At 34.9% G+C, this 288358-nt stretch overlaps 25 protein-coding genes, 1 long non-coding RNA gene and 1 other non-coding gene across 40 annotated transcripts in view; 17 read left to right on the forward strand and 10 right to left on the reverse strand.

Moving 5' to 3' along the window:
- Positions 1–13912: 13912 nt before the first annotated feature.
- LOC105210014 (uncharacterized) lies at positions 13913–16222 on the reverse strand. Its single transcript, XM_011180727.3, has 4 exons — positions 15515–16222; positions 14867–15100; positions 14609–14804; positions 13913–14538 (listed from the first exon to the last, which is right to left on the reverse strand). The coding sequence occupies exons 1-4, from the start codon at positions 16008–16010 to the stop codon at positions 14007–14009; spliced, it is 1458 nt and encodes a 485-aa protein (XP_011179029.1). The 5' UTR covers positions 16011–16222; the 3' UTR covers positions 13913–14006.
- Positions 16223–20604: 4382 nt separating this feature from the next.
- Positions 20605–78467, forward strand: LOC105210013 (TWiK family of potassium channels protein 7). Of its 9 annotated transcripts, none has more exons than XM_011180723.3 (9): positions 44325–44477; positions 47466–48040; positions 70640–70801; positions 73118–73241; positions 73586–73735; positions 75010–75201; positions 75291–75406; positions 75624–75716; positions 78257–78467. In XM_011180723.3, the coding sequence occupies exons 2-9, from the start codon at positions 47846–47848 to the stop codon at positions 78410–78412; spliced, it is 1188 nt and encodes a 395-aa protein (XP_011179025.1). In that variant the 5' UTR covers positions 44325–44477; positions 47466–47845; the 3' UTR covers positions 78413–78467. The 9 variants fall into 9 exon arrangements, with proteins under 9 accessions (XP_054086536.1, XP_011179025.1, XP_054086541.1 ...); XM_054230566.1 differs by having other exon boundaries at positions 44337–44477; positions 47430–48040; XM_054230564.1 differs by having other exon boundaries at positions 44351–44551.
- Trnag-ucc (transfer RNA glycine (anticodon UCC)) lies at positions 70917–70988 on the reverse strand. Its single transcript has one exon. It is a non-coding gene; the product is annotated as a tRNA-Gly (tRNA).
- A 5446-nt stretch (positions 78468–83913) lies between the features above and the next one.
- LOC105210012 (cytochrome P450 4g15) lies at positions 83914–99501 on the forward strand. Its single transcript, XM_054230560.1, has 5 exons — positions 83914–85272; positions 87326–87523; positions 90226–90408; positions 98231–99169; positions 99232–99501. The coding sequence occupies exons 1-5, from the start codon at positions 85071–85073 to the stop codon at positions 99408–99410; spliced, it is 1701 nt and encodes a 566-aa protein (XP_054086535.1). The 5' UTR covers positions 83914–85070; the 3' UTR covers positions 99411–99501.
- A 2637-nt stretch (positions 99502–102138) lies between these two features.
- Positions 102139–103519, forward strand: LOC105210009 (3-oxoacyl-[acyl-carrier-protein] reductase FabG). The gene is made up of 2 exons (XM_054230569.1): positions 102139–102374; positions 102431–103519. The coding sequence occupies exon 2, from the start codon at positions 102442–102444 to the stop codon at positions 103207–103209; it is 768 nt and encodes a 255-aa protein (XP_054086544.1). The 5' UTR covers positions 102139–102374; positions 102431–102441; the 3' UTR covers positions 103210–103519.
- LOC105210011 (uncharacterized oxidoreductase TM_0325-like) lies at positions 103517–104496 on the forward strand. The gene has a single exon (XM_011180721.3). It carries the CDS (start codon positions 103574–103576, stop codon positions 104339–104341), a length of 768 nt encoding a protein of 255 aa, XP_011179023.1. The 5' UTR covers positions 103517–103573; the 3' UTR covers positions 104342–104496.
- Positions 104497–104587: 91 nt separating this feature from the next.
- On the forward strand, positions 104588–105569 carry LOC105210004 (3-oxoacyl-[acyl-carrier-protein] reductase FabG-like). Its single transcript, XM_011180715.3, has one exon. The coding sequence runs from the start codon at positions 104740–104742 to the stop codon at positions 105505–105507; it is 768 nt and encodes a 255-aa protein (XP_011179017.1). The 5' UTR covers positions 104588–104739; the 3' UTR covers positions 105508–105569.
- A 1091-nt stretch (positions 105570–106660) lies between these two features.
- On the forward strand, positions 106661–107563 carry LOC105210005 (uncharacterized oxidoreductase TM_0325). Its single transcript, XM_011180716.3, has one exon. The coding sequence runs from the start codon at positions 106707–106709 to the stop codon at positions 107472–107474; it is 768 nt and encodes a 255-aa protein (XP_011179018.1). The 5' UTR covers positions 106661–106706; the 3' UTR covers positions 107475–107563.
- A 1387-nt stretch (positions 107564–108950) lies between these two features.
- LOC105210006 (uncharacterized oxidoreductase TM_0325) lies at positions 108951–109830 on the forward strand. The gene has a single exon (XM_011180717.3). It carries the CDS (start codon positions 109001–109003, stop codon positions 109766–109768), a length of 768 nt encoding a protein of 255 aa, XP_011179019.1. The 5' UTR covers positions 108951–109000; the 3' UTR covers positions 109769–109830.
- Positions 109831–110861: 1031 nt separating this feature from the next.
- On the forward strand, positions 110862–111791 carry LOC105210047 (3-oxoacyl-[acyl-carrier-protein] reductase FabG). Its single transcript, XM_029038896.2, has one exon. It carries the CDS (start codon positions 111000–111002, stop codon positions 111765–111767), a length of 768 nt encoding a protein of 255 aa, XP_028894729.1. The 5' UTR covers positions 110862–110999; the 3' UTR covers positions 111768–111791.
- A 2246-nt stretch (positions 111792–114037) lies between these two features.
- On the forward strand, positions 114038–114924 carry LOC105210046 (uncharacterized oxidoreductase TM_0325). The gene has a single exon (XM_029038898.2). It carries the CDS (start codon positions 114107–114109, stop codon positions 114872–114874), a length of 768 nt encoding a protein of 255 aa, XP_028894731.2. The 5' UTR covers positions 114038–114106; the 3' UTR covers positions 114875–114924.
- Positions 114925–115779: 855 nt separating this feature from the next.
- On the forward strand, positions 115780–116799 carry LOC105220570 (uncharacterized oxidoreductase TM_0325-like). Its single transcript, XM_011197016.3, has one exon. It carries the CDS (start codon positions 115904–115906, stop codon positions 116669–116671), a length of 768 nt encoding a protein of 255 aa, XP_011195318.2. The 5' UTR covers positions 115780–115903; the 3' UTR covers positions 116672–116799.
- A 256-nt stretch (positions 116800–117055) lies between these two features.
- LOC128919770 (uncharacterized oxidoreductase TM_0325-like) lies at positions 117056–117959 on the forward strand. Its single transcript, XM_054231367.1, has one exon. The coding sequence runs from the start codon at positions 117128–117130 to the stop codon at positions 117893–117895; it is 768 nt and encodes a 255-aa protein (XP_054087342.1). The 5' UTR covers positions 117056–117127; the 3' UTR covers positions 117896–117959.
- A 1608-nt stretch (positions 117960–119567) lies between these two features.
- LOC128919725 (uncharacterized oxidoreductase TM_0325-like) lies at positions 119568–120445 on the forward strand. The gene has a single exon (XM_011180718.3). It carries the CDS (start codon positions 119634–119636, stop codon positions 120399–120401), a length of 768 nt encoding a protein of 255 aa, XP_011179020.1. The 5' UTR covers positions 119568–119633; the 3' UTR covers positions 120402–120445.
- A 320-nt stretch (positions 120446–120765) lies between these two features.
- Positions 120766–121629, forward strand: LOC105210008 (uncharacterized oxidoreductase TM_0325). Its single transcript, XM_029038899.2, has one exon. It carries the CDS (start codon positions 120814–120816, stop codon positions 121573–121575), a length of 762 nt encoding a protein of 253 aa, XP_028894732.2. The 5' UTR covers positions 120766–120813; the 3' UTR covers positions 121576–121629.
- Positions 121630–126510: 4881 nt separating this feature from the next.
- LOC128919724 (uncharacterized oxidoreductase TM_0325-like) lies at positions 126511–127427 on the forward strand. The gene has a single exon (XM_011180719.3). It carries the CDS (start codon positions 126546–126548, stop codon positions 127311–127313), a length of 768 nt encoding a protein of 255 aa, XP_011179021.1. The 5' UTR covers positions 126511–126545; the 3' UTR covers positions 127314–127427.
- Positions 127428–127495: 68 nt separating this feature from the next.
- LOC128922018 (nematocyst expressed protein 4-like) lies at positions 127496–129724 on the reverse strand. The gene is made up of 4 exons (XM_054231277.1): positions 129383–129724; positions 128305–129323; positions 127773–128249; positions 127496–127709 (listed from the first exon to the last, which is right to left on the reverse strand). Exons 2-4 carry the CDS (start codon positions 128335–128337, stop codon positions 127503–127505), a joined length of 717 nt encoding a protein of 238 aa, XP_054087252.1. The 5' UTR covers positions 128338–129323; positions 129383–129724; the 3' UTR covers positions 127496–127502.
- A 1729-nt stretch (positions 129725–131453) lies between these two features.
- On the reverse strand, positions 131454–135579 carry Rundc1_0 (RUN domain-containing protein 1). The gene is made up of 4 exons (XM_011180714.3): positions 134471–135579; positions 133661–134406; positions 132225–133085; positions 131454–132008 (listed from the first exon to the last, which is right to left on the reverse strand). The coding sequence occupies exons 1-4, from the start codon at positions 135374–135376 to the stop codon at positions 131819–131821; spliced, it is 2703 nt and encodes a 900-aa protein (XP_011179016.2). The 5' UTR covers positions 135377–135579; the 3' UTR covers positions 131454–131818.
- A 488-nt stretch (positions 135580–136067) lies between these two features.
- LOC105210002 (protein bcn92) lies at positions 136068–137708 on the forward strand. The gene is made up of 3 exons (XM_011180712.3): positions 136068–136297; positions 136381–136501; positions 137350–137708. The coding sequence occupies exons 1-3, from the start codon at positions 136218–136220 to the stop codon at positions 137425–137427; spliced, it is 279 nt and encodes a 92-aa protein (XP_011179014.1). The 5' UTR covers positions 136068–136217; the 3' UTR covers positions 137428–137708.
- Positions 137641–142478, reverse strand: Pgd_1 (6-phosphogluconate dehydrogenase, decarboxylating). Its single transcript, XM_011180711.3, has 5 exons — positions 142256–142478; positions 141755–141863; positions 141557–141671; positions 138232–139102; positions 137641–138163 (listed from the first exon to the last, which is right to left on the reverse strand). Exons 1-5 carry the CDS (start codon positions 142261–142263, stop codon positions 137821–137823), a joined length of 1446 nt encoding a protein of 481 aa, XP_011179013.1. The 5' UTR covers positions 142264–142478; the 3' UTR covers positions 137641–137820.
- Positions 142479–148305: 5827 nt separating this feature from the next.
- Positions 148306–157885, reverse strand: LOC105209997 (D-2-hydroxyglutarate dehydrogenase, mitochondrial). The gene is made up of 8 exons (XM_011180707.3): positions 157725–157885; positions 155530–155625; positions 150129–150270; positions 149666–150057; positions 149436–149604; positions 149189–149318; positions 148786–149108; positions 148306–148721 (listed from the first exon to the last, which is right to left on the reverse strand). The coding sequence occupies exons 2-8, from the start codon at positions 155620–155622 to the stop codon at positions 148471–148473; spliced, it is 1500 nt and encodes a 499-aa protein (XP_011179009.1). The 5' UTR covers positions 155623–155625; positions 157725–157885; the 3' UTR covers positions 148306–148470.
- Positions 157886–160239: 2354 nt separating this feature from the next.
- LOC105209998 (D-2-hydroxyglutarate dehydrogenase, mitochondrial) lies at positions 160240–168171 on the reverse strand. 2 transcript variants are annotated; one of them, XM_011180708.3, is made up of 8 exons: positions 168033–168171; positions 163243–163338; positions 162215–162356; positions 161502–161893; positions 161276–161444; positions 161087–161216; positions 160706–161028; positions 160240–160565 (listed from the first exon to the last, which is right to left on the reverse strand). In XM_011180708.3, exons 2-8 carry the CDS (start codon positions 163333–163335, stop codon positions 160315–160317), a joined length of 1500 nt encoding a protein of 499 aa, XP_011179010.2. In that variant the 5' UTR covers positions 163336–163338; positions 168033–168171; the 3' UTR covers positions 160240–160314. The 2 variants fall into 2 exon arrangements, with proteins under 2 accessions (XP_011179010.2, XP_011179011.2); XM_011180709.3 differs by having other exon boundaries at positions 168018–168148.
- Positions 168172–184481: 16310 nt separating this feature from the next.
- LOC105210000 (polyhomeotic-proximal chromatin protein) lies at positions 184482–205343 on the forward strand. Its single transcript, XM_029038845.2, has 6 exons — positions 184482–185542; positions 199203–200370; positions 200446–201061; positions 201127–203364; positions 203453–203770; positions 203863–205343. Exons 1-6 carry the CDS (start codon positions 185508–185510, stop codon positions 204669–204671), a joined length of 5184 nt encoding a protein of 1727 aa, XP_028894678.2. The 5' UTR covers positions 184482–185507; the 3' UTR covers positions 204672–205343.
- Positions 205344–212787: 7444 nt separating this feature from the next.
- Dgcr2_2 (uncharacterized) lies at positions 212788–234909 on the reverse strand. 5 transcript variants are annotated; one of them, XM_054231314.1, is made up of 5 exons: positions 234803–234909; positions 230144–230660; positions 215186–215334; positions 215029–215109; positions 212788–214944 (listed from the first exon to the last, which is right to left on the reverse strand). In XM_054231314.1, the coding sequence occupies exons 2-5, from the start codon at positions 230202–230204 to the stop codon at positions 214819–214821; spliced, it is 417 nt and encodes a 138-aa protein (XP_054087289.1). In that variant the 5' UTR covers positions 230205–230660; positions 234803–234909; the 3' UTR covers positions 212788–214818. The 5 variants fall into 5 exon arrangements, with proteins under 5 accessions (XP_054087289.1, XP_054087291.1, XP_054087288.1 ...); XM_054231316.1 differs by having other exon boundaries at positions 230144–230460; positions 234803–234896; XM_054231313.1 differs by having other exon boundaries at positions 230144–230699; positions 234803–234892.
- Positions 234910–238748: 3839 nt separating this feature from the next.
- Positions 238749–242466, forward strand: LOC105209993 (tryptophan 2,3-dioxygenase). The gene is made up of 7 exons (XM_011180705.3): positions 238749–238962; positions 239068–239228; positions 241163–241296; positions 241373–241732; positions 241798–242047; positions 242107–242200; positions 242292–242466. Exons 1-7 carry the CDS (start codon positions 238937–238939, stop codon positions 242398–242400), a joined length of 1134 nt encoding a protein of 377 aa, XP_011179007.2. The 5' UTR covers positions 238749–238936; the 3' UTR covers positions 242401–242466.
- Positions 242467–245165: 2699 nt separating this feature from the next.
- On the reverse strand, positions 245166–251849 carry LOC128922020 (uncharacterized). The gene is made up of 2 exons (XR_008471291.1): positions 247362–251849; positions 245166–247270 (listed from the first exon to the last, which is right to left on the reverse strand). It is a non-coding gene; the product is annotated as an uncharacterized LOC128922020 (long non-coding RNA).
- A 960-nt stretch (positions 251850–252809) lies between these two features.
- The window catches only part of LOC105210044 (uncharacterized), a 71615-nt gene continuing 36066 nt past the window's right edge, over positions 252810–288358 (reverse strand). The window contains exons 2-10 of the mRNA XM_054231292.1: positions 284420–288358; positions 266215–266680; positions 260774–260944; positions 257724–258019; positions 257139–257521; positions 256704–257055; positions 256028–256627; positions 254793–255506; positions 252810–254693 (exon numbers count right to left, since the gene is read on the reverse strand). The exon at positions 284420–288358 is cut by the window's right edge and continues 2757 nt beyond it. Of these exons, the coding sequence (XP_054087267.1) occupies positions 254157–254693; positions 254793–255506; positions 256028–256627; positions 256704–257055; positions 257139–257521; positions 257724–258019; positions 260774–260944; positions 266215–266680; positions 284420–288358 (7458 nt within the window). The 3' untranslated portion in view covers positions 252810–254156. The remainder of the gene's footprint in view (positions 254694–254792; positions 255507–256027; positions 256628–256703; positions 257056–257138; positions 257522–257723; positions 258020–260773; positions 260945–266214; positions 266681–284419) is intronic.

The following is a 288358-nucleotide window of genomic DNA, read 5'->3' on the forward strand; positions in this document are numbered from 1 at the left end:
ATTATATACTTAATAGCATATAAAAGTTTAGTCCCTAAAAAAGAAAACGAGAAAATGTGTAGTGGAAAAGAAGCGTAGGAATCTTCTCTGTTTTTCCCAGGCTTTTCCAAATAATTGCGCCCACACTTATTTTATAATATTTCTCAAAAGTCTCCTTGCATGTAAACAAAGACTATATGGGTTACCCTTTCCTTTTGGTTTCTAAGAAACTGTGAAGCATATGGTTTACCATTTCACTCCGTTTTCTACGAAATTGAATTTCGACGAATGGTTTACCCTTTTACACCGATTTTTATGAATCTCAATTCCGTCGAAAAAAACAATACAAAGTTCACTTAAAGGTCATACCAAAAGTCAGCAACAATAAAAATATAGGAAGAAACAAGAAAATGAAAGGCAAAACACAAATTAAAGTCAGAGTGAAAGATGACTTAATGAAATCAAGCGAATTGCAACGGACAGCCAATGCGAAGAAGTTGAATTAATTTGAGAAATGGGAATTATGTCATGTCGTGCGCACCAATGACCTTCCCCACACGCAGTGAGAGTGGAGAAAGAAAGTGAGAGTGTGGAAGCGCTGTAAAAGTTGGTCAACAGTCAACGGTCAGCGTTTGCCAAAACCACGCACACCCAAATCGAATACCCAAAAGTCAATTCCCGCAAGTACAGCTTGTCAGCTCAGCCATTCATGCGCTTAAGAATATTTATTTACCGGGCAGTCGAAGCGGCGTCGAAGCACACTTTTTGGCTTTGAATGCCGCTTAATGAAGAAGTCGGGAATCGAAGGCACTAAAGTAAATAAATGCGAAGGCGCGAGCGAAGGCGAATGGCAGATAAATTGAAAAGAAAGTGTTGTGCAAACCGAGTTGGGGTAGCAGCTCCCAGTTGGTGGTGGTGCTGACAGCAAAAAAGGTTCTCGCAAGCTGTCGAAGGGTCGCCAAGAAGATTTGCACAACAGTGAACGACAGCTGCCGAAGCAGTGGTGTGGGCGTGTTTGGCGCGTTGGTGTGCAAAAGGCGTGATTCTTTATTTATTTCAATTGCTTTCGTTTCGTTTCTTTTCTTTTACGCTCACTGCCTCTTGATTTCTGTCGCTTCCGTTGTCTGTGAAAGGTGCTTCGCGTTAACATTTAAATGCGCGCTGCTTCAATGGCGGAGGTGAAATTCACTTACTCAGCACTTCAAGTGAGATTGGTTTGAGCGAAAGTCGCCTAAGTAATCGGTGTAAGTACTAACTGAAGTACCAAAGTACTAGCAAATGCTGCAGCGCTGCGTCATAGCGGCTTCCTTGCAGACTCGCTAATATCTCTGTTGGCTTTTGCTGTGCCTCTGTTACTCTGTACTCTCCTTTTGTTAGGCGGTTGCTTGTGTGGTTGCGTTGTTGATTTCGTTCCTTACGAAATTCTCGCAACGACTTGCTTATTGAGCCATTGAGCCGTTACTTGTAATGCTGCTGTTGCTTATTGAAGCTTCAACTGGTGCTATTGTATTGTTGTTGTTACGCTGCTGCAGTGCGCAGTTTATTATAGCGTTCTCTGAACTCTATTAGTTTGTGGTGGTGGCGGTGGGGTGTACTACGGATGACTGCAAGTGGGTATATTGAAAAACTTTCAAGTGCTAGAGGAACACTCTTCTGCAGGCAGTCAGCCGATCAGTTAGCGGCTGAAAATGAAATTTCTAGTAAATTTGTTGCATCAAAATTATTGGTTATCGATGAATAGTTGCGGAAGAAGGCGTTACGAGCAAAAAATATGATTTTCAATATTTTTTAAAGTTATATATTATATGGAATGGTTGCTTTTGGAAATATTGAAGGAATTTATAGGCAAATTGTAGAAGCATATCCGCTACATAGTCTATAGTATATGAAGGGTTTGTCATTAATCCCTTCGGATTTCCTCATGTTTTTAGGATTCTATTTGTGGGAATCTGTAGATATGGAACCTATGGTTCATAATAGAGAAGCAATTACAAAAAGAGAAAATACACAGCTCTTTAAGACCTTGGTTTCATATTCGTTTATCGATAGGAACTAAGCTGGTTGTACCGAAGGAAGGAAAACTAATATTCCACTATAGAAATCTTGTCCAACCATCCTTGCGGTGAGGCTGAAAATTCTACCGAAATACAACTGCTGAAGTCGTTGAGACGATAGGACATCACTTTGACACTTTCTTTTACGGTTTAGCGCTCACAAGACTAAGTCTAAAAGAGAGGCTAGATCTCGTAACTTAAGTCGTCCATTCCGTACTGGCTGGAATCGAAATAAATCGCTTTTAAAGATTTATAATAAGCCCAAGGCGTTTTGCCGATGGCATTTCAACAAGACGGCGGCACTTCCCACACACCGCATCAATCAGTGTATTTATTGAGAGAAAACTTCGGTGAGCAGATTATTTCACGTTTTGGGTCGGTCGATTGGCCACCAAGATCGTGTGATACTACACCGTTAAACCTTTTCCTGTGGCGATATGTAAAGTCTTAAGTCTATGCGGACAATCCCGCTTCGATTCAGGCCATGGAGCACAGTATCACACGTGTCATTCGAAATGCTCGAACGAGTCATCGAAAATTGTAATAAACGGAAGAACCATCTGAAATGTAGCCGCGGCCAACATTTGAAAGAGATTATCTTAAAAAAATGAATGCTAAAGAATGTGCTTTCGAATGATAACAAACATTCCCCACTAAATTTGTATTTTCTGTTTTTTTTTTTCTTAAAAAAATAGGATCGTAATGGAACACCATTTATTTTTTAGTTCTTTAGGAACACCGCACCGTCCGGTTTATAACTATCTAATTGTGACGTGTTCTTAGTCGCTGGAATTAGTGACATTAACTGTCCTAACTGGATGTCTGGAGGACTATGATCAGTAATTAGAAGAAATAATAGTACTCTCTCAGGAAAACAAAAGCTTATCTACTTCTTCTTCTTGACTGGCGTAGACACCGCTTACGCGGTTATAGCCGAGTCCACAACAGCGCGCCACACATCCCTCCTTCTGGCAGTTTGGCGCCTATTGGTAATACAAAGTGAAGACAGGTCCTTCTCCACCTGGTCCTTCCATCGGAGTGGAGGTCTCCCTCTTCCTCGGTTTCCACCAGCGGGTACTGCATCGAAAACTTTCAGAGCTGGGGCACTTTCGTCCATTCGAACAACATGACCCAGCCAGCGTAGCCGCTGTCTTTTTATTCGCTGGACTATGTCTATGTCGTCGAACAACACATGCAGCTCATCATTCTATCTTCTGCGGTATTCGCCGTTGCCAATGTTTAAGGGACCATAAATCTTCCGCAAAACCTTTCTCTCGAAGTGCCGTCTATCTACTTGTCCCCAATAAATAGCAAATATCTTCAGCGTAATATATTGACACTACTAAAACTCTTACTAAGTTATCAATGTCTAAACGTTCTTTCACCATTATTAAATGCAAATTTTTATGACCGTTCCATTTTTTTCCGAAAAACATCACCTTCAATATTAACCCGCTTTGCTTTTTAGTTCAACACTTTTGCGCAACAAATCGAATTTTCCACGACGACAAATCTGCAGCTTTACTCAGCTCAATTTCCGACGTCAAACGATATTTCAAAATTAAAATCCATAACTAAGCTTTGTCTGCTTAAAAAATTTCACTTAATTTTTTCAATTATTCTTTTCGTTTCGCTTTATATTGGCGTGCGTACACCAGAGCCTGCAGAGACCCCACAGCGACGAGTCGCGCTGTCATCAAATATACTACTCTTTCTTCGCTATTGGCTGCTGTTGTTGTTGCTGCTGGTGTGGCATGCTCTTCCATCTACCTTAATAGCGCATAACATGCGTTACGCTGCTCGCTAGCACACCGCAAGCCAACCGAATACACCTGTCGCACACACATCCATATAAACACAAATGCAGCGAATGTGGTAAATGCCAACTAATAACTCACGCACACACACACAGAGAGAGAGACGCGTGTGTGGCGTAATGTATGCGTAAAGAGGTTGATAGGCAAACACATGGATTAGTGAGTGGCTGTCTGTGTGTTTGTGTGCGTTTGTGTTGCCGTTTGATATACATCAGTTCACGGCCGTATTTCATCACCTTTTATGGTTTTTGATATGGGTTGCATTTTTTATTGATATGTTTTTCTTTTTCGTGTTTGCCAGCAATTTTTTCTCCTGCTTTGTTGTCTTTGGCTGTCTGCGAGCTTTTTATTTAAATTTGTGTTTTTTGCTTTTGCTTTGGTGCTTGTTTTTATACCCGAGCGTAATCCTGTTGCACACAAGGTGAAAATAATCTTCTTCTTCTAGTGGTTGTATGTGAGAGCATAAAGGATTCGAGTTAGATTTTTAGTAGAACGACGTATAAACTCGATTTTTTAGAATTTAGCATTAAACACTACTCTTTAACTTGGAGTTTAACATCAAACACTACTCTTAAATCCGGAGTTTAACATTAAACACTACTTTTAAACTCGGAATATAAGATTAAAAACTACTTTTAAACTCGGAGTTTAACATTAAACACGACTCTTGGTCACGTAGTATAGTATTAAACACTAACAAACACTACTCTTAAACTCTGAGTTTAACATTAAACACTACTTTTAAACTCTAAGTTTAATATTAAACACTATTCTTAAACTCGGAGTTTAACATTAAACACTACTCTTGGTCACGTAGTATTGTATTAGATACTACTCATAAACAACGAGTTTATTATTAAACTCTACTCTTAAATACTGAGTTTAACATTAAACACTACTCATTAATACGGAGTTCATTATTAAAAACCACTCTTAAACATGGAATTTAGTATTAAACACTACTCATCATCACGGAGTTTAAATTTTAAACTCGAATTTATGAGGAAAATGAAGGATTTATTACGACCATCTTTAAAGGATTATACATTATATCAATTTACTAGTAAAAATACCTAAAATTGAAAGAAAGAGTGCAGAGAAAAGATATTTCATTGCATCACTGAATCCAGTTATGAGTTACAAGTTGCGGAAGAGACCTCATCAGCTTTATTCCACACCATTTTCAAGCTCTTCCTTTGAAGCCCAGCAGGAGCTCTTAGCATATTTCTGCTCTCTGTGGTCCCTCTACAAAGTCTTTAATCTGATTTCATTCGATATACTATTTTCAGCCATTCTGAACTTGAAGCAAATAAATATTCCTCTTCAGTCCCTGTTGAGTATCCAGCATTGAGTTACGACCGCATATACTAACCACCTTACTTGAAGTTTACTACGCTATCTCTCATATCCACACAGAAAATCTCCGATTGCTTTATTGTGTTCTAGATTTAATGCTGTTTTCATAAGAGATTCTTCCATTGTTATTGTTGGGCGCAACGCACCACAAGGTGAATACCAACAAGAACAACAAAAACAACAAGCACAACCACAATAGCAATAACATCGATGAAAGCAGCTAATATAGTAGGTGCGTCAGAATTGCCGTTGCTTAGGTGCTGTTGCATGTTGCTTACCGCTGTTGTTGGTTGTTGTAGTTATCCTTCCATTTCTTCGTATGCTCTTTCAGAACTTTTACGTGTATCTGTCAGTTGATCTTTTGTGCTTTTATACGCATTCAAATTTAAGTTTCGAGATTTGAATTTTTTTCTGCATTGCTGCTGAGTTCTCACTGCTTGCGTCTTGCGACTGAGTGTTTGAATGAACGGATAAATAGAGTTTCTTTTGTTGTTGCATGCAAAATCAAGTTTTTGCTGAGATTACTCGGCAGATAAGGCAATTGCATAATGTAATCCCAGACGAGATTGGAAAGCGAGATTATTAGATGGGATTCGCATAATGGTTGCAATGAATTATGATTTTTATTATTTTTATAATAATACTCAAATACTTAAATACTTAAATAGTTAAATACTTAAATACTTAAGTACTAAAATACTGAAATACTTAATACCTTTTTGCTATTTCTTCAAAAAACAGTTAATTACAGCATAAACATGACTTTAAAAGTTTTATGAAAAAGCTGCAACAAACTCAAAGTTCCTTAAAATACTTGATTTAAGATAAGCAGCACTTAAGCACTTACGTAATAAGCACCAAAATGCCACACCAGCGTATGCCTTTGATAAGAATTTGTGGCACGCGTTGACGCACATTTCGTGAATTGTGGCGAAATGACTTGAAGAAAAGCACTCGAGTGGCAGGTTAAATTTTAACGACACGTCAAGTAACAACAAACAGCAACAATAACAAGAAGAACAAGAATTAGCAGAGATACATATATGCATATGCAGCGCATAGCGCGGCTTGCTACACGCGTTTGCAGGTGAGAGCGGTAAAGACGCGTTTTTCAACTGTTGACAAGTAAATGTAAATATGAGTTTGTGTGTGTGTGCTCATGTGGCCTTGCTACCTGCCAAAAAGCAAAGTAATCATAATATGCTTGTGTTTACACATTTCCACAGCTTTACCTGCTCACCGCTATGCGCTTCAATCAACAAAGCAGGCGGCTGAAGGCGGAGCGCAAGTGGTCTACATGGCGTATACGTAATAATTTGTTGAGTGGCAATGTTGGATAATTAGTTTAATATAATATTAAGGCGTTGTGCCATGTGTATGTCTTATTATTGTTGTTATTATTGTTTTTTTTTTAGAGTAAACAAAATACAGGCACCAGCGCATCACATCAGTTCCCACTAATGTTGCTGCTTTGGCTACCATTGCTGGTGCCTTCAGCAGCTTCAGCGCCACCACACGCCACGTAAATACAGTGCAAAGTCAGCTTTCAACCGCCACCGTCAACCACCGATCACCTACAGCAGCCGGTATGCCCCGACCCGGCGCAGTTGGTGGCTCTTATTCGACGCTACTGATTGTCATGGACAGCACCGTGGGGAATACGGCGCAATGACAGCGTCGCACTGCAGTGGTGGGGGAGTCGTTGGCGACCCATACACACACTGAGCGTAGCAGAAAAGTTTGTTTCGTCGGACAACATAGCCGACAGCAACAGCTTGAAGTGACATTAAAAACGACAAATAAGAAATTATAAAAACCAACAAATGTAATAAAGTAACAATTAGAAGGCAAGGGACGATATTTTCAGTTCGCAAACAGTATGTAGCATTTAGCGCCAGCAATAAACACAATAACAAAATTGTTGATGCGGTAGTTACGAGGGTCGTTTCGAAAGTTTGTTGTTCAGAAGAAGAAATATATCTTATTTTTAATTTTATTTTTAATTTTAGTTTTTATTCACTTTCGTACTTCTATTAAAATATACAAAATTAACGAGTTTTCCTTAAATAATTATTGCCAAAAATCATTTTATTTTACTTCCATAAATACATGTGGCAAGCATTTCGAACCACCCGAGTCATATTACAAAAGATATCAGAAATTCATCAGTAATAGTTTGTGTCTGTCTGCGGTAAAACGATTTTTCATCGGGCGCCTAAAGGTAGGCAACATTTTATGTTACTTGTATTTGTCATTATTACAAAACCTTGCCTACATTTAGGGTGAGTTCATATAAATTAAAATACATTATCTCCTATAAAGACTTAACCAAAGCTCTCTTTATAGTCCGAATTCTATTATTGAAAATTATTGACGTGACTCTACTAAGCAGGTAAGTTAAGTTTGTTATTAGGTCAAATGCAAGGTCGATTTCACATTTCAACAGTCAGCATCACAAATGTGAAGCACCAAATGGACTCAAGTCCGTTCTTACATTTAAACTTTCCTTGTTGTAGCCAAAGCTAACTAACTCATAAATAAAAGTATAGGAATCTCTCCAAGAATTTGTATTAAGCAAAAAATAAGAGCAACTTCCAGAATTTGTGGACAGACATGACATGTTATGAAGACATTATTATTATTCATTACCAGGCATTTACTTACATTTCTTCTCTAATATAAAGAAAACCACTAACAAGAAGGGTTTCTGAACCTTATCCGTCGTACACACTGACCTACCCTCGTAGCAAATATCTTTAAAAAGCCCGACTACTTTTACATCTTTAATGAGATCGAAGAACTCATTTTCGCCATCCTCAACATTGATGTTTAACTTAACTTTAAAGTTGAACTTTGAAAAATCTTATATTACTCTGCTTTTAAATGCGTCGCACGCAGACTTGCCTTTACCACATATATCCGCAAGCACTTGTCCTTGTATACAGTTTTTCTAATCAATGTTTCATCCGTGTTTTTGCTGTCTCTCATTCTCGGCAAATTGTTCTTCATTCTCTCGTTCACATTGCACCTTGTCCCAGTTTTTATTTACTTTGCACTTTTATTGGCATTTTAATGAAATTATTTCCTTTGATTTATGGGACATTGTTGACTTTTGTGCAATTAATAATCACCCGCCGTGCAGCTGGTGGTGTAGCCAAGAGTTTTAGGTTGAAAAAGAGTCCAAGCGACCAGCGTGTAGAGTGACATACTTTTTGCCCAACATTTAGAAGATCGCTTGGGATTCGAACATACATATGTGTGTCGGTGTGTTTTTGTGTGGATGTTCGTTACTGTTAATTGAGACTGATTAAAATGAATTGCAGCGCGGATAATGTCAAAAGGATTCACCGATTGAGGACGGTGCAAATAATCGCTTCATAATTCATTGGCAACGCGGAGGTAAGCGAAATCTTTGTCGAGGGATTTGATTGTTTTAATTGCTTTTGCATTATGTTACACCAGAATTTAATAAAAAGTTAGTGAGTTTCAATAATTTATTACTAAATATCATATTTTAATAATGGAGTGGAGTTTATTGCTTCGGCAGGTATTCTGCCTAACTCAGTTCAGATTATGAATATTTAAATTAATCTTATTCATCGACTCTGATTATAGAGGTACACAACACAAGTGACGCAGCAGATAATACATCACCTGAGAATCCGTCAAAAAGAGTGAATGAGGTAAAGCCTTTGTCCTACGAGTTCATTACAGTTAAATCTCAACTTAAGAGTCTATGCTAAAAGCGATCTTTTGCAAAGTTAATAGATCCGCCCATGAACATTACAACAATCTGAAGTCTGAAATCTTCATGATCGAAGAAATGCTGTTGTCAATGTGAACCAAACAGGCGATGTAAATTCATTAACTGTTAAATGGAGCCGTTACAATACGAAATGTGCTTTAGAATAATAATAAACCCAATGATTACCCTCCTCCCGCCCAACCGACGCGAGACGCGCAGTCCGCAAATGAGCGGAGTTTGCCAAGTCTTGAAAAGCAGGAGTTTTTTAGGCTCTGTAGAGATCTTCTACTGCTAAGCTATACAAATAAAAATTTCAACAGATAAGATTTAGAATTATGTGAAAGAATGTTTTAAATTTTTAGAATATTATTTATTAAGAGAAAATATAATAGTTTCTTAAATGCTGAGTATGATAGATCAAATGTTATACAGCGAGAATTTAAATCATGACATATACCACGGAATGGTTCGTGTAATTCAAAATTTGTTCTAGAAGAATTTAAAATATAGGGTCTAATGAGCGAGGAGGGACATTGATATTAATATCAGGCAAGAGAAATGTGCTATAAACTGTTCCATTCAGAAGCTTTACTAATAATAATTTGCCAATCATTTCTCTACGACTGTAGGTAGATTAATAACTTTAAACAATTAGTATATGAAGGGAGATTTAAGCCTGAATCCCAATGCAAATGCCTTAAAGCAAAAAGTACAAATTGTTTTTGAACGGACTCTAACTTATCCGAATATATTTGATAACTAGGATTCCATACTACGTAGCCATATCCCAATAGAGGCCTCACCAAAGTTTCAAAAAAATATTTTTTATAAAAAAGAGGCTTAGAGCCTATTCATTGGAACAATTCGTCGAATAGTAACTACATTTGTCTACAGCACCGCCAAGCTTGAACGAGCTCTTTAATTATTGATGCAGATTTCTGTTAAAATTCGATCTTGGGCTCAACCGGAGCCAGAACTTACCAAAATCTTTATTCAAAGGAATATTCAATGACAGATTACTTTAAAACTATTGGGATTCGAGTTTTAAGTCATTACAACAATAAAAACAACACTGTAATGTAAGAACTTACGAAAGAAATTGAGTAAGGAAGTTTGAGGTCCCCTCGAAGCAAAACCGATTTGTAATGCGATACTATACCAAGTAAGATCAATCTCAGTTCTGAAATTCCAAATAACATTTATCTCACTGTTGCAGCCTTTCATTTCTCTTATATGGTCCAAATCTGGTAATATTCACATATATTTTGAGACAGATAAGATGTGAGCATTTGATTAGAACTCGCGACTTCTGCTGCTAAGTCACACGCTCAATAACATTAAAGGGAAAAAAATTTAATTATCTTGTGACCCCGTTAGCTTGATTTACTTTAACGTATAACAAGTTTCTTTTATCTCCATAACTTAAACTTATACATAATGTGTTGCTAAGCTCGGACTTTCACAATAAGAACTTTAAAATAATATTGTGTTAGGAACTCTACGAACAGAGGAGACTTAGATTATACAGTATAGAATATCCTGGCTCTTCCATTCCATTGGTGATGTGGTAGCTAAATGTTTCTGGGAAAAGTCTCATACTTTTTATTTTCGAGTTCTCACTGGCCTAAAAATAAAATATGCTTTACTAAACTTTGAAATCGATAAATCATTTTTTTTCTATGAGCTCTGATTCAATTAAAACACTTCAGCAACAGCAATTATCACTTTAGCATTTAGCATCTAACTTAAATTCAGTAAAAATTCTAGCACTTTTAAGCTCTTTTAAGCATGTTGTCATCATGACATTGTCTCTAAATGCATCATCAATCTCACTTTATACGTCCACAAAGTCTAAATTTAGCAGCGTTAACAAAGATAGCATGATACATACATACAAACACACTTACATATTAATCCACAGAAGCTATTAATAAATAAAAGTACAATGGCTATAGGAAACACCTGTAAATAAGGCAGACAGATCAAACGGCAGACAGGTGCCAGTTCAAGTACACAGCGCGAGCATACGGATACATGTATATATATATATTGACATACACACAAGGGCATAAACGCTGTCGCTGCTTAGAATTGCTTGTTGCGCCTTGTATTATTTTCAATTCACCTTCAACTTAAGCAGCACACACACATACATATAAACCTATTTTCATATGCGAAAGCCTGAAATATTTTTTTTTCTTATATGAGCACTTCGTCGCATTAATGAAACAAAAGATTTGGAGGACAAGACAAAAAAAATATGAAAATTTCAAAACAAAAGAGATATGCAAAGATCATAAAAGTATAATAATAGTAAACAACAACAACAACAAAAAAGGCAAAAATAAGAGAATAAGAATTATGTGAGTGTCTGAAAAAAATAAGATTTAAACAATAAAACATCCCGCACGCCTCACCTTCAGCAGCCCACCTTGTTGCCTTGTGAACGGCGAACGGTGAACTCCATCGCAGAAAGGATTGCCACAGCAGCATCAGGTGTCTGCTGGCCAACTCACATACATATAACTATATTTACGAATAACTGCTGAGTGTACCTTTCGCTGAAAATGCTCACGACCCTTACCCATGAATATGCAAATGGTATAATCGTAATGCACTCAGCGTTGTATTTGTGTGCGTAAGTAGACGCCTTCACTTAAACCAAGCGCACACTATTCAACACTTTCACAGTTCGTTTTAGTTGAGTTGGAGTGTGAGTGCGTGTTTGCATATGTAAATTGACTCAACTCAAATGGAACTCAAAGGTGGCACAGCCTCCGCAGCGTTAAAAGAAAGTACCATTAAATATGCATGTGTGTTTGTTTGTTGTAGGCATTTCGCCGCAGCTTTCTCGTTTCTCCTCTATTTATCTGAAAGTATCTACATGAACTTATTCAGCGCAACACAAAAGCTCATTGGAATGTGAATGTTCGTGCTTTAGAGCTTTTCAATGAATGCTTTTAAGGTAAAGCTTAGTGTGTGTCTACGATAGGAGCTTGAATATTTATACATATGTGTGTTTGTAGATAAAGACAACAGTCGTGGCTTAATTAACGAACTGGTTCTCAAAGTAGTTGTAGGAATATTTTACGCCAACATAAATTAAGCGTGACTAAAATACTATAGTTAAGTTAACTTGAATTAAGTTAAGTTATATTAAAAAAAACCCTGACAAAGTTAGGTTACGTTAAGTTATGTTAAGTTAAGTTATGGAAAATTAAAAAAATTATGTTAAGCAGTAAATTGAAAAAATGTCGTTAAAGTTGAGTTACGTTAAGTTAGGTTAAGTTCGGTTAAGTGTGTTATGTTACGTTACGTTAATTTAAGTTAAGTTAAGTCAAGCTAAATTAAACATTTATATTTATGTATTACTGACTATATTGATTTCATGGTTACCTCATACAACTTAACATAGAATCGTTACTTAGAATATTTAACAAAGATCACAGGTATTTTAAGTTAAATAAGACAAAGTCATCAGCAAAATATGATTTTCAATGAAAAGTTACTTATACACACTCTAATAGTAATGTTTAGCGTTTAATATTAGTTTGACAAATATCTCCTTTCCGCCTTTTTTGCTGTTTATTCAATGCTTCATAAAGTGTTACAGTGATCGGATTTAGTTCAAATATGCGCCGTTTCGTTCGATAATCTGTTGCCATCCAGACGGCAACTTCATAATATCCCCCTCGTAGAAGCCCCTGTCCTTATTTTTGGGGAACTTGGACAGCCACTATTCACAAGCCTCTTTTGAGTTCAACTTTACAACAACAAGGGCGTTCGCAAATGGACAGGAAAAGATGTTAATCACTTGGCGCCATGTCCGGGCTATATGGTGGATGCGATAAAACCTCCAATCCGAGCTCCCGTAGCATCTGACGAGTCATCAACTAAGTGTGTGGTCTGGCGTTGTCCTGGAACACTTCACCTTTCCAGTTGTCCAATTCTGAACGCTTCTGGCCGATTGTCTGCTGCAAGCGGTCAGTTGTTCGCAGTAGATGGTAAAATTAAGCGTCAGCTCATAGTGGATGATTCCCTTCCCATCCCGCCAAACACACAGCAAAACCTTCCTGGCCGTCAATCTCGGCTTGGACACTGTTTGGAACGATTCACCAGCTTCGACCACGACCGTTTTCGCTTGATATTGTTGTATGTGATCCATTTTTCGTCGCCAGTCTCCATTCACTTCAAAAATGGGTCGAGTTCGTTCTGTTTCAGCAGCATATCGCAGGCGATGATTCGGTCCGCATCGCCTGCTTTCTGCAGATGGTTCAAAATGGTTTGATGACTAACTCCCATCTCCCGCACGATGTCACGAGATGCCACATGCCGGTCTAACTCGGTGATTTCCATGATTTGATCGGTATTCAGGTCTGCCGTCGGCTGGTTTATCCATTGTGTCGTTTTCACCCACTCTGAAGCGGCGAAACCATTCCTCCGCAGATCGAAGTGGAACGTTTCTTTTGCGGATTTGCCTTTAACGAAGGAAAACTTTAAAATAGCGCGAATTTCGGAGTTAGTGACCTCCATGTTTACACGTCTATAACTGTTGAACGGAATATCCAAACTAATTATACATAGCGTCGTTATGTAGGTTATGTCAAGACCTTTCAAAAATGTATAGTATTGCCAGATACGATTTCTGTAGCGCTTTATACTATACATAGCCGTGAAATTCCAAAGACAAAAATGCGGAAGGGAGATATTTGCCAACCTAATATATAAAGGCCGGGGAATATGATTATCGAAAAGACCTTTCGGCGAAAAAACTAAAATTCATAAATTTGTGGATCCTATATGAGAACTCAAGGTCTTGAATTTGATGGAGGTCACGTTAGTTTATAACTATCATCAGCTCGAGAACAGAGATACCATGCTTAAAGCTGAGTAACTAATAGACGTTCAAGCGCCTTAGTTCCAAATAATAGTTTTTCGCCTCCCAAATGAAACCGACTTGGTTTAGTTATAATTTTGTTTATATTTATTGCGATTTTGCTTTGATTTTGCTACAAATTAACATTTCACTCACATATAAACTGTACTCTCGCGCCGTTATTTATACTCATTCAATAGACAATCGAGCGGATCGCTACTCATCTCCTCCGACTCAGACTCGCTAATCTCAGTAGTCTGCTCTTCGACCTCTTCACTCTCGTCCGAAGGCAAATCCGAGGTGATCCGACTTAGTAGACTCATTGTAGTATAGGACTTTATAAAGGTGATCAAGCCACGGCGTTTCCAGAATGGCTTCGCTTGATACTTCCATTGGCGTAACTTATACAAATCACAATAATTAAATTCTGACTGCTTAATGAGATCTATGAAAGATTTGTGATTCACTTCGGTTTGCAATAAGGCGAACATATATTTGACGCATATCTTATTTTCCGACTCTTTTTCTTCTTGGAATACGTCGCGTGCCTCTCTCAACGCATTCTCTGCTAAATAATATTTATTTGGGGTTTTCATATAAATCTTGGCTATTTGCAACAATGATAAGCCCAATTGTTTATTCAGCTCCAGATGTCGCGCTAGCAGAACAGCCAATTTCAGTTTGGCCATGGCATAGGATGTGTTGCCCAAACTTTGGAATAAATATGAGAGAGGTAGGTAGGTAGTGGTCCTAGTCTCAATATATAAAAAGATTAACATACTTTTCATAACAAATCCCTTTGCAAATGTTAATTTCACATCTCACTTTCTGGAACTCGCTTGTCTTCTCGCCCGTCACATAACGCTCAGCGGTTCTTAAATTCTTCATAGCCTCCTTGTAATTGCTGATCTCGATAAGTAGACGCGCTTTCACCAATATGGCTTTCACGACTAAAATTTTCAGCTTCAATTGACCAACTGCAATATACACAAACACATGGACACGCTTGTGAGTAGATTGATCCTCAGTTAGAACTCACCTTCGGCTATACATTTAATCGATCGATCAGCTTGTTCAATGCCGTACCTTGGATCGGTATGTATAAATGCCATTGCCGATTTGAAGAGAACGCTTGCAAAGTTTACACCAACAAATTCGTGTAAATTTTTCTCATCAAACACGCGTGTAATATTGTCGGTACGCCAGTCCTTAGCACGACTCAACGATAGCGCTTTCTCGAAGTATTTTATTTCTTTTTGGAAATCATGAGCCCCTGGAAGTGTTTACAAGAAGACATTTTCTATATAAGCGGGAAAAAACGGTTCAGAAAAGTAAAAGCAGCACCTATAATGAGATCGGTAACTACTGAGTAGTAGACACCACCCTAAACCTTCACAAACTTTACTCTTTGGAGTATCTTCAAATCTCGCCACGGTCCAATCTCCAAGTTCCTAATGGATGGACGAATGAAAATATGAATTCGCCGTAGAGAAGTATCTCTCAAGGTTCAAAAAAATGCTGCTGCATAACTTCAAAAAGAAAGTTTCAAATCCTTACAAACCTAAGTTTTCACATCGACAAAGTAGTGAAATGAAGATTTCCCAAATCAAAATCAAACTCAATGCTGCTACCACTTCGAAAACTACAACAACAGCATATACTTTCTAAACGCACAACAAAAACTCACTTCTTTGCATGTAAAACACGGCATAATGCGTATAAATCTTCGCACGAAACTCGCAGCAGAGCACATCGTTCACCCCAAACGAATCGGCTATTACGATAATGATTTCGAGAAAACTCTTCGTGAACCAATAGAAAGCATCGGGTAAACTTTTCGCTATATTCCAAGCTTGATAGATAAGTTCGTAGGTGGATTTTCGGCTAAGACACGTCTTCAGTTTCGACACTAGCTCGGCTGCTTTGCATGTTTCGTATAACTTTAGCAGTTCCGTCTTGTTGACCAACATGCGTTGGTTGATGAATTTATCCGTCATCAGCTCATTCTCCTCGCACACGAGATACTCGAAGTACTTGGCGCATGTCATGCAGCCCTCGAAACACAGCTCAGATTGGAGTGTCTCGTACAAATGGTGTTCGACGCGTTTCGCTTCGGTTATGTTCAAATGTTCGATTTCAACACCAGCCATCTTCCTTTTCAAATAAGCCTTGCCCGATGTCATACTGGAAACGTACTATTTATGGTGGTGTTTTATTGTATACTGTTGTGGAATCTGATTTTTACTTTCGGTTTATTGAGCCAAATGGTGCCGAAAAAGTTTGCAAAATGGTTTAAGCAAAATTATTTTTTATAAAAAAATAAGTATAAAAAAATATAAAAAAATACAAAACTTTTCAGTTTTGCTGTTCGGTTTATTAGAAAATAAAACTGAAAATGAAATATAAAGAAAAAGCATTTTGAAAGCAAGAGTTTTCAGAGGTTTTTCGAAGAAGAAGGCAAGTGGAAATTTCATATATTTTTTTCAAAAATTTTTCAAACGTATATTTTACACAGGCAAACTGTTGCATTATTTATATTTTATTTAAATTATTCTATAATTGTCACTCAACTTCAATTCTGTTAGTAATTCTGTTTTTGTTTTTTAATTTTCTCTTGTTTACTAAAAAAACTCACAAATTCTTAGTTCATTTTCAAAAAATTTCAAAACAAAGTTTACATAAAATATATTTCTGTTGTTGTATTCTATGATATAATAGATTTTATTAATGATTTCATTAAACCCGGTACTGCCCAGAACTTTTTACGTTTCAGATTTTTCTGAAAGGTGCCTGTGCACGAAAGTGAAGTCTGTTTACGATTCATTATATTCAATATATAACTTTTCCGGAAAATGCGAAAAATCAGCGTAGTTTGTTGTGTTATAGTGTAATTTTCAAGTTATTTATGAAAATTTTGCGTTACCATATCGTAATCGTTTGTTGATACGGCTTAATGAATAGTAACAATTTGAATACGATTCGAATAATTTAATAACCAGTTTTTGTTTTAACAAAATATCTGTTTCTGTTTCCATTTCAGTTCTGTCATGTTTGTCAGTAAATGGTCTACTTGTATGAAATTACTCATTAGCAAGAGCATAAAGTAAACAAAATACTTGGGCTAAAATTATGAGAAACTAAATTTTGAGTTTCGGTTTCTGTACTGTTACAGAATTTAAAATATATTTTTTAAAATTCTGTTTCTGCTACAAGATTTCATGAAATTTTTAGACATACATTTTTAGATACCATAATATTGTTATGTAAAATTTTCTGTTTCTGTTTAGATTTTGGGTATGACATTTTGATAAGTCTCTGCTGCAACCGCAATCATGAAATGAAACATAATCATGCTCATAACTAAAATCAAAAGAATATATGTCATATTTTTAACAATCGAAGAATTCAGTTTCTGTTTCAATTTCGTTACAGAAATTAACTCAATTTTAATAGCATATAAAATGTTTTATTCAATCCATACATCCAAATCGAAAATTTGTTCTCTTAAACATTCTATTTCTGTTATACCACTTTTGTAAGTTCATACTATAAGTACAAGCATTGGCATAAAACAGAAACAGTAATATTAAAATTCAAATTATTTTTGATAAAATCAATTCCTGTTCAATTTCTGTTTCCATTTCATTTGCCATAGTTTTTTAAGCCCATTCACTATTTCGAAATTTCCATTCCGTAGAATCTCTAACAAAACCATCACTGCCAAACTTTCTGATTCTGTTTTTGTTACCATTTCCATTATAGCACTTTCAAACTTTTATGGAAAAAAATTTCATAATATTGTCCAAAATTTGGACCTTAAATAAGACATACGAAAATTTTTCAAACTCAATATAGCCAAAGATCGAACTCATCTGACGCACGTGCATGCAACTAACAACAAAAAAACTGCCAACATGCAACCAAGAGCTTGCAACATGTTTTGTTTGCCGTCTGACTTCAGTGAGAAATGGAACAAAAACAACGCCAATTTGAATAATAAATATAAACAAAAATGCCGCACGTCACCGTTATGTCGTCACTTTGGAGATTTGAATAGCAAAAGAACAACAACAAAACGACAATAAAGCAAAAAAAAAGCAATAAAAAAGCCGCGCAAGTAGAAAAATTAGCTGTGGAGCGCATAAATCACTAAGCGTGTGCGTGCGTGTGTGCATGTGTGCATGTGTTTGTATGTGTGTTAGAGTGTGTGTTGACTTCACCACTGTCGCAATGGTTTGTCCAGCAAATTAAGCGAGTTTTTCATGCGAATTTCCTTTTCAGTTGTACCGTTGACATCGGCACGCATGGAACTAGCGAATTCGGTTAATACTCTCGACGCGGAGTTATGAAATACCGTTAGAACTGTAAATTGGAGAATGAGTGCGGATGGCGCTGCGGCTATTTGTGATTGACGTTGTGTGTGAAGCGGTTGAAATAAATAATGTGTTGATGGTGTATTCGTATTTAGACAAACAACAAAATGTGTGCAGTGAATAAAAGCAATGCGAAATAAAGAAATGAAAAAATACAAAATAGCAGAATGAAAATTTACAAATAAAGCTTTAAAATTTGTTTTAGTTTAAAAAGTAAAGTGAAACCAGTGAAGTCATAATATTATGACAAATAAAATAATTTCAAGAATATCGGCGTCAAAGTATAAGTAAGCTCAGTGCGTTACTTTCACGTTTCACACTTTTTTTCGACCATCTATTGAGTAACAAAATAAGGGCACAATTTTGTTTAACTGAGTAAATAGTTACACTAGAAACCAGGTAGCAAGGAGTTTTCCATTCTATATGCAAATCTTTAAAATTATATAGCAGTCAATGTGTAATATAGAAGAGAAACCTATGTAGTTGTTGTTGTAGCTGTATAACATATTCAGTAAATAATTGTAAGGAATAATACTCAGTCGACAGTCATTTAACGGATAAAAATTTGGGTCCATTCCGGTTAAGTAACCTCGATAGATGTGCATTTTAGTGGGGTCCGGTTTTTAGTTTCGAACTAAATCGTAGAATAATTTTCAATTATATCGGGTGATCCAAGTAGAGTAACTTTTTTTAACAGATTACGCGAAAGTCGTATCAAGCGGTCATGTTATTTTTGTTCAGTATTGTTTGTCATTTCATCATGGAAAGACTCATATCTCAACAACGATTACAAATTGTTCAACATGTCAATTGCTTAAATGTGTATAGCGCGCTTCGCTCAACTTATGGTCAACATAATCGACCTACTGATCGTACTATTCGCAACACCATCACCCAATTTGAGCCCCAGCATTCATATTGGATAATATTCGACCGAATATACCACGTCCAGCACGCAGTGAAGAAAATATAGCAACTGTAGGTGAGAGTGTGCACGAAGACCGTGGAGGGTCCATTCGGCACCGTTCGTAGCAACTCGGACTGTCGTATGGAACGACCTGGCGCATTTTACGTCGTGATATTAAATCGAAAGGATACAAAATACAGCTTGTGCAAGAACTGAAGCTGCTTGACTTTCCCGATCGACATCGCTTCGCTCTTTGGGCTCTTGAAAACTTCTAAGAAGATCCGATGTTTTCGAGCCAAATTCTGTTCAGTGATATCATCATTCAATCATCGGTCCATATTTCTAAAAATATGATGCCGGTGAGAACGTAACTGTCAATGGCGACCGTTATCTCGCCATGATAACCGACTATTTGATGGCTGAAATTGAAGCTCGTGAGAGATTTGGTTTCAACAAGAGGGCGCCACTTCTCACACATCGCAACAATCAATGGATTTATTGAGAGAACACTTTGGTGAGCAGCTAATTTCACGTTTTGGGCCGGTCGATTGGCCACCGCTTTGAATCAGGCCTTGGATCAAAACATCACGCGTGTCATTCGGCAGATATTCGTGGATACTCGAACGAGTTATCGAAAATATAAGAAATTTAAAATTGTCTGTGTTTTTTTCTATAAAAAAGTAGGGAACCTCGAAATGGATCACCCTTTACAAGAAAACTTTCATACGTCTCTCCCAATGGTGTTAAAAAATAGAGTCCAAATTTCAAACAATCAATAAAGAGTTTTTAAAGAAAAGTAGTTGTGAGAGTACTCTACCCGTGTTATTTAGGAGTGAACCAGAAGTAACCACATAAGTCTTAAATCTATTGCCATATTGAAACTGGTTCTAGTAGTTGTATTATAAAAGTGAAAGATCTAACATTTTGAATTAAACCACACTAGGCAAATTGTAGGTGTAGTTTTCAATAAAAAAAAAAAATCCAAAATTTAAATAATTATTTTTGACAAATGGTTTAAATTGTCATGGATAAGATAATCCAAAATAAATTATATAAATAATATATAACAAAATTTTATAAAATATTATAAATATATAATTTTATGAAGTAAGAAGATGTAAATGAATAACTCGTTGTCCCTAATTAGCTTCTTTAATTAAAAAAAAATTATAAAACGAACCGCCATACAGTGCCCTTGAGCTTCCAGACAACTTTTGAAAAAAAAAAACAAAAATACATTTGTGTCCACACACATTCGTTAATAAAAGAGTACAACAACAACAAGTAAAGAGAATTAATGAAAATTACAAGGCAACGATACATAAAAGGCTGTACTTACCAATATCGCCATGTATGTGCGTTCGTATGTGTTGCACACTCAACACAAAGTGAAGTGGCTGTAAAAAACACAACAAAAGAAATTGTCAAATAAATAAAATCATGCATAAATCTAAAATTAAATTGAGGTTATGTGTTTGTTGTAAATGAAATTATTGTTTGAATTGAAAAAAAATGAAGAATCGTAAAAATATTGGCGACTCTTCCGACGAAGACAGCGTAGAACTGCTGGATAAACTGAAGCATGTGCACGTTGAGTCGGAGGCAACCAGTCATGTGCTCTGTTATAAGGAGAAAACCTGTTGGGAGTCTATGCAATGGAAATCGGCGCTAAATCATATTATCCTATTCGCATCGCTGTCGATCTATTGTGGCGTAGGTGGGCTGGTAAGTGAAAATATTTTATGTTTGAAAATAATAAATGATTACTGGATTATTTTACTTTTATATAAGAAAAATAATTTTTCAATAAGAATAATTATATTTTCGAAAAAAATCCAGTTTTGCACCAGCATGATACAGTGAATCAAGAAATACTTATACACACCTACAACTAAAACATTTCAATCAACATGAGATTTAAATAATTATTTTTTAAATTTTTTTTCACCCACTTTTTCTTGTTGTTTTCATTATTTTCCGAGTATTTGTGTTTATTTTCAAGTGGCCATAAAACATTTAAGTGCTGCTAATAGAAAAATTTCTGCGTGGGATTAACACAAGTGGCTAATCTAGCCAAATGGCCAAAAATAAATACAAGAACAGCAACAACTACTTTTCGAAGGCATAGACGCAGAAGACGCTTGTAGTGTTCTGAAATTTGCTTTGTGTAGAAAAATGTTTGGTTATTCATCTTCATCAATCAATGAGATAAACTGATGAATATATAGCAAAGTAGCAAATAACTTTACCAATGTATTGGTATTTATTTTATATGTAAGAGTGTATGTAAATGTGTGCTGTGTAGAGTAATCGCCTTGTAAATGGCTGCTGTCAATATTCATGAATAACTTGTTTGTTGGCGAAGACAAATTTGTTGGTCAACTTCGAAAGTTAATTAGCCAATGAGAAAGTGAAAAAAAAAAACTAAAAATTAGTAATGAATTTCATGTTAAAGTATGTAAAAGCAAGTGTGCTTATCTTAACCCGTTAGCGACTTTTTTTTCGAAAAACTTTTTTTTATGTTTTTACAAATTAAAAAAGGCTACAAAATACGATACTACGACTTTCTTGAATTATATCAAAGGAACAAATTGTATTTCTGTCTTTCTTCTGCATTACAGATGAATACTATATCTTTAATGAATCCCAACCTTTTCTGCTTTAAAGATACATTTCTAGACTACTCTAGAAATAAAGATCCCAACTTCTAACAATATATTATACTTCTCAATTTTCATTAAAAGAGCTTATATTTGTTTAGACCATACTCTAAATATAATATTAATCCAAGCTCATTAAATCATATCATAAAACATACAGTCACCAAAAAATGTCTTTGAAGATCTTTCAAAACAACCGCAATCAGTTAGAACCAATAAGAATACAAATAAATTTAGTCGAAGTTAACTTAGAAGTGAGTTTGACATTTTTTCCACAAGAAATACTTGAGTCCTAGAGACAACTACAAGTGATCCAAAAGGATATACATGTTTTATCAGAACTAAACAATACTGACCTTGGCCATAAGGCTTCGATGAATTAAGGGGTTATATACAGTTAGACGGCCGAAAAAAAGTGAATTTTCCAGAATTTTTTCTGAGAAAACTTTTTAATTTATTGATCCAAAAATGTATACACATATGGTATCTTTTAACTGTATTTTAAGACTTAGTACTAGTAAAAATATTTATTTGAAAAAGAGCTACAGCTGATCTCCAGGAGCTCCTCTCAAAAAAGACGTTTTGCGGTGACCACTATATCTCGGAACTGGATCATATGAAATTAAAAAACCAAACAGATTTCGTTAAAATAATGTTAAATCTAGTATTTAATCGAAGGAATAAGCAAAATAAAATTTTTTGACAAAATGGCGGTTTCTCAAAAAAAAATCGATTCTTCACCGAAATTTCGGAGTAAATTGTTTACAAAAAAAAAAATATTTATCGGAGAGAAAAAATCTTCGATTAATTACTAAAAAATATATTTAAGAAGGTCGTGTTAAAATTTGAGACTAATCGGTCTAGCCGTTTTCGAGTAATGTTGGTCACCGACTTTGAAAACACCATTTTGAGAAAAACGCGTTTTAAGTTTGGACCTTGTACTTCCAAGCACTCTGAAACGTCTTTTCAAATTTTTCATTTGCTTGTAACTTTGAAAATATTCACCGGAACGATATGAAATTTTTTGTGTGTATTCTTAAATATATGTACATTAAGAAAATGAAATAAAAAAATCGATTTTTTGAAAATTCTAACTGTATATAACCGCTTAAAGAAAGTTCTTCAAAAGCCTGGTAAATACGGTCAAGTGGCGGTAGACTACAGATGTAAAATTTTTTGGTAAGAAGAAGCTTTTAATAAGATCCGTCAGCAGGTCGAAAGCCTCTTAAATGCATATAGTGCACCAACTTTCGGAGTTCAGAAGTGTATCTCAAGCATATAAAGAGTTTCGAAAAAAAACTGCAAGACTATAGTCGTAGAAATATAATTATAATTGGAAGAGACTCTCTCTTACCCTCTCTCTGAGTCATACGGAAGGCTCCAAAAATTACTAAGTCTACGATTCGTATTATTATACGAATACATTACGGTTGCCGAAATATATGGACAAGCTATAAGTAAGACCATGTCTACCTTGGCCGTAAAGCAGTAAACCAAAGCCCTCTTATCGGAATTGATCGGCTGATCTTGTTGAATGTTTATTTTTGGAATAAAAAATCCTGGGCGTGATCGTGATGCATAAATACAATAGTAAAGCATAATCTCGGAACTCACAAAGTATATTATCATAAAGAATTAATGAATGATGATGGATTGCTTGAAGGCAGGTTTCTTTTAAACATAAGCTCCTGAAAGGCAATGAAAATACGGAAATTAATAGTTAAACACATTTCGGAAGCCCAGTGATTTCTCCATGAGTAAGAGAAATTAATTCATCACATGAATAGTAATTTTCTAAAACTGACAAACCCAACGAACTTTATATAACCAAACTATTACATACAGACATCCATAAACAATTTCCAAAAGACATATTAATTTGTATACTGGTCTTCACATATGCATACCCAAATATTTCATAGAGAACCAAACATATGTCTCAGCTCCTAAGTATATATGTATTTATGGCAATCTATGCAAAATTTAGTACTATCACACTCCGTACAAATTTATTGATTGCATGTCGTGCGGTAATTAAACGGTGAGTTCGGCGACACAAGTCAGCGACGACTGCCACAACTGCCGCCACAAAGTAACGCTATACAACCGAAAAAAGTTATTATGCAAAATTTTATATGTAAATATTTAAGTGGTCATGTCGCGACTAAAGAAATCGATAGGGAGCTCGTGTTGGCGCTCAAAACCGAAGAGTTTGCAATAAAAGTCACACACACATACATACATATATACACACAAGTATGGACAATGAAGTAGTTTGTGATGTGGCTAAGCCGCTCGGTGAAAAGTCACGTGTTCACGTGCAGCACGCAATATTTGACGCCATAAAACACACACGCACATAAATACATACATATGTACTTGCATGGATATGCTCACTGATGTTTGCATAATCGTAAGGTGTTGGGTGAAACAAATCCATTTTGTTATTTCTAACCAAAAGTTGTGGTTTTCCGTCGATATAACGGTAAATAGAAATTTTGAAATCCATGCGGTTTAGCAAAGTTTAAGCGAAGAATTGTTTGTTTATTTTTGAAGGGACTTTTTTACTCCTAAACTTAAAGTTAGATCAAATCCCACTTTGTATAAATATTGGTTACGACAAATGGGTATTGAGGGCGCACCTGGACTCCTTGGAAACAGTGAATATTTTATATTGTTTATATTGTTTGTCCAGAGATCAAGGGGTTGGGCTTTAGAACACTTACTTGTCTCGATTGTCTAGATTTTTCAAGTTCCTGAGCACAGCATGAGAACCGAATCTGCACGAAGCACGGGCAGTCAAACTCAAAAACTACTACGTGTCAGCAACCCACCTTTTTAAGCACGAAGTATTTCCTATACCTCGGTCTCAGCCTCACTACTCGGTCCGAAAGTTTTTGTCGAGCTCTTCTATCCGTTTAGAGACAAGTATAAATATCCCTTCAAACCAGATAATGGTCACCTTAAAGGATTGGTTTTTGGCTTCTCGAGACCATAAGTCCTCAGTAGACGATCGAGAAACAAGTAGGTAAATTACAGAACCACACAAAAAAACATTGTTTGTCATGACCAGGGGCTCTTACTATGTGCATTATATGTTTCTGAGGTCGTGCATTATATGATGGCGCCAGTGTTTGTCGCTGAATCCGAATGCAAGGTCCATTTAACCCCATCAGATCAGGGTTTTGATCAGCAACTCTGAGAACCCCCGAGTAACGAGTTTGAAGTGACTCCGATTAATTTTTCAAAAAAGCGTCCGCTTTATTGAATTCGAAATTTTTAATTTTGAAAACCCAATATCGAATTCGTAATCAGAGACCTCGAAAACCCCCGAATAACGAGCGAATACGATGAATTTTAAAAATCGCTGTCCGCCATATTGGTTTTCTGGAGTTATCTCAAAACCCTGATGATTCAAACTGGCGGATCCAATATAGCGGACGCTTTTTTGAAAAATTCATAAGCCCCAGGTCATTACAGTTTTTCTTTTTTTTGCGTGGCTGTGTTAATAAGGAAGTAAATATCTAATGTTCTTGAGGAGGCTCATTACACCATGAACATAAATCTTGTCTTCTCACTTGTATCATTTGATATTGAGATGACGGACTGTCTACCTAAAGGAGCATCCAGTAGGCTGACGCAATAGTAAGGAAAATGCGAAAGGTATTCGTTTTCAGCAGAGGATGCCTTCCTCTTCTTGCTAAAAACACCTTTCTTGAGTTACCTTAGTAAAGGTCGGCAAGCTTGTAGACATTTTTCACGGATTCACATGGACTACTTCGGAAATGATAAAACCAACAAAAAAACTATATAGCTATACGTTATTTTATGGACTGGATTTCGATATCAAAGTTTCTTTAGTTATGTACCACCCTCTGGGTTTAAGGCTAAGTCACATATAAATATTATTGCTCGAACCATATTATGTAAATGTAAACACCCACCATGCAAATTAACAACCTCAATTCAAAGCTTCTCATATAAAAAGCTACATTTATAATCCAACCATAAGTAAGTACTTCAGTAGGCAGTTATATGAATATACTATGCTCGTACCTATTTTATTGAATAATTACAGAGTTGCTACTTTTGATGTCACTGCATTGCACGCACATTTCAAATCACATTTCGAATCACTTGCGATATCACATTCCCCCGCTCTTAAGAATGTTCACTTGGGCAAAGTGTTGTAAATGGTTGAAATCAAAAGAACTCGTAGAAACGTGTGTGTAACGGCCGTAAATATCCGTGGCATTAAGACGTTACATGCAACATCAACATCAAGTTAAGATTTCCGTTTGGTGGCTTTTGCAATTTCCGTTCCATTTCCTTATGAATATGCAGCATTAAAATACTAGTTTTTTTCCAACTTTTCTATATTTTTATGGTACTTAATTACAGCGACATCTGGTGAAGGGGGCGCTTCCTTTAAAAGTGTATTTATGGTCTTTGAGGCTTTCAATGTGTCACTTAGAGAATTTGAAAAATGCATTTTTATTTGTACGTGAATTTCAAAGTGTGCCATAATTTATACAATGTTGCAGCAATTTGGGTGTGGAATGTGGTACATTTATGTATTTTTATTGAATTATAATACCCTTTGTATAATCACGCTCTGGGTGTTTCCTAACGCTATTGTAAACGTACTTTTGTATAATAGTTATGATAGATAGTCACACTAGGAGTTTATGTTGCAACTGTCGCATGTAAAATATTGTGGATTAATTGCTGATATATACGAATGATATAAGAAACAAAATATCGTCTACCTATGTCATAGATTGTGGATTTCTAGTAATAAATAATGACTTAGATATTTTATGTAGATCATTATTGTAGTAGTAGATGAGGCTGAGTTCATAGTGAAGTAAAGAGCGAAGCAATAAATCAATATAAAAGGTTGGTAATAGAGTTTAAGATTGATCCCAAAGTTCTGACGGCTTCTAGTTTCACTTTTTTACGTTTTTAGAAGCAAACCGCGTCATCTTAGGGTTAACTTAAATCTTATAGTTGGTATATGGGGACCTTACCCCTGGGCCGATTTCTTTCATTTAAAGGTGATAAGCTTATTGATATTATTTATATCGATTAGATAAAGATGGTACGAAAACAAGTAAAGAAATGCTGAGTTCGGGTGCAACTGAACATTTTATACTCTCGCAATTTATTGCTATATTTTTATTAACATAACAAACAATTTGACAGACTTACAGCCCTATTCTGTGCACTTTACAAATTCAACAAATTTCTAATTTGTAAAAAATTGAAATTTATCAAGCATTTCGTATTCTGTGTCTAAAATAAAAAGCTCTTTTCTTTATAGGTTGTTAAGAAGTAAAATGCTCTTGACAAATAAAATATCTCGCTGTGGATAGTTGTGAAAGTGAATTTGTTGCAATGCAGATATTTTACTTTTGTCGTTAGTTTTATACAAAGAGGAAAAATATGAACATGTGGATGGCTCGCGTTATTGAGCCGTTTTTATAATATATTAAGAAGTTTATTTTTCCGTTTTTTGTATAAAAAAATGAGGATAATGAGGGTAACATTGACGAAATTGTTTTCTATATATTGCATGCGATTACAGCTTAGCAAATTTTTGCCAACAAAGAACAAAGTTTAGATTTCGTAGTCCCCAAGGAACTTTTCTGAAGCTAAACATAACAACCAACTAAATAAAAATTGCATTCCAAACAGCTTTAAATATATTATAAAGGACATATGTATATGTATTATATTATGAAGTATCCTACGGCTTTGCGGGGGAGCAAAAGACTATGGAGGATTTGGGATGGAAAAGTGAATATATAGGCTCTGCCATTTGATTACCAATCAACTTTATTTACGCGCAGCACTCCCTGTTTGGTTAGGTATAGCCCTGTCATCTATATAGAGTAAATGGAGTTGTGAAACCAAACCAAATACTTTGCATCAGGTCTGAAAGGCTTCAGTCGATATCTCGATATCAGAATCTGATAACTCTTTGGTCAATCATAAACCAAACTTATCAACGAAGCCACACTAAAGAAGGCTCGGTTAAAACAAACACTCATCCAAATAACGGCCTTTTGCATGAACAATAGTGCCAGCTTCGGAGCATGGAATATTTGCGCACCCTAAGAAAAGTCTAGACCAAAAGCAATGGATTTATTGTGAAATTGAAGTTAAATTATTAACTATTTTGCAACAAATATTGAAATGTATTTGAAAACTTACGTTAAAAAATAATTCAAATCAATTTTTCAATTCAATTCGAATATAATTGGACAGAATCAGCTGTTTCTGTTTACATTATTTTGTTTCCCACACGTGTGGGGAAAAGCTATGCGTACTGTAGCTTTTTATTTTATCAAAATTGTCACAGAATACCAAAAAAGTTCTTACTTGATAAAAATCTGAAAAAAATTTTAAACTTTTTTGTTATTTTGTCAAGTGCACAGAATAGGACTGTTATTCTTCATATACATATATAGTATAAAGTCCATTGAATGTTTGAATCCCCTAATATTAGGTATATGGGAGCTAGGGGAAGTTATTACCCGTTTTTAGCCATTTCTGGCACAGAGACACACTATTAAAAAAAAAGATTTCCTCTCAATTAAATTAAGATATCTGAGAGATTTACCGACATTCTCGGTGAAAAACTATCATAAGGCACGGAGTTCTTCATATTCGATATCCGGACATAGTCGATATAGTCCGATTTCGACAATTTTTTCACAAGTGATGCCACAGATCATATACTCTATGGACGCTAGAGTATTTGTGGAAAGTTTTATTTCGCTATCTTCATTGGTTCCTTATGTATATATTATAAAGTGAAGGAATAAGATGGTGTTCAAAATTGAGTTATATGGGAAGTTATCAATGTTGTGAACCGATTTCAACCATTTTCCTCACGTGACATCTGGGTGTCAAGAAAATTTTATGTATCGAATTTCATTGAAATCTGTCGAGTAGTTCCTGAGATATGGTTTTTGACCCATAAGTGGGCGACGCCACGCCCATTTTCCATTTTGTAAAAAAATCTGAGTGCAGCTTCCATCTGCCATTTCTCATGTGAAATTTAGTGTAATTTTCAACCTAACCTTTGTATGGGAGGTGGGCGTGGCTATTATCCGATTTCAACTATTTTCATGGTGTAGAGTGGGGTACGTAAGGGAACTGAATCCGGATTTGAACTCCACTCTTCACCCTGATCACTTTTGTATAAATAACCCTATATCTAACTCGTTAAGTTTTGGGTGTTACAAACAACCGTTAGGTGAACAAAGCTATTATACTCTCTAAGCAACTTTGTTGCGAGAGTATAAAAATACACTAAGATTGGTATAAAAATTGAACTATGGATAAAAACTACTTGACCAATTGCAACGAAAGTCGGTTCATAACATTCTTTGGACATCCCATTGATTTGAAAATTGATGAAATCGGTTCATAACCACGCCTACTTTTTTATACCATCGCCCACCTAAAAATCGCCGAAATCGGACTATCACTTTTCAAGACCCCAGATATACAATATGAGGACCTCAGTACTCGTGGCCAATTTTTAACCAAAAATATCGGTCAATCTCTCACATATTCCAAATTCAAAGGAGATGTGTTCCTTTAAAAAGCGTGTCTCTATGCCAAAAATGACCAAAATCAGGTCAATATTTCTTCTAGCCCCCATATAACTCAAATACTGATTTTCTAACTTCAGATTTTATACTATATATATCGGTTGATATGTGAGATATCTTACCAAATTAAGTGAACGTATTGCCTTGGATATAATGTAGTTTGGTAGTGAAAATTCGTTAAATCGGTTCAGGAATTACCCCAGTCCCCAGAATTTCGTTATTCTAGTAGGCTTAATGCAGAATATACGGGACGAATTGTGTGTTATCTTATTAAAATCATATACATAAATAGCGAGAGTATAAAATGTTCGACTACATCCGTTTCATATTGACTATTTGGTAACAAATTGAATTTATTGGCTGTCTGAAACACCAATAAGCTTATTAAGTAGTAGGTGAAATAAAAACAATAAAATAGAGTTTTAGTACTTTTCTCGCTCTTTCATCGCAGAAACCACTTTCTCTACTACATTTCCGCTCAGTCTGCAAATCAAAGTTCACACTAGCAAGAGGTCAACTAATTATGTAATAATTCTAACAAAATACAATCTAACTCCAACATCGAGGCAATCAAACTTCGTAAATTTACCTTTAGCAACGCATATTTCACGGCTAAAGTGTACATATGTAACTTTCACTTAACTAATTTTTGCCATTTATCACCACTTACTGGCATTGCCATAGTTTATGCCACAAAAGTTCAAAGCACTTTCACCACCGTTTGGCAAACAACCAGAAAAAAAATCAACAAATAGAAAAAAGAAAAAAAAGCTTTAAAAAATTTGTTTTGCGGCCAAGGTCAATAGTGGCAACTAGCTGAAAGGAAGTTGTACAATTTATAGAAGAGTACAATGGGATTTCCTACAAAACCGTTTGCGGCAGACAGAGCAGAGCGCCATGAGGTGACGAAGTACAAACTCAAATAAAAACGCACAAAAAATAGTCTAGTTATGAGTTAGTGAACGCAGCACGCAAAATATGTCTTCAATGAGGCGAAAACACGAACAAAGCGAACAGCTTTTTAGGGTTTTATTTCAATTTTTTTTTGCTTTTTTTATATGTGATAGCTTCACAGTTATTTAAATATGTATATTGCGCCTTTATTTGGGTCAGTAGAGTAATTAGTATGGAAAATGCGCTAGTGTTGGAAAGCTTTATGGAAATTTACGGTTATATATATAAAAATTAAAGAAGGTATAAAAAATAATATGTAATATATTCTATAATCTCCATTTATTATATAGAGACGATTTTTCAATTGCTTTTGAATATGAGTGTTTGCAACCAACATATCCAAGGATATCAAGAGTAAGAAATGAGGAATCGTTTCGCTAATATAAAGTTGTTCAGTCATTCACTATATTTATAGTCAAGTAAGTGTCAATTTTAAAGCTTGGACACACCTAATAAGTCACACGTAAAATGACTTCAACCTTTCATTTTCTTCGCCAATTAATTTAGCTTCTTCATAAGCTATAATTTTTCATTACTATCTAATGGAAGACTATAAAATTGAATGCTCTTTTGAATACTTGATTGTTAATAACTAAATGAGGAAAAATTAATTGCCATCAAAATGAGCATGAAGTTGGCAAAAAACGGTTGGCAGTAAAATTATGAAAAAAGGTTACGTATACGCAGTGGTGGACAGAAAAGGTTAATAAAAAATAGATATGAAAGTATATGCGAGTATGTTTGTTGAAACACAATTACTGGATTTTGATACTACCTCTGAACACACTAACCGTTTGCCCGAATCTTTACAAGATTTGTTGAAATATAACCAGATTTAGAAATTGTCATAGAGTGATTAATATGAAAAAATGTAGATGATTAATTTGAAGACAATTATACTGAATGAAAGCGAAGAAGTGTTCTAAAAGGATATACTCACTTATCAACTACGTAATCTATAATAGGCATTAGAAACAAGTAAGGAAGGGCTAAGTTCGGGTGTAACCGAACATTTTATACTCTCGCAATTTATTTATTTAACTTTATTTATATTATATAATACACAATTTGACCCACATATTCGTTATATATATTGCATAAAGTCCATTGAAAGTTGGAAACCATAATATTAGGTTAGAAGCACCGAGGTCCTCGTGTTCGATATATGGGGCCTTAAAAACCTATGGTCCGATTTCGGCGATTTTTAGAATGGGGCTGCCACACTATAAACATAGTGTTTGTGCAAAGTTCTGCACCGATATCTTCACTAGTTCTTATTTTATACATTGTAATGTAAACGATTCAGATTGTCTTCAAAGTTCTGGTATATAGGAAGTAGGTGTGGTTGTGAAGCGATTTGGCCTATTTTCACAACATATCATTGGGATGTAAGGAAACTATTATAAACCAAGTTTCATTGAAATCGGTCGAGTAGTTCCTGAGATATGGTTTTTGACCCATAAGTGGGCGACGCCACGCCCATTTTCCATTTTGTAAAAAAATCTGAGTGTAGCTTTCATCGGCCATTTCTTATGTGAAATTTAGTGTTTCTAACGTTTTTCGTTAGTGAGTTAACCCACTTTTAGTAATTTTCAACCTAACTTTTGTATGGGAGGTGGGCGTGGTTATGATCCGATTTCATTCATTTTTGAACTGTATTAGGAAGTGGCTAAAAAAAACGACTGCAGAAAGTTTGGTTTATATAGCTCTTTTGGTTTGCGAGATATGTACAAAAAACTTAATAGGAGGCGGGGTCACGCCCACTTCCCCGTAAAAATTGCATCCCCTTTTCCCTTCATAGTGCGATCCTTCATACCAAATTTTATTTTTATAGCTTTTGCTTAGTTATGGCACTTTATGTGTTTTGGGTTTTCACCATTTTGTGGGCGTGGCAGTGGTCCGATTTTGCTCATTTTCGAAAGCGACCTTCCTACCAAGGTTGCCAAGAAATAAGTGTGCCAAGTTTCATCAAGATATCTTAATTTTTACTCAAGTTACAGCTTGCACAGACGGACGGATGGACAGACAGACATTCGGATTTGAATATATATAACCCAATATCTAACTCGTTTTGTTTTGGGTGTTACAAACAACCGTTATGTGAACAAAACTATAATACTCTCTTTAGCAACATTTGTTGCGAAAGTATAAAAAGATAATATATACTGAATGATATATGTATAATAGGCAATGGATAATGAACAATAAATAACATAAGGTAGATAATAGATAACAGAAATATAGATTACATACGATAGATAACCGAAAACCTCAATTCCTCACACGTTCCGGTGTATCTATCAGTTCTGGACTACATTACAGTTTAACTAATAGTGTTAGGATCTTTTTCATCTATTGAAAATCATTGAAGAACCATTTTTGAACTTTGATTAATAGATAAATGCAAATTTTCATGAACACAATTCTCCAAAGGGATGAAATCGGGGTGTGTTAAAAAAATAACGGTAATTTTCGTTTTTGAAAAAAATATTTCTTCCTTAAGGGGTTACATGGGTTTCGTGGGTTCTAAAAATCGATTTTTTATTTTTTGGCTTATTAATTGCTACAACATCTCAAGAATATTATACTAATCCTATCGAGCCGAATAATAAAACTACTTAAGCGATCTTGATGAAATTTTGCACAGGTGTTCGAGATACAATTTTCTCGTGCTTGAACGAAGGATTTTTTTTCGATTACAACTATGAAAAAAAAAAACAAAATGTCCATTTTTTACCCGACAAAACCCATGTAACCCTTTAAACTACATTGATATTGTATAACACTCGGCTGGGTATTGAACTAAACTAAAATATTCCAGGAGATTGAGTCATAAATAAAAAAAACTATTCTCCGATTTTCGAAGTTAGCCTACAAAATCAAAATATTTGGTTTCGAAGTTCCAAAATAGGATTTAAAAAAAAAAAATTATTAATTTCAGAATATACTTATTGAAAAATCTAAAATATGGATACAATCAACATTTTATTTCTATTTCAATGGTGTATAAAACTTGAACGTAGATTTTATTTCACAGATGCTGTAAAGATCCAGTATTTTTTGAAAAATATTTTTATTTATTTTTTTTTTTCGAAGATCTCACTGAGGGTCAATCACATAAATTATATTTCATCAATTAGAACAAATTACGAACACCAAAAACTGCTAAAAGGGCACATAAAATGCTAAGTAGCTGGAAAATATTGCCAAGAATCAAAATAAGGTGACAAACGCGTACCTAATTCACCAAATTACAAAATTATGAAGTAACTTAAATTGACCCCCATTGAACCAATGAACATTACAAACCAAAACAACCGGAAGTCTGCATAATTTTAAGCCTTAACGGTAACTTGTTAGGGAAGTATATAAAAAATGGAACTAATAGTAGATATATATTTAAAAAAGAAGAAAAGAGAAAAAAATATAAATCAAATCTAAATACTGACCTAAAAATAAACATGGTGCATATGTTAATGACACTGAGCGTTACGCACCTGAAATGATGTGACTGCGTTCACTTTTACTTTTCAGCGATTCAACGCTACATACGACAATAATATACTCTAGCAGTGTAAGTAATGGCATATGCCCGGCACTTTTCGCCACTCCAAACAATCAAAACACGCAAAACTTCGATTACAGCAAGCAGCGTGTGTGTGTGTGTTGGTATAACAGTCTAGGCAGCATAACGATTTGTTCTCACACCCCCAATCACGGAAATAATAGCATAATCAGCAAGTTTTACAACCACCCTTGACCACTACGGCGATTTTTGGCAATCTAAATCGGAAAAGCGTTCAAATCACAACAAATACTCAAAGTTAAAGGTATTATGCCTTGCATAAGCTTGCTTGCCTTTCTGTTTATATGTATTTCTATGTGTGTGCAAATGAAGCAATCTGCTAAAACACTCCTTGGTATTTATGTTTATATTTTCAGCATTTCGCTGTTGACTGCTCAATGACTTGAGCAATCACGACAAAATAGGTTGGGCCTATATATCTTTCCATGCCACCGCTCCACCTCTTAAATTATGTGTAGGAATTTTTTTTTGTTGTGTTTTTATGCGTTTCGATTGCTTTACTTTCATAAATTGCCGCATAGCTGACCCTTAAGTCGTTCTGCTTTTGTTATTCTCAATCGCTCTTTTTCACTTTTCGTCAGCGATTGCATTGGCTCCTCCCCCGGTGCTCCACTGATTGCTATTTTAGATTTGTTTTCATTTGCATATTTGGATTTGAAATATTTGCTATTGTCATGAGTGTTTATGCTCGGAAAGTGTGTGTTTGTTTTCGAATTTTTCGTAGTTTGCTTTTAGGCGCGAAAAGCACATTTTCCGCTCAAGTGATTTGTTATCGCGTTTTATTAGTTCTTTTGTGAAAATTTTGACTTCCGGTGAAAGAAACATAATTTGTGAAGTGGTGTTTTATGACATTATGCGATAATTTACTGTTAAGGGTCGGTATGTTTTGGCCTATTCAGTTCTGACCTATTCGAATTAAACATGTTGTGGATAATTGAGTTATCTTTCGAGTCGATATTTGAATACTTTTTGAATTTTAGTCCATTTCAGAATCATATATGCATCCACATTGTTGATTTTATAAACTTTTTACAACTATCTTGAACTCAGTGCCATCTAGCGAGTAATTTTATGCAACTCCTATGCTATTTGGATATTAATATTATAGCCTAAATATGAAATATAAATTGGACTACAAGAGGAACGGATTGTCTGACTCATGAGGACATGGCCAACGAACGACCTTAAATTTTTATATATTTTTTATAATTTTATATAAAATAAAAAAGGTGGCAACTCTCTAAATTTGCTATGAAACTTTTTTGAACTGATCTTGATTGAATGCCCAAAACGTAATATCTGACATAATTATTTATAGTAATTTTTTATTGTATTAACTATTTTTTATTTTTTAAACAGGTGGCAACACTTTCTCAAAATATTTTTATTTGTAAAATGGTTTAAACATCTGCAGTTTGATAAATATACTGAAATATATCTTTAACTAATTGTATACAATTATCATTTTCAAACAGGTGGCAACCCTTAAACAAATTTTTTGAGTTTTCAATAAAAAATTGCATAATATTTTAATAAATAAGAGAATTTTAAATGTTTTCTAAAACAATTTCAATTTAATTATTGTTAAAACCAGAGGCATCACTACAACAAAAATATTACAGTTTTTTTGTAAAATACCGTTACTATAAACTCTTTTAGATGAAAATCCTGAAATGTTTATTGCGTAAACTTACGTTTACTTGCGTTAACCCATTTACAAATATGCGTATGTCTGCGTGGCTAGACTATAATTTCCGCTTTGTAGCAAACTGCCAGACCGAACAGTAATTGCTTTACATTTTCAACCGGTTCCCGTTACGGTGTGTGCATAGAGCAACAAATCTCTTACATGTAGCTGTAAGTTGAAGTATTTACATACATTTCTTACATAATCTAATTGATTGCACGTTCAAAAGTGCTCACTCAATTGGGTTTGTGTGTCCAAATTTATGAAATGCAAAATGTTACGTATACGCCTGGTTGCACCGACTAATCGAGCTTTCCATTTGTGTTTATAAGAAACTATTTTGATTGTGAAATGAAAGCAAAAATTTGGATTTATTTTAGATAATCCAAATAATTGTTTCTGGAATTCATATTTTTTCAAATTAATTATCAAATCTCACTCTGGTGAATATAGGTAAACTACAGGTGGTTGTTTATAAAGATTATGGCTGCCGAATTATTTTTATGATAGCGCATTTAAATAAATTTTGGCAAATATAGGCAGCTTCGGTTTCAATTCCACGCTGCCCTTTTATGCTAATAAAACATTGGTATATGGGGCTCCCCATCTGTTTGCAAAATTTTTATTGCCTTTGTTAACAAAGTTTTTATTATGATAACTAACTGTTGGTGGCAATTTAAGCTATACAAATATTTGGGAATTACTTTAGAGAAGAGAATATACAGAGGATAAAGCAAATATTGCATGAAAATAGTTGATTAATATTCGAATATAATTATGAGTATTTATCAGCTACAACTACAACTTTTGAAGATTACATTGACTACAAACACACAGCAAAATTAATTGATCAATTAAAATTTTGATTGAGAAGCCAGTTTTTGCCCTTCACACTGCCGGCTGCTCGATAATCAATCATCTTTTACACATTTTTGTTATTGCTTTTCAAAAGAAGTTGGTAAGTTTCATCAGCTGATTGTTATTTTTTATTTATTTCCAGCAGCGACATCTACCGTCGTGTAGCGTGAACAACAACTTCTAGACAAATAACGTATATATAATTACAAATAATCGAGCAGAGGCCGGTTAATTGATCAATTAGTTCCTGTGGGAAAAGGCTATTAGACTTAAGCGTGAACACCTAAAAAATAATTACTGAATAGATTTCTTCAATAAATTTTGAACTAAAAAGTATAATGTCTTTTTCCAAAAGTGATTCGTTAGCATTCACTTGGCGAAAAATAAATGAAAGTTTTTTCTCAAACAGAATAAAATCGCATTTATATTATATTTGCCCCACAAAATCGCAAAACAACTCTAAATTGCTGGTACAAGTACACGCCGTGTTTAAAAATATTTACAAACAAAGTGCAAATTGCAAAGCATTAACAATTTCGCTCAGCCATCAAACAGTTAGTTATCCCTCAAGTGGCGGGAACTCAGCCACAAATTGAAAGCGCAAGAAAAGCGAATGTACATTTCAACGAACGAAGTGCGCTACGCGGCACAAGAGCATAAAATCAAACACGCGTGTGCGGTACTACAACACACAACAGCACACATAACTGAGCATTTATATTTCTTCTTATTAGTATGTAGCACGTTCGCTTCGCATGTAGAATCACTATTTATACGCACAAATTCACAATTATTTTTTTATTAGAAAAATACGCGAATTTTATGAGTTGCCGAGAGAATTTTCGCACAATTATTTTGAATTAATATTCGGTTAACCTTCGATGGGTAAACAAACAAGCAAAATGATTTGTATTTGAAAATGAAACAATTCAGATGCAACGACGATGGAGAAACGAGCGAAATGCTGTGCGAACACGTTTAATAAAGGGCGTTTAATGTTTGGAATTTGTGTATAATTTTCAAATGAATTCATTTTCGAATTGAGTGGTTGAGATTTCTGCGGATATCTTAAAAGTGATTTGTTTTCAAGAATTTTATAAATTTCATAGTGATCTCGGAGAAACTTAAAGATTTCTAATCTTTAACTAAATTTCTTTCTGGATTTATAAAAATTTATATTAAATGCATGGGATCGATACAATAAAAAAACTCTCCATTTAAATTCAGGTTTATGTAGATCTTCAATTAGTCGGATTGTTATAGATTATTATGCTCTCTCTATCTCTCTCTTTGCTGTAATTCGACTCCTCAAATAAAATCACTTCTTTCTTGATAATTGCCTACCACTATTCAATCACTGAACACAAAACTATACTCTCAGTATCACTCTCTTGCTCAGTTCCTCAAATTTGACATATAGGAACTGAAATAAGGAAGAACGTAAGCAACTTGAATAGTACAATTACTATACTTTTGTGAGAGTGCCATATGAATGAATCCTGGAATGAAAAATATAAGATCGCTACGCACTACCTCATAAAAAAACTGTCAAGCTTTTATTGTATTTGTAAATAGAACATGTTACTTTCCTCTTCCTTTCGTTAGGGACATCAATAACCAATGTTTCCAGTCAAACACATTCCAAAATAGTAACGGAGGCAGACGTATCGTCTGTATGTAATTGGCGTAGAAACGTTTAGCCGGTTATAGGCGAATCCACCAGAGCGCGCGATTCATTTCTCCGTTTTGAAGTTTGTTCCCATTTGGTAATTCCAAGTGCTGCCAGGTCACTTTTCACTTGATCATTCCAACGGAGTGGAGGTCGACCTCTTCCTCGGCTTCCTCCGGCGGGTACTACATCGAACACTTTCAAAGCTGGAGCGTTTTCGTCCTTTCGGATAAGATGACCTAACCAGCGTAGCCGCTGTCTTTTTATTCGCTGAACTATGTCAATGTCGTCGTATAACTAGTACAGCTCATCGTTCCATCGTCTGCGGTATTCGGCTTCCATCCTCCACACGAATCGTAACTGTCGTAAAATTTATTTCTGTCACATATATCAAGCCTTGGATTTCAGCGTGTCATTTAAATGGTAGACAAATGTATTTATAAACTAACCGCAAACTATTAACTTATACTTAATACATGTCAGCATATATATAAGAGATTCACCTCCCACCTCTTCAGCTGAAATCGCATTGAAAATCCGTAGCTGTCCCATCATCAGACCAACCAGCACACCCAACAACTGAAAATTCCACATTTATCTTTAAAGCCATAAATTTCTCAAGTGCTGCCCAGGTTATTTCAAGCTGCTTTGGTGGAGAAAATGACACACGACGGCGGGTATAAGTGTATACAAAAATGTATTCCCTCATATAAATACACATATTTACATCGCAACCGCTTCTTCACGCACTTCAAATGAAATTTATAGCATTTAAACGCCACTTCACACTTTCGCTGCTCGCTATTAGCCTAGTTCGCACTAGCGGTTTTGTGGGCTATAAAAATGTAAATTAGATTGATTTTTATCACACCGCAACAAAGTGACAATGGCAAATGGTGGGCGTTTTATTTGTGAAATTTCTTACGAATCTTAACACAACTGAAATGTTTAGATAAAATTTGAATGCTATAAAATGAACCTTTAGCAATCCGTACATAAAGTGAAATAGAATTATCAATGAAGGTGAAGAAATTTCAATATTTATATATTTGAATCCGCTTGGTGGCGCTGGTGATACAAACAATTTAATGTAATATTTTGGACGAAATATTTTAAATATTTTTTGTCTTCTCACGCACTTCCCCTACTCCTGACATAAGGCATTAAAAAAGCAAATATATTCACGTGACAAAAATTCAAGCAGCGAGCGCTTCTAGACTCGACTACACTCAAATGCCTGTTAAAATGCTATTGCAAGCATTTTTAATCGTCGTTTCCAACATTAACTTGAGTTTACTGGTCTTTCACTAAGCCAGTAGATTATTGTCTTATCATTTATTTGCTTTAATTTGAGTTAAAATGTGCTTAACTGTGCAAGAGCATGAAAATGGCATTTCCTTAATGGCGAAGGTAACGTATCCTTGTGTCCTTTCAGTTACGAAGCCAAACGCACATATGTATGTACCTTAATAGAAGTATATGAGTTTACATAGCTCCTAGTTTTTTTATTGCTCTTCAGTCTTTTATTGTTGTTGTTGTTGCATGTGCTTCTGCAAAAGCTTTTCCTGCGTTACTGATTACACTCCAGTGAAACGTGATTTACTTTTTACTTTATGTGTAGTGCATTGAGCTGCAGGGATTTCGGTTTTTATGATGATGATACTGGTGTGATCTTAACGAGCGAGCTGTTGCGGGGCTTAAAGCTTAAAGCTTAGAAATACTTAACAATATCATGGTCATACAAATACAAAATACACCCTTAGAATAGAAAAATATTGCTTAGGAGTTGAAATTGAGATTAGGATATCGATTAAGATTGAGATTGAGATTTAAATTTTAATTTAAATTAAGATTCAGATTGAGAGAGCGATTTGAGTTTGCGACTGATATTGAGATTGAGATCGAGAATGAAAACGAGATTAAGATTGAGACGAAGATTGAGTTTGAGAATGATATTGTGATTGATGGTGAGGTTGAGGTTGAAGTTGAAATAGTGATTGCGATTGAGATTGTGATTAAGATTGAGACTGAGATTGAGAATGAGAATGAAATTGAATTTGAGAATGAGATTGAGATTGAGATTGGATTTGTATATGGAATTGAAATCGAAATCGAGATTGAATTTGAAATTGAGATTAAGTTTGAGATTGAGATTGAGATAAAGGTTGATGTTGACATTGTGATTGAGATTCCGATTAAGATTGAGATTAAGTTTGAGATTGATTTTGAGATTGAGGTTGAGATTGAGGTTGAAGTTGAAATTGTGATTGCGATTGAGATTGAGATTGATATTGAGGTTGATATTGAGATTGAGATAAAATATGAATTTATTTCTAAAAAAGTTTGCTCACAACGATTAATATTTTATTTGTACAAAGAACGTCGGTACTTTCTTGTTCCAAATATTTTCTCTTCAAAAATATTTTTCATAATTGCTTGTCAGTATCACTTTACTTTAAATAATTGCTTCGTTTAAGCTAACAGTTTACTCGTCTCTGTATCTATTATATCTTTTACGCCAAATTCTAATAACTAATCAATGAATTGACAGCTTTCGTATTTCACACCTTCTGTGTGGGATGTCGTTGGTACACACTTTTGACAACAATAACAAAAATACACACTTCTCAGGCATGAGGCAAACAGCTTGCCAAACTCAATGACTTTTGACAACTATACATATGACATGTGGGCACATACATATATATATACGTATGACGAACTGATGACAACAATGTTTTGGCTATTTGGACTGGCGCCAAGATGTTTTGTGAATATGAATTGAGACAATTAGTTGAATTGCATACGTCTATGCTATATGCAAGAGCATATATACGTACAAAATTCGAATTTGCCGATTTAGTGACGAAACATTCATTGTTTACACGCACATATAAATATTTGTACACAAAATCTCTGAACAAATAAGCAAAAGACACACACATTGTATAAGCAAAAATGCAGATCTGGCAAGTTGAATGAACGTGATGCTATAAAAACAAATAAAATGACATTTCAGCGCATCAACCGTACGATTTGAACACACAAAGAATTGGTTCATGCAATGTCATCAACAATTTGCATTATATTTCTCAACTCATAAACAACTTTCATTTAATTGACTACATTGTTTTTGAAGAGGAACACACTTAATTATTTCCACACTCAAGAGATGAGGGATTGGGGAATATAATATTAAAAAAAGGTATTTACGATATACATGAGTCTTTTTAGCTCTACAAAATCACTGTTTTGTTTTAGGGAAAGGGTAACCTATTACCGTATTATAAATACTCAAAAACAAGAAAAAACGTTAACTTCGGCTGTACCGAAGCTAATATACCCTTCACAGGTGCATTTCTTTTAGTAACTATGTGTTTAAGCAAATCTAAAGACGTAAGAAAAAGTCATTAAAAAAAAGAAAACATTTTACTAATTCTTTTTAGCCGGGTTGTTTGCTAGAAACATTAAGGTTATATAGCTAACCGATCTGAACAATTTCTTCGGAGATTATATTATTACCTTAAGCAGTAATCCATGTCAAATTTCGTGAAGATACCACGTCAAATGCGAAAACTTTCTATACAAGCCTTTGATTCCGATCGTTCAGTTTGTATAGCAGCTATATGATATAGTGGTCCGATATCTTCAGTTCCGACAAATGAGCAGCTTCTTGAAGATAAAATAACATCTGCAAAATTTCAAAACGATATCTTAAAAACTGAAGGACTAGTTCGTATATATACAGACAGACAGATGGACGGACGGACGGACAGACGGACGGACATGGCAAATCGACTCAGTTCAACATACTGATCATTTATATATATACTTTATAGGGCCTCCGACGCTTCCTTCTGGGTGTTACAAACTTCGTGACAAACTTAATATACCCTGTCTGTTCAGGGTATAAATATCAGACAAGTAACAAGATAGAAAAAGTTAAATTAAAGTGTTAAATTTTCTACTAGGGTATTTAGTATGGAGCTGCAAAATGTTCAGAATTACTGATACAAATTTAAAAGAAATGCTATAGAAGAGTTTAAGTTCAGTAAAATATTGAAAAAAAAAATTATTAATTTATTTTTATTTTTGGTGAAAAAAAAAATTTCAAAAATTTTAATTTCAAAAAAATTTGAAAAAATGTCAACATTTGTTTTTAATAAAAACACATTTTTTAAACATCAAAAGAAGCTTAGAGTGATTTTAAACACAAAAAATCGGTCAACTCACAATTACACGTTTTGCTCTATTTGGTAGTCAATTACACGTTGCATGTAATTATAATTACTATGTGTAATTATAGCACGACCGGATTATATTTAGAATTCAAATAAAAGAAGAATATTATTTTTAGTTATGAAGCATCAAAACAATCAACAATGCGTGTCGTAAGCAATCAAAATTGATAGCAATGAGATAGCGCCAATAATTATTTATAATTACTTTTGTAAAAAATAGACAATATTTCTAAAATTACTTTGAGCGCTTATATAATTCATAACAACATAAAGATGCTATTAGAGCATAGAGATTATAATATAAAAATATACAATTTAATATTTTCTAGTTTTCTTTATTTGTAATCGGAAGTAATTACTGCAGTAATTACAAAAATAATGAATCTCAATATAGATACATAAATTTTTATATAATTTATTAATACATATTTATCTATATTATTCTTTTATTTTTCTACTTAAATTATACCAACAATAACATCATTTATAATTACCAATTTAATTACTTTAAATTAGTTCACCGAAATTTAAACTTTTAGTAATTCAAATTTGAAAACCACATAATTCGTGCATAATTGCTTTAGTTCATAGGAAATTCGGTGTAAAATGGAAGCGTGAAAATTGCTTCCCGCTCATAAAGCGAAATTAAAAGCAAATGTTGCGAAGTGTTGCCAGCGTTTTCATTATACGCTGTTTCCTCCAATTCTTGCAAACATTTATTGTACGGCATGGGCAGCCTCACAATTCCAGCATTTGTAAATTTTTGCAAGCAAGTCGTAAAATTATTCAAAATTTTTCTGTGTGTATGTATGTGCTGCATATTTTCCATAAATATCGCGCTCATTGTTTTCTTAATATTGCCATGTTTTTTTTTTATTTTTTTGGCGATTTTTAATTTTTTTTTCTCCATTTTACTCTGGATTTAATGACGAAATCGTGCAGAAAATGATGAAAGCAGATTTTTGTATATTTACTTTGCCGATATTTACGCGGAAGGCGGTTTCAATTTATTTATATTTTCTTCGGTTTTCTTCTTCTTCTTGAAAAGAATATTAAAATATTTGCAGCGAATTTTAATGTTGCCGGCGGTGTTCCGGCAATTGGGCGCTGGAAAACATTTTTGAATGTAAAATTTATTTTTACAATGGATAGAAACATCTACATAGTAGAGAACAGCAGAACTTAAGAGCAATCAAAGAGCTGATCTCAGGAACCGTTTCGAAGGGTTTCCTATTTGTTTTGGTTAAATTTTCATATTTAACGGCCTCAGGTTCATAAAGAATTCAGTTCTTGACGACGATCAAGATCAAAATCTTGACAGTCGGGCCTTTAGAACCGGAATGGACGCGATTTTATCAAGTAGAGGATATTTCCAATTTCGTCCCTATCTGTGGAAACTGAAATCTAAAAGCATATCCCATGAGGCCCAAAATGGAATTCGAAATACTTTTGTACTTTTCCGTTTTGGGATCAAAAAATCAGAAGCTTTCAACACTCAAGTCCTCAAGTTGAAGTTCTCAACACTCATCTCCTCAACTTGCCCAACCCCCTCCTTAAAAAAAATCATCCCAACACCTTCCATAACCTCAACACGTGCATGCAACAAACCAAAATACTGCAGACAACATGCAACACGCAACCATGCAACTTGCAACATGTTGTGTTTATATGCGAGGCAGAAGTGAAAAGCGGAACACAAGTGAAAATACCAACTAAGAAAGGCCGCAAGATGAAAATGCACGTTTTTCCCACACAACGTCATCAATTGTGTATGCGCCGAACAACAACAATGACAACCAAAATATTTTGCGAGCGAGCCATCTTCATATATACATATATGTATCATAGCACCGAAGAATGTCCGCGTGTGTATTTTTAGTTGCATGCTTTTGGTGGCGCTGGCGCTGCCGCAGCCACAGCATTTTGAACTTTTGATTTCCCAATCAAGCGAAGTGAGATTTTCATGCGAATTTTCCTTTCAGTTGCGGCTGTGACATCGAAGCGTGTGGTAGTGATGAACCGATGCGACCGTGTGTAGGCGCGTGTGTACTACGTGTGTGATTTACCGATTTAAGGCTATTATTTCAGTGGTAATGTGTTTTTGAAGAGGTGTTTCGAATAAATGGAGTGAATAATATTTTGTACAAAAATTAAAAAATATCAAGTATGTTTGAATTTATGGGAAAATATTATCAATAGATGAAAAAATTTATGATATATAGTTTTATAAAAATAATAATAAAAAAATTAAATAAATATTTTCAAACAAAAAAATCAAATAATATTTTATATAAAATATATTGCTTTAATGAAGTGGTGAAGTAAAAATAAGTTATGAGTACAAAAAATATGGAAATGGAACATTCTTTCCAATAATTTATTCTATTATTTAAAGAAAATGGTTGTTGAGGAAAATAGTGTTTGATTCAATAAATATTTTACACTAGTTATGCAGAAAAGAAAAGTTTTTAAAATACATTTCTACTGAAAATAATGAGAAATAATTTGTGAAGATAACAAAAAATAAATAAAATGACTAAATCTTAAAAAAAAAAATAAATCATGTAGTAAAAATAAAGAAGAAAAACAAAAAACGAAGAATATTTATTTTTATTGAAATTATTGGAAATATTTAAAGTAAGTCGTCTACAATGACTGCGAGATACTTAACAGTAATTAAAGTGATAATGCCTCCAAATATTTGATTTTCAAATCAAAACCATGTGTTAGATCATAAAATGTATTTAATTTATTATAGGAAAACTAACGTTTTAGAAAAAAAAAATTATTAACTGCTGGTACTAAGTACTGGAAAATTTCAGACTTCTGTGATATTTTTAAAGTTTTATTCTAATCGGTACTGCGGTGGTGCTGTTTACATAAAAATGTAAAATATTGCTACTAAATAGAAAATAAAAATATTGATTAAAATTTAAAGGATATAAAAATATACCCGTGACTTTGACACTATATATGTATTAGAACCCTCAACTCTTATTGGACCAACAACAAAATACATCATCAATTGTGCACTAAAAAACTATATTTTATAAAAAAAATATAAATTAATTTCAAAGTTTTAATTTCTATTTTATTAAAAAAATATATAATTTTTTTTTATAAAAATGGACCAAACACTACGATCGGCATATGCACTGCGCCCCTATGATAATACATGCATAGAAACTCAACCTATAGTCACTTGGTTAGCTTTCATAAACATTGTTCTCGAGGGCATTTGAAGAACTCATTAAGGGGTTTCATGTCGATTTTGTCGGGTAAAGCAAGGTCTTTTCAAACATTTTTTTTTTTCTATGTAAAAAAATTATTCACATAATTCAAACATTTTCTTTCTTATATGTATCTATATTTAAAGAATAATTTCTGAATTAAAAAAGAAATTAAAACTCCTCCATTGTGACGTCATTTCCGGTGACCCCTCGAAAAAAGTACGACCGCGTTGTCAGCTGATAAGATCATTTAAATTAAAAACAAAAATAAATGTTTTATGTAAGACTCCTGCTTGAACGAAGGAAAGACAAAAAAAGTAAAAGTTTGAATTTTGGCAAACATTTTTCCAAAAAAATAAAAATTTCGGTCAAATTTGCTTGACATTCTGTTTTGTTGTAATTGAAAAAAGTCCTTCGTTCAAGCACGAGTAAATTGTATCTCGAACACCTGTGCAAAATTTTGTCAAAATCGGTTGAGTAGTTTTCGACAACCGACTTTGAAAACACGGTTCCGAGAAAAACACGTTTAAAGTTTTGAGTAACAATAATACCTGACTTGGAGCGCACACCTTCCAAAGGCTGTATCTCCGCAACTATTATTCGGATCGATAGGATTAATAATATTCTTGAGATGTTGTAGAAATTACAAACAAAAAAAAAAAATTTTGAACCCAGGAACCCCATGTAACCCTTTAAGAACAAATTATAAGCTCAGGAGTGCAATGAAACTACTTTTTCGCCTTTTTTTGGCTATTGTAAGTATCGATTACTCACTCAACCATTGATGTGTATGATTATCAATCGCTGATTTGTCACCAAATCTTTTTCAGGCGTTCGAAATTTTATGGATTTTGTCCATCAAGTTACACAATTTAATTTAAATGATAATCGACAGCAATGTCGTGGTATTGCTATAAAATTTCTGAAAATTCATAAGTAAATCTCTTAAATTGTAACTAAGATTAGAAGAGTATTTATAAGAAAACTGTGCATACTATTATTAACAAGCACATTTTAGATCTTGCCATTGTTTAAAAACTGTATTTCTAGCCATTTCACTGAATTCTAAAAATTTAATTAATTATAATTTTAATTATAATGGGAATACCCGAAAAGTTGTGGCGAGAAGTAGTTTTTCTTAATCAGTAAGTTTCTAAAAATATATATAAGGAGGAAAATATTGGCAGAAATGCAGTATTATTGGTGTGAAACTACAAAAATATTCAAATAAAATATTAAGACTGTTGCTCTTGAAAGAATAACCATAATAGTACAGATGTGCGGTGAAGTTACACAATAACACAGTAAAAATTTTAAAATAATGATGGAAAAGTATTCAAAAAGTGATCGTGCAAGTAATTTTTTGAAAGTAAAAAATTTAATACTAATTTTTTAAAAATGTTTAGAAATAATTTCAGTGGCTTTTTGAAGGTACTCTACTTGATTGTTGTTTTAATAATGAAATTAAAATAAAATATAAACTTTTTATTTGATGTTTGTGTTGAAAACTCAAATATATTATGAGGTAAATCTTTAAGTAGTTTTATGTTAACTGGCAATAAGCATTTTTTTCATACAAATTCACTGAAAAAAATTCTTTGAACTTTACCGCTTCTGATATTCTCCATGTGAAAAAAGCCCATAACCGAATCTAATTTTAATTTGGGTATATTACAAAAATAATTTTGTAAATCCATGCTGTGAAAACCTTTGTAACCAATAAAAACAAAAAAAAAAAAAAAAATAAAAAAATAATAATTTGAAATCAATATCCAAATATTGCGCATACGCCCGTGTGTCCACATAAAAAAGGTTCCAAGAAATTAATCAATTAATGTAATATTTAAGCATCAAAATAAAAACTATTTACAGAAAAGCGAAAAATAATAAAATTTTTATATGTTTACCGTGCAAAAGAAAATTATTTTACAATCAACGCACAAGAAGAGAACATCAATGCCCCGAGAACGCCATTGAAATACATGAATTATGTGATTGTGCGCAAACAACTATGACAACAAATGACACGTAAAGTGATTTGATTGAAATTATAAAGTGAAAATTACTAACACATGCGCCATAGAAGCATTTATGTGCGTATAAATAACATTACATACAGACATACTATATATTTATGTATGTGTGTATGCATGAGTGTGGCATAGGCCAGCGCATAGCACTTAAGTTTTATATTGAAAATTGTGCATTGTAATAAAAAAGTGTAAAATATGGCTGGTTTTGATGCCGGCGATGAGGCCAATACAGAGCTACTAGAGAAACTGAAGCATTTGGATGTGCGCGCCAAGACGGAGGAGCGCACTAATTGCTGGAAAGGCTGTTGGAAATCGAGTAAATGGAAATCGGCGCTAAATCACATCGGTTTGCTGGTATCGCTGTCAATCTACTGCGGTGTGGGTGGACTGGTGAGTGCGAAGAGATACAAAAGAAGTGAATGAAAATTGTAATAAATTCATATTAAAGGGTTGCAAAGTGAAATTGTGTGGAAAGCAATAAAATTATAGGCTGGGATTTTTTTTTTATTTTTATTTGTTTGTTGTGAAGCAAATTAGCGCTAGCAGATAGAGAAAAAAATTAATTACGCTCATTTCTTGGGAAAATTTTTTTTTTTATTTATTTTTCATTTCTTGAAAAATCACCGTTTGTATGCATAAAATAGCCACTTACTCACTGCATACTAATTATTTAAAATTAATCATTAACTTCTCTCACAAGAAATCCCCAATTTCAGTTCATGAAAAATCATGCAATTTCCACCAATTTCGACTTACGCACGTTTTTTCTGGCGAAAAATTAACATTTTGAAATATTCAGATATTCAATGGTTTCCACTAAAAATAACAATCACTTAAATCACACACAAATCCACAGTACTTACTATTATTTATGATCGCCAGCGTTATTTATGCAACCGCTGGCATTTAAATCAACACAAAAATTAATGAAAAATTCTAACATAATTTCACTTGTTTTCCCTACACAATTTACGCGTGTTTATTTTCAAGTGGTGTGGCTACTAAACATTTAAGTGTTTCCAATAAAAATGTTTTATGTGTTTTGTTATGCGAAGCAACAAGAAAAACAAAAACAACTATGAAAACATCAAAAATCGAAAGCAAATAAACACCAAAGAAACAAGAGCGATCGCTCTGTGATTGCGAATTACTTGCGCAAGCAATAATAAAAACAACGGTAAATGGATTTTGGTTAAAATGATTATTTAGTGAGTAATGTAGGTAATTCATTTTAATCAATTTGTTGGCTATAATAAAAGTGTTGAGGGTAATAAAGTGAGGTGTATTACTCATGTGTTTGGTTCAAGTGCAACACTGCTGTTGTCAGAAGTGTCAAACCCGTAATTTTGACAAATTTCAAATTTCGTGAAATTTTTTATTGAATTTTTTTTTTTCAAATTTTTTTTTCCAAATTTTTTTTTTTTTTCAAATTTTTTTTCTTCTCCAAAAACAAATTCCTGTACATAAAACACTACATAATGATTGTCAAAGTTCTCTACAATAAACTCTGAGTAATCATTGATCTCCATCTTGACACAAGAGTTGTCAAAGTAACAGATCTACGAAAATAAAGATTTGAAAAAGTTCAAAAATTCTAGAAAAACCTTACAGAAGGTTTATCGGATTGAAATAAATCTTTACTGCGGTCTGTAAAGCTCTATGTGTGTCAGTTTAGGTATCATCAAGTATCTGATATTACCAACAGATGGCGCTATCCACTCGGGTTTCACTATAATACCTTTAAATAGCTGTTCGTCTCGTTATTTCTCAGATTTAGTAAGCTCTATCATCTACTCTATCATATTTTCCATTTTTTCATCATTACTGATGGTCTATCCAGTAACAATTCTTAATAACACTCTTCAGTTCGTTCTGTTAATGGGGTATGTCTATCCAGTTCACCAAGGTGATTAAAAACTCATATTCACCAAAAAATTCATGACATATTTTACTATTATTTTTTCATCTTAAACATTTTTGTTTGCATGCATGAGAGCCTACAACTGACTTTCTTCGTGTGGATTTGCATTTTTATCGATAGATAAAATCTTTCGCCTAGTAATTTCGTGTCAATTTACATGCATACATACCAATTTTAGCGGTAAACAAACAAGTCTGCAGTAATTTGAAAAATCTCGTGCGCTCAAAACTTCGCTAAAAGTTAAATTTGGGGCTCTCGCGTGTACATAATAAAGCTCTACTAAAGTTTGACGTTGCAATTTGTGTCAAGGGAATTTTGTTGGTTTTTTATCGCCAATTTTTATTGCGGTTTCTTTAACTAGCTGCAAATTGTGGCACGTGTGATTGCGGAGGAGCAAAAGTGCATATGAGTTTAAAATTAAATATATGCTTATAATTTTTAGCTGGTAAAAAATTATTATTTTTTTTTTCAATTTAAAAAATATTCTAAGAAATTAAAAGAAATTTATTTTGGATGCTGAAAGCTTGCGGGTTTTTGTTCTACTCGTTGACATTTCTTTCAATATCATTCATATATTTTTTCATAAGAATTTCAAAAGCTTAAGAAAAACAATTTAAGTGACAGCGTATTTATTTGGCATAATTTTCTTTGTCTTCAACGGCCTCGTTTCACTGGTGCAATAGCCTACCACGGTAATTATAGATATGGTTATGAAAATACGAAAAGATTTTTAAGAATGCGGAAGTATGGTCCGCAAAAATAATTTTTTTAAAGAAGGAAAAGTGAATTTATATATTCTATAAAACAATTTTTTTTTCAATTAAAACTTCTTTAAATCAATCTGTAAATCACCGGCAACGAAATTGTGTAACGCAACAAAATTCCGTCACGCTAGGAATATACAATTTGAGCACTGAAATGATTTGAATATGTATTTCTTAATAATCGGTCTTACTTTGGATAGATTTAAACAAATATACTTTTCAGGGTTGCCATATATTTGAAAGGTTGAAGAAGAAATATATTGATATCATAAAATGTTTAGCAATGGCATCCAACGACAGAAGTTGTATATTCATATTTTATTTTGGCTTACAATTCGAAATATTTTTTAAAGCAGGGTTGCCAAATGTTCAAAAACTTGATTTCAAAATATATTGTTATAAGCGAGTATTTATCGAAATATATGTAGTACAAAATACATTAAGTTATATTTCTGTAATAGATATTTTCCAAAAAGGTTGCCACTTATTTGTAATTTTTTTATTAAATAATTAATAATAACAATATGGGCATCAAACTGAAGAGATTTAGAGATTTAGACAGATTTGTAACGAAGAAATTTTTGAATAATGTTGCTCCTTTAAATTTGAAATTTAAACAAAATGATAATGAAGATTACAAAAAAAGAGTAGTCATAGAAATATTTCCAATACTTTCAGTAGTAGCCTTTTCTATTATAAATGATATCTCTTCTAAAAAATTGGAATCTAATTTTGAAAAATATTCAATATGTTTTATTTTCCTCATTGAAATATATGTTTACGACACGCACCTGCAGAATTTCTTATTTTTATAATTTAAAATATAATATTTTCCACACATTTTTTAGATAAATTAAAGTGAAAAATGCTGTTCCAAAACAATAAAAATAAACTGTCAACATTATGTCAAATTAATCACTCTACACAGATACAAATTGTCACGCAGTAAAAACAATTAATTCATACAAAATTCCACCTGTCACCAATAATGTGCTCATTTATAAAGCCGAACGCTCAAAATATTTCAGATTTTCAACGCAAAATCTTCAAATTGTGCACATAATTAATACAATTCATAAGCCATTCAATACAATTGACATGGCACCAAGTAGCCGAGACCAAAGTGTCACATATCAAACGTCAACGTGATTTTGTATTGATCACTGTCATGTTGTGGTTGTTGACACTATGACAGTGCTTGTGAATACAGGAGTGATTGTTGTTGACAATTGGGAACACTATTAATTGTTATTGTTGATTCGAAATTCAGTTTTTAGTGTTTAGTGAGTTTTAAATCGTTAAATACAGTATATATTTTATATTAAAGTTAAGTTTTGACCTTTGACCTTTACCCTTAAATTTTAAGGGAACTCTATAATATATAATATAAAAAAAATTTCCTAATTAATTTTTGCTTTAAAATTTAAATAACTTAAATCTAAAACTTACTTTGCAAACTCTCTGCGCGAGTTTCAAGAGGTTACTTATACGCCATGTACCGCCATGAACTCCACACATGGCGTATACGTAACCTACTCCTATATGTGCAGCTTTTAGGTAAGCTGGTCACATTTATCCGAAATAACAGTAAAGCAAAGCGTAAATGATAAATTAATCCAGTGGGATGTGTTAGAAGTTAAGGAAATTTAAAGCAAAAAAGGGTGGATTAAGCATGAATGGGTACGAGCGAGTGCTTGCATGAATGCAGAGTTACAAGCGACACACATATGTAGATAACAAATACTTATAAAAGAGTGCCAGAAACGCTCACAGTACCGTGGTTTCGCTTTAAGTGCGAAAAACAATAAATCACTTGAAGTTTCGGTTGACTTATGTGTAAATAGAGTGCAAGTATGTAAATGAAATATTTAAGTTTTTAAAATCATCAATATTATATTATAAAATGCTAAACTCTATTTATTAGGGTGGTGCTTACATAATAAATTTTCGAATTTTTTATTCAAATCCATATTCGGTAATACTATATCATAGGCGATGATATCATATAAAAATTCTGATTTAATGATTATTCCTTAGTCATGTAGCGTCGGATGATAGAGGGCGCTGTTGTCAATAAAGTCATAAATCTCTTATTTATAGTTCAGTTTTATTAATTTTTCGATTAATTATTAGTTATTTAATTAAGAAAAAATATTTTCGAAGTAATATACCTAAAAGTTGGTGTTGAAATCTTGATTCAAAAAAATACCAAATATAAAAATCAACTCGCTAGGTGGCGCTGTTGTCAAAAAGTCAAATTTTACATTTGACCGGTCTTGTTCATTCATATTTTTAAAAGTAAAAGAAAACGTAAACTGGACTTGATATCTACAAAGATCCGGGAGTACTTTATATTTATTTATTATTAATTATGTTCTACCTTTTATGTGTCCATCCCATAAAAATATTATATTTCGTAGAAACCCTCTTAAATGTCCTTCAATTAAAAAATATATCCACCTAAAAGTCGTAGTTATTAACATAACAAGCTGCAGCTTAAAATGTTTTCTCTGCACCAAAGTAGATCTTATTCAACTATTTGAGAAAAAATATAAAACAGACCAAAAAATACAACCAGCTCAACGACAACTCGCACCACAGACACCCACAAACTTACACAAACGCCAGTAAAACCTGTCAACGCATTACGAGAAATGTCAACGGAGAAAGCCATAAATTGGCTTAAAATCGACACATCGTTGACAGCTACACTTGTACATGTCATTGACATGCAATTTATTTGACAAAAGGACAAATCATAAAACGAGGACGCACTGGCAATGAATATAGTAAAAGGAGAATGGAAAGTAGAAAATAGAAAATAGAAAAGAATGGCAGCAAATTAGGGGCGGAATTATGGATGTCATGACTCGACAACTGCAATGGAAGCTGTTACTGTTAACTTCTTTGGGAAATCATTACTCTAGCGGATATGACCACGTCAAAAGCCAAAGGATTAGTGGGAATAGCTGTCGGATTTCACATATTAGAAGGTAAGGAGGAGGCAAAATATAAGCTGGCGACTTAATTTATATGCCAGACTTGAGTCGGCTCATAAATTTTCATTCTGCTCGTTTGCTCATAGTTAAGCTGAGACAGCTGGCTTTTGCTCCACTTTGAGTTCGATTTTGTTAAAGTTTTTAAAGAGCTATTGAGAGCTTAAGGCTGAATTGGAAAAATATAAGTAAGTACATGAATTATTACGAGACCTTGAGAAGTTATTTGAATAAATACGTTGACCATTTCCGATCTCATTATTGTATTCTTCCGTGTAGTCATTGTCTTCGCAAAAGCTCTGACTACTTCTCCTTTATGCAAGAGCAATTTCGCTCACTAATTAAATAATTATATAAATTTATGTGCATTTCTCTATTACTTAATTGCTTATATTTTCCAGGCGACTTTGCAACAGTAGTTTCGTGCCAACTCAATAAAATGCAGGCATTTATAAACACTCTATAAATATTCATATAAATTTTATATACACAAAGGTTGAAATTTTAGTTTATATTTTAATGGCATAATTTAAATTTTATAACTGAAATGCGCCGCCACTGCCCCCTTAATGGCATTTCGAATCCATTTTAGTCGTGTCTGGATTGCATCGGCATATATTTTTAGCAGCTAATATTTCATAAGCTAAATGCTGGGAATTGTTAAGAATTTGAATCAAGTAAAAATTTTAAAATTATTAAGTGATGATTTTTTAGTGAAAGAAAGGAAAATAGTTGAGGTACAGGGTGCCTCAAAAGTTTTGACGATATAGAAAACATTGAATAACACTGAATGATCCGAATCCGAACCTTTACTTAATTTAAACTATTCTCGGACTGAAATGAAAAGCTAGCTAGAAAGAGAAAAAGCTTATTTCGAAGTAAAAGACCAATCTTACTACAAAATGTCGGTATCGAAACGTTGGGTTTGTAAGCAACTATGACAATTTAGTTGACTAATAATATCAAATTCTTACAAAATATCTTCAAATATTCAATTCCATTTTTTCTTCGTATACCTCCACACACTTTTCCAACCACAATACTATTTCTCACCGATTCAATATATTTTTCTTGCAAAAGTGCCTCGCTTTCGCAATAAATTTTCGCATTTCAAAAGCATAAAAATATGTTAAACACTAAAAGAGCTAATAAATCTCAATTAAATGGACAAACTTTAACATGACAGCGAACAAAGTATCTTTCGAAACAGCGAACAAGGTATCTTTCACATTCACATGTATTTGCAAACATTTAAATTGGGAAGCCAAATTCTCGCCTTTCTCTCTATTTCTGTTCAACAAGTTGTTTCGAAATTTCCATAATTTATATTGCCGACCAGAAGTCATTCTTCTTAAGACTGTAATGTGTTCTTTAATAAAGTGTCACAACATCTCCAGGGACAATTTGTTCTCTATGAAATGTATGTAAACTTAATGTTTGTTGTTGTTTCAGTAATTTTCATTAGTCAGCGAAGGCATATTGCTTAAGTTTTGTTGGTCTGCTGCTATTTGATGTGTGTTTACATACACACAAATATATGTATGTATGTACAGCTTCTGTCTCTAATTATTAAGGGGCACCATAAACTCAATATATTATTATTATGAGACTGCCTCTGCGGGTAATTAGTTCATAAATGAAAATAAATCTGTTTTGGCGGTTGCGGTTATTGCTTCTAGTTGACCTTAGCATATAAATTTTAGTTATATGTATTTTACATATAATATAACACAGAAAATTTCTAGCTGTATATTGTTGTTAGATATTTGAAACATAAATTTTAAAGGAACTGGAACTAGGCGGTAATATGTACAGATAATATAAAAAATAGTATGTAACAAAAAAGTATTTTTATTAGGGCAGTAGTCTGCTTTACAGGCTTCAAAAAATGGTTTTTTTGTTTTGTTTTAAATATCTTCCAAAACTATCCAAGAATATGTCTTTAAAATTCCAGAGGCCAATTCGACATATTTTCGATTAGTGGCCGAGCGTCGAGCAGGTGCGAATGCTCAGGCAGACCTTTAAAGCGCGTTTTATCGAGTTTTCATTTTCACAAGTGTTAGAAAACGGTGCCGGCGTTAACAAAAAGAATATATGTCCGATCGAAAAAAACCAAAGTGATCTAGCTTCAGTGCTAAATTATCTTCTATTTGAACTAAAAAAGTTGGACAAAAGTTTTATTTAAACTACTTGTTTTGCAACTTAAAGTCAATTTTTTTTTCTTAAAAAAGTGAATTTTTTTTTCAAACTTCGAAAAAAATTGGAATTTTATAACTTCTTCGGTATTTGTTTAGTTCATAAAGAAAAGAAACTTATAAAAATTAAAAAAAAAAATTGGTTCGACTGTTTCAGATGCATCGGCACCGATTTACAAGTGCAGACTCCAGGCGCTTCAGAAAAATACTTACAACTTAAAAAAAAATGTCAATATTTTTTAATAATAAATATTGTTTTTTAAGCCTTAAATATAGTACACTATCGTCTTAAAATTCCGTTTACAGCAATCATTTCCTTCCCTTAAAAAAAATGCTAAAAAAACGCTTTCTTTCGGCTTCTAAAGCAGACTACTGCCTTAATTTGTTTATTAAATTTTTATTTAAGGGTTTACTTACAAAAATTATTTTTTATGAATATTTCTTTACTAAATAATATTCATTTTTGATGATTTTTCAATCCTCACAGAACTTTCATTCCTATCGCTTTTATCATAGTGCTGAAATGTAGGCAACGTTCTTTATAGCTATGAAATGGATTATCAAAGTTACTTAATGAAAACATTGCCTACATTTCAGCGCAAGTACAAAGGAAACAAAGGGAATTTATAAAGTTGTAAGGGTTCTCCATTATTAAAAAGTTTTTAAATTTAAATTACGTTTTCATATCACCAAGGCTTTGTCATTCCTAACACTTCTCTATAAGTTCTCTATGGCTATGAAATTGATTATCAGTTTTGCTTACTGTAAATATTACCTACATTTCAGCGCAAAGAAATCCGAGTCCAATAACTCAAGCCTACATTTTTTTTTTTATTAAAAAGTTTTTCAAGGTTTATAAGTACCATTTACTATGGTTAGTTTTTTCCAGCAACTCAGTTTCTTAGTCAATGTGGGAATCCAGAATGAAGCTTAATGCTCATATAGCATTCCAGTGTGCCATGTTGGCTACAGTTGCTTCGTAGTTTGGAGACTTGTTGTTTCCAAGGAAACCGTCTATAACTTCTACGAAAGAACTCCATGCTTCAGATTCATCCTTGTGTTATGACATAATTTGTATATTTTTTCATTTGAACTTTCATCCGATTTTTGCATGGGTTGAGGAGGAAATGAATTCCTGTTTCATGAACTCATAGGTCGTTTAGCAGACGGTAAATCAAGATAATTGTAATCGCAGAAGCAAAAACAACAGTCGTCTCCATGGTTTTTTGTTCCCTCCATAAAATAGGAATTCCAAAAGGTAATGAGCTATCTGCACCTTTTATCGATTTTCTCAGTAGTAGTGGCAACCAAGGTTTGTCATGACCCACCAAGCTTTACACCGAAGTAAACGTGATAAGCTTTCTTGATCAACTCTGTCATGTTTCATTACACACACGTAATAAAATAAATAAATCAGAACTGTTTTTACACTTTCTTAATGATGACTCAGAAAACAATACACACAATCAACTAAATCATTTTCCTTCCAAATTAATTTAATTATTCTATCGATATTTTCATATATGACTTAATTTTCCAATATAGAAAGCCAAAATTAACACTTCCGGTTATATTTAATTTTGTAAAGTGAAAACAGTCACGTCACTAACTGCCGGATAGCCCAAAAAACCACAATGTACAATCATTACACCCCGAAAAACACGAACGCACACATAGGCTCCTATTGGCACGGACCGGAAGTGGCGTAGCAAAGAGGAAGTCAGCTAATGTGCCACTACCACCACCGAGCAAATTGATTTTAGGTCAATATCAAGCACTTTACGCTTTCATACTGACATTCATTTATGTAATTTTACTCACTCCACAACCACTTTCAAGCTTCTGTTGATTTTATATTTGCCGTGAAATGACAGCGAATTTATGCACATTTCCGCTAGTTTTGGCTCGTAATGCTTGTTAGCAGCGGCAATTGAAAACGCTTTGTTTTTTCAACGTCTTTACAAAACGGTACTATATTTGCTTTCTAACGCCCCGTTATGACAGCGAACATTAACTGCTCAGCACTCTGTTGTTTGCTCATGTTTGCGCGTTTGCTTTGCCCCCACTTCCTGCCGAAATTTGCTTTTTAATGTCTTCCACCCCAGACAATTAACGCATTACAAATTTCGTCGTTAATTTTAATGTGATTTTCTTAATATTCACACACACACGCGTGTATAGTTGGCATAATATGGGGGGAAAAGCAGCTGGAGAGCTGGTCATTAGTTTTGATGTGCGAATTGCCTGTATTTCTTTATTTAGGTCAGTTAAGTAAATATTTATTCAATACAAGATGAGCTTGTTGTTTACTTTTACTTCGTTATTTCAAAGTATACTATTAATAAATATTTATTGGTTTGCATTTTCGCATTACATTAAAAGTAACTATGAAAGAAATCATGATGATTAAGTTTTATGGAAGTTCTATAAGATTTTATGAGATGTTCTATGACTCCTCTCTTGTCTACTGCTGCTTTTAAATTATTGGGCTTCAACAATACAAAAATTCTATCAAAATCTAAAATTAAAATTAAATTTATAAATTTCGGGATCGTGAAAAATAGTCCCGAAATTAATTACTTATTTCATTCTTAGAATTTTATATTGTAAATTTTAAATAAAAAGCTGGCTTTAATTTGTGTAAATTTAAGGAATTTTTTATCCCATTGGTCTTTCAATTTTAAAATCTAGGATCCCGTAACTGAATAACGAAATTTCCTAACAACATCACTGTTGAATGATTTCATTGTAAAGGTCTTTAAATCGTTATTTCATAAAGAATTTTTCAATAAGAGCGCTACAAAAACATGTTTGGGATATCAAAGAAATTCTTTATTCCCGTGAAGGTACATTCCACCACATGGCCACCACGGGCACGTTTGCACGAAGCCCGGCCGCTGAACCCAATTTTCGACGGTTTTCAAGCATAAATCGGTCGTTACTACTGTAATTTCACGTTCGATATTCGTACGAAGATCATCAATCGTCGCTGGCTTGTTGGCATAGACCATAGACTTGACGTACCCCCACAGGAAACAGTCGAACGTACCGGTCTTGATCATCACGGAAGAAGTACGTCCCACTGACCCCGCCGGCCATAAACCGCACCAAAGAGTAATTTTTTCGGGATGCAATGGTGACGCTTGGAGTACGTGTGGATTGCTGCCTGACAAACAACGCATATTTTGATTATTGACAAAGCCATTCAGCCAGAAATGAGCCTCATTACTGAAGATAATTTTCGATGAAAATCCGGACGTCACAGAGAAGCCCAACGCTAGAGAACGACGTGTGAGAGACTGATTTGGATCTCCCTCAAACGAGAATTTTCTCGATCAATACTTCTTTGTCTCACTGGCACGGGAACATTTTGTAATGTGCCTGTGGATTCAAATTTTTCCACTAGACGCTCAATTGTTGATCTGACAGGACGATTATGGCGACCATAAATTGGACGTAGCGCTCTTAAAGTTGAGGCCACCGACTGCGAATTTTGGTAGTAAATTTTAATATTTTCGACTCGCTGTTGGATCGTATATCTTTCCATGATGAAATGGCATACCTTTTGAAAAACCCTTTATATTTTCGGGATCGTAAATTGTTTTTTTTTTTAATCTTCTGATCAAAAAAAAAAAATCAGTATCCCAAATATCAATACCGAAGTTGTTAATCCACAATAAATTCCATACTTTAGTATAATTTTTTTTAACTTTAAACTTGGTTTATTAAGAAAAATTTTCGGGATTCTATATCATATCTAACATAATATGGCTTCTTAGTATACCTTTAACATATTTTTATATATTTTATTTTGTATATTTTAGTTTAAAAGGCTTCATAACAAAAACATTAACATTACAATAATATTCGGGATCTCGAATTATGATCCTGAACCTTCGTTCTACATATATTTTTTTTTAATTATCATTCTACACACTAAATTTATTTGAAATCAATTCATCCCTCATATTCATAGATCATCAATCCATAATGGAGTACCATAAATTGAATCAAATTCAGTGCTGTCAAAAATGACATTTATTAACCCATAACGGATGTCATTGTGAGCTAAAGGTTTGAAAAATAGTCCGTCAGGCAGAGGCCAACCGGCTTGTGAAATTGCCAACCGTAAACTTAGCATGACATATCAAGCAACAATAACAAAACAAACTTATCAAAATTGTTGCTCATACGCCACGGCACGCGATGGTAACAAGCAAAAGTCGTTATTCTTGGGGACTTCTTATAAGAAAAACAATTGCTTATACTGGTATATTGGAAAGATATAATAAATCACAATGGAGTATATAAAATTTTTGTTACTTCGGATCACAATACATATGTTAACGGTAATATCACAGTTTCGGCCTTCGTTCCGTTAATAAGATATAATAGCAAACAATATAAAGACATTAAATACCTTAAATTATATCGAAGTTTGCCCATTTGGCTGGCGCAATTAATTAAAACTACTTTTAGGAAGTGCAAAAAATCATCACTGATTGGAGTCTTTTAACTACAAGCAATGCTAAGGCAATAAAATTGAGCGCAATAAAAATCGCATAATAAAATAAAACAACAAAAAAATGTCAAATAAAGATTAAGAAAACGCCACAGCATGTCTTCATTGAGGCAATTAAGTTTAGGCAAACGCTTAGGGGAGAGCATAACTGAGGTTAAGGCGTTGCCGTGCGTGGCAATAAACTGCGGCAAATGTTAACTTCACTCACGCACTTGATACTTAACAAGTGAGTCTACTTGCTCTGTATTGTGCTATCTGCCTTGATATGAGCGCTTAATTATTTTACGCATGTATGTATGTGTTTGTGGATCATTGTCTGCCTAAATAAATACCTCCTACTACTGACTTTGCTTCTTTGAAGGCAGGACGCGTAAAATTGAAAGGCGCTATTAATTAATTTGTTAATAAATAACTTTTGACGCTACACAGAGCATATTATTTAGGAGAAGGCTCAGTGAATGTTCAACTGATAGCAGTGCCCAATCATTGAGCCGATAACACTTTATGAGAAACACGCTTACGCTTGGGATTTCGAACTCCTCACTGTGTTTTGATTTGAGATACTCCATTATATGTATACTCACTCATATCATTTACTTAACCTAGTTGATTTAATTACCTTAAAGTTAATGACGACTATATGAAAGCGCAATCAACGTCTCTGGCGCTGCAGAGAATTTTCTGTAGCAATATGGTTGTCATGATTTCGTGACGAAATTTAATTGAGTTCATATAAGTTTGCCTGCGGTAAATTTAATTAGCACAACGTCATGCAGAAACAGTGCATGTGAATATAATTACGAACAACTATTTAAGATATTTTGGCTTGAAAATATGAGAAAAGAATATAATGAAATGCACATACAATTAAAATTTAATATGATTAATAAAATATGAGATAAGAAAAATGAATTATGAAATTTTAAGAAACAATTTTTTAATGAAAGAAAATTTACATGATATTTAAAAAAAGAAATTAAAAAAATTAAAATATTTTAAATTTCAATTATAAAATGGAATGGAATGAGACATGTAATACAAAAAGCATTAAAAACTAATATTAGTTCTTCGTATAACCCCCTTTAAAGTCTATAACGGCTTTGATTCTTCTTGGCATACTAGTACACAATTTTTCGCATGTTACTCACCATTGGCCATAATTTTCTCAATGGGCTGATTTCGCTTGCGATCCATTTTTGAATATACCTCACATGTGCTCGATACAAGTTGAGGTACCGATATTGTGGAGGCCAATCTAGTGGATTAATGTTATTGCTCTGATGCCATTTGCGAGTCGCCCTTGCTGTGTGTTTCGGATCATTGTCCTGTTGGAAGACTATGTCTGACCCATTTTCAACTAAGTCACGTACCAAGTGCCAAGCAAATGACTGCGCTGAATATCAGAATATAAGACTCCGTCGTCATTGGTTTTTCAATTCTTGCCAACCTACCAACACCATTGGTCGTCATACATCCTCACACCATAGTGGAGCCGCCTTCAAACTTCAGTATAGGCTTATGCGTGATGTGCCTCTAATTTCGCACGCTTGCCTCTCCAGATCCATTCGCGTCCATCCGATCTCAAACGATTTATTTCAAGTTATAGTAAGTTCATATTGGTAACGGTACCTTAAACACCAACCAACAAAAGTATTTGATTGCGTGTGTAAGACGAAATGAAAGAAGATATGGTTATTCATCGAAAACCTGACCAATTTCGTGAGTCACTGTAAATTCCCAGAATAGTATTAGGTCTACAACTTTGCTTCCGCCGTTTTTTTGTAAATTTTAGTTTTTTTTTTTTGTATAAAAACGGTTACAAATGTCGATGAGTCTCAGCGGCACTTTTCTTGGAATTATAAAAGAAAAGCAAACTTTCCAGCAATTGGGAAAATGTTGACACAAATGTCCAAGATCGATATAAAACGATTTAATCGATTTAATCGACCAGTGCTTGACCCTAGAGACATTCCCGCAAACGTCGAGAATTCGGCTCAAAAAAAGACATTTTCAGTTGAGAATAAGTTTGGGATGCAAACAGATCTCTACAAATATTTTGTTGGGTTCATGTTGACACAAATGTCCAAGATCGATAAAAAAAAATCGATTTAAGCGACCAGAGCTTGGAGCCCTGGAGACATCTATTGGAAAACGGAGGAAGCAAAGTTGTATACCTAATATATTAGAAAAAATTATCCTAAATTTTGTCAAAATTCTTACGAAAACTAAATGAGGGTGTAAAATGTATGTCAATATTATAAACGACAGTCCCGTCGCCAGCAAACAGGTATGTTTACATATAGAATTTCTTTTTCCATCATCAAACCAAAAACGGTCCATGCGAGCAAAGTTCAAAGGACTCTCAACTTCCACTCTTCTTGCAGCATCATATATTTAGACGAGGCCAAGGTCACGAAAAAACCTCAAATAAAAGTAAATATGTACATATATACCAGCATTGAAGCCAGTAGCAGACAGTTAGTTGCTTAAATGGCAGAGTTAGCCATAAAGCAAGGAAGAATGTCAGTTGTTATGAGCAAACGTTGCCAAGTAATACCGCAGGCGGTTGATTCAGTACAAAAAGTACAACAGTACACATAATTCTGTGACCTATAATTCAAATAGGTTTATATGTGTGTTTGTGTACTGCATAATTCAGCTGTATGATTACAGTTATAGTCTGCATCGCTTGAATCACAAAGCGGCAATAAAAGAACATAAAAAATCAATTGTAAATTGGCGCCTGTGAGGCGCTTCTGTGTTTTTTGTTGGTGTTGTCTTGCTACAGTTTCACTATGGTAGACTGTTGACTGTTACTTATTACTACATTGCAACTAGACGACATTGTTAGAGGAAAAAAATACAAAGAAAAACGGTGTTTAGATACAAAACACCGCATTTTTGGATTTATTTTTTTTTTTTAAGTGAATCAATAGATAGAAGATATGTAAATATATAGCAACCAATAATAATAATAATATTAGATAATTCTATAAATAGTTGCCCTATCCATCAGAGGCGGTGTTGAAGTTATAAGTATGAAACTATTTCAAACTAATCAGATTTCCTCTTCTCTATAAGATCTGTGGTTTGAGAAGGAAGTATCAGAAAGGTATACTAAAGTTCTCAAGAGCAACTATCTTCGGCTCTGAAAATACCAAGAATGAACTAAACTGTAACTTTGACTTGATACCCTCCTTCCTGCTTACATAGTAGTTTGTATTGGATTTTAAAATTCGCAAATATATACCCAGAAGCATGTATTGAAGTACTTATTTCCTTTTAAACAAAATCCAACAACACTTTAGTGCATATGAAAACTTAAGTGCCTTTGAAGATATGCCAAAACCAATTTCCAAAGTCAATCCGAGATTCACATGACACCAGCGCCACAAAACAAATTGCATGTAAGAGAGATGTGTGAATTGCAGTGAAACTCTAGCGCAGTGAAATAAAAAACAAAATAAAATAAAATAAAAATTGACAGAGTGTAAAATGCAATGAAATCTGCTTGCAGTGAAGCCATCGTTTCACACTTCCTCAAGCTGACAGCTGTTGTGAAATTCCTGAATTTCTGCAGCTGACGGAGCTTAAGTCGAGTTGCTTTTGGCAGAAGCAAGAAGAAGAAGCTGCAGTAGCTGAAGTAGAAGCTATGTAAGTGTCAAAGGGCTATTAGGAAACATGTTTAGCGGCACTCGACTGAGCTCTTACATTTATGAAGCGCTTCTACCCATTTATATTCTCTCGTAATTTCCTGTAGGGATTCATGGAAACATGTTTAGATGCTCTTGAGTCAGCTCTTCTATGATTACATTTATGAAGCGCTTCTACCCATTTATATTCTCTCGTAATTTCCTGTAGGGATTCATGGAAACATGTTTAGATGCTCTTGAGTCAGCTCTTCTATGATGAAACGTTCCTACTCATATATGTATTTTCTCTTGTAATTTCCAATAGGGCTTCTTCTAAGAATGCAAAAGTTTTCGTTTGCTACTTCAGATTTATTTTTTTTTTTGTATATTTGTTGTTGCATTTTTATATATCATTTACAACATATTTTCCTTGCATTCACATGGAAAAGTATTACATTTAGCCATTGAAGCGCACTCTCTTTGTCGTTGCATTTGTATACATATTTGGACATCCTTTAATGGTGGAGATTACTTGCATTTATCACAGAAATATTCAGCAATTTATTCGAGATATTTCGATAGAATTTTCGTGTAGCACATAAAAGTGGAAAAGCGATTTCCAAGCAAATGCAGTCGTTAAATTTGAATGTTTTTATACTCTCGCAACAAATGTTGCTAAAGAGAGTATTATAGTTTTGTTCACATAACGGTTGTTTGTAACACCCAAAACTAAACGAGTTAGATATAGGGTTATATATACCAAAGTGATCAGGGTGAAGAGTAGAGTTCAAATCCGAATGTCTGTCTGTCCGTCCGTCCGTCTGTGGCCCCGCCCCCAAATAGGTTTTTGTACATATCTCGGAAACTAATAGAGCTATATAAACCAAACTTTCTGCAGTCGTTTTTTTAGCCATTTCCTTATACAGTTCAAAAATGACAGAAATCGGATAATAACCACGCCCCCCTCCCATACAAAGGTTAGGTTGAAAATTACTAAAAGTGGGTTAACTCATTAACCAAAAACGCCAGAAACACTAAATTTCACACAAGAAATGGCAGATGGAAGCTGCACTCAGATTTTTTTACAAAATGGAAAATGGGCGTGGCGTCGCCCACTTATGGGTCAAAAACCATATCTTAGGAACGACTCGACCGATTTCAATGAAACTTGGTTTGTAATAGTTTCCTTACATCCCAATGATATGTTGTGAAAATAGGCCAAATCGCTTCACAACCACACCTACTTCCTATATACCAGAACTTTGAAGACAATCTGAATCGTTTACTTTACAATGTATAAAGCAAGTACTAGTGAAGATATCGGTGCAGAACTTTGCACAAATACTATGTTTATAGTGTGGCAGCCCCATTCTAAAAATCGCCGAAATCGGACCATAGGTTTTTAACGCCCCATATATCGAACACGAGGACCTCGGTGCTTCTAACCTAATATTATGGTTTCCAACTTTCAATGGACTTTATACAATATATATGACGAATATGTGGGTCAAATTGTGTATTATATAATATAAATAAAGTTAAATAAATAAATTGCGAGAGTATAAAATGTTCGGTTACACCCGAACTTAGCCCTTCCTTACTTGTTTAAGATTTTTTCGTTTTAAATGAGAGAGTGTGAATTTCAAAGGAAATTGAAAAACATTAAAATGTTGATTGGAAAAATTTTACAACTGACGGCAGTATGTTCTTAAGAACTGAAATGATTCCAAGGTTACTTGGATGCTCTTAAAAGGTCACATCTGACACGAGTCGGAAATCAACTAAATATTACTCAGAGTTCACCGTCAAATTGTTCAGAAACCACAAATTTGACTAATCTTGTTATACAAATAGAATTGAAATACGAAGAGAATTGATTTGATTGATCTTGAAACACGAGGAGAGCTGATTAAACTAATTTTGATACACGAAGACAGTCGATTTGACCCATCCTGAAATAGAAAAAGTATGACAGATTTGAATAATCTCAACACACGAAGAAGAAGATTCGGCTCTATTCAGGAGGAGTATTTTTGAGATATAACCTACTACAACAATCTTGCTGAACTTTAACCCTTGTTCAGACTAATTAGGACCCATCTTTCTCGATTTAGGGAATCTAGCGTAAGGCTTAATCCTGCTACGATAAGTTTAAAAACTTTTAAGAAAGCAAATTTTCATATTTTCTCGATATTTAAGTCATTGTGATATAATATATATAGTTTAACACTCTGAGAGCTTTGATATTTTCGGTATTCAATAATGCTTTTACTCCTTTTGTCATCCAACTTGGCCTGGATCTTCAATATACTCATATTTCTTGACTCCTTTCACGTTCAGAGATTTTGAAAACAAAAGATTTAGATATTTTCGAGTTTCTTATGAAAGATTTTGAGCAAAAATAAATAGAGGAACTCGCAGAATCCTTAAATACTAGATAAAAGTTTACAATTTAAACTGGCAATGAAAATGCTAATAACACACATTTCCTCCCTCGTCCAATGGACTACAGTCTTCTTAAGTATATGCATTCTCCAATTGAATGAAGTTTATTACACTTTCCTCTTTCCGAAAATCAGTACAATGAATGAGTGTTGAAATTGTGCGTGATTCATTCGTGCCTAACCTCACATTCACACACATTGAAAAGCACAGTGAAACATTTTCTTCCCACTCTTTTGAGGCAAATCAATCAACAATTTGCGAACAAAAGGTGCGAACATTTTTTATTGTAAACAGAAATTTGCGTATTTTGCGAAAAATTCAGGTGAAAAACAAAAACACAAAATAATAAAAATAAAATATTGAACGCATTAATGGGTATTTTGTATTGTGCTCTCCTTTTCAAGAATCTTCAATTTGTGTAATTATTAAACATTTTGCTATAAATAAATATATTATCTAAGAGAGAGCAACAAACTGTGAGTATACAATGGCCAATATTATATAATAAGTAGTGATGTATTAATTGAGTGTTTTGGATTGGTGTAAACAAATTCAAATCTTTAGCAACATCTCAAAATTAAAATTTGTATAAATTTTACATTCAATTTAAAATGTAATAAGTAACGGCATTATATGGGAGCACGCGCGTGCTGTTAACTTGCCACAGATCAATCAGAAGAGCCAATTAGTTTATTTATTTTACAGCAATTTGAATATATACTCCGATATATATTGTGTGTGTGCATTGAAAAAGTGATTTAGTAATGACTTTTTGTTTATTTGGAATTTAACTTTGAAATTTGAAAATTGTGGAAGATTGTTGATGAATAAATTGCTGCAAGCGATTGTAGCAATTTTTCTTGTAACTAATTTGAATATACACAGAACGTGAACTTATGACTTCATTGTTAATGGGTTCTTATTTATGCAATTTTAATAATGAAATTATGAATTCTCATGAAATGGACTAAATAGAATCTAGAATATAATCTTATGAAATAGACAATATCAATATTTCATGTCTTTGATCGATTTTTTAAGTTGAAATATCCTATAGGTGGCCACTCTTCTTTAAAATTATTTTCTCTAAGATTTCTTAAACATTTCAACATATGGCATCCCTCTTCCAAAAATATTTTAAATCTTTTATTCATTTATTTTTATTTTCATAAAGCTAAACTAATATAAACATTTATGTTTTTGTATTTGGCATATATATGGTATCAAGTCCATTGAAAGTTGGAAACCCTAATATAAGATATATGGGAGCTCGATGAAGTTATGACCCGATTTCACTCATTTTGGGCACGGAGACATATTATTAGAAGAAACATATTCCCTCTGAATTTCTTCAAAATATAAGAGAGACCTATATTTTCGGTAAAAAATTTGTTAGAAGCACTGAGGTCTTCATATTCGATATATAAGGTCTTGAAAACTTAAAGACCGATTTCGACGATTTTTAGAAGGGCGATGCCACTCTTTAAATGCAGTATGTTTGCAAAGTTCTGTTCCGATATGTTCACTAGTGCTTACTTTATATATTGTAAAGATCGTCTTCAAAGTATATAGGTAGTATATAGGTATATAGGAAGTGTTTTCACAACATATCATTGGGATGCAAGGAAAATATTACAAAACGTATTTCATCGAGTTTGTTTTTGACCCATAAGTGGGCGGAACCACGGCAGTGCCCGGTCCGGCAGACATCCGGATTTGAACTTTACTCGTCACCCTGATCATTTTTATGTATATAACCCTAAATCTAACTCGTTTAGTTTTAGGACTTACAACCAACCGTTATGTGAACATAATACTCTCTAAGCAACTTTTGTTGCGAGAGTATAAAAATAGTTGCATTCTTTCTGCCTTCACCTTGTTACCGTCACATATTATTGATGACGATAAAGTTCCCAAAATTATTATTTGAAGTATTAGTCGGTAGGTGGCGCAACTGTCATTAATTTCCAAAAAATGTATACCTAAAAGCGAATAACTTCTCGAAAACAAATTTTGAGTACCCTTTTCTATGACTTATTGAATTATTGGTTAGGGTTGCCACAAACATTTTTAGGTTGCAACTTGTAGAACAATAATTTTTTATACACTTTTTTAAGCTATAACTAAGCCGAAAAAAATTTAAATTAGAGTTGTCATTTGAAAATAACATTTATTTATTTATTTAAAAAATAACATTTATTAATGAAGACAAATTAGTTGAATAGGCAAAGAAACCAAACCAGGAACCTAACGAAGGTGTAAATGACCTTTATTTATTTAAAAACACTTTCTGAATACACTTTATACAATTGGGTTGCCACTTAGTTCATGAATTCAAAAATTTGGTATTTTAGTCAATTTTATTTTTATTTTTTGAAGCATTTTCTTCAATGATTTTAATCATTGAAATTCCTATTCAATAATTTAAGTATTGTAAAATTCAATGAAAGAAGCCAAATTCTTTCGACCAATTGAATAAACCACATATGAATAAAATGCCTCTCGCATATTAAATCCAAAAGTAAGTTTAACCACATACATATATGTATGTATGCACAGAAGACGCACGTGTTTTTATTTTCAACTAGGAAATCGATTATATATACTCGTACATACATATATATGTACATACATGTCAGTGCCTTTGGGTGATCTTTGTGTTTAACTAAGACTATGGGCTGCTAAGCGGCAACGTGACTCTTTTATTGATTTCTCAGTTTCACTTGAGGTCGTCACGTGACTACAAATATGGCAACGATAGGTTGGTCCTTAAATATATGAAAAATGTTTGAATCCTCAACTTTACGTAGTAATAGAATATATTAAGTCGAGTTAGACTAAAGTCAAGATTTGAAGACCTGGAAAAAATACTTTATATCTATTCGAACGTATTTGACCCACCCAAGAGTATGATTTAAGACAGAATACATCAGCCAGAATTAATTAGATTAATACATAGTGCACTCATTCACCAAATCGGCTCTCCTCTATGGAAGAGCAATATTGTACTATTCAAGAAATCTTCCATAAATAATTTTTCGCATATTTTACCCCTTTGTTTATACTAAAAAATTCGATTATTTCTGTATGCAATAAACTAAATCAAATAAAATATTATTAAATACTCAGCTGCTTATAAACATAATTTATTTCCAAATTTTCGCATACATTTGCTCTAATTAAGACAAATGTTGCCAGGCAAACGCATTTATCATGCAAACAATTAAAATCGATGACGTTGTTGGCGAATTTTCAGATTTCCGTTCTCGCCATCATTAGTTTTCGTAAACATTACTATAAATACGCTATAAATTTCGAAGATGAGATAATTTACAAACATTCTAGATATTTTTCGAACTAATAATCTAATAATATTCAGCCAAAAAATAGACTTTGGACTCAACATATTGAAAAATATTTTTTTTTTGCTGTTCTACTAAATATTCCATTGTCTGACAGAAGAATTAAATTTTTATTTAAAAAAATCGATGATTTCTTTGGACTATCAAATATCGATAGTGTTTTGAGATCCTGAGATTGTCAGCTCTCTAGATCAACTTATCACAATGGGCCTTTCAAAGGCCTAGGTGCGTCGTTTGACTGCCACTTAACCTAACCTATATCAACTTCATTTTTGTTTTGTGGATTATTTCATCCATAAAAGATATTTTTAAATGCTCAAATTTTATTTGATATCATTTCTAATAACAAGCCAAAGCTGAACTATAAATCTTGTGATCAAAAAGGTTTCATATCGTGCCAAGTTTTCATACCAAAAATAACTAAAAAAAACCATTTAAATCTTCTAAAAAATATTTTAATGCTGCCAAACTGTGTGTTTGCGACTAAAATTTATTCCTCTCATGTGAATAAAAGCGGAAAGTACATATAAACAAATGCTTTGTCCTAATTATCACTTTATTGCCGCCGCAGACTAACTGCAATGCACATTAAAGATCAATAAAAAGATTTGAAACACAAAATCAACGAAAACCTCAAAACCGAACACAAACCTATAAACGAAAATAGCAGCAATGATATCCTTACATATGAGTTAGTCAAATCCACCGTTTCATAAGTTCATAAAAATTTGATGCACAAAGCAGAAACAAACGACGGCAGCACACATCAGCTTTGTTTGCTCAAATAATCGAGTAATCCATCAAATTCGCGGAAAATCATTCAAAAACACAATGGACTCTTTAGCGTGAGCGCCCACCGCCTACCTTCCGTCGCAGCGCAAACAGCTGTCTACTTTGCTTTAAACAAGCTGTCCGCTAGCGGTGCGAGATAAATAACAGAACAACAGCGCGAGATTATGCAAGAAAGAAGAATTTAAGGGAATTCTTGGATGCATTATTGTCTTTTATTTTTTTTTTCTAAGAAACTTTGTAGTTCACAACGGTAAATAAGAGACTGAAAATAGCACCCGAAGCTGTCTACTCTGAATACCTTTAATAGTTCTACTCTAGACAATTATTCTTATCATTGTTTTTATTTTTCTCTCATGTCAGGTCTTCCGTCAACTGGAACGTCCTGCTGAATTGGAACGTTTGCAGTATTTGAAGGGTGTTGTAAAGACACATCGCGAAAAATTCATCACGACCATATTAAATAATACAGATGTGTTAAATTTTAACGAATTAGTAGCGAAGGAGTTAGCAAAATATGAGGTGGTGAGTACAGTACTTAATATAATCTAATTTATGAAAAGTACGGAAATGCTAAACTATAAAGCATATATTATTATTATTCAGCAATTTTATAATAAAATCCGCAAAAAAAATCTTGTGCGTAGGCCGGGAATCGAACCCGGATCAACTGCTTGGAAGGCAACTATGCTGACCATTACACCACCAACGCCACATAGGCTTTAGCTGCTGCTTCAAAATGCATACTCTCGAAGTCTCACTTTAATTCACGCACTTGTAGTTTAATCCAAGCACTACATGATTGTGTAACTCATTTAATTTTATTTTTATTTTGAGATAAGAGCGCATGCCAATGACCTCTTTATGTCGTATGACAGCAGTGTGTTGCTTTCAAGTGTCACAATATTCTAAAGTTTTATACTAAATATATACATATTTATTTATGTAAATATATAATATATACATGTAGCACAGAGAGTATCATAGTTTTTTTCACCTAAAACTAGACGAGTTAGATATAAGATTGTATATACCAGGGTGACGAGTAGAGTTGAAATATGATTGTCAGTCCGTCTGTTTGAAATTTACATTATTCCTTGGCACCATGAGAGGGTTTGTTTTTCAGATGGGCGAAATTAGACCGAAATCGGGTCACGCCCTCAAAATGGCTTTAAAGTGCTATAAGTAAGCCGTAAATGAAAAAAAATTATACAGAGGATCACACTAAGCATATTTGAATGATTTTTTTTGGAAAAGTGGGCCTCTATATATATCATGAACTACTAAAGTTATACCTACTAAACTTTTGGTAGTCATTTTCTTTATATCGGTTTATAACCACGCCTACCTCCCATTCAATGGTAATGTTGAGTTCTTTAACTCACTAACGAAAAAGGCAGAAAATAGCTTCACTCATATTAAAAATGGAAAATGGGCGTGGCGTCGCCCACTTATGGATTAAAAACATTATATCAGAAACTACTCGACCATTTTCAACGAAATTAGGTTCAAAACATTTTTTTTGATTCCAATGGTATAGTTTGAAAATGGCCGAAATCGGTTCACAACCACGACACTTTTCCTTGTACCACAATAAAGAAGTCATTCTAATTCGTTCACCAGTGAAGATATCGGAAAAAAACTTTGCATAAATAATGTATTTCTAGTGTGGCAACGCCGTCAAAATGTCGCCGAAAACGGACTATAACTATTCAAGGCTCCTCAGTGCTTGTGTAATTTTTTACTGAAAATGTTTGTAAATCTCTCAGATATCCGAATGAAATGTGGATGGAGATGTGTTTCTTTTAATATTGTGACTCTGTGCCAAAAATGAGCATATTTCCTCTAGCCGCCATAAACCCGATAAACGGATTTTCAAACTTCCGATGGACTTTATATCGTATATATCAGGAAATATATGAGATATCTTAACAAGAATAAGTAAACATATAGTCTTGGATATAATGTATATACCATATATATAATACAAATAATAATTTTCGTTATTCTATTGGACTTTACATCGAGTATACGTGACGAAATGTGCGTTATCTTAATAAAATTAAAAAATATATTGCGAGAGTATATGTTCGGTTGCACCCGAACTTAGCTCTGCCTTACTTATTTTCTGAGTATTTAACCCGCTTTGAAGGATACTTTGGAGAATAACCTTATAGTCTATCTAAACGATGTCCAGAGTTCAAAAACAAAATATTATAGGGAATTTACTGAGGAATTAGGGATCTCAAGTTACAACTGACATTATAATGAATAAAAGAAATAAGGTAGCATTAAGCGAATGACTTTTAAGGAGTTAGTTCAGTTCAGAACCCTTAAAAATTCTTAATTTGAACAATTAGCTGTGGAAAACATAAAAAGTTATAAAATTTCTCTTTGCCAGATTTCATTAAATATGAATTTAAGTGAATAAAAATATTTTTGTTGACATTGTGATGCAAAATGGCGACTAGAGGACCAACTTTTAAAAGCAACAGTGATTTTAGAAATGCTACAACAATAAAACGAATTAAATAAATATTTTTCCTAATATTTTACAAATTTAATAATCCTTTAAGCCAAAAAAAAATCGATTTTTGAAAATCCCAGACTGACCTAACCCCTTAAGCCCATTAATATAATACTTCAATGTTCCTATAGGAAATAACAAAAACGTTTAATTTATGTAAATTGCGGCAAACAAGACAAAGCCATTAAGTGTAGCATGTCAACCAAAATTTACCTATCAAACTCACCCATCACACATACAATATCCTTATCCCCTTATGTATAAATAATAATAATAATAATAACATCATCTCATTACCCCACACACACATGCAGGCCGTGCAGGAAGCCGCCGAGGGTGGTCTACTCATTCAGGCCGATAAAGACTTTCCAGAGCCCTATGAGCGCTGGAGCATTTTACAAGCTGTGTTCTTCTCATCGACTGTGTTAACGACAATAGGTAAGTGCCCAAAGCAACAGTGCAAGACACACATACAAACATATAAAGACGCTATGAGCAACAGTTCATACTGTGCTTGAAAGCCACAGAAAAACAAAAGCAATTTCAAATATTATTTTTGCATGAAGATGTTCGGCAGCAATATAAACAAAAACACAAGTGAATAATAAACACATGCACATTATAAACGGGGGAAGAAAGGAGTAAGTCAAGCTGTGAAGCAGAAAAACTTTTACTTTCCATCCTTTCGGCATCCTTTTTGCATACTGTGTGGAAAAATGTTGTTGCTTTCTTCCTGCCGGCCACCAAATGTATATTTACTTTATTTTTACCGTTATTTTTAGGTTATGGCAACATAGTGCCCGTAACGACAGGCGGACGTGCGTTCTGCATTTGCTTCGCGCTGATCGGCATTCCATTTACGCTCACCGTCATCGCAGATTGGGGTCGGCTCTTCGCGACGGCCGTCTCAGTGCTGGGCAAATATATGCCAAGTAAGTAGTGCAACAGCACCAACTTCTCGAAAATGCACATTTCCGTACAGGTATATACAGCTGTGGTCAATATAATAAGTACAGACGAATGCAATTTTGAATTAATTCGATTTTGACGATATTCTCGATATTGTCATTGAAAGTTTACCAAATATTAGACCCCTGCATTTATTGTTCCGAAATTACGGATACATTTTCCTCAATGTTGCATTTCGCCAACATAGATCCCCAGCATACATCGTTGGTCATCGAGTCATTATAATCATCTCGGTAGATTCTGACTCGAACGTTACTTCAAAATCTTATTTTATTCAATAGATCTAGCCATATCCAAAAAGACTTCTCCCAGGCATTGCTGATAGTGAAGTGTGATCCATTTCCAGGTTTCCTACTTTTCTAAAAAACATTCTTTGGAATTTATTTTTTAAAGATTATCTCTATCAAATGTTGGGGGCGGCTACGTTTCAGATGATTCATCCGTTGAGTCCAATTTTCAATAACTCGTTCGAGCATTTCGACTGGTAACTGGGGAATGCCACGTGTGATGTTTTGCTCCAAGGACTGAATCGAAGTGGGTTTGACCGCATAGACTTTAGACTTTATATATCTCCAAGGGAAAAAGTCTAACGGTGTGATATCACACGATGTTGGTAGCCAATCGATCAGCCCAAAAAGTGAAATTAGCTGCTCACCGAAATGTTCGCTCGTGTTGATTGACGCGAGGTGTGTGATGTGGCGCCGTCTTGTTGAAACCAAGACCCAGCTCACGAGCTGCAATTTCAGACATCAAATAGTCGGTTATTGATGATTCCACCGGCCTACAAACCACACCAAACCGTTGTTTTTCTGGATGAAATGCCAGTTCTTGAATCTCTTTTGCTTTGGGTTGATATTCGTCCCAAATGCGGAAATTTAGTTTATCTAAATTAAGCCAAAAATGGGTCTAACCGCTGAACAGAATTTGGCTCGAAAACGTCGGATCTTCTTGGAACTTCACAAGAGCCCATAGAGCGAGGCGATGTAGCTTGGGAAGGTCGAGCGGCTGCTATATTTTCTTCACTGCGTGCTGGACGTGGCCTATTCGGTCCAATAATAAATGCTGGAACTGTAGCTCATTCATCATTCAGTCTTAAACATTTTTTGAGAACTTCGTTTTGTCTGCCTTCTTATTTGGACCATATGTGTGTGCAAATATAAATGCACATCGCTGAAGACATTACTTATTCACGCATCCTTTGTATTCCACTTATATTTTATTTTCATCTTTTTCGCAGAAGTACCGAACTTTACGAATTTCATTGGCAAAACATGGTTCTACGCCGTTTTGGCCGTTTGCTTTCTGGGCGTCTACTTGGCTGCGGGCGCTTGGTTGTTGCTGCTGTGGGAGGATGACTGGACATTCTTTGACGGATTCTACTTTTGCTTCATCACAATGACAACCATTGGCTTTGGCGATCTGGTGCCGAGTATGTAGAGCTTTCACTTCTTACTCTCCCCTCTCTCATCCACTCGCTTTCTCATTATTATCTCTATTTTCTTTTCTCGTTCATTGCAGAAAAACCAAATTACATGCTGCTCTGCACTTTATACATTCTCATCGGTCTGGCGCTAACTTCCACCATTATCGAGCTGGTGCGTCGACAATATGCCACCAGTTGGGCGAAGCTGCAAGTGAGTGTTGCATGCTGTGTAACGGTTATTATTAGCTGCATGGCAATAAATTCTCGACGCGTTTGGGCTAAATCAATTATGAAACTTTTGTAACACTTCTTATTCTTTCTACGCTTCTTTGTTGTTTGTTGTCTTTACGCGCTCGTTTTTCTCATTCGTTTTTTTTTCATCTGCTTTTTTGTTTTTCTTTTTTTCTTCACTTCTTTATTGCTTCTAGGAACTTTCCGGTCCGATGGCGGAGACATTGCGGCGTCTAGGCGAAACTGCTGGCTATGGTTTGGACTACATGGCCTTGCAAAAAGTATTAACGGTATGTATGTTTGTATTTGTAGTTGCTCATAGTGAAAGTTAGCGAGGAATCTTAATTGTGTAGATAGTTTAATGGTTTTTCTTTATGATAAACAAAAACTATTTTTAATAGTTTTAGTTTGTTTCTAATATGGATTAATCGTTAATGAAATAATTATAGTATTATACTTACATATAACTGTATATATTCGCAAATGTAAATATGTAAAAAAGATAATTGACCCATAAGATTATTATAACTCAGATAACCCTGAGTAGTAAGGTTCTATTTTTATGGAACCTATACTTAAAACCCATTACTTTCATTGACTATTTTATGGTCAAATTATAAATCTCCGATAAACTTCCATGAGCAACCCCTTCCCGAACAGACCAAAACTCTCTCTATTTTAGATAAGTCAAAATACTCTAAGCTGCTATCAAAAACCCATTCAAGAGCCAGAAAGTTATTTTTTGTCTAAATTCCTTTAAAATACTTAGTCCGCAGTTGTGTTAAGCTAGTAGATGGTCTAAGGTTAGGTTAGGTCAAGGGATAAATCTCCACGACTGCAAGTTTCTCTGCACCACTTGGACATACGATGTCTATTGTGGCACCCTAATACTCTTAACGGATCCAAAGACCCTTAAAATTAGACAAAGCGCTTTACATAGTTCTTAAGCCGGTGTATGTCGGTTTCCGTCAACATTCCGTCTGAACATTGAAGGAGGAAGTGCTTGGACGATTCGGTTTCCTCCAAGCAGTTTTGGCAACTTGCGTCTGGCTTGGTCCCCAATTTCGACGCATGTGTACCTATTACTCAATTTCCAGTAAGCACACCAATGATCTTCCTAAGGGATAGCAGCTAGAAGGACCGTTTTCAGAAATGAAGATGCTTCCTAAGGGATAGCAGCTAGAAGGATCGTTTTCAGAAATGTTCTCTCGAACAACGGATCGAACCACGGATCTCTCACTCGCTTTCCCTCCGGCGTCAATGTGGCTAAGGTACTCTTTGTTGAACTTGATTCCCACTGCAATTTCCAGCGATTCCGCAGTAGCGGGGTACCCCCCACAAGTTGGAATTCAAAGAAGTTCAAAGCTACTGATAAAAATGTTCGACACTTCCTAACTATCCTAGAACTACGAAGCAGTATGTATCCTGCTACCTTCAAGGTAACTATCTCTGCCTGAAAGACGCAACAATCGGCAGGCAGCTTAAAGCTGGAGTTGACTGAGAGCTGCTGGCCAAAGACTCCTCTTCCCACCTTCCCTTTGAGCTTCGATCCATCCATGACATCTAATTCTTATTATACGTTGGATTTCAAAACATTTTTTTCTGCGTCGTTTTCGGTTTATCCCAACCTAACCTCGACCATGATTTTTTTTATCAAATAATTTTTTTAAATTATTCGGATACTCTTAATAAGAAATTAAAACTATTATATTGGTCAACTTAGTGATTTCTATCATTAATCGAAGTGCTCCACCTTCGTTATATACTCTGATAGGCCACTAATATAATTTTATGTGCCATCTAGGGAAACTATCTAATATCTTTGATGGTATAACTACTTTATGTCGTTATTTGTTGGTTTATTTCGTCTCCAACAATAAGATTCAAATAGTTCAATTCTGATATTTCGGCCAGGAATCAATCCTATGGCTAACGTAAGCTTCATATAGGGGGTTTAAAGTTCGAAAGAATTTTTAGAATCTAGTTCCTTTTCTGAATTGATCAATTGATCCTAAGATTTTGTACATAAATATAACATGTATTTATGCTTGTATACATGCTTTTATTAATAATTTTAGTTCTAAAATATTTTCCACTCTAATATGTCGTTACTTACTGTTTTTTACTAACCAAATGTTTCGAAAACTACATTTTAATTATTTTTTAAATACTATAGCGTTCGGTAGATGATGTAAAATTAAAGAAATTATTACCCGTAAGCTTTTCAAGATATTTTATATTTAAAAATATAAGTTAGCCGAAAAGCAAAATTATCGCTTTATTTCATGCAAAGCTTATATTCAGCGCAAATATTGGAATACATTTTTCTCGATTTTCTTTGGTCATACAAATTTAAATAATTCATCCACTTTATAGGAGCAATTCTATTTCCATAAAAACAAATATTACCTTATCCTAAAAAATTATATATTCATCCTCCACATAAATAATAGACAAACATTAGACCTATAATTTCCGTCATATATTAGCTTAAGATATATAAATACTGCTGCTGCTTTCTTAAGCTTTTAACCAAAACAATGAACTTGTATGCTCTGCTCTGATTAAAAATCTTAATATTGTAGTTTATTTAAATTTCAAATACTATTTGATTTTAAAAATCATTTCCAATTATATTTAAGCTTAATTTAATATTAAAGCTTTCATAAAAAGCTTTGCTGATCTTCAGTGCTTCCAAAACTTAAGCTTATATAAGCTCACATGCATAATAAATACCCAAAAAAAGACTTAAACACATATTTATTATAAGCTTCACTCATCTAGTATCTATAATAAAAAATAATTTGTATTATTTTCCCTCATGTCAAAGGTCTCAATGCCCAAATGGAATACCGGCACGAAGAAGGACAATGCGGACATTGCCGCATTGGAGGCCATAACCAATGCGCTGCTCAAAGAAGTGAAAGAGGCACAAGAGAACAAACCAAAAGTGTTAAAAATAGTCATTTACGAAACATCGGTCTAAGCTAAGCAACGGTACTAAATTACAATTACAAAATAATTAAGTCTAGTTATAACAATCAAGATAATATGAGTAAGATATAAAATTAGCAATTAATAATAAAATATAATTTCACTTCAGTTCAATTTAATGTTACGAAGCGCACAAATTTTTACAAGAAACAGTGAAAGAAAGAGAAACTCGCCAATAAACATTTAAGTAGCACTAAAACACGAAACTGTAATTTCCAAGCATACTTTTAGGCCGTCGCCGGCATTGTAGCTAACTAACTTTATGTTGTCTGTATGTAATATTGCGAACAATTGATTGATTGTATAGGCAACCACGAAAGCTTGGAAATCGTTTGTAAGCATATCTAAGTCTAGCTTAGTAGAGTAAGGCTTCCATAAATTTAAATGTAATTAGCAAGTAATTGAGTGTGGTTGTAGTCGGTAGATAAATAGCAGCGATATTTGTAGTTTTTAGTTTTAGACTTTGATTTTATATGTTAAATTAGTAAACTGTAATATTTTTTATAATTTATTATAAACAAAAAAGTGCGAGTGAGCGCAAGTTGGAAAAGTCACTCATACGGCATGGCTAACGCCAAGTGGAGCCAGTAAAGTGAAATCCTTACAGTGTAGCAGTAGAACAACTACATATTAGTAGCAATTATGTTATTTATTTAGCTTAAGTCGTAGCGTATTGTATTGATTTACTTATAATATTTGTTACTTTTAATAAAAAAGACTTAAATATAAATTTTTGTGTTACTCATTTTTGTACAAAATTAACAAGAAAATCGTTAATCTCTACAGTACCTTGGATCTAGAGAAAGGCTTGTATTGGTTTGATTTGACTTTTACTATTAAACGAAAATATGTTCACGAATATATTTCTACGCAAAATTTGTAAGTCCGGAATATCGAGAATTGATATATTTTGTATATATGAGAACCTGGTTCTCCCGATCTATTACTTAAACAGACGTTATACTTAACTTGAGCTCGCTTGACTTCTGCTTTGAACTCCTTTGACCTCGATATGACCCCAAGCTTGACCTCAAGTGACCCCCAGCCTTATTTTTATCCCAACTAAAATTTTCCAATATTTTATAATGCAAAATAATATATATTTCCTCTAATTTAAACTGATATATAGCCATCGCTTCTCCTCTATATAATCTCTTCCTCATTTTCTTCTTATAAGCCCGTTACAAAAATTTATAAATGCCTATATTCTAACCTCATCATTCATTCACCCCCAAACCCAGGAGTCGCTCGCGGCTTTATTTGCCTCTCACATATTTACACCCATAAATAACACACAAAATTAGTTCCATTAGTACTTAACATACTCGTCTATGCATATGTTCGCATTAGCATATTTCTTCCGAAATAAATCAATGTAACTTCAAACTAACAGTAATAACCTTTTATGCTACCCATATCTCAAACTCCCCTTTTTTTGCGCGCACGCGACCTACCAACAACTCATGATTTCTATATTAACATAAATGTCAGGCATTTAGCACATTTCGCCCATAAAATTGCGTGATAACGGTAGAAAAAAAGAGGAAACCGCCAAAAAATAAAACAAAAAGAATGTATCTTTGCGTGTGGGTTTGTATGTGTGTGAGAGAGTTAAAATGGGGAACTCGGGGGTACACAGTGCTGACACTGAGAAAGTACGTTTGAAGAATAGATTTATGTATAAGTGTGTGGCTTGTACATATGTTTGTATGTGCTTATATGGCAGCCTGTCTGTATGTATGTAAACACAGAAGGATGTTCCCTCATTATGCGCGTGTCTAAACATAACTCACTAGTTTATTAAATATTTTGATTTCGTGTTGAATAATTGTGTTGGGAAATTTATGGCGCTATGAGTATATAAATGTTTTGGTTTTTCTATTACATAGAGAATATGAGTTATTTCATACCATAGTCATATATGTAACTATTAATGTGAACATAATAATGTTTGCGCTTAAGTTTTTTGGCGTATTTGGGAGTGCAGTGAAGCTTTCGAAGACAAATTGTTAAAATTTATGGCACTGCAACGAAATTCTGTTACGCAACGAAATTTCGTCACACTTAAATTTAGTTAGTGTCACATAGTTAGAGTGGAGATTTAATTATTTTTCTATTTTATGATGTAAAAAATAGACAAAAAAATTTAAGGTTGCCACCTGTTCGATTATACAAAGACAAAAAACCACCTTATAGAAAATTCAAAGTCAAGAAATTAAATAAAAGAAAAACTGCAAAAGCAATTTGCAATTTACAATTTTTTTAGAAGAGATGCCACCAGTTTAAATATTTCAGTTACAAAAGCGAAAAGAAAAAAACACTAACAACAATAATTGATTACAATACCAGAACAAAATAATATAAATTAGATAAATATCGAAAATATTTTTGCTGAGGGTTGCCACCTTTATATTTTTTTAATTAATTAAATTGTTACTATTAAAAAAATACTTGAACGTGGATTATAACAAACTTCAAAGATTTCTATAGACACACAATTTTTGAGCTTGGTTGCCACCTGTCCGAATAATTTAATTAAAGTAGTTTGAACGGTATCGAATGAGATTTCATAATCCAAAAAAAATATTAAAATATAAATTGCACTTCAAGTCTAAAAAACCAATGTCACTGTCACTAGAATATGGAAAACAGCCCACGTGGAACCCATAAAATTCAATCAATTCCATATTTTTCAATTTGGCAGAAAAATTGTGTAATACAATTTGGATGTAGCTCTATAACTACAAAACAAAATGTTATATATTTTCGGAGGATGAAATAGCGGACCTTTGGTGATACACCTCGCTTCATCTCAATGAAAATGATTGAGTTGACCTCTTAATTGCTTCTGCATCTACCATACTCTCTGGTTCAGACCGCAAGGATTTTTTTCTGTTCTCAGACCTCAAGGAAGTGCTTTTAGGAAAGAATTTGATCGACAATGAACGGGAACAGAATCAAGACTGGGGTTTCTTGAAGCAAAATACAAACTGTTCTCCGAAAATAATATCATTTAAAGATCGATCGATCGTTGATAGATAATACCAAAAGTCTTTAAAATATAAACTCTTCGCTTACTTAGAAAATATATCTTCAATATCTTTATCTTTATATATCTACTATTTCAACTAAAATCAAAAACAAAGTCTTTAAATTTTGCTAATTGTATTTACTTCACCTTCGCAGACACATATATACATATTCCACATAGGAGCTTCTAAGCTCTTTCATATATTTATTATTTACATATATTTATTTAACAGATATGTATATAGACATAAGCGACGTATCACATATAGTTCAAAAACTATAAAACTAACCGAACGGCGACCAGCTTGCAATTTAAATGGCTGTTAATGCATACATTTACTAAAAAAAGTCAAGCAAAACGGAAAATTCACTGAAATGCAATTTGAATGAATATGACGCATTGCATTGTTGATATACGTAAGTGCAAGTTTTTTTCTGTTTTTGTTTTTTAGAATGGAAGATCTATATGCTATTCTTACTTAACTACAAGTGCTTTTAGAAACATCTATATAAATATGTATGTACGTATATAGAAAAACAAAATATATAATATTTATGTAGGTAAGCTCATGACCCATTTTAAATAAAGTTTAAGCATAAGTGCATACATTTTTTTGTTTTGAATCAATAATATTTGCCCGTCGTATGAGTTGCAGTTCATTGTGGAATAATAATTAATAATTTCTGATTGCCTTCTTGAAAGAGGTGTCTTTGTCTTGATGAATACATAGTTGTGGGTTTTGTTAGCGTATTCAAAATTCCAAAGCAAAAAATGGGTTAAAAGTCGATCTGTTATCAGTTATCTCATTCCGTGTGGATTGCTACCAACCTGATTTTATATGAATTTAATTGTCAGAAAGACATTTTTTAATTCAGACGAACACTTTAAGACCTTATAATTTTTATACTCTTGCAACAAAGTTGCTAAAGAGAGTATTATAGTTTTGTTCACATAACGGTTGTTTGTAACATCGAAAACTAAACGAGTTAGATATAGGGTTAAGTATACCAAAGTGATCAGGGTGAAGAGTGGAATTCAAATCCGAATGTCTGTCTGTCCGTCCGTCCGTCTGTGCAAGCTGTAACTTGAGTCAAAATTAAGATATCTTGATAAAACTTGGCACACTTATTTCTTGGCACCATAGGAAGGTTGGTTGAGCAATGAGCAAAATCGGACCACTGCCACGACCACAAAATGGCGAAAACCGAAAACACATAAACCATAACTAAGCCATAAATAAAGCTATGAGAAGGATCGCACTATGAGGGGGCATATTTGAAATTTTTTTGGGAAAGTGGGCGTGGCCCCGCCCCAAATAGCTTTTTTGTATATATCTCGGAAACCAATAGAGCTATATAAACCAAACTTTCTGCAGTCGTTTTTTTAGCCACTTCTTAATACAGTCCAAAAATGAAAGAAATCGGATAATAACCACGCCCACCTCCCATACAAAGGTTAGGTTGAAACTTACTAAAAGTGGGTTAACTCACTAACGAAAAACGTCAGAAACACTAAATATCACATATGAAATGGCAGATGGAAGCTGCATTCAGATTTTTTTACAAAATAGAAAATGGGCGTGGCGTCGCCCACTTATGGGTCAAAAACCATATCTCAGGAACTACTCGACCGATTTCAATGAAACTTGATTTGTAATAGTTTCCTTACATCCAAATGATATGTTATGAAACTAGGCCAAATAGCTTTACAACCACGCCTACTTCCTATATACCAGAACTTTGAAGACGATCTGAATCGTTTACTTTACAATATATAAAGTAAGCACTAGTGAAGATAAAGAACTAGCACAAATACTATGTTTATAGTATGGCAGCCCCATTTTAAAAATCGCCGAAATCGGACCATAGGTTTTTAAGGCCCCATATATCGAACACGAGGACCTCGGTGCTTCTAACCTAATATTATGGTTTCCAACTTTCAATGGACTTTATACAATATACATGACGTATATGTGGGTCAAATTGTGTATTATATAATATAAATAAAGTTAAATAAATAAATTGCGAGAGTATAAAATGTTCGGTTACACCCGAACTTAGCCCTTCCTTATCTGTTTTTATTAAATTTTTTTAATTTAAAAAATTGTCGAATTTTTTCGATTACTTTTTATAATTTTCGAAAATTATCGATTTTTTTATAAAATAAATTTTTTAAAAAATTTCATATTTAAAAAAAATAAAATTTAAAAAATATAGCTTTAATTCAGGCAAAATGAACATCAAAAAAAATTTTTTGCAAAAAACTAAAATAACCTTCATCACTAAAACAGTCAAAATTTAAAATTTAAAATTTTTAAATTACATTTTGTCAATATTCATTATTGTCTTGCAAATTAGAGTGAACATAACCACTAAAAGCTTAACTAAGCTCCACATAAATGCTGACAATTCCACTTTTACTTTCAACGACAGACTCTTTTCAAGCGCCACCTCCAGCAAGCAGTGAGATCAGTTGAGCGCACGAAATGAAGACTCACTTTCACTCAACACCGCTCATTTTCCGACAGCCGCTGAGGTTTGCGAGAAATGCAAGATAAATCAAAGTAACCGACGCGAATTTTGCAAATAACTGTACTCTTATTCAAAATGTAGAAATGTCACTGGCGCTCAATGAGGTGCAACAGCAATGGAGGGAAGATCCACAGCTAGTGCCTAGGCGCTACTCAACGCACAGCTCAGTGCAAGGCAGCTCAGCTCATTTCACCCAAAATGTGTGCGCTTACGGCGAAAAACTATGACGATCAACGTTCAACGCCTCGAACCATGCACAATCACAGTTGGACCGAGCACGGGCTCAGTGGTTAACGGCTTGTGGCACGTAATTCGTGGTTACAGTTTTTTCTTCTCCACTTGTCTATTGTGTGTACATTTGAGGATTTGCATTTGTTGAAGCTCAGCTCAGCTCAGCTTAGTTCAGCCCAGCGCTCAGGCTGCAAAGCTATAAAAGCGCACCACAGGCGGACGGACGCCACCAGTTGAACGCGAACGGGCATTTGGAGACAATCGTTATTATTGAATGGCAGTAAACAACAATAGCAAACATAATAGTAGCTGCTGAAGAGGAAGTGCCTGCCTGCCTGCCTGCCTGACTTGTGGATTAACTAAATAGTAGATAAATAGTGTTTGTGAATGCTGAATGTGCAAGTAAGCATAGTGAACGACTAAGTGTGCAGACATTAAGACATACATACATATGTGGATGGCATGAAGAGGGTGGAAAGCGCTAATTAAGTGGCATATGTACCTATATACATACATACATACGAGTACAGTAAAATATATATTTAAATACAAGTGCTTGTGCCCGAACCGATTCTACATACGATTTATGCAATATTATACAATATTAACGTGCGCATATTCATTTGTATGTGTACTAATTAATTGTGCACTATTTAATGGCCAAAGGACTTAATTAATCGTTGTCTGTGAAAGATTTGAACACACAACCGCATGTGAAAAGTGTAGCCAGACACAGCGCTACATAAACGTTTAAAAGCATATTAAGCAAAAATATAGAAATATCACAAAAAAATATAATAAGTCTACAAATTATTTGAAAAAAAAAATAAGTAAAGTAAAATAAAGTGTACGTCAGCATGTCACTCGAAGTTTTAAAGGATCACGTTCTGATTTCGCCCGGTACTGTTTTCTACTTTCTGCTGCTTCCCACCTTTCTGCTATGGCTAACTTATTGGCGTCTATCGCGACGTCATCTCTACAAGTTGGCCGATCGTTTGCCGGGACCTAAAGGATTGCCCATTATTGGACATTTGTTGGACGTATTCGGGCCGGCATCATGTAAGTGTTTATAAAGAATAATGTAATTATGTTATATAACGTAAAGTAATCAAAATGAAGAGAAAAATGTATAACGATTACATATTAATTACACTTTAATTACTTTACGATCAACTTATTTATCTGTTAAGTAGCTTATGAATATATCGATATCGATAATATAATTAAGAAATATAAAAGAAAGTATCAAAATTATCAGTAAAATTGATAACAATTACCTGTTAATTACATATCAATTACTTTACGATCAACTTATTTATCCGTTAAATATTTTATGAAAGTCTTATATCTGTAATCATTACATTATTCACGACATAATTACTAGAAAATACCGCTAGATTACATCTATATTGTAATGAAATACTTTTTAATTACAATGGCCAATACAATTGGATCTAAATTAATATCTATCGACATTATTAATAAATACATAGAAATGAGACAGAAATTGTAACTCTTTTGATTACGATTACATACCAATTACTTTATGAACAACTAAATTATCCCTTAAATATCTTATGAATGTTATATTGAGAAATTTTACATTATTTTCGACATAATTACTTGAAATTACGGCTGGATTACATTTATATTGTAATTAAATACTTGCTAATTAAATTATTTATTTTCCGAAATTAATACTAAATTCATAGAAATGAGACTGAAATTTTAACTCTTTTGATTACGATCACATATTAATTACATTGTGATTCACTTACTTATCGTAAAGTAAATTATGAAGGGTTTTATGAATGACGATTACATTTTAATTACTTGAAGATTCAGTTATTTATCCTAAACTAAATTATGAACGCCCTCAATTACTTAACAGTACTTTATTCTTTTTGTTTAATTACTACTAAAATACCGCGGAATTAAATAATTTGATTTGGAAAATTTATGAATTACAATTGGCTTTAAATTGGATAGGTATAAACTAGTTAAACTAAATTTTATTAATAGATATCAGAAAACACAATCAAAACTCTGGTCTTATTGATTACGATTACTTATTAATTACTTTGCGAACTCTTATAAAGGGAAATTAATAATAAATGTCCTCAGATTACACGTAGATTTAATAAAAATACAATCTTATTTATTAACAATTATAAAAAATGTATTATTTTTTACTTTCTGGTCCTCTAAAGTTAATTAAATGTTAAATTACTTATCAGTACATAACGTATAATTATTAAGATTCACTTGATAATAAAAAAATAAATTTCAAGTTTAATAAATAATGCAATGACTTGTTAATAAAACGTAATTAGTAATTGTAATGTTAATTTTAATATTCATTTTAATTACTCTATCCTTTCATTACAAAATTTTAATTCTTTTTCAACCACAATTCTATTGTAATTCAGAGAATAACAAAAAATAGCTTTCAATACTTTTTGATTACCCTATAATATACCGTAAAAAATTATAATTATTCATAGCTACATTTTTTTTAAGATTTAATTAATTTAATCATGTAATGATTATAATTACTTTTTAATGACAAACATTTCAATTACAATTAATTTTATTGTTTTAACTACTTTGAATAACTTTACAGATTTATCTTTATGAGACATATTTTCTTAATTTCGCAATGATAATTACCTTTAACATTACATTTAAATAATAATTACATTTTGATTACAATTTTTTTTGTTTTTGATTATTCTGTGTATGATTGCAGTATTAATAGTATTTCAGTATTTAGTGAAAAATATTAGACTATTATTACGTTGTAATGGAAGAGTAATTACTAGTATACAAAATTCTAAAAAATTAGTAGAATTTTTAAAAAAATTTTAACAAATACTAAAAGTAGAATATGTAATTAGTGACTAAAATTTTAGAAAAAATTTAGATTTCGAATATTTTCGCTGTAGTTATAAAAATATTTGAATCCTCTTAGTAAAATGCACTGTAAATTTGCCAAATATAATTCAAAATGTATTACTGTTATAAATCTTTTTAAGTGTGTGACATTTTTAATGGCTCATATTCTCATGTAATCTTTTTCTGCTTTCCTCTCTCTTTTACAACTGATCTACAGCGGTATTTAAGACGGTCATACGCAAAAGTTCCGAATTTGAAAATATCGCCAAAATGTGGATCGGTCCACAGCTGGTCGTTTTCATTTACGATCCACGTGACGTGGAAATTTTGCTAAGCAGCCAGATTTACATAGACAAATCATCGGAGTACAAGTTCTTCAAGCCATGGCTCGGTGAAGGATTGCTCATTAGTACAGGTAAGGAAATAAATGAGGAGTGATATGGCATAAAGTTGCCATAGTGTCAATGTATTTATAATATTTTTTACTATTTTGACCCACTAAAAAATTTAAAAATAATTCTGAAAATTTTTTCAAATATTTTATTTTTCCAAAATGCACTTTCGCACACGCTGCAAACGCTTATGCGTAAGCAATTTCATCTTTCACAATGTAATGCAGGTGGTTCACCTCAAGCTGAAGATTTCTTCAAAATTTCTCTAAATAGATTTACGCGTTTTCGGCGCCGCGTAAATCATTCAAACAATTATTTTGTGTGCCAAAATATTTTTTAATTTTTTTATTAGAATTTTTTTTTTAATTTTTGCTGGCGTTATTGTTGTTGGTATGCAAAATTTTAATGCTCTGTTTTTACGCTCGTTATGGTTTTGCAGCTAAATAAACAAATTAAAAGTCAAATTATGAATACTTAGCGAATTTGTGTGTGTGACGTTGCGTCGGCGGGGCTGGCGCTGGCGGCCATTCGGACAACATAATAACCTAATAAATAAGCCGAAGCGGCAACAAATTAAAAACGCAGCGCAACGCTACATGAGGAAATGGGGAAAGTAGTGTGTGCGCAAATGCTAAAAACGACACACACACACACACACACATAAATATATATATATACACATATGCCTTTGTCTATGTGTGTATGCGTTTGCTTCTATTCATAAAAATCCCAATACATGCATAAGAATAACGGTAAATTTGTATTAGTATATATGTGCATGTGCTGATAATTCATACGTAAATAGTAAATTTGTGCGATTCACACACACACACACACATGCACATGCAGGCATTTTAGAGAGCTTTGTTGAAAAAAAACGCTGCAATGGCAATCACTAAATACTAAAATATGCGTGGGTTGCCCGCGTTTTTATGAATTATACACTTATATGCAAGTGTGTGTGTGTGTATGTGTTTGTATCAGCCGAGATTATTTATTCTAATAAGCATACACATATTCCGTTGCATATGCCATGAGTTACACACACACATGCGCACAAGTTTTTCATGAATAAACAAAATTTATCAACGAGATCTCAAGTGGCATATATGTATGTACATATGTAAGCATGTGCGAGTGAAGGGTGTATCAATAAGGTCAATCCACATGACTTGTTACAAAAGCGTGGAGCTGAGCAGTTCAAGAAAGTCATTGAAATCCAGAAAAGATTGTCGATATGCTGACCGACCGTCAATCAATCTCCTGATCCTAAAATCCGACCATAAAACTAGATCCTGTCGTATCCGGATACCGAATTAATTTTTTCTCGCTGTCAGAAGAAATATATCTAAAATTATTTGTATTGACTGCATTGTTGGTTTCTTAAAGTTATATATTAGATCTACACCGCGTTTTTTGTCAATTTAATTTTTTTTTGTATAAAAACGGTTACAAATGTCGATGAGCCTCAGCCGCACTTTTCTTGGAATTAAAAAAGAAAAGCCAAATTTCCCGCAAATGTCGAGAATTCGGCTCAAAAAGTGACATTTTCAGTTGAGAATAAGTTTGGGATGCAAACAGATCTCTACAAATATTTAGTTGGGTTAATGTTGACACAAATGTCCAAGAATAGAGACAGCTGTTGGAAAACGGCGGAAGCAAAGTTGTAGACCTAATAACAAAGTTCGTCGCGTCCCGAGCTTGTAAGCCAGTTGTTCTTATTGATCTTCGATCCTCTATGTAAACGGATCGGTCCACTATACAGAACAGAATGATCTCTTCAACGTTAAGCTCGTGAAATTGCAACCCAAGTATGAAGTTATCCGAGAAACAGTGGCCAAATGGCTCTACAGAATGTACTAACATGAACCAATCCAGTTCCAAAAGAGTCCATCTCACTAAAGATATGAAATTATGGTAAAATATGGTTTTATGTATCCAAAATTGAAGAAATCAACTGCCGACAAGAGACCATAGATAAAAATAAATACCGCTATTCGCATCTAAGAACTTCGAATATCGAAGACGTTGGACGAACTTGTTAACGAAAATCTCGAAAACTGGTTAAAACAGTGAGTGATCACTGCCTGGAATTCTCCTTTAATCTCAATATAAAGTCCTCACTTCTGTAGTAAACATAATAAATATAGTAGATTAAACATAGATGAAATAGAATAGATGAATTGATAAGGGGGTCGGAAGCAAGTCTGGAAGCTCGAGCTCAAAAAACCGCCGTGAGTTCACTGTTCATTTCATGTATGATATACAATGTGAACTTCCTTTCCAATTTCCACGAGGGATCCGAACTAGTAATGAATTCGATAAATGTTCCCAACGGAATATAATAACGACACTCCCCTTATGAAAACACTCTCTAGTTGTTCTTCTATTTGCTAAGAATTCACAATTCCTCTTATGAAAAAACTGTCTTAATTCTAAATCACAATTTGTCCAACATGAATTCAGTACAGTTATTTCTGCTACTAAACAGCCAAAAGATAGAGATAGAGACTCCACAAAGTGGTAGTCTCACTTATAATCTGATCAAAACAAGCAAATGTGTCGTTATTTCAGAGGAGATCAGGAAGGTCAAGCTCGTTATTTAATATGTTCATTGCGGTCTTTTGAAACATAAGTTTTATATATGTACCTATATGAAAAATAAATAAATAAAAACGAAAAACATCATTTTAATATCATTCTATCTTCTAATCTAATACAACAGGTGCAAAATGGCGCGCTCATCGCAAGCTGATCGCTCCAACATTTCATTTGAATGTGCTGAAGAGTTTCATTGATCTATTTAACGAGAATTCACAGCTCGTGGTGCGTAAATTGCGTGCTGAGGGGGCGAAAACATTTGATTGTCACGATTATATGAGCGAGGCGACAGTGGAGATCTTACTTGGTGAGTATACTGATATACTTAAATATTTATGTGTATGTATTAGAAGTAGCTTAATATTAAATTATGGGCCACACACTCTAAGCGAGTTAACTAGTTCTAAACTAGTTTCAATAAGGTTCTTAAAATGTTGCTATTTTAAGTACAGATCCCATTAGAATTAAATAAGAATACATTTCGGAAGAAGCTTTCAATAATGCTACGATACTTCCTTGTAGCTTAAAAAGTTCCATGTAGCTTAAAAAGTAAAAAGTTAGCAGAGAAAGCTTTGCAAGTCAGTGAAAGCTTTAGAGCATGTTCGAAAAGTCCAAAAATGTCGCCAGTTTGATGAAATCAAGGAGTAGGGTATTGAATAGTTAGCATAGAAAGCTTAGTTAATTATAGAAAGCTTTGCAAGTCAGTGAAAGCTTTTATAGCAAGTTCGAAAAATCTTAAAATATTACCAGTTCGATGAAACCTAGGAGTATAGTAGTATTTAGTTAGAAAAGAAGGCTTTGCAAGTCCGTGAAAGCTTTTCGAAAACAAGTTCGAAAAACCTAAAAGTCAGTGAAAGCTTTTATTTCAAGTTCGAAAAACCTAAATATAGTGCCAGTCCGATAAAATCAAAGAGTAGAGTAGTAGTTAGCAGAGAAAGCTTTGCGAGTCAGTGAAAGCTTTTCGAGAACAAGTTCGAAAAACCTAAAAATGCTACCGGTTCGATGAATCAAGAAATTCTCGACCATAAAATAAATAGGTGTAATCAAGTTCGGAAGCCCATTTACTCTAAATAACTTTAAAGGTATGAAACGAATTAATTAGGAAAAAATGTTGACTTTCGACGTCATGTTAATTTTTGACATTGGCTTTGCTCACCACCTTCTTGAAAGCTCTCTGCACTTTCTGTGCATTTTCGGTCTAGTTACCGCCGATATGCATCAGACCCTTTGCTTATCGATCTCACTCACAATTAATGCAATACATTTCCTGATATTTCCCTCCGCCCATCTTACATCGCATTCAAAACTCTGTCAATCAAACTATATTCCCACACTTTTCACATGTGCTTTCAGACAGTCTAATAGAACAGCAGTTTTAATAAGTTTCTATTCACATTCAAATATATTTAGTGCATTATTAAGTGACTGGACTCATTCATAAGTGGCGCGGTTGTGGTAAAAATAGCTCATTGTAAAGGAAAGCCTTTCAAATCATATTTATTAGCGCACAGACCCGTAGTCACATGAATGAGCTGTCGGTGTGATTAGTTAACTTATTTTGATGGAAATTTCACTTCGACAAGTACACTAGTTAGCCGCTGTCATGTGACAAAGCATGCAATATTGCAAGCAATTGTTGAGGTCTATTTTTGAAACCACTCGAAGGAATTGCAATACACTTTTAATTGAGAAATCATGCTAGAAGTGTGAGTGATTAAATACTGAAACTGTGATGAGCTGAGTGGTATTAGAAGGAAAAGTTCCTTATCCTCGAGTTTCGTAAACTTTTCAATAAGACTTCAGAATTATTCCTACTAACTAAAGTGCTTAACTCTCTCATTTTGTATTAGAAGAATTCTGTCACTGATCTCAAATTGTATTTAACCTCAAAGTAAAACGTTTCAAACTGTGTTAAAAAACAACAACAGCAAATTTGCGTAAAATTTTACAACTTTTCTGCTTACATAACCTCAAAAGTAACCCTGCTGACTTAAGCAATGGGTCTACTATTATTGAATCATTCAATTGTCCATTATTGCCTTATATAAAATTATTACAAACGTCCAAACCAGTAAAAAAAATGGCAATTAAAAAAATATGTTAATGACATTGCAATTATTCAATGGATGACAAAATTTATTTACGAGCGCACGCAGTTTGTAAGCCGTTGGAAATTGCGCTCGTAAGCCTTCGCACAAGCGAAAATTGTCAAATTGCCAATGCAACACTGACACCGACATATGCAGCGCGAAATTGGCTGTAGGCGGTTATTTGCTGCTGACGTGAGTTCAAGCAGTTTTTCCCCACCAACTACTGTTCATATTTGGTTTGAATTTGGTGGAAGAGGGATATAAAGTATACAGTTAAACTTCCATAACTCGAACGTCTATAACTCGAAGTTCTCTATAACTCGATGCCTTGAATTGGCATTAGAAGTCAAATTTCATACAAATTACCTTCCGATTATGGTGATTCGAGTTATGGCGGTTCCACTGTATTTTGCAATCTTTAATATTATATGTAGAAAATTATTGTAAAAAAATTGTTGATACCGAAAATTCGGGACTCAGTTCTCGGGATCCCGAAAATCTCATTTTATCATTAAACCTTCAAAGAACCCCTGGAAAGCGAATAAACAAGGAAATATATTATTTTTCGATATTTAAAATCGGATCAAATAGCTATACTAAGAACTGAACGGGTCTGTTGAATTAAGAGATTTTACACTAATTTTTCAAACCACTACATATAGAGAAGCTTGGTACCTTTCATTTGTGAAAGAGAGCTATAAAGTAATAAGAAATATTAGTAGTAAGAAAATTCAAAAAATCGATAATACCGAAAATTCGGGATCACTTTTCCTTTTATCAATAAAGTTTCAAGGTAACCCTATAAAGCGTAGAAACATGGAAATGTATTCTTTGTCGTTATCTAAAATCGAGTCCAACCTCTATATTACGCACTCCTGTTGAATTCAGAGTTTTGACCCTAATTTACCAAAGTACTATAGAGAAGTCTGGTAGATATCTGAGTGATATGAATATGATATGCATGTTGATTTTTTAATATTGGGAATAAGAAGATTTATAAAATGAATTATTAATCCCGAAAATTCGGCATCCCGAAATTTATCATTTTAGTTATTTTTTAGTACTTTCGAGAAATCCCTAGAAAGGGATGTTTCTCATAGAAATATATTATTTGACGATATTTAAAATCGGGTCCAACACATTTATTCCGCACTGGTAGACTTCTGTGGAATATAGCCAGTTCCAACTGCTAAAATAATCCCATTTCTATGTGGAAAAGATATATAAAGTGCAGGTTGTAAGAAAATTATTCAAAAAATTTCATTAATCCCGAAAATTCAAGATCACTTTTCGGGATCCCGAAATTTTCCTCTTACCATTAAGGCAGTTGTCTGCTTTCCAGGCTTCAAAAAATCGATTTTTTTCTACAAAAAATCTACTTTACGGGCTTCAAAAAATCGCTTTTTTTGTTTTGTTTTAAATCTCTTCCAAAACTATCCAAGAATATGTCTTTAAAATTCCAGAGGGCAATTCGACATATTATCGAAGCCAGAGCAGTTTTAGTGGCCGAGCGTCTAGCAGGTGCAGTTTGAACCGTAAACTTTAAAGCGCGTTTTCTCGAGTTTTCATTTTCACAAGTGTTAGAAAACGGTGCCGGCGATAGCAAAAAGATTATATGGCCGATCGAAAAAAACCAAAGTGATCTAGCTTCAGTATTAAATTATATTCTATTTGAGCCAAAAAAGTTAGACGAAAGTATTATTTAAACTACTTGTTTTGCAACTTAAAGTCAATTTTTTTTCTTAAAAAAGTGATTTTTTTTTTCAAACTTCGAAAAAATTTGGAATTTTATAACTTCTTCGGTATGTCATTGGTTCATAAAGAAAAGAAACTTATAAAAATTAAAAAAAAAAATTTGTTTCGACATGCAGATGCATCGGCATCGATTTACAAGTGCAGACACCAGAAAAATACTTACAACTTTGAAAAAATTTCAATATTTTTTAATAATAAATATTGTTTTTTAAGCCTTAAATATATCGTCTTAAAATTCCGTTTACTGCAATCATTTCCTCCCCTTTCAAAAAAAATTGCTATAAAAACGTTTTTTTCGCCTTCTAAAGCAGACTACTGCCTCAAACCTTCAAGGAACTTTATAAAACGAAAAAACGTTGATATATATTATTTGTCGGTATATAACACCGAGTCCAACCGCTATATTCCGACGAGTTTTGACTTAAATTTTCCAAACTGCTAAAATAAATTAATTTCGGTCCACCTGATAATTGAATATCTTCTTTTTCAATATTTAAAAAAAAGCAGAAATTTATAAATTTTAATACAAATGAAACTAAAATCACTCAACTGTATGCCACCTCCATTTTAATATCGACTTTTGCTACTGAAAACTGTCTTTTTGTACGAGGTATTGAAGTAAAAGCAATGAACTCTATTGTGGCTTACAGTGTCTTCACAGTGCTGTATTCCGCCACGTGCGTATTCCCAATTGAGCTAGCACAAGTTGAATGGCCCCAACTAACCTCACGTTATGCGTGAACATTTCCATTTCTACGCTTCCTTAAACACCTAGCACTACGTGTATGACACACCTAAAGCGCTCATCAAAATGCAAGAGTAGTACTTAGCCCTTGATTGCTAATAGAAATTCTGCACATAAATCTAAAGAAGAAAATTCTGCCAACGCCAAAGAAATTTATCCTTGGCGCGTACGACAGCAGTTATCAGTTAGCAGTTGGAAAAATAGATATGCCTTGGAAGCCCTCCTTACAGAAGCTAAATTCTGATTTTTAGCGGGAATTACGGCAGTCAGCAATGACAAATTTGATTGACAGCACTCAAGTGCCGATCATACCGCGCTCAAGCTTAGCTGGAGGCAACAAAAAAGATGACATAAATATGGATTACATAGCTACAATGTAAAATACAAATCTACGCTGCTGGCTTTGACGTCGTGTGGCCTATCGTCGACAGCGCGGTAGTCAAATGAAAAGAGAAAATAGCACAAAGAAAAACTGTTGGTTATAGTAGGAAAGAAACCAAAACTGGTTGGTATGCAGGCTGCATTTGGCATGAAAGCGTATCTTATGGGCGTCTACATGTTGCATGCGTGCCGGCCGCTTGCAGGAAAAAACTCAGACATTAGCACAAATGCGGCGGCGCAAAATCATGTAGTATTATGTAATGGAGTTATATTATGCCCACACATTCGGTTTTCTGTTTTACTTTTTTCCTACTTTTATTTGCATTTTCTTTGTGCGTTAAATGAACAATTAGAGGTGTTGAGCTTCTTACTTGGACTAATGTATCTTCTTTTTTCATAAGCGCATAAGACACAATTTTTTTGGCAAACATATTTTTATAGTAACTTTTTCTATAAAAAGATGATCGCCATGCATCATCAAAGTCGAGGTACATATGGTGCTACAGAAAGATAAACTACATTTTTGACTAATTTACGTAGATCGTGCTAAGTTTCGAAATTTAAAAAAAAAAATAGTTTAGTTATATACAGTATAATCAGGTAAACTTGCTGCAAGCTTTAAGCTTTCAAATATTTTTAAACTTGCAATAAGCTTTACCATTTCGAGCTTTAAGCTTCCAACAAATTGAAGCTTTCCACAGGTTTTAAGCTATTGATAAGTTTAGGCTTTCAACTTTTTTTAGGCTTCCATCGACTTTTAAGCTTCCAACAGTTTTAAGCTTTCAAAAGTGTTCAAGCTTTCCAAAACTTTAAGCTTCAACAAGAATCAAGCTTTAAGCTTTCAGATATTTCAAAACAAATTCAAGCTTCAAACAATTTTAAGCTTTCAGCAGGATTCACGCTTTCAACAATTTCAGCAAGCTTTACCCTTCAAAAAAGATTTAAGCTTCCACCAATTTAAGGATTTAATCAGTTTCAAGTTTTCAGCAGAATTCAAGGTTTCAACAACGGTGTTAACAGTTTTAACCTTTGAAAAGGATTCAAGTTTCCAACAAGTTTAAGATTTCAGAAATCAAGCTTTAAGCTTCCAGCAGCTTTTAGTATAAAAAAATAAAGTTTTCAACAAACTTTAAGCTTTAAAAAGAATTCGAGCTTTTAAAAAGCTTTAAGATTTCATGCAACTTACGCTCAGAGCTTTCAAAACAGCTATTTAAAGAAAGTTAACATGATTTCCATCCGATTTACGCAAATATCTGTACTAGAAGTACTTTAAGAGAATGGACGATAACAAATTTAATCTCCACAGAGTTTTTCCTCTCTTCAGAACTTAAAAAAAATGCCCGAAAAGAAAGAAATCTATCGACAATGAAGAAGTCATTGCCAAGATCGTTTCTAGAGGAATATACTGGGTCAAAATATGCTAGATGGCTCTAAAATACTTAAGGAAATTGCCGAAGACTGTAGTGTGTAACATCAAAACAGCTTAGATCACATCCAATGAAGCTAAAAGTGAAAATTAATTGCTTTACAACTTAGTCCGTACACTTTTTTGACACACCGTAAGGAAAGCGAGAGTAATAGCGCGGTAATTCGCTCAATATTAAGTAAATCAAAATAATAGCAAATTCACACGCCAACATTGATTACAAGATTACAAAAAATGCATGTAACAATTCGCTTTAGTTACCCACTTTTTCGATTTCATATTTCCAAACACACACAACCACACTTTCGAACGTTTTTGTTCAACTTGCACTTTGAGGAACAAAAAATTGCGAATTTTCTTCGGCATTGTGTTTCGTTCAAACGCTGACCGGTTGTTACGAGCATGAGTGCAGTAGGTCGGCGCAACCGCCAATTTGATAACTTGGCGCACAGGCAAACCGCCAACTGGCCACACCGCATGCATTGCTAAGCCTACAACAACGGTTTAACTTGCCGTAGCTTTGCAGCGCATGGCATAGCATGGTAAGGCATGGCGAGGCGTCGCATTGTATTATTTCCCATTATTATTTGCTTTGGCTTTCATTTGGGCGTTTGCAGCGTCGCAAGACGAACACCTGACGGTCGCTGTGTTAATTGAAGCATACAGAGGGTATAAATTTGCAGCTCCTTCCCGTCGATCCCGCAACACGCGATCATACCGCGCTGCTGTTATATAAGTTGTGGCAGTTGCTGCAGTCTTTGCGGCGCTTGGTTTTGCTTTTACCAGTAATTTCTTCGGACTTTTCTTCGATGGAATTGAATAATCGGCGATGCAGATAGTTTAATGACCGGTTTCTTACACACATGATCGAGCTGGCTTATACATATGTATGTACATATGTAGATATGTTATTATTTGCTTCTTTTTTGGCAAAATTTTCCATGTTAGGCATGTCTGTCCGTCTGCTGTATTTGTTGTAATTAAAAATTTAAACTGATTGACGCAAGCTTTGTTATTGGACCTTTTGTTGACGCAAGCTTTATGAGGGCTGCTGCGGTGAATTATGAATTTTTTACACAAATATAACGGTATATAGTATGTACATTGCATATGTGGTCAGCTTTTACAGATAGGATCTTACCCGGATGTTAGGTTAGGTTATATTGAAGATACCGTAGATAGCTGAGAGAGTAAGTAATAACGGAGTTAAGTAACAAAGTGAATTGATCCATTTGCGCTAGAGCACTGGACACACTGACTTTGAGTGAGCTCGCAAAACACTGGACAACAACCAGACCCGAACAGTAGCGTGGTTTTTCTCCGGTGGACCGGAAACGGTCCTTACAGCTGTTGTCGCTTAGGAAGGCGCTTTATAAAATCAGAATGGTCTTGGCGAGCCGTCAGGTGTATTTGGGTGTCACAAAGGACAGTCGAAGCTGTCTAAGTGAGACTCTCTGGAGTTACGAAGATCTATTCCTTGGCCCAACCTAACCAAACAAAGGGAATCATCAGAATCAGACATGCAGGGACTCTTTCCAGTTGTTAGTTCTCACGAAAATAAACGTTGTAAGGAACTTTAACAACTTAAAAAGGTTTTCTGTTTGACCTTCTGTTTAGATCATAGAGACCCCAGGTCTTTAGATGCCAAAAGATCCTGGAAACTTACAAAATTAAAAACGATGCTCGGTACTCACTATTATCTTACACTTTTTTCTTCTCCAAATCATTGCAGAGACCGCAATGGGTGTTTCCAAGAAAACCCAGGACAAATCGGGCTATGAATACGCTTTGGCCGTAATGAAAATGTGCGACATACTACATTTACGCTCACGTAGTATACTGCTACGTAATGAATTCATCTTCACGCTCTCTAAATATTATCACGAACAGGGTAAACTGCTGAGTATCATACATGGACTCACGACAAAAGTGATCAAATACAAGAAAGCCGCATTTGCCAATGGCACACGCGGTTCACTGGCACAACAAGAAGTGGTCGCTAAAAAGATTACGCCGCCACCAACACCAAAAACAGCAGTAAAAGAAGCAAGCTTAAAAGAAACATCCGTTGAGGGTTTGTCATTTGGCCAATCGGAGGGTTTAAAGGATGATCTAGATGTCGAAGAGAATGATGTGGGTGAGAAAAAGCGTTTGGCCTTTCTCGATCTGCTGTTAGAGAGCGCACAAAATGGTGCTTTACTCACCGATACCGAGATAAAAGAACAGGTCGACACGATTATGTTTGAGGGACACGATACCACCGCCGCCGGCTCATCTTTCTTTCTCTCATTGATGGGCATCCACCAGGGCATACAGGATAGAGTAATTGCCGAGTTGGATGAAATATTCGGTGACTCAGAACGGCCAGCCACATTTCAAGATACTTTAGAAATGAAATATATGGAACGTTGTTTGATGGAAACGTTCCGCATGTACCCGCCGGTGCCGTTGATAGCACGTGAACTACGGGAAGACTTAAAATTGGCATCCGGCCCATATGTTATACCGCGTGGTGCCACCGTTACAGTGGCTACCGTTAAATTGCATCGCAATCCAAAAGTCTATGAGAATCCAAATATATTTAATCCTGACAATTTTTTGCCTGAACGTCAAGCCAATAGACATTACTATGCTTTTGTGCCGTTCTCAGCGGGTCCGCGGAGTTGTGTTGGTAAGTGGAAAAAACACATATTTGTTTTAACTGATTTTCTACAGCTTCCTTTATTCTTGCAGGTCGTAAATACGCCATGCTTAAACTGAAGATACTACTATCTACCATTCTACGAAACTATCGCGTCTATTCAGATTTGAGTGAGTCCGATTTTAAGCTACAAGCCGATATCATATTGAAACGTGAGGAGGGCTTCCGTGTACGCTTGCAGCCGAGACAACCCAAGCCGAAGTCAATATAAAAGACTCAACCGTCTAATAATTTTATAATTATACTAGGTTTTGGATTCACATACATTCAAATATATATACATATATTTTTCACATACTTGACGTTAAATGTTCTTTTTTGTGAGAAAATAAATAAAATCGCATTTATTTAGACAGGAAAAGTTACACGTTTATGCTGTACTTGGTGAGCTTGTCGGTAATATAGAGAATATCACTTTGAATTGTCTATAATCAAGAAATGTCTATAATATTGAAAACTGATTCCATAATCTCCAAAAGAATTACCAATCCACACAACCTTTTTTTGAAATTTTTGACATTACCTAGGTGGCAACACCTTAAATGTCAGCAGTGTCAGCTGTTTATAATGTAAAACGAACAAACCTGCTTGCTGAGGATGTGGGAGCAAAAACAAAATACAAATTATATTCTAAAATATATTAAAACTTAAATTAAAATACATACAACGGAAACATATTTGCAGTGAAATGTGATATTCATTTGGAATTTTAACAGAAGAAATACGAATCCACACATATTCTTCATGTTAGTCGTAAAAACAAGAAACCTTCGTACGAAGGTGTAGATGAACTACTATACAACAAATTTAGTTTAGGTTTTACAATTATACTTAATTAAATCAAAATCATATTTAATATTAAATGGGTATAGTGCACTTGATGAATTACGCAGAATACGAAAATGCAACTTCAGTATAAACTATATCTTAAGCCGGTTAAGTATTCATACAAAAAAGAATGTTTCTAATAATTCCGTATTTTCAGAGTGATTTGATTAACTACTACTTCTCTGGAGTGCAAATTTACTATCAATTACGGATGCAATTAGCGGTACACCGAGCTATATGATATATTTATTCATGATATTCGATTATGTGTAACTAAAATGAGCCGCCGGCAGTCACTCACTTCAGTGAAATTTCTCATTGTTGTAACAAGTTTCTTCAGCGGGCGCAGTGAATAAATTTTTGCCAGACGCACAAAATGCAAATAATTTGTTTAGGAAAATATAATATACATATCAAGCATTAATCAATGTATCCACTAACATTCATTGCGGACTATTTCAAGTGTATGGCCGTAACCAATAAAGATAATCAAAAATAATAATAATAAAATGTTTAATCTATCTCAACAAAGCGGTGTTCAAACAATTGGAACAGGACTAAAACCATTATTGAAAGTTATTCAGTGAGTAAATAGATATTTTTGTTTTAAATATTCGCAAATGTTATGAAAATGTTTAGATCTTTAGGTCTGTCAATCCGCTTACTTTGTATAACCACAGCTGGTAGAACGCTTATACATATATGTACATATACAGGTATGTATGTATGTATCGAAAATAATCTAATTAGAATTATTAACAAGTTTTATACATACCTATATATGCTTAATAACTATGTTGTATAATAAAATTAACAATGAAATAAGTAGAGTTATATGAGCTGTGAAATTGGAAGGAAGGACAATCGTATATTTTACCTGCGGAAAAACAAATAAAAATTAAAAATGTTTATATTTAGTATATATTTAGCATACCTTGATTCCCATAGTGAACATTGTGATATTCGGGCATCTATTGTATTCAGAAAAAAATATTTTCATATTCACACACAAGAGTACGTAAGTTTTCATTGTTTATCGATACTACTATTAGCATATATTGAAGACTACTTAGCAAACACAATATAAGGATAACTTTTCGAAATTTTATAATATATTTAAATGTTTTAAACAAGTAAATTTAAAACACGGAAATTTACAGAAGCCACCGCAACTTTAATTGCACCGAGAACTACAGAAGCCAACCGGAAGCGCGAAAATAAAGGAAACTGTCAAATATTACCGGCAAAATAAGGAAGTGAGAAAATGTAAATGAAAAAATTGATGACTTAAAGCAACGTCAAATCATTAGTGATGCCAATTTTACAAAAAGTAATTTTCACAATTTTAGCACAATAGAAAGTGGTATAAAGATAAATTGAACTATATTATATTATATTTCTTTGAAGTTTAAATTTTACTACACGAAAGTCGATTATTTGTTTAAATTTTGGTTGCAAGTTTTTGTATTTCCAAATTATTTTATTAGTAATAAAATACATGTGGCAATGCTGTAAATGTCAATTAAAGGATAATTCGAAATGCCGGTTAAATAGATGTAAAAGGAATCTGGTTGAAATAAAAGTGAAGCTATAGTGCTGTAGTTTTTTAAATGAAAAGTTCAGTTAACTATAATTTACGTTTGTGTTATAAGTGGATTTGTTGTAATTGGTGGATTGTGTGTAATTGTGTAAATTAGTGTGCGTTGTAATATTAAAATATCAAGGAGTTTCCTTAAAGGCAATTTTGTATGTGTTTTGAAGCAGAAAGGAAGTCCATATACATATGTATGTACTAAGTAAAGATATATCGGATGTTAAAACTTATCACATATAGTATTTTATAGAAGGTAAGATTTTATTCTAATCATATCATCGGCTCAGTTAACACACAAATAGATACATACAAAACGATGGTTGCAGTACATATCTACATACTTTTGTTTGTAATATTAGAAATAGTCCGGCCATTGAGAAACAAATGCTTATGGGAAAAGTTTATATTCATGTCTATTCATTTTTATTCAATTCTAGTCATTTATAGTTTTAAGTTATTGATCATGCTATCGTTAAAATATATAGTGTACATATTTTGTATAAAATTTTTTCAAACGATTTTTCAAAAATATATGCAAAAAACACACGTATATAATTAATATAATTAACAATTTTGCTATACATCTGCCTACTTCAAAAATCCCTCGCGTACATAAATTAATAACAATTATCTGGTAGCGCTATACACTATTAAACAATCTTCGAGAGAAGTAAATTGAGTATGCGCTGTAAAAATATTGATAGTGACTTGTGTTTTTGTGATCTTTAGAGTGGAACTGAAAACCCCAAAAAGGTACGTGAATTATTTGCAATCAATTTGTTTAGGATATTTAATGACATTCTTTTCAGTTAACTTCAACATGGATTTTTCCGATAAAGTAGTTATTGTCACCGGCGCAAGTTCTGGTATTGGTGCCGCGACCGCAGAACTCTTTGCAAAACTGCATGCAAAAGTGGTGCTCGTTGGACGCAATGAGACAAATCTCAAAACAACTGAAGCAGCATGCAAAGCCGCAAATGAGAAGGCGGAATTGTTAACCATCAAAGCCGATATAACAATTGATGCAGAACGCATAATCAATGAAACTATTGCGAAATTTGGCAAATTGGATATACTAGTGAATAATGCTGGCATATTAGCCTGTGGTAATATACTGGACATTGATGTAGAGCAATTTGATCAAATAATGAATACAAATCTACGTGCTGTATTTGTCTTAACCAAATTGGCGGCACCTTATCTGGTGCAGAGTCAAGGCAATATTGTGAATGTTTCCAGTTTGGCTGGTACACGTGCATTTCCAAATGGCTCGAGCTATTGTGTGTCTAAAGCGGGCTTAGACCAATTTACCAAGTGTATAGCACTAGATTTAGCGGCAAAAAATGTGCGCGTAAATTCCGTAAATCCCGGTTTGATTATTACCGACATACATCGCCGCGGTGGCATGTCGGAGGAAGCGTATGCCAAACATTTGGAACATGGCAAGCAGACACATGCTTTGGGGCGTGTTGGTAAACCCAACGAAGTAGCCGAATCCATTGCATTCTTGGCCAGTGATGCTGCTAGCTTCATTACTGGTGCTATACTGCCAATTGATGGTGGTAGACATGTCATGTGTCCGCGTTAAGATTAATTCAAGTTATATGGAATTATTACTTTGAACAAATACACTTTAAAAGGTTTAAATTAAACTATATTTTTTTAGATTACATAAATAAATAGCTGTTTAATTAAAATATAAGGTGCTTAAATGCTTTAGTATGTTTGTAAACATTTCATTAGCAATATCTTATCAAAAAATCTTTATAATTGTTTTCATAAAAAAAGCTCAGAATAACTGATATCGCTACATACAGACATTTATATTAAAAATACGAATAACTGATATCGCTACATACAGACATTTATATTAAAAATACGATTTATTTATAACCTAACCCGCCTAGCCAAATTCTTAGTTTAGTTTTCGCTTTCGATTTGAATTCAACAAAATGAGTTTAGCTGGCAAAGTTGTAATTGTGACCGGTGCAAGTACAGGTATTGGTGCTACAACAGCAGAGTATTTTGCCAAATTGGGTGCAAAAGTCGTTCTAGTCGGACGCAATGAAGCAAAGTTACGCTCGTCTGCAGCAGCCTGCCGACTAGCCAACAAGGATGCCGAACAACTGATTCTCATTGCTGATGTAACGGAGAAAGCTGAGTATATTATTGACAGCACAATTCAAAAATTCGGGCAATTGGATGTTTTAGTCAATAATGCTGGCATTTTTGAAACGGGCAACATACTGGACGTTGACGTAGATCAATTTGATAGAATTTTAAATACAAATTTGCGTTCGGTCTTCCTTTTAACAAAATACGCCGCACCACATCTGGTGAAGAGCCAAGGAAATATTGTGAATGTATCCAGTCTTGCTGGACTGCGTTCGTTTAAGGATGTGTCTGTCTATTGCGTCTCCAAAGCAGCACTTGATCAATTCACCAGATGCATTGCCTTAGATTTGGCATCGAAGAATGTGCGTGTGAATGCCGTAAATCCTGGTGCGGTAGCAACAGACATTGGAATACGTAACGGTATGACGGTAGAAGAATACGCAGCTCATTTGGAAAAATCCAAGGAGACTTATCCGCTAGGTCGCACTGGAGTGACAAACGAAGTGGCTGACGCCATCATTTTCTTAGCTAGTGACAGCTCCAGTTTTATAACGGGCGCAACTCTGCCCATCGACGGGGGCAAGCATGCCGTGTGTCCACGTTAATGAAGTGTGTAAAAAAATAAATAAATACCGTTTTAAATAAATGGTATTATTAATATTTGTTTATATAATCAAAAATTATTAATATATATGTACATGTATATTATATAAGCATTCGAAAATAATTTAAATAAAATATACATACATACATATATGTATATGTACGTTTGCGTTTTGAAGTCCCATTAAACACTTAATGACAGTATTATTCTCTCACATTAATTATCTTATCGAAAAAAATTATATTTATAAGTTATACATATGTAAATATGTATGTAAGTATTTATTATTTATAAGCTAGGTGATATTGAGTGATTGGTGTTGAAATAGCAAACTCAAATGTAACTGTTGGTAAAAAATCAATTTAGTCGATTCAAAGCTGTGTGTACGTACAGACCGCAATGAGTTTAGTTGGTAAAGTTGTTATTGTGACGGGAGCAAGTTCGGGCATTGGAGCTGCAACGGCTGAGGCGTTTGCCAAGCTAGGCTCTAAAGTGGTGCTCGTAGGACGAAATGTAGCGAATTTAAAGGCAACTGAAGTAGCCTGTAGAGCAGCCAACAACAAAGCTGAACTGCTCTCCATCACTGCAGATGTCACAGTGGATGCGGAACGCATTATAAACTCAACTATTGAAAAATTCGGCCAATTGGATGTTTTGGTAAATAACGCCGGTATACCCTCAGCAGGCCACATACTGGATATAGACGTTAAACAATTCGATGATGTTTTAAATACAAATTTACGCTCAGTTTTCCTTCTAACTAAATACGCCGCACCACATCTGATCAAGACTCAGGGTAATATCGTGAATGTCTCCAGTGTCGCAGGTTTGCGTTCGTTTCCTGGTGTTTCGGTCTATTGCACCTCAAAAGCAGCACTTGATCAATTTACCAGATGCATTGCGTTGGATTTGGCACCGAAGAATGTGCGTGTGAATGCCGTAAATCCTGGTGTGATTATTACCGATATTCATCGGCGTTTAGGCATGTCTGCGGAGGACTATGCTAAATACCTGGAACGTTGTAAGGAGACACATGCCCTGGGTCGTGTTGGAGAAGCAAAAGAAGTGGCTGATGCCATTATTTTCTTTGCTAGCGATCAATCAAGCTTTATAACGGGCGCGACTCTGCCCATCGACGGTGGCAAACATGCAATGTGCCCGCGTTGATTGCCAAAATAAATGATATTTATGTATTTATAACAAAAATATAAATAAATATATTCAATACATGAGTTGAGTTTAATTTTCTTCCTAAAAATGTATATTATATTCGGAATACCATTAGCTTTCAGATTTGTTATTGCAACAGTAGAAAAGATTCTTAAATTAATTTTGAGGTATGCTGTCTAATTGATAGTTTCACATCTGTTAAAACTCGCGTCTCGTTTCGTTTATGTGTTCCGACTGTTTTGAATCCTATCGAGATCACTTCGCCTTTGGCCAATGTACAATAAGAAATGGTTGAATTGATAACTGCAGAGGACTGCGTCCTTCATTTTTATACTTTTTAACAGACACTATAATTTTCTTTAGTCCAATAGGCATTTAAGGTACAATTCTATGTATTAGAAGGAAGGAAAGCATCCTTGGGATAAAGTTAAGTCATCATTTCATTGGTAGCTTCTAATACTATCTACTCTATTACTAGGGTTAATCATTCGTAGTGGAGATCAAACTTAAAATATACAAAATTATAAAACAAAACTTTGAATATGTTACTCTATCCACGTAAATCAAAATATTTGATTTTCAAAATAAATATTTGAGAGTAAACTAATAATTCTCTGATCTTTCGATAATCTCCACAGATAGAAGTCTCTTCTTTCTCAAAAATATATACTAAGAAAATAAGCTGAGAATTCATATTGATTGATGAGAGCTGGGAAATTTTTTCAAAAAGATAAATTCACAAAAAGCTTTCCTCTACCTTTGAGAGAGAACTTAAACAACAATACTTCGCTGCTTTGAGTATGTTATATGTTTGCGTTTTATAGAGAGCAGATATATTACACTCTCTATTTTTGTATGGTGTTTGCGAATTATTTGCGCGCAGCAAAAAAAAAATTGAAAATTTGGATACTCTATTTGAAATATATTTTACATCAAAATCGCAGAATTGTACCTATCATGAATATATATCTTCAGAAATCTGTTTCAAGTGCTACTGTCCAAATAGTTTCTTATATGTATTGTTGTACGGGTGCTTGTGCGTACCCGCTTACTACACATTTATCTTATCTACTTTGTATAGCCAAATGATATTGAATTATTAGTGGTGAAATAGCACTACAATGTATTTATATAAATAGCGGGATTTTCACTCACCCATTCAGTTGATTCAACGCCGTGAGTACGTATAGATCACCATGAGTTTAGCCGGTAAAGTAGTTATTGTTACGGGAGCAAGTTCAGGCATTGGAGCCTCAGCAGCTGAGTCCTTTGCCAAGCAGGGATCCAAAGTGGTGATCGTCGGACGTAATGAAGCAAATCTGAAAGCTACTGAAGCGGCTTGTAAAGCAGCCAATAGCAAAGTGGAGCTACTAGTCATCGCCGCTGATGTAACAACAAATGCGGAGAAGATTATCAACTCAACAATTGAACGATTCGGACAATTGGATGTGTTGGTGAATAATGCCGGTGTGGGTGAAATGGGTTCTATCTTGGATATCGACGTCGATCAATTTGATCGTATTATGAATATAAACGTACGTTCGGTATTCCTACTAACCAAATACGCCGCGCCACATTTGATCAAAACCCAGGGTAATATCGTGAATGTCTCCAGTGTCGCTGGTTTGCGTTCATTCCCTGGTGCTTCGGTCTATTGCACCTCAAAAGCAGCACTTGATCAATTCACCAGATGCATTGCCTTGGATTTGGCACCGAAGAATGTGCGTGTGAATGCCGTAAATCCTGGTGTGATCGTGACAGAATTCCATAAACGTCTTGGCATGTCCGCGGAGGACTATGCTAAGTACTTGGAGCATTCGAAGTCTACACATGCATTGGGTCGTGTCGGTGAGCCAAAGGAAGTTGCCGATGCCATTCTTTACTTTGCAAGCGACAGTTCGAGCTTTATAACGGGCGCAACTCTCCCAATCGATGGTGGCAAACATGCCATGTGTCCTCGTTAATTTTACATTCATATGTGATTTAAAAAAAAAAAAAATGTGAAAAAACATAGATATTAAATAAATTAGTAAAAAATATGGTTTAAAATTGATATGTGATTTTCTTTTTGTCCGTGATGAATTAAATTTAACAGCAGAAGACCTCACCTCAGCCAGAACATCCGAACTTCGGACAGTCGCAGGCAGCGTTTTGATTTCCCCTGATGTATAACTACACAATGAGGCCTCCAATATAAGAAGCATATGAAGTAACTTCCACAATTTCGGTTCTACTTGGCCCGAAAACTTCCAGCAACATCAAGAAGTCCGACTAAACTTCGGTCGCAGCACAGCTATCCACATCTTCACCAACACTCTTTAGTAAATGGTATTCTTGGAGTCAAATACCTACCAGTTAGTACGGCATTGCCCCTAAAGGTTACGCGATTATAGCTAAATCAATAATAGTCCACCATTGGTGTCTTTTTCTTGCAATTTATCTTCATCTGATCTTTCCAACGCAGTGGAGGTCTTCATCCTCTTCATCCTCTACTTCCATAAGCGGGTACCACATCGAACACTCTCAAAGCTGCAGTGCTTTCATCCATTCGGACAACATGACCCTGCCAACGTCTTTTTATTCGCTGGACTATGTCAATATCACCGTATAACTCGTATAGCCATTGTCTGCTGCATTCGACGATGCCAATGTTCGAATGATCATAAATATTCCGCAAAACCTTTTTCTAGAAAACTCCTAGTGCTGTCTCATCGTCTATGCTTCGGTACCAGAAATGATAACGGGAATAATGAGCGACTTGTAGAGTTTGATTTTGATTCGGACTTTACTTTTCAATTGCCTACGCAGTCCAAAGTATGAGGCTAAAATTATTGTTGTTTTTAATGCTGGTTCCAAAATAGCTTTGATTCTGCGGATTTTAGAAAAAGTGAAGTATAATTTCGGTAGAACACATATTAAGTTGGGCAGGATAGATGAGACAATCACCCAATCATGAGACCGCTTCATCGTTGTGTACCACCTTGCTTACTCGTAATCCAAAAGAGTTTGAGACGAAGATTTCGCTATCAACCAAAACGTAGATGGCTACTGTTTTCTGGAATTCAGAACGTGAAGTCTACATCGAATACTCAGAGAATGTTCACAAAGCACTACTATTCTGATTCGTCAAATCGATTTATATAAAGCTTAAGTTGAATGTTAGAGAAAAATTTGAGAATCTCATTTCCTTCAACGGGTCCAAGCAACACTGCCTCAAGTGTATCGAGATAACATTTCGACTTTTCTTCAGTAGACTAAAAACTTATTGGACCGCCCACGTAGAGGTATTCATACGTTCACACATAGCTTATTAATTAACTTATTACAAATGCACACTTTAAACTTTGTTCTTTATCTCTGAGAGCTAATTATCTTGAAGTTTTTAGTAGGCTACTTGGGGAAAAAACACTTCTCAGTGCATATATATAGTTAATATCATGATGCTACTGCAGTTCAGTTTATTCAACGACGGAAATACGAATAGTTCGCCATGAGTTTAGCTGGCAAAGTTGTTATTGTAACGGGCGCTAGTTCAGGCATTGGAGCTGCGACTGCAGAGGCTTTTGCTAAACAAGGATCCAAAGTGGTGATCGTAGGACGAAATGCAGAAAATTTAAAATCTACAGAAGCTGCCTGTAAGGCAGCCAACAGTAAAGTCAAACTGCTGTCCGTCATTGCTGATGTGACTGTGGATGCGGAACGCATTATAAGCTCAACAATCGAAGGATTCGGACAATTGGATGTGCTGGTCAATAATGCTGGTATAGGCGCAACTGGTCACATTCTGGATATAGACGTTGAGCAATTCGATGATGTTTTCAATACAAATGTGCGTTCAGTCTTCCTTCTAACTAAATACGCCGCACCGCATCTGATCAAATCCCAGGGTAATATCGTGAATGTCTCCAGTGTCGCAGGATTGCGTTCATTCCCTGGTGCTTCGGTCTATTGTACATCCAAAGCAGCAGTGAACCAATTTACCAGATGCATCGCCTTGGATTTGGCGCCGAATAATGTCCGTGTAAACGCTGTTAATCCCGGCGTAATTATTACCGATATTCAACGCCGTTCAGGCATGTCTGCGGAGGAATTTCCTAAATACCTGGAACGTTGTAAGCAGACACATGCTCTCGGTCGTGTAGGCACAACAAGGGAAGTGACCGATGCTATAATTTTCTTAGCTAGTGATCTATCGAGCTTTATAACGGGTGCGACTATGCCCATCGACGGTGGCAAACATTTATTGTGTCCTCGTTGATTGTTAATTAAAATAAAATTATTATAAAAAAAAAATAAAATATAAAATATTCAATACGTGAAGATGTTACTTTTTCGCCAGTCATTGGATTGATAAATATCCCTTCTGTTCGCCTCACTTGATAAGTACTTCACTGATAAGTACTATGTTTCGTTATTTCGAGATCACTTCATCACCAATTAACAGTAACTAATCTCTCTCAATTTGTTACTTCGTAGTCAAGTCCAGTTAGCATTCGAGGGACAATTCTGAGTTTTCCGAGAGTATCTAAACAACAGTTACAGATTTGTATCAACAGGAAATGCACGATAGGCATAGAATATTTCCAAAATTAGAAAAAATGCTATCATCTTATGTGTCCTGGCTATATTATATTATAATTTGCTTAATATTTGTCAGTAATGTAGGCCTCTCACCTATGAAGTTAACATTTTGCTGGTAATTTCTTTTTATTTGTATATTCTTCACTATTCCTAGATATTCACTGTATATTCTTCACTATTCGAGATCAAACTCTACCTACATATATTTATTACATTTCAAAAAAAAAATGTTGGAAAGTAAACGCTCTTTGACTTTTCATGATTATTCACCAGTGGAAGCAAAGATCATGTATCTTTGGTATCATGTCATCTTTTTAGGAAGTAACACACTTTTCCAAAGCTATACACTGAGAGCGTTAGCTGAGAATTCAGATTGATGAGAAGCAAATCTTTTCAACCAGCTAATTTCACAAGGAAGAAAAAATAATTCGAAAAAGCTTTCGTCTACTTTAGTCAGCATTTCGATATTTTAGAGAGATTGAGATTGAGAGATAATAAACAATAAAATTTCCCTCTTTGAGTATATTATTTCTTTAGATTTTAGAGAGAGTAAGATACATTACCACTCTACTTTTATACGCAACTTGTGAATACTCCGAGCAGAATCTACTAATTTGAAAATTTGCGTAGTCCAACATATGTATGTATATATTTTGCATTGAAAACGCGGAATTGCAAATAATAATCATAAATATTTATTTAAAGAAATCTATTTCAAGTGCAGCTGTCTAAATTGTTCATATGTATGGCATTCGAGTGCAACAGCTTACTATTTATCTTATCAATTATGGCTAAATGATATTGCATTATTGGTTGCGAAATAGCCGCAGAATGCATTTATAGAATTTACCGGTAAATTTTCCACACCAACTTAGTTGTTTCAACGCCCTGAGTTCGAACAGATCACCATGAGTTTAGCTGGTAAAGTAGTTATTGTTTCGGGCGCAAGCTCAGGCATTGGAGCCGCGACTGCGGAGGCTTTTGCCAAACAAGGATCCAAGGTGGTGATCGTGGGACGAAATGTAGAAAATCTGAAGTCTACTGAAGCGGCTTGCAAAGCAGCCAATAGCAAAGTGGAGCTGCTAAATATCGCCGCTGACATAACAACTAACGCCGAGAAGATAATAAATTCAACTATTGAAAGATTCGGAAAATTGAATGTGTTGGTCAACAGCGCCGGTGTGGGTGAAACCGGTTCAATTTTGGATATCGACGTCGATCAATTTGATCGCATTATGAATATAAACGTACGTTCGGTCTTCCTTCTAACAAAATACGCGGCGCCACATCTGATCAAGACACAAGGGAATGTCGTGAATGTCTCCAGTGTCGTTGGTTTGCGTTCATTCCCTAATCTTTCGGTCTATTGCACATCGAAAGCAGCAGTGGATCAATTCACCAGATGTATCGCTTTGGATTTGGCGCCCCAGAATGTGCGTGTGAATGTCGTAAATCCCGGTGTGATTGTGACACAATTCCATAAAAATCTGGGCATGTCGGCGGAGGACTATGCTAAATACTTGGAGCATTCGAAGTCTACACATGCAATGGGTCGCGTCGGCCTGCCAAAGGAAGTTGCCGATGCGATTGTTTTCCTAGCTAGTGACAGTTCGAGTTTTATAACGGGCGCAACTCTGTCCGTCGATGGTGGCAAACATGCCATGTGTCCACGTTAATTTATTTAATGTGATGTACATATTTACATATAAATAAATATATATATAAATTAATAAAAAGTTTGTTTTAAAATAATTGTGCCTTTCTAAATTTCCGTCTGCTATAAAATTTAGAACTATCATATCATTAGAAGAACGTAGACTCCTGTCAGAATACTGCATTTCGTAACATAACAGTTATCCTCTATTGTCATCTCCCTAGCTATACATGTCCCAGTTAAGAAACATAACGATTGCCCCTCCAAGTAGTTTGCGCTTCTTCGAAATTATTCTTGCAGTTTTTGGCTTAAAACCTCCCTGGAACATTAAGACATTAAACACTTAAACGATTAAATTTTCAATGAAGAACAAGAAAACGAGATGCCTCGTGAAACCAGAGTGTCACTCGCTAACTTTGTTCTGGATACTATAGCTGATTTAAGATCTAAATATGCAGATTAGACCCCGACATAAAAATCGATACCCCAAGTGCTCAGAGTCATCTCGTGACACCAATCTCCTATCCAGCCATCAATTACCCTTTCCCTATGGTTCAACCCTGTGAAACAGCTCGTTTCTTGGCCTTTCCGTTAAACGACTTCGATGACATTAATTTGGTTTTCTTCTCCCAAATAGAATCTAGAGTTGCAACAGCCTTCCTTCCTTCCTTCTTGTTGTCTTGAAACTTGTACTAAGTATAACCACTTCCCTTCAACAAAGTTATTTAATTCTTCCCTTAATCAAGTTCAATTTCTTTCAACTTCGATACGGTCTTTTATAATCCCTTTATATAAATTTGGATCAAGGTCATCCAATTTAGAATACAAAGAAATTGCAAAGCTATAGGCAATAGCAATATCTAAAGTTTTGGTAACTATTATCAGAGATCGACTAACTATTTCCACTTCTCTATTCATGTTCCTAACACGGAAGAGTTTATAAAAGTAACATATTTCTTAGATATTTATGAACCTTCCTACTATATCAATGGGTTTTGGTGTTCAATTATACCGATTTTAATAAAGTGTTCGATAAAGTTAATCACTTAAACCTCGTAGAAAAACTTAGTCTTCTTGATTTCCAACAAAGTATTTCTTATCACAATAATAGAACACACTGAGCAATATGTCATGATAAGTACTAATGTAAAACGTTGTGCTGTTCCTATATACGTACTCCTCCTTCCATGTAATAATAAGTTAAGAGTCTGTTGAATCTAATTATACCCTGAACAGATAGGGTATATTAAGTTTGTCACGATGTTTGTAACACCCAGAAGGAAGCGTCGGAGACCCTATAAAGTATATATATAAATGATCAGTATGTTGAGCTGAGTCGATTTAGCCATGTCCGTCTGTCTGTCCGTCTGTATATATACGAACTAGTCATTCAGTTTTTAAGATATCGTTTTGAAATTTTGCAGATGTTATTTTATCTTCAAGAAGCTGCTCATTTGTCGGAACTGCCGATATCGGACCACTATATCATATAGCTGCCATACAAACTGAACGATCGGAATCAATTTACTACATATCTCCTCGATATTTGGTGTGAGTTATTGCTCATAGGAATAATTTAATCTCCGAAAAAATTGTTCAGATCGGTTCACTATAGCATATAGCTGCCATACAAACTGAACGATCGGAATCAAGGCTTGTATTGAAAATTTTCGCATTTGACTTGGTATCTTCACAAAATTTGACATGTATTACTGCTTAAGGTAATAATATAATATTCAGTTACATTCAAGATAATGGAAGTTTCTGTGAAAGCCGGTTGTAATTTGAGTATTAATAGCACTTGAGAGCCAATTCGATAAACTAGCATGCCTAATACCACACAAATAAGATAATACTCCTAACGAGGGCGGGTAACGTAAGATGTTGTTTTAGAAGAAATTAAAAAATTAATTTCGATCGGTGACTACGGTTACGAACTGCTGCCTCATCCACTGTATACTCCAAATTTAGTCCAATACAGCGTCCTTTTGTATTCAAAAATGAAAAAGTCAGTAACCGCGCATTAATTTTAGTCCAATAATAAAAGATATCACGAAGACCCACTTAGTGGACCTTCAGTAGACCTTTTCAGATATATCGAGCTAAAAGCAGACCATATAAAGAAATTAATCACAATTTTTCCCAACATTTTTGCATTACTTTTGTGTGCCAAGAACTTATTGAACCAACATCGTATGTGCAAAGCATACTCTTGACATTGCGCTTTATCTCTGAGAGCCATTTCACCAGAAAATGAAACAATAGAAAACTAATAAGCACAATTAAGTGTATACAAACTGTATATATTGTAGTGACACTGCAGTTCAGTTTATTCAACGCCGTGAGTTTGAATAGATCGCCATGAGTTTAGCCGGTAAAGTTGTAATTGTGACAGGAGCAAGTTCCGGCATTGGAGCCTCAGCAGCTGAAGCCTTTGCCAAACAAGGCGCTAAAGTAGTGCTAGTAGGACGTAATGTAGAAAATCTAAAAGCTACTGAAGCGGTCTGTAAAGCAGCTAACAGCAAAGCGGAGCTACTAATCATCGCCGCTGATGTAACCACAGACGCTGAGAAGATTATAAACTCAACCATTGAAAGATTCGGACAATTGAATGTGTTGGTGAATAACGCCGGTGTGGGTGGAACGGGTTCAATCTTGGACGTAGACGTCGAAGAATTTGATCGCCTTATGAATATAAACGTGCGTTCGGTCTTTCTTCTAACCAAATACGCCGCACCACATCTGATCAAGACACAAGGGAATATCGTGAATGTCTCCAGCCTGGTGGGATTGCGTTCATTCCCCAATCTTTCGGTCTATTGCACCTCAAAAGCAGCACTTGATCAATTCACCAGATGCATTGCCTTGGATTTGGCACCGAAGAATGTGCGTGTGAATGCCGTAAATCCTGGTGTGATTGTGACACAATTCCATAAAAATCTTGGCATGTCGGCGGAGGACTATGCTAAATTTTTGGCGCATCATAGCACTACGCATGCACTGGGTCGCGTTGGCGAGGCGCAGGAAGTTGCCGATGCGATTATTTTCCTAGCTAGTGACAGTTCAAGCTTTATAACGGGCGCAACTCTGCCGATCGATGGTGGCAGACATGCCATGTGTCCACGTTAGTTTTGTATATTTGTATATTAATGTGAATAAAATAATGTTCTTCAAATTAATATGTGTCTCAATATTGATTTGATGCGGAAATTTAATGAGCGACTTTAATGCGACTGCAGTTTATAAAAGTTTCTAAAACGGCCGGTTGTAATTTGAGTGTCTCATACAGACAAAATCATATTCCTAGATGATCGTGCAAACTATTACATACAAAATAAACAAGTACACTTCGTTATACATAAATATGTTGATATGTATGAATATGTACTCTGTGACATTGCTCTCTCACTCTGAGAGACTACCAGCTTTTATTAGAAAACAGCATAATAGTGAGTACAAAATGTAAATATTGTTGTGTATAAGTAGTTTCAATGCGAAAATGTGTGAATAACAAAATTCAAAAAAATCGCAAAGTCACTGTGGACAAACTTACATATGTATGTATATATGAATCTAAATTTACGCATTGATATAATACATTTTTATACTCTCGCAACATTTTGCATAGGGTATACTAGTTTTGTCCCACGGTTGTTTGTAACACCTAAAACTAAACGGGTTAGGAATTACATTGCTACTCCCACATGGTCAATGGCGCAAAATGCAAGTGAAATTCAATATATAGAAGAATAATCAGATACGAAGAGCGTTCTATGGATAATTTTTTTTTAATGTAGGTCAAGTCCCCGTAGAACTATTGTAATAAATTTTTACCAATGCTTGAATATGTTTTCATACCTTTGGACACTCTAAATAGCGAGTTCATAAAAATTTCGGTTACACCCGAACTTAGCATTTCCTTACTTTTGTAGAAAAAAAATTAAGTTTGGAAAAAGCGCTCATGTCTCTGCTCTCTCACCTTTATTTAATCATATACATATATTTATAGCGCACGCAATTTTGATATTTAATTATTAGTAGTGATTAAGAATGATAGAGCTTCTAACATACTTTGTTTAGAACTTGTAACATTGTATAAATGTTAGTATAACTCAGGCAATTCAGTTCATTCAGCGTCGTGATATCGTTTGGAACAACATGAGTTTAGTCGGTAAAGTTGTAATTGTGACTGGAGCAAGTTCAGGCATTGGAGCCTCAGCAGCTGAGGCCTTTGCCAAAGAAGGTTCTAAAGTGGTGCTTGTCGGACGAAATGTAGAAAATCTCAAAGCTGCAGAAGCCGCCTGTAGAGCAGCCAACAGCAAAGCCGAACTACTCTCGATCACTGCTGATGTCGCTGTGGATGCGGAACGCATTATCAATTCAACAATTGAAAGATTCGGACAATTGGATGTGCTGGTCAACAATGCGGGCATTTTTGAAGTTGGTGGTATTTTGGATATTGATGTCGATCAATTTGATCGTATTTTCAATACGAACGTGCGTGCGGTCTTCCTTTTGACGAAATACGCCGCACCACATTTGATCAAGAGTCAAGGTAATATTGTGAATGTCTCCAGTGTTACAGGAATACGTGCATTTCCTGGAATTTCCACATATTGCGCATCGAAGGCAGCACTCGATCAATTCACCAGATGTATCGCTTTGGATTTGGCGCCGCATAATGTGCGTGTAAATTCTGTCAACCCCGGCGTTATTGCAACGGATATTCATAGACGTCGTGGTTTGACACCGGAAGGAATCAAGGAATATTATGAACGTTGTAAGAAGACGCATGCGCTAGGTCGTATCGGAGAACCGAGTGAAGTGGCCGATGCTATAATTTTCTTCGCTAGCGATAAATCAAGCTTTATAACGGCAGCAACTCTGCCCATCGATGGTGGCAAACATGCAATGTGTCCTCGTTAAGTGTTCATAAAAATGCTTTATATAAATATACAATGTATATATGTATATTTCTCACAGCAATTACAAAATATATATTAAAATTAAGTGTCAGTCTATCCATCGGTAGTCAATAGACCCTTAAAAATATACACATACTGTTGTTATTTTATTGAGCTTATTTGGTCTAATATTTTTTGTCGAGTCACGAAAGATAATGTTAGGTGTAGATATCTAAAAATACCAATTCAGTTATATCAGTAACTCATCAACAGATTATGCGGTCAAGTTCAAAATGCACTGGCATTAATCATTGATTGAAAGAGGCACGTATCGATAGCGTAACAGATAAATCGCAGTTGAGAGAGTAAGATTAAATATATTGGTGCAAGCAGCACAGTGTCTAATATAATTGAAATAACAAATACGTTCGATATTCAAATTTAGTTTCACTTTCACTGTGAATACGAATAGATCGCAATGAGTTTAGTCGGCAAAGTTGTTATTGTGACAGGAGCAAGTTCAGGTATTGGAGCCGCAACAGCTGTGGCCTTTGCCAAACAAGGCTCTAAAGTGGTGCTTGTCGGACGAAATGTAGCGAATTTAAAAGCTACTGAAGCTGCATGTAAAGCAGCCAATAGCAATGCAGAACTGCTCGCCATCACTGCCGATGTCACAGTGGATGCGGAGCGTATAATAAACTCAACAATAGAAAAATTCGGGCAATTGGATGTTTTGGTTAATAATGCCGGTATATTTGAGGGTGGCAATATTTTGGAAATTGATGTCGATCAATTTGATCGCGTTTTAAATACAAATTTGCGTTCGGTCTTCCTTCTAACCAAATACGCCGCACCACATTTGGTCAAGTCTCAAGGAAATATCGTGAATGTCTCCAGCGTCGCGGGTACGCGTTCCATATACGAGATTTCTTCATATTGCACCTCGAAGGCAGCACTAGATCAATTCACCAGATGTATCGCTTTGGATTTGGCGCCGCATAATGTGCGTGTAAATTCTGTTAATCCTGGCGTTATTGTAACCGATATTCTTAAAAATGCTGGCTTATCGCAGGACAAAGCTGACGATTTTTTCCTACACGCTAAGGATGCACATCCGCTTGGACGTGTTGGAGAACCAAATGAAGTTGCCGATGCGATTGTATTCTTAGCTAGTAATCAATCGAGCTTTATAACTGGTGCAACTCTGCCCATCGACGGTGGCAAACATGCCGTGTGTCCACGTTAATTTTGTTTAGATTTTTTTTTTTTTTAATTTTTTTGAATAAATATTTTTTAAACCTAACAAATTATATTACTTGTAATTAATATTAATAAAGCAGACTTGTTTATGCAATGGAAATCGATATTATATTATGCCAAAATGTAGGGATCAACTTTTCTTGGTCATGGTTATAGTCCACAAACGAAGGGCCCGAGGCCAGATCATATCATCAACCTAATTTTTCCAAATGAAAAGGCTTTGGTTTCAATTTTTAAAAAATTCAAACGGCAGAGTACAATCTAGTACTTAACAAACGCTAGAGGACTGATTTCATCGCCGATTACATACCGGAGTCCATTCGTCAGTCCGCTAAATGCCGGGTGAAAGTTGTCTAAAACGTGCGTAAACACCAATCGGTCGCCGAGTCAGTCTGTAAAACAATAAACGATCAATATCGATTGAACATTCAGATCAAAGTCGTCTATGTAGTGCCTACATAACAATGTCGCAATTTCACAACATGACGAAATCGATTAGAATTAAAAAAAAAAATTTATATATATTTTCAACTAAGCCCTCTTCAATTTTGTAGATTTCCTAGATCCATAATCTATCTGACATTGTTTGTTGCAACGCTATATTTATAAATACATAAGCGGGCACTTGAAAAACTTATTTTTTTTATTTATGCGCCGACAAGTTTGCCTACCATTTGTGCTTATCTTATCTTATTTCATGGTAGTCTCATTATGCATTAACTACTAGCGGTGAACTTGCATTAATGAGTGCAAAACATATTTTGTTATTATTTTTTTTGTTATCTTTCGAGGAGAGATTTTTTTGGTATTTAGTTTCGAGAACTTTTTTAGGTCTCATTTAATATGACCATAGTCGACAAAATTTTACTTCCTAAAATTTACAAGCCAAGCCCTTAGGAGGATATCGAAATATAACAAATACTGCAGTGAATTTCTGTATTGATGTCTGATCCTTGATAATCTAAAAAAATTTAAAAATTAAACCATAATTTCTCATGTGTTGAAGTTGTACTTAATACCGAAGATATCATTGTACTAGATATCTTAATGATTTTAAGTGGGTAGCCTAATGCTAAAAAATCTTTGAAATCAGTTCACTTCCACTAAGCTCACACATATCTAACATAACATGTTCGGCTTTAGCTTTTAGCTTTTGCCAGCACTGGACTCCGAAATAACTTCTCGTCGAAAGATATTCACACGTCTACTCACTTAGCTGTGATCGTCTAAAGTAAATAATTACTTTAAATATTTGTGTGGTATTATCTTCAACAATAGGTAAATAGCCGAATTTAATGAAGATTAAATAGATACTCACCAACAGTGTTGCCAAGGCGTTGTAAAATATTGAGATAAAAATGTGTCGAAAATTTTGGGGACTTTTTTCATTTTTATTTAATAGTAAAATTAAGATTGTGGTAAAATCAGCTTATTATGCGTTGTTCACCATTCTATTGGCTGCCTTTTGTCAGATAAAATTGGTAAAATAATATCATTTAATTATGAAGATATATCTTTTTGATTTGGCAGAAAATTGCCAAATTCAAGAATCAGCACAAAAAAAATACCCAAAAAAAATTTACAAAAAATAAAATACTTAATCCAAATTAATATAAAACGACAACACTACACAAAACACAAACAAGACGTTATTAAGTTTTGTGGCTGGTATTTTCGGTATCCAAATTTAGTTTCACTTTCAACGTGCAGAAGAAAAGTTCGTCATGAGTTTAGTCGGCAAAGTAGTAATCGTGACTGGAGCAAGTTCAGGCATTGGAGCCTCAGCAGCTGAAGCCTTTGCCAAACAAGGCTCTAAAGTGGTGCTTGTCGGACGAAATGTAGAAAATCTCAAAGCTGCAGAAGCCGCCTGTAGAGCAGCCAACAGTAAAGCCGAACTACTCTCCATCACTGCTGATGTCACAGTGGATGCGGAACGCATTATAAGCTCAACAATTGAAAGATTCGGACAGCTGGATGTGCTGGTGAATAATGCGGGTATTTTTGAAGTCGGCAATATTTTAGATATTGATGTCGGTCAATTTGATCGTATTATGAATACAAATTTGCGTTCGGTCTTCCTTTTGACGAAATACGCCGCACCACACTTGATTAAAACTCAGGGTAATATCGTGAATGTCTCTAGCGTCGCAGGTCTGCGTTCAATACGCGATGTTTCCACCTATTGCGCCTCAAAGGCAGCGCTTGATCAATTCACAAGATGCTTCGCTTTGGACTTGGCGCCGAAAAAAGTGCGTGTAAATTCTGTTAATCCTGGTGTTATAGTGACCGACATACATAGACGTCTTGGTTTATCACCGAAAGAACTCGACGACTTTTTCGAAAGTGCGAAGGATACGCACCCACTTGGGCGTGTTGGAGAACCGAAAGAAGTGACCGATGCTATTATTTTCTTTGCTAGTGACAGTTCTAGCTTTATAACGGGAGCAACTCTACCCATCGATGGTGGCAAACATGCAATGTGTCCTCTTTAACTCATACAGTTTATAAATAAATAATATTATTATTGTCAAAATTATACTTGGTCTTTTAAGATTGGGTCTTTAAGTTTCGGACCCAGTATTGGGTACAAATGCAAGTCGTAAGGTTCAGGCCTTGTTAGAATCTTGTAATCAAATCCACTTGAAAATCACAACAGTTCTACCAGTCTATTAACATATTACTATCAACTACCTATCCATAATCTTGAGCTTATCTAATATTAAATAGATCTTATTGCATTGTTAGACTTTCAATAAAATGTTTAAACAAAAAACAAATAATTAAAAAAATAAATATTTGCATAAACGAAGTTATTAGACGAGAAATAACAAAGTACAAACTATAAATATTAGCGTTACCCAAGCAGTACAGTGCATTTAACGTCGTGATATCGTTTAGAACATCATGAATTTAGACGGCAAAGTTGTACTTGTGACTGGAGCGAGTTCAGGCATTGGAGCCTCAGCAGCTGAAGCCTTTGCCAAATATGGTTCCAAAGTGGTGCTCGTCGGACGAAATGTAGCTAATTTGAAAGCTACAGAGGCTGCCTGTAAAGCAGCCAACGGTAAAGCCGAACTACTCCCCATCACAGCTGATGTCACAGTGGATGCGGAACGCATTATTAATTCAACAATTGAAAGATTCGGACAGCTGGATGTGCTGGTCAATAATGCGGGAATTTTGGAGACTGGAAATTTATTGGATATAAATGTCGAACAATTTGATCGAGTTTTAAATACAAACTTGCGTTCGGTCTTCCTTATAACTAAATACGCCGCACCACATTTAATCAAAACCCAGGGTAATATCGTGAATGTCTCCAGTTTAGCAGGACTACGTTCATTCCCTGGTGGTTCTGTCTATTGTATGTCCAAAGGTGCACTTGATCAATTCACCAGATGTATAGCTTTGGAGTGGGCTTCGAAAGGTGTGCGTGTAAATTCTGTTAATCCAGGATCCATTATTACCAATATTCATCGGAATTTTACGCCTGAAGAACGTATCGCACATTACAAACATTCTAAGACAACATATCCAATGGAACGTGTCGGTGAGCCGAAGGAAGTTGTCGATGCTATAATTTTCTTCGCTAGCGATCAATCGAGTTTTATAACGGGAGCGACTCTACCCATTGACGGTGGCAAACATGCTTTGTGTCCGCGTTAAGTGCTGTTTGAATTATCGTTCTAAATAAATCTAAAATCAATTAATAAATAATAACTGTTAATATTTTACTAGTATATAGGGAAATCGACATTGTAATATAATAGTCTAATCTAATATGTGCCTAAATGTAGGCAACATTTGGTTTTAAAACCGATTCTCTTCCTCTGACTATTGAATTTTGATGAAAATACTTTTGTCAAAGTAACATTTGGTCAGTTGGGGTTGCGTTCCTTGTGTAAACATGTTTTCCTAAATTATTTTTTTTTTATTCTGAGTGCGTTATTATTTCAATCTAGTAGTTAAGATCTAACAGTGTTGTGTTATGCTATTGATTTATTCATGAAGTTAAGTTATCCGTTCAAATTATCATAACAATTTCACAACCAGGCGTAATCGTTGAAAATTTAATAATAATAAGCATAAACCTACATATATACATACATAAATACTTAGGTTTCCAAACCTTCTTCAATTTCTAGATCCGTCCCTAATCATACATAAGTGGGCACTTCAAATATTTTAATTTTCGCATGACTTGATTGGCTTCTACAACACTTTGTCTTATCTTATCTTATGCTTCCAAACCATTTGATGTTTTTGTAAGTAAAGTTTTAGGGAAAGAATGAGCTTTTCCCAACCTAATCTATAATGCTTATTTTTCAAATGGAAAGGGTTCTGATAATAATTTTTAGTTTCGTGACGAAGCTTCATGACTCATGAGGAAGCATCAGAGGTGAATTTAAATAACTACTGACGACAATCCTCAACCCTACGTACTTTTCGTGGTTGGCAGGAGTATCTAAGATATGAGTTATGATTGCGTCTAAAGACAGAAATGAGAAATAAGGACAGTGAAAAGGGTGTGAACTTCAAAAGGATCGTAAATATCCGAAATAAAATTATGATTAACATGGACTATACGACATATTCATTCAGTTACTTTAAAATTTGTCTGTTTTAGCATTATTTTTGGAAAACTATCGATTTTTGGTTTTAAAAAACTATAGATTGTTTTTTGGATCTAACATATTCCCGCTATTGTTGCCATATATCAAAATTGATATAGCATCCCAAGTAAATGTAATTATGTTGTATCTACTTCGGGGACTAGACAATACAAAAACCTGTTCTTGGTTTAATTCATATTTGATTGATGGATGAATTGAAAAAAAAATTAATTAATGCATAAATTAAGAATTTCCAAGCCATGCTAAGTTGTGCTCAAAGCTTTGTATTATATAGTAGCCCGATTGCGTGTTAATCAAGAAGCAGAGCTCTTCACTCAGTTTGCGTGTTTGAAGTAAAAAATATATCTCAAATCTCATAAAGCCGTTGGAAAAGAGCTTGTTATGTAATTATACTATATATATATTTTCATCTCCTTTAAGTAAACCGCATCTAAATATGTAATGAGATTAATATCAGGTAGATGTTACCTTAAAATATATGGCGTTTATGTATTTAGAAACTTGTGGCTTAGTGCAAGCCGCACACATCTGCTTAAGGTCTATATCAACAGACCTTATTATAAATAAATAAATAACACTTCTAACATGCAATTAAATACCTTTCATTCATTTATATACTATATATACACGAATATCAAATTATATATTGTATTATTATAAATGTTTTTATTGTCAAACAATGGAGCAAGCCACTATCCCCCACTCTCCAAACATGTCAATTATCATACTATATGTAGTAGTACACGGTGGCACTTATACTCAAGTATACACCTATGTTTGATTAGCAATGATGGAATACACATATAATAAATAAGGGGTATGACTGCTGAGTTTACTGCTTCGATTATTTATCGATTAAACTTAAAACGATATCACAAGCTGATTATTGATTAATATTTTTATTACTACTGGTAAATCGCGACTGATTGGCAATATATATAATTGAGATATTTAAAAGAGTTCTTATAAGTTTAGATAAAATGTTTTGAAAAAAAAAATTTCTGAATGAAATATTTATTATTCATGTTTAACGATTATACAATTTATCGAAACAATTTTTGTTAAATGAACGATCCTTCACTGAGCCTTATTTCAGTGACCATTCTGTTGAGATGTGAAAAGTGTATGGAGTGTATGTGGTTCATAAGGATCGGTTCCAAAGATGCGGTTCGATCGAAAAGTGGAAATATTTCGGTACTCACTTTTCACATAGATACCAAATTAATATCTTAGGTGTCAACTAACCTTCAGTTTGAAGTCGCCAGGAAATTATTTGAGAATCTTGCGTCCAGATTTAGTCAGTAACCATATTTTTGTAACGTAAAACGAAGTTGTTCGATACAATACTTCGCTGAGCCTTATTTCAGTGAACTGAGAAGTGTAAGAGTTCCATAAGGACCATATCCGAAGAATTCGTTTCAAAAAGAAAGTTGTAATATTTCGGTACCCACATTTCACAGAGATGTCGCGTACCTAATTAATATCTTAGGCATCAACTAAACCGATGGTTTTAGGTGATATTGCCAAGTTGACAGCTCTTGGCCGGATAAAAATCCGGATCCGCTCCGGTTACGTAGACCTGATTGGCATGGTTCATCGGATATCGGACAATGTTCTTCGTTTTAGGTGATTAGTTGGTCGGTACGGAATTTAGAAAATCACTTCCGAAACTTCACTACTTCAATCAATCAAATCAAAATTATTTATAGTTTACATAACGACATTGCAGATGCCGCACCCTGTTCGTTGGAGTACATACATATGTACATGTGTCTTCGGAAGACACGTACGTAGTCGATAATATAATTAGCTTCATTCACAAAGCGCAATAATTACTGTGTAATTTCTACAAAATCGTACATGCGTACACAAGTATATATACTGTGTATATATACAAGTATACAATAACTGTGTATATATGTATTTCAGAAACTTGAATGAGTGTTTTTCTAAATCTCTCAATATAAAGATAACGTTTTGTTCGATTCAAACCACACGTGAAATGTTATACAAACGTTATATGCCGGTTGTTATATACTCACGACATTTGAAAGAATTCAGTTCGGGTGAAATATTTCCGGGTGCCGGTGAAAATTTATTATACAAAACTTGGACTACAAATTCTATACTTGATTTTTGACCAGAAACTAGAAAATATATGTGATATACTATAAGGGCCTATGGGAGGGTCTGTACCAATTTTCAGCTTTGTTGACTTAATTTCAGGGATTTCTGAGATAAGAAATCCCGCCCCTTTTTGAAACATTTGTAAAACACAGCGACTACTCCCCACTGCGAAGCTACGCTTACGTGAACAGACGAACATGTATTTGAATAATTTTTTCTATATATAACTTATATCTATAATATATCAGTTTCAGCCGTTTTAAACATCCGTTAAGGCTGCTTTAGAAGCCGAAAAAAGGCGTTATTTTAGCAATTTTTTTTGAAAGGGAAGGAAATGATTGCTGTAAACGGAATTTTAAGACGATAGTGTACTATATTTAAGGCTTAAAAAACAATATTTATTATTAAAAAATATTGAAATTTTTTCAAAGTTGTAAGTATTTTTCTAGAGCGCCTGGAGTCTGTACTTGTAAATCGGTGCCGGTGATGGAGGTCGTGCGATGCATCTGAAACAGTCGAACCAATTTTTTTTGAATTTTTATAAGTTTCTTTTCTTTATGAACCAATGAAATACCGAAGAAGTTATAAAATTCCAAATTGTTTCGAAGTTTGAAAAAAAAATTAACTTTTTTAAGAAAAAAAAATTGACTTTAAGTTGCAAAACAAGTAGTTTAAATAAAACTTTTGTCCAACTTCTTTAGTTCAAATAGAAAATAATTTAATACTGAAGCTAGATCACTTTGGTTTTTTTCGATCGGACATATATTATTTTTGCTATCGCCGGTACCGTTTTCTAACACTTGTGAAAATGGAAACTCGAGAAAACGCGCTTTAAAGTCTGCCTTAGCAGTCGCACCTGCTCGACGCTCGGCCACTAAAACTGCTCTAGCTTCGAAAATATATCGACTTGGCCTCTGGAATTTTAAAGACATATTCTTGGATAGTTTTGGAAGAGATTTAAAACAAAACAAAAAAATCGATTTTTTGAAGGCTGTAAAGCAGACTACTGCCTTAAGTTCAAAACTTTTCGAAACAGTGCAACATGTTACTGGAGCATACATTGGAAGAAATTGAAAGGCAAAAAGAACACGCGTGTCGCTTATTAAGATTGTTTGATTTGAATAAATTGTTGCTTTAGGACGATAAAAAGTCACTAGTATAGAGATTACTTAGTGAAGTGGGTGGAAACCCAGCAGGAAAACAAAGTTTATTATTAACTTCCGAATATATTTGTGTTACTGAACCGATAAACAGAGAGTTCTTCAACTTTTAATTCGCCCCCGTATGCCTAATGGGCCTTCTAATATATTTTTTCAAGACGAAAATTTGCTCGAAAGTGTATTATTACTTGCTGAGAGGGAACAGTTAATCACTTGGAAGCTTAACCCTCAAAATTGGGTTAGCGTGTCTAGAGAAATCTTCGCTTACGACGAGCGAAATCCAAAAAGTCATTCCCCACCAGGCCTTCCCTAACCTAACCCAAACTAACAAATTTGATATTCAGTTGACCTTGAGATTATTGGCGCTGATAATCGAATTTCTTGCGGGGTTTTATCTAAACACTTCATTCATTTTATTACATCACATAATACAAACTAACTACAAATCATTACTATCTAATATTTATAAGGAAATCGTTCCATTTCCATCGCATACCTAGAAATTGATAAGCCACTCTCGTACTCCTATGCACGCGCTACAGCCCACCCGAATGTGTTTGACATTCACGGGCGCAATGAATGCCATTATCTGTCTATCTTATCACAACTTGAGTATAGGAAAAACACTAAAAAACGAGAGAATAAAAATCGCACGCCTTCACCACCAACGCACTTAAATAGTTCAAGCACTGACCCACTTTACACAGTCGTTGCAATGAGTTTCGCCGGTAAAGTTGTGATTGTAACAGGCGCGAGTTCGGGCCTTGGTGCCGCCACCGCCGAGGGATTCGCCAAACGTGGCGCTAAAGTGGCGCTCGTCGGACGCAATGTCGCCAATTTGAAATCCACCGAAGCAGCTTGCAAAGCAGCCAATCCCAATGCGGAACTACTACTCATAGCCGCCGATGTCACCGTGGATGCCGAACGCATCATCAACTCGACAGTGGAGAAATTCGGTCAATTGGATGTTTTGGTGAATAATGCGGGCATTTTGGCTTACGGCAGCATTTTGGACATAGGCGTCGAGCAATTTGACTCGTTATTCAATACGAATGTGCGTTCCATCTTCCTACTCACCAAATTGGCAGCGCCGCATCTCATCAAGACGCAAGGTAACATTGTGAATGTCTCGAGTGTCGCTGGTTTGCGCACCTTCCCCAACACCTCAAGCTACTGCACCTCCAAGGCCGCAGTGGATCAGTTCACCAGATGCATCGCCTTGGATTTGGCGTCGAAGAATGTGCGTGTGAATGCCGTGAATCCCGGTGTAGTGGTGACGGATATTCATGCACGCAGTGGAATGACTGAGGCGGACTATGTGGACTACATGCGACGTGCCAAGGAGTCGCACGCGCTCGGACGCGTCGGCAAGCCCGAAGAAGTGGCCGACACCATTGCCTTTTTGGCCAGTTCGGAGGCGTCTTTCATCACCGGTGCCACTGTGCCCATTGATGGCGGCAAGCAGGCGATGTGTCCACGTTGAGTGCCTTTAAATACTTACTTGAAATACTCTTAGTAAAAAATGTTATAAATTATTTTACAATAAATATTTAGTGAATTGTTTGATCTGTTGAATATATATTTTGAAAATATTGAATACCGTTATATCTCTTTTTTTAACAAAATTGAAAAGTTCTTAGGGGAAAATGTTGAGCCACTTTCATTTCCCAACCTACTCTCGTATCGGAATCAGTGTTGGTTGCCAAGGAGCTTCGGTTGGTGTCGTTGACTCTCGGAAAATTGAATCTGCGTATGCTCTCTGTGGAATGTTTTGAACACACGAGCTTTCGATATGGTTCTTAGCAGAGTCTCCTCCATTTTGAACTGCTCTCAGATGCGTAACGGTTTCATAACGTGGAAATTTTGGAGATAATGGAAGCTAAACAGAAATGAAATATAAAAAAAGAATTCATTATCAATACAATAACACTCGTACACTTACCCTCTCAGGCACCGGATATGGCACGGGTCTAGCAATGGGCACCGGCAATACGGGCGGATAGAATTTCCGTGCAATGAATGCATGAATAATCGAGGCAATACTCAATGCGGCAGCCGTCTTGGCCGGCACAATAATCGGCGCTGGTGGTGGACCCACCGGTGCGGCAGGCGCTACAACAGGTGGATGGAAGGGTGGTGGCAGCGGTGGTGGTGGTGGAGGTGCAAAAATCGGATTTTGATAAGGATACGGTGGATACAACGGTGGGAAGGGGTAACCATGCGGCGCGGCATACGGTGGCGGTGCGTAAGGACTGTACGGCAAGGCGAAGGGTGGTTGCGCAAACGGTGAACCCAAACCGAATGGTGCAAATGGTACAGGTCCATAGGGCGCCGGTAGATATGGTCCGTTAGAGTCTAAACCATAAATGCTGCGCTTATAACGGTTAGCTGAACACAACGCATTATGGCAGAGCAGCAACTAAAAATTGTATAGTATTAGGGTGTGTATAAAATATTTAAACTTTTGTAGTCACCACACAAATTGCGAATTGGAGAATCAAAAACATTTTACTACTTCGTTTCACTTTCAACGTCTTGCGATTTACAATTAAACTGTGAAACTAAATTGAAATCTTGGCTTCTATCGCCTTTATACACTTTCTTCCATTAAAATTGGATCTGCAGTCTGCATAGAAAAAACTGCGAGGTGTAAGTCAAGAAAGTAAGTGACTTTTGCAACGCAGAATGATTTGACAGTCTATCCAGACAATATACTATGTATAAATATGTATATGTAAGCTTGGTTTTTAATTAATTTGCTAATTAATTATTGTGAACATGTGGCAAGTTACAGTGAGTTGCATTTATTTATTGTTTTTGTTGCAATATTAATTGATATTATATTAACGATTTTACTTTAATTGTTTATATTGTACGCCCGTCTTTTTCTAATAATTTCACTTGCAAAGTCACGTTTGCACAATTTCAAGTTCGATTTTTGTAAATATTTTTAATATAGAAAGCTCTAATATGGTTAACTGAACTATGGGATTGACTTTAACTTAAAATTTCATATCTTACAGAGATTTTTCTTTTCGTAATTTAATCCTATATATGTTGGTAATATGTAAAAGTTTTTTTTTTTTCAATAAATTACCGACTCTCTCAGAGTATTCTGAATGAATATTTAATAGAATAAAAGAGGCAAATCTCAGATCAGATTTTGAAACCATATTGTATTAAAGCAACTCCGAGACAAATCCTTAAATCTTTTTTTAACTGGCTATGTGTTCAATTTCAAGTAGTATTTAAAAAGCCTAAACTCTCATTTATCAATTGGACTTACATCATCTATGGTGCTTTCTCCTACCTAAAATGAACTGATTCTTACAAGCCATTTGAAGGGAATGACCGTCCTGGGCGGCTGGAAAAGTTTGAAGATGAGAAACTGGGATTATTGTTCGATGAACATGATTGACTGCTGAAAAACTCCCGAAATTTAATTTCATCACGACAACGCTCGGGCTGCGGCCGGTTGAGGGGCTACGCCAGCCTGAAATTTAAAAAAAAAATTATATTTTTGCTTAATTTAAAAAATTTCTATATTCTAACGAATATTTTGAGATCCGAAAACAATGTCTCAAAAATTACGAAAGTAATGATCATTAGAAGTCAGCGCGATGGGGAGCGCTTTTCGTTTTCTTTTGGCGTTTTTCTCAAAACCACATTGTTCGAGACGGTGTACATGATAACTAAAAAACTATTCAAAAGATTGACTTGAAAAAAAACGGCGACGTGACTCTGTTCAAAATTTATCACTTTATAAGAAAAATATTTATGTTTTTACTTGTTTCAGATAAAAATTGAAATGTCAATCATATTACCGTCAAGGAGTGCTCCAGAAAAATCTATCCACGCCACGCTTATATCTCTGTCATTTTTAACTAAAATATTTTTTTTTTTTTTATTTATAAAGCTTAAGATGTGTATAAATGAGTAATAAATGTAAAGAAGTCCTATCTCAAATAGTTTAAAAAAAAAAGCTTTAACTCGGTCATGGTTTCGATCGAGGTCACCTTTGGGCGGTGTATGTTTACATTTTATTAGGGGCAATGGTCCGTGCCTACATATTGGCCGAGATCAATGACTACTAACAGGGATTTTTTTCCATTTTGGTTGAGGTCATTGTCCTTTGGGATTTGTTTACATTTGTGCGAGACCATGGGCCTTTGGCTAAGTTTATTAACATTTTGTTTGGTGTTTACATTTCGGTCGTGGTAAATGACCTTTGGCCAAAGTTCGTTTACCTTTTGGTTGAAGTCTATGAACTTTGGGTTAATTTACATTTTGGTAGGGGTCATGTACCTTTAATAGGGTTTGTTTATATTTTAGTCGATGTATATGACTTTTGGCAGTGGTTTGTTTACATGTTGGATGAGGTTAATGACCTTTTGTTTTATTTTTTTTTCGTGCGGTTTATTTATATTTTTAAGAGCTGCGTAAGGCCGATTTGTTTTCAGTTCAGGTTTGTTGACATTGTGGCGTGAGGTAAGGTTTGCTCACATATTATGGACTCACTTGATGTCAGAATTGTTTTTATTTTTTTGAGGAATACATGAAGTCGGATTTGTTTACATTACATAGGATTCCATATGGCCAGATTTATATTTTGAGCTTTTCGGGAGTTCAAATTTTTAACTTATTTTAAGGGTTTGCAGATAACTGTGTCTTTGAGTCATTAAAAACCCGAATTTAATCCTTCCTTACTTGTTGAAATGATAATACTCATTTATGTTTTTTACTTTATCTTCAGTTATTTAAGTTTCTTTATTCGATTAAGTTCTTGTTATTTGTATACTTAGACTACTATATATATGTATATCTAAATATTTATGACATGCATATAGATTTATGTTAATTATGTTATTTAATATTTGTTTATTAGTTTTGGGTTTTAACTGTACTGTATTATATATTTATATACCATATTAATTAATCATTAAAGAGACTTTGGGTGAGCTTTTATATACTCTTATATAAGGACTAACAGACTTTTTCATAATTACGTAAAAATTGTAAATTATTTGACACCAAAAATATTAAATCCAACGGGGACAATATTATTTTAATAAAGAATAAACTTTAAAATTTTTTTATATAAATTTTATATACTTAAAATTATTATGAATGTTTTTGAAAATATTTTTTTTTTTTTTGATTTAAAAAATCTTCAGAAACTTAAATAATTTAGTTCAAAAACACAGATCTTGAGCTTTAACGAACAAAATTTTGACTCAAAATTATTTCGAAAATAAAATTGTGCTAAAAGAAACACTTTTGAATGGAAATGAAAATTGAAGAGGTTAAAAAATTAAGAAATAGAATTATCTGCGTCAAAGGAAAGGCGATTCGACCAAACTCAGCGTGTGGCGAATAGAACAAGCAATTGGTATAAACCAAGAAGACTGGTACAATAAATTAGAAATAAAGAATTAGGTCCTTAAGTCAGTTTATTGACTCATTTCAAATAATTAAAATAAATTAAATTCATAGTTTCAACTAAAGACTAAGTGAATCTCGCATAAACACTACAGAGTGCTGGTACTATCTTATTTATATGGTTAACTGAATTTGGTATTTGGTATGTTAGCATAGCATAGTATTTATAAAAGCACTACTTAGACATTATTTAGTTATCAAATAGTTAGATACACAGTAGTTAACATATAGTTAAATGTACGATTAGAGTGCCATTAGACTAGAATAAAATGGACTAGAGTTTCATTGTTACATTTCAACATTCAACAAACCATAAATTACACACGGACATACACAAATATTCGAACTTCATGAATACTTGAGCAACACATCAATAAATGCGCTTACTAATTTGGAAGAAATTCGATTAGTACTGCAATAATATTTAAGTACATTTTTTCTTTTTTTTTTTTGTAATTTAATGTTAGGATATGAAAATAATTGCCAAATGGATGTCATACACACATACTTTGTTCACATAACGGTATATATATGGATTTGTTGTTAATTTTAAAGGTTTCTGAAATGTCGTATAGCCAAATCTACGGGCAAATCGAAATCATATTTGGTCAGCGCGTCGATGGAGCGCAACGAGTCACGAAAACCAGTGCGTGCGACATAACTGTTGGGTGTGTAGTATGTGTCCACCAAATCGTTGCAGCTGAATATCAAATTTAACCACTCAACCAACTGATGGCAGCTAAAAAATTCAAAAAAAATATTTTTAAAAATTTCCAAAAATTCCAAAACAAATATTTTTGAAAAAATAAAAAATATTTTTTTTTATGAAAAAAAAATGAGAAAATGAAAAAAAGGAAAATGAAAAATTTTTTTTTGAAATAATGAAAAAAAATTTAAAAAAACATGTTTTAAATTTTTTTTAAAAACTCCAAACACTAAACACTATCACACTCACTTGAGACCCGCACAAATGAACGCCTTGAAGTGTGCATTGTAGCTGCGTTTATACGGCCGATGCATGGCGATGATCATGCCCACTGCGCTGAGGAAACTCTGTTTCGCCGTCACCGTTTGCGCATCGATAATATTCAAATTGAAGCTCTGTGAGAGCTTACGCGCTGGCGTATTATTGAATTCATCGCCATTCTTTAGATAGTAATACTCCAAAATGAGTTCCCACGCGTGCATGGCACGACTGCCGCCACTGCCGAAGAAGCCGCCGGTGTTCGCTTCGTCTTCGCAATCGTTTTCCGTGTAATTGGCATTGTAGGTGGAAGAGAAGGCCGACGAAACGTAGGAGGACGTGGTGCTCGACGCATCCCGGCCGCGATAACCCTGTTCGGCGGCAAACACCGGGGACGGATTAAGGCAACGCATGAACGGTACAATGAGGCTGGAAGTGGCCGATTCCGTTTCCACGCGCAATCCATGCTGTATGAGCCGCAGCAGTGTCATGCAGAAGTTCTTGCGCACCGCCGTGGTTAGCTCTTTGCTGATCGTTATGATGGAGTCACCACGCTTGTGCGTCCGGCGGCAATGGTTACGTTCCCAGGCATAGCAATCGTATGTGTCCTCGTCCGAATCGGATGAGACGATGTACGCTTTGAGCGCTTTGCCATTTGCTGTTAGTGTGCGCGCACGTGGTGGTACCGTTATTGCGCCGTTTTGTGCGCTTACCGCCAGTGTTGTATTGGCATTGCGGTTGGTGTTCTTCAGCGCTCGCTTCATGTTGGCCAATTTCTCACGATCGAAACTTAGTGTGGCTGCCAGAGATGCCACCTCCTGTATGTCGACCTCCAGTTGTGCGCGCAAGTCTCTGAAAATTGGGGGAATTTGTGTTTAAAAACTGTATATCTCATAAATAATTTAGAGAAAGTATTTTCAAATGCATCCTCGGGCCCAAGAAACCCGTATAAATTATGTTATTTAGAGGACTACTTTCGGAAAGTAGTCGGAGGTTCTTTTGAATGGAGAAACTGGCATAATAAAAGAATTTATCTTTTAATTTTACTCGATTTCCAAGACCTTCCTCAGTATCTTTCTTTCGAGTCTAGCAAAAGTCGGCTTATCGGACAAGATAAACAAAAAGAATGTTTATTATGGGTTTGTTGTCGAAGTAACAGTCTTCAACCACATCGGGACTAAAGGCCGTTACGGGTTCATAGAACCGACTATCGAGTGCACAATTTTGTCCAACATGGCGCATGAGGAGAGTACTTCCAAGTGGGATGCCAAAACTAACATTATTTCAGTGATGATGCTGATTCAAAGATATGCTTTGTTATGCACAGTTAGAAGTTCGGAAGGACTACAATAAAGGTGTACGATCCCCAGATGTCATTTGAGTCAGACAAGCTTATCCCGATACATTCTTATTCTCAGTTTACTCACCCCCAATGATTGCCTTTCGATGTCTTCTTCATCGCGTTCTTCTGAAACTGATCTGCTTTGGCGCCGAAATGTGTCGTGGCGAACATTTGCATCAACAGTGAAGCTTTATCTAACAAGCTGTGCGCCTTACTGTTTAAAGTCTCACCACTGCCTTGTTGTGCGGCATTGCGACTTGTATTCGGATGCATTGTGTTGAGAGTATCCTGTTCAGCAGCCTCCTGCAGCGGTGGCATTTGTTTCTTGCGTACCTTTTCACCTTTCTTCTTGGCAGCATAACTATTGTAGGGTTCATACAATTTCTCATTACCGTTGAGCGTCTTCATTTTCGAGTCCACTGTATCGCATTGCAAAAAGGCGATGAAACGTTCCAGATCGGTTATTTGTGTCTTCAACTGCGCCACTAATTGTTCTTTCATACGCAGTGGACCAACAAACTCGCCAATAGCGTTATCTACATGGTTCTTCAGCTCTTCAGAACTCAGCTCGGGTAGATCGCGTTCGTCCACTTGCAAATTCAGTTTATTCTTCAGCTCGTCAATGATTATCTTCTGTTTCTCGAGTAATATGTGTTGTGGCAAGACGGGCGCACCCGATTCATACGCCAATTTCTCCAGTTCACTTAATTGGGATTTCAGATGTTCGATTAGCTCGAATTGACGTTGACGCACCGCTTCATCGTCTGGCTGTGTTTCATTTGAGTCATTTGAGTCGGTATGCGGGTTACCTACTGCGGCAGGTACAATGGGCTGCAAGAGATGAAAATTCTTAATACCACGGGTTATTTAAAACAAAATTTAATTGCAAACTCACTTCCGGTATACCACGAAACGCAAACTCCTCCAAATCCTTGAGTAATTGATCACGCTCATGTGACGGCGCCTCCACAATTTGTCGCACGCGCAATTGTACATGTGCGAAATGTGACGTCAATGCCATTAAGGAAGTGGTTAACAGTTCCTGTTCCTCTTCCATGCTTCTTAGACGCCCCAAATCGTTGTTATCACCGCGCAACATTTCCTGCTTATCCTGACTATCCGAACTCAATAGTTCCAATTCTGATTCGGGACTAAGCAGCTCCGATGTCGGACTCATTGCATCATCGTAATTCGCGCCTAACGGTGACCAACGCTCGCTAAGCGGATGTGGTGACATCTGATCGAAATGTTCCGCTGTCAGTAGTGACTCGTCATTGAAAATGCCATTCGCTTCCTTGCATTCCGCGTACAATTGCAGCTCGCTATTCTGTGTGTCATCGTGTCGCGTTGATTTCCCTATGCTATTTTTGACTGTTACCACTGCTACTGCTTCTTCTTCCTCCTCCACTGCCTCCCCATCTAGTTGACTACCCATACACTCATAAGTTGCCGTTTGGTGTGCAGCATATGGGGTTGTTTCTGTGTAGCTTGGTGAAAGTGTGGAGGTGGCTGTGTAGGGTAAGCTTGCCTCCACGCGTGTCTCAACAGCTGCATTGCTTTCGCTACATTGACTATTGCAACGACGCTCAAGAAAAATCGTTTCATCCTCGTCAAGTTGTTGACCTTCGTCCCCCGTATCATCCCCCACGTCTGTGTGCTTATTTGCCACCTCCACAAGTGCAATTGCACAAACATTGTTTTCTTTGTTGTCTGCCACAGTGGATTTGGCGAAAAGGCTGAAGTCGTCCTGATCGAACTTTTCTTCCATCTGTTCTTCACCCCGTATGCTATTCATTTTCATTGAGTTTTAAATACACACACTTTATACACTATATATGCATGGAGTATGTTAACATGTTCTTTAAATATTCGCTGTAAATAATTTGCCACATTTCTAGAAGCAAAAATGCCTAGAGAAAAAATCAATTTTATTCAATTAGCACAACGTCCACACACAACAAGTATTCGGAGAAAAACTACGAATGTACTACGAAGACATATGGTGCAGTTTTGTGACACTGATTACGGTATATTGTAATAGAAAAACGGAAATCGAAATGGTGTTGCCTGCTGCGATGGGTTTTTGGAAAATTCAGAAAAAATAATAGATTGTTTGAGGGATGGGCAAAATTATTATATAAAAATCAGTTCTGAATAGATAAAACTATAATTGTGTTAAAAGTATTAATTGTTATTGTTCAAAATTTGATTCTGATGACTTATATTTGAAAAAAATAAATTATGTATATTATTAATTTTCCAAGCATTAATTTATCTGATAAAACAAGTTCTAAATATTTACTTTTACTCTCGGATACGATTCTTTTCCATATTTCACACACTTTTTCTCAAAATTTAATAAAAAAGAATTTAAAACAATTTTCTCTAACAAAAGATGCGTTTGTAATAGCACACTACACATGCAATTGTAATAGCTTCAAATGACAATCAGCTGTTTCAGCTCTTTATCAGCATATGTTTCTGACATTTCGTCATTCCACTGCTGTACGCCAACAGCTGCTACAATTTTATGATTTTAATGCGTTTGCGCCAATTCGTGTATTTATTTTAATTTCGTGAACTTGGTGTTTTACTGACCGGCAGAAATATAAAATAATTTACTTTGACTGAAAGTAACGAAAATGTCAACAAGACGGCAAGTAATCTCGATGTATCGCCTACTATTGCGTGAGGCTGAGAAAATTCCTGCCTACAATTTCAGGTAAGCATAATTGGACATAACCAATAGAGCTTGTAGGCCTGTTATAAAACTTAATTTTCATAATAAAAAGTTGTATTTTTTAGAATGTTTGCCGGACGTAAGATACGCGACACATTCCGTGAGAATAAAAGTATTAATGATTTTGCGGTCATCGATCAAAAACTGGCAGAAGCTAAACAAAATCTGGAGCTGGTGCGGCGGCAGGTTAGTAAATTGATTTTGCTATTCAGTTCAATTACTAAAATGTTTTTTAAAAGCTATGTGTTTGAAGAAAAACAAGCAAGATTTGAGGTTACACTGTGCATTGTTATTAAGAAATGTGGCAGTTATATACAATATTATACAAAGTTCAACAATGTGAAACACAAAAGTTCAATTGCACACAAAAGCAAATAAAAAATATAATATATGTGTGGTCATTTGTATGCTTTTTTGAGGAGAACTTTTAAAACAGCGCTTCTTTTCAATTGTGTATTAAGCTATGTAATTCTTCGTTTGATTTTTTGAAGAACTTCCAAAACAGTGCTTCTCCTTCATATGTGTATTTAGCTGTGTGAAAATTATGAATGTTCTCCTTAAAAAAATTATATTAATTGTGAAATAATAATACCATTGTTTTTGCACTAAATAAAGTGTCTTGTATGCCAAGTTCAGCGGCTGGTATAAAATAATATTTAAGTATTATATTTCATAGTATCGCAGTGGTCAATTGATCGTAAGAATATTTACTAATATACACGTTCTGTTTGTTTCCACACATATATATATATATATATATATATATTATGAACGTGTTTAATGCCTGTAAAGTATGTAAATAAAACCATAGCTTATTCATATGTAAAGTAGAAACAATATATCATTACATATTTAAATACTTCATTACAGTATTTATCATCACTCGCAATTATCTTAGAAAATTATGAAATTCTTAAAGTTACACGTTATAAATATTAAATTGTACATATGCATGTATATGTGTGTGTATGTACTAAATTTTATTTATTTTCTTATTGATAAACATATGACTTATCATCAACCATATCTTGCAGGTTATCATTGGACACTTATACTCAGCCGAAAAACTTGTTATTGAACAACCTAAGAAGGCACTACGCCGCTCAAAATGAATGTTGAAGCTGGAATGTTTTTGAATGCCCTAAATACTATTGCAACTTGTTATATTCGCTACATCATATGATAATTAGCAATACTTTGACAATTATATTGTTTATATCGCAGTTACTGCATTTAGGTTAGGAGATTTAAATTTGAGATTTGAAAGAAGAAAATAAATAAAAATAAAAGTTGAAATAAAAAAAAAACAAAATTTTAATGATAAGTATTTTTTCATTTAATACACACTTGCGTGCTATTTTTTTGTTTTATTTACACCATTTATATACATGCTTTCATACATGTATATGTATTTAAAGTAATTACACAATTAATTGCTAATTATTTTCTAAGTAATCGGAATGCCTTTTCGAAAACTAGTATCTCGGCATTTTGTGGCATATACCTTACGCCTGGTATGTACTGGCGGAGACATTGCCACCGGTGCCGGTCCAATTGGTGTGCACGAATTTACCCTCAGCACCCAAGAGTTCATAGGTGTGTGCGCCGAAGTAATCACGTTGCGCTTGCAACAAGTTGGCGGGTAATTTTTCAGTGCGATAGCCGTCGTAGAATGAGAGCGCAGTCGAGAGCGCTGGTACGGGGATGCCCCAGAGGAAGGCGTTGGCGACAACTTGACGCCAAGAGTTTTGACCAACTTCGATAGCTTTCTTGAAGAAGTCATCCAACAGCAGATTGGAGAGTTGTGGGTTGCGTGTGTAGGCATCCTTGATATTACCCAAGAAGACACTGTAGGGAAAGTGGCATATAAGTTTGAGCGTTTCTACATTACATAATTGCTCGTGCAGCCGACTCACCTGCGTATGATGCAACCACCGCGCCACATAAGCGCAATGCCACCGTAATTCAAGTTCCAGTTATTATCCTTGGCAGCCTCACGCATCAACATGAAGCCTTGCGCATAGGAAACGATTTTGGAGCAGTATAACGCGTGTTTAATGTGGTTCAAGAATTTGGGTAGATCCTCAACTTTAGCACTAACGCCAGGTCCACTCAACTGCTTGCTGGCTGCCACACGTTCGTCCTTCAAGGCGGATAGACAACGTGCGAAGACAGCCTCACCGATTAGCGTTACAGGTACACCGTATTGCAGCGCAGCGATGGCAGTCCACTTGCCCGTACCCTTCTGTCCAGCTGTATCACGTATGCGTTCCAACAAGTAACCACGTTCATCCTGATAGTTGAGTATGTCGCGTGTGATTTCGATGAGGAAGGAATCCAACTCTTCACTGTTCCACTTCTCGAACTCGGCCGCCATCTCGGCTTGTGAAAGACCAAGCGCTTTCATAATTTGATACGCTTCGCAAATCAATTGCATGTCACCGTACTCGATACCGTTGTGTACCATTTTGACGAAGTGTCCAGCACCGCCTTCGCCGACCCACTCACAGCAGGGTTCGTTGTTTGATTTGGCGCAAATCGACTGGAAAATGGGTTGAATGAGTGGCCATGCTTCTGGGTGACCGCCGGGCATGAGTGATGGTCCATGACGTGCACCTTCTTCACCGCCACTCACTCCTGAACCAACATACAAAATTTGTTTGGCGCGCAATTCTTCGCAACGACGTGCGGTATCCTGGTATTCGGAGTTGCCACCGTCGATGATGACATCGCCGGGCGATAGTAGTGGCACCAATTGTTTGATGAAGTCATCTACAGCGCTGCCGGCTGCCGAAAATAATAGAGAACAATGTTTTAATAAAATTTAAGTTTATATGCATTCTAGTGTTTGATCGTGAATTTATGTACATATAACCAGTGAAATTTTTTGTGTGTGTGAGAAGTCAAATTTGATCAAGGGTCATTTTAGATACGCTCCCCAAATAAATTTAGGGAATACTGTTGAACTGAGTGTCCTTGTGTCATTTCAAATCCAGGTCCGTTTCTGTTACATAGACCCGACTGGCTTTGAAACGGTATTCAGAACATCAAGTACTTTCGGTTAACGATTTTGCTTTCTCAGCTGTCCATGCTCAGCATCCCACCATTTGTGGTGCTAGCTTACTTCAGCTATCAAAGTTGTTCATACAAAATTTATCCTCAACTCTTCATATATGTATATCATATATATTTTTATATATTATATAACTTCGAAATTTTACCGTATTATCCTGCGATCCTGAACCAGAAGACATCTCTACTAGATCGCATAAGATGAATTAATTGGACACGAACTGTTTAGGAATCACTTTCTTCTACAAATGAATTTCAATAAAATTAATTAGAAAACCTTCGAGTGATCTCATTTGGCAGTATCTCGACAAATAATGACCAAACCGGTTGCTGCAGAACCGGATAGGTGTCAGAGGCATTAGTAAGTCCAAAGCCTACAAATAACATCATCATGAAATCATTCGGTGAATGGAATTTATCCACCACAACTGTGGACCAGCTTATTTATATTAACTGAGACAGATGGAATGATGGCTTTGACTAAAACACAATAACAAATCGGCCTTTTGATTTTTGAGCAACTTAGGTACCGTATTCTTATCAGTAGCTTCGAACTACTATGCTATTCGACTTGTGTGGATACCCGGTCACCGCGGCATCGCTGGAAACTGCGAGCAGCTTACAAGAGAGGGTACCCTAGTAACATTGACATCGAAGTGGAAGTGGGTAGTACTTGGACCACTTGCGAAAGAGGTCTTCGCATGAGCTCACGAAACGCTTGACAACAAACAGTAACATTAACGTTGTGAGGTCTTTCTGACCCGCGGTGAACCGAAAACGGTCCTTTCAGCAGCTTTCTCTTAAAAAGGATCGTCTCGCCGCAATCATTGGTGTCGAAGGCGAAGAGAAATTATCCAAGCACTTCCTCCTTCAATTTTAAGCATTCATCAGATTAAGTTAAAAACATTTCGGTAGGCACACCTTCTGCGAACCTAACGAAGTGACTGGAATCGACATTAGCCGACTTAAGAACTTTGTGATCGAATACAAACGCTTTGTCAAATCGTGAATCGGAAAACCCGATCCGTTAGAAGTATTTGGGTGCCACAAAAGTTAGTCGAAACTGTCCATGTGAGTTTCTCAGCAGTTGCGGAGATCTACCCCTTGAACTTAAATGTGTTAACCTAAGTCGAATGCTAGGCAGGGGAAACCCGTTTCCTGGGCCTCCCGTTAGATGACCTCGACGACAAGTAGATGTATGCTTTCCTTTCCGGCTGGCAATCGTTACTACAACAACAAGGGGAAACCCGTCTGACATTATGAACTGATACTCATAACATGCATTTGAAGACTCCCATAATTAGGCAACATTTCTTACAGGTATTTCCAAAATATTTAAAATCTTGGCTTCTTTCATTTAACCACAGATTATCTTTCTCGGTTTCTAACCGTTAGTCTCTCAAAAATCTCTAACCGCTTAATTATGACTCATTAATTTCGCAGAGATAAGCAAATGTCCTTGAAATGTTAGATTTTTTGAAGCAAAATTTCGAAATTGATAACAGCACAGCCGAAGCGCATGCGCCTTACGTGTGACTAGCTAGATAAGAAATCATAATCGATAGGGGAAGTGACCCACTACAAATGTATTTTTAGCAAAAATTAAAAAAAAAATGTTTTTTTTTTTTCAATTTAATTTCACAATTTAGAAAAAATTGCTTTTAAATTGTCTCCAACTTTAAAGTCAACAGCTGATGAGGTGACTTCTTGCCCCCTCAACTTTTTGAATGCTGTGGAGCAAACAGCTGTCATTGCTGGCGTGTTTTCTTTTTTTCTGTTTTTGAAGCGTGCTTAAATATATATGCATGAGTGTATGTGTGTGTGTGCATTTTGCAAATCACCTCACATTCACTTGGCCCTGCACACCGCACGCCATGCTCTCTACTCGTGACGCAATCATGACGCTACATTTGCAGCCGATCAAGGTAATAATTTGCTAAAACAATCGCAAGCGAAGTGATAGTGCCAAGCACTTTTGTTGTAACAGTCAGTGTGTATGTATGTATGTGTGTACTTGTACGTGATTCAAGCGTTTGAAGTGATTACCGGTTCATAAGAGTGCGCAAATGAGCTCGTATGGAGAAATATATATATATATATGTGTGTGTGTGTTTTTGTATTTATCTGTACGACATTGACAGTGACATTGCCATATATACTGGAACTTACCCTTGACTAAAAGCATAACTTTACGTGGCAACTTCAATTTATTGACCATATCCTGCAACGAAGTGGCGCCGATCACATTTGTACCCTTGGCCTCGTTCTGCAGAAACTGATTGACCTAGACCGTGGCGTAAATGAAATGTGAAAGCAAAGTCAAGTTAGTTAGAGTTTACTCGGTGAACGCTGTGTACTCTCACTCACCTTCTCGACGGTGCGATTGTAGGCGCAAACGACGAAACCATTGTCATTCATGTTCAAGATGAGATTCTGACCCATAACGGCCAAACCGATCAAGGCAATATCTGCTTTACTGTAAGAGACAAATTGTGGTGGTACAGAAATGTTAAAAAATAAAAAATAAAAAAACAACAATAAAATGTGGATAAAGTAAAATAAATATATATCTAACCTTCTATATATGTATGTATGTACATATGTATGTGTGAACATTTTTGCAAAGATTTCCCTTTTCGATTTTCTATATAATTTGCCATTGTAAAATTTGTAAAGCGCCTCAGTTACACTGCTAAGCTTTAGTTATGGCGTGAGCTGCACTTTGTAGTAATAAATAGGAACAAATATACACACATACATATACATCTTCATACATACATATACATATATATATATGTACATATATAAAAATGTGTACATTTCACTTGAAAAACGTGCGATTGCTTCGCTATATACTCATTTACTTACGCTGACATGTTTATTGCTTGTTGTTGTATTTGTTATTCACTACTATACAGCTTCTAAAATATGCGTTTAATATACTCCACAGCTTTTTCGATCACTATAGCGTTTTTTTCCGCAGCGTTTATACACTCACTAGCAAATCGCTTATTTTTTAGATAATCACCGCTTTCACGCTTCGTTGGCGTACCGTACTTGTTGGCAATCGCGCGATTACTGAACATTGAAATCGGTTGAAAAGTCATACGAGCATGGCAGCCGGCAAAAGTTGTGTACTCAAAAGCATGCTATAATGAAAGAGGAAACTAAAAGGTGACAGCGATAATGTGGAGCTTTTTTTTTGAAGGGGGGATTGTGCTTTTACGTGTTCGGTGTTCGGCTGTGCTTTTGGCCCCAAAAAGCATATAAACGAATTTAGTAGAATTTTGTATTTTAATTTAAATTTAATGTAAATTAATTAAAATTTTAAATTATTTTATACAAGAAAAGCAGTCAAATAATTCTTGTATAGCTTTGGAATAGCTTACAAAAACAAAAACTTCAAAGTCTTTGAACTGAATGCATTAGTTGTGAACAGTTTTTGTTTACTTTATAAGTTTAGAGGTCACTTGAGAGGCATTTAATTTATTCTTATAACATAGAGAAGTTAGTATTGTTCTGTAAAGCTCGTTGTACTCAAAAGATAACTAAGTGAGAGTTTATTTAAGAGAAGAAATCAATTAATTTCGATTTCAATTAAATTTTATTGATAGATTATTCTGAAGTTCAACTAACGGGTGTGTGGTTTTCCGTGAGGCCATATTTTTTTCGGAGTTGGCCTTTTTAATAGCTGTTATTTAACATATAGTACATAAATTAATAACAAAATTTTATACTCTCGCAAAAGTTGCTAAGAGAGTATTATAGTTTTGTTCACATAACGGTTGTTTGTGTCACCAAGAAATAAAAGAGTTAGATATGGGGTTATATATATATAAATGATCAGGATGACAAGTGGAGTTGAAATCCGGATGTCTGTTCGTCCGTCTGTCCGTTCGTGCAAGCGAGAACTTGAGTAAAAACTGAGATATCTTAACGAAACTTGGAACACGTATTCCTTGGCACCCTGAGGAGGTTGCTTTCGAAAATGGGCAAAATCGGTCCACTGTCACGCCCACAAAATGGCGAAAACGAAAAACACATAAAGTGTCATAAGCCATAAATAAAGTTATAACAGTAAAATATGGAATAAAGAATCGCACCAGGAAGGGGCATATTTGGATGTAATTTTATTGAAGAAGTGGGCGTGGCCCCGCCCCCAAATCGGTTATTTGTATATATCTCGCAAACCAATAAAGCTATATAAACCAAACTTTCTGCAGTCGGTTCTCTTACGTACCCCACCACACACCATGAAAATAGTTGAAATCGGATAATAACCACGCCCGCCTCCCATACAAAGGTTAGGTTGAAAATTACTAAAAGTGCATTAACTCACTAACGAAAAACGTCAGAAACACTGAATTTTACAGAAGAAATAGCAGAAGGAAGCTGCACTCAGATTTTTTTACAAAATTTAAAATGGGCCCACTTATGGGTGAAAAACCATATCTCAGGAACTACTCGACAGATTTCAATAAAATTCGGTAAATAATATTTTCTTCACACCCTGATAACACGGACAAAAAATGGGCGAAATCGGTTAACAACCACGACAACTTCCCTTACAACTCAATTTTGAATTCCATATTATTTCTTCACTTTATAATATATATATAAGGAACCAATGAAGATAGCGGAATAAAACTTTACACAAATAGTGTATATCATCTCTGGCTTTATTTGTGAAAAAATTGTCGAAAACGGACTATAACATTTCAACGCCCCAGATATCGAACATGTTGAACTCAGCGACTAAGGGTAAATTTTAACCGAAAATATGGATAAATCTCTTAGATAATTTAATGTTATTCAGAAGATATTGTTTTCTTCTCATAGTGTTCTGTTCCAAAAATTATTAAAATCGGGTCATAACATCTCCTAGCTCCTATATACCTAATTATAGTTTTTTCAAAAATACGGTGGACTTTATTCCGCATAAATGCATTGGTTAAAATGTGAGATATCTTAGCAAAATTATGTGAGCGTATAGTCTTGGATATAGTGCACCTTTCTGGAGAAAATGAATGAAATCGGTTCAGGAATTACCGCAGTCCTCATATACTATATATGACGATTTTCGTTATTCTATTAAACTTTATGCCGAATTTTTTGTGTGTTATGTAAATAAAATTTCTTCAATAATTACGAAAGTATAAAATGTTCGGTTACTTCCTTACTTGTTTTAAGTTCTTTTTTCGAACTTCGAAACCAGATTTGGATTTTGAACGCCAATTCCGAAAATCGGGGATTACAACTTTTTTTCTTATAAATCAATCTCCTGGAGAAAATTAGTTTGGTCCAATACCCAGAAAAAAATCGGGTTTGCCGATATAACCATATGAGTAGATTTTTATTAGAAATCGGATAATATATATACAACTATTTTAACTGCATTTCTTAATTATTAAGACACCTAGATAAAATAATTATATTTTTTTTTTTAAGTACAAGAAGAAAAAGAAAAATACTTTATGACCTATTTCGTAGAATATCTTGGAATGATGAAAACAATTTAAAGCCCAATTACTGTAATTTTATTGCAGTTTTTATTGACTTGTGACACGGTACGTTCCATAGATAGCGAGCTCTTGCAGCACAGAGCTTTTAAATACTGAAGTATTCAATATTCATGAACGATACGTTTCACACGTTCTTTTAATATCTTGATACCGGACACTTATCTTTTTCAAATACATTATACGATCATTCAAAATCAATCAATTCACTGTTGTTATCGTCTTCATGCTGGAATGGTCCCATCTGATGAGATCAAAAAATCGATTTTTTGTTTTTTTCTTTCAAATTGCTTTCTTAATATGTCGAAAATGCGGTAGTAAAGTGAAGTCGAAGTCGTTTTAAAGATACAGTAGTTCGAAGCTCATAGAATGCTCTTTTACCTATCAAAGATTCCCAAAATTTCGTTTTTTATAGTGCAAAAGCAAAAAAACGCAAGAGTCCCAATTTTTTTTAAATGTCTACCAAAATGCCAATTTTTGGTATATTAATTTGGTAATAAACCATTCCTTGCATTTAAGCTTACAGAATGAAACGGCCCTAATTTTTTTTGTTTCCGATAAGCCAATCAGCCGGAGGAAATGTGAGCCCAATTTTTCGAGGCGGGGCTGTTAAGAATTCTGTAACTAATGTTCTACACACTATTTTTAGCTTAACATTTATATTTATGCTATCGAAATATATGTTAATAAATGCTAATAAACTTAAGGCTCTAACTATTTACTGGTTGTAGTATAAAATCCTTAAAAAAGAGAGACATGATTTTTTCACCTGACGCAGAGTTTTAGAGATTGTTATCCAAAATTATGTTACATGGAAAGTAGGCGTGGTTATTAACCAGGTTAAAGACCATATCTCACGAACAAATCGACGAATTTCAACCAATATGATGATATTTCCTTAACATCTTGTTGCTGTATATTGGGATATTTCTAATATTTTTTGAATTTATTTACTTTGACCCATCATCTGTACTGTTGGTCATAGGGTAGACGCACCCTTTTTTTTCTTCAATTACCTGTTCCTGTATTTACTATTAGGTGTGGTTTAGTTACCCAAATCTTCGAATCGAATCGAAATATTGCCAAACAAATAAAGCGCTGTTCCAGACTGTTGATTGATATTTAAAAGAAACAGAGGCATTTGAAAAAACTTAAATGCGTGCAAAAACACTGACTTCTCGAGCGGGTCCTTTTCTATTTTTAAAAGATCTCTCCGTACCTATTCCATGCATGTTTCAACAAGATAATCTTCCGATTCATAACATCGAATTGGTTAAGTTTATTTAGAGTCAAAACGCTAATTCATGACTTGATCACCATATACTCTGGATTTTAACGTACTTGTAGACATTTGAGGCTGATTTACACAGAAAATTTATGAAAGAGGAATGCCATACGAAGACTATGAAAAATTAATTACAGCGTTTAAAAGTGCTTGAAGGGAGAATTCCCTAAATTCCCTTTATCTATGATTCAATGACGGACCGGATATATAAAGTTATTACAAACAAAGGAAGCAGTACGCATTATGGAAAATATTTTTTTTATCCTAATAAGCGAAATCATTAATTCACAATTTTTTTTAAATTGCCCTAAGAAAATGATTGAAAACACTATTAATTCTTAATTTTTTAATCTATTGAACATAATCATTGAATAATCAAGGTTTTTGCATATCAACTATCAAAATGTGGTTTTAGGTAAAAAGACAATGTTTCATTATTTTATTCACAAATTGAAGTCTAATCTTCTTTTATTTTGGGTCATAACATTTAAAATCTCTTCCTCCGTCACGTCTATATCTCTATGGATATTCAAGAGATCCATTCCGTTAAGGCGTGCTTCTCCAGTTTTATTTCTTAAATATGTTTTAAGCGACAGATGTAGGGATTGTTGCTCCAATCTTTAAAAAACGATGCACTGTTTTGAAAATTTTTGCATCGCAACAATTCAACGCGTCTAAAAAAGTTTTGGATCTCTTTGTTTGATTTAACCAGTTCCTGAAAATATATTCAAAACTTTAGTTAGAAAATATAATCTGAAGAAAAGATTTTTAACCTTTTCCACATTCTAAATTCAGCAACGAAATCATCGGGATCTTCTACATCAGCGGACCATTGCTTTTCTAAAACACGAACAGTCTCCTGCATCTCAATAACGTCAAGATTTATGCATTTATTTGGCAAAATGTTTTCAATTTTGGAAAGCAGCTCTCGATGTTTTAAAAATCGTTCATTGATTTGGACCAAAAACTGATCTAAAAACGGTATATAAATTGATCTGCGGTAATATTCTTCCGGTTCGCCTTCATAATTGTCGCGATTAGTTTGCCGTTTCGCCAAACGCGGAATTTTGATTTCTAAATCTAATTCTGCGGCTATTGTTTTAACTGATTCAAAAATTAGTTTAAACAATTGTTCAATTTTGAAAAACAAATAATAAGTAAAGTTGTGTATCTAATTCAGACCAGTTTTTTCTGGTTGTTTTTATTAAAAATATAGACATTTTAGTTAAGACACTCAAGTATTTTTTGCAAATAGCTTAATTTTTTTAAATTTAAATTTATTTCACAACAGTTTGCTCATGGAACGAAAACTGAAAGTCATAATAAATGAGTTTTTATTTTTCCGGTATTATGATTAACAATAAACTGTAAAAAAAATAATAGAAACCTTATTGGTGACTTTTCAGTTCAGAACTAATTTTCAAAAGAAGTCCATTTTCGACTCACAATTCCCCTTAAATCTAAAAAAATTCAGTTCAGCAGCCACAGAGTTATAAGGGTTTGGTTTTTGGGGTGGGTTTTTTAATTGGCCTACATTCCCACAACTTTTTAATACTATCCAAATACAATAGGTTTGTTTTTAGTTTAACATTCTCATAGTTTAAAAAAATTAAATTCTATCAGCAGAAAAGTATCAAAATAGGCCGTTTGTGAACAAAAAAGTATCAAATCACAAAATTAAAAAAAAAAAGTTTCAAAAAAGATACAAATGTATCAAAACGGCAACGCTGTTAGTGTTAGTGACTAATGTATTCATTTATTTTACATATTTATACATCGTCGGCAGAAAGATTGCCTTGAAAACAACAAATTACAATTTTTCAAATGACTATGTAGAATTAAATTCTATTATTTAAAAATTCAATTACTTTGGGGGGGTTTTAACACCCCAAACCCCCCCCCCCCCTGCGTTCGCCCCTGTAACTATCACATTCCCCCAGGAGCTAGGATGACTAAAAGTACTACTGGAAGTTCAAACCAAATGAAGAATTTGCAATGTTAAATACAACCGGTGAATGTATTCATAATTGTCTATACTCACATTAGTTTCGAATTTTTTATTCACCAATTTCTGCAATTTAATACTCCAACGCCAGTTCTTAAATACGTTCATACACATTTTGAAACAAGTTTTATTTTTAGGAAACTTTAAAATTGAAACTTATCTAAAGTATATATGACAATGTTTCATGTAACATTTATGTATAACATTATATTTATATTATATTATTTAAATATAAGAGGTTAAAGGTCATCAGTGTCGTTTAAGAAATCACAACTCAGTTCAGCACTTTGTATGGGTTCAAGATGCCTTTGGGATCCAAAAGTTGCTTCATCTCACGCATTTTCGAAATGGCCGCTGGACTTTTACTGTATTTCAAATAGTTCTTCTTCAAGAAACCGATGCCATGTTCTGCGCTAATGCTGCCCTTCACTTGCGACGTGTACTCATAGACGTAGGGTTCAATGCATTTGTAGATCTCTTGTGTGAATTCGGGACAGCAAATATTCAAATGTAAATTGGAATCACCTGTAAATATGTATGGACCCAATGAAAAACTGTGCAGCATGCACCAAAACACTTGAAGACTCACCCAAATGTCCATAACCGCAAACCCGTGTCGCCAAATTTCCCACACGTTCTTGCATCACCTCGACAATGTGATAGAATTCACGCAGCGGCAAGGAGATATCATATTTGAAGCAGAAGCCATCCTCCGCCAACGCAACGGGCACCAGTTCGCGCAACTTCCAGATCTCTTGCATTTTACCCACTTCTCCGGTGATGGTGCCGTCAATGATTTCGCCCTTCTCCATGCCATTTTCGAGGAAACGATTGAATTTCTCCATATCATGCTCAGCATTGCTGCCGGAAGTCTCGATCAACATGTAGAAGGGATAGCCTTCAATTGGGGAGCTGATTGGCATAGATGAAGGAGAGGTTATTAATAAAAATTGGTATTTTTATGGTTTCCGCTCCGAAAAGCATTCGCTTACTTGAGTTTAAAGTGATTAACACTGGCAGCCAAGGAACTGGCATCGACCATTTCACAAGATGAGAGAATTTCACCCAAAAATTGTCGGGAATTGCGGAAGGTCTTAAGCACATCATCGAAGGAGGGTAGACCTGTAATTGTTAGGAAAGAAAGAAATGGAGTATGAGAAACCGCAGTTTGAACGAAAAAAAAAATAAATTTTGTAGAATCTCTAAGATCTAATTATTCTCAATATGCGAACCACTTACCCAAAAAGGCGACATGCTGAGCTTGTGGCTGTGGCGCACACAACATGGAAACCTTGGTCACCACACCGAGTGTGCCCTCAGAGCCGATAAAGAGATGTTTCAGATGATAGCCGGTGTTATCCTTTTTGAAGTCTGACATTAAATCCAGCACGTCACCATTGGCAAGAACCTGTAATCAAAAGAAATATATATTAAAACCTAATTTTCATTCCAACAATCGAAATACACACCGCTTCCACGCCCAGCACGCTGCCATGCAGGTTGCCATAGCGCAGCACACGCAAGCCGCCGGCATTTGTCGACACATTTCCACCAATGTGACAGCTGGACTTGGCGCCCAAATCGAGTGGCACCACCAAACCCAAATCGCGGGCCTTCAAATCCAAGTTCTCCAAAATACAACCGGCTTCACAAGCCGCTATGCCAGTGATCTCATCGATATGGAGAATCTTATCGAGACGCGCCAGCGACAAGACAATTTCGTCACAAACCGGCACCGAACCACCGACCAAACCGGTGTTGCCACCTTGTGGGCAAACAGCTAATTTCCGTTCGTTACAGTATTTCAATATGGCGGATACTTCCTGTGTGGAGCTGGGACGCAAGACGAGTTGACTGTCACCTGAAGAGAGAAAGAAGAAATAACTCTTACAAATTGCTTTCCTCCTACTATGAGGCGATGCTACAACGTACCCCGCACACTACGCAGAAAATCCACATTGTAGCCCTGCAAATCCTCTTGCACAAGATGATTTTTGCCCACAATGGACTCGAAGAATGCTATGTCCTTGCCTTCTAGTTTGGCATAATCGCCACGTTTCACATTATGACGCACCTGCAATTGTAAAGGAAAACACAAGCAAACGATTAATTCTTAGGCACACACAAGTACACTTGCGGAAGAATGGAATGTCGAAAGAAAAGTCTGAAAACCACCCCTAATGAGTTTTCGCTTGCCTTTGTCTTCGCTTTTGTCTAAATGATTGCCGGTTTGTTTGTGTCTGTGTGTGCGTGTGCGACATGGTGTCGGTTGTATTCACCCCAAGAAAAGGGGCATAAAAACAGCAACAACGAAAAAAGCAATAAAATTTTTGAAGGCGGAGCTGGCCATTGGCTGTTTTGCAAATGATAAATTAAAAAGCAGATAAAGAGGTAGAAAATTTGAAAGTCAACGGCACTCATATTAACTTATCCTTCATATGTCAGATATGAGCTGTCCTGCATTGGCTATGTATAATACAGATTTTTCCTTTATTTTTTTAGTTGTGCGATTAGCGGAAAAATGGTAGATGGTGACGTCGTTAACGAAGGCTTTTTTGCAATTATTATGATCGTTTACAATATTTTCTATCTTAATGCTTTCCATTACTTTCGCGTATGACACAGCGTATAGTTCTCTATGATTTTTGTCTTCCTCTTGCACCTTTTATAATATTATTTAATATAATGATAATATAATAATAATATAATAAATGTTAATTTTGGTAAAGGCAGAAGTAAAGTGTAAAACAACTAATTAAATATACTCAACAGTCATATCTGCTCTGAGATATGAAGAGACGTGGAGGATAACATTTCAAAAGAAGGAAAAGAAGGTTTCACGCCTTTTTTATCTAAAAATTAGTTATATTAGCACATTTCTCTGGTATTAGGTTGCCAAGTATCTCTCTTCCGCCTTTTTGTCTTTTGAATTTCGCGGCTATGTATGTATAGCGCTACAGAGCTCGTATCTGGCAATACTTTCTTTTTCTTTGCAAGGTCTTGACATAACCTACAAAACGACGCTATGCACGACAGTTATAGGCGTGTAAACATGGAGTTCAATAATGCCGAAATGCGCGCTATTTTAAAGTTTTCCTTCCTTAAAGGCAAATCTGCTAGAGAAACGTTCGTGAGATTAATGATTTTTTGGGGGATGGTACTCTATCACTTCGAACTGCGGAGGAAAGGTTTCGACGATTCAGAGTGGGTGAAAACGACACCATGCATAAGCCAGCCGGCGGGAGACCTGTGACGACGAATACCGATCAAATCATGGAAACCATCGAGTTAGACCGGCATGTGGCATCTCGTGACATCGCCCAGGAGATGGGAGTTAGTCACCAAACCATTTTAAACCATCAGCAGAACGCTGGATACACATTTGAAGCGGATGGTGACTGGCGACGAAAAATGGATCACAAATGACAATATCAATTGTTTGGAAGATGCTCCCATATGGTCAGACGCTTAATTCTACCATCTACTGCGAACAACTGGACCGATTGAAGCAGGCGATCGACCAGAAGCGTCCAGAATTGGCCAACAAGAAGGGTGTAGTGTTCCACCAGGACACACTTCGTTGATGACTCGTCAGAAGCTACGAGAGTTCGGATGGGAGGTTTTATCCACCATATAGCCGGGACATAGCGCCAAGTGATTAACACCTGTTCCTGCCCATGGCGAATGCCCTTGGTGGTGTAAAGTTGAACTCAAAAGAGGCTTGTGAAAAGTGGCTGTCCGAGTTCTTCGCAAATAAGGAGGGGGCTTCCACGTGGGGGTATTATGAAGTTGTTATCTAGATGGAAACAGATTATCGATCGAAACGGCACATATCTAAATCCGATCATTGTAACACTTTTTATAAAGCATTGAATAAAGAGCATTAAAGCGGAAGCTAGATATTTGCCAACCTAATATTAAGCTGTAGTAAATATTGCGGATATTTTAAATATAGTGAAGAAACAATACGCGTATATTTTTCCTGATTTCTTATAGAAATATTATGTTTTAACTATTTTTAGAAAGTTTTCGAATATTATTCTTAGGTTTAGTAAAACGAATGTAATTACACCTCGGTACAGTAACTGACAAAACATTTTCAGCTATGTAGATAGAGCTGCTCGATTTTTCTCCTCTTACAATGTCATTTTTCCCTTGAATTGCTTTTTGCTTCTTATTTCGAAATTTACGACATTTGTGTTACTTATTTTAAAATGTTTATTTGCTTCCTTTTTGTATGATTATAATAACCGAGCTTCTTAAAACATGTCTTAAAATATAAAATTCATCAGTCGTACATTTCATAAATAATTTCGGACTATACAAAGAACAATAGCGTTGCAGTTGTACATCGTGGGGTCCGACAAAAAATAAAAACCTGGGACCTGTACGAGAAGTCGAAACAATTTTCATTTAAAAGCGCTCCGTAATTGCAGCTCCGTAAAGGAGTTTGGGTTACCAATCTGCTGAAGAATAGTCGCTCATAGCCTGAATGACGCTGATTTATGCAGTTATTGACCAAAAAAAACCTTATTAGCAAACTAACCAGCAATGACTGTAGTTCACATATAGATTTGACAATAAGCATCTTGAAAACATTGAATGATTTAGTTTGGTAGGAGGTGATGTTGTGTTCTACATTCGATGACCACGAATCAAACGTCTTGAAAATTCGTATCGTTTAAAACAAGTCATACATGTCTATATTGGTCTGGGAATGCTTTATTTTTTAGTTATTTTTTTAGTGGTATCAGTACGTCTACAAAGACAATATTCAATCCGTAAAAATACTAAGTTTATTTTCATATTTTATTAAAATTAACATAATATGTATATACTTTCTCCTTTGAGTTGCAATTGGTTTGTCTTTTTATTGAATTTAGAGATTATATCCTTTTTAGATTTTACATTGAAGGGCATTTACATGAAGTGCATTTTGAAAAATTTTAATTTGTTTAACTAAATCAATATCCATAATTTCAAATAAGAGTTAAGTAATACATATGTTATTAGCAAAATAGGTAATAATTAGAATTTAAGAACAAAATGATAAATCTTTGGGAAAGTTTCGTATAAAATTTTCTGTAATACTCGTATATCCCCGCTAATAAGAAAATATCGACAAATACCAAAAAATTGGCGATGTGAGAAGCGTACCTCTTGTAAAAAGAGTGGTGAAAAACATATCGGTAATTCAATTTCAAAAAACGCACTAGGGGGGTGTTTTAGTTATGTCCGATACTGTATGTACTTTTTAAATGCAGCGGAACTTCCATAAGTCGAAAATCTCCATATTTCGAACTTTTGAATTGGCAGTAGTGTTTAGAAATCAAATTTCATACAAATTTGCTTCCATAACTCAAACTTCTATAAGTCGAAGTTCTCCATAACTCGAACTCTTGAATTAGCAATAGAAGTCAAATTTCATACAAATTTCCTTCCATAAATTGAATATATTGAAAAATTTGAAATTTTACTATCGAGGCAGATTTTTAAATCAGTCCCTATATCGTATGGAGGCGAACAAAAAATATTATATTATATTGCATAAATCATGTAATAAAGGCTTAGGATACAGACGTGAAGAGCCAAACAATAGCAAACTGCAGCGAACAAAATTACAGAAGACATGGATAAAACGAAGTAAATAAATAATATTGTGGGTAAATCTCTATTTAACAGCTTTTTGGAAAATTGTATGTTTTAATGAAAATTTCTATTACTCGAAGTCTCTCTAACTCGAAGTTTTTTTGTGCATAATGTTGATTCGAGTTAAAGAACTTCCACTGTATTTTCTAATTAAATACAATAATTTCAAATTCTCATCAGAAGTTAAATCCAAATCAAGAGTGATTCAAATCGTAGTACTAATTGAAGCTAGAACTGTATTTTAATACGTTGATCTCTAAAACTTCAAAGTTTGTAAAAGAGCATTCAGATTGAACTGAGGAAATTAGAGAAATATTAAAAAATGTTTAGTTTGTGGGAATTAATCATATTTAGAATGTCATTGAAAAATATCCAACAAAATTTTTATTTATTTTTAATTTATTTAATTACTAGAGCTAAGATCGTATATTTTTTGATAGTTTATTTATTTTAATTTAATTTAATTTAATAACGAACACATTAATTGTCAGGCCTGTTTGTTACATCAAATTTTTCGTTAATTCGAGTACTCACTTAGAGGTATGTTTTTCAAAAAAAATTAGTTAAATATCCGTAAATTGCAGTTTAATAAATTGTTTTATTAATTATTTGTTAAAAAATGGAAAACCATAACAAAACCATTCAAATACAATAAATTCTTCCAAAATGGACCAATTCTGACACTTATGTCCAGTTTCACAGTTCGTACTGTACTTAAGTTGTGCCCAAATAAAATCTTAGCTAAGCATTGTTATTGACTGAGTAGTCATTTGTGTTTCACAGTCGAGGCTAATTTTGTTTAAAATTATATTATGATATATGGCATCACAATGAAAAACATTTGTTTACAAATGCCACCTGAAAATACATATGTATATGTTCGAGTAATTGAAATTATTGTTGATGAAAAACAAATTTGCGAAAATTATTTTATTTGAATTTTAGAAATAAATGGAAACAATAATAGGACACCGAATTTCACCGCAAGCGAGTGGGAGCACCTATTGCAACTCGCAGGAAAGCATATAACCGTCATCGAATGCAAGAAATTCCAAAACAAATTTTCAGCAAATAATTTTTTTTTTATTTTTTTGACAAATAAGTCAATATTCAAAACAAAAATCAACTGTTACTTAAGCACTACTTAAGTCTCCCATTTTCAGTGCTTAAGCAAAACTTAAGTATGAACTGTAAAACGCAATATTTCTGTTTTATCTTAAGCACAACATAAGCACTGACTGTGAAACCGGGCATTATACTTCTATTTGGTGCTGATCAATAATTAATTTTTTTTAAGTTATATTTTTAATTCTGGTTCGATGTTATTTGATTTTTTTCTCTTTCTTCATATGTCTTCTTCAAGTTGTTCGTTAAACCGAGTACTTACAAATCCCCGATGTTCGTTACTTAAGGTACTCAATCTAACAAATTTGATTATTCGTTATAAGCGGTTTTCGTTAAAACGAATATTCGTTATTTCGGAAAACTACTGAAGTTATAAAAAAAACATTTATTTATTATTCTCTCATAGAAATATAAATATTGTTACTTTGTTAAATTTAAAATCCATTACTACTTAAAATATATTATTTTTACTTATATTAAACCTTTCTAAGGAGGAAATTACTAATAACGTTTTTGATCTACATAAATATTCACCATTTATAAATATGTAATTACAAACCTGCGTCAATTCCGGAATGCCAGAGGCTTTGTATGTTCTAAAAAATGATTTCACGACATTCGGCCGTAGCTTGAGCAGTCCCGTTGCCGACATTTTCTAAAATTATACGAAAAGAAAGACGTAAATTTCGCATGTGTATGAATGGCCATTTTCTAAACAATAAACCATCAAAAGAGGCGGTACTTAAATTTTACACCAGTATGACATAAATAGTAGAAAGAGATGGAATGGTAAGCAGCAGAGCTATATTCATCAACAGAAGTTGCTACCGTATGCAGAGCGTAATTAAGAGCGCCAGAGAGTTACACGCTCTTTACTTTTAAGGTTCTACAAAAGAAAAACCGCACAAAAGAAATGTCAGTGAACGAAATCCACACACAAAGCACAGCCAACTTCATTCACTATTGCATTGGACGTCGTTTGTTGACATTTCGTTTTATCTTTGTACGCTATTTCGTCTAATTGTAAATTCATTGAATTCTTTTTCTTTTTAATGAAAAGTGTTAAACGTGTAAAAAATGAATATTACAACGAATTGACGTTACAAACATTACATCAATATATTTAATTATATATTGCTTATAGTGCGGTGCATTTAGAAAGAGGCGAAAGTGTCGGATTTTGCTGTAATTGCATTTGTAAACGGAAGAGACGCGCTGGCTTGTGTGTGCGTGCATTTTTAATTAAACACAGTGCTAGTTTTCACGAATTTCAAACATTTCAATTGAATTGCTGCAAATTTCAAAGCAACTACTACTTATTGGAAAGAACTTTTAAATATTTCTGCAATCTATATGAAAATAAAAAGAGCTAAATGCCTGTAGTGGTCTGCCAGCTACTTTGTTTTATGGTAAGTAAACTTTGTGACTTGAATTTATGTCTGGTGTCTGACCAAGTGGCAGGCAGTCAAATTTTGTGGCAGGTAAACAAGCAACAGTTGAAGTCAGTTCTGGTGGTGATGGTGGTGGTGTGCAGTGCACATTAAATGACTACTAGAATTATAAATGCAGTAGCACAATGAACTCTTGTATAAGTTAACGACGTTAATGGTTAATGGTTCATGTGTCGCTTGTTTTTGTGTGAAAAAAATGTGAAATGCTTAATAATACACTAAAAAATTTGGCTGATATGAAATTTCAGCAGAAATTAGTTGTGCTCAAGTGTGTTTTGGTGTTTGCTGAACTCGCTGTTTGCTCTCTATAAATTTTCATCTCTTTATTGCAAATATTTGCGATAAGCAAAATAAACGTTTGTAAATATTTGCAAGTCAGTGTTTTGCCGACGGCTTTTGTGCAGCGATATTTTTGCAACGAAAACAATTTTTTTTTAATTTTTCGAAATGTAATAAAAAAATTTATTATTTTTTTAATATAGTTTTACTATGCAATATACCATTTATAATATTTTTTAGGTTTATTGAGAGTACAATAGTAGCATACAATGTGATATTATTACATTCAATATATGTGATATAAGCTTCAATATCAACTGAAATTTGTATATACAAAGTCTTTATCGCAAGTGATTTTATATGTTTGCATGAATGTGCAGAATTGCTTAAGATTTTAAATTACTTTGACTTGCTATTATCACTTAAAGTAATTTAGCTCACTGGCAGTAACTTAAAGAGTGAATTATCAAAGCGTCGACGCACTTATGCAATATATGAAATAATCAAAACGTTGCACTCAAAATTCAAGTGTAGATTTATAAAAATATTTAGTTCTGTCTGTATTGATAAGAACGCTCGCAGCTAGACACTGCGTCCATTCAAGAAAATTCGTTGAAATCTGTGTGTATGTTTATATTACGTTTGCTTATCAAATTTGTAGATACATACAGACGCGTGTTATGTATTATTTTTTATTAAAGAAAATTGCAAATGTTATTTAAGGAAACCGAAATTTAAAACATCAGAACTAAAGCATTAGTTGTGGAATGTAACAATTTAACAGGTGTAACAACCCTGTGCTTGTTTACAATTCTTCTTCTACAACGCATGCTTACATATTAACGCGTTCTTGTGTGTGTGTGTGCCAACCATGTAAACAAACAAGCGTATATACGTCAAATCTTGTTATACACCACACAATTATCACATATTTCTTTCTACATGCATTAATTTCATGTAGCCACATAATTTATAACATTTAATTTGCTTGAATTAACTTGTGTACCATTTACTTTTTACTTACTTTCACCTTTTGTATTCGAAATATCACACACACACAACTATTTTAACAAACTCGAAAACAATAGGCAAGTCACACCGTTCAATGTCTGCGTTCGACTAGTGGCAAATTTTGCGCATTCATTCAAATGTTGTCTATCTCAGCTGTGTGAAGTAGTGAAATCAACCGTATTAGAATATGATTAGAATAGGAACAGATGATGATTGTGTTTGCGAACAATTATTGTGAGAACGCGTGATAAAAACAACTACAAACACATTCAAAATGTGAGGGTGAACGCAGTAGTGATATTATGTAATAATCGATAATTTTTTTGTGCTATCGATAACACTTACTTTTTGGAAAGTGTTAATTTTAAGTTGGTATAATTAATGATATCAAGTTATTTATAATAATATTACAGAAATTCAATTTTTATAATTTTAAAAAATAAAATATCATTTAGTATAAAAAAGAATTGTAAAATAAAGTAGTTAGAAATAATCGATTAATTCGCAAGTGTCAGTACTACAATCTAATAAGTTCCATAAATAGAAACAAGTGTAGCCGAGTTATAAACACGCACATAAATACAGTGGAGCCCGTAAAAGTGAGAATTCCTCAATTAGTTACGCAAGAAAATTTTAAAAATTAAAAAAAAAAACACTTAAATAAAATAAAATCCTTTTGTACGTGAAATAGTTTGTCCTTCGTTTATTTATGTATTTTTATATTATTTTATTCATAATAAAATTCCAACATCTAATTAATATAGGTTTTACTGTATTTCACTATTCAGCAGCATTTCAAATAAGAATCTATATGTAGATAAATCTGTCTATATGAATATTTGTGCGTTTGTTCGTCCGTCAGCTATTCTTAGTGGACAAATAATTATTTCAAGCAATGCTGAAACCGGGAAAAATAGGGTTGCCAGCTTCTCTGTTTAAAAAAAATAATTCTGGTGCTTAAATATAAAATATTAGTTTCTATATACATACACAGTTTCGGTTACAACCCGTATATTATACGTGATTGTGAAAAACTTTTGATTTTTATAAAATAATTGGTATTTAAATATTAAATATTTTTTTTTTTATTTTTTATAAAAATGCAAATTTAGCCAACAATTAAAAATTTCAGTTTTCTAGTAATTTTTTTTATAAAATTTTTATTCATAATTTTTAATAAAACTTTTAAAAAATTATTTATTCGAAAACTGAAATTCTAATTTTTTGCTAAGTTTGCTATATATAGCATCTTCTAAAATGGACTATATAGTTTATACATTATTTTCCACATCCTAAAATGTATTAGATAACATGTTTTAATAGAAATAATCCATTCAACATTCATTAAAATTGTAGTATGTATTTATTAAGGGGCTATACCAGTGTAACCCATGAAAAATTAAGCGATTATCATGAATTTTTTTTAAAGAAAGTACTCGATCGAATGTTTCGAAGTTTTCTGGACATAATAAGGTATATTTTCTGCTGTATTTTAATGTTTTTTTTACAAAAATATTGAACAATAAAAATATCAAAAATTAACAAAATGGCGTAGTTTAAAAAAAAATCCTTTTTTTTTAGGTTGCTGTCAGTAATTTTGAAATTGTCGTTTCGAGAAAATCGCGTTTAAAGTTTAGACTATAGCGGCTTGTACGTGCGAGCGGTCTCTCTTTAGAACGCTTTTATTCAAAAACTATTCAAGAAACGACTTTACCGTTTTCGAAGGATATATTTGAAAGTATAAAATATTGAATAAGCAAAAATCCCAAAAAATGGAATTTTTTTAAGAATCACACTGGTCCCTTTAAGTAGTTATTTATTTAATTTTTTTTTTATATTTTTACAAATATTTTTTTTTATATTTTTACAAATATTTTTTTTTTATTTTTAAAAATTTTTTTTTTATTTTTTTACAAATATTTTTTTTTTTATTTTTACAAATATATTTTTATATTTTTTGTTCTTTCTTCTTTTACAACAAATGGCAACTCTTTTCTATTGAGTTCTCTTCAGCTATTTTGCTATTCTTTCGGCTATTTCGCTTATTATCGTCATAAATCATTGTTCCTCAAACAAAATCGTAGAAGAGATTTTGAGTAGTGGCGCGTGTGGGTATTATTACTCTTTCTCTTTGTACTATTATTCGCTAGCTAAACAATAAATATTATCACCATAGTTGTAGCAGAGCTATATTCACCACAGTGAGTTGAATATTTACATTTCCGCGAGCTTAAAAAACTTATTGAAATAGCGAAATTATTTAAGCGTTTGAAGAGAACTCTTCACAAACTCTCTTTACAAGATTAGAAAGCCACACCTATCTCGGACCTGCATAATTTACATACCTAAGTGTATGCCTTTCTTCATTGACAAAAAAGCGACGGCCCTTGTGCCTTTTGTGTTTCTACGAAACAGCAGGGCTTTTGATACACTGTAGCCGAGAAAAGCATTTTAAGCGAATAAGCTTTGAGTTGTCTCCGGATTGGAGTAGATACATTTCTATGTTTGTATTAGAAAGTTGGTTGAAATACATATTTGGAGGTTATGTTCATTTATTTATAATGTATTACACACACACTTGGTACATTTATTTAATCTCAATTTTAATTCAACACCTTATATGGGTTTAATATGCCCTTAGGGTCTAATAGCTGCTTCATATCACGCATCATTGCAATCGCTTCCGGTGACTTACTATATTTTAAGTAATTCTTTTTAATAAAACCGATGCCGTGTTCAGCACTAACGCTGCCCTTCAGTTTGTGGGTGTACTCGTAAATAAAAGGTTCAATTATGTGGTATAGCTCGTCGGTATATGCGGGACAGGAGACGTTCAAATGTAAGTTCGAATCGCCTGCAAAGTAAAAACACATAAAAGAGCATTTTAAAATTATAAAAAAATATGATGGGAATAAAAAAAATATTTTTAATAAAAATTCATTCAAATCATGCTAAATTTTTTTTTTAATTAATAAAAATAAAAGTTATACTAACCCAAATGTCCGAAACCTGTCACTCTGGTCGCGAGCGATCCTATACGTTCCTGCATTACCTCCACTATACTGTAGAAGTCGCGTAGCGGCAACGAAAGATCATAATAAAAGCAATAGCCATCTTTGCTTAAAGCCATCGGCGCAAGCTCGCGCAACTTCCAAATCTCTTGCATCTTACGCGCCTCCCCAGCTATGGTGCCATCAATAATCTCGCCCTTCTCCATGCCGATTTCCACAAAATTATTTATTTTTTCCAAATCATGTGTGCCATTGCTGCCAGATGTCTCGAGCAGCATATAGAATGGGTAACCATTAATTGGTGTGCTGGTGGGCCAAAAATGTTAGTTAATAATTTGATGATTTTTCTCCAAATTGCTCTTACTTAAGTTCAAAATGATCCAAACTGGCCTGCAACGTGGGCGCATCAATCATTTCGCAAGCCGACAAAATTTCACCCAAATTGCGTTTGGCGCTCTTAAACGTTTTGAGCACCGCTTCAAAGCTGGGCAAACCTTAAAAATCATGTGCAGTTATAGAATATATAAATTATTGCTTAGTTTTCGCAAATTACCCAACAAGGCGACATGCTGCGCTTGTGGCGCTGGCGCACACAAAATCGACACTTTTGTCACCACACCCAAGGTACCCTCTGCGCCAATGAAAAGATGCTTTAAATGATAGCCTGTGTTGTCCTTTTTGAAGTCGGACATTAAATCTAAAACTTCACCATTCGCCAGCACCTAAACAAGTAGCGTTTTGTATATAAAATGTCTACAAAGTAGCAATTAATTACTCACCACTTCCAAACCCAACACACTGCCATGTAGATTGCCGTAACGCACTACACGCAAGCCACCGGCATTGGTGGAGACATTACCACCAATGTGACAGCTGGATTTGCCACCCAAATCTAAAGGCACTACTAAGTCCAATTCTCGCGCTTTGTTATCCAAATTCTCTAAAATACAACCCGTCTCACATGCCGCAATGCCAGTGATTTCATCAATGTGGAGTATTTTGTTCAAACGCGCCAATGATAGCACGATTTCATCGAATACTGGCACCGCACCACCCACAACGCCGGTGTTGCCACCTTGTGGGCAAACGGCCAATTTACGCTCGTTGCAGTACTTTAAAATGGCCGAAACCTCCTGTGTAGTGCCGGGTTTCAGCACCAATTTACTGTTACCTGTTGTGGTATGGGGGTGTGTTAATTTTTTAAATGTCAAATGTACACTCAGGGGCATAATTAAAATAATAGATAGGCAAATGATAGAGAATTTACTGAAAAAAATGTGTCATCCAAAAGTTGTATACAAATTACTTAGTTTTGTAGACGATTCAATGAAGATTTTCACTTGCAAAGCAATAATAGACTTAGAAAAATACTCTCAGAGCCTTACTAATGACTACTCTAGGTTTTATTCTATATTATTTTTGTCGGAACAAAGCATTATTTGAACTCCCCTCAGACACCCACAGTAAAATCAGTTGCTCCCAAGAAACTTACCTCGTACACAGCGCCAAAAGTCCACATTGTAAGCTTGTAAGTCTTCCTGCAGGGCATAACTTTTACCAACAATGGACTCAAAGAAAGCAATGTCCTTGTCTTCTAAGTTGGCGTAGTCGTTGCGTTTTACCTTGTGACGAACCTAAGCAAATATTTTAATTTAAAAAAAGTGCATGCTAAAATCAAGATATAAACCCACTGACAACATCGATTAATATCAACCTTACTTTGAACTTTTTAAAAGCAAAAAAAAATACGAGATAGTAATATTTTTTTAATAAATATGAAAAATGATATATCTTCGTCTATTTAAATATCATAGAAAAACAAGTAAAACTTTAAATTAAGGTGTCCGAAGATTAGCCCAGTAGCCGCCAATTTGTACCAAAATGTCAATATAAATGTTTATTCATTCAAATATAATGGTAGCGGTCGAATCGCGGCGAGCCGACACAAACGGTGGCCAATCCAGGACTGACGGCCAGAAAGTTTTTGCCATATGTTTGATGATGAAATTATCTGCAATGAACCGCTATCCTACGGTCAAACTCTTAAGTCTTCTTAAGAGGCATGCAATTGCTCAGAAGCCGCCATCTTGGACAAATAGGACCAATAATCAAGACAACTCTAGGGTACACACACATAATGGCTTACCAAAAGCCTTAGAATAGACTTCTAAAAGAGACTGACCGATTTTTTTGACTTTAGGGACAAGGGTTATTTTGTAAGTGACATTATGAAACTATCTTCAAAATCTCAACAAAATATTGAATGAAACTGTGCATATTTGACCGAACTCGGATCATTTTAATTTATGATAAAAAAACTTTAATTTAGTGCAAAAGTAATTGCTTTCTTTTAACTAGATCTAATATGTTTAAAAGAACGGAATTAGATTCCTTTGTTATGCATTTTTTGCGGGCTCTAGACTGTCATCTTATGTTTTTGTCATAAGAATCGTTTATTTTATTTATTATATACATATATAATATCTATTATAAATATTTAGTTAAATAATGTCCACTTACCTGTGTCAATTCTGGAAGCCCAGCAGCTGAAAAAGCTCTATGCAAAGGCTTTGCTATCAGAGATTGTAATTTTATTATTCTTCCAAGTGACATTTTCTGTGGAATAATTTGAATTTTTTTTATAAAATATAAGAAAATATAATGGGATAAATGATAATTATCATACGAATGAACTCAGAGTATGGAATGTGACGGCCTGGTTTTTAGTGATTTTTTAGAACTTTTTTCTACGACCACTAAATATATAGAGCCTTAAGTTTATTATCATTTATTATTTAACATATATTTCGACAGTATATACATATATAAATTTTAAGCACAAAAAATTGTGTAGAATTTGAATTACAACGTTCTGAACACCCAAGCCCCGAAAAAATGGGCTCGCACTTCCTCCACGATTCCGGCTGATTGGCTTATCGAAAACGGCGGTTATGGCGTTTTAATCTGTAATCTTAAAGGCATGGGACGCACTACGATCAAGTGAATAAACCAAAAACTGGGCGTTTGGTAGACATTTGTAAAAAAATTGCGAATTTTGATTTTTTTTTTAGTTTTTTGCTATAAAAAATCGAAGCTCTTGAATTTTGATTAATAATAGAGCGTACATGCGTTTACATGTGCTCAGTACACCCAAACAAATTCAAGTCATTCGGTCAATCCGTTTTTGAGATACGATGGAGGAAAGTTTGAACAAGACTATTTTGAGAAAAATCCGTCCAAGTGTCAAGCTGCCAAATGAACGATTCGAGCAGCTCCTTCTTCTAACTCCTATATCTTTAAAACGACTTCGAATTTCTAAAAAACACTTTACTATGTCGAGAAAGCAATTTATGATTAAAAAAAAAAGTTTTTTAATTTTTTTGAGCCCATCACATGGGATGACCCCCTTAATGTTCATTAACATCGATTCTCACCGAAAACGTACGCTTATTTGTATTTCAAACATTTTAAAGTACTTTTGTTTGAATAAATATAATTAGATGATATATTTTAGTTCTCTCTCTAAAAAAAAACTATGTAATCTATGCTATGTGCATAATTTCGATAGTCTGCTAACCGTGGCTGCTTTTTGTGAAGATCATCCTGTGAGTCAAATGTTGCACCAGCTAGTTTTTGAACCATTAATCCCACAAGATATCCCGGTTATTGTCATGGATGCAAGATAGTTTTCTAAATTAATTGCTATGATTTTTATTAAATGTTATTCTCGTGCAGATATTTGAGTGGCAGTTTCTCACAATATACTGAACATATTAGGAATTTTATTATGACGGCAAGGCGATAGGTTTAATGATTTATCATTACTTTGCGTGGCAGATATTTTTAACCGAACTTTCACACACGTTCTAATTTGTCTTATGCAAGAGGTCACTTGTAATTTATATATGTATGTATATACGTATTGAACCGCTCAACTGTATGTACTATGTATCCTTTATATATTTTATAATATATTTTTAAGAAATCCAAAATATGTAAAAAGTCGATATATTCAAGCTGGAAGCAGAAACATTAGAATCCCGCAAAAACAAAAACTGCAAAGCTACATTTATTATGCGTCTAACGTTTATAGGCGGCACACAATAAGTTTGAACTTTAAAAAACGTTATATATTTACACATATATGAAGCTAATCACATGCATGTCCTAATGCATGTATGTATGTACAACTGTATCCATTATAAAATGTAAATGAAGCATCCCTCGCTACCCTACCTCATTACCGCACATAATTATTTACACATGCATATACATACATACACATGAGCATACATACACACGTAAATAAGAGATACAAAAATGGAGAAGACGGCATCGAAGTCTCAAGTCAGTACACACTAAAAAAAAATGTCGTATGTACGCCATATTGTCATGCAACCGCTAGCGCTGCCTCAAGCAACGGCGCAGCGTTCGAGTTTGCCGACGGCAAAACACATTTGACTCTATGTAGGTTTTTCAACTGATGCGAGTGCATGGAAATAATAGTTTAATACTTTTTTAAGAGCTTTTATTAACTAATGATGAATAAATAAAATGAAATAAAATAGTTCAAATAATTTTTTTGCTTCATCGAAAGCATGTATTTTTTTAATATTCAACATTTTTTCAACAAAAAAAAAAATTTTGAGAATACTGTTTTTCTAAAAATAAAGAAATCATAAATAAAAACTTTGTTATTTGTCTTAAATATTTACTTTTAATAAAAACATACAATTGTAAATTTTTTATACAAAATTTGTTGTTTTAGGAGTTTCTTTGGAAAAATGCCAATAGTGAATACTCTCTATCTCTTTTATAAAATAATATTTTTTATGTTTTTGTGTGAGTTTTATTTTATTATTTTAACAAAAAATTTAGATATTTTTTTTTATTATGATCATTAAATATCTTTACCTAATTTCACATGTAATGTTGAGAATCTATGTTTGTTTAAGGGGTTATATACAGTTAGACGGCCGTAAAAAAGTGAATTTTCCCGAATTTTTTCTGAGAAAACTTTTTAATTTATTGATCCAAAAATTTGTACACATATTATGGTATCTCTTAACTGTATTTTAAGACTTAGTACTAGTAAAAACATTTATTTGAAAAAGAGCTACAGCTGATCTCCAGGAGCTCCTCTCAAAAAAGACGTTTTGCGGTGACCACTATATCTCAGAACTGGATCATCCGAAATTAAAAAACCAAACAGATTTCGTTAAAATAATGTTAAATCTAGTAATTAATCGAAGGAATAGCAAAATAAAATTTTTTGACAAAATGGCGGTTTCTCAAAAAAAAAATCGATTCTTCACCGAAATGTCGGCCTTAAATTGTTTATAAAAAAAATATTTATCGGAGAGAAAAAAATCTTCGATTAATTACTAACAAATATATTTAAGAAGGTCGTGTTAAAATTTGAGACTAATCGGTCTAGCCGTTTTCGAGTAATGTTGGTCACCGAGTTTGAAAACACCATTTTGAGAAAAACGCGTTTAAAGTTTGGACCTTGTACTTCCAAGCACTCTGAAACGCCTTTTCAAATTTTTCATTTGCTTGTAACTTTGAAAATATTCACCGGAACGATATGAAATTTTCTGTGTGTATTCTTAAATATATGTTCATTAAGAAAATGAAATAAAAATCGATTTTTTGAAAATTCTAACTGTATATAACCCCTTAAATGAATCTATATTTTAAGAGAAAAACTTATTTACAATCCATTGCTTTCGGTATATTATCACTTGAACCGATAAAAAAAAAATTCACAAAATTTTAGAGCATTTAGGGATAAATATATAAAACTTTGATCCACATAGTAAATCCAATTGGTGTGTAATCGTCATAAACATGAAAATATAAAATACGTTCCCTATTTATCACAGTAATCGTTTTTCTATAGACTTTCCAGGAAGTTTCTAAAAATAATCCTTTAATAGAAGAACATTTAGTTCCGACAAAAATTAAAAATCTGTTTGTACTAAATCAACATCAGTAATGGTAAACTTATTACATAGTTTTGTCACAGTAGCCAAATAAACATTGTTTACATTTACATTTTTTATTTAATTATTTTTCTAATATGTATGTATATGTGTTTATATCTGTTAATATACATAATAGGACAGTTACATAATAAATCTGCACTTGAAAGTATTTGTATACAATAATTCAAACGTTTGTATATTAGGGTGGTACTAAAATGTTTAGAGCATATAATTTTGCATTGACTGGAAATGGTTAGGTCATGTCGCATGTGGATGAAAGTTTAGATTGTTATATGGATACTGAGAAACTAAATGTATATTATTTCATTTAAAGCTCCAAATTGCGAAGTTATCACAGTAAGTTTTGGTCCAAATCGGTTGATAGGAAGTGGTATAAACTTTAGATTTGTTTATAGCGGCTCAATAAATTAGAATACGAACATATTTTCATCAATATCAACCCCACCAAATAATATTGAAAGATATCACACGCAAATTTTGAGCTCAAAAATTTCAACTGCGTTTCAACACTAAAAGTTATACTATGATAATTACAGTATTCATTTTAAGTCTCGAGACAATAATCGGAATTCGTTGAACAAAGCGGAATCAAAATCAATTTTTATTTCAACTAAAAAAATCTTCGTTTTGGTTTTTTAACTACCAACCTAATGTGCATATATGTAGGTAAGCTTACTTATCATTTCATTAAACGTTTGCAATGAATAAAGATAACTAATTTTATATGCGTAACAACAAACATAGACATGAGGTCGGAATATTTTTTAAAAAATTTATTTGGTTTTACTAATTCAGTTGCATTATGAAAGCAATAAACACTAAATTTATACATTATCAGGTGCTTAACATGCGAGTGCAAGATGAATTGTGTGATAACCGTATGCAAAACAGTCATAAAATCATAAAAGAGGTGGACGCCATGCAATTATATAATATTTTATCATACGTTGCTTACGTTTGAGCAAAACGTAACGTATTTGTTTTTGTTTTTGATAATCTGAGTATTGCAAATACATTTCTTTAACTTTAACTAAAAGTTAATAGATTCTCCATCGAACGTGAGACCCACAAATCGCTTTCAAAGTTCGCCGTTTGCATATTATTCCACAACACTACTTGACACACATTGATTGTAAACAATGACAAAGCTGTTCTGTTTTCTTGCTGTCTCTTTTCGCATATTTTATTGCACATTTTCACTTCCCAACTTAATTTAGTGTTGTTGTTTTTTTGTATTGCCAGCAGAGACTTAATATTACTACGTAACATAAATATTTATTTATTTACACGCTCTATTATTACCGCTATGTGTCGTCAGCTAGCTTTATGCATCGGCGTCGCGCCCGAAACACTTGTGAATTATATCAGATTTAACGATCGGCCGCACAGTAGACGATCAAAACAAAAATGAAATGCTAATAGGCGAAACGCCAAGTTTTTATTAAAAACTCGTGACAACAACAATGCAAAATTCGTACGCATAGATAAGGCAGAGAACTGTTTATTTATATTTATTTTATTTGCCAAGCATTTACAGTGACTACTGAAGTTGTTCGGGTTTATTTATTTTTTTATTTTTTAATTTGAATATATTTTTTATAGTGGGTGTAAGGGTTAGAGATCCGTATAAAACTTCTGTAGGACCTGGGTTCAAAAAGTTTAGTAAGGGGCTACAGAAAAATTAATGATAAGATTGCAAAATCCGGACTATGCTATAGAGCTTTTCGAACAGAATTAGTATTTATTTTTTAAGAAAACTTGAGGAAATGTTTCCGACTTTGTTGGGATTATGGTAATATTATCTAAATGAGACCTCTTTTAATACCAGTTGGCTTTCATTTAAACTGGGAGAGATTGACTTAAGTAGAATAAATGTCTGAATAAATGTTCTTTGGTAAAATAATCCTAACAAATTCAATATGTTCAAGAGCACGCGTACATATTTTACATTTAAGTAATTGGTTAAACCCAAATGATATTAACCATATTATTTATAAATTTTTCTCAAAACTAATGTATGTATGTATGTACATATGTACAGTTGTGTTCATTAAAATAGTAGTGTGATCTATTTGCTATAGAAATTTCATCTAAATTTGTTTATAAGCTTCCCATAGCGGCCTCGAAATCCAGCGCAGAATAACTCTTGCCAACAGGTGCTGCTTTGGACTGAGTAGGCAATTGAACAGTAAAGTCCTCTCTCTTGACGAACCAAAATCAAGCTCTACAAGTCGCTTATCATTCCCGTCCTGCTTTACGGTGCAGAAGCGTGGACGATGTCAACATTAGATGAGACGGCACTAGGAGTTTTCGAGAGGAAAATTTTGCGCAAGATTTATGGACCTCAGAACATTGGCAACGGCGAATACCGCAGACGATGGAACGATGAGCTGTACGAGTTATACGACGACATTGACATAGTTCAGCGAATAAAAAGACAGCGGCTACGCTGGCTAGATCATGTTGTCCGAATGGACGAAAACACTCCAGCCCTGAAAGTGTTCGATGCAGTACCCGCCGGAGGAAACCGAGGAAGGGGAAGGCCTCCACTCCGTTGGAGGGAACAGGTGGAGAGCGACCTGGTTACACTTGGGATCTCCAACTGGCGCCGAACTGCGAAGGAGAGAGAGAGGTGGCGCACTATCGTCGATTCGGCTATAACCGGCTAAGCGGTTGCAACGCCAATCACATACATAGCGGTACAGAAAATTAGTATTAATTCTGGTTTGCTTAAAATAACCGTTAATCCTATTTGAGTTGTTCATGAAAGAGGATCTATCAATTTGAAATAAAAAAAAAATAAAATTCAAAATTTACAAAATGGAAACATAATACAAATACAGTGGAACTTCCATAACTCGAACTTTTGAATTGGCAAAAGCGTTTAGAATTCGAATTTCATACAAATTTCCTTCCATAACTCGTTCTGCTATAACTCGAAGTTCTCCATAACTCGAACTCTTGAAAAGGCAATGAAAGTAAAATTGGATACATGAAAGTAAAATTCCATAAATCGAACTTTTCGATCAGGAGATAATAAAAATTTTAAATTTTAATTTTAATAATAGAGAGGGTCTCTCTATTTCATATGGAGGCGAGCAAAAAGTATGATATTGTACGTTTTTTAACGTATTTACATAAAACTTTATGCGAAGTAAATGAATAGAACTGTGCATAAATCTATATTTTACAGCTTTTTCCAAAATTTAATGTTTTTATGAAAATTCTATAACTCGAAGGTCTCTCTAAATCGAAGTTTGTTTGAGGATCATGGTGATTCGAGTTAGAGAAGTTCCACTTCCACTGTATCTCCAAAAATTCGATTGGTGGTCCACGAAAGTAGTATCATGTTGCCCAAAACTGCAAAATAAACTAAAATCCAGTAGTCCAAAAACCAGCAAAGACAAAGAACTAACCAAAAAGTCATTGAATTAGTTAGAAGGCTCTCCAAAATAAGCTCTGATAAGAGTAGGGGTGTCAATCATAATACGAGTATAGAGACAATTATAAGACATTTGTAAGACCCTAATTTGAAAACCAGCAAGCCATTAAAATTTACCAATTTTAATTATAAGACACTAGAAGATCAGATTTCAGTTTCCGGGTAACACTATTTTTAACTTTGTGAAAAGAACGTAAAGAAATATAAAATAATTTACAAAAGCATTGTAGAAACTGAAAAGAAGTTGTTTTAAAATTTAGTTGCATTTATTTCTGAAAACCAATAGTTCTTCCTATACATAAATGGGCTCTACTATTTTTGTGAACACATCTGTATGTACATATATGGAATTATTAAATTTTACAAGTGTAATTTTGTCAGTTACTGTAAGTGCTTAAAAATATTAATTATTTTATTTTGCTAATCACTTCTTCAGTTTACCATATTCAACTGTCGTTCCATATGATTTGAATATATTCATTAAAGAATTAAAATTTTTTATTCTGTCCCTTCTCTTCTGTTCGCAACAAAATTCAGAAAAACTCACCACTTGGTGAAGAAGTCTACCACATTGTCTATCATTTGCGCTGATTTTAGTGAGTAAAATATGAGCGAAGTTTTTTCTCATTTTATAAAGAGAGCGCGTGAGCAATTCTATTGAAAGAGTACAGAAGTAGTTTTCACGTACTATTTCTCTTTGTATTGCCAAGCCACACCCGCTGCAATGTATTGGCATCTCTCTGTCTATCCAAGCCAGCAAAGCATATGAAATCATTTGTTGTTTTGCTTTGAGGGCGGTTCGTTAATAAAAGCACCATATACCCATGCACACACACCCTCATATCTATTATATGTATACATGTGTTGGTAACAAATGCAAGCATTTCAACGCTCTGTTTCCTCGGCAACAACACAGCCATTCGCCATTCAATAACGGGTTTACATACTTGCCTGCATTCGTGTCGTCGAAAACGGTCGTGAGTCACGATTACACGAAAGAAAAAGGGAAAACCAAGAAAATGGTGGTGCTGTGCCAGTGGTGACGGTATGATTTGAATAAAATGACGGCATCACACGTATTGAGTAATGGCAAAGTGAATTAAAAAAAATGGTTGTCAATTTCAATTGAATTATGAAAATTTAATTTGCATATATTGAATACTTATTTAAAATGAGTACATAAAATATTTTCAATTCCACTACTTATTTATTTATATGTATATATTTTACTCAGTTATTTTGTTAAAACAATATAATGAGATACAATGTATGTTGTCTGTTGTTATACCTGAAGAAGACACTATATTTTCCAAATTTTAAATAAAAAAATTCAACCAAATATTCCGATTAAATAATGGAAGTAAAAAAATATAAATTTTATTTGATAAATGAAAATAGTAGAATATTGACATGTCATATGAAAACAAAAAAAAAAAAATCGGATCATAAATGCGTAGTATGATCATAATGATTTTTTTAAATATTTTGTCTATGTCTTATTAAATTACGATGCGATTTATCAAATTTTCCTTACCACGTGACATTAAATTTTTAAAAGTTTAAGGTTACGCTACAACAAAATTCTACTTTAGTCCAATCATAATATTTCTTCTCAAAGTTGATGTAATTTGGTGTTTGTTATTGGGGCTTTTCATTCGGCGTAAGAATCATTACAAACTAAAATATTGTTGGAATAACATTTTTCCTATTTACTTATAATAAAGTTACAAAATTTTCATTAAAACATATAATATGCCAAAAAGCTGTTAAATATTGCCATAAGTGTAAATATCATATTTTCTGTTCGCTTCTATACGATATACGGACTCTTTTAAAATTCTACCTCGATAGTTAAAGAAATTTTTTATTATCCCCTCGTCGAAAAGTTCGATTTATGAAAGGAATATTGTATGAAATTTGATTTCTAAACGCTATTGCCAATTCTAAAGTTCAGTATTGAAGATCTGTGAGTTATAGAAGTTCCACTGTATATATTTTTTTGCACAATGCATTTTTTTAATACATTTTTAATTATTTCTGCTAAACGAATGCGATTTTGTCAATAAAAATTAATTTTATTTTAGCTAAGTCTTAAGGGGCTAGGTGGGTTTCAGTGGTTGAAAAATGGTATTTTTACAATATATATTTCATTAAAATTCAGTTTGAAAAGTTTTGAATAAAAAAAACTAAGTATTTTTGAAAAAGATATTAGATGTAATAAAAAATCGTTCATTCAATAATTAATTAATTAGTTATTTCAAAATTTTAACAAAATCACTTCATAACTTTTTGAGAAATAGTGTCCACCCACTTAAAAAAATGAGTTTTGAGATAAAAGCGTTTATAGTTTCAAATTGAAACTGACATGGCCTGATAGTCTATCTATTAGAAATTTACTCGTATCAATTTAAAATTCTCGGAAAATATTTTAAGCATTTTAAACTATTTAAAAAGACAAAAAAAAAAAATTAAATTTAAAAAATTTGAATCTTTATTAACTCATTAAACAAAAATTTCACTTCAGTTATCCAGTCGTATAATCTTTTAAAAATATTCATTTGGTTAGAAATATGGACTAGAGTGAAATCTTATGTTGCATAATTTTAGTTGACTTTATGCCAAACATTTTATTGAATACAAAATCGATTAGGATCCGCTCCAATACAACCTATATAGTGATTTTCACCCATCCGATTGACATTAAACCGCATATGTATATCATATCAATATATGAGATATTTTAATGAAATTAAAACATGTTTTTTAGAGTTTAAATTAATAAAGTCGATCCAAATCTTTCACCCCTATTGCGAGTGTCGACTGGCAGTAGAATGGACTTCAGTCGATTGAAAATAGCTGTCGACAAATTAGCGATCACAGTTGATGGTTGAGCAATTGATCGGCAATTACAATAGCACCAGTAGTCGAAATTCGCTCAGTACTCGATTATCTACTTCCTTCTTCTTCTTCTTCACCCCTAAACATACATACATAATTTTAGGATTTAGGCCTAATAATATAGTAAAGTGGGCAAATACGGACCACCAATTTTGTTTTGGTATCTAGTTCACCAAATACATGCAATAATACAATCAAATTTATTTGATTAACTTAAAAGAAAACAATTGGTTTTATTTATTTATTTTTTTTTTTGTGAAACAACTCGAATTGTAAAATATATTATACACTGAAAAAACATAAAAATATCCAGAAAAACGAACAAAAAATTAGAGGGTAATATGGACTTAAGTACTTAATATCCATAGTCCATATTAGCGTCTACCGTGGTAGTCCATATTAGACTCAACATGTGCTAAATTTTAAATAAAAACGCAAAATTCACTTAATCACAAATAATTATCAGCAACCGTGATTTTACAAAAATCACTATTGCTCGAGTATCCGCACTTGATGAACCATAAATTCAAACCGAAGAAGTTTGTACGAATAAACGAAGAAATCAAACGACAATAACTGATGATTTAACAACTGGAATTCAAGATAACTGGGTGGTCCATATTACCTTTAGCCTATATAAAATATTTTTATAATAAAATTAACATCTATCCATACTCTTTATACAACTAATTTATTATTTCTGTAAATTTTATTAATGTAGTCTTAGGATTATGAATCCGTAGATTCATCCATGGTTGATTTAATATCGCATATATCGGCGTTTGCGCAAGATATTTGATAGATAGAGATAATATTTCGATTAGATTTCCTACTTTTGACGTAATGAAAACTAGGAAAAAGGAGTATCTTATCACATCACTAATATGATGAATATGTGATTCTTTTAGAGAAGCTGATTTTTATAGAAAGAAAGACGAAGATAAGTAGTTAATTGAAACCGTGATTGTAATCGAGTTACTATTTTGGCGAAAAACGGATGTTCAATTTACCCACGATTGGGGTTCCTATAATTGATATTTAAGATCATTTTTTGAAGAATCATCTGATAATTAATTGATAATATATATTATTTTTTAAATTACCTGCTAAGACATTTTTGCAGAGTCCACCATAGTACCCTAACTCATTCTTTATTTAGTAGGTTGTTGTTCTCTTTTTCCTTTTGACCCATTGCTTCTGACTGGTAACCTATTGAACACGTCTAATGATTGGTCATTTGAAAGACTTGCCATATTGTGTTTAGATTAATATCGTCGTAATATAATTGATTAGTTGAATATGAAGAAGATAACACACCAAAACGAAGGTGGATACATTCAAGTTTTGCTTTGAGATCTGCGAGGTTTTAGCAGAAAGTGCTTTATAACATCTGTCATGTTAATGAGGACTATATACTCGTAGAGATATTGCTCTAAAATTTATTATTATACATATTCTTAATTCTCCTTTACGTACCACACATGTATGTGTGTTATTGGCGTTCAACCGTTTAGCCGGTTATAACCGAATCGACACATACCACAAAGTAATTTTATGGTTTACCATCAAAAAGTGATATGCTTCTCTAGTCTGTCGCATTTGAGTTTAACTGGTAGTGTTGACTTAAATGAAAGTTGACGGAGTTTGCAGATTACTTGATATGAAGTCCACTTGTCGGTTTTTGTAATTATTACTAAATCTGCCTGTATTTCATGTGAGTTATGTTTAAAGCTGACTTGTTTTGTGAGGATACATGCAAAGTCGGGCTGAGCCTGCTTCAGAAGCTTTATGTGAAAACGCAATTATGTACATATGTAATTTTGTAGGAAAGTCTGTTCACTAAGTGTTCCATAAATCAAAAGGTTTTAAATGCCGAACTCTTTAGAGGGATCCTTAAAGATTCCCTTAAAGTTCGGATTTCTGCCTTATGACTGCAAAACAAGATTATCTGCAAAACAAAGTATTTGTTTACTCTTCATCTCGTGATGCTGAAGTAGTTGATTTTCAGTATAAAACAGATCAGTGTGAGCTGTATATATCTATATATCTTTCAAATATGCCCAAAGTAGACCTCTCGTTTCCTGTTGGTTCAATTGCGATATATAGATTGCGATATATAGATATATATATCTTTCAAATATGCCCAAAGTAGACCTCTCGTTTCCTGTTGGTTCAATTGCGTCTAAAATGCTTTGGGAGATTTTCTCCCCTAGTCCACCTATCTTGGTCGTCTAGCTCAACTAAGAGTGATTAAGATGTAAGACTTACAACGTTTGATATTTATTCCACTTGGAACTAGCTTAGATAATTTGCAAATAGTGAGTAATAAAAAGTAGTTAATGTTGATCGACGCCAAGATTTGATAGAAAAGATCTATGAAATTTTTAATGGTACTAAATACAAACTATAACTTCAGATATTCGCAAGCTAAAAAATAATATTGAAATTCATGACGATTTTCTTATGGTTCAAGGATGAAATGAGGAATCACTTCAACATCATAATCTAATTTACTACCACTTCTATGTTTTGGACATCACCTCTGACTGTACTTGGTTAAATCTTCCGAATATAGTATACTTCATTAGTCTATTCAATTCAGGAAATTGGAAAAGACGCTGGGAACAAATCCAGGAGAAACCATTAGCTGCATGATGTTTGCATTGCACAGTGGTTCCGCCATAGGCCAAAAATCAAAAAATCCATCTCACGATTTTTCGACAAAATGTATACCGATGGCCTCTAAATTGTCCACACTTCCTATTTGCAAACCGGGTTTTCCTAAAAATCTAACGGTACTTTCTAAAAATAGAGTTAAATGCATTAAGAACCGGATTTTTTTTAAAGCACATCAGAATTTTTTTTTTAATTTCGCAGAAACAAAAGACTTCCATTTGTTCTGGTAATTGTTCAGGTTAACGAATCAAGATTATTTTTAATGGATTTTGAAGCTAAAGGTATTTACTTTAACTTGTGAAATTAATTAAGACTAACGATACTTGTATTTTTTGTGAAATTAGTGTTTTATATCACCTATATTTTTTTTTTGATATTTTTTCTGCGTCTTCAATGTGTTTACATAAAGTTTTAATTATGTTCCCCCACGATCCCCCTTTAATTATATGTTATATAGTATTTAGAAGAGTCTTAAGGTAATAAAAGTGCTAAAGTTGGGTGCGGAAAGTTGCAGATGTATTTGCAATCGTCAAAATAATAATGGCCTTTGAATTAACTATTTTTAAGTTCAAACTCATCATAATTGGGCTAAGGAAGCTTGGAAAGAAGGATAAATCGTCTTTATTTCAATCTGTGTACGGTTTACTAGAGGATACATCATAAGTTTTTGTTGGCTGTAGAATGGCAGTGAAAAAATTAACTGTACTAAATTGGTTGATAATTTGCTTTTTCCCTACATTAATTTTTTATATGATATTATTCTTATAGGTGGAATATGCGGGTGGGATGAGGGAAACTTTAACGACAAATAATGTTCAGCTTTTTTATCGCTTTCTTAACTTTTTTTTCCAAAGCCTTACTGAAAGTTTTGACGCTCCACCCATGGCCATGAGAAGTATTTTTGCGCATCATTGCCATATAATGGTAATTACTGTTCTATGGGAGCTATAGGACCTAGTAGTCCGATTGGGCCAATTTTTTTAATAAATATTTAAAATAGTTTTCTAGATTTTTGGTGAAAATTTCATAGCGATACCTCAACGGGAAGTATTAAGGGGTTATATACAATTAGGATTTTCAAAAAATCGATTTTTTTTTATTTCATTTTCTTAATGTACATATATTTAAGAATACACTCAGAAAATTTCATATCGTTCCGGTGAATATTTTCAAAGTTACAAGCAAATGAAAAATTTGAAAAGGCGTTCCAGAGTGCTTGGAAGTACAAGGTCCAAACTTTAAACGCGTTTTTCTCAAAATGGTGTTTTCAAAGTCGGTGACCAACATTACTCGAAAACGGCTAGACCGATTAGTCTCAAATTTTAACACGACCTTCTTGAATATATTTTTTAGTAATTAATCGTAGATTTTTTCTCTCCGATAAATATTTTTTTTTTATAAACAATTTAAGGCCGAAATTTTTTTTTTTGAGAAACCGCCATTTTGTCAAAAAATTTTATTTTGCTTATTCTTTCGATTAATTACTAGATTTAACATTATTTTAACGAAATCTGTTTGGTTTTTTAATTTCGGATGATCCAGTTCCGAGATATAGTGGTCACCGCAAAACGTCTTTTTTGAGAGAAGCTCCTGGAGATCAGCTGTAGCTCTTTTTCAAATAAATATTTTTACTAGTACTAAGTCTTAAAATACAGTTAAAAGATATGTGTATAAATTTTTGGATCAATAAATTAAATAGTTTTCTCAGAAAAAATTCTGGAAAATTCACTTTTTTTCGGCCGTCTAACTGTATATAACCCCTTAATGACCGCGCCTTCATACAAGCTGAACCACTGTGCATTGGTGCTATTGTATTTCAGCACCGAGATCAGAAGTGATGATTGTACGATTTCTGGCATATGTCTCCAATGTAAGGCCCTTCTTTATCTGCCATTTTTTCAACCATTATTGCATATTTCCTCAACATTATTACATTATCCAATGTTTCCCCGGTTTGTAGACGTATTTGGGGCGTGAAGTGTGAAGTTCGGTTGTGACAAAATATATAACTAGCTCTATACTCTGCAAAATAAATAATAAAACAAATAAAAATTTAACTCTTTTCAGTTTTAATTTAAAATAAGAGATTTTTTACCCTCGTGAAGGGTATAAAATATATTCATGTGATCATTTACTTTTAATTATCCTTCAAGAAATAAGGGTTGGGGTTGGAATGTTTTGATTTATCCACATGGATAAATTGAAGTGTTGATATATAACCCTATATAAGGGTGGAACACTATACCATCCACGAAAGAAACGACAAACCTTTTATATTTATTAAAGAGTGGAATATTTGCTTGTCTAGAAATAAAATGGTGTGTACATCTTTATCTTAATTGTGGTATGCATTATTAGTTAACTTATTCTAGAACACGAAACTTTAATGGTATAGATAATAGTTCGTATATACTTCGGTTAATACATCTAATTTTTCCACAGGGCCTAAAGGCCAAGGTGGGTCGTCAGACCTAGCTCCTCGCCAGACTCCTAGTGTCCTTTCATAACTTCTAAAATATAAAACTGCGTACGTATATAAGACAATTGGCTTATCAGCCTATACTTGTAAATATTGATTTTAGAAAAAATACTGGAAAATTTATGAGGATTAGCCCCTGATGACTTATCGTTCAGTGCTCTTGCAGTTTCCTTTTTCAAACAATAATCCTTGAGACATAAAATATCACATCAAACGTACAAATAATTCTTGTTAAATAAGGTAAAAAAATGGGTCGACTGTTATATGATGAAGGGGTTGATTCCTGAAGGTTGATGATAAGTGATATAATCACCTCATAACAACTCGTTCACATTCGTTCATTTTGAAAAAGTGAGATATGATAGAGTAGTGCTGTTATGCCTTTCTACTTAATACAAAATTCAGTTGGATGGACACCGCAATTGACTTCTTTATATGAACAGTGTACGAATATACTTTAAGATATCGGGGTTTCTGAGCATGCCTGAACATAAATATGATCATCTCGACTGCGTTTTATGCAGATCATCTGGTCGGTACAATTTTGCAGCAGCTATATCCAGCGTATCGCCAATAACTCCTTTTCTGATAATCGTGAGTCCCAGTAGCTTATGTCCAAAGACCTATTAGCTTGATGTATTTCGACAAAAATTAGCTAACATAATCACATCCCATCACCTTGGTGGCGTTATACAAACGTATTCTTAATATAATTCGGTCGCTAACAGTTCGTCTTAATAAACTTTTGCTATATATGTATGTACCTTGTTGATCGGTAATGTTGCCACAATTTAGAACCTAGATGAAGAGGGGAAAAGACGGTGTTAATTTGCTTAGAGCTATCACAGATGCTGACGTTGGCACCATCTTCAGTTTAAAAAAGTATGTACCAAACCACCTATATAGACTATATTTCTGTGCGCCAAGAAACCTTGAGAGTCTCTTCAGTATTTTTTGCAAATTACAACATTTTCGCTTGTTTACTTACCGTTAAACTACAAATGTGCCACTTCGTTGAAGATGATTTGAGCGTAAAAATAAAAATATAAGTTTCCAGAAGAGAACGCGGGTTTTGAAAAATATATAAAGGTCCACGATTTTCATATAGTTTTTCAATCTTAGTCTAGTAATTTTCTAAGCGTTATTAAATATAAATGCCGTTGAAAAATATGTATATACTTTGGCACGTATGTATATATCTACCAGATCCCTCTAAAAAATTTTGGTCTATATTCAATGCTTTATAAAAAGTGTTACAGTGATCGGATTTAGTTCAAATATTGGCCGTTTTGATCGATAATCTGTTTCCATCTAGGTGACAACTTCTTAATACCCCCTCGTAGAAGCCCCCTCCTTTTTTGTGAAGAACTCGGACAGCCACTTTTCACAAGCCCCTTTTGAGTTCAACTTTACACCACCAAGGACGTTCGCCAGGGACAGGAACAGGTGGTAATCACTTAGCGCTATGTCCGGGCTATACGGTGGATGAGATAAAACCTCCCATCAGAGCTCCCGTAGCTTCTGACGACTCATCAACGAAGTGTGTGGCTGGCGTTGTCCTGATGGAACACTACACCCTTCCTGTTGGCCAAATCTGGACGTTTCTGGTCGATCGCCAGCTTCAAGCGGTCCAATTGTTCGCAGTAAATGGTAGAATTAAGCGCCTGGCCATTCTCAATCCCACCAAACACACAGCCAAACCTTTCTGACCGTCAATCCCGACTTGGCCACTGTTTAGGATGATTCATCGGCCTTCGACCACGACCGTTTTCGCTTGATGTTGTCGTATGTGATCCATTTTTCATCGCCAGTCACCATCCGCTTCAAAAATGGGTCGAGATCGTTCCGTTTCAGCAGCATATCGCAGGCGTTGATTCGGTCCAGAAGTTTTTTTTGCGTCAAATCATGCGGCACCCAAATATCATGTTTTTTTGTGTATCCAGCCTTCTTCTGCAGATGGTTTAAAATGGTTTGGTGACTAACTCCCATCTCCTGAGCGATGTCACGAGATCCCCCTAGAGACCGGTCTAACACGATGTTTTCCATGATTTGATCGGTATTTGTCGTCACAGGTCTTCCGCGGGTGGCTTATCGATGATGTCGTTTTCACCCGCTCTGAATGGTCGAAACCTTTCCTTTCGCAGTTCGAAGTGATAGACTATCATCCCTCAAAACACCATTAATCTCACGAATGTTTCTCTAGCGGATTCGATTTTAACGAAGGAAGTGAACTCCATTTTTACACGTCTATAACTGTTGAACGCAATATCGAAACTAATCATGCATAACGTCGTTTTTTAGGTTATGTCAAGGTTTCAAAGATTTAGGTTTCAAAGATGTATGTATGTATGTATGTAATTGGCGTTGCAACCGTTTAGCCGGTTATAGCCGAATCGACGATAGTGCGCCACTTCTCTCTCTCCTTCGCAGTTCGGCGCCAGTTGGAGATCCCAAGTGTAACCAGGTCGCTCTCCACCTGGTCCCTCCAACGGAGTGGAGGCCTTCCCCTTCCTCGGTTTCCTCCGGCGGGTACTGCATCGAACACTTTCAGGGCTGGAGTGTTTTCGTCCATTCGGACAACATGACCTAGCCAGCGTAGCCGCTGTCTTTTTATTCGCTGAACTATGTCAATGTCGTCGTATAACTCGTAGAGTTCATCGTCTGCGGTATTCGCCGTTGCCAATGTTCTGAGGACCATAAATCTTGCGCATAATTTTCCTCTCGAAAGCTCCTAATGTCGTCAACACCATAAAGCAGTCGCTTACTTGTAGGGTTTTGATTTCAAAGATGTATAGAAGTGCCAAATACGAGCTCTGTAGCGCTTTATACATAGCCGCAAAATTCAAAAGACAAAAGGAAGGGAGATATTTCCCAACCTAATAGTATACAAGAATGATAGAAGACAAGATTACGACAGGCGTTTACAGTTAACTTTTTTGGGTTTTGAGTTCCTGTTGAGTGACAACTTTCACGACCCCGAACACGCGAGCAAAACAAAATTGCACGGTGGTACAAAACAATAAAACCAAAACAAAGAGCTGAAGTCAAGGTTAGTGCTTAATTATTATTTAAAATTCTAAGTGAAAAATGTATTAACTTGAAATAGAAGTCCGCAATGGCGGAATTAAACAACAATAGTACAAAAAAGTCGTTTGTAAAGAATTTTTTTCACTTTTCCAACCAACAAAAAAGTTGGCAAAATGGCGAACTTTTTGTAACAAAACATATAATTTTAATTATAATTATGCATTATTATATTGGATCATTTTATAAATGAAGATTTTAAGAATTTCGTTCAATGTGATATTTTATCTGTACATTGTTCAATTTGGTTCACTATGTTTCACATTTCCGTTTTCCATTTGACAATTCTTCTGTTGCCTATTCCCATTCGTGGGTCGTGAACGCTTCAGCCTGTCGTAATCTTGTCTTCTATCATTCTTGATAGTATATGTACATACCTTTAAATGAACACCTTATATTTGTATTGCTAATTTGTGAACATTTTCTGTGGGTGAAACCGCAAAAATGCTGGTAGAGTGGTTTTGCAATCAGAAGTTGCACTCGTGACATGGGCATATTAGTCATTACGCGAGTATTAAGCGTTATATAAGTAGTATATACATATATATCAGATGCTATTGTAGTTCTTGGAACCACTTCTTACTATTAAATTATGACGAGCTGCGTTTCACGAATTCTGTAGTACGAATCGGGGATATGTTAATTGCTTGCTTGAAAATCTAATTATATTAGAAATCTTTTTTATTTGCTATATTTATTACTGAATGTAATTACATACATATTCTGATGAATATGTGTCAATTGACATTTGCTTGAGGCAAGCAGTGCTATATAATACCCTTATAGCTCCTACAAATACATGCTTAGGCGCATATGTATTAATCTTATCATAAAAAATGCAAGCCTACCAACAGCACAACATGATAGCTATTGACAGCTCATTGCGATTTCCAGGCCCCAAGCTACATATAAACGAGTACATACACAGTCCCAAAAGTATTGCCAATAAATCTACGAAAATATCTCGCCCGCACAGACGAAGGCGCTGAAGACGCGAGAGCGGAAGTCGGTGTACTACACGAAGAGAGAGCTGAGGCAACAGCGGTTGTTTGAAATTAGCGCATGCGCTGCCAAATCCGCAACGACAATGTGGCGCAAGAGTTAATATTAAGCATAACGATTGTCATCTCCATCGCTCATATAGCCATTAGATTTGTCAACGCCAACAATGTACAGTTGGGAACGAAAACGACAGCAACAGTAACAGACGACAACACACACACTCATGCCTACATCAACGCTTGTTTGATTAAACAAAATGAGTAAAAAAACGAGCGATAAAAGCGCAAAAGCATTAGCCACACAATAGGCAAAGTGGTGGAGGCGACGTCGTCAGCGTCGCGGTAGCCGCTGTTGCCTAGGAACAGCGAGCAGCAAGTAGCGGCCACACTAGCCAACAGGGTGTGAAAGATTAAAATAAAAATGAAGAAATCCAATGCCAACAACAAACTACAGTCAACTGACAACTACAACAACAGCAGCAATCACACCCAATGCCAACGCAGTGTAACGGGCGCAACAACAACAACTCAACAGAGCATATATGCATACATACATACAATTAAATGAAAAGTAAAAATAATATGGCGGCCAAAGTGACGGCAGCGCACGAACGACGTTGAGGATCGCGCCACACAACAACAATGCCAACAACAAACAATATAGAGCGAACAGCCAGCAAGTCACAAGTCACTTAGCGTCCAGCGCCACCAAAAACACAATCAAAGCGCTAACGAAATTAAGTATGGTTTTAAAGCAAAAACAACAACAACAATTATTACAAATGTAGGCTGCCACAGATCAGAAATGCCATGGGGTTGTTGCCATCATCAGCAGCAGCATCAACATTTTTAATGTGCTTCTTCGTAGCCGATGCAATGGGAACTAGATTTTTTCACATTTCAGGCATACAACAACAACAAAAGAGTTTTTCAGGCAACGCATAATAGCAACAACAACAATGGCGTTGATTTTTAAACAAAGATATGTATGTGAGAACGTATGTGAAGAAACAATCGAGCAAACGAAATGAAGTGCAAAAGGGGAAGAAGACAAATGTCTGCGCTCGAAAGTCATTATTTGTTGTTTGTATTGTTGTTGTTGTTGTTGTTGCATATTTCAAATGCTGGCATTTGCACTTTTTTCTCATCATGCGTTCGGTTATTGAAATGCTATGCGCATGCATGGAATTATTTCGTCTTTGACCACAATCATTCGTTCATTTTTTTCAACAGCGAACAACAATAACAACAAGGAGAAAAAACGAAAACGACAAAGTAAAAATAAATTACTTTGACAGGTAGAACGCACACTATGAATACACCAATACATAAGTAAGCTATACAGCAGCAGCAGATACTGAAATACTGTAGAATCGACATGGTAGGCAAGCGGTGTGGCGCGGTGAAAAATGAAGTATGCGCGCGGGTTGTCGTTCGCTCGCTCGCCTCATCGTTCATTGTATTTGCTTATATGAGCTGGCTAGCTGGTGGCTGGCTCTGACTAGCTCGCTTGCTTGCTTTGCTTGCCTGCCTGCCTGCTTTGGCCGTCATTGTGTTTAATTGAAAGCGGCGCAGGCACATACATACATATAGAAAAGAGGGTAAAATAACGATCGTATAATATCAATACACAGCAGCAACAAAGCAGATGTCGAATTGTTGTTGTTGTTCTTATACTATTATAGTTGTGTACGACAGTGTGGAGGGAAAAACGGCAGGCAGTCAGGCAGGCATAACGAAATTCGCCAGATGTATTTTATGACATTTTTTCTTTCGTTTGCCTTCCGCCAAGCTACAGCGAGATTACAATCACCCCGAAAATATTTCACTTCACTGGGCTGCCAGTCAGCCAAAAGAGTGAGTGCGCGTGCAACAGCATTACTTCACTTATATGGCCATCTCACTCGCACGCTTGCCCGTACACTAGCGGGTAGGCGATTTTTGTGTCTTCATTTTTTTTTAATAACACGAACAATGCTTGGCTGCCATCGCCTTTGCCCGCATAGCATGGCTGTAGCTCTAGTTGTTGTATGTGCTCTTGTAATGTTGTTGTTGTATGTGCTGTATATTTATTGCTGTTTTTCATGTCGTCTGACTGCCTTTTGAGTTGGAGCTGCTGTTGTTGTTGTTGTTGCGCATGTATTTTTGTGCAGGCCACAGCAGAGTTGCCGTGTTAGTTGGTTTAGTTGAAGTGTGTCCGTCGTTGAGTTTAGTCGTGTATTTTCGCTGTGCCGTCTGCCGTTTTGTGCTGGTTTTGTGTGCTCACAAAAGTGAAATTCAAACCGAAAGAAGAAAAAACTAAAAAATCAACCACTTCGTGCATTATATTTACACGGTCGGTCAGAGAGAGAGCGGGTACGCACTCACTTACTCAAAATTAACGAGTAAAAAAAAAGAATTTCAAACAACTAGAGAGCGCACGACATTGCTCCAATATGAAAAACACAATATTAACAAACCCCATGCATTGCTGCAGTATGAACGGGGGAGTGTCGTCTACTTGAAAAACAAGAGAAAAAATAAAATAAAATAAAGTGAATTATTTATATTTTCAACTGAGAGTGTGAATTAAATGTAATTGAGACTGAATTAATTAATTAAAAATAAAAAACAAAATATTTAAAATAAAGAAAAGTGTTGAACGTCTGTTAACCGCTTTCGAGTTGGAGTCTCCACTGCGTTTGCCGCGGTTCAAACTGAAATACACACGCACATACATAGTAATATGGCCTGTTTGCACAACAGCAACGTTGGTCCTTAAGCTCCCGCATACAGGTGCTTGGCCTATTTGTTGTATATACAATCAACATCATCAATAAATTACAAAAAAAAACAACAATTTTTACACAAATTGTGAAAAAAGTAATAATAAAATACAGTGTTAATTTCTGCATTTCTGTTCATTCGTACATTTGAGTTACATACACACACACACATACACACTTTTGTTGTTTCATCGCTCTTTGTTGTGTTCACTCTCCCCACACACACATACATACATACATTTGTATAATTTTCTGCTGCTTTTTTTTCGTACAATTTGTTGCTCATTCTGTGTTTGCGTGAAGTGAAGTACACATATTTATAAGTTCAGTTGTAATAAAAAAAAAGGGAAAATGAAAATCGTACAGAACTGACTATGACTATGCTGCATGCAAACTTTTAAGTTTATTTCAATTGAATTTTTTCGTTGAACGATGGATCGTCGTGGATTGAAGTTTATTTCGAAAAGGTATTACTTTATATTTTTCCAATTACATTTGTTTAAACTTTAAAGCATTAAATAGTAGTTATTTATATGTATGTTTATTTGTATTTGTTTTTTTTGTTAAATTTTACTTTCGATACACACTATGCATACTTGATTGCGGTCGTCTGGCCGTGTTTGTTTGACGTGCAAGTTGGTGATTTTGCGTTCCCAAGAGACACTGAAAAAGAGCGGGAGCGCGTATGAGCGCGCTTAGGTATGTTTTGTGTGTGTGTTGATGATTATGCAGACAGTGTTGCCAGAATTTTGGAATTTTTTTGTGCAATTAGTTGGTTTAAAAGAAGTAAAGAAATATTATTATAATACAATATAACAAACTAAAAATAATATAAAATAATAAAATTTAATTATAAATATTAAAATATAATTTTTATAACACGAATTAATTTAAAATAATATTTATAAAATAAAATTATTAAACTGAATTATGAATAATAATATGTAATTACTTATAATACAATTTAATTATTTATGCAATTTAAAAATATTAAAGATAAACAAATTTATATAAAATAAACTAAAAAAAATAATTAAATGAAATATAAAATAATTAAATTATAAATAAAATTTAATTAAAAATAAAAAATATAATTATATATTATTTATGCAGTTTGAAAAGAATAAAGATAAAATAATTTAAAAAAATTATTAAAAGTAATAAAATATAATTATTTATAATACAATTTCATTATTTAAGGAGTTTAAAAAAAAAATTAAGATAAAATAATTTATATAAAATAAACTTAAAAAAATAATTAAATGAAATATAAAATAATTAAATTATTATTAAAATTTAATTAAAAATAAACAAATATAATTATTTATAATTCAATTTCATTTGTATGCAGTTTAAAAAGAATAAAGATAAAATAATTTATATAAAATAAATTAAAAAAAATAATTAAATGAAAAATAAAGTAATTAAATTATAAATAAAATTTAATTAAAAATAAAACAATATAATTATTTATAATTCAATTTCATTATTTATGCAGTTTAAAAAGAATAAAGACAATATAATTTATATAAAATAAACTAAAAAAAATAATTAAATGAAATATAAAATAATTAAATTATAATTAAAATTTAATTAAAAATAATAAAGATAAAATAATTTATTTATCTAAAATATAATAACAAAATATTGAAATTTAATTATAAATAAAAATATATTAAATATAATTATTTATAATAAAATTTAATTATTTATGTACATTAAAAAAAAAATTAAGAAAAATATTTTTTATAAAAAATAATAAAATATTGAAATTAATTATAAAAAAAATAACATTTAATCATATAGAAATGAAAATATATTTTTATAATACAATTTTATTACTTATAAAGTAAAAAAAAAATAATTTAGCTAGGTTCAACACAGTTCAAACACTACACAATTTTTAGCTATTTATTTGTATTAAAGTTTTTAATATAACTAAAACTTTCCAATATTCCGATAAAGTTAAGCCGTAATTTGAGACACATTTATATAGACTAATAATGTTATAATATATAGCTTATATATATTACTCTTAAAAAATATAAACTTACATTCCAAGATCCCTTGTAATCTGGCAATATCGCGCTCTCCATAATTGAAGTTTATCTAACAACTCTTGTGCTGAGCGTTTTACACCCTCGTGCATAAAATATGAACTATGTTTGCTAACACTCAGCAATTTCACTGCTTTGCTTTCATGCTAATGAAAACAAATGATTTGAAAGTGAGAATTTCTGAGTCTATGTGATTCCCGAAGTTTTGAAACAAATATAGAAATTAAAAAAAAAAAAAAAAAACTCGCATAAAAGTTAAAGCTACAATAAAAAACTACATATATACTAAAATTGCGTAAAAATATAATATAACAAAGGTTTCGGCAACATATTTCTACCTTGAAAATAAAATCAACGTGTAAACATTAAGTTTTCAACCTTGGTCTTTGCCAACATCAAATATTCTTACAGGAATTTATGCGCCCTTTTCCAACTGTTTTTGCTTTTGTGTTTGTTGCTATTGTAGTTTTCTCCTTTTCTTTTTGCCATTGTAGTTTGCTTTTTGCTGCTTTGCACATCTTAAGTATGCAGCCAGGTAGAACTCGCTCTTTGGTCGCTTACTCCAACAGCAGCCGGCAGACTTTACCCACCACTTTACTCATAAAATTCATCATTATTGAGCATGATTGAAAATCTGTCATAAAATATTTTCATAATTATTTGTTGTTGTTTGTTGCTTTTAATATTGAATTCTATTCATATTTCATAGCCTCATATTCATAGTCTCAATGCGCCTATAAATAATTTGCCGTTAAGCTGATTAAGACACAGCAAGAATTATGAAATTCAAAATTGATGAGGAGAGAGAGTTTGCATTAGCTCATTTATAAGGTTTCATTTTAACAGGAAAATTGTTTTTTGTCATTAAAAAATATTGATTTTGGGACAAAATTTGGGAAAAATTAATATTTTTTAATTAAGAAGAGGGTTCAGCCAACTTAGAAACCAATAATAAGTACCTTTATCATATATTGGTATTTTAAGAAAGAAATTAAAGAAAATTTTTTGTTTTCTTAATTAAGAAGAGAGGTCAGAGATCTTAAGAACCTTTTATAAATATCTGTACCGTATATTTGGATGCCCGTTAAGTAAGGTTGTATTTGAGAAACTTTGTGATAATATCTAAAAAGTTAAAATCTCTGCTCTCTCTTTATAAAAAAAATTAAAACTTAAAAATATTTCAATTTATCAAAAACCTTTTAGAAAAATATCTTTAAAAATATCACAATTATAAGCTTAATTGGAATATATATATTCGTAATATCTTATATAGACATCATCTATACTGCTTCTTTCAAAAATATATAGAAATAAAATTTTATACATTTTTATATAAAAATCTCCTAAAAATTTCCAATTTGACGTGATGAAATTTTAAATCGAATATGAAATATTTTTTTTCCCCAATTTTACGTATGTTTTCAATGTCTTCAATCTAAGGCCCGCTTTAGAATCGCTCAACTTGCTCTGCTTACTTGACTACTCTTTTCAACCACAGTTGTGTCTACTCGAATTGCACATTTATCAAAAAACCAGTTTCTCGGTTGCGTAGCACTTATTGTTGTTGCTTTTGTTGGCTACTTCTGGTGCTGGCCTGTGTTGGCCAGCGACAGACAGACACTACCGTTGTTGTGCTGTGTGAGGGAGCAAAGTTTTGCAAAATGCACCATGAACTGTCTGTCTGCCAGCCATGAGATGGGTTTCATATTGGATACGGACGTTTGGTACGTCCGAGATGTGTGTAGCAGTTGTCGTTGTCGTTGTTGTCATCATCATCGTCGACTTCTTCTTAGCTGTAGCTCTAGCTGTCTGGCAATGGCGGTGTGCCATCACATATATTCATTGCAAAGGAAGTAAGGGTACTTGGAAATTAAAGTAGTAACAAAAAAAAACAACAAACAAACACAGACTGATATTGTTGAAAATATCGAATTACTCTAGCGGGAGTTGAGAAAGCGGGAAACGAAATGATTTCAGTTGGTGGTAGTGGTGGTGGTAAGCAGCATGTCCCACGGGGTTACCAAGCACCACTACCGACGACACGGTGCTTATACGCGTATAGAATGTGTAAAATCTGAAATTTGTTGCTACTGTTGCCGTAGATTATGTTAGGCAGGGATAAATTAAGGCAATAATAAGTAGCTACTTTCCCCAGCACCATAAATTACCATTACAATTTCGTGATGAGTTTCTAATGCCCGCTTGAGGGTACATTTAGACACTCTACACACTACAAACCACCACCGCCAGCTTGAACATACAAAAATTCCTCGCAAAATCATGCACTTTCCACCGATTTTAGACGCTCTCGAAAAATATTATTTTGCTTGCGCTCTTGAAATTTTACTTTACGTTGGCGTCTGGCAACCCTCGTAGCGATTTTAGCACTTCTTTTTCATCGCCACGATTTCTCTCCGCATTCGCTTTTAACATGCTTGTTGTGTTTCACATTCGCCGCAATTGTGAGTGCTTCAGCTTGCTATGCTCCTCTAACTAGCGGCCATTAAATGGCAGCCGCCGCCATCTCTTTTCGTTACACGTCGCTAGTATGGCGGACCGGTTTTTGCATGCTATTGTTGTTGTTGCTGTTTTTTTATTGCTTGCTTGCTTGTTTGTTTGTTGTAAATGTTTCTGACAGGCCGTTCGGGGTACACCATATTTGACAACTGCGCGCAAAAGGTAACGAATAATCGATAAATTGTTGTTGTTGTTGTTGTTGTTTTTATTGCTACATTAGCTAACGACACGGGCAGGCGAGTGCGAAAGCTAATGTTTGTATGTTTGTGCTCGCTTCGACGGCTGCGCCTTTATTTTTTCATTTCCACATACCGTTCACCAACCACCATAGCAGTGGCAACAACAACAACACGCGTGTGTATGTTGACGCAAGGGCGAGTTTCACTTAACTGCTGCGACGAGTTGAGTTTCATTTCGTTGCTGTTGGCTTCTCTTTCTACCCGTCGCACTGGTTAATTGCAAGCAATGGCATGGCAAAAGCGTAGCGCAGAGCAGCCGTGGCACAAGCGAAAGCAACGCCACCACCAAAGCCACTTTATCAGCTGCCACCGTTGCTGCCTCTGCAGCGTCCTCAACCATTTGTATGGTTTTTTTATTTAATTTTTTTTTGTATGGTTTGCTGCTGTAGGCCTACATACAGACATACATACATACATAGAGACGCTGCCATCCGTCTCTTCCACCTCCAGCCGTTTGCTGCGTTTGCCCATTAAAATCATCAAAAGAATGGACGCCATAAATTTGTACGGTGAAAAAAAAGGAGAGTCGAAGAAATTCAACCCGTCAGAATTACATACATACAATAGCAACAACAACAACAATAAAAAGAAGAACAACAGCAGCAAAGTGGTTGTATTGCATTTATGCGTGCTCTGTTGGCGTGGAGAGCGTGTTTAGCTATATGAATACATATATGTATATGTGTGTTTGTATGTATGTTTGCTCGCTTATGTTGTTGGCGTTTGTGCATAAAGCGGCGCAAAACATTGAGGCGGCTCAGCACTCGATTAATTTTCCCATTCCTGCATGTGAATTGCAAAGCGTCTGCCTTTTTTGTTACACATTTTTTGTGATTGTTGTTGTTGTTTTCTTTTTTTTTCTATATTAAAAAGCAGCAATACTTGCACGTTGTTTGTTTTTGTTATTGCTTTTTGCTCGCTTATTACTTTTAATGCTGTCTCACCGAGACTTGGTGCTTGTTGTTGTTGCAGTGCACGTACCGCGCAACATTGTTTGCAGTTCCTTTTGCTGTAGTTGTTGTTGTTGTTTTTGTCGTTGCATTGCACGATCAGCCAACAACGCATCAGCAAACATACGAGCCGTTCGCTTGCATTCGCTCCGTGCCTGGCGACAACTGTTTTGCAAGCAATATGCAACAACAACAAAACAAACACACATAAGTACATGTATGTATATATTAAATAAGCAAATATATATGTATGTATGTATGTGTGCCTAAGTGCATCGTTGGCCAACATTGAACAACGGACAGGCACGCAATTGTCGGCCTCAAAGTTAATGTGGTCTGTCGATGAGTTTCAGTTTTACTTCTAAAGACTCACTCATTCTCGTTGTTTTTGTTGTTTACTGTTTCTTTGTTGTTGCTTTTGTCCCTTTTTGCTTGACGCGCGTTAATGATGATGTTGCTGATATTTCATTTTAAACAGCAAATGTTCAAGAATTAATAGCATTGTGCAACGCGAAGCAAGCCAACAATAACAACAACAACACCAACAATTATAGGCGGTAGGATAAGATCTTAGCGGTAGAGAATGGTTGAAAAAAATTAATGCCTCAAGACAAACGTTGACAGTGTTCTCTGTTGTTTGTTGTTGTTGCCACTTTAATGATTAGACACTGCAGGCGAGCGCATTCATATGCTTAGCACTCGCTAAAGTAACTAGAAAAAAATAATTTACTTTTACACTACACAATCATCGGCTTTGCATTTGCCATTGCACATGTAGATATGTATCAATGTGTGTTTGTTTGTATGTTTGTATTGCATGTTCGCAGTAAATCGCCGAAACCTGTGTGTTTAGTGCATGCATAGGTACATTTTATTTTTATGTCTGCTCTTATGCTGCTCAAGTATGAAATGGTTCTTAGTTTATGGCTGCAACCCAGTGAACCAAATTGTTGATACTTCTACATTGATTACAATCAGCTGGGTATTGGACCAAATACAAATTTACGGGAGTTTGAGTCATATGTAAAAAATGTGTGTTCTTCGATTTTTGAAATTAGCCCTCAATATCAAAATTTCTAAATTTGAAATTCGAAAAAGGGATTAATAAAAAATAATTATTAGATTAGATAATAATGGTGCAAAATTTATCGAAACTAGATTTTTCAGTTAATAATGCTAAAATAATGTTTTTATAGTTAAAAGTAAAACGTAAAGTTAGAAAAGCGCACTGGAAGACGTAAATTTTGTAAAAATTTACTATATAGAACTGTACAATTCGAAATAATGAACTTTTATGATGAAAAGAGAGAAATATGAGCAAAATCACCGACTTAAAACTGTTTTCGTATAAAAAATAGTTTCTTTAAAATATGAAGGAAACAAATTTGATAGTGATAAAATGACCAAGGTCAAAGGTCACATTGTCTTTTGCGCATAAAAAGTTAAAGAATATATTTTTAGCAACAAAATAAAGAAATATCAAAGTTCCGTAAGTAGTATATCTTTTTATATCAAATTTGGCAACCACCAACAGCTGATAATTGACATATTGCATTAAAACAGTTGAAGCCTTTGGAATCAAAATGTTTGTAATTCATTTTGAAATACAGAGAACGGGTATCTCCGGACATATTTCATGCACCAAATTAATTTTTAGAACAAAGATCGCTCGATGGTGAGTGTCCGTCCAAGAGAGATTTCACAATAATTCTTATTTATTTTGAAAAATTATGATATTTTTATAAACAACGACTGAAATTTACTTTTTTTGAATGATGATTTGTTAATTTGTTGAGCTTTTATGGCTGAAATTTATACTTTTAGCAACGAAAGTGAAATCAGAAATAGTATTTCAAAGATAATTTTTTGTGATTTTGAAAAATCTTGCCCAATCTAACATTTTTTATTTTGCCAAAATACTCAGCATAAATTATTTAAATTAAAAGTCCAATAAAAAAATATAAAAAAAATTATTGAAAAAAAAAAAATAAAAAAAATTGATAACCCCAACTTTTGGTTCACTGGGTTCACTGTATGTGCGCCGCTCTTTCTTGCCTTTACACTTAAACCATTCTTGCTTTACGCATTCATGTGTGCTGTGCTCTTGGTTACGCTACCTTTTTTTCAGTAAAGGTGCACGCGTGTGTGTGTCTCGACTTTTTGCCAAGTTGGTGACAGCCTCTGCACCCTCTTGCAGCCGCGTCACATTTTTCGCACACAACCAACAACCAACAATACTGCTATGTTTAAGCGCATACATAAGTATGGTGGCAGTTGAAAGGGTTCCCGTCGCCGCGGCTTAGCCGTACTACTGCCAAACTTCGTCTGCGTTTGTCATCTGCAAAGGCTGTTCTTGAGTTGCGTGTCTTCTGCTTGTTTCATATTTTCATTTTACTTTTTTTGCAACAAAAACGTGAAGGTTACACGGTTATAGGCGGTTTGGGCACCGTCAAACCGGGGGTTGCTGCGGCATACGGCCGCTGGTGGTCATATTGCGCCGGAGTACTCCGTACTTCACACACACATAAGTATGTACATACATACAAATATGAGTAGAAATGCATAGATGGGCGTCATACGCATGCATGAAGTCCATGACAAAAGGTGGTGATTTTCTTCCGGATGCTGCCAGCCATCCAGTCATCCATCCATCCATTGTACAATAACACATTTGCACTACATACACAGTGGTGGCCGTGGTGCTGCTGTTGTTGTTGTTGTTGTTGTTGCGACTGATGATCGGTCTCATATTTTTTTTTTGTTTTTGATATTTTAGTTTTGTTACTCTATCCCTGTCGAGGTTTATTTTTTCACAAATGTCACACTAAGCAATTTCACTCACTCTCATTGTTGTTGTAGCTGTGTTACCCATCACCTAGCTGCTGTCGTTGCTGAGGTATGTATGTTTGCTGATTGATTGCTTTAAGAATAGCTTCAAACCGAATGCAAATGATTTGTGAAGGGCAACCATGACTGTGCTATTCTTAATGCAGCAACAACAACAATAGCTATAGTGTGCTGGCAAATTTTAATGTTATCCTAGTATAACAACAACTACGAGACACAAGCACCATAGCGACCATCTTACTATTGGCCCTGTGCGAAAAGTCTTTGTTGTATATTGACTGATGCGTTTTGAATTTGTTTGGGACCATAACTGTAAGAAGGTGTTTTCTGTTTTTTTTTTTTTTGTTAGCTTTATGCTGTCTTTGGTTTTCATTGATACAATTTTGATAACAAATAAGAATTATAGGCCATTTTATAAATATAGTGTATTATTTTAGGTGTCGAAAGAAAAACATATAAAAAGATAAATGCAAAAAGACAAAATTCTAATGGGTCCCCCACTGTCTCATCCTTTGTTGTTGCCTCATTTTCATTTTTTTTAGTATACGGTATTACGGTAAGCTTTATATGCGATAATAACCAAATTTATAATGGCTTGCAATATCTCCACAGTATCATTTCTTTCCAATCTATTCAATTTTTTCTTTCTTTTTTCCTTTGCAATTTTTCCAACAGGGCACTTACTGCTACCACTACTTCTACTTCTTGCACACATGCATATGTATTTTCCTTTTCTGCGCTTTTGTTTTCCTTTATTTTTAGGCGACCATTTCTTTTGTATTTCACGCTTTGTCTTCTTTCCCCGCTTGCAAATTTGTTTGCCATTGCGAATCCCTACGAAATGCAATAAGGAACACAGCAGGCAGGTGACCTGCGGGTCAATGGCGTAAGGAATTCGGCAATACGCACGCAAATACATACAAACACACACACACACAGCCAGCCATAAGCCGCCAAGCATCCCTGCAGACTTTAGCACTTTCGCAATTTTCATGTTGCTTTTCTTTGTAAGATCTCTTTTGTTTATATTTCGCAAATGTAGTTGTTGTTTTTGGTTTTTCAGTTTCATGCAGTTGACAAATGTTGCGATTTCATGCTTTACATTTGGAAAATGCTAATCCGTGAGCCTATAATGATTTCCCAAAAATTGCTTTCTTAAATTTCTTTCTCCAATCTACAATGGTGCGATTGTTTAGGTATGCCAATGGTTTTAGTTTTAGGTGTTCTACATTTGGTTTTATGTATAACTTTGGATATTTTTTTGTCATATTCTGCGAAACTGTTAAATTAGTCGGTTTTTTCTTGATGCGGATGCTCATCTTTGATCAAATTTAATATAAATTGATCTAATAATATAGTGAGACTTGGAGGAACGCTTTTTCTTGAATTAAAAATTATCTAGAGGATCTGGAATTTAATAAACACATTTGCTTTTATCAGCTTTGATATCATATCTTCTCTGAAGCGATGTCGTGTTTCTCGAAATTAGCCGGCTCAAACAATTTTTGTTAGGTTTAAACGCTTCGTCGGAACTCCAGGGTCTCTTGATACATATTTAGAGTTTTTTAGCATCTAAAGATCGTTGTTTCAATGTTTGAAGTGGGATCGCCAAGACATCTTGCAACTTAACCTAACTTAATTTTTTCACTCTTTGTTTTAATTTTTGATATATCTAAAGTTTCTCAATTCTTACGTGTTGTCCAATAATGCCTTCTTTTCAAACATACTTTCCTGAGACGTAATACCTAAACGATTTTATAGTACAATTATTGAAAATATGGGCTTTAGCAAGCTAGAAACCATATTCATTCTAAAAAAATAGCTCAAAGCTTTTGATTATTGAATAATATTACATTAAAGAATGTTTTCTTCTGTTCTTCTTGATTATAAAAATATTGTTAGTCTGAGTCTAAAAACTATATGCTCATGTCGTATTGTCGTTGATTCAAAAAGTCTAAGCAAGCTTAGGTAAAAATAGAAAATGTCTCAATAATTACATAGTCTTATAACCTCCATCACTAGAAAATAATTTCATTGAAGTAGAATTCTTATGACTTGAAGTTTAGATGCGTCCAGTCAGTTACTTTTGTACAAAGAACTGTTTCAGTTATCCGGGAATTCTTTTTTGTTGACCTTTGCCGCTGAACTTAGATGACGTGAGTGGATCGGTGTTAGTTGTGAGCGAATATAGGCCTTTCGTATATCGTATATAGACCTTTTGAAGATCTAGTTCTTCTGAGGAATCAGAAAAGACGACGAAGGAAGGTTCAATCCAAGTGTCTTAATATTATTCAATTGCCTCAGATTTTTTTTTTTTTATTTTTAATAAACTTCTTTTAATTTAAGAGAGAATAAGAAGAAGTTTAAAGAAGACCGAAAAATAGCGATTATGTTTTTGCCGCTCGCTTCCCAAAATGGGTTTATAGTTCTCTATTGCTTCGTTTGTGTTCTACAGTCGTGATAATATCGCATTTATTTTAAGAAAATATGTATAAAACTCAGTCAGTGTGTTAAAGCAATGCAAGATCTCAAAGTTTGTTAAATTTTGGAATTATTACACTTTTTCTTTTTTGTTTTTCTTTCCGCCACTCTTTGAATACTGGGTAACATTGCCGTTGTATCCAAAAAAATTAATGAAAATTTAGAAAATTTTAACAAAAAATCGTATTTATTTCTAAGCTTCCCAGAACCACATTAAGTTTGAAGACACCCTCTACAGTTTAGAAAAAAAAACATAATCCTAGGCACGCATCAAACTTAATTTCGAAAAAATTTCAATATTTTTTTTGGAAATAAAAACTAAAAACTATCACTTAGAAATCACGTTTCTCTTCAATTTTAAGCGATAAGCAAAGCAAAAAAAGTAAAAATTCCCATTAAATTTTCCAATTTTATTTTATTTTAACAAAAAATTCATGAACTCTGTTTAAAAAAAATGTAAATAAACCATAGTTGCATTTTATTCCAAAAGGTGTCTCAATCCATTTTACCCTTTTCCTTTTCGTCAACTCGCATCACTCTTTTTCACACATTTTTGTCCTTTTTTCCGCGCACACTTTTGCCTAATTCTCCTTACTTTTATGCATCAATTCCTTCCGGTTCCCATTTTTACACGCTGCAAGCAGAAACAGAAAAAAAAGAATATTCAAATAATAATAATATTAATGAAGTTTGTCGAGCGCAAAACAGAAAAAAAAGAGTTCCAACCCTCGATGGGACTGCACTATTCCCCTATATCCCATTAACGAACGTGTTGTGCCAAAAACACAAAAAACAAAAACCAACCCTTGCGCCACACAGAGCAAAGCTTCAGAAAAAAACTAAAATAATAATAATATGGAACTAAAACATCTTTCTCCTGCGCCGGCCTGCCGTTGGCTGTATTCACTTGAGTTGTTGCGCCGATCAAATTAGTGGCATGCAACAAACTGTTTCTGTTCGAAAACACCGAGCCAAGTTGTAATGGGACATGCGCACGAAGGGCAAACGCGTGAGATTGAAGATTGTATGAAAAGGGAAAATAGAAAGAAAAATTGGCGGAAAAAGGTGCCATGAAAAAATATATTCATAATAAATATGATAGTGTGTGAGCTCGTGGTAATTTGTTTTTAATTGAATACGAATTTTTAGTAGGAAATCGAATTAGTATTTCGACTTCAGAAATTTTGTAATTTAAAAAAAAAAAAATAAAATAAAATTATATAAAATGTAATTAGTAGTTGTTTTTGGTTTGAAGAATTTCAATTACAACATTTTTTCAATGTTGTTCTCTAGATCTTAAAATTAGGTTTCAAGTATGTATAGACCTTTTCAAGATCTAGTTTTTCTGAGGAATCAGAAAAGCCAACTTAGGAAGGTGTTTCGAAATTTTTAATAGTATTTACATCACTCAGTTTTTGTAATTTTTTGAGAACTTTTTTCGGAGGTGGCTTGAAATATTATAATATGATTGAAGTCATATATTTTTTAATAAACCTCAATTTAGAAAAATAGCGAATATTTTATGCCGCTCGCTACCAAAAAATGATCTTATAGTTCTCTGTTGCTTCGTTTGTGGTCTTTAGATGATTTTTGGATAAGAACAAAGTATGATCATGATTTTTCATTATTTTGTGAAAATATATGTATGTATATAGAGTGTGTTAAGAAAGAAGCAAGAGTCCTAAGTATTTAGGGTTTTGGAATTATTCTACTTTTTATTTTTTGTTTTCGAAATAAAATTATTTTTTAAATATTTTTTTTTTTTATAATTTTTTTATTTCAATTTTATTTTCATTACTTTTTATTTAATTTTTTTTTAAATTATTATTATTATTTTTTTAGTTTTTTTTTTAATCTTCAACATCAGTAAGACAATTTACAACAATACAACAACAACAACAATAATGTTACATTTATTTAACATGCTTCGTTCTTATCCTTAACCCAATTGGCGCAGCTGCCTGGGCACTGCATGTAAATTTATGTAATTACCTATATGCATGCATAAATTACTTTAATTAATGGGGTTTATTGTTATAGGTTATGTACGCATATGTAAATATATACGCATAAATAGCTGTATATCAGGTTGCAAGCTATCTGCAGTATCTTCATGGTACTATTATATGTTGACTCCATTTTAAATACATAATTTATGCCGCATCTCAAGCAGAATTAAAGTTGAACTTTTCTTACTCGAATCAGCATAATCCAAAAAAAAAAAAAAAAAACGTTTGTTAGAGAGGTTTCGAGTTATGGAAAGCAATTTGTATGAAATTTGAGTTCTATTCCCAATTCAAGAGTTCGAGTTATGGAGAACTTCGAGTTATAGAAGTTCAACTGTATTTTATATTAATTTGAGGAATAAGTACTCATTTTATGTTTATTATTCCATATTTTTGGTCTTCATTGTTTCTACTTTTAATGTGTGAGGATGACGTAGTGTCATAGCGACCCCATAATTATTCAATTATTTTTTGTTGATTTTACATATTTTAAAGAAGATTTCAATGAAATGAATTTAATTTCGTAGTTTCTCCGGATTTTTATTACTTTAACAGTTAGAAAATTTCGAATTTTTATTTTTTGAAAGATGAATACGCCTCAGAGGCCCGATGACATCAACCACTTTATTGCTTTTTCTATTTTAGTTTTTTTTTATTTTGGTTTATTACTACAATTAAATAAAAAATAAGTAAAATAAAATAAAATTAAAAAAAAAAATATTTTTGAATTCAATATTTTTTATGACCCATATTGTTAATGTTTCCAATGTGAATTATGTTTTCCTCATATTGTTATTATGGTTTATGTTATCAATAATATTATTTTTATTATTATTATTATTAATCTTAATATTATGATTATTATTTGATTAAAATCCATCCATCAATTCTGGGCTTATTAATAACATTTGTCCTACATTTGTTAATTAAAATAATTTATTTTATATTTTTGATCCATTTTATATTTTTTTTCGTCCAACATTTTTAATTAATTACTACATTCTCTCTTCTCCTCTTTCGTCACTTTTAGAACGGATATTGAAAGCGACGTCACACATCCAACGCCTACCAACGTCTACTTACCTACACAACCTTTGAAGGATAACTCGAATATTAGGATTATTAGAGTCAATTCTGAGTATACGCAGTCAGTGGATAGCACAACAGCTGCATTAAAACAACAGCAACAACAACAACAACAGCATAATCAACAAGCGAACACCAACACAACAACTACCACTAACAATAGTGTTCATACACACATAAGCAACAACAATAGTAACGTAAATTCTCACAAAAACAACGAACGCCCACTAAAGTGTCTCGAAACACTCGCACAAAAGGCGGGCATTACATTTGACGAGAAATACGATTTTGCCAGTCCACCATATCCGGAGACGCATATAAGTAGCGCTAGCCAACACAATCACAACAACAACAGTAACAGCAACAGTCATAATAGCCACACTACAAGCTACAAGCTCACTTTAGGTAACAGTGGTGGTGGCGTTTCATCTTCAACATCATCATCAGCTGCAACAGCAACAACATCCACATCGATTTCCTCGTCTGCATCGTCATCGACGTTTGTCAGCTCCTCGACAACGGCCGCTGTAAACAATTCAGCGCCGCAAAACCACGTGACAACGCATAAAAACTTCACGCTGGAGAAATCACAGAGTCCAGCCCAACAGGTGGCGCCCTCATCGGTGCCACTGCAAATCTCACCGGAACAATTGCAGCAGTTGCAACAATTGCAACTGCAACATGGCTCACCATTCGCCACCATACAGGTGAAACAGGAATTTCCCACACACACTGCCACCACACATCAGCTGAGCGCCGGCGCTGCTGGCGAACTAAAGCATGCCGGCCTGCTGGATCCCACGCAAGCCAATCAATTGCAACAAATGCAAATGCAGTTGGCCGATCCGACGGCCGGTGCACCGGGCAGTCCAGCTAATCAGCAAACACCGAGTAGCGCTGCGGCCGCCGTCGCCGCAATGCAACAACAACACTCGACTACCATAAGCACCATGTCGCCGATGCAGCTGACCGGTCAGGTTTTGGGCGATTGGGGGCAGGGGCGCACCGTGCAGTTGATGCCGCAGCAGACGGCGCTCAATTCGGGTTTCATCTATCCGCAGCTGGTCTCCGGCAATCTGATACACTCCAATTTGGGTCAGCAGCCGATACAGGTGTGTAGCTTGTGCATTGAATTATTTGCTGCGTTTATTTGATTTTTCTAATATTTTCTACTATTATTTTTGTAGGTTATTGCCAGCAAGCCGTTTCAAGGTGGCACTCCGCAAATGATTACCACCACCACACAGAATGCCAAGCAGATGATTGGCGGCAATGCCGGGTTCCCCAACACCTATGCCATCCCGTCCAGTCAATCGCCGCAGGCGCTACTCTTCACGCCGGTGCTGGCACAATCGCCGCAACAACAACAGAACCTATTCAATTCCATGGTCGCCTCCGCGGCTAATGCACAACAACAGCAACAACAACAGCAGCAGCAACAGCAAGCGCAGAACGCCAAGGCCACAAACGATGCGCAGAAGAGTCTGCAGCAGAAGGTGGTGCAGAAGGTGACAACCACCACGAATACGGTGCAATCGGCTACCGGCACTGCAGGTGGCGTGGCACAGCAGCAACAGCAACAGTCGACCCAACAGTGTGTGCAGGTGTCACAAGCGACCATGCCCACGCAGATAATTAGCCCATTGCAGGGCGCTACCGGCACGCAGCAAATGCAAATCGGACCTTGGGTGCCGTTCTGGCAGAATCCGATTATAATACGCGGCACACAGCCGGACGGCACGCAGAGCATGTTCATCCAGCAGCCGGCGGCGCATCAGACCATACAGGCGCAGCAGCAGAATCGTAAGTGAAGACAAATTTTTAGATTTCCCCTTCAGAATTACATTCTAACAATTTTTTTTGCTCAGCGATCACCTTGCAGTGCAACCTCGCACAGACCGCCGCCAAGCCGCGCCAACAAATCGAAGCACTCGCGCCCAAGCAACAGCAAACCCATCAGCAACAAACCCAGCAGCAACAACAACAAACAGCACAGGCCGTCGTCGCTGCACAGCTGCAGCAGCAAGCCATCACCGCTAGCCAATTGCAACAGCAAGTGGCACAACGTGTGCCGCAAATACTGCCACAAAATGGCGCACAAATACGTCCGGCCAGTTCGGTGTCGACACAGACAGCGCAGAATCAGAGTTTGCTGAAGAAGATGCGCACCAAGCAGCAGCCTGTGCGGCCGGCTCTGCCAACGATGAAGACTGAAAACGGGCAGCCGCAGCAGGTGAAGGCGCAAACCGTGGCCACAGCAGCGGGACTGCAGCAACAGGGCGCCACCATGCATCAGGTGGTGACGCCGGCGGGCAAGATGGTTGTGATGAGCACTGGACCGTCGATAACTATACAAAATGGGCAGGCTATACAACAGACCACCACGACTGGGCATGTGGATAAGCAGCAGCAGCAGCAGCAACAACAGCAGATACAAATACAACAAATACAGAAGCAGCAGCAGCAACAAGTGTTGCTACAACAACATTTATTACAGCAACAATTCGCCTCCGCCATACAAATGCAACAGCAGCAGCAGCAGCAACAACAGCAATTGCAACAACAACAGCAGCCACAACCAATACAATTGCAAGTGACACCGCAAACATTCATCACACAACAACAGCAACAACTGCAAACTCAGCTGTTGCAACAGCAATTGGTGCAACAACAACAGCAGCAGCAACAGCAACAGCAGCAACAACAACAACAGCAGCAGCAACAACAACAACAACAGCAGCAGCAGCGTGAACAGCAACAACAGCAACAACAAAATATAATACATCAAATTGTTGTACAACAACAACAACAGCCACAACAAACGCAGGCACAAGCGCAACAACAACAGCAACAAACGCACCTTTCAACGCAAATCGCCGGCGTACCATTCTCGGTATCATCCTCAACACCATCGAGCATAGCTTCGTCAGCTGCCGCCGCATTGCAACAACACGCTGTCTATCAATCGAAGGCCTCGACACTGCCGACCACTTCGGTGGTGACCATCACAAATCAGGCTGGTCCGCTGGTGACCAGCACCATTGGCATTAATCAGACTGCACAGTTGCAGCAGCAGCAGCAACAGCAACAACAACAACAGCAACAGCAAAGTCTATTAGCAGCTTCTCTGGCTGCTTCGCAACAACAACAGGCGCAACAACATGCTCAACAGCAAGCGCAACAGCAGGCACAGCAACAACATCAACAGCAGCAGCAAGCACAGCAACAGCAACAGCATCAACAACAACAAGCACAAGCGCTAGCACAACAACAAGCGCAGCAGCAGCAACAGCAACAACAACAGCAGCAAAATCAAATGGCGCCACCAGCCACTCAACCGCTGCCGCAGCCCAGTATTGTCTCCACACCCACGCAAAGCCCACTGCTCGGTCTCACTTCAATGATGAACGCATCCATGGGTGGCATACAGTCTTCACCGGTCACCTCCACAGGAACAGCAGCGGCCACAATGGCATCGCCCATAAATAGCGGTGCTGGCGGTGGTGTAACCTCGCTACCCGGTACACCCCTGAAAGCGCTGTCGAACGATCAACAGCAGCAACAACTGCAGCAACAACAACAACAACTACAACAGCAATATAAAAACGCTTTAGCCGCACAGACGCAAGCACATATAACCATGGTGGGCAGCATTGCCTCCGAAGCGAATCGCACAATACAAGTCTCATCGGCCAACGCAGCGGCAAATAATAATCAAATGTTGCAAATGAATAATGCCAATGCAACGAATGCGGCTGCAACGGCGGCGGCCGAAATGAAAGAGGCTGCAGCTAAAACAGCAATGGAGGCGCCGAAAGCAGTGCCACCGCAACAACAAGCGGTTGAGCCAACATCTGCGAGCTCCACCACCACCACCACAACAACGCAACAACAAGCACAAGCTAATAACGCATCTAGTGGCGGTAATGCTTCGGCGACATCTGCCAATCAGTCGGGTGCAGAAGCGGCTAAAGCTGCAAATGCTATGGACACTACGCCGGCGCCAACGACGCCCAGTACACCCACCACTACAGCCGCATCGCCGACGAAAAATGTAGCGAATGTGACGTCGCTTACGCAGTCCACTACAACATCGCCGACCAAAGGTGAGTAACGGTGGTTTTATATGAACCACTTCTGTAGTTTCTTAGCTTTTCTATAAAAATAATTTTGTTAATAATTTACACTCCACAGGCGCTTCTGGCAATCGCGCGCATGACAACGCCAAAACCAACAACACTGAGGCGGAAAAATCTGCCGCCGCCGCTGCCGCAACTTCTACAAATGACGAGGGCAATACTCAACCCGTTAAAGCCAACAATGCAATCTCTATGCCGAAGAACATGTCCAGCATGACAAACATTAAAGTGGAAAAGGATTTGCCTAAAGCCATGATCAAACCCAACGTACTGACACATGTCATCGAAGGCTTGTTGATAAAGGAAGCCGACGAACCGTTCCCCGTGACACGACAGCGTTACACAGACAAGGATACCGAAGACGAGCCACCCAGTGAGTATAGTTTCAAACAAAGCTTTCTGCTTGCTGAACATAACCTCTACTACATAATACTAACCTCAAAATCTCTTCTTTCACTTTTGCAGAGAAAAAGATCTCTTTGGATGAAGAGGCGCACAACGCGATCAATCAAACTAATGGTGCTCATACACTACCACCCGACATGGTTGCTTGCGAGCAATGCGGCAAACCGGAGCATAAGACGAAATTGAAGAAGAAACGTTTCTGCTCGTTGACCTGCGCACGCCAATCGAAAGCATCAATGCATGAACAACCCGCGGAGGCGCCAACGCAGAGCAACAACAGCGCCTCGGCAGCTGCCAATCAGCATAACAACTCCGAAGCAATGTTGTCCAACAATAAGAACACCATCGAGATCTCCAGTATTACCAGCAACACAAATGAAGCGCCTGCGCCGGAGAAAATGCAAACTGAGCCCATACCATCGGCGCCGGTCACCGGCTACAGCAATACTGCTGCCGCCAACAATGCCGCCAAACATGAAAATGCCGCGCACGTTGCCGCGGCCGAAGCGCAACACGCGGCGAATGTTGCTGCAGCCGCCAATGCGGTTGCTGTTGCAACAGCTGCTGCTGCCACTGCGGCCAACACTGCTGCTAACGCTGCGGCTGCGCAAGCGGAACGTCCCTCCATGGCCGATTGGACGGTGGCTGAGGTGTGCGAATTCATACGTCACCTGCCCGGCTGCACGGATTACGTCGATGACTTCGAACAGCAGGAGATTGACGGTCAGGCGTTGATGTTGCTCAAGGAGAATCATTTGGTGAATGCGATGGGCATGAAATTGGGACCGGCGCTCAAGATCGTCGCCAAGGTGGAGTCGATGAAGGAGCAGGCGCCAGCGCCGAATGCCGATAAAGAGATGCAGCAGTAGAAACGGCGTGTGAAGTTTGTAAATAAATTATTTGAGGCGTTAATTTAATGCGAAGTATAGAAGTTTAAGGCGGTGGTAACTCTATTCGTTAAGTAGGCTTTGTACATAAAGTTTAGCTGAAACTGAAAAAAAAACAAAAAAAATGTGGATAACTGTGCGTAAAGGCACGCAATTCTTTTAAATCACTTGTTTTTCTTTTTCTCGAGAACTTGAAATATTTTGTTGAATCATATTTTATTATACGAAATGACTGTGCTAATTAACTTGGACACTTCTGTTTTTTAATTATTACATAATTCTACTTTATTTTTGTTTAACTTCCTTCTTAATTGCGTAATTAGTAAATTTATGGTTTAAGTTCTGCATAATAATATTATTATATAAGTAATGTATATGAGTTTTGCATGCGTTGCAGACGCCCATAAACAGCTGGAGTTATGGATATTTCAAAACTCAAAAACCTACAGATGTAAACTCAAAGAGTATTTTTATTTTTATTTTTATCACCTATTGCTATTACATATTCACGACTATGTAGGACGTATAAATGTTAGTTTGTAAGCGTGTACATTTAATTGATTACTAATATATAATATTGCTACTCAAGCATATTCGAAATAAATAAAATGGCATTAATTGCGAATAAGTTCATGTGAAAATTTCATAAAAGAATTCAAAAAGCGTATTAATTAAAGTTAGAGTCCTGGATTCGTTACCGAGCGGTCGTCTTTAAGAGGCTATACCAATGTGACATTTAAAAAAAAACGATTTTTTTTTATTTTTTGCTTATTCGATGGTTTATCCTTTGAAAGCGGTAAGATCGTATCTTGAATAGTTTTTGAATGACAGTGTTCTAAAGAAAGCTCGCTGGTATAAGCAGAAACGACTTTTCAAAAATATATTAAAAAATTTTAATATATATAGCTGAAACTATACCTTATTATGTGCAAAAAACTTCGAAACAATCAATGGAGTACTTTCTTAAAAAAAAATCACGAAAATCGCCTAATTTTTCATAGGTTACACTGGTATAGCCCCTTAAGGAAGAACCTTTATATGGCACAACAAAAACGTGTTCCGAAACCAAGGTTCAACCTTGACCTGAAGCTTGAACCATTATTTTTGTACACAATCATGAGTCAAGTTTTGTGATCAATCAAAATCTTCGTATGTGTCTTCGGCTGCCCGTATTACCATTATCGGGAAGGAGTATCTAACTGTGCACTAAAATCTATGGCGAAAATCAACCGATTGTTTATAACCGTAAAAGCTACGTATTATCTTTAACAGTTAGTCACTTCCTCAATCCCCAAAATATCGGTAATAGTGGGACTACGAAACTACGAAGAGATGCAATAAAATCCTGAAACCAATGGCTAGCAACACTTGGACAACTCGAAATACCGGCAGTGTTCCTACTCACTAAAAATTAGAGACTTGTCAGAAAACTGCACCAATGATAGTAACACGACGCTTATCTTACAGGTTGCTTACGAAAATCGTCGCCAAGGTGTTCCATATCCTAAATAAACTAGACGACTAGACAATTACTTAAACAGAATTCTGGAACATCTAGAAGAACTACTATATACTCATTTTGTATTCGGGATATTAAGTCAGATTAAACTCCTACAAAACCAACTGACTTTATACATGCCCTCAATCACAATCATCTATGACTCGCTGACTTTGTCCCAATTTCGTCGAAATAGCTTTTTTCTTAGATATACCCCTCTAAGAAATAACGAGGCTATATTCATTCCGAAACTATACAACAAGCGTAACTCTGAGACACGTGTAGCAGTGTTTGGCTTTCTTCGATCTCAAGAAGTTTCTGCATAATTTTGTGAACTTCGATGAAACATGGATCCATTGGTGTATGCCAGAAACCATAAAGAAATTGTCAACATAGTGTCCTTCATCAGTTGATCTTACTACGAAGTAGGGGAAGACTATCCTATCGATGTATTTTGAAGAACTAAAACTTATTTTTAGACGGATTTAGACCGTTGGGTCAAGTGTATAGAGATTAAAGGTGATTGTATTTATCTAAACATTTTTATTTTTTCTTTTGTAGACCAATTACATATTGAACTACTCTCTTCCATATATGTTGAGGGGTTTTCAATAAGAGCAATACAAAAGTTTTTTTATAAAAAAAACGGTTTGGGATATCAAAGAAAGTTGTTCCTTTGAAAGTACATTCGATGGCATTCTGTATAGAACCACGGGCACGCTTGCAGAAGTACATATACTGAACCCAATTTTCGACAATCGTTGCTGGCTTGTTGGCATAGATCATAGACTTGATGTAGCCCCGCAGGAAATAGTCTAATGGCGTCAAACCACACGATCGAGGCGGTCAATTAACTGGGCCATTTCGTGAGATAACACGTTCACCAAACCTGGTTTTCAGTAAATCGAATATGACATTCGCTGTGTGTCTTGTAGCGCCGTCCTGTTGGAACCACATATTGATCCAAGTCCATATCATGCAATACGGGCCAAAAATATTCTGTTATCATTGAGGTAGCGATTACCATTCACAGTAACGTGCCGGTCTTGATCATCACGGAAGAAATACGGCCCAATGACGCTGTCGGATCATAAATGGCATCAAACCGTAATTTTTTCGGGATGCTGTTGGTACGTGTGGATTGCTGTCTGACCAATAACGCATGTTTTGTTTATTGACGAAGCCATTCAGCCAGAAATGAGAACGACCATAAATTGGACGTAGCGCTCTTAAAGTTGAGGCCACTGACTATCTGAATGTGGTAAATTTTAATAATTTCGACTCGTTGTTGGATCGTATATCTTTCCATGATGAAATGGCATACCTCGCTGAAGCGAAATGTCAAAAGAGCGTGAAAAATTTGGCATTGTTTGCTGTCCCTATCGGTCTACTTTTGTAGCGGCCCTTTTGAGAATTCCTTTATATCCTTAGTCTTCTCCTCAAAAAAATATTTAAGACATTTTTAGTTTTAAATATATGTATTTAATTATTTATTACTTTTTCTTTATATTTATTTGTTGCTCTGAGACTATAGTACATAGTATATAGTACTTGAATTTGGGGAAATTTTGTTTGTTTCTGGTATTACTTAGACAATTCACCAAAACAGCTATGTCTGTACTTAATTTAAAATCTTTTTTTTTACAATCCACAGAAGTGTGTGTGTGTGTCCATTATAATTATATAACAAGCGTAATCGAAATTTAGCTTATATATAATATAGTATAATTAGCATACTTATTGGTTTTATTTATAAATTCTCTTTCAACGCATTTAAGTTTTTGGAACAAAACCTAAAGGAAATATGTGTATTTTTGCATTTTGAAATTCTGTTAAGTGTTATTATAAAAATGTGTTGCATTGTTGTTTTAATGTTTTTTTAATTTCAATTTAATTAAGTTGTCATTTAATTATTTTTGCAGTAAAAGAAATTTGTATTTTTATTTATTATTTTTCTCTTTTATTTTTTGATAGCATTTAGTTGAATTAATATTTTTTTTTATTTTTAGATAATCCGTATTTTTTTATTTTGAATTATTTTTTTTATTATTAGTTTTAAAATTTTGCTCAAGAACTATTTTGATTTTTTCTTTCTTTTTTGTTTGGTTTTAATTTATTATTGAAGTTTTTTTTTATTTACTTTTTTAATTAAAAAAAATCTGTCTATTTTCAACGTTTTTCGCTAAAAAATTTGTGTTCGTAATTTAATTTCAAATTGACAAAATTTTATTAATTAGTTTGCTAATTATTTTCGTTTTATAAAATTTGAATCTTGCACTTTTGTGTTAGAGATTAGTGGTTCTTTTAGAATTTTCTCCATTTTCAGTTTTTGTTAATGCAAATTTTTTTATTTAAATATTTTTAAAGAATTCTGCTTTCTGCTTGTGTGATTATTTATTTGTATAAAAATTTATATATGCGGAAGTGAAAAATAAAGCTATTTAGTAATCGAGATCTTAGAACTGTCTGAACAAATCTTAATAGCATTGCAAGTAATCTCAAGTTCTCTTCGCCACCCTATGGTTTCGCTTAATGAAACTTTTGACATCCGAACTATTAGGTGAGTTCCATTAACGAACCGGGATTTCAAGTTTTTATTCGAAATTAAATTATCATTCTTTAAGGAATATGACTATATGTCATAATGTATTGTAAGTATCGTCATAAACGACCTTTCATTCACTAGGTAATGTATTAACCACTTTATGAACTGTCACACAATGCGCTGTGGACTCGGAGTTCCCCTGCGATATGAAGTGAATCGAATTACATCTGGTAATTCTGGTAATATACCAAGTAAATATAATTTTATATACCAGTTTAATTACCATAAAAGTAGACATTGTTTGGGCTATTTGTTCGAAAATAAAGTTTTCATCTATAGTTCTAGTTTTCAGTGATTAGATCCACAGCTTTGGTAAACAAAAATCTTTTAATTATGTGGTTTAGTGTTTATACTTGCAATATATGGTTTATGACTGAAAATCTGTCCAAAGTCTCAAATCAAGGACTTTAATTGGATTTATTATTTGTCTCTATACTATATGTTACTTGATCAATATATTCATAACTTTTTGCGTCTTTAATTATTTCATCTTAGATTCAAGCAAATATTATATTTTACAGTTTGATACGAGACTTATGGTGTTCTGAGTGAATCTTTTTGGCATTCAGGATAAAATCAGCTTTGAGATATAAAAGGTTTTGATCCTGAAGTTTTTATATTCGAATTTTTGTAATGTTTTACAAAGCATACAATAAAAAAATTTGAAAATCTTATAACTTAAGAAGAAATTTTATTTTATATAAATGTATATGTATTGGTCTACAACTTTGCTTCCGCCGTTTTTTGTAAATTTAATCCTTTGTTTCACTTAGGACAGCCTCTCCGTACGTATCCGAAAGCATTCGATGAGCCTCAGCCGCACTTTTCTTGGAATTAAAAAAGAAAAGAAAAATTTGCCGCAAATGTCCAGAATTCGGCTCAAAAAGTGACATTTTCAGTTTTGAGAACACGTTTGGGATGCAAACAAATTTCTACAATAAAAAAATCGACCAGTGCTTGACCCTAGAGACATCTATTGGAAAACGGCGGAAGCAAAGTTGTAGACCTAATAGATCCTCTAATTTTCGAAAAAATGACAAAAAAAAACAAAAGAATATTTCGGATTAATTAATATTTTTTATTATATTTTCCACTCTGAATTACTACTATAATATTGAAGTCGCTTATTTTGTAACCAACCTCACAGAACTTTGGAAATTGAGGTTATGTTACTCGTAATTTGTTATTTTAGCGAGTGTTCTTTTGTTGAACGAACAGTATTATATTAAAATCTTCCATCCTAGACTTATAGCGATAAATGTTTAAATTTTATTGGTTATTTTTAACAATTCTGTTGATTTATTATTATTATTAATTGTTTTTTTTTTTTTGCTTCTTTTTTTTAAGATTTGTAATTGTGTAATTTTAAAGCAAATATTTCTCACAGCCTTCTCTTGATATTCTTTTGAAAAGAATCTTACTCAAACACATTCGGCGCAACCAACAAATTTGGACCCAAACAATCACAACTTTAAACGCACTTTTCACGAACTTAAATTGCAATAATAAAAATATATGCAGCAATATAAGTTTGTAAATATATATATACATAATTTGTATAACTGCTAATTTTGCCTAATTGACGCAACAAAAATGTGTTTAAGGCTAAAGCTTAATAATTATTATTTGCTCTATGTAAATTTGCGTTACTTATTATGTAAAAATAATTAAAGCTTTCTTGTTTATATACATATGTGTGTGTCTATATATACTAATTAAAATATTTATCTTGGCTAAAGTTTATGGAGGGTATTTTATTTCTTATGATTTTTATGTTTTTTTTTATTTTCTTTGCACAAGAATTTTAAAGTAATGATTTTGCTTTGATTTTATTCTAGGTGTCTGAAAAAAAGGATTTGCCAGCTTTTAGTGTGGGTGATAACTCAAATGCCTCAAGATTTTTACATAATGAAATCAGAGCATGAAGCAAAATCGCATTAAAGCTTAAGCTATTTTTAAACTATTTATAAAAAAATGAAAGCTCTGAGTGAAAGCTTTTAAATCAGCAAAGAGCTTAAAGTGCTCGGTACCATTTTTTTCGCTTTGAAGTCTCTCGGTGCCAGCAACAGTTTATGTTTTAAATAGATCAAAACTAGATTTGGATATTTTAATGTTTTAATTTAGTTTAGTTAATTAAAGTAATCTGAAGTGGAGTTTTCAGTACGAAATTCGTAAATATAAATTAAATGATTTTTTTAAATTTTTCACATATTTTTATTGTGTTTTGTTGCTATTAATTTATTCACTTAGATTAATAATTGTCGCTAAATGTCTGCTTAATATTAGAGACCACAGTTATGAGTTGTTTCGTAATTTATTTTATTCTTTAATTTCCTACCCAAAATTGTCTATGCTTAATATTATTTAACGGTAATTTAATTTTTTTATTTAAAAAGTGTTTTATTAGAACCTTATTTTTCTATAATCTAAAGCTTTTGGATTCATTTTAATGCTTCGACATTTTTTAATAAATTTGTTAATTATGTTGTTTTAAAGTTTTCTGGTTTTTGAAATTGACTAATTTCTTTTTCTAAGTTTAATTCGTCTGATTAAATTTTTTTGAAATGTATTTAATTTTTTATTTTTATTTAATTTCATTTTTAGTTGATGTAACATTTTCTATTTTAAATAATTTTTATTTAAAAAATTTATTGTTATTTTTACCTCCTTTTTATATAATTTTACATTTCTAAGGCAATTTTCTTCGTTTCATTAAGAAGATTGGTTGCTATAAAAGATGTTCTGAAAATATAAAATAATAAAACGTTAAAAAATAAATAAGAATAATAATAAAATAAAATAAATAAAATAAAATAAAATAAAATAAAATAAAATAAAATAAAATAAAATAAAATAAAATAAAATAAAATAAAATAAAATAAATTAAAATGAAATAAAATAAAATAAAATGAAATAAAATAAAATAAAATAAAATAAAATAAAATAAAATAAAATAAAATAAAATAAATTAAAATAAATTAAAATAAAATAAAATAAAATAAAATAAAATAAAATAAAATAAATTAAAATAAAATAAAATAAAATAAAATAAAATAAAATAAAATAAAATAAAATGAAATAAAATAAAATAAATTAAAATGAAATAAAATAAAATAAAATAAAATAAATTAAAATGAAATAAAATAAAATAAAATAAAATAAATTAAAATAAAATAAAATAAAATAAAATAAAATAAAATAAAATAAATTAAAATGAAATAAAATAAAATAAATTAAAATGAAATAAAATAAAATAAAATAAAATAAATTAAAATGAAATAAAATAAAATAAAATAAAATAAAATAAATTAAAATAAAATAAAATAAAATAAAATAAAATAAAATAAAATAAAATAAAATAAAATAAATTAAAATAAAATAAAATAAAATAAAATAAAATGAAATAAAATAAAATAAATTAAAATGAAATAAAATAAAATAAAATAAAATAAAATAAATTAAAATGAAATAAAATAAAATAAAATAAAATAAATTAAAATAAAATAAAATAAAATAAAATAAAATAAAATAAAATAAATTAAAATGAAATAAAATAAAATAAATTAAAATGAAATAAAATAAAATAAAATAAAATAAAATAAAATAAAATAAAATAAAATAAAATAAAATAAAATAAAATAAATTAAAATAAAATAAAATAAAATAAAATAAAATAAAATAAAATAAAATAAAATAAAATAAAATAAAATAAAATAAAATAAAATAAAATAAAATAAAATAAAATAAAATAAAATAAAATAAAATAAAATAAAATAAGATAAAATAAAATAAAATAAAATAAAATAAAATAAAATAAAATAAATTAAAATAAAATAAAATAAAATAAAATAAATTAAAATAAAATAAAATAAAATAAAATAAAATAATAAAATAAAATAAGATAAAATAAAATAAAATTAAATTAAATTAAATTAAATTACATAATTAACTATTAAATTAAAAGTTCTGAAAAATAAAAATTAAACCATTAAATATTATTATTTTTTATATCATCCATATTTATTTGTAAATTTATATAATTTAGCAAATTTGTTTTAATTATGTTTTTAGTTATATTTTTTTAAATTGAATTTGACAATTATTAATCATTATTAGTATATAATTAAAACTAACACTTTTCAAAGCCATTACCACTCTATTCTATATATGTATGTTTCTATGTATGTAAACGCCCTCCCCTACTTATAAATATATTATTATTTTTACTAAAACCAGTTTTTTATATTTATTGATTTTTTTTATTACAAATTATATTTTTTAAATTTTATTATTGAAATATATAGTATTGTAATTAGATTATGCAAGTTTGCTTGTAAATATTGGTGTTTTTAATGCATTAAAAGCATTTACCTAAGAATTCAAAGCTACCAAATATGTACATTGTATGTACAAAAGTTTTTTTCCTTATAATGTATGTATGTATGTATATACAAGTAGATTTGTATTATGTATTAATATGCATGCATTAAAGGTCAATTTATTCATAATTTGTGTACTATGTACATTGTATATGTGTTTATGTGGAAGTACATATGTAATATGCAACTATATATGTATGTTCGTATGTATGAAAACAAGCAAAATTGCTGAATATGTTTTGTTCGTTCGTCAAGTAATCCATTTTTATCTAAATTTTAATCAAGTGTTTTTCACTAGCACCAATTAAAAAATGTGTTTATGTCGTAAATGATATTCATTATGTTATGTTATACATATGTACACACAATTGTATATATAAATGATTTTTTTTTGTGTTTCACTTGCAAGTCATTGAAGTAGATATGTTGTTCTAGACTACTAGGGAAATGAAAAGGTAGAAAAAAACTAAATTGTTGAGACCGAAATTGTGGTAAAAATGTTATTGTTCAATTTTACTTAGAAATTTTGAAGAAATTTATATTCGATAATATTTTAGAAGACCCTAAATGCCTGAAAATTTTATTTTTTTATTATTTTGTCTCTCCAAATCTGTTTAAATATATATTTTTTTATTATTTATTATTATTTTTATTTTCCTGCCCGAAAATTCTAAAATAATTTTTTTAATATATTTTCACTCGAAATTTGTTTAATTTTTTTATTTATTATTATTTTATTATTTTTTTTTTGTGATTTGAATATATTGTTTTTTTTTTTTGGTAGCAGCTAATATTGGTATATTTAAGTTAATGTCAGTATTTGCTTGAAAATGAGAACCTAGCATATATTGTTCATTTGTTTATGTACACCTGCATTAATTTTTGGTACAGTAAAATTATATATCTGCAATATATTTCTAGATTTTTAAAATTATTATCAGATTACATTAGATATATTTTTTATAGTTTTTTAAATATTTATTTAATTCATCATTAGTTTAGCTACATAAATGTGTATCCATGTGTCAATTGTACAGAAATTTTATTAAAAGTTTTTGCGATTTTCAATTTTCCCACAATTTAACATTGATTTATTTTTTTCTATTTTCAAGAATTAATTTTATTTTAATTTTTAATTTTTATTTCAAATTTTTTTATTATAATATTTTAAATTTTTATTTTATATATTTTTTATATCTTTTTTTTAATTTTTATTTTAAATATTTTTAATTTTTTTCCAAATTAATTTTTGTTTCAAAAATTTTTAATTTTTATTTTAAGTTTTTATTTTTTTACTTAATTAATTTTTCATTTTATTTGAAATAATTATTTTTTCATCTTCCCACTAAGATTGTAGTTTTTGCTTTCTGCACTAAATTATTGTTATTATTGAAGTAAGTAAAAAAATGTGCTAAATTCACATGCATGTAGAGTCTGTATGTATGTATGTTTCTAAATTTGTTACACCACCACCGATAGCGACTTCCTGCGCACCACTACTCTACTCACATATATGTACACACAGATACATAGAGACAGAGGGACAGACACACAGACGAATAAGGCGCTTTCCGTTTCTACTTTGTTTCGCTCAACTCCCACGCTTCACCACCAACCGCCATCTGTGATTTCGCCTTTCGCTTGAAGTTATAAATTCAAAAAGCCATTTGTTATAACTGTAAACACGATGGTGGAGACGGTGAGCGGTGTGATGCGATGCAACGATGCAGTGCTATTGCCAGCTAAAATTTCCGCCCGTTTTCGCATGCGTTCCTGTGGCAGAGCAGAATGAAAGAAAACAGCAAAGTAAAATATAAATAAATAAAAATAAATAATTTGTGGATTATAAAATATTACTTGATATTTATTATCCTCTCCGGGTGGATCCAAACACTCGAATTCACAACAGCGTTCGCCTACACGGAAATTCTTACAGAACTGTAAATCAAAATTATAAGTAATCCATAGTATAAGCTCGTTATATTCATATATATTTCATAATGTTGTCACTTACATAAGGTGGATCACAATAGATGGCCTTGCACCAAAGCGGCTCCGAGTGATAGCAGACACACAAACTGCAGACACCCGGTCCGGGGACATACAACATGCCATGATTAACGGAATTGCCTTGGAAATCAATGCAGTCCTCTTCGAGTGCGGCTGTGGAGAGAAGCAAAGATTTGGTTTTATACTTTTTGTTTGTTACTATTATTACAAAGAAAATAATAATTTACTCTTATATGTTTATTATAATGAATTAGAATGATTCTGTAGAAAACCCTAATTACAAGCCGAATCTCAAAAAGTTTCATCTTTTTCAAATTAAAGGGGTATTAAACGGCCATTGTCCGATCGTCGATAACAATATGTCCTTCTAGGAATGTAAGACTGAAACTTCTTAAACTTTCATCCATCGGGAATATTTAAATATAATTGATATAAGGTTGTCAAATATCTCTCATCCGCCTTCTTGTTAAACCGGCATGTGACATCGCCCAGGAGATGGGAGTTAGTCACCAAACCATTTTAAAACATATGCAGAAGGCTGGATACCCAAAAAAGCTTGATGTTTGGGCATGATTTGACGCTAAAAACCTTCTGAACCGAATCAACCTTCTGAACTGAATCGCGATATACTGCTGAAGGGGATGGTGACTGGCCAAAAAAAATGGATCGCATACGAAAATATCAAGCGAAAACGGTCGTGGTCGAAGGCCGGTGAATCGTCTTAAACAGTGGCCAAGCCGGGATTGACGGCCAGGAGGGTTTTGCTGTGTGTTTGGTGGGATTGAAAGGGAATCATTCACTATGAGCTGCTCCGATATGACTAGACACTCAATTCTACCATCTACTGTGAACTACTGGACCGCTTGAAGCAGGCGATCGACCAGAAACGTCCAGAATTGGCCAACAGAAGGGTGTAGAGTTAGAGTTCCACCAGGACAACGTCAAACCACACACCTCGTTGATGACTCAACCTATGGGAGCTCGGATGGGAGGTTTTATCGCAACCACCATATAGCCCGGACATAGCGCCAAGTGATTACCACCTGTCCCTGTCCATAGCGAACGCCCTTGGTGGTGTGAAATTGAACTCAAAAGAGGCTTGTGAAAAGTTGCTGTCCGAGTTCTTCGCAAATAAGGACGGCGCATATTTGAACTAAATCCGATCACTGTAACACTTTTTATAAAGCATAGAATAAAGAGCAAAAAAGCGAATACATGAGATTCAATTATAGACGTTTCCTGACTTCGCAAAGGGTTTGCTTTCAGCTGTAATCACCAGCTCGACGATCGGTCAAGAACCTAACTTAACTTAACCAACATTGGATGGAAAGTTATTGGTAAAGACTTATTTGAAACAAGAAATTGAAAATAGGACCAACATAAGTTTTTTGGGGTTTTGAAGGAGACACGAAAAATCAAGAAAATTTTGAAAAAAAGTTACAAGTCTCAAGGGACACCCTTCAGCTATTATAAAAACTCAAAGATATATTTTTTTGATATTTTGGATCAAAACTTGCCTCTAAACATTTAAATTTCGGATTTTATTAGCTTTCTCGCTTGTCTATATTCCACACTCAGCTTTCCTCTCATCTGACCACTATTGAATAATACAATCAATGATAATGAAGTGAAGTGAAGATATATAGAGATTTGAAAGAAAAATGTCGAGACCACTCTCTTCTCAACAGATATGTATGTATATATGTATGTATATCAGTACTAAGCATAATTATAAAGTGGCACAAGTTGTATAGCGTAATTCTTAATCCTCTAGTGTATTCTGAAACTTCTTGTTTCCAAAACAGAAAAAATGTTAATAGGTGATATAAGAACTGTGACGCATAAAACGATCATCACGGAAACGTACGTCTATTTTAACCTTGAGATCTCTTTCTTATTTGGGAACCATATTGCACTAACTTATCAAGCTGGAGGCAAAGCGTCTATGTGCGTCACTAACTTATTGAATTGCTCTCAGATTACATATTTACATGATTACAGTTGTAATCCCAATCAATACAGAAAGCATCTAATCAATTCATAGTTCACGAGGGTGAGCTATACCTATCAAACCATATAACGTACGAATCGGTAAAAAATTATTAAAAACTGCGCATGAAACTAAACTCTACTAGATTAGAGTTACACACAGTTCGTAACAACAATAGTGATTATCACTCATTAAGGTTCATCACTTCGACGACTATTGGAATTATAAAACCAGATCTGGCAAATAACTAATGGCAATGCGGTTGCTTTGCGCTTATAAAGTTTAAGGTCAACGAAAATATTTTGGTTTCCTTGTGCGCACTTTGTTAGCGGTTATCTCTATCTGGGGAATGCTTTCGAATAATAGGCAATTTCTTGCCGCCATCAACAAACCGTTAAGTTGCTTTGACACAACAACAACAACAATTCGGACAGCCACTGCACCACAGAGTATTGAGTCAATTTCAAACAGCGCAACGGGCAGGCGAAGCGACACGACACAGTGCGAGTAACCATCAACAAAGTAACGGCGGTGGGAGGGCGACACAACATGCTGTGTGAGTGAGCGGTGTGAGGGTGAGGGGGAGGAGGGTTGCATACAGCTGGCTGATAGTGTTGACAATAAGAGACAACACAAAAGCAGCGGTCCAAAAATTGGGTGAACGCGTTGAATGAGTAAAATGTTGTATACTTAAAGTGCTTTTTTGCTCAATGCATAAACAAACACGAACACTGCAACACTCGTATGTGAGTGACACACACACATACACATACACACAGTGTTGCAATGGTAAGCTATTATCTATACTTGTTTATGGGAGGCAAATGAATTCCCGTTGCGAATTAGACGCCTTGCACGTGTTTGTTTTCGACTTTAGGGCCGAAGTCAGCAGCAGGAAGGATGTGTCAAACGGCAGTCCTGGCACTCATTCTCTTGCTCTCTGAGTGTAAGTGCTCTTCACAAGCACAAACGCACTGCGCAAACGCGGCGAAAAACGAATTTTCGCGCTCGACCGACGGTGGCTCGAACCTGGTTTGGTTGCAACATTTACAGTTTTGCTTTGACTTGTTGTTGTTGTTTTTCATTTTTTGACTTGCTTTTTTACCGACCAACCAATAAATAGCCGCATGCAGCCGAGCAGCAGATGTTATGCGTTCGCTTGCATCCAAGTGTTGCTGTTGTTGTGCGCGCAAATTAGGTGGGGTAGGGCTTAATGGGATGAATGGCGGCCCATTTTGCCCGCTCACACGTTCAATTACATGTTTGTTTATACAGATGTATGTATGTATGTATGTATTTGCCCGCGGTGAAGGTAATGTTTTACGTAGTCACCCGTTGGCTTGTCTCAGCTTCGCTCAGTTGTGTCATTATACCACTGACTGCTTTTGTTATTGTTGTTGTTGTTTTGCGAGATTTGGCTGGTGTTGCATGCATCACCTCGCCTGCTGCTGCTGTTGCCCTGTTCATTGCACAGCGTCGTCTAGTTGGTTGGTGTGCTGGGTGCTGATGTTGGCGTCTGCCAGTCGCTTGCACCTTCTGCCGCCCTCGGCGTCGCCAGCATGCCTCTGATTGTGTGCCAAATTGGAAGGCGCATTGGTCGCGATTACTCGGTTAGTTAGTGTTGCAGTTGGTGCACGCTTGATGCCACTGCTGCCACGTTAAACAGTTTATTGGAATAGTCAGACACTTATATTGTTGGTACATGCTATGCGAGTTTTCACTTTAAATTTTGTGAAGGCCCTGAACTTCAAATACAAGATGTCATCAGATGGATTTATGGAAACTTTAGCTTTAATCGGTCATCGTTGGTGAGTAGTTCGATAAGTTGTGACTTCAAATGCCGCCTGAGCTTAGACCTAACAGTTGTATAAACTCGGAATGTAGTTCTTACATGAAATAGAAAATCCATCAACCGTTCGGAGGTTGACTCTCGCCCTCTTCTTTTGCCAACTGCCGTGGTTTTATCGAGCGTTTCAATGTTTCAAGCTGCCTCCACACGTTTAATGGATTTTGTTAGAAGCTGACAACGACTCTAGGCGTAGTTGTACTGGAATTCCCCAGCTCAACAGCGATTAATACATAACAACGTTGCGGTGACTTGATTCTGAACTAAAATATCGCTTTCTTAAGAAGAAGGCTTGAAAATGCTATTTATTTCGATTCGACCAGGGTTATATAAAGACACTGGCAACTAATGTGGAGTAAGTATTAAGAGTAAGCAAAGCGGACCAGCTTGCAAGAGAGGGTACCCTAGCAACATAGACATCGGAGTGGAAGCGGGTGGGTAGTCCGTGGTACACTTGCCCTAGAGCGCTGGACACACTGACTTCGACCTGTGCAGTAGCGAGGTCTTTCTGGCCCGCAGTAGATCACTCATCTCGCCTCAATCATTGGTGAGCTTACTGGTTATTGTACAATAAATCCACATGCGTTGAGGTTAGGCATCAAGCCAGATGCTAGTCGTCAAAGCTGATTGAAGGAAAGCGAAAAGGAATCATCCAAGCACTTCCTCCTTCAATGTCCAGCATACGCCAGACTTAGGCTAAAACACCTCGGTAGGCACAACTTCGGCGAACCTAGCGCAGTGACTGAAATCAATATTAGGTGACTTAAGAACTTTATAATAAAGTCCAAGCGCTTTGTCGAATCATAAGGGTCTTGGCGATTCGTCAATTATATTTGGGTGTCACAAAGGACTGTCTAAGGAGACTCTCAGCAGTTATGAAGATCTATCCCTTGACCTAACCTAACCAAACCTAAGTACCTCTACCGGTTAACTCCTGGACATCTAGACCTTGCGAAAGTTCAGCAAGGCTTTGAGGCATACGTCATTACTTATGCGAATGGTCGTTTGAAGTAGTCCTTCATTGGATACATTCTAAGTTGTTTACTGAATTGATGGTGTATTCTATAAAACATTCTCTAAGGAGAAGGTGTCATAAGAAGTTTGAATTTTAGTCAAGTAACCTATATCTGTAGAAATATTGATTAACCAGTTTCGTTTTAAATTTTATTTTTCAGTGAAAATTTCAACTTTTTGTCATTATTTCGCAAATTTCACAATTTCTTCTTTCCTCCTCTGCTGGAATCACTTTCTCTTATTTTCTGTAAATATGTATATACAAACATATGAACATAGTCACTATGGGTGCTTGAGTAATTGCTTCTTCTCGCGGAAATTCCGCAAAAAATACTAGATCCACTACAATATACAGTATGTATATAGCCGTATATGGTAAAGCTAACTTGTGCCCTTATTTTTTTGCAGCGTTTGGGTTACCTACATACTTTCTTCGTCACATTCTTAAGGCTTTTGAATAATTAAAACCGCGTACTCTTTGTCAGTTGAGCGACAGCGCAGCGCAATTTTAGTAGCTTGACTCGGCACATATGAGAGCACTCACCTAGTCACTCTTACTCCCATGTATCCTCATAGATAAATATAGCCATATGCGCGGAAGAATATACGGTTCTGTATGTTTGCTGTTGTGTGTCTAAGTATTAGTGTCATAAGTTGACATGGGTTTGCTGACGGATGATGGCGTGTCTCGAAACAAAAAACGAAAAAATAAACTCATGCAATGCGCTTAAAAGTATGCTACTCGTATAGGTATAGATCAGCCAGCGGTTTGAGGCTGCTGGCGCTCCTGCGAGGTGGCAAAAGAAACAAGTTAACGGTGAAATTATGTAGTGTCGACTGTAACTATGTCAGCCGCGGTCGTTTTCAGCTATTGAGGCGTACAAATGTACCATTAAGAGAATGAGATGAATGTCGTGTTGCAGCAAAATTTTTGGCTTATGTATGTGTGTACATTTATATTTGTGTATGTATCACATGCGTGTTTGGCATCTCACGACCGAAATTGAAAGATTTGATGGTGTGAGAAAATTAAAGTAAAAGGATTACAAGAATATGAGGAAATATGACAAAATAAGTAGAATTAATTAAGAAATTTTATGCTAATGTTTGCCAATCACATAATATTTTTTGGCAGTTGCTGCATTATAACAGTAAAAAAATTTGCAAAGCACGCAAAAATTTTTTGATTAGCGTTATAAACACGCAAAGTATATAAGCGATGCGAGTTACAAAATGTGTGGCTGTCATTATTTTAACTTTTTCTGTTCCAAAAAAAAAATATGGAAAAAAATTATACAGTTGAACTTCCATAACTCGAACTTCTCTAAGTCGAAGTTCTCCTTAACTCGAACTCTTGTATTAGCAATAGAAGTAAAATTTCATATATATTACCTTCCATAACTTGGAAGTACCTAAAGTTTTTTTTTTGTGGATAATGGTGATTCGAGTTAGAGAAGTTCAACTGTAATTAAAAAATAAAAGGGTTGTATTTTCTCTATCTAATCTGCTTTACAAATTGATATTGGTAAAAAGATCCTTTGAACCCAAAAAGTAGGCTATATAAAATCAAGTGACACCTAACCTTTTATACATATATTCACAAGAAGGTATTTTAGATGGACGAATTCGGACCACAGCTACACACACAAAATGGTGATAACCAAAAACCTAAAAAGCACTATAACTAAACCATAATAAAATTATGAAAGTAAAATTTGCTATAGAGGTTCTCACTAGGAAGTAGCATATTTAGATGAATTCTTTTTGGGAAAGTGAACGTGGCAACTCCTCTTATATAGTTTTCTGTATATATATCATAAACTGCTAAAACTTTATCAATCAAATTTTCTGGAGTACTTTCCTTAATAATTAATACATATTTAAAGAATAATTTGTGAAATTAAAAAAAAAAAAAAAAAAATCCACTATTGTGACGTCATTTCCGGTGACCCCTCGGAAATCAGTCGCGTCCGCGTTGTCAGTATAACTCCTGACAGAATCATTCAAAATGAAAAAAACTGAAATAAGTGTTTTAGGTAAGACCATAAACTCGTGCTTGAATGAAGGAAAGGCAAAAACAAGTAAATTTGGAATTTTGGCAGACATTTTTCCAAAAAAAAAAATAAAATTTCGGTCAAATTTGCTTGACTTTTCGTTTTCGTTCAAACATGAGTAAATTGTATCTCGAACACCTGTGCAAAATTTCATCAAGATCGGTTGAGTAGTTTTCGAGAACATTTGACAACCAACTTTGAAAACACGGTTCCGAGAAAAACACGTTTAAAGTTTTGAATAACAATAATACCTGACTTGGAGCGCACACCTTCCAAAGGCTGTATCTCCGAAACTATTATTCGGGAAACTATTATTTAGAAAAATATTCTTGAGATGTTGTAGAAATTAATAAGCAAAAAAAAAAAAATAGACGAAAACCACGAAACCCATGTCACCCTTAATGGTTAATGGTGTGACACCGACCACTTAAGTGTCGAAAAAAATTCGGTTCATAAAATTTTGTTGTTCTGTTCACAACCACAGTTTCCTTTCCTTATTTCAAGCATAGTTCGTCTAAAATTGCCGAAATCGGACTATAATTTTCAAGGCCTCAAATATCGAATATGAGCAACTCAATGCTTCTAGCTATTTTTTTTTTATTAAAAATATCGGTAAATTTCTCAGATATTCTAAAGAAATTCAAATGAGATATGTTCCTTCTATTAGTGTGCCTCTGTGCCAAAAATGGACAAAATCAGGTCAATAATTCTTCTAGCTCCCACATACTACATATTCGGATTTTCGAACTTCCGGTGTACTTTATACCGTTTATATTGGTTAATATGTGAGATACTTATAAAAATTAAGTGAACGTAAAATCTTGGATAGAATGTAGCTTGGTAGTAAAAAAATATCCAGGAATTATTCCAGTATAGTAGTATCTGCAAACTATATATAATATAATGATTTTCGTTATTCTAGTGAATTTTATGCCGAATTCCACCTGCATTAATAAATAAATGTTTAGAGTATAAAGGCTCTTCCTAACTTGTTTGTCCTAGGTTTAACAAATATCTTAATTTTTAGCAGAACTTTATAAAATGAATCCTTAAACTTGAAACAAGTTTAAAATACTCTTAATCGAATTCTTGTATATTCGACATAACCCAGAGAACTTTCAGTTATTTGGTATCTCTGTGAGGCGCAAAGTCTCACACTGTTATCTACGAACTGTATATTCTGCTTGTACAATTCGAAGTCGATTCCGAATGCAATTTGAACACCTTTAAAAGAAAGGTATATATGTAATTAACTTACTTCTCCAATATGTTTTTTCTAAATTCGTTAATTAGTAATGCTCAATATAAGTACCCACCAGTCAACTCATGTTGAAATAAATAAACCCTTCCAGCTGTCAACACCAGTCCACACAATTAAATTGCGCTAACAAGATTGTGATTGCGTTTGTGTGTGTACGGCAAATCCAATTAATCGATTTATTTTTGTATTTAAACACTCTGAAGTGTAACATTTTATTATTTGCGCCGCATGAGCTTTGTCTATTGTCTTCTCACTACAAGCCCAACGGCAGTCGACAGCCGTCAGCGGCGCTGAGGAGGACCAAAAGGGGGGTGTTAATGCATATTTAACCATTGATTGACCGCAGACAATGGGAAGCAAAGCGAAAGCGCTTTACTGTGCAATATTTTGACACACACACACACACAGGGAATTGACACCAATCGACACATCGGCACAATCGACAAATGGCAATTGACAAAGATGTGCTTAGACACTTGAGCCCTCGGAGATATTTACATACAAACGTCGCTATTTATTCGCCAATCTAGAGAAGAGACGATAGCTCTCGAAAACACTTGATGGCGAAGGAGAGATGCACATACAAGACTCAGAAGCTGTGTGTTAAATGGGGTTTTTGTGTGGAAAGAAGACAAAGCAAACGATTTCTCAGTGAATGCGGCTGGTTTATGTAGTGAGTGAGGGGGGTTCTTGGAGTATAACAGTATTTTGAATTGAATAATTTCTTCCTATTTACTTCTATCAATTGCTTCAAAGTTTGCTTATTTGTTCCTACTTGGGTTGTTTGAAAAACTATTTTCACTTAGAGCATATTTAGAACAAGATGATACGATCAGGTCTTGAAGAAATCTCATTTTTTTATTTAACTAATTGGGCTCTTCATTCAGCGTATAAATATAGCACTCGTTATATTTTCAACGATCTAAGTATGCCCTGTAGGAAATTGTTTCTGCTCTGGTGCTACAAGTACTGGTTTTTTTTCTAAAAGAGTGACTCGGGGCATTTAGAATAGTCAAATATTTTTAGATTCTCTCATACAAATTTGACCTAATTTTCCTAATTTCTAAACTATAAATTTCCTACTGTGCTTTTATGAATGAAAAAGTCAACATTTCTATGAGTGCACTCAGTGTCAAGCAAACTATTTATTTTGTAATATTTCAAGTACAAATACATAGTAAGTGCTAAGCTCCATGTGTTTAAATGAATATTTGTGTACATCCGTGAGCACGCCAACGACAACGAGTGCATAATTCATATGCACTAATGCCACTGGAGACACTGTGGCAAGGTAGTAGTTGTCGCTTATCACCTCGCCATCTGCATCGACCGCAATTCTCACCATTGTCGAGCATATTAAATAAACTAAACGATTTCCAAGTTGAAAGGCAAACAGATTAGTATTTATTTATACACAAATGTTTTTCGTTGTTGTATGTATATAAAAATGTATACCATGTACGAAGAAAAGTACTGGAATTGAACTTGTGAAACGGCAGTCGAGTAAAGATGGTGGCTATGTAGTAAAGTTTATGGTAATTGTAGCCAGTGAGTAGTTAATAATGACAATCCTGAATGAGATGCGGTAACTAATCTGCACGAGGCTTTGAAACCGTTCGAGGCTTTAGAAAGCTTTATTGGTCCCATTCTGTCATATTTGTATTAAAAGTTTCCTAAAGTCTCCAATAACGATCTACCGAGAAGTTTTATTTTCCTCACAGAGAAATTTGAGTTCTAGCCTCGATGAAAAATGACGAATAGACCAATGCTGCTCTTATGAATGATTTTATGATATCTAAGTGCTGCTGTCTCTCAGACTAAGAGCTAAACCAGTGAGAGTAGTATATAGTGGCAAACCTGGTATGGCTAGATGCGAGGAGTTCTAAAGACTTTTAAGCTCACTGGCTCGTTAAAATGATGATATTTTACCTCTAGGTGAAGACGGAGGGTATTTGAGGTTAGAATATCTATAAACATATCTTCCACCAGAAAAGCATGTTCTTGTGTTTATTTTTATACTCTCGAAACAAATGTTGCTAAAAAGAGTATTATAGTTTTGTTCACATAACGGTTGTTTGTAACACACAAAACTAAACGAGTTAGATATAGGGTTATATATACCAAAGTAATCAGGGTGAAGAGTGGAGTTCGAATCCGAATGTCTGTCTGTCCGTCCGTCCGTCTGTCCGTCTGTGCAAGCTGTAACTTGAGTAAAAATTAAGATATCTTGATGAAACTTGGCACACTTATTTATTGACACCATAGGAAGGTTGCTTTCGAAAATGAGCAAAATCGGACCACTGCCACACCCACAAAATGGCGAAAACCGAAAACACATAAAGTGCCATAACTAAGCCATAAATAAAGCGATGGAAATAAAATTTGGTATAAAGGATGGCACTATGAAAGGGGCATATTTGGATGTAATTTTTCTGGGGAAGTGGACGTGACCTCGCCCCCTACTAATTTTTTTGTATATATCTCGCAAGCCAATAGAGCTATATAAACCAAACTTTCTGCAGTCGTTTTTTTTAGCTATTTCCTTATACAGTCCAAAAATGACAGAAATCGGATAATAACCACGCCCCCCCCCATACAAAGGTTAGGTTGAAAATTACTAAAAGTGGGTTAACTCACTAACCAAAAACGTCAAAAACACTAAATCACATAAGAAATGGCAGATGGAAGCTACACTCAGATTTTTTTACAAAATGGAAAATGGGCGTGGCGTCGCCCACTTATGGGTCAAAAACCATATCTCAGGAACTACTCGACCGATTTCAATGAAACTTGGTTTATAATAGTTTCCTTGCATCCCAATGATATGTTGTGAAAATAGGCCAAATCGGTTCACAACCACGCATACTCCTATATACCAGAACTTTGAAGACTATCTGAATCGCTTACTTTACAATATACAAAGTAAGCACTAGTGAAGATATCGGTGCAGAGCTGTGCAAAAATACCATGTCTATAGTGTGGCAGCCCCATTCTAAAAATCGCCGAAATCGGACCATAGGTTTTTAAGGCCCCATATATCGAACATGAAGACCTCGGTTCTTCTAACCTAATATGTGGGTTAAATTGTGTATTAATATTAAATAAATGAATGTCGAGAGTATAAATTGTTCGGTCACAACCGAACTTAACCCTTCCTTACTTGTTTTCTATTAGATTTCACAACTGTAGATGTTCTACATATAATTTATATACTTGTATATAATATATTTCAACCTGCGTTTGTGCTCTCTCCGGTTTTATTGTCATTTATTTAAATGAACGTTTTATTTATGGGTGAGCAAGGGAAGATAGTTAGTTGCCTTAGTCTGAGAGAAGTTATTTCAAATGCCAACTCGACAATGGCAACAATAACTATAATTCTAAGTAAAAGTGTGCAATTTTGTAATTATTTTTGTTTGTCTCAAACAATTACCATATTAAAATACATACTATGTAGTGCGGCACGCGATTTGCCAACGAATATTCATTATAAAAACGCTGATATGAGTATCATTTGCAACATTTTATTATTGAGTGGCATGTTCTGCTGCATCGAAAGGACTCTGCGGTTTAATGTGGCCTTCAAAAAGTCATAAAAATGAAGTAAATTAGGAGGATAGGATTTTATTACAATTTACTAGTATTTATTTTAATTGTTTGATGTCAGTGTCGTAAATTCATAAGTTGTAAACTGGTAGTAAAGGATTGTATGGCAGGATTTTAGATATTTTAAACCAAAGGCAAGCACTTTTCGCGTAAAAATTAATGAAAATTTTACATAAAATCGTCAAAAAATATTTGAAAAATGCCAGCAACAGATTTCATTCTCTTTTAGATTTTATATGGAGGCTCCGCCAGTATGCATTGAGTATATAAAATATCAATTTTGACTTTATAAAATGTTGAAATTCCATAATTTCCTGCACTTCAAAAACTTTCACTCAACTTATATATGTACATACATATGAATATTACAAATTCCCAGAATTTTACTTGAGCATATGTCTATACATATGAGCAAATATATCGTCGACATTCGCAAACAATCAGGCTACCTTGTCAGTTGCAATTGCATCGCATTTCTTCATTGCATGCTAGCACGATGTTGCACCACGAGAGTCATGGCCGTGTACTTCTGATTTTATTACTATTATTTTTTTTCGGATATTTTTGTTGTTGCAATTTTCTTGGTTTTAGCATTTCTCAATGCTAAGCAACAAAATATCATAGTGAAGCAAGAAGTACTACTACAACAACAGTAACAACAGCAACAACCAACCATATGAGCGTGTGTACTGTGCCGGCATAAATGTGGAATATGAAAGTGTTGCCTGCCGGTTGAGCAGACGTGCCCTTATGGAGTTACGAAATTGCCTTCAGCATTGCCATTTCGGCTGCAAAAGTATTCTGTTTGTAATGTGTGGTATGTTGGTATATATGACACATATAGCTATACGAAGTGTCCAAATCAAAATCGAAAATTTATGATAAGGTCAATGCTGTTATTAAGTATTCCAACTCGGTAGCTTTAAAATATTGATGAAACTTGCTTTATGAGTTTTTTGAGTGCTTTGATTTGTGCTCGAATAAATTCAGTGAACTGAGAATGTTGGTTTAAGTATTTCAACAGCCATATTTAGTAGAAAATTAAATACGCAATGATTGCAGTTTTATTGAGTAACTAAGTTGTGAGAATATGTATTATATATAATTTAAGAAAAAATAAATAATATATTTTGGTAATCAAAATTAATATTTTCAGATATTTAGATTTTTAATGCAACTTTAAATATTATATTGGAAAGTTTTGAATTTTGAAGTAATTTAGTCAAGATAGGAACTACTATTTGTATTATATATAGGTGGCGATATGTTTAAAAAGATGTTAAATAGGTACTTTTATAGTTTAATAATCCCTTTAAACTAATTTCTGATCAGTTTTTTTAATTCTCATTAAAGCCTATTTATGGATTAACCCAATTCAATATCTTCATATACAATGTTATGTGCGAAGGTTACTCATACGCCCAGTGGAACATCTCGAATTACATTGTATGTTGTTGTACCATAGTGAAATTTTCTATTTAATTCTAAAGATACTGAGGAAAAATTAACTTAATTTGCTTGCTTGCTATAACCGAGAACCTATAAAATGCTATAACTACGCTGCAAATAAAGCTATGATGAATGAAATTTTGTACGGAGAGTCACAGTATGTAAGGACATATGTATGTATTTTGATGTAGTTTTTTTTTTTTTTTTTTTTTGAAAAGAGGGTGTGGTCCTTAGTAGGGCTTTTGTAAATATCTTCCAAACTGCTAAAGCTTTGTAAACCAAACTTACTAGACACATTTAATATCCGATTATATAGCAAGAAAGTGTGTGAAAACGGAAAATAAAAGACGCCTAAGCCCACTACAAGGGTTACATTGAAAACTACTAAAAGTGCGTTAACTCATAAACGAAAAGTGTCAGAATCACCTAATTTTAAAGAAGTAAAGGCAGAGAATACCTGCACAGAGATTAAAAAAAAAATTGAAAATGGGCGTGGCGCCGCCCACTTTTGAGTTAAAAACCTTATCTCAAGAACTATTCTACCGATTTCAATGAAATTTGGTGAATTATATTTTCTTGACGCCCTGATGTTGCCAATGGGAAATTGGCGAAATCAGTTAATAACCACACAACCTACTTGCTATATAACACAATTTTGAATTCTATGTGATTTATTCACTTTTCAATGAAGATTTCGAAAAAAACTCTACACAAACACATCATTTGCGATGTGACATCACTCATTTAAAAATTCTCGATATCGGATTAAAAATTATCAAGGCCCCAGGTATCGAACTTGAGGGCCTCAGTGCAAATGCATAATTTTTTACCAAAAATATCTGACGGTTTCTCAGGTATTTTATAGAAATTCATAGGAAATCCTTTTCTTTTTATAATGTTCCTCTGTGCCAAAAATGATTAAAATCGCAGCATAACTTCCCCATGTACCAGACCTAATATTAGATTTTTCCAATATCCGGTGGACTTTATACCGTATATATTGGTTAATACATATGTAAAACATATTAGCAAAATAAAGTGTACATATAATATAATTTTCGAATTATGTAGCATGGTGGTGAGAAGAACTGAAATCTGTTCAGGAATTATCTCACCCCTTATATACTATGTATATATAAGACATGTATGTCGGTATGTAAACTTTGGAAGAGGGAATATACATGATTTGAAGAACAGAATATTCATTAGAGATCGATTAAACGTACTTACAGACCAAGCAGCAACTGTTATTGGGTCGGTGATTGCATTGAAACGACAATTCATTTGAACATTTTTTAAAAAAATATTCTGAAACTACATTGTATTTGAAAAGCGAATAAAAAAATTCCAACAATTGCAGAATAATGTCACTAAAGTAACTAATAACTTAGTAAAGTACAATCTACAATATATAAAATCCGTGTATATGTTATATTGCTAATGTAGAATAACACTGCCACAATAATTTCACATCTTTCAATAATGTATCTAACTGCATATGGAACATCCTGACAGTGAAGAGCAATTAAAGTTTATTACTTCGCATATGCAAATTACTACTTGTATATATGTATTTATTTAGGTCAGTCGATACACTTACATATGTGCATCTATTTGCATATAATCCGCAATGTTACATTCTCTAAAATTCTCACGGATTCTACTTTGCAAATTATACATATAATTTTAACGATTACTTTAATAACTCATAATTATGTAATTAAAAATCGCATAATAATTACCGCTTAATGTAAGGCATAGAGTGAAGAGTAGCATGAAAACCGATTTGTGTAGCGACTCCATTTTCACTTTTCCCCAACTAGAAGTTTCCGGCAACAAGTTTAGAGATTCCTTGTAGAGTGCGGTGAAGTGAAGTGAAGTGAAGTGCTTGTTCACTCGCTTATGCTCGACGACACTTGCTGGAGGCTGCCGTTGCTGACTGGGGGCGCCACTTAAAAGCGACTTACACTGGCGGCGTTTAATATGTAAATTTGCTGCTATTCTATTCTATTTGCACTTTTGTTGTCACTATTGTCACACGGAGCTTATGTTTGTGTTGCTGTGTGGCTGTATGTGAGTGCTTGTGTGTGTGTGTGTGTTTGTTTGAGATATAATCAAACGGCAAATTGCGCATAAAAGTTAAGTGGAACTTGTCACTTTCTTCTTTTATATGCATACATATATGCTTATGTATGTCTATATGTGTATGTACATGTGTGGGTGCGCTCAAAGTGGCGCGTTTATTATATTATTAAGGTACTAAAAGTAGTTTATTTGTATTTTTTAGATTATATTATGCTGCATAAGTTATATCACAGTGAGAGGGGGATTAGCACGAAATTCTTTGTTAATAATTGAAAATTATTTAATTTATTTTATTTTTCACTTTTTATATTAAAATAATTATTTTTAATTTTTTTTTTTTAATTTTTAAGTGGCACACTTAAAAGATTGCACAATTATTTTGCACACGTCTGCAGTTATTTTTTTTCAAGTGCTCAAGTGTCAATTTAAATACGCTTTAAATCTCATTAAACGACAGCAATGTGCTTGTTATGCGTGGAATTCGGTCTTGTTGGACACTGTCAATGTGCCGATGTGTCGCTTGTGCTCGCACAGCTTCTTAAACGACGCTGAGGTGTGACTGGGCGTATGATTGCTGCACTATATTGTTGTTGCTTTAACCATCATTTTTTATTACTGCTTTGTATATATATATATATAAGTATGTGTAGTAGTGTTGTTCCGCCACCCGCACAACTTCCTACACACATTAAATTATTCAATTTTTATAAATTATATGCCACGACGACGAAGAGACGGACAGCCATTCTTTTCATCCAATTTGTTGTTTATTTGTTAGTTTCTTGTTTTCCTTTCATGCTCTCGCACTTACTGCTTTGTATGACTTTTTATTTTCACTTTTCTTATACTTGGCATTGATCCCATAAACTGACCGTTAGAATGTTGTTGTTTTTGTTGTTAGTTGTTGCACTTTTTTTACTTACAGTTATTTACTTTACAAAAGTAACTGTGTGCATTTGTGTTGCTTGTGTTGGCTACTGGCAGTTTTGGTTGATAGTAATTCAATGGAGCCAATGTGCCACAGACCACTCACCAACATACTTATGTACATAAATATACTATATAAGTAAATATATTATATAAGTATGTACATATGTATGTATCTGTAGCATTTTGGCTCTTTATCTCTCCTCTGTTGTCGCAATCGGAAAGTGAGCTGCAGCAAATGCAGCGTAAATTTTTGTGGTTATGTTGCAGCTGCGTCTCTAGAGCCTACCAAAAAAAACATTTTTTTATTGCTTTGCCAATGTCACTGCAGTCACAGCTGCACGGGTGGAGCAGTGCGAAATAAAATGGCATTATTTATGACATAATACGGAGATTAAGAGATAGTGAAGAAGGGAGGTAGCACATATATTTTATTATATTAAATAAATAAATTAGCGGTGAGTATATTTGAAAGTGGAGGATTCTTGAAAGTAACTTAGTTTATAGTGTCATATTGCCTACTTATCAACTTCGTTATGTTCGACCCTGGAAGATATACGTCGGGTCAACTGGTCTAACCTTGGCTGCAATGTTCATAATAAAATCCGAACTATTTTCAAAACTTTCTAAATACTTTCATAATTCGAACTTTTATAACTCGAACATCTATAACTCGTAGTTCTCCATAACTCGAATTCGTGAATTGGCAATAGAAGTCAGAAATCATACAAATTAATTTCCGTAACTCGAATTTTTTTGTGGATTATGGTGATTCCAGTTAGGGAAGTTCAACAGTATACTAAAATGTATCATATTTAAAAAATAAATTTAAATAAGTAAATCGCAAGAGGTCAGGGCAACTCTTCACCCTCAGTAAGTTCAAATTTTCCCTAATTATACGGGTTCTAACTGGTCATTGGCTCATCGAGATTCACACAGCCAACCTAAAAAAATTACTGGACTCTAGCTGCAGAAGCTGCTGGAGGAGGATGACAACATTTCCGTTTGAAATGCACGCCTTTGGGAGATCTCGACAAAAGTTGCTTGGATCTCACTTTTTTGTGCATTCTCGCGAATTAGCGAGATTTGTTAGATTCTAGGCGCTTTTGTCGATTCTTAAATTAAATTGAAGGTGTAAACTTTTTTGGCATCACTAAGGACTATCCTTAATAGTCTAAGTATCTAAAGTGTGTTTCCTCCGTTGTGGAACACCCATTGAACCTAATCTAACCTCTTCCACCACTTATTTTTGAACTAAGAAAATTATTGAAAATTATTTATATTTGAATATGTATTCTAAGGCTTCTCAATATTTGTAAAATTTTACCTTCATTGGGCAACAGTTTAATTCACTAAAATTCACTTGTTAAAGTTCGTTTATTATGTGCGGATTTAATAATGTCAAATTCAATGACAATCGTGGTCAAATTAATGACACTTATCATTTTACTTATCCGAATATTTTATTGCACTTGTTAAAGGGGGTTCCAAACATTTAGGATTTTAAACAAATCGATTTTGAGTATACAAACACAAAATTTCAAGTCTATCCGACGAATATTTTCGAAGTTATAGACACATTAGTGAAGGCTCGCCGACTACATGTAAAGTGCTTCCAAAACTTTAAACTCGTTTTTCTCGAAACGGTGTTTTCGAAGTCGGTGAGCAAGATTTCTCAGAGACGGCTGAACCGATCGGTCTGAAATTTTTACACAAACTATATTTTTTAGTGGTTAATCAAAGGATTTTCCCATCCAATGAAAAGTTCTTATTTTTATGAACAATTAAAGATCCAAATTTTGGTCGAAAATCGAACATTTTGCTTTGAGTAGCCGCCATTTTGTAAGAAATTTTGTTTTTTGCTAATTCCTTCGATCAATCACTAGATTATTTATTATATTTATGAAATTTATTTGGTTTTTGCATTTTAGATGATCGAGTCCAGAGATATCGTGCTCACCGCAAGAGGCCTTTTTTGCGGACCTTTGCAAAATTGACAATATCAACGTTCCCGATAATTATTTTTGGCAATAAAAAAATATGTCCATATAGTTTAAGGTTGTCATAATATACCTGCCAAGTTTCAAATCAATAAACTAAATAGTTTTCTTAGAAAAAATTCTTGAAAAATGCCTTTTTTCGACCTCCTAACTGTATATAACCCCTTAAGTATATAGACATTATTATGTTCCTAAGGGTATAGCGACTGTTTTTTACCACAAGTCGTGTGCTATTCATCGGATAGCAAGCTGCCGTGCAATGCATTCGCTGAACATGTGCTAAAGTTCCTTTAAACTTTCAACAACAACGGTTTATCTGATTTATAAGCATTTCTCTAAATATCAAAATAGTTTGATTTAATCTCTCATTTGACCCGCCTCAGCTGACGAGTGGCCTAATTAATATATATAAAAAAAAAGATATTTGCTTACAGATTGCGATCGCAATACCTTAATTGCTCAGCATATTTGCCTTCATTTAACTGTCAATTGACTGATTGCCATTGACTAGTTAGCAGTATTGACGTTTTTCTCTGCCTGCTAACGGTCAAACAGCTTCGATAGCTGCAAGGATATGCGTATCGCACGCGCTTTATAATATATATATATATATTTACATCAATTGATTTTTTCTAATACATTTTTAGCGCCTGGAAATATATGTTTATATAGTATAAGTAGATATTTATACATTATATTTAGCCTTTCTAGTCTCCAAATATTTTGTTAATTTTCAGTGTTTTACTGAATTGCTGCTAACTTGTATATACTTCTTGTTGATATATACGTACTTTGTACCTTCAGTGTTTTTTAAGGACCTGCCAGCCTGCCTACTCACTTTTCGCTCGCCAATGCGTGACCCTGATTTCTTTCAGCGTTTCTTTTGTTGCTGCTTTTTTATTGTTATGCGCTCATATAATATTTATATTGAGTGTTCTTTGCGCTTTGATTTTTTTCTTCTTCTTTTCGTTGTTTTTTTGTTTTTCTCTTCTTGTGCACCAAATATTTACAACGTGCGCAAAATGACCGAAATGTCAAATGGAATGCGAGTTTATTGCTGGCAGGTGATTGCAATAAAAGCAACAATGAACGAATTAAATCACAAGAAATTTCCTAAGCAAAGCGCACACACAAACAAACACACGCAAATGCCTTTACATACATGTAAATATGTAAGCAGTAAGGCATTACAAGGAGCAAATGCGTGTGGCTGCAGAGGAGGTTTTGAGAAAAAAGAATTTTAACGCAGTTTCACACACACACACAGATACACAATTGGAAATTATTTTAGTTAATTATTTTATGAATTTTTGTCAGTTTATTATATATACATTTGAATCCTGTATTATTTCACTATTATATTATATTTGAAACGCGCGCGCTCAGTACCCAGGCCAACGGATCAAGTCCTTTCGAAAGCGTCCAATTGGGGCGAAGCTTAAAAAGAAACTGACTGTCTTCGCGTGCAGCTGCTGCTCGTATTAAACTAATATGCATTGAGTTGCCGTTAGATTCGCCGTTACCGATACCGAGACCCACGAACACGATGTGCGCCGAACAAATGAAAGTCGAACAAAACAGTTATTTTTGCGGCAGCCAACATGTCGTAAGCGTGTTGCGGCGTTTGAAGCACTAAACCTACATACATACATATATACATACATATATATATAATTTTATACATATGTGTGTGAGAAAGACATTAATATATCATATGTATGTGTGCCTGCAATGCTTCCGCGATATTACATTACATTGCTGGCAAACGTCAGCGCTGTTAGTAACGCACACTGTAAACTAAGCGGTGACGAGATGAGCTTTCGCCATTGCATTGGTGGAAAAGCTTTAGCGCACTTTCACACACACACACCAACACAAACACACAGGTACAAATTTCCTCATCAAAGCTTCAATTTCCTCGCTTGTTTGTGTATATTTTTAAACACAAATCACCAGCCAGCCCAGCATATAAAGGCGTTTGTATGTGCCAGGGTGTGTGCGCCATTTTCCACTCGAGTGGAATGTAAATTTTAGCAACCCGCTAAAAGTGAAAATAATAAAAGTTTAAGTGGCCACTTTTTGGCGTTTCAAACACCGAGACCAAGACCACTGACCACTCAAAGTGCTGGAAACTTTTGAAGGCTACCACCGGCGGTATGTTGCTGCTTAATTAACATTGCAGTTGGCTGCAGAAGAGCAAACATAACGTTGGTAACTGTATTTATAATGCTTATTTTCACGCTCCTCAAACATTTAATGAAAAGTATTTAGACATACTTTTTTAATCTATACTACTATAATATTATAAAGAGGAAATATTTGTATGTAGGTTTGTAACGAATCAACTCAAAAACTACTGTGCCGATTTCAAAAATTAGTTCACCATTGGAAAGCTACATTCACCCCGCGTAACATAGGCTATATTTATTGCTAGCATCTCAACTTTCTGGAAATAGTTCCCAGATGAGGCTATGAGGAGAATCTTAATCTGAAACTGAAAATCGTCTTGCAAGTCATTCTCTTCGCATCGTAATCGCGTGCCAGAGAGTCGAGTAACAAGGTCTCGCAGCTGCTTGCAGAACAAAATTTCAAAACTTCCCAAGTACGCGCTTGAGAGTCGAGTGCGGAGCGTATGCAGTGGCTTGAAGAAGAAAATATTAGAAATATACCAGGTAGCACTAGGGCGTCGAACTCTGAGCGCTCCCAACGCCTTCATAATCAGAGAGAAAGACATCGGACACCAAAGACTGGATGTCGTAATGAAGTTTTAGCTCATTGTTTTCATGTTACTTTTTTAAAATGAACCCACGCAAGAAACGGGAAAGTACATAGTACATATATATATAAGTATGTAAAAACTTATAACTTTTGAAATATTTGTTTAAACCCGTGGTCTGCTAGTTTTTGAATATTTTTAAACTTGAAAAAAAAGGTATTTTTTTTCAACATTAATCCTTCGATATATTTAGTGCAGTATGCTATTAAAAAGTAGAAGCCTGTAAAATTTGGTATGACGAGATTGCAATTTGGCACAATTTAAATTACCTTTCATATTCTTCTCTCCATGCAGTAGTTTTGACTTTCACTCATTTTCACGCATAAGTCTAGGAAAAGGGGTAGTCACTACGGGATCGATAGATGACGCAGTTGTCTTGTTATATCAGCATCTGTTATTGCAGCTCAAATCATAACCAAATAGTTCTGATAAATCTTCTTTTGCTGAAAATCCCTTTCTGGATTTTCGTGGAACATATGTGCATGTCACTTGAAGTGAAATGGAACCTAATATTTGATACGTTACTACTACGTGTCCTTCAACAATTAGCATCCGAATGGCCTTCTCTTCACCAGTCACTTGAATAGCCTTTTTATAGAGCCGCAAAACAAGACATACATATACGTAGACACGGTAACCAGATAATTACATACAGCGCAGTACATGCTACGAGTACTCATTAATTTATAAAAATTGATTGATGCGAATTTTAAATAACTGCGAAATTAGAAACAATGATACTGAATAGTATAGTTTTATAAATGAAATGTAGAGAATAAAGTTGTGGAGGCAAATTACTGTCAGAAGCACCTTCAACATCTTCTCCATAATTGAGGACTTAATCGCCAAAAGCAGGCAGCGATAAAGAGATTGTAATACATGAAAATACAGTGGAACTTTCATAACTTGAACTATTGAATTGACAATAAAAGAGTTCCTTTATATCGTATGGAGGAGAACAAAAAATATGATATTACTCTTATGGATTTCATAAATCATGCAACAAAGGCATGAGATACAGACGTCAAGAGCCAAACAATAGTAAAGTGCAACCAAAAAAATTACAGAATACTTGTTGTAATGTATTTAAATATAACTCTTTGCGAAGTAAATAACTAAAATTGTGGATAAATCTACATTTTACAGCTTTTTTATGTATGTTTAACGAAAATTTCTATAACTCGAAGTTTTTTTGTGGATTATGGTGATTCGAGTTAGTGAAGTTCCACTGTATCTCTAAATTATTTAATGTTAAGGAACTATAGTTTAATAACCAGCATCTCCTATTATCTCAGATTAGTTGACCTACTTGACGATGACATAAGTATACTCGTAATCTGTCGCACCAGACAAGAAGTAGACACTTAAATCGTCGATCAAGGGTTCACACACTTTTCTTATCACCTTTTTTACTCGTTTATTGTCAAAAGAATAACTCTATCCCAGAAATACTATCTTATCAATTCTAAGAGAACTATTGTCTTTCAATATTTCAAAATTTTATTGTTGTGTATGGTAAAGGGTGCTGGTTTATGGAGTCCAGGATTACATATAAGGTCTAATATTTTCCCATATGAAAAAAAGAACAGCTATTGGAAGATGATAAGCTGAATTATTTTTTATTATTATGTCTACAACATGCTTCCGCCGTTTACCAATAGATGTCTCAAGGGTCAAGCACTGGTCGATTAAACCGATTAACTCGTTTTATATCGATCTTGGACATTTGTTTCTCGTTATTCTCAACTGAAAATGTCACTTTTTGAGCCGAATTCTCGACATTTGCGGGATATTTTGCTTTTCTTTTTTAATTCCAAGAAAAGTGCGGCTGAGGCTCATCGAATGCTTTCGGATACGTACGGTGAGGCTGTCCTAAGTGAAAAAACCTTTAATTTACCAAAAAACGGCGGAAGCAAAGTGGTAGACCTAATAAAAAAAAAAATTATTTCATGAAATATCATCAGTTGTGAGGAGAGAAGATTCTAATACTCTAAATAATTAACTAAAGTCTCATCAATAAATGTAGTTACATAATGCTCTATCTAAATAGATAACAGCCTGTGCTCACCTTATAGCGATTGATATATATTAAATCTTAAATGTTGTAACTTTTAATGATTCTCTGTGTAGACGATCCATAAATAGGCACCCTATATAAATATATTTGCTTGGTTGTATTACAATACAAATATGCATAAGTGTTTCGAACTAACTCAAAGCCATAGCCTAAAAACACAGTTTCAACAACATTGTAAGACACTTCTTAGGTCAGATTAAACGACAACAAAACGTAGCGGAGCTGCATTGATAAGCCAACCGGCTTGGCTCTCACACACTGCATGCTTACATACCAACAGACATACATATGTATATGTAAGAGACACACTTTGGTCGCGATAATCTTGTTGTTGTGTACTCTATGGGATTTGTAGATTTGATATTTGATCTTGCAGTAAAATCGATCGATCGCTAGCTTGTGCTCTACGCTGACGTCAAGCCACAGCATAAAACGAGGCATCCAAAGAATTCCCATTCAAGACTGCGAAGCTGATTCAGTTTCAGTTTCCTCTTAGCGCTCGGCGGCAGTGGTATTGCGGTATTCGCGCGCTGTGACTTTAAGTAGAGCATTTGCAGTTGAAGTAGAAATAATAGATAACGGCGTGTATTTTTGCAACTCTTAGTGTGTGTGACTGTGTGTTTGTTGTAATCTGATTAGTAATCATTCGCATTAGGAAATCTTATTGAGCATGGCTTGTCCGTACGCTGGAAATGGGTGCGTAGGAGATTTGTGTTTTTTTTTTATTATTCTACGAATGAATTCATAATTTTTTAAGTAAATTAAAAAAAAAAAATAATATAATTTACAATACACCGTTAGTTCATTACACGATGACACCGCGACTCCCCTGGGTTCCGAGATAGGCATGATCTATGGCGAGTATCTGATGTTGGACAAGGTTCTGAGTGCGCAGCGCATGCTCTCTGTGGTGGATAATCGGCCCGTACACGATGAGCATCTCTTCATCGTCACACATCAAGGTTAGTGCTGAATGTTGCATTGAACTCAAAGATCGCGTCGTATATAAAATCAGAGATGAAGAGAAAAATTTATAGTTTTTTTTGTTTTTGTTTTTTAATTTCGATTGTGTGATGTGTGATGCATGCATTTAGTTGTTAGGTATCAGTGAACACTTATCTCTCAGTCTGTGTGGCGCATGGCACATTTAATGGCTGAATTAAATACATACAGACAAGTGCTTATATGAAGAAAGATACTACAAACTAGAATAAGCGTCTTTAAAGTGCACGTAGTAGTTCATATAATAAAATGTTTAATTTCAAGGTCTCACATGCCGAATAGTTTTCAGATCCGTGTTCTTCCAATTGTCAGACGTGTCTGCCGCAATGAGTAGTCTTTATTGATTGATATTATTGATATCATTAAATTTATTGACTGACAAACGATGAGCAAAAGACCGCGAGCTTTCGTAAGATCTTATCGTTCTTATAAGATTAATCGAACCGGATCTTATACTACTTTTTCGGAATAATTATTTTTCTCTCTATTTACTATTGCCATAATTATGCATCCTTCATGATGACAGAACCAGTATATACTTTGAAGATCAAAACATCTGAAATAACTAACATTATAAGCGCTATCTTCACTTATAAAGCAGACTGATTGTTCAATTAATGCAAAAAAAAAACTTTAAAATGTTCACTGTTCATGGAATTATAAGATAAAAACTCTGTTAAAATTCTGAAAGGCTCACCTCTCTGCTTTGACACACAAATGCAAAAATGTTTTCAATATTTGATGAAGTTATAAACAATATAATCAATATTAACATAAATAATACTAATATTATTGGCGTTGAAATTCCCTTTCATTTGACACCAAAATCATCAAAATCGGTTGAGATTTACCGGAGTTATACCAATTCAAAGTTGCACACTAAAACTCTGCTTTCCTGGGGCAGCGCAGCCTCTGCTCTGCTGAGCAGCGGAATTGTGAAAATTGCAAAGTTCCAAATTGCCGATTTCCACCAGGCGAACAGAAATGTGCAGCAGGTGGATGCCAGAAAAAAAGTTGTTGTTGCTGCTAATGTAGATATGTATGTTTTCTGTTGTATATATATGTGCGTTGGTATGTATGAGGCCGCCGGGTATATATATGTGCGTATATATTGTGCAACGGATGCACCTGTGGCAACGGAAATGGCCGAGGAGGAAGTGAAGTAACCGGAACCGGAAATGGAACTGACACCATACCGAACCGGATGTCAATTACCGGAAACGGAAGTCACAAAACCGGAAGCGGAAGTTAAGGCTGCCGAAAGTATCACATGTGAATGAAGTTTTCCAGATCCGGCTCCTCTTCAGGGGCCACTTCCGTCAGACCAACTTCCGCTTCCGGCTTTGTGACTTCCGTTTCCGGTAATTGACATCCGGTTCAATATGGTGTCAGTTCCATTTCCGGTTCCGGATCCTTCACTTCCTCCTCGACCATTTCCGTTGCTACAAGTACATCCGTTGCCACAGGTGCATCCGCTGCACAATATATATGCACATATATACACCCACCGGCCTCATACATACCTACACACATATATATGCAACAGAAAACATACATATCTACATTAGCAACAACAACTTTTTTCTGGCATCCACCTGCTGCACATTTCTGTTCGCCTGGTGGAAATCGGCAATTTGGAACTTTACAATTTTCACAATTCCGCTGCCCAGCAGAGCAGAGCAGAGAGCTGCGCTGCCCCAGGTGAGCAGAGTTTTAGTGTGCAACTTTGAATTGACATAACTCCGGTAGATCTCAACCGATTTTGATGATTTTGGTGTCAAATGAAAGGTTATTTCAACTGGCATCCTGTTGATATATATCTGTGTCTCTAATTAATTTTCAATGTTCTTATGTTAAAAAAAAAATAATTTTATTAAATTTTCATTTATTTTAGCATATGAGCTATGGTTCAAGCAGATAATTTTTGAACTCGACTCCATACGCGAAATGTTGAACATAGAAGATCTTGAGGAATCCAAGACATTGGAAATTTTAAAACGTCTCAATCGTATAGTGCTCATACTTAAGGTGATTACTGCTGTAATTTCTTGAATTTAAATATTAATTTTTCATTCCTTTCTATATACCGCCGCCCACCACACAGCTACTCGTCGATCAAGTGCCAATATTGGAGACCATGACCCCACTGGACTTCATGGATTTTCGCACATATCTCGCGCCGGCATCCGGTTTTCAGAGTTTACAATTTCGTCTGATTGAAAATAAGTTGGGCGTCAAGACCGATCAACGTGTCAAATACAATCAAAAATACTCGGAAGCGTTCGGCACTGAATCGGCCGCCATGGAAGCTATACAGAAATCCGAAAATGAGCCGTCCATGTTGGATTTAATACAGAAGTGGCTCGAACGTACACCGGGACTTGAGACGGACGGCTTCAACTTCTGGGCGAAATTTCAAGCGAGCGTGGATAAATTTTTGGCAGAGCAAGTGCATACCGCCATGGTGAGTTTGTCAAGTATGAAAAGAAATTAAATGTAATCTGTACATCGCAAATGTCATCTCCACAGCAAGAGCCCGTCGAAGCGGCGCGCAACTACCATCTGATGGACATTGAGAAGCGACGCGAGGTCTATCGCAGCATCTTTGATCGTGACGTGCACGAGGCGTTGGTGTCGCGTGGCGATCGCCGCTTCAGCTACAAGGCTCTGCAGGGCGCCATCATGATCACCTTCTACCGCGACGAGCCGCGTTTCAGCCAACCGCATCAGATGCTGACGCTGTTGATGGACATCGATTCGCTAATAACGAAGTGGCGCTGTAAGACAAATCGAATACGAATGCGATATGTATGTCTTAATGGCTTGTTTCTTTTACAGACAATCACGTGATCATGGTGCAACGCATGATCGGTTCACAGCAGCTGGGCACTGGCGGCTCTTCGGGCTATCAGTACTTGCGCTCCACACTCAGGTAATGCAAATTGACTTTTCAAATGCTTCTCGTAACGCGAAATGTGTTCAATTAACGCTTGTTTCTTTTCGTTTTTATTCGGCTTTCGCAGTGATCGTTACAAGGTGTTCTTGGATTTGTTCAATTTGTCAACGTTTCTTATTCCACGCGATGCCATTCCACCGCTCGATGTCTCAATGCGCAAGGAGTTGATTAATTGACACGAATTTGCTTTTCTTTTATTTTTTTGCTGGTTTTTAGGTTATGTTCATAGTATAAAAAACTAACAAATATTATATATTTTTAGTATAATATGTTCAATATGATAATTTTTAGTTTTAGTTTGCGTTTTCTGTAAAACAATGCCTTATACAGACATGTCTTGGTCAAGTTAGAAACTCATGTCATTTCTTTGACTGCCCTAACCTTACATTTAATATTGAAATTATTGAAATATATAAAAATAAGTTTGAAATATATATTGTGAGCCACATTTTATTCCTTTGAATATACAGATGATACTAATCTGGAAGCCATAACTCATCTTTCTTCTATGGATTGGATATTATCTTTGTACAGGATCTGTTAAAATTCTCTTTTAAAGTCTTATGATATTCAAGTCTGCGAACGGAGATATGACAAATACCATGTGATCATGCCGCGTTTCAAAGAAGACCGAACGAGAAATTATCATAACTCGATCATCAAAGATACTACTGCTTCTATGACTATTGGTCTTTCCAAATAAGGGAACAGCTCAAGGTATTGTGTATGCAATGAAAAAAATACAAAATTTACCTGTTTTTGCCTGTTTTTGTAAGGCAAATCTCGTAGTGAATTAAAAGAGCACTTGGATGCTAGATACGATGGCTATACTCACTTGACGGCGATTTTCATATACATTTCATGAGTTTCAAGACGGTCGCACGGACGATAGGTTTTTGAAAGCGTTCCCATGAAGGATAGCGAAACAAAACTCCTCGAACTCTTTTTAGCAGTTCAACGATAGAAAAGTCGAGAGATATCTTTACAAAGGACTATGTTAGTCAGTGCTTAAACACTGCACTAACTGTTCAAGCGAAATCCGAAGAAGTTTCTTCATCGTTTCATGAAAGAGGATGAAACCTAAATCTACTAGTAAACACCAAAGGCCAAGGTACAGTCCAAGCAGTGAGCTTTTCTATGCGTTTCCTGCTCAAAAGAAGGCGAGGACTGTCGTATCGACTGGTAAGATGATAGCCACTGTTTTATGAGATTTACAAAATTTGAGCATTGACTACGTAGAGAAAGACAAAATGGTTGTTGTTGTTGTAGTAACGATTATCTATCCCTGCCGGAAAGGAAAGCATAAATCTAGTTTCGTCGAGGTCATCTAACGTGCTGTTTCGACAGGGTTGGAGCAAAGGGAAAGGGGTGTTAGATGAGTAGGGTTCGTTGTGCATGCAAAGAGGTGGTTAATGCCATGCGGGCACTCATTGCATGCAGGACATGTATTTTGTATGTCGGGGTTCAGTCTGGATAAGTAGGAGTTTAACCTGCTACAGTATCCAGATCGAAGTTGCGCAAGGGTCACTCTGGTTTCACGCGGCAACTCGAGCTCTTCGTCTGCTAAAGGTGGTGGTTTGGTTCCAAGGACGCCATTCACACAAAATGGTCGCAAGGCTCAGCCCAACGGCGTACTGGGCCAAATTCGATATTGAATAGCTGATAAAACGACCTTATTTAGCGAATAAAGGAAGGTCTTTCAGCATGACAATACAACGGCTCACTCCTCCATCGTTGCTACGGCCAAATTGTCAACTCTCGTTATTAAGATAGCTTTTGAAGTGAGCTCTTAGCTTCTCTAGCTTTGTTGATGAGAATATCAGATTGGGTGAGCATTTCACCTACATCTATAAAAACGCCCTCTAACCAATATCAAAATAATGCACACAGTGTTTGTAAATTTTTACGAGTTATTTACTCAGTCGTATTATATATTTATTCATATATATTTATATATATAATTTATTTCATATATGTATATGTATGTATATCTATATGCATATACATACATGTCTAATAATAATATACAATTTTAATTCAAATCTCAATATCATAATTCAATATTTTTTTAATTTCGGTTTTTTTGGTATCCTTTTCATTCATATATATATATATATGTATATACCATATATTATATGCACTGTATGTGTGTGTGTGTTTTTCATATACCTTTTTATATTTTTTATATATAATTTTTAATCGCTACAACATTTTTTTTACTTGCTACACTCGTGCCAATTCGATAAACGAAACGAAACAAAACGTTAGGCCCATTAGGCAACACAACCACAATGTGTTGGTACAATTCGTAGGTCCTCGTAGGATGTACATGCATACATACTTGTATGTATGTATGTATATGTATTGGTAATTTTAAATGTGTAAGTGTTTGTTTCATCTTCAAATTGCTATAAATATATAGTATTAGTACAAACAGACAGACATACATGCACTTGAAGGTGTTTGTGTGTGTGTGTGATAATGAAATTGCACCATTCCTCTTTGTTGGCTCATCACTTAAAGCTAATACAGAAAAATACAGTTCTACTTTTTTTCATTTAACGCTAAGGTTTTCTTTTTCTTTTTAATTTTCATTTTTTGTTTTTATTTTTAATATGTTTGTTGTATATATTTTTTTTATATTTATATTTTTTTAAATTTATATTTTTTGTTGTATATATTTTTTGGTTGTTGTGACTGTTTTTGTTTTTGTTTTTTTGGTTGCTATAAAAATTGGTTTGCAAACTGTTTTTTTTTTGTTTTTTTTGCGAGCAATTTATATGTATGTATGTTCATGTGTGTTTCACATTTTATTGTTGTTGTTTTAGCAGTATTCTCTTTTGAGTGAATTATAAAGGTTTACTTTGTGACTTACAAATGCACTTTAAAAATACATACAGACATGCTTATATAAGTGTAAGAGTTTTCTTATTTTTTTGTATTTGTTTTTGTTGTGGTATTTCTGGTTTTCGACACATATTAAATTCCTTCAAACAGTTAGAAGTGCAACATTTTTTCGATTTTAGTCAATTAACCTGTCAAAGAGAGTGTATGTGTGTATGTTGCAACTATTAACGGTTCTCACATTCAATTCTTATGTGATTAAAGTACATATATTTATACGAAACTATTGTTTTTTAATCATACACCTACTCGTATTTTTCTTATGTGTATGTTATGTATGTATTTCTTGTTATTTTCTTAACTTCACCCATATGGATCTCTGTATATAGCAAATATGTCTTTATATCAATTTTTATACATTTCTTTAAAACTATTTTTATTCTCACTGCTTTCTGTAGGTTTTCCATTTGCTTTTCGTGAAATTGTAAAATTGTAATGTCTTTCAGCGTTCACTACAATACTTGGTCCCATTAAAATAAACATATACATATCCACATAGTGTTTCACAAGTTTTCATATAAACACCTACATGTTCCACATCCACCTACAGTGGCGCACAAAAGTATGAATACAATATACCTATTTTCCTTACTTTTGAGAGTCAAATGTTTTTTTTTTTTGGAGAAATTACACAGTTGCCAACATTTTTGGTAAACTAAAAATCTCCAATTTTCTAAAAAACTAAAAAAATTTCTGGAAAGACAAAAATTTAGTACCAAATATCGACACTGATTACACTGTATAACATTCGCCTGAGTATTGGACCAAACTAATTTTTTCCGGGAGTTTGAATCATAAGTAAAAAAATTTTACTCTCCGATTTTCGAAGTTAGCCAAAATAATTGAAATTTTTGGAGTCGAAGTACGAAAAAAAGGACTTTTTAAAAAAATTATTATTAGTTAAAGGATATAGCTACTAAAAAATCCAAAGTATAGTTATAAACTAAATTTCCATATTAATACAATAGTTTTTCGAAGATGAAACTTTGGCCCTTATAGCCTCTTGCTTATAAGCTTGACCGGAATGTTTTATACGCCATTAAATTAAGAGGAAAATTTAGATTTTAACTATATTTTGTATTTTTTAGTAGTTACTTATATCCAGTAATTGATAATAATGTTTTTAAAAAGTTTAATATGATTTCGAAGGCTCCTATGTCAATTGAAGTTGAAAGAATAGCACTTATCGAGGACAATAAGAGCCTCTTAAGGCAGTAGACTGCTTTAGAAGCCGAAAAAATCGTTTTTTTTAGCAATTTGTTTTGAAAGGGAAGGAAATGATTGCTGTAAACGGAATTTTAAGACGATAGTGTACTATATTTAAGCCTTAAAAAACAGTATTTATTATTAAGAAATATTGAAATTTTTTCAAAGTTGTAAGTATTTTTCTGGAGTGCCGGTGATGGAGGTCGTGCGATGCATCCGAAACAGTCGAACCAAATTTTTTTTTTTAATTTTTATACGTTTCTTTTCTTTATGAACTACAAAAATACCAAAGAACTTACATATAAAATTCCAATTTTTTTCGAAGTGTGAAAAAAATTTCAATTTTTTAAGAAAAAAAATTGACTTTAAGTTGCAAAACAAGTAGTTTAAATAATACTTTTGTCCAACTGTCTAGTTCAAATAGAAGATAATTAAATACTGAAGCTAGATCACTTTTTTCGATCGGACATATATTATTTTTGCTATCGCCGGCACCGTTTTTTTTTTAGGGGGGGGTGTGGGGGTGCATCACTGGATCATCCGAAACCAAAAAATCAAAAGGCTTTCTTTAGTTTATTAGTTTATCTTTCAATTGACGTCAAGTTTTTTTTTTAATTTTTAAATTTTTCAATTTTTGATACCATTTTCATGCCAAAATGACGATTTTAGACGAAAAAATCGACCTATTTGTTATTGTAAAATTGTTAGTAATTAAAATTTTTGGAAAAAATCATTCGAAAGTTATATATGTATATGTAGAATATTTGTTCTAAATTTCAAAACGATCGATGCAGTAGTTTTTTCTGTAGCCTGGTCACCGACTTTAAAAATTACATATTTGGGAAAATCGATTCAAAGTTTTGTACACTCAGCGCAGATAGCTGGAGGTACCGTTATTCAACCTCCTGTAACTTCGTTAGTTTTTCTCCGAATGACCTAAAATTTTAAAACAATATTCTTGAGATGTTGATGGTTCAGAAAAAAAATTAAAAAAAAAATTGGAAAAAAAAAATTTGTCAAACCTTACCTTATGAAAACTCAAGAAAACGCGCTTTAAAGTTTTCGGTGAGCATTCGCACCTGCTCGACGCTCGACCACTAAAACTGCTCTAGCTTCGAAAATATGTCGAATTGGCCTCTGGAATTTTAAAGACATATTCTTGGATAGTTTTGGAAGAGATTTAAAATAAAACAAAAAAATCGATTTTTTGAAGGCTGTAAAGCAGACTACTGCCTTAAAATTAAATATTTTGTAAGCTAATTCAAATGTATACATACTTTTGTACAACACTGTATGGCATTCGTACATGTATACAATTAAATAATTCTGATATTTTTTTGTCATATTGGATATATATATTTCTGCCTATATATATCTTTATATTTGGTTTATGCAATTTTCAACATTTGTTTTTTTGGTTTTGAAACATACAACTAAACAACTACAAAAAATACAAATTTTTAAAGTAAACATTAGAGTTTAATCATACAATTATTAATATATTAATATATTTATTTATTAATTACTTTCCTGTAACTACAGCTGTTGTGAGTATTTTTCACTTAAAACTCTATTTTTTATTTACTGAACTATGGAATTCCATTCCCGCTTCGCTTTGTTGCATGCCACCATTTCAATATATGTATGTATGTACACATGTCTGCGACTGTGTGTCGCCTAAACTACTACGCAATTATAACTATGGATTTAAAACGCCCATTGCAAGTTAAACGCTAACGCTTTTTCATATAAATCTCTAACTAAACATTTGCTTCATAATAATATATAATTAATTAATTTTTTTTTTAATTTTAATTTCCAGCTAATTTTATACTCTAACTGCCGCACTTTCGGAAATGTGTACTTTCTAGTATGTTACTTAAATGTTCATGTTGTTGTTGTTGCGTCACTTTGGCACTGTCACTGAAAATTGTCGCAACTAGCATGAGTACTATATAATCTTATTTTATTTTTATAAATATGTATGTATGTATGTGTGTGCACCTACATTTAAGTATATATGTATGTATATATTTTAAATGCTAAGTTTGCTAATTACACAGTTGCAGTAATTATAAGTAAATTTAATTAAACAGTTATACATACATAGTACATAGATGAGTTATAGACATGCAAATTAAAAATTTGAAAATTTAAATTTATTATTTTTTTTTATTTTTTTACACAATTTCTCTCACTCATTTCAAATAATTTTTGAAGTTATATCAATTACATAACTGCCTTGCTTTCTACATACAAACACGCATATCAATTAAATTCATTAAATTATTTCACAGTGCGAATGCAACAATTGTGTAATTTCGCCAAATTGCGTTTAAAACAATAGTAATTTAAAACAATTTTAATTTTTAATTGAGTTTAATTTTTTAATTGAATTTAATTTTTTTAATTAATTTCAATTTTTTAATTAATTTTAATTTTTTTAATTAATTTTCAATTTTTTTGTTATTTTTTTATTAAATTTTAATTTGATTCTCAATTTTTTAATTTATATTAATTTTCCGAAAATTCGCATATTTATTTAAAAATATTGGGCATAAAAATTTTACCAAACACAATTTTTTTGATTTTTCGTCTAATATAACGGGTTCACCAATTAGCTGGTTGCAATTTCAAAATTTCTTTTTAATGAGTATATTTAAGTAATTTTTTTTGCTAATTATCGCACTTAACAAATACATTTAAGTTATATAATTGCTTACTTATGCTGTCACATTAAATTACACGCATTAATTAAAGTTAATTAAGTAAATTAGCTCTAAATTAAATTAAGCTTAATCGAATTTATGCAATAATACTAGTATTAAACAGATTTGAATTAATACTTTTGAGCAATAAAGTCTGCTGGAATCTCCATTCTCCATTCATTACACTAATAATAATTGTAGAACTGTAGCACCCACAGTAGACTGTATGTGTGTGTATATGAATGTTAATGGAATCAAATTTGACCTTAAAGTAAACATAATACTTTTTTGAGACATATTTACAAATATTTAAAGCGGCTAGTCACATTCAAAGATAAGAGTATTCGACAGATGTCTGGGTAGTGCTGAAACCAAATTTTTTTTTATTATACGCAATAGTAAATTTCTATAATTGAAAAAAAAATTAATTATATTTTTTGATGATGGAAGTGATTTAAGTACTAGAATGATGCCACTTATTTGAAAAAATATAAAAAATGAAGTATCACTACAAGTAAAGTGTTTTAAGAAAATTTGCTGTAGGATTTTTTAGAAGTGTTGGCACCTCTTTAATTTATTCTTGAAAAGTGTTGCCAACTAATTTATAAATCCAAAATATTATTAGGTCTACAACTTTGCTAAATCGATTACATCGTTTTATATCGATCTTGGACATTTTTGTCAACATTAACCCAACAAAATATTTGTAGAGATCTGTTTGCATTCCAAACTTATTCTCAACTGAAAATGTCACTTTTTGAGCCGAATTCTCGACATTTGCGGAGAATTTTGCTTTTCGTTTTTAATTCCAAGAAAAGTGCGACTGAGGCTTATCGACATTTGTAACCGTTTTTATACAAAAAAAGCCTTACATTTACATAAAAATGGAGGAGGCAAAGTTGTAGACCTAATAATATAAAAATGATAAAAAATAATACAATATGGGTGGCAAATGGCATACATCATGGATGTTTCTTGGCTATACCAGTGTGAAACTTTCAAAAAATCGATTTTTTTTATTTTGCTTATTCGATAGTTTATACATTCAAAAATATCTCGAGAAATCATTAAGTGCGTATTATGAATAAACTTTTTTCAAAACTACGCCATTTTGCTAATTTTTGAAAATTTTCAAAAATTGTAGGTTATTGTAGAGGAAATATCTTCAACTTTAATAACATTTTCGAGTTGTTTTGTTTCAGCTACTCATTTGGTCGGAATCATCTCACCCGTTGAGGAATTTTTTTTTTTGCACCTCCGATGACAGCACATAACTATGTAATTTTCAATATTTTTGGAAAATAAAATTCTTAAAATAAATAAATAAATAATAAATAAATAAATTTGAAAATTTGAAAAAGAATTTCAGTAAAAACTCGGTTTCTTCTAATCCCCAGTGAGAAAAAATCTAAAAACTTCTTAAAGCTTACAAAAAAATAAAATATAAGGCTTTGGAATCTTTGGAAATACTATACATACATACAAATGTATGGTCGTAGGAAGCTCAGTTTGCTGAAAATTTCCAAAGCAAAGAGTAAATGTTGAAAATATAAGCCCTCAACTAGCATTAAACTACCATAATAATACCAGTACGGTGTGATGCTAAGAAAATGTACATACAAAAATATGTAATTAATAACTATATATACATTCTTCTGTATATACTTAGAGCTGTCTCTAAGTAGTTTAAACTAATCAAGTACCAAGTGAGAAGACTTGAAGTAAATTTCACCTTCCACACACGACAGAAGTTACAAGTTAATTTATGGCTTATGGTATGTTGTTGCCATATATTGCATCTGCTATCTGACAATAATAGTTAATAAGTACAATATTATATACACTTTTCAAAAATATAACATTAAAAAAAAAAACAATTGCAATCAACCGACAACATTTGAAATGTTCAATGAAAATTATTGTACTTAATTATTTAAACTAAAATAAATAAATATTTATAATAAATATTTGAAACAGTATACATTGCATATTCATATAATGACTAACTGTATATGCCTTAAAGCACATATTACACACATACATTAGTATATTTATTTATTTATATAATTATATATATATTTGTAACACTAAATTTGTTTTATATAATACTATGAACTATGTGCTTACTGCCTTATATACTTTCTATTGTTAATAATTTTATTTTTGTTTTAAATTTTCAAAAATGTTTCAACTTGTTTACACTCTTGCCTGTTAAATTTTGGTATAAAAACATTGTTGTTGTTTTTGTATGTCATTATTGTTTGAAATTGCACTTTTGCTATTGTTGCCTCTTTTTCAATGAGTATTATATTTATGTGCGTTTTGTTTTTGGTTCTACCAATTATATTCAATATTATGTTCGTTTGCGAATTCTGGCCAATTCTTTTATATTTTACAAATGTATGTATCTTACTATGCAACAACAAAAATTAGTGTTTCATCAATACTGTTTTGTGCTTATATATTGAGGTTAGCCGAGATAAAATGTGCTTGAAGGCATATAAGATGATATTTCATGAACCTCTGGTGGTTACAGAGTTATAGAATATGGTTTTTTGTAAACAGAAGTTGAAGACATGGAGTTCGGGACTGAGCACAACGTGTAAAAATGTATGTCTAACAGTCTTGTCACAAACAGTGAGTTGTAATTTGAGCCCGATAAGCTTAAAACGTGGAGGGAACACTTCTCCGACCTGCTGAATGGCAGTGAGAGTACAACACCAGGAGATGGCGAACCCGATCCCCCAATCGATGACGATGGAACAGATGTTCCATTACCCGACCATGAAGAAATTCGAATAGCAATTACCCGCTGCTGCTTTCGACAGCACGAAAAGGAGTTGCCTTTACGCCGCGATGTCTGAATTTGGTATCCCCGCAAAACTAATACGGCTGTGTAAATTGACGTTGAGCAACACCAAAAGCTCCGTCATGATTGGGCAGGACCTCTCCGAGCCGTTCGATACCAAACGAGGTCTCAGACAAGGTGACTCACTATCGTGCGACTTCTTTAACCTGATGCTGGAAAAAATTATAAGAGCTGCAGAGCTAAACCGAGAAGGTACAATCTTCTACAAGAGTGTACAGCTCCTGGCGTACGCCGATGATATTGATATCATCGGAAGCAACAACCGCGCCGTTTGTTCTGGTTTTATCCCGCATGGATAAGGAGGCGAAGTGAATGGGTCTGGAGGTGAATGGGTCTGGAGGTGAATGAGGACAAGACGAAATATCTCCTGTCATCAAACAAACAGTCGGCGCATTCGGGTCTTGGCTCCCACGTCACTGCTGACAGTCATAACTTCGAGGTCGTAGATAATTTCGTATACCTGGGAACCAGCATCAACAACACGAACAATGTCAGCCTCGAAATCCAGCGCAGAATAACTCTTGCAAGCAGGTGCTACTTTGGACTGAGTAGGCAATTGAACAGTAAAGTCCTCTCTCGACGAACCAAAATCAAGCTCTACAAGTCGCTTATCATTCCCGTCCTGCTTTACGGTGCAGAAGCTTGGACGATGTCAACATCAGATGAGACGACACTAGGAGTTTTCGAGAGGAAAATTTTGCGTAAGATTTATGGTCCTCAGAACATTGGCAACGGCGAATACCGCAGGCGATGGAACGATGAGCTGTACGAGTTATACGACGACATTGACATAGTTCAGCGAATAAAAAGACAGCGGCTACGCTGGCTAGGTCATGTTGTCCGAATGGACGAAAACACTCCAGCCCTGAAAGTGTTCGATGCAGTACCCGCCGGAGGAAGCCGGGGAAGGGGAAGGCCTCCACTCCGTTGGAGGGACCAGGTGCAGAGCGACCTGGTTACACTTGGGATCTCCAACTGGCGCCGAACTGCGAAGGAGAGAGAGGGGTGGCGCACTATCGTCGATTCGGCTATAACCGGCTAAACGGTTGCAACGCCAATCACATACATACAAGCTTAAAACCAATATTTCCTCATAACTTTAAGACAAGAAACCATCATCTGAACCAAGTCTACATAATGGGCTACCTACATATTAATGAAATTTGGGTTCTGTGAATAAAATACATCAGGATTGTTGAAGATTTCCAATAAACAGTCGTCTCACTAATAATGAAAAAGTGAAAACGAGCTCTTTTATGCGATAAATATAACCTATGAAGCCCAAGAATGTGTGGGCTACAGTTTTGTGGACCAATATTAAGGTATATATGAAGAGTTTACATCCATTTCACTCGTTTCTTTAACTCATCTTGGGCATAAATAATTTAATACATTCCATTTGAACCTTAGATTGCTATTGCCTATGCATCGCTGAAGTTTCTGTATTTATAGTTCTCCACAATTAGGTCAACAAATCACAATATACAAGGCGATACAAGGTTAAGACTAAGTATCATAAAAATATGAAAATCATTTTCAACTTCAATCGAGCTGACACAAAAGCTCAATATGTAAGATCAAAATGGTATGTAACGAAAATCAAAAATGTTGTTGCACAGTGTTATTTCACTGTATGAGCATTTAAAAAAACCTTCTGCTATTAATTACTTCTAAAAAATTGCCACCAACAACAATTGCTATTTAAATGGAAGCTTTCATTTCTAATGGAATATGACACGTTCATCAACAGCTGACCAGTACCGCCGTTCGTTTAATTACACATACACATGCATATATATATATATTTAAAATTTAAAGTAAGTACTCACATATATGCAGACATATACACTAGTGTGTGTGTGTGTGTCTTCTTGTAATCCATTCATAAATGTTCACTTCACTTCACTTCACTATACACTATAATAACGCTAATACATTTCTAATTAAATTCCCTCGTTGCTGTTGCTGTTGTTGTTTACAAAGTTAAGATACATAACCTCAACACGCTGAATTGTATGTACGCCCACACAAATGCACACATCTAAGCCAAACATTTGTGTAAGAGTGTGTCAGTGTGTGTGTGGCGCCAACAATTACCCGTACTTTTTACCGTTATTACAATTACACATTGGCCCGCCATTGCAGTTTACCGTGTGCTCAGCTGTACCGACGACATTTCGACGCGTTGACACTGACGGCGCTCCACAATGACCGCCGCCGTTGGCGCCGACTAATCGGCCGCGGGTCATACATTCATTGCATAATAGACGGAACCTTGAGCGGCGGCGGCGGCGGCGGCGGCGGCTGCTGCGGCACTTTGTTGTTGTTGTACCGCATTCGGTGGTGCTGGTTGCTGTTGCTGCTGCTGCTGCTGGTGTTGTTGTTGCATCTGCTGTTGTAATTGTTGTTGCTGCTGCAGTTGTTGTTGCATTTGTTGTTGCACTGTGGTTGCCTGACTAGCGGTCGGCGACACCATGCTGTGACAATCGGTATGCGACACCGCAGCCGCGCCTTCCGGCACACCACGCTCACTGAAACCCGGTATGTTGCCCTCCTGCGCGAACTGATAGCGCTGCGCCATGATGCGCGGATGCGGTGGATGCTGATGTTGATGCGGATGCGCGGCGGCGGCGGCTGCTGCAGCAGTGGCTGCCTCAACGCCCACCGCTTGTTGCGCGTGTTGCTGCGCATAGTGTGCGGCGTGACCGCGTCCGGCCATCACGTGCAATTGCATGCCGGGCAGCGCATAGCCGATGGGGACGCGTATGGTCTGCTGGGTCACCTGCAAATGGCCAAAGGTCAAATAGAGTTTGATTTAGCGTGTGACATAATAATAGTGTGTAAACAGTTCAGCGTCATTAGACGACGATTCGGTGCACACCTGTTGGTATTCCAGTATGTTTTGGCGTTGTATGTGCGCCATTTTCTGGTCCATATTGCTGGCGGCGGCGAATTGTGAGTACGTCTGTGCGTTGTAGGGGATCAACACCATTGTCTGGTGGTAATTACGCAGCGGTGGCGGTGACTCCGGACGTCGTGTCGGACTGCGTGCATAGTGTCCGTAGTGTTGCTGCTCGATGGCGGTGACACTTTGGCAATTTTGCGCCGCGTACATCATGGCCGCCTCGTCTTGGCCCTGTTGCATAATCGTTTGGCGGAACATGGCGCCGCCTGGTAGTGTTTGGTAGTATGCCTGTTGCATGCCGGCGCCTTCGATGGGCAAACGTTGTTGCTCGCCAGCACCGCCTTCGGTGTAGAAGCTCCAGGTGCGTTGTTCGGTTTGTTGTTGGGCGATTGTGTTGGCCTGCATTTGGACTGCTTGTGTTTGCTGTTGTTGTTGTTGTTGCTGCTGTTGCTGTTGTTGTTGTCCCACCATCACCTGGGAAGGCGGTTGTGGCTGTTGTGTTTGCTGTTGCTGGTTTTGTTGTTGTTGTAGCTGTTGTTGTTGTTGTTGCTGTTGCTGCTGCTGTTGTTGCACAACATTAACAGGATGTGGCACATTTTGTGGAGATGGATTCTGTGAGATCTGCTTAGACATGGAACTGGTGGAGGACTGCTTTGGCAGCGTGTAGCTCTTGATTGCCTGGTTGATGGGCTGTGAAGGGGGAAGAATACATTATTTACTTTACCATAATCATAAAAGTGAGTAGAACGAGGGGAGGATAATATTTAATTTTATTTAGATGGATGCATTTAGTCAACCAGTCTGTCTTTAGTCTGAACGAGCTTTGAAACAAAATGTTTGGTTACGATAAAGACGTTCTTTAAAGAAGTATACTTAGACCTAATCTCATAAATTTCGTAGAAGAGTACTCGAGGTAACGAATAACCCCTAGCGAAACAACTTTGGTCGATCGCACTCTGAAAAATCTCAGAGACTAATCATAACTTAAGTAACCAAAAGTTATACTCTAGCCCAAGTAACTCAGCCTAACCTTAAATTTAGGCAATGCAAAATAGGAAGACATAAAGGGAAGGAAACACTATTGAGTAAACTTTTGAATAAAGTTCGTCGAGCAATTAACATCTCTAACACTTCTCCGTCCGAATTTACAGCTCTTTAGAATAACATTCGACTAGTGAGTCTAAAAAAAAAATAAACCATCCCATCCTTACCTGTCCCACTGCGACACTGGGCATCTGCTGATTCAATTGCTCTTGCATTTGTTGCAAAATCTCATTGGTGGAGCTGAATTTCGGTTTGATGCCACGCACCGATGGACGCTTATTAAAGCCATAATCGTTTTGCTCATCATCATCAGAGCTATTGTTGGAGTTCTCGTTGGTGTAGCGCTTCTTAATCTTCTCCGTACGGTTGGCCTCCTGCTGTGCAAATGCGGCCAATTCATCTTGCTGCTCTTGTCCCGGTGTGCCGGCAATGACATCGGGTGCCACCTTGCGTACCTCATCGGGACCGCCAACGCCAACACCAGCCGGTGTTATGCCCACTTGTTCACATAAATTGGCGCCGGCCAAATTGAATTCGGCGAATTGTGCATTATTGACCGCATGACCACTGTGATGGGCCGCAGCCAGAGTGTAGTAGGAAGAGAGGTCATCCTTGTTGCCAGCCACACAAGCGGTCAACGGTGCCAGGGTGGAGAGGAATTGGCGTTTCGGCTCCACTTGACGTGGTGGTGTGCGATGTATTTGGGTATGTACAACGGGGACTTGTATGCCCATACCAAGATCGGGTGCGGCCGGACAACGGCATTCCTGCAATGAGAAGCGATTATGAGAAAATGAAAATTTGGTTTTGTATGAATAATGCTGAAAAGGGAATGAGAAATACCTGAGGTATAATGACTATGGGATTCTCTTCCATCTCCAGTATTTTGTCTTGCTTCTTGTCGCGGTTGAATATATCGGAAATCTTTTTGTAGGCCGATGAACCGCTTGACGAGCTCGACACAGACGAACTGGGTGAGAAACTCTTATCGCTATTGCCGTTGGCAAACTTCTGTGGATTCTCTTCTCCCATGGGACTGCCACGATGTGTCAATTCACAATTTGCTTCCGCTGCCAATTTCGAGCTCTCTTCATCGCCATTCTCTGCAGCGCTATCCTCATTCGTTTCGTCAATGTCACAGGTCAACTGTTTGATGCGTTCCTCGAGTGAAATATCGGACTTTACAGCTTTTTTCCTAGTGAAAGTAAGAGAACAAAGTTTATTTTGTTAAGTAAGAGAGAAAGGTTGGGAGAGCTGATAAAAAGGCATGTCACTCACTTGATCAACGATCGTCGCAATATATTACGCTCAATGCTGCGTCTTATGGTATCCGTATCACCACAGCCGGGTAGATTTGGCACCAAACAACCAGCACGCTTGGACTCATCAAACGCGCGTAATGCTTCCGATGTCAGCACCGGTGTTTGGTGAGCGACGCTCGGGAACAACTGGCGTACGGCGGAATTGGGACGTAATGCGTTGTTGAATAATGTGGAATGTTTCTTGATCGGTATGAGTTCGTTTATCTGATTCTCCCCTTCAGCGGCGTCGCCAGTTGTCTGACCCTCACCGTCAACGGCCAAATCTTCAGTGACGAAGCGTACCGAACGCTTTGTAGGGCCACCCTCATCCTCAGATGTCGTATTATTTTGGTCATCCGACTGAAAGATTGAAATGGCATTTTAATATTTCCAAAAATAATATACGCGAAGTCTAAGAAGAAGTTAATATGTATTCTAGTAATATTATAGAGATCCATTATATATTATATCATTCTGTTGCTCCAGATAATTCTTTTGAGGTTAGAGCATGGAAGACATGCCGTCTTCCAAACAATAAATAATGAAAGTTGTGCATCCTCACCTGCGACATTGAGTCCTGTTTCCACAATTTGCCACCCTTCAGAATACCGCTAATCTGTGTGGGCGACGACTCCTTTGGTGGTATGGGTGGCGGTTTCTCCACATCGTACACCTCACCGGCCACAATGGGCGGTTGTTGTGGTTGCTGTTGCTGCTGCTGCTGTTGTGTTGGCGGCATCGGTTGACCGGTAGTGGCCGCCACTATGGCACCGGGCTTCGCCGGTAATGCTGGTGGCAAGAGATCAGCGCCGCCCGTTACATCCTCGCTGGCCTCACGCACGATACGCCGCTCTGTTACTGTGGTCATAGTGGTAATAGTTTCAACAACAAAACGTTTATTCTTCTTGGCATTCAAACGATTATCCTTTCTATCTTTGACTTTATTACATAATATGTACGAGTATGTATGTTTACACGTTTAACGATTACAACATAATTACAGCACAATTACATGTACGAGATATTTTCATTTTTTTTTTTGTTTTTGTTTTTCAAATTCAATTTGTTAGTATTTGTTGTGTTAGTAAGACAGTAACATTATTGTTGTTATTGGTTAGTTAGGTGAGTTCAGTTGAGTTAACAACAGTTAGAAGCGCATAAATGACGTTGCGTTGCGAAGACGCAGACATAAGCGCGCCAAAGTGAGTTCACCACGTCGCCCATAGAGGTGGTTACGGTAGTGGTACATACGATATGTAGCAGATCACCCCCATACAAATGTGATTTGGCAGCATAATGAGAATTACATACATACAAACATTACGAATATCTACATACCAAATATTTGCACTACATAGCTATGCATGTACGAATATGTCTGTATGTATGTTGGGTGTGAAAAGCGCGTTAATTATAAATACATATACAGGTACATAGGTTGGTATGTTGATATGTATGTATTCAGCTCATGCAGTTGATTGCGGTATGCGGAATGCGGTATGCGGTATGCGTAATGCGAAATCGGGAATGCAACGCTGTTATGAATGCTTCATTAAATGGCTTATGCGTATGCGTTTATTTACAGCATCGAAATTATACATATTTATGGAATTACAATTACAGAAAAAATGGCGGTGTAAAAAGCAAACCGAACGAAAATTATAGTGTAACTCAATTAATATTTGCCAAAGCGCAAATTATACATAGTTCAATACTTCTTTTACCCTCACTTTGATTTATGCTAGAGTTGTGATTGAAATAATGTGAGGTTATGATTTTTGGGAAATATTTACATGGAGTAAATTTTTATTTATACCAATACTAGTTGACGCAATATTTCAGACTATGAAATGAAAAACGTGTTTCTAATATATCGGGTTTCGAAGTGGAAACAATCAGAGATAAACATAAAAATCTTTCCAGTCGTTCTTGAGTAATGTGCAAATAGCCCTCCTGTGTTTTATTTATGTACAAAGATAAGGTACGAAAAATATATGGTATATGGCTGTTTGATGACAACAGCTGATCTTATTGAATTTTTTGTAGCCAACTTAACCGCTTTACCGTTATATATTAGGTCTACAACTTTGCTTCCGCCGTTTTTTTTGTATAAAAACGGTTACAAATGTCGATGAGCCTCAGCCGCACTTTTCTTGGAATTAAAAAAGAAAAGCCAAATTTCCCGCAAATGTCGAGAATTCGGCTCAAAAAATGACATTTTCAGTTGAGAATAAGTTTGGGATGCAAACAGATCTCTACAAATATGTTGTTGGGTTAATGTTGACACAAATGTCCAAGATCGATATAAAACGATTTAATCGATTAAATCGACCAGTTCTTAACCCCAGAGACATCTATTGGAAAACGGCGGAAGCAAAGTTGGAGACCTAATATTTGATTTAGATCGGAAACAGTATTTTCGGCATATTTTACTGTTTTACTATCAAAAGGGTTGAAATGAAGTCCAGGCAAATTATATGATGTGTACGGAGAAGAGTGTTAATCAAAAAATTGGTTTGAAAAATTTCGATTTTGAGGATGCATCCTGGAAGATCACTTGTAGCCGATGTGGATTAAATAAAGTCGTTGGTCAATGCAAATCTTGGAAAATGCGAAAAGGTATTGGATCAAACTGGAGAATATATAATTTCATAAAATCGTTTTTAAACTGTACTAAAGAAAAACTAAATTACCTGGTGAACGAGCCAATATATCGATGAGAAAAAGAGTTAGTAGCAGTCAAGTGAGAGAATTTAAATATTTCTATAAATTACGCAAATTAATGAAGAAATACTACATATTTCGAAAGAAGGATTCTCTTGTTTGCCAAAAACATTTTCTTTAACAAATATGACAATTTTGGCGTCAATTCTTCTAGGCAGTTAGGTTGTCAGCTTAAACCAAAAAATCTTCATGTAACAAGCCCTACCCTACGGCTGGTTCCTCGGGTGACAGCTGGTTATTTTATATATGATTGAAAGACCGTCCATAAAAGTTAGATAGAAGCAATATACTATGAACATTCCCTTGAACAAAAATCTTTATCGGTACTTTAAACTGTAAATAAGACTTTTCAAGCAGTCTAATATCAAGATGTAATGAATGAATTTGTTTAGACAATGAGCAGGACTAAAGTTTTGCTGTTTTTGGTATATAAAGCATTCCAGTTTAAATAATACTTTAATATACTGTTCGTCTAACTCCACTACACTTAACCTCAAATTGATCGAATGGATTTAAGGTCAATATTGTAAAGTTTATAGGCAAATATATCACATACAGTTAAAATGGTTGGATCTGCCGCACATTTGGTTGTGTTAGTGACTCATAGCGCGAATAACGGTAATACAAAAAGCAAAAGTACGCATGATAATTGAAATGAAAGCCAACAAAATACCAACAAATACAAATACAAAGCGAAGCAAAGCATATACACATGTGTCTAACCATATATGATTTGGTACATATGTATATATATATATACTAAATAAATATTAATGTACGAGTATGCTACAAATACAATATACAATAGATATACATGAGATATACATACAGCTAAGGTAGGTAAGTTAGTAAGTAGGTAGGTAGTAGAGCTCATATTTCATTTCATACCTGGCGATGGTTTATACTGCGATTGTAGAACGTATTTGGGACGCTCTTCGCCGGCGATGATTTCTTTCTGTGTGATGCGACGTTCGGGTGAGCTGGTGTGTAATGGCAACAGTGCAACGGCCGACACGCCGAGTGGGGTGAGCTCCTCTTGGCATTGTGGTGAAGTGCATTCTACACGTTACAATACGAGCGAGAAAAAAAAATGAAAATGAAAAGAAAAAGAATAAAAAATGAATAGGTGAAATCAAAAGTTGTGACACAATCAATGATATTATACATATGTATGTATGTATAGCTTAAAGGCATTGCTAATGAATATGCACTCGAATGAGTGTGTGTGTGTGTAAAATATACAATATACAGTTGTAAGTATCTAAATAATTTTAGCGTGTTAAATACGGTGGTGGTGGATGAATGTCTAAATATTTACAATTAATTCGAGTTGGAAGAGAGAGTAAATGTATCGCGGTGCTGATGTTTTTGTACAAAAACAACTCAAGCATTTCAAAATGAAAATGCTACTGCAATTGATGGATGCACAAGGCAGAGTGAATATTTCAAATTTTTTACAACCCCACCAAATGCATACAATTACATATGTACATACATATGTATATACAGTTATATCTACGTTTATATATTAAAATGCTAATTGTTGCATACTATCAAATGCGTTTGTTCGACATTTTTTGATGCACTTGGCTTGCACACGTGCGCGCGGGTATAAATGAAAATAAACGCTTCAATGAACGAGTGATTGAGTGAACACGCACTGCTTGCCTTACTCTGTGTTTCCCCCCACCCAGAAATATATGTAAAATTTCAAAAATCAAACATATGCATTTCGCTGAGCGGAACTCTGCTTGAAGGCATCTGCCTGTGATGTCACACAGTTGAGGCGTGGTCGGCGGCGGAGCGCTGACGCGTCATTAAGGCAATTTCGGCAAATGATTTTCAGGGTTTGGTTAGCACGAGCCACGAGTGCCTCTTGACCGGCACAGCAGAAGCGCAATTTTACGCTTCTGAGGGTCAGGCCAAAAAAAAACAAATTAGCTTGCAATCTGTTTGCATGTCGAAGTGTGGGTGAATATACTTCAAATTGACATTCCAGCAGAAAATACAGTGCGTTTCATAGGAGTAATAAGTAAACTTCTCGCAATAGGTTTGATGCATTTTGAAAACGATTTTCTTTTCAAAACCATAACTGCTTTATTAGAAAATAAAAATTTCTGAAGCAGAAGATCTAGACAGAGTCAAGGTTTTTGACTATAAAAATATAAAACAAGTAAGGAAGGGCTAAGTTCGGGTGTAACCGAACATTTTATACTCTCGCAATTTATTTATTTAACTTAATTAATATTATATAATACACAATTTGACCCAAATATTCGTCATATATATTGTATAAAGTCCATTGAAAGTTGGAAACCATAATATTAGGTTAGAAGCACCGAGGTCCTCATGTTCGATATATGGGGCCTTGACAACCTATGGTCCGATTTCGGTTATTTTTAGAATGGGGCTGCCACACTATTAACATATTATTTGTGCAAAGTTCTGCACCGATATCTTCACTAGTACTTACTTTATATAATTTTCACAACATATCATTGGGATGTAAGGAAACTATTACAAACCAAGTTTCATTGAAATCGGTCGAGTAGTTCCTGAGATATGGTTTTTGACCCATAAGTGGGCGATGCCACGCCCCAGACTTTAAGTGTTTTCGGGTTTTCGCCATTTTGTGGGCGTGGCAGTAGTCCGATTACGCCCATTTTCGAACTTAACCTTCTTCCAAGTTTCATCAAGATATCTCAATTTTTACTCAAGTTACAGCTTGCACGGACGGACGGAAAGACAGACATCCGGATTTGAACTTTTCTCGTCACCCTGATCATTTTGATATATATAACCCTATATCTAACTCGTTTAGTTTTGGGTGTTACAAACAACCGTTATGTGAACAAAACTATAATACTCTCTTTAGCAACATTTGTTGCGAGAGTATAAATATTATAGATTCACAGTTTTTATTTTCGAACGCATTTTTCAACGTTTTAAGGTTAGTATTTGAATTAAAAAATAATAATAATGAATAAACTATTAAATGAAATCTACTGTATTTCGCAGGCTTTCAGAAAAAAGGGTTACAGTGCAATGAAACATGACATCATCGAAATAAAGCATTAAACAAATATCTCGTTCTTTAAAAATTCCAGGAAAGGCTGTTTAAAATTTTTAAATGTTAAAAGCAATAAGCACTAGTTACGAACTACTCCAATTTTCATGTATTCCACATCTCTACCAAAACACATTTTACATTTTCTGTTTTTGAACTGTTTTTTTTTTTTGTATAACATTTACTGAAATAAATAATTAATTTGTACCCACATTTCGTGTTTCATAAGAATCTAAAGCCACCCTAAACAACATTTCTTAACTACATCCATTTCGAACCCCTTTTTAAAGTAGTCACAGCATGGCGACTCCTTTCCCTCACCACTTATACACATATATACATACATAATGATATAACTGCCAATAGCTCACCCTATGTGATCGTGAACGCCATATTTGTTTTTTTTTTTGTTTTTGTATAGCATTTACTGCTATGCGCAAATCATAAATCAATCAATTAGCGAACGTCGATTTGTTTATTTAATAATCGAAGCGAAACAATGACGTTGCGCAAATCTATTCATGTCAGTTGACCAAAATTAACTGCAGCCAACTTTGTGTGGGTTTATTGGCGTTTCTCATTTTTTCTATTCTATTTTTTCGCTTCACTTTTTTCTTTCTTTACAAAAGCACAAGGTCAAAGTGGAAAAAAAATCGTTAGATGCTGACACATAATTCATGTGAAAAGACATATGCACAAGTATATATAAACGTATGTTTCGTAACTGCGCATATGAAAATTTCTATTGCTAAATCTACAACGCAAAAAATCTTCGCTTTATACGCCTAAACCGATGCTACACTTATGCATAAATATGTGTGCATATATACTGAGAAATTTGACTTGGAGATATCTAGTTAAATACTTTGCTGTCGATTGCAAAAATTGCTGAATTTTCATTTCTTCAGTAATTTCGGCGTAAATGCACTTCTTGGTAGCAATTTACAAAGAAATGCCTTTTAAAGGTTTCTGAAAAATAGTGTTTTATTTTTTAGATCATAAATTTATACTTTTATATGAATATAAAACACGTAGGTTAGGTTAGGTTGTATGACTACTCTACAGAGGGAAACACTCTTAGACTAGGAGTGACAGCGCTTTGTCGAGCCTGAATCACAGCCTCCACCCTCGATGAGTTATTAAGACTCGACAAAGCCCCTGAACCTACTTCAAATCTGCAGATATTTTTCGCATCTATTTCCACTGGTTTGTGCGTTTATTCAAAAAGCGTGAAATATTTTTTTCTTGTTCTCGCAAAGGCAGAATATTACAGAAGAATGTGATGAGAACATATACACAATATATCATAAACACGTAAAATAAATAGGTTCCATATGGCTACCCGATCTAAGCAGGGTTAGATCACCTGAACAACAGTACATTTACTCAAAATTGTCTTCTCTATATAGAGTAAGCTAAACTTTTACTTATCTAGTATTAAGTTCGTCATATTAATCATATCAATCATATCTTACTCGCATGCAATGAGATCGCGCTTAACACTAACCATTTCTCTTTGCATGAATCTTCAAATCTACGCATCCAACGACTATCTTCTATGGATAAACCGAAACGCTTTTCCTTAGTTGATGAAGTCTTCAGATATCTAGTATATATTGTGAGATCAAATTGATCCTTCAATTTTGCTGACAAGAAAATAATTTTTATAAGGGTAACTTCTTACACGCAAAAGCTTCTCCTAAAATCAAGAAAACATATGACGGCCCACTTAAGTGAATTTTTTGAACTCATACTAGGAACTCGAAAGTTTTTATCTTCACTTCAGAGTTTGGCTTCAGAACAAGAGAACACTTTAGAATACCTTGATAAAACGTGCTTTGCATCCGAAATATCCAACCCCGCTTTGAATTTCTTTTCTTGGAATGAATTATTTTCTGTTTCGGATATGTGTCTGAATGGATATGTGTCTTTTTATTTCTGTTTCGGATATGTGTCTAATTTTTTCAAGATCCTTAAAAATGTTTAATACTTTTACATGCTTGTATTACAAATTAAAAAGAAAGGCTCATCAATAATTGAACGATACGAATTGATCTCGAGTAATACTCGTTTCAAATTAGTACTCCATTGAGAGTAATATAAATGTATTCGCTTTAAAGTCGAAATTAACTTTATAAAATAAGAAGTATTGCACCAAACTAATGTTTTCGGGGGAAGTTAGTCTCAAAATCGAAATATTCGAAAAAAAGCTTTTTTAAATAATAATTGTTAATTACAGGACATAGTTACAAAAAATTTCAACACAAAATCTACTCATTCTTCTTAAGCATTGAACGGTATATAAAATTTTTCGGCCATTTCTTTTAGATGTCTAGGCGTAAAGCACAAAATTCCACCAGAATTCGATTAGAAGTTACCTGAAGTTTCGCTATCAGTGTCAATGTTGCCAGCGGACAAAATAAAAGCAAAATAACAAAAATATATATTTAAAACAGATTACACCAGGTCTCCAGCGAGCGTTTGAACTGCAGCCAAACGACAAAAATTTGAAAACAAATTATTCCCCAAACTGCGGAGTGCCGTTATGGCCAAATTCAATGTTCAGTGTTCATTTAAGGCGGACACTGCGGTGCTTGTAATGTCAGCAGAAAACAACAAAAACAACAACGGAAAAATCTAACCACATAATTTGCGATTAATTGAAATACCGAGCAACTGGTACATTCACCTCCGACAGTTGGCAGTGTGTCTGCCCACAGGAGACATCAGCGGAGGAATTGCAGCAGCCCAGGCGAGCAGCTGCAGTTGTGGGCGCAGCCACCAAAGCAGCCAGCGCACAGTAATCACAAGCCAGACTGAGCCGAGCTCGAATGCTAATGTTGCGGGCGGGAGACCCGCTGACAATGTCGAGAGTCGTGCAGCTCAACCAGCCAATGGCACATCATAATTTGCCAACAAAGTCGTCGGCTGAATGTTGTCAGACTAATTGCATTGTCACCGCAGGTATCTAACGTAACCACATGCTCGAACTTCCATTAGGAAGCGAGCCACACACACGCACGCCCAGAGGAGACACGCAGAAGAGGCACTCAACTGTTATTGCTGTGCTCGTGTGCACAACATCCGGTGATTTTCGACGGCACAGACACCTTACGGTTTACAGGTGTTCGAGCAACAACAAAAATAAAAAGATATACAACCAAGTCTATGCCATAAAATAGAAATACGATAGGCTAGAACGAATGGGTAAAGAGGGGAGAACGGAGAGTCGCAAAGTGATTAGTTGGATTGGTGTATTTACCTGTATCCTGGAGCTGCTTGGCCGCACACTCGGCACATTCGGCGCACTCGGTGCAAACGCCAAGCGAATCGTCGTCAGGCGAATGTTGTGCCGTCGGTTGGTGATGTTGTTGCTGCTGCTGCTGTTGTTGTTGGTGGAGTTGTTGCGCTTGCTGTGCTATTTGTTGCTGTTGTTGTTGTTGCTGCTGCTGCGCTTGCTGCTGATGTTGGTGATGCTGGTTGAGCGCAGCGCTGCCCACTGGCGGCGGTGGTGGTGGAATTTGGTTGTTGTTGCGTGCAGCCAACATGGCGGCGCGTTGCTGCTGCAATCTCTGTATGACCTGCAGCTGTTGAATGTGCTGTGCGCCGAAGATGTGACCGCTTAGCGCGCCGCCAAGCGTATTCTTCAAGCCATTGTCCTTGTAGCCGTCGGGTGGACTCAGTGCGGCCTCGTCAACGAACTCAATGGGTGGCGCATATTTGGGACTCTGCAAATGAGAGAAATCGAAATATGAAAAAGTGGATAAAAGCAGATACAATGAAAATGTGAGGTTGCTCAATAAAATTATGAATTAATATTAAAATATGAACTGCTACCAAGAATGAGATCCAGGACCTTCTAGGAACATCAATATCTTCTTAAATAAATTTTATATCAATCTTCTTCGTATAATCTTCCTTCTAAAACTGTCTGTTTGAACTCTCTCAGCCTAAATTTTGGTCAACTTGATTTATCTTTATTCCTCTTGATTTTCTATAGAAATAAGGAACCATACTTCATTCCCTCAGTCATTATTAATACTTGAAGTATCCCTCGTCAACTATAACATCTTCTCATATGGTATATAGTAGAGAATGGATACTTTTTAGTGTCAGGTTTATCCGCTGAGAATTGACTCTGGCTACAGCTGAGTCAAAATTGATTATCCGTTGGACATAAGAACAAAGATATGTATATATGGTATAACATTGGTGGCAATAGTCACTTAAAATGTATGTCGATCCCCAAAGAATCCTAAATTTTTACTTCGTTATACGAAATCGAAATCTACGCAACCTTAACTACAATCCATCACAAAACTATATACAGTGGTACCTCGACATACGAGTGCCCCAACATACGAGTTTTTTGAGATACGAGCCGACGAGCAAGTGATTTTTTGCTTCTAGTTACGAGCGAAATTCGAGATACGAGTCCGGTTCGGTCAGAGTCAGAGGAGGAGGTTATTTCTACAAGTGAGATAAAGGTGATCTTAAGAATGTGGGAGAGAGTTTCACAGTTCGTTCTTATTATTCAAAACCATGTAACAAAAATAACTGGGGTGACATTTTGGAGGTTGAAACGGATTAATGGTGAACTATCGTTCAATTGTTTTGTATGGGCAAATTTACTTCGAGACACGAGTAATTGAAGATACGAGCAAGGTAGCGGAACGAATTAAACTGGTATGTCGAGGTACCACTGTATACTAAAGAAATAACGTCTTAAGGTCTATATGTCGGAACATACATTTTTTGCCAATCCAGTATTGTATGTGATGTGATTGGCGTTGCAACCGTTTAGCCGGTTATAGCCGAATCGACGATAGTGCGCCACTTCTCTCTCTCCTTCGCAGTTCGGCGCCAGTTGGAGATCCCAAGTGTAACCAGGTCGCTCTCCACCTGGTCCCTCCAACGGAGTGGAGGCCTTCCCCTTCCTCGGCTTCCTCCGGCGGGTACTGCATCGAACACTTTCAGGGCTGGAGTGTTTTCGTCCATTCGGACAACATGACCTAGCCAGCGTAGCCGCTGTCTTTTTATTCGCTGAACTATGTCAATGTCGTCGTATAACTCGTACAGCTCATCGTTCCATCGTCTGCGGTATTCGCCGTTGCCAATGTTCTGAGGACCATAAATCTTGCGCAAAATTTTCCTCTCGAAAACTCCTAGTGTCGTCTCATCTGATGTGGACATCGTCCAAGCTTCTGCACCGTAAAGCAGGACGGGAATGATAAGCGACCAGTATTAGATCATCGAAAACATACAGTCGATATCCGAATCAACGCTTATTACCAACTGACTTGATTCCATAATAACTAAATATAACCGAGACAAAATGTGGGAATATCGAAAGCGATCATAAAATCGTTTAGATTATCATTGAACACCGCAACAAACTAAGAAGTACAACTAACTGAGATCTTAACCTATATCATTTGTACAATCGAAAACCTTGCGAAACTTTCTAAGGTTCGAATCTTCATTGTTTTGGCAACAAAAAAGCGTTTCAACTTTCTCGCCTAGCCTTCTACCATACACGAGCTCTCCTATACATATAGGAGTAAATATCGTCAGTGTTTGCTTAAGTGTTCGTTGGTTGTTAGGCATCTGTGACCGGAAAATTAGGATTTCCTGTCAGGCAATTATAGTCGTATGAATTTTTGATGTTCTTCGCTGTTAGTTGACGGCGGCCAGGCCCCTACAATGGTGTTACTACTCAGCGACACAATGTAATGGCGAGGGCGACGCTGACTATGATAACAATGGGAGCACAGCAACAGTCGCCAACGATAATGTGGCATATACTCATTATATATGTATGTATGTATGTATGTTTGTAAGTAAAAAACGCGCTGAAGTCATTGTACGACATTTCGCTCAGCGCAAACGGATGAATGGCAACAAATTCGCCTTTGCAGCGTGTGCGAAATGCGGTGTGAGCGATGTGCCAGCCAAACTATTGTTGTAATACAAGGAACACATTCACGTACAAGCCTTGGTTGTCTTGCAAAAACACATATATATGTATATATGTACATATGTATTTATATGTACTTATGTATGCGCACGTGTATGTGCAATGGCTAAAACGTGTTGGTCAAAACTTTTTTTTTGCACTACTTTTCTGCCATTTTTGTTCGACTACACGAGTACACCAAAAAGGGATTGCAAAGTGGCATGGCTCCTCTAATGTTGCTGCTATTTGCTTTGAATTGTCGTTGGAATTGGTGACGGCGCTTTGCATCCCTTTCACCATTAAATATTTAACATTATTTGCCGTTACTTGACTTGAATGATTGTCATGCTGTTGTTATAAGTATATACATAGATATACATATATATACATATATACAAGTTTTCCCTACATATAAACTAGTATAATATAGATTTAGTTCATCTATAATGTATATTTGTATTTACATAAAACAAAGTGAAGACGAATTGGGAAAAGCATTTCAATTATATAATTTTGTCAATAAGCCTCCTTTGGTTCTCTCCGGACTAAAGTAAAGGCAAATACTGGAATTTTGACTTATTAAGTTAACCTTTCAATTACTACATGAGTTCATGAAAGTTTACCCATTTAAGATTGAATCACATTTTCTTGAGCGCTCGTAAATATCAGGTGAAAGTCCAGTAAATAATAATATGCCTTTAGATACATATTTATGGAAGAACAAAACTACAAAATCAATCAAAAACGAGAAAAAACGTTAACTTCGGCTGTACCGAAGCTAATATACCCTTCACAGGTGCATTTCTTTTAGTAACTATGTGTTTAACCCTTTCGCGGACACACGAAATTTAGTAAATGTTATCAGAATGACACATGCATTTATTTGGCTTATAAAACCGATAATTGAATTCCGATTTCAGTTTTGGTTTTATGGTTTATTGAATATTTAATTTTTACTCAAAACAAAAAAATTATAGTATGTCGACATACACCGACGTGTCCTTGTTAGGGATTTTGATTTGTTATAGGGACACGTCGGATATGCTCGACGTCGGACAGAGCCGACATGTCCTATTTCATTTTTTCTATGTCGGCATATACCGACGTGTCCAATTTAAGCCATTCGTTGTGTCGGATTATGCCGACGTGTCCGCGAAAGGGTTAGGCAAATCTAAAGTCGTAAGAAAAAGTTATAAGGTTATATAGCTAACCGATTTGAACAATTTCTTCGGAGATTATATTATTACATTAAGCAATAATCCATGTCAAATTTCGTGAAGATACCACGTCAAATGCGAAAATTTTCCATACAAGCCATTGATTCCGATCGTTCAGTTTGTATGGCAGCTATATGCTATAGTGAACCGATCTGAACAATGTTTTCGGAGATTAAATTATTTCTATGAACAATAACTCACACCAAATTTCGTGAAGATATGTAGTAAAATGCGGAGCTTCCTTCTGGGTGTTATAAACTTCGTGACAAACATAATATACCCTGTTCAGGGTATAAAAATGTAATCGTTAAGTAAACTTATAGATGTTCTCTTTATAAAAGACCATCGTGAAGAAATATATATAAATTCTACAAGCGCAATAATGATGATTTTTTAAACTGAATCGTTATAAGAAATTTCTAATTATTGAAAATATACTACATATTTGCATACAAAGGTGAAACTTTGGCAGGAATACTTCACTTATATTTCTAGAACGCAATAAATAGCTCCTTAAGGTACTGGGTAGCTTACACTAAGAATATTTACTGATTTTGCGTGTTTTAATTTGAATGCAGACTAGAAAAATCAAACATAAGATATGTATAAAGCTTTCAATCGTTTCAGGGAAAATAAGTATAGTCCTATTTGACACATTTCTAATTCAACCAATGAGATATAGAAAGAAGCATTACCTTAATATTAGGATTGCCTAAGCTCACTACGACTTTGATCTATAAAAATGTTTCTATGAGTTCTTTCACAGAGCATTTGTGATCAAGATATACATACATATATGTTTGTGGTGTGTTCAAAAAATAACGTGAAGGTTAAATGTATTTTTATGAGCATTGTGATTTTTGTTTCTTAAAAGCTCACAATTCGTTACTTGTTCGTGACTGCCTGTCTAAAAACAATTATTTAACGATGCCCCAGTCTCCGTGTCCTATTTCCAAAAGTAAAGATAACCTTAAAGAGTCGTTGTTTTACAAGCATACGAGAAATCGATAAAAGAGCCATAGGCTATGCCAAAAATCGAGTTTGTGAAGGAAATGATTAGAACAAGCGCTAGCATAAGTGCATAATATCAAATGCGGGCTATTTTGAAGGCGACAACATTAATGTAGGCGAATGAATTAATATATATATATATATTTTTTTTTTTTTTTTCAAAAAAAGAAAATTCCCTTTTTTTAACTCATCTCGTAATTATTAAAAGATCTACACATAATCTTTTTTATTAGAGAAATCATATTAATTACACAACCACACTTTATATTTTGCTCAGCTTTACTTCGATAGATTTTTTGGCCAGATTCAGAGTTGGAACGATGTAAAGAATATGTGTAAAATGTTTATGGGTTCCAAAACATTATTCGCACTACCCTACATTTTAGTCGTTTTTGACAAAATCGAAGTAAGGAAGGTACAGTCAAAACCTTTTAAATTGAGCCTGGATAGAACCTCCATGAAGAGCTTATTAAAGACGGAAATGAAGAAGATATCACTACAAAACAAAACAATTTTGAATGTTGGTTAGTATAGTCTTTCGAAAAAGGTAATCTCTGCCAAATAGGTTCAGAAAATGTTTTTTTTTTCTTTTAAGGCCATCAATGACTTGAATACTCATGGAAAGGTTAAGTAAGCTAATTATTAGTATAATCCTAGAAATCTTTTAAATTCTGGTCGTTCGTTGGTTATATATTTCAGCCAGAAATATAATTCACATACATATATGAGATCCCCGAATCGAAAATGGGTTAATTTGCCAAAGTTTCCAGATTTTTGATGGAAAGCTTTTTCCACTCTGAAATGGCTTCGGAGATTTGACAAATTACATCTAAAGGCGTTCACTATCAAAAAACCAAAACAACGGTCAGAAAAATGTACCAATTTGAGGTCCTCCGAATTGATGATATAAAAACTAGCTTTTAAAGCCAGTTATTTGCTTTCCATGTACAACTTAAACAACGAAACTATTTCTTATAAAAAAAAAAAAAAAAATAATAATAATAATGTATGCATAGTTAAAGAAACATCAAAGTATTTCGCATTTATAATTAAAGAAAAACATTGACATTATTTAATGCAGCACGTAAACCAATTATTATTTCAGTACACATTGATTGAAATCACATTATATGAGCGAGCAATGCCAGCATTGCAGACGCATAACAGTCACCTGATGTGGTAATAATTTCGAAAACACCAACACACAAGCAGCAATCAGTTTGCACCTGCAAATGTATGTACTAGACACACACACAAAAAAATATTGTTAACGAGCATTATGTGACACTAATCGTGGTGATGGAATGTCAAAAGTCAATAGATGCAATGCATGCCAAAATGTGATAAAGCAGATTCGCTCATTTATTGAACACATTAAATTGTGCATACGTGTGTGTGTTGGCGTGTATACTTATATACAGTGAAGCATGAACTCATGTGTTTGGATAACTGGATATACTGAAATATATGTCTATATAAATATTTGTTCATCTGGATGCCAGTGAAAATGATTTTTCCAAAAATAACTTTTATGAGCTCGCAGCATTTTCTTATAAGCGAATCAGTGATTACAACGTTATCCTTGGCTCATTGCTTGCTCCTTTAAATTAGCAGCCTTTTACATAATTACGCAACATAACCAAAATGTAAGCGTGTGTATGTAATGCCAGTTACTCACAATTGGTTTACAAAATATTTAACAAAACTACGTATAATAAATTCACACACATGAAAGCGAGTCTCAAATGCATTTTAATCTCATTAACTGAACAACAAAGCCACAACGCATACAAGCTAGCCAAAAGCTAAGAAGACATAATACATACTATTTATACCATAGACACTGGTATCCAAGTACAATATATAGTATTTATATCAAGTACGGACAATTTATATACAGAGAATGGAAATTGATGTTCGTACATCAGAGAGTATTTATGTATGTGCGCGCTCGTTGGCAGTAGTTACCGATATTTAAAAGCAACAAATTTGCGGCCGAATTGTGTAATCTTCCAAATAAAGCAGTGAGTATGTTTTACATAACTGTAGTTTAACCCATAAGATAATAAATTGGAGGCAACCAAGATTAGTTGATTCTTAACATCAAGTATTGGAACAGCTCAGAAACTGGTATCGAAAAGATCATATATGCATGATAGCTTACATTGTCAACAAAATCTGTAATAGCCTTTTCGCACAGCCAAATTAATTTAATACATTAAGATTATACGATCAACTGTTACAAATTTTCATTTTTGATGTTCATTAGAAGTTGGTAATAGCGTTCTTCGACAGCCAAATTAATTGATCAATTAAAATTTTTTATTGAGAAACCCTTTTTTGCCTTTTATACTGCCGGCTACTCGATAACCGATCAGCTGATTAATATTTTTTAGCAGCGACATCGACCTTTTTTTATCAAAAAATTTAGCCAATCGCAGTCAAAGAACGTATATCGAAGTCTTTGTCGCAGAATTGCATTTGATTTTCAAGTCGATTAAAATTCAATTAAAGTAAATGTAGATTTTATTTTGTATGGTAAATCGATTTTAAAAAGCGTTTTAATCGAGCAGAGGTCGGTTAATTGATCAATTAACTCCTGTCTAAAACCGCTTTAAGTTTCATCAGCTGATTGCTAATATATCAATAAACACAGCCAAATTTACAGCGTAGACAACAACCCGCAGAGCTATATTCCAGTTTCAACTCGATTTGTATTCGATTAAAAACTCATGTAGTACAATATGATTTCTCTTTTGTATAGTATAGGGTAAATCGATCTAAATCATCGCTTTAATCGAGCAAAGGCTAATTGATCAATTAACACCTGTGCGAAAAGGCTATACGAATTTATTTAAGGTTTTCAGAACTGACTTTTGGTAAGCTGGTTCTGTTCATATTAGAGATGAGCATATTATCAGATCTCTTTCTCTTGAAAATTTCTTTAACCTTTAACTTAGAGAATTTATCTACTAAACAGTGAGATGATCATTCCGAATGATGAACTGTTATACAGGTTAAAGTGGCCTTGTCGTTCTGAAAGCTTTCACTTATGAAACATTCGAACTGTTCAACATTTTTATTACGCGGCTCTTTAGTAAAGTTACCAAAGCAGTGATCTGATATACATAAAGTTCAAGCCATTCAAAGTCATCAAATTTAGTTTAAGATCGAAGTATTCAAACTTTATGTTCATTATTTAGCTGAAGAATTATTTTTAGAAAAAAATATGGACCGTGGCGGTTTTATAACAACGATTCTCATTCTGCACATAATGTGTCTTGAAGACCTATGGGCTAACCGACTTGACGAAATTTCCAAAACCCCAACGGTACCCAACCTGAAAACCGTATATCGTATATCTCTGTACAAAGGGCTCAATCTCGAGAGAAATTTTTTAGAGACTTCTACTGTTTTGCACTCTTTTCTAAGACACCAATTCTGATTATTTAGCTCATCATATAGGGTATCTCAAATTTTTTAGAACTCTCATTATTGGATATTGACTAGATACTGATTGAGAATTATAATATATTTTTAAGTGATATATTTGAAATGATGAACTCTGAATGGTTTCCGAACATTCGTTTTGAAAAAGCACTGAAAATAAATATTTATGTACAAGATGTCCAAACTGCGGTAGTCCCTTTTGTTCCCAGAGCAAATAATAAATGTTGGTAGGTGTTCACATGTTTAATTTGTTTGCGAAATTTATCGAGCACGTGCCAAGGCTGGGTATAACAAACTACCGACGCAACATCCTTACTACCACACACATACACTCTCACACACACACACACTCACAGATATCTGTAGATACCCGAATATCCCACACGCATAATTAAGTAGAGTAGAGTATCCTTTGGGTCTTATGCAGTAGCTCATATTTTTACACAGTCGGTTATAACTCAAATGGTGTGTGTAAATGCTAATGCATACATGCATTTATGCCAAGTGCGGCTGTCTGTGTGTTTTTGTTGTTGTATATGTGTGTGTAAGTGTGAGACTGCAATCAGCTCAACTCAACTGAATGGAACTAAACTGAGTTGAACTGAAATTCCTTGGAAATTCTTAAATGAACAACAAAATAATAACGTACAACAATGCTGGCAGTAATAGTAACAACAGCTACAGCTACAACAACAACAACGCATAACAAAAGTAACAACCAACAATTTTGTTAAGTATTGTACAAACAGTTTTGTTTCCTTTCTTTCTTGTTGTTCTTGTTGCTGCTGTAAATGCTTGCAGCAAAGTTGGCAAGTGCAAAGTAGCCACAGGCACACACACTTACGTAGTTATGTGTGTATATTTACATATATATAGAAGTGAGTAAGCATGCGCTGGTAGAGTATGTCAGATTTTTGGTTATGAACAACAAAGTTTCGGCTGATTTATGCACTTCTTGTGCTGTTTATATTTATTTTATGTTTATGCATGTTCATATACTTGCTTATTATATACTCACATACACATATGTATGTATATGTGTGAACAATGTGTGCTTTTAGGAGCGAGAAACTCACGCCACTAATGTGTTCAGTTATTAACAGAAATCGCCCTATACTTCGTTCTTATTTTATATTTTACAATTTCACAAGGATTGGAACAACTCTCAAATAATGTCTCAAGTTGATCTTTAAGGCAGTAGTCTGCTTTACAGGCTTCAAAAAATCGATTTTGTTGTTTTGTTTTAAATCTCTTCCAAAACTTTAAAGCGCGTTTTCATTTTCACAAGTGTTAGAAAACGGTGCCGGCGATAGCAAAAATAATATATGTCCGATCGAAAAAAACCAAAGTGATCTAGCTTCAGTATTAAATTATCTTCTATTTGAACTAAAAATGTTGGATAGAAGTATTATTTAAACTACTTGTTTTGCAACTTAAAGTAAATTTTTTTTCTTAAAAAAGTAAATTTTTTTTTCAAACTTCGAAAAAATTTGGAATTTTATAACTTTTTCGGTATTTTTGTAGTTCACAAAGAAAAGAAACTTATAAAAATTAAAAGAAATTTGGTTCGACTGTTTCAGATGCATCGCACGACCTCCATCACCGGCACCGATTTACAAGTGCAGACTCCAGGCGCTCCAGAAAAATACTTATAACTTTGAAAAAATTTCAATATTTTTATACTCTCGCAACAAAAGTTGCTAAAGAGAGTATTATAGTTTTGTTCACATAACGGTTGTTTGTAACACCCAAAACTAAACGAGTTAGATATAGGGTTATATATACCAAAGTGATCAGGGTGAAGAGTGGAGTTCAAATCCGAATGTCTGACTGTCCGTCCGTCTGTGCAAGCTGGGGCATATTTGGATGTAATTTTTTGGGAAGTGGGCGTGGCCTCGCCCCGAAATAGGTTTTTTGTATATATCTCGGAAACCAATAGAGCAATATAAACCAAACCATTTCCTTATACAGTCCAAAAATTACAGAAATCGGATAATTACCACGCCCCCCTCCCATATAAAGGTTAGGTTGAAAATTATTAAAAGTGGGTTAGCTCACTAACCAAAAACGTCAGAAACACTAAATTTCACATAGGAAATGGCAGAAAGAAGCTACACTCAGATTTTTTTACAAAATGGACGTGGCGTCGCGCACTTATGGGTCAAAAACCATATCTCAGGAACTACTCGACCGATTTCAATGAAACTTGGTTTGTAATAGTCTCCTTACATCCCAATGATATGTTGTGAAAATAGGCCAAATCGCTTCACAACCACGCCTACTTCCTATATACCAGAACTTTGAAGACGATCTGAATCGTTTACTTTACAATATATAAAGTAAGCACTAGTGAAGATATCGATGCAGAGCTTTGCACAAATACTGTATTTATAGTGTGGCAGCCGCATTCTAAAAATAGCCGAAATCGGACCATAGGTTTTCAAGGCCCCATTAATCGAACATGAGGACCTCGGTGCTTCTAACCTAATATTATGGTTTCCAACTTTCAATGGGCTTTATACAAAATATATGACGAATATGTGGGTCAAATTGTATATTATATAATATAAATAAAGTTAAATAAATAAATTGCGAGAGTATGAAATGTTCAGTTACACCCGAACTTAGCCCTTCCTTACTTGTTTAATAATAAATATTGTTTTTTAAGCCTTAAATATAGTACACTATCGTCTTAAAATTCCGTTTACCGCAATCATTTCCTTCCCTTTAAAAAAAAAATTGCTAAAAAACACTTTTTTCGGCTTCTAAAGCAGACTACTGCCTTACTGGTAGGGGTAGCCAGGATTTTCAAAAAATATATTTTTTTGTTTTTGCATTTTCGTTAAGTGTAATATCTTAAAAATATTCACTGAAAATTTGAAGTTGACCCGATAATTACTTTTCGAGTTATTCGACAAATACCAAAGAGCTCTCGGGTACTCCAAAATGTTAGTGTGAAACTTTAAATGCCTTTTTCTCAAAACTATGTTTTTTTAACTGGTGACAACTGTCGGTCTGTAGATTTTAATGAAATTTATATAAACAGATATAGATTTTATATGACCAATTAACTGTTGATTCTTTCCCGAAAATCTAGAAAAGAATTTTGAAAAAACAAAAAACTAATTCTTATTATCCGATTGATTTTAGATGAATCACCAAGGACTTATGATTGTCACCGCAAGGACCTTTTTTTGGAACTTGGTCAACACAAACAGCTATAACTTTAGAAATTATAATTTTTTTTTCAAATTTTCGTGACTTCAAATCCAAACATTGTGTAATACCATATTATTATTTTTGTAAAATAACATGATTTAATAGCAAAAAAAAATTACAGAAAATTCTCATTTTTTCGTGTCTCTGACTACCCCTAACCTCTTGAATCAGTAACAGAAATTCGAAGAAACACATTTAAAAATTAATTAATCGAATCATAAATAAGCTCAACACTGTATTAAAGGCCACTTTTCACAATTACTTACATCCGTAAAGAAAAACTAGGCCGTTGACCAACTATACCAATTCGTTTCTAAGACGAGACAAGCTTTCTATACTTGGGTGAGTACAAAGGTTAAGGGGAGAAGTGTAGAACGCCTTTTGTATTGCTTAGATTCCGACCGATCTTGGCACTTGTACTTCTTCCGAATGTCACTTAATTCAAGATTTGGTCTTTTACATTCAGAATTCTTTAAGAATAATATATAAATTCTTCTGTTCACCTTCTAAAACGCAGTTTGACTCATATTTGACTGCAGTCTAGTACAAAGGAATCTATTAATTTTGCTTAACAGTGAATAATGCCACTCTTATAGAAACCCTCGTTGCTTTGCCAAAAAACCTGCACAGAAGATTTTTTAAGGTTTTTCTCTAGGCGAATTTTTTACAAGCAACATCATTCGCCATAGATATGAACTCAGTGCCTGACCCGATCTTTAACGGCGTCGCAAAATAACCTCCAAAACACGCTCCCGGAGCTTCTATCGAGTTAATATCGACATGTGTGACATGGCGTTGTCCTGGGCAAGAACAAAATTATTCCACTGTTGGCGAACTGTTTTCTTCAGACGATCCCATTGTTTACAGTATAGGTTTCAATTAAGATAGACATAGATAGACCGTAGTGGAGTAGGGTAGTTTATTCTCTGCCAAACCCACCAAACTAATCTTTGCTTGACCAGAGTTTGCTCCGTCTTTGTCCGTTTTCGCTTGACATTTCCTTTACTGAACCACTTTTCATCAACAGTAACCATCCGATTCTAAAATGAATTGCCTTTGTTGCGGCGTTCCGCAGATGGAAATTCGGAAAAAATACCTATCAATAATCTATTAGAAAAATAATGAATTTCTTTTTACTAAAGCTACTTTTTTAGAATATTGGTCCCAAAGCTTCTATTTGGAAAAATGCTATACCGATGAAGTACCAACTAAGCTCTTATTTTCTACTTAGCGAGGTTTTTACTTATTTTGTGATGTTATTGTATTTGTTTTTATTTTGTTACTATGCTGATTTACTAAACAAATTGTTGATGAAAGAATTGGAAACGGCCAAGAATTTGAATCGGTCGGACACTAGTATAGTTCAAATAAAATGATTTGAATTTTTGTATTTCTAATTTCTTACAGACCTATAACTATAGACTGATTAGAAGTTAAAAGTCATAAAATCTTGCTGGAAGTACTATTGGTAATCTATTTTGAGCTCTAATTTCGACAAAAATATCGTAAAAAACAATTGAGAATATGCAACAATAAGAAGATATTTAACGCAAATTCAATAAACATCGATCTCCAATATTTAATTCTATACTCAATACCCAATGTCAGGAACCATAACCTCAGTATATCAATGCATTAAGCTAGGGAAGGCTAAATTAAGATAGACAATGACTTTGTTGATGAAAAATCATAATAAATCATAAATTCACTGCATTTTCATATATTCAAGATAAAATTTCGCATTAAGAGTCGATCTTTTTCTCAAAGCTACATTCTGCTTAATACCTGCGCTAAATATGCCACACAAAGAAGACAGCAAATGGCGTAATCCACCTGCACGTTGTCGTAATTTATTGGCATAATTGTTTTTAAATATTCGCTATGATTGATGATTTAGTAAAGAACTGACAGAGAGCGAGAGAGAGGGAATATAATACAAAATAACCCCAAGCATGTACGAGTAAATGTGTGTGCCACTCTAATGTACTCGTACACGGATTATAGATACGCGTAGTATATGGAGCACGTATACGCCCCGTAGTCTGCATTGTCTGTTGTGTTACTGCATGTGAGGTTGGTGTGCGCGCTTCAAGGATTTCACTGTTTTTCCACGTTCTCAAGGCAACAACGCTTTCGTATAATTGAAATGTTTTCCACCTACAACAACAACAACATCAAGAAGAACCACCAAAAAACATCATTCAATTTTTACATAAATAATGTGTGTTTTTTGTGTGTTTTTGCTGTGCTATTCCTAGAAGGTTGCAAGCGCCGCATGACCTTTTCTATGTCAAAGCCAATGATGCGTGTCAAGTGTGTGGGTGTAAGAGCAGCGGTGAAGCGCGTTCACTGTTAAATTGTGCGGTTGAAGTTCCTAAATTTGAATACAATAAATGTCTAACCGGATATTTCAGTGTCTAACTATTGCACGTGTGAGGGTATGTATGTTTGTATACTTGAGTGGGAACTATTACGGCATTGTGCAAGTGACAATGTGTCAAAAAGTTGGCAACACTGTGAAATTCTGGGGGAGTTGTAAAAATTAGTGTTTGACTAATAAAAAGTTTCAACTATTTTATTTACCTTGGGAAACGGAAAGTTTCAGCGTTTTATTGCAAAAAACTATTTGGATTAATTATGACACGTGTTTTGTGACTTTTAGAATAATTTGGCCTTCATAAAATGGTTTAAACATTTTTATGTATTTGGGAACTCAAAGCACTAAAGTAACCTTGACATTTTGTTAAATAAAATACTTTTTTTTAACAAATGAGGGTTAAATGGGATTCATAGATTCGACAATAAATGAATATTCAATTTTTTTATATTATTTCTAACCGTAGTACGACCAGTCTTGTGCTTTGGAGCTGAAACATGGACAATAAGGATGATCTTCGAAAGAAAAATTCAGATGGAATAGCGAACCTGACAATTCAAGGCGAAAATGCGGTGCTATTTATTGAAACGCAAGATTGATTCAAGAGTCCAAAATAAGGTAAAGGACGGGAAAGCACTCATCGGCAAAGCAAGGAAAGGGTCAAGATCAAGATGGAAGGACAAATTAAACGAAGATCTGAAGAACCTCCGACTGGAAAACTGAGGAGAGACCGCAAAAGGCAGCGTAGCTTGAATGCGTATTTTTGAGCAGGCCGTGATCCACATTCTACGATATCGCGAGCAACCATTGAATACCTTCTTCTTCTTCTTGACTGGCGTAGGCACCGTTTACGCGGTTATAGCCGAGTCCACAATAGCGCGCCACGCATCTCTACTTCTGGCAGTTTGGCGCCAATTGGTAACACCTAGTGAAGCCAGGTCCCTCTCCACCTGGTCCTTCCATCGGAATGGAGGTCTCCCTCTTCCTCGGCTTCCACCAGCGGGTACTGCATCGAACACTTTCAGAGCTAGAGCACTTTCATCCATTCGAAAAACATGACCTAGCCAACGTAGCCGCTGTCTTTTTATTCGCTGGACTATGTCTATGTCGTCGAATAACACATACAGCTCATCATTCCATCTTCTGCGGTATTCGCCGTTGGGACTGTTTAAGGGACCATAAATCTTCCGCAAAACCCTTCTCTCGAAAACTCCTAGTGCCGTTTCATCGGATGTTGACATCGTCCACGCTTCTGCACCGTTAAGTAGGACGAGAATGTTGGGAGACTTATAGAGTTTGGCTTTTGTTCGACGAGAGAGGAATTTAATACCTTTACAATTCGAGATCGAGAGAGTTAAAACATACCACGATGTCAAAACATTCGTATATTTTCGGGTTAGCCTCACATCTATCATATTCTCGAATTATGTGTTCATAGAAATTTCAAACTTCGCTATCAAAATACATATATACACCCGACACCATCAATTCCTTCATTTACATATTTTAAACAGTTCGTCGTGTTTCAACATGTATCTATGAAAGATGCCTATATTCGGTCCGCGAAGTTGGAAAACGAATAATAATACCATTATTTAATGATAAAATAGAAATATGCAAGTAATCCAAAAATTAACAAAAAATTATAAAGCATCATCTGCATTTAATTTCGAATTTTTCGAAGTCAAAATGAACTGATGTGCGATGAAGATATGCTTTCTAATACTTTTATTTTAGAAACAAACACTTCTGAGACCGAAAATTTTGACTTTAACGAGATGAAGGATATCAAAAAATTGGATTGAATTATGTTTCCGAAGATGACCGTATATTTCAAAGAACTTATTTCTCGAACTTGAAATATCACCAATACAAATCTTCCAACAGAGAAAATAATAAAACATCTTTAAAAGTAGTTTTTCTAATCAATACAAAGCAACCCTGTATAACATTTATGTCATCAAAATAAAAACTTTCAACTATTCTTTCACTTCACTAGTAGCAAAGAATGTTCTCGTAAATAATCGTAGAACTTAAGCCAATTAGGTGCAAATAAACGTGAATGACTTTTTCTCGAAAGCAAATAAATTAATTGCTCATTTAGGATGGAGCTTGGACACGACATGCCGTGAAGCATTATTTACAGAAACGAAACGGCACTTAAGTACATACATACATACCTATATGTATTTGTAATAGAATCCTAAAAACCGAGGCGAAGAAAAACTAGTCGTAATAACAAAAGTCATTGAGCACACACACACTCGTCACCATTAATACATCTACTTGTAGAGGTATGTAACGGTGGGAGGTTGAGGGGATTAAATATTTGCTGTACATTTGTACAAAGTGTACTATGTAGTGGCGCTGAAGGAGTTGGAGTGGTCTAGTGGATTAGTGTAATTGCAATTGAAGTGTTTGTCAGGGCGGTGAATGTTATTGTTTTTCCTTACTATCTGTGTGTTTTGGTTGCTCACTGCTGTAGTTGATAGCGTTTGTTAACTTTGCGCGAAGATGAAAACATGTTTATACAGGGTGTTTTGTGGTAGTTTTTTGAAATTATTTGAGAAGATATGTTATAATTGTAAAGTTAAAATGTATGTTGTTTTAAAACATTCTTCGAAAATTTGTGTTTTGGTGCTTTGAAAAGTGTTCTGAAGATTCACATTTTATTTTTAGTTGACTACAGTTCCCTTAAAAAGGAAACACACTAAGACTATTGAGGGTAGTTCTCTATAATGACATAAAATTCAACCCTCTCACTTAAAATTACGAATCGACAAAGCGCCTAGATACTAATACAAATCTGAGGAGGTTTTTTACTTCTATATCCGCTAATTCCCGGTGCCCAAGAAAGTGAAATCCATGGAACTTTTGCCTAGATCTCGAAAAGGCGGGGCATCCCAAAAGGAAATGTTTGGAAGATCCTCAACCTCTTCCAAGCCGCTTCTGCAGCTAGCTTCCGGTAAAATGGTTAGTATGGCCGAGTGAGTCCCGTTGGGACAATGGCCAGTTAGAATTCCTCTGGGAAAGATGGACCTTGCTGAGGATGAAGAATTCCCTTGACCTTTTGCGATTTACTTTGGGCCAACTGTTTACTTTAGCATTAACCTTTGTTACTGAAGTTTGTTCTTGAAATTCCTCATTGGGAGAGAACTTTTCTGTTCTCTGAGCTGCTAAAAGAAGACCGCAAGCATAGTGGGTTTGAGAACAGAACATTATCTGATAACAACAAATGTTTGACTGTTTTGTTATCTCGATCCCAAAAATTGTCCAATCGGACTGCAAAAAAAAACTTGAAAAATAAATTCAACAGTTTATTTAATAAGACTCAACTGAAAACACGGTAAATCTAAAAACAAATCTGTAAAATGGATTATCAATCCTCGAATTATAGTTTTGAAGAGAGGATACAAGAAGAATATGAGAATCGCCAGCTATATATAATCCAGTTATATATAATGACCATCAAATTGGTTTTTTCATAACCCTAACCTCATAATGAATGTAAATATTATTTACATAAGATGAATAAGCTCCCCACAATATATCTCAAGACAAGATTCACAGCGACTGAAGCTATAAATCGGCATAATTTATAGAAACGAGGTCTAATGGATATTGGCTTTTGGAAAAGAGAGACGAATGTGTATATAGCTCGGAAAAGATACAAGGAAAACTGTAATAAAATCAACACGCGCGGCTTTTGAAGGTTAGGTTTAACTATAAAATGCATGGACTCAATTCAAAAGGCGCAAAATTTGTTGAAACGATATGAATTTTTCAGCCTGTCTGAGTAATCAAAATTGGATCATACAATAAAGAACAGTTACTCTTATATTAAAAAAAAAAACAAGATCGGGCCGAAACAAACTTTATATTACAAAAAAATCTCTTCAATGATAACACAGCGTGCACGAGTTGCGACGTTAATGACAAAAAATGTTACGCACACGGTACGTTAACCGTCACGGTCTATCGGTTATATTGTTAACAACATAGAGTGTTCGTGAACTTCCGGCCAATAAAAAATGGAGGTTTGTTTGAATTTTAATAAAAATAAAAAACAATACAAATGGTGACTTAATACAAAATAATGTGACATAGACACAACGCACGTGACACACGTTTTTTTTTCATACAACTGTTGCTAGGCTCCACTCTAAAAACATATATTTTTGTATAACTGTACATTCACAGTTAATTCTAGATACGTTTGAAATGAAAATCGACTTACCTGCGGCGTGCGCGTATCATCGCCTGGCCCGGTGACAGCGCCACCACCTCCGCTGCCAACGGTCGCACCCACGGCCGAGTAATTACACTGACAGCCCTCCTCGCAGCAAAGACGCACCAATTCGTGCTCACCGCATGTGCACGGCTCCTCGTCCTCCTCGTCGTAGGCGCAATCCTCACGTATTAAAATAATATAATCCGCTTCGAAGAACTCATTGCGTGTCTCATCGAAGACGACACGATTCTTGCGCGCCGGCGGCGGACGATTCGGTTTTTTGAGCAGACCGCGCAACTGACCGTTAACTTCACGCATTTTGTTGGTGTCGATGTTAAAGCTTTGGTATTTACTTTGGTTGTGGTTCTGGTTGTTATTTGTTTGTTTTGTTGTTGTTGCACTCGAATGAGCTTTGCTCGCACAAATTTCGGGACGTGCTGTCACGTCTGCAGCGCACGATTCACTTCGGTTTAAATACGCGTAATTGCTTTCACTGTTCACTGACAAATTATTTACACTACTATCGCTGTTGTCGTTGTTGTTGTTATTGGTTTTTAATAAATTATTTTCATTTTGCTCGAGCACACATTGCACACAATCACAAATTAAATTCGTATCACCGTCCGCACTTACAATGACCACAGCACTCGGCGGCTGCACATCCGCGTCAATACCGATGGACGACACCTCGTCGAATAATTCGTCGTAACACTCGAAATCGACAGAATTTGCAAATACGTTGTCAGCGTTCGGACGCAACGGCGATATGACACAGCTGTCGCTGTCGTTGCTACCTTGGCCTCCGACGATTCGATTGAGCTCACACTTCTTTGTGTTGCGCACGAAATTCGAATTCGGATTTTGATTTTGATTTGTGTCCACGCCAACGGACAATGGCAATGTACTTGTTGCTATTGCTGTTGTTGCTACGTAACCAACGTCAACGCCACCGATGATATCACTCAAACGGCGCGCATCGAACTCGGACGGCGAATGGCCCACCAACGGATACAGCGCGTATATGGGCCGATAGGTGGTGGCGGGCTGTCTGATGGTCGGTAGGTAGTATTCGAAATTATCGCAGTTGCGGGTGTTGTTGTATAAAAGTGGTCCCGGTGTCGCTGGAAAATGCTGCTGATTTGTGGGTTTTGTGGCAACGAATGCGCTTAACCGACCAAAATTCAAAGCCGCTTTCGGCGGTGGCGGTCGTGGTGGTGGTGATGGTGTTGGTGTGCGTGATCTTGTTGCTGTTGCTGCTAATGGTGAAGGGGTACTTGGTGTTCGGAAATGTTGGTCCGTAAATGTTGTGGTTTTCGTTGGGTTCAAAGGCGTCTCACTCCAATTTGAGTTAGTTATAGTGTTCACAGTTTTTGTTGTTGTAATTGCATTTGTTGTCGTTGCGGTTGCGTTTGTTGCGCTGGTCAATGCAGTTTCGCGTGACGCTCCGCCAACAGTCGCATCTGTTGTGTCAACTTGTTTATGGCTCGCAGACGCGCTTTCAACTATTGGCACGCGATTTTTGTTATTGTTTGTTTCCACCGCACCACTTATTGTTGTTGTTGTTGCCTCAACACTGTTGGCATTCGCCACACACGCTTTTGTTGTCTGCGTTGGGGTGGCTCTTTCGCTACTCGCCGCAACCACTACTGTCACCGTCGTCCCCTCTCCACTTGTTTTTACCTCAGTTGGGGTTGTATCGCTCTCTGCCGTCGTCGGTCTGTCACCAACACTCGACGCTGGCAGCGAGTCAAGTGCACCTACTCGTTGTGTGCTAGCGAGTACAGCTATTTGCTCAACTTCCGTCTCCGTCTGCTCTAACGGCGCGGCGGCTGTCGGCTCTCGCTCGTTACTCTTTCGGCACTCTTTGCGTGTGTGCGCTGTGGCTGCTGCGCACTCGTTGCTGTTGTAATTTACAAAAGTGTTGCTAATCTCCGCAATATTATTGTGTTGATTGCAATTACTTTTATGCGCTTGATTATTGTTGTTGTTGTCTGCTAATGTAACGTCACCAGCAGTGTTGCTGTTGTTACTGTTGTTGCAATGAGTTGCTGTTAATTGGATTGCACTTGGCTTTTCAATGCCTGCAACTTTTCCGTTTGCCGTTACAAACGCAGGCGACCTTACTGCGCCAACACAATACCGTTTCTTCGTTCCTGCTGCAATTTGTCCAACCGCAAGTGTTGTTGTTATGATTTTTGCTGTGCTTGCTGGTGTCGTCGTTGCCTTAACCACTAGTGCTTCGCATACGCTATTGTTGTTGTCATTTGGAATTTCCTTCGTTAGTGGCTTCGTCGTCGCCTGTCTGGCAGCACACTGCCGCGTCGTTGTCGTCGCGTCTCCCAATAAACCTTTGTGCTTATTATTACCTTCGTCTATTTTGCCTTCGCTGTTGCGTTTCAAGGCTTCTACCAACTCGGTGTCTGCTTGTGGCACAAACACACACACGGCACGTTCGTCCTCGTCGTCCTTGTTGTGATTGTCGTCGTCGTCACCACTTTTTTGTATACTCTGCAATTTCTGCGCGTCCACACCTGCCGTTATCACTGCGTCGTACTCGTGTGGAGTTTCTTCTGCTTTCGAATGATTGCGTGTCACGCATATCAATCCACGAAAATGCTGTTGCAAGCGTTGCAGACGTTGACTAGCTGCGAACTCATCGCTACCACCGAATGGGGGTGTGAGTGCTCCCTTGTGACTTGTCTGTGGGACGTATGTTTTATCGCTGTTGACGTCGTACGCGGAGCTCGCTTCGGCTGTGTTTTGTCTATGCACAAGTAGTTTATCTGCCTCACTTAACTTTGCATTGTCTTGCTGTTGCTTTACTGGAATGTGTTGTTCCCCATATTTTTCAGCAGCTAGCCTAAATATTTGTGCCTCAGCTTGTAGCGCCGCACTCGTGCTTTGTTCCGCACTAAAGTCGGTCTGCAAGCAGGGAATTTGCACAGCTTCAGTACCCGCTTTGTCGTCAATAGTTTGCCGTGCAGCAACTTGAACTAAATTGTCGCAGCACCCCAACCGTTGTGTGGCACTTTCGCTTAGTGGCAGATTAGCTAGGAAAGCTAAGCAAGCTGAGTGCGTGTTGATCGTTCTCGCCTCTTTAAACACTTTCGCATCCTCGGCGCTGGCTTCTATGGCAACATTAGCCACTTGTGACTCGGCTGCTTGTGTACTGTTGTTGTTAGTGCGTCCTTTTGGCCACTTATCTTGTGCATTACTTGCACTTTCTGATGGCGCGTCGCGTTTAGTGTTGCGTCCACCACTTGCAAAAATTGCACACTTCAAACAGTCCGCTGTGTGTTTTTCTTTTTCCTTCTCACACTTTTCACTTTGCACCTCCGCCTCACTTTTATCGCTTCGTTTGGTTTCTTCGCTCGCTTTGTGATAACTCTGCCTTATCTGCGGCGTTGTCGCTTGTAGGGGTTCACCACCCACCGACGCTGCCCCAATTGGGTTGCTAATTACAGCAGTGGTGTACACAGAAGGGTTGTTGTTCTTGGTATGGACGACCGTCTCTCGTCTTTCATTAATAACTTCACAGTTATGGGTGCACGCTGGCGCTACTTGTGCCTGTGACGGTTCGTCAGTCCCCCCCTTTGGTTGTTGGTCTTTCTTCGGCTCTTCGGTCTGCTGTTCGTATTGTTCGTGGGTTTGCGTTCGCCCGTCGCACGACGCTACCTCACTCTGCAGCCGTACACTTCCACTTGTAAGCTGTGGCCTCACTAAGGTTTCCTCTGTTATACCCCGCTCCCGTAAGGCATTATTCACTTTATATACTAATAATTCGTTGTTGTTGTTGTTGGTGTATTCAATGAGCGCAACATTGGCCGTCTCGCATTCAGGCTGTTCAAACTGTTGTTCTGACTGTTCAGACTGTTGATGGCGCTGGTCGTGGTCGTCGTCGCTGCTCGCAGTGATAAATTTGAAGTTCTGTTGCGAATTATGTAT

The sequence above is a fragment of the Zeugodacus cucurbitae genome, chromosome 5 (genome assembly GCF_028554725.1).
Source record: "Zeugodacus cucurbitae isolate PBARC_wt_2022May chromosome 5, idZeuCucr1.2, whole genome shotgun sequence".
Lineage (NCBI taxonomy): Eukaryota > Metazoa > Arthropoda > Insecta > Diptera > Tephritidae > Zeugodacus > Zeugodacus cucurbitae.

Bases quoted from the DNA above. Each gene is read 5' to 3' on its own strand.
- LOC105210014 (XM_011180727.3), bottom strand. From the start codon at position 16,010: ATGACATCGGGCAAGGCTTATTTGAAAAGGAAGATGGCTGGTGTTGAA. The intron at 15,101-15,514 runs GTGAGTTTTTGT...AAACACTTCCAG, and splicing joins CGTGTTTTACATGCAAAGAA to GGGCTCATGATTTCCAAAAA. The intron at 14,805-14,866 runs GTGAGTTCTAAC...TGTATATTGCAG, and splicing joins GATTAAATGTATAGCCGAAG to TTGGTCAATTGAAGCTGAAA.
- LOC105210013 (XM_054230561.1), top strand. From the start codon at position 20,620: ATGAAGAATCGTAAAAATATTGGCGACTCTTCCGACGAAGACAGCGTA. The intron at 20,833-70,639 runs GTAAGTGAAAAT...CTCTCATGTCAG, and splicing joins ATTGTGGCGTAGGTGGGCTG to GTCTTCCGTCAACTGGAACG. The intron at 75,202-75,290 runs GTATGTAGAGCT...CGTTCATTGCAG, and splicing joins CTTTGGCGATCTGGTGCCGA to AAAAACCAAATTACATGCTG.
- LOC105210012 (XM_054230560.1), top strand. From the start codon at position 85,071: ATGTCACTCGAAGTTTTAAAGGATCACGTTCTGATTTCGCCCGGTACT. The intron at 85,273-87,325 runs GTAAGTGTTTAT...ACTGATCTACAG, and splicing joins CGTATTCGGGCCGGCATCAT to CGGTATTTAAGACGGTCATA. The intron at 99,170-99,231 runs GTAAGTGGAAAA...TTATTCTTGCAG, and splicing joins GGGTCCGCGGAGTTGTGTTG to GTCGTAAATACGCCATGCTT.
- LOC105210009 (XM_054230569.1), top strand. From the start codon at position 102,442: ATGGATTTTTCCGATAAAGTAGTTATTGTCACCGGCGCAAGTTCTGGT.
- LOC105210011 (XM_011180721.3), top strand. From the start codon at position 103,574: ATGAGTTTAGCTGGCAAAGTTGTAATTGTGACCGGTGCAAGTACAGGT.
- LOC105210004 (XM_011180715.3), top strand. From the start codon at position 104,740: ATGAGTTTAGTTGGTAAAGTTGTTATTGTGACGGGAGCAAGTTCGGGC.
- LOC105210005 (XM_011180716.3), top strand. From the start codon at position 106,707: ATGAGTTTAGCCGGTAAAGTAGTTATTGTTACGGGAGCAAGTTCAGGC.
- LOC105210006 (XM_011180717.3), top strand. From the start codon at position 109,001: ATGAGTTTAGCTGGCAAAGTTGTTATTGTAACGGGCGCTAGTTCAGGC.
- LOC105210047 (XM_029038896.2), top strand. From the start codon at position 111,000: ATGAGTTTAGCTGGTAAAGTAGTTATTGTTTCGGGCGCAAGCTCAGGC.
- LOC105210046 (XM_029038898.2), top strand. From the start codon at position 114,107: ATGAGTTTAGCCGGTAAAGTTGTAATTGTGACAGGAGCAAGTTCCGGC.
- LOC105220570 (XM_011197016.3), top strand. From the start codon at position 115,904: ATGAGTTTAGTCGGTAAAGTTGTAATTGTGACTGGAGCAAGTTCAGGC.
- LOC128919770 (XM_054231367.1), top strand. From the start codon at position 117,128: ATGAGTTTAGTCGGCAAAGTTGTTATTGTGACAGGAGCAAGTTCAGGT.
- LOC128919725 (XM_011180718.3), top strand. From the start codon at position 119,634: ATGAGTTTAGTCGGCAAAGTAGTAATCGTGACTGGAGCAAGTTCAGGC.
- LOC105210008 (XM_029038899.2), top strand. From the start codon at position 120,814: ATGAATTTAGACGGCAAAGTTGTACTTGTGACTGGAGCGAGTTCAGGC.
- LOC128919724 (XM_011180719.3), top strand. From the start codon at position 126,546: ATGAGTTTCGCCGGTAAAGTTGTGATTGTAACAGGCGCGAGTTCGGGC.
- LOC128922018 (XM_054231277.1), bottom strand. From the start codon at position 128,337: ATGTTTTTGATTCTCCAATTCGCAATTTGTGTG. The intron at 128,250-128,304 runs GTGACTACAAAA...TACAATTTTTAG, and splicing joins TCCAATTCGCAATTTGTGTG to TTGCTGCTCTGCCATAATGC. The intron at 127,710-127,772 runs GTAAGTGTACGA...ATTTCTGTTTAG, and splicing joins CATATCCGGTGCCTGAGAGG to CTTCCATTATCTCCAAAATT.
- Rundc1_0 (XM_011180714.3), bottom strand. From the start codon at position 135,376: ATGAAAATGAATAGCATACGGGGTGAAGAACAGATGGAAGAAAAGTTC. The intron at 134,407-134,470 runs GTGAGTTTGCAA...CATCTCTTGCAG, and splicing joins CGTTTCGTGGTATACCGGAA to CCCATTGTACCTGCCGCAGT. The intron at 132,009-132,224 runs GTGAGTGTGATA...TGAATTTTTTAG, and splicing joins TTCATTTGTGCGGGTCTCAA to CTGCCATCAGTTGGTTGAGT.
- LOC105210002 (XM_011180712.3), top strand. From the start codon at position 136,218: ATGTCAACAAGACGGCAAGTAATCTCGATGTATCGCCTACTATTGCGT. The intron at 136,298-136,380 runs GTAAGCATAATT...TGTATTTTTTAG, and splicing joins ATTCCTGCCTACAATTTCAG to AATGTTTGCCGGACGTAAGA. The intron at 136,502-137,349 runs GTTAGTAAATTG...CATATCTTGCAG, and splicing joins TGGAGCTGGTGCGGCGGCAG to GTTATCATTGGACACTTATA.
- Pgd_1 (XM_011180711.3), bottom strand. The intron at 141,672-141,754 runs GTGAGTGAGAGT...GCCACGGTCTAG, and splicing joins ACAATCGCACCGTCGAGAAG to GTCAATCAGTTTCTGCAGAA. The intron at 139,103-141,556 runs GTAAGTTCCAGT...TATTTTCGGCAG, and splicing joins AGTTATGCTTTTAGTCAAGG to CCGGCAGCGCTGTAGATGAC.
- LOC105209997 (XM_011180707.3), bottom strand. From the start codon at position 155,622: ATGTCGGCAACGGGACTGCTCAAGCTACGGCCGAATGTCGTGAAATCA. The intron at 149,605-149,665 runs GTGTGTATTTCG...TTTTGATTACAG, and splicing joins GCGTGCTGGGCGTGGAAGCG to GTTCTTGCCAATGGTGACGT. The intron at 149,109-149,188 runs GTAAGCGAATGC...TATGCCAATCAG, and splicing joins GTTAATCACTTTAAACTCAA to CTCCCCAATTGAAGGCTATC.
- LOC105209998 (XM_011180708.3), bottom strand. From the start codon at position 163,335: ATGTCACTTGGAAGAATAATAAAATTACAATCTCTGATAGCAAAGCCT. The intron at 161,029-161,086 runs GTAAGAGCAATT...TTGGCCCACCAG, and splicing joins TTGGATCATTTTGAACTTAA to CACACCAATTAATGGTTACC. The intron at 160,566-160,705 runs GTTAGTATAACT...TTTACTTTGCAG, and splicing joins GACAGGTTTCGGACATTTGG to GCGATTCGAACTTACATTTG.
- LOC105210000 (XM_029038845.2), top strand. From the start codon at position 185,508: ATGGATCGTCGTGGATTGAAGTTTATTTCGAAAAG. The intron at 185,543-199,202 runs GTATTACTTTAT...CGTCACTTTTAG, and splicing joins TTGAAGTTTATTTCGAAAAG to AACGGATATTGAAAGCGACG. The intron at 200,371-200,445 runs GTGTGTAGCTTG...TTATTTTTGTAG, and splicing joins TGGGTCAGCAGCCGATACAG to GTTATTGCCAGCAAGCCGTT.
- Dgcr2_2 (XM_054231314.1), bottom strand. From the start codon at position 230,204: ATGGAGTCGCTACACAAATCGGTTTTCATGCTACTCTTCACTCTATGC. The intron at 215,335-230,143 runs GTAATTATTATG...TTCTCTCCACAG, and splicing joins TCTATGCCTTACATTAAGCG to CCGCACTCGAAGAGGACTGC. The intron at 215,110-215,185 runs GTAAGTGACAAC...TTTGATTTACAG, and splicing joins TCTATTGTGATCCACCTTAT to TTCTGTAAGAATTTCCGTGT.
- LOC105209993 (XM_011180705.3), top strand. From the start codon at position 238,937: ATGGCTTGTCCGTACGCTGGAAATGG. The intron at 239,229-241,162 runs GTTAGTGCTGAA...CATTTATTTTAG, and splicing joins CTTCATCGTCACACATCAAG to CATATGAGCTATGGTTCAAG. The intron at 241,297-241,372 runs GTGATTACTGCT...CCCACCACACAG, and splicing joins GTATAGTGCTCATACTTAAG to CTACTCGTCGATCAAGTGCC.